Source organism: Nomascus leucogenys, chromosome 9 (genome assembly GCF_006542625.1).
Source record: "Nomascus leucogenys isolate Asia chromosome 9, Asia_NLE_v1, whole genome shotgun sequence".
NCBI lineage: Eukaryota > Metazoa > Chordata > Mammalia > Primates > Hylobatidae > Nomascus > Nomascus leucogenys.
In genome coordinates, this window is record NC_044389.1 from 114,232,939 (window position 1) to 114,495,470 (window position 262,532).

General features: G+C 46.0%; 2 protein-coding genes and 2 long non-coding RNA genes across 9 annotated transcripts in view; 2 read left to right on the forward strand and 2 right to left on the reverse strand.

The window, feature by feature from the left end:
* Positions 1-235: 235 nt before the first annotated feature.
* Positions 236-11,364, reverse strand: LOC105738232. The gene is made up of 3 exons (XR_001113993.2): positions 11,276-11,364; positions 741-793; positions 236-499 (listed from the first exon to the last, which is right to left on the reverse strand). It is a non-coding gene; the product is annotated as an uncharacterized LOC105738232 (long non-coding RNA).
* A 1,287-nt stretch (positions 11,365-12,651) lies between these two features.
* LARP4B (La ribonucleoprotein 4B) lies at positions 12,652-133,583 on the forward strand. Of its 5 annotated transcripts, none has more exons than XM_030819377.1 (18): positions 12,652-12,929; positions 56,320-56,439; positions 57,574-57,633; positions 78,117-78,264; positions 78,504-78,644; positions 97,833-97,911; positions 99,832-99,968; positions 106,477-106,580; positions 111,643-111,753; positions 112,880-112,933; positions 113,019-113,228; positions 116,748-116,854; positions 117,302-117,553; positions 122,438-122,483; positions 125,262-125,426; positions 128,051-128,175; positions 128,271-128,484; positions 129,906-133,583. In XM_030819377.1, the coding sequence occupies exons 2-18, from the start codon at positions 56,359-56,361 to the stop codon at positions 130,191-130,193; spliced, it is 2,322 nt and encodes a 773-aa protein (XP_030675237.1). In that variant the 5' UTR covers positions 12,652-12,929; positions 56,320-56,358; the 3' UTR covers positions 130,194-133,583. The 5 variants fall into 5 exon arrangements, with proteins under 5 accessions (XP_030675237.1, XP_030675241.1, XP_030675239.1 ...); XM_030819381.1 differs by having other exon boundaries at positions 128,271-128,379; positions 129,863-133,583; XM_030819379.1 differs by having other exon boundaries at positions 128,271-128,379.
* A 25,926-nt stretch (positions 133,584-159,509) lies between these two features.
* LOC115836744 lies at positions 159,510-161,343 on the forward strand. Its single transcript, XR_004031779.1, has 2 exons — positions 159,510-159,714; positions 159,837-161,343. It is a non-coding gene; the product is annotated as an uncharacterized LOC115836744 (long non-coding RNA).
* A 98,471-nt stretch (positions 161,344-259,814) lies between these two features.
* LOC115836742 (pre-mRNA-splicing factor CWC25-like) overlaps positions 259,815-262,532 on the reverse strand; it is a 3,718-nt gene continuing 1,000 nt past the window's right edge. The window contains exons 1-3 of one of the 2 annotated variants that reach the window (XM_030819382.1): positions 262,512-262,532; positions 262,235-262,459; positions 259,815-262,180 (exon numbers count right to left, since the gene is read on the reverse strand). The exon at positions 262,512-262,532 is cut by the window's right edge and continues 1,000 nt beyond it. In XM_030819382.1, coding sequence (XP_030675242.1) covers positions 261,731-262,180; positions 262,235-262,459; positions 262,512-262,532 — 696 coding nt within the window. In that variant the 3' untranslated portion in view covers positions 259,815-261,730. Of the gene's footprint in view, positions 262,181-262,234 lie in introns of both variants that reach the window. The other variant, XM_030819383.1, reaches the window with a different exon arrangement.

The following is a 262,532-nucleotide window of genomic DNA, read 5'->3' on the forward strand; positions in this document are numbered from 1 at the left end:
GACAGAGTGAGACTCTGTCTCAAAAAAAAAAAAAGAGTCAGCTTGGGCTGTGATTATCTGAAAGCTGGAGTGAGGCTAGAGGGTCCACTTCCATGAGGCCTCCTTGGCTGTGGGCTCCTCTCCATGTGGGCCTCTCCCAGGGGTGCAGGGAGGCCTAAGACATGTCAGCTGGCTCCCCTCAGAGTGAGATTTTCAGGAGAGGGAAGTTCTTTTCCTATGTCATGGAATCACAACATTATCAGAATTTTCCGTATTTATTATGATCTTCCTGTATGGGTTCCCCATTGATTCAAAGCTTAATATGAGTGACACTCCTAGCATGGGACTGTGGGTGGGGGTGGAGGGACGCACATCTAAACCACATCAGTGGCTTATCAGTACTTTTCTTTTTAAAAAAGAGATATATTAACTCATAATGTGGTACACTTTGCAGAGGCTGTTCCATTGGAAAGAGAACCGACTTCCAGGACAGAGGTTCTTCTGATCTTTGGGCTTGAGTCTGTGCAAATAGGACATTCATAAAAGAAGATCCTGGTTAAAATAAATTATTTTAGGGAAATGCATCTGACTCTGGAGAGAAAACTTGGGGGAGAGGAGGAACATGGAATCTGGTACTGGAACCAGTGAGGGGTCGGGCTCCTGGGAAAGTCACGCAATTGGGCAGCTTCAATCCCTTTTCTGCCCTCATCTCCCTGTTCCCTACAACACCCTCCATATTCCTTGACAGAATTATTTCTCACCTCTTCCATTCTTGAGCTGTCTCCATCGTGGACTTCTTGTAATAAATCTAGATCTAAACAGGCAAGGGAAAAATAGAAATAGCTAACAAACCTGAAAATGTGTTCAAATGCCCTTCTTAACATAGGGAATATAAATTAAGGCAAAAATAGATACCTTGGGGAATTTCAAACAGTGGAGAATGTGATTAGAATGTTTCTGAACAGTGGAACATTTGTTCACCTCAAAATTTCAACCAATGTATACTTGTCTAGGTATAGTTCAAGATATACATAATTCGGATTTTTTTAAAAAATGTACTGAGCCATGCATGCTAGTTTGAGCCTATAATCCCAGGTACTTAGGAGGCTGAGGTGGGAGGATTGCTTGAGCCCAGGAGTTAGAGGCTGCAGGGAGCTATGATCACACCACTGCACTCCAGTCTAGGTGACAAGCTGAGGCCCTGTCTCAAAACAAAACAAAAGACAAAAAAATAAAAAATAAAAAAATAACTGAAATAACAAAATAGCACAACAAGCATTGCTCTTCTGGTAAACAGGCCGTGGAACACCAGATCACCAGAGCACCAGGTAGAATTGCAATCGCTTAAAAAACAAGATCAGACCGGGCGCAGTGTCTCACGCCTGTAATCCCAGCACTTGGGAGCCCTAGGCGGGCGGATCACCTGAGGTTAGGAGTTCAAGACCAGACTGGCCAACATGGTGAGATCCCATCTCTACCAAAAATACAAAAATTAGCCGGGCATGGTGGCAGGCGCCTGTAATCCCAGCTACTCAGGAGGCTGAGGAAGGAGAATCACTTGAACCCGGGAGCAGAGGTTGCAGTGAGCCGAGATCATGCCACTGCACTCCAGCCTGGGCGACAAGAGTGAAACTCCATCTCACAACAAACAAACAAACAAACAAACAAAAAAAACAAAGTAAGCTTATGGGGAATCGGAACTCTCCCTGGTTAGCTGGTCTTAAATGAGGGTCGGAGAAGGACTTCCATGAACACAATAGGTGGCAACTCTGAAGAGGAGGAAGAACAGGCTGAGTCCCCAGCACCCACAGGTGTGAGTGGGCAATGAAGTGGACACAAGTGGACACTGGCAAACGTCCGTCCTCCTCCAAGCACCTGCCTCAAGCATTTTTTTTTTTTTTGAGACGGAGTCTCGCTCTTTCGCCCAGGCTGGAGTGCAGTGGCGCAGTCTCCGCTCACTGCAAGCTCCGCCTCCCGGGTTCACGCCATTCTCCTGCCTCAGCCTCTCCGAGTAGCTGGGATTACAGGCGCCCGCCAACACGCCCGGCTAATTTTTTGTATTTTTTAGTAGAGACGGGGTTTCACCGTGGTCTCAATCTCCTGACCTTGTGATCCGCCTGCCTCGGCCTCCCAAAGTGCTGGGATTACAAGCGTGAGCCACCGCGCCTGGCCTGCCTCAAGCATTTTTACAGACCCCATCATTTCTCCACCCTACCGGCCCACCCTCATCTTCAGCAAACAACCTGACCTCCCCGTCCACAAAACTGGAGTCCAGGGCTCTGAGCTCCTGTCCGTCTTAGAGGAAGTGGTCCCATGTCCTGGCCAACACTCGCCTCTCCAGCTGAGCCTGTGATTTGCCAAATCAAGATTTTAAGTCCCAACTTGCCATCCAACATTCTCTGCAGTGTTTAGGTCAACCTCTGCTTGTCACCTGAATGCAGTAATTTCTATGTGAAACATCTTTTCAAAGTCTCGCAGTGGCCTCCTGGGCACAGTCTGGCATTGACCGGCCACCCCAGGATGAGACTAACTCACACCTCTCCTGGGCTCCCGCCACTTCTCCCGTCATGCCTTCTGGCCCAAATGGTTCCATTTTGTCTCTTTCTTATGTACCCCACAAATGCCCGTGCTATTTTTCTGTTTCAGAAACTTTCTTTCCACTGAGGGAAACCTGTCAGTCCTTGCTCCTCTAATGCTGCTGGGCTCTTCATGCCCACTTCAGACACTGGGGCCTTCTCTGGGCAGGCGCCCCCCTTCCCCGGCCACGTTCCCATGCCCCCAGGCCAGGCATATACACACACCCAGCCTCTGGGCAGGTGCCCCTCGCGCACACACACACACACACCCAGGCAGGGCAGGCGCCTTACACACACACACCCGGCCTCTGTGCAGGTGCCCCTCGCACACACACACACCCAGGCAGGGCAGGAGCCTTGCACACACACACCCGGCCTCTGGCAGGTGCCCCTCGCACACACACACACCCAGGCAGGGCAGGAGCCTTGCACACACACACCCGGCCTCTGGGCAGGTGCCCCTCGCACACACACACACCCAGGCAGGGCAGGAGCCTTGCACACACACACCCGGCCTCTGGGCAGGTGCCCCTCGCACACACACACACCCAGGCAGGGCAGGAGCCTTGCACACACACACCCGGCCTCTGGGCAGGTGCCCCTCGCACACACCCCCCCCCCCCCCCCCCCCCCCCCCCCACACACACACCCAGGCAGGGCAGGAGCCTTGCACACACACACCTGGCCTCTGTGCAGGTGCCCCCTGCGTGCGCGCACGCACACACACACACACACACACACACATCTGGTCCCCCCTTCCTTGTGCTCCTTCATCACAGCCCCTGCTGCACTGCTGACAAGCCTGGGTGTATGTGTTGTTTCAGCTCCTGCTTCATCACATGCTCTGAAGGCTGGAACTTTACCTTGGAGTTTGCATCCTCATCACCTTTCCCAGTGACTGATGGCCTCCCAAAGAGTTAAGATTACAGATGTGGGACAGGCATGGTGGCTCACGCCTGTAATCCCAGCACTTTGGGAGGCCAAGGTGGGCAGATCATGAGGTCAGGAGATCGAGACCATCCTGGCTAACATGGTGAAACCCTGTCTCTACTAAAAATACAAAAACTAGCTGGGCATGGTGGTGTGTGCCTGTAGTCCCAGCTACCCGGGAGGCTGAGGCAGGAGAATCACTTGAACCTGGGAAGCGGAGGTTGCAGTGAGCCGAGATCGCGCCACTGTGCTCCAGCCCGGTGACAGAGCGAGACTCCATCTCAAAAAAAAAAAAAGATTACAGACGTGAGCCACTGCAACCCACCACTCATCCCCCTTAAGAGTCAAGGCTGGGTGTGGTGGGCCACGCCTGTAACCCCAGCACTCTGGGAGGCTGAAGCAGGCTGATCACTTAAGGCCAGGCATTCAAGAAGAGCCTGGCTAACATGGCAAAATCGTTTCTACTAAAAATACAAAAATTAGTTGGGCGTGGTGGCTCATGCCTGCAATCCCAGAACTTTGGGAGGCCAAGGTGGGAGGATCACTTGAGGTCAGGAGTTTGAGACCAGCCTGGCCGACATGGTGAAACCTCATCTCTGCTAAAAATGCAAAAATTAAGTCCGCGCGTGGTGGCTCACACCTGTAATCCCAGCCTTTGGGAGGCCGAGGCAGGCAGATTACCTGAGGTCAAGAGTTTGAGACCAGCCTGACCAGTATGGAGAAACCCCGTCCCTACTAAAAATACAAAATTAGCCGGGCATGGTGGCCCATGCCTGTAATCCCAGCTACTCGGGAGGCTGAGGCAGGAGAATCACTTGAACCCGGGAGGTGGATGTTGCAGTGAGCCGAGATCGCGCCATTGCACTCCGGCCTGGGCAACAAGAGTTGAAACTCCGTCTCAAAAAAAAAAAAAAAATTAGCCGGGCGTGGTGGCACATGCCAGTAATCCCAGCTACTCAGGAGGCTGAGGCAACTAGAACTGCTTGAACCTGGGAGCTGGAGGTTGCAGTGAGCCAAGATCACATCACTGCACTCTAGCCTGGGCGACAGAGCAAGACTCTGTCTCAAAAAAAAAAAAAAGGCAAGTCTCCAGAGATGCTGGATTAAAACCAATGTCCACTTTGCCAGTTCTCCAGGTGCTTATGAAGTCTCGTTCTCTGCATCTTCCTGAAACATCCAATCCTCAACTGGGGAGTCTTTCCCAAATCTCATGTCTCGTCAACTCATTCCTCTTCTTTATGAGGGCTATGGCCAGGCAAGTCATCAAGGTGCAAGTGCAGCCTTTTCTCAGGCCTAGAAGATAATTTTATGCCTATGTGCAGACGGGTGCTATGTAAGTTAAACACCCCAGCAGATTTCTGCAAGAAATCACATGAATATAAGCTGCAGCCCCAGACATCTTAGGCCAGAGTGGTGTTAGTTTCAAAGGAAACACACATCCAGCTTCAAGAAGCCGTTTCAGGGCAGCCTAGGCTTTTAATGTGGGTTTCTGCAAAGGCTGTAGCCCTAGAGAGTTACAAAATACACCACAGCAGTTTCTCATCTCCCCCTAGAGAGGGTCTTTCCAAAATTCCATGTTCCTGCAGACCCTAAACCTCCTAACAGGCCTCACCCATGAGGTTCCTTCATCCCTGGCTGCTCCCTCCTGTGCCATCCCCTCCCGCCAAGCCTGCACCCTCCTCGCCTGAGCTGGACTCCCTCATTCAACTCCACTGCAGCCTCCCTGGCTTCCCAGGCTGGGAGACCCAGAGCTCTTTCTTACAGCCAGGAAGGGTGGAGTCCTCTCTGATTGCTTTTTGAGCCATACACTGTCATGGAATGTCTATGACGAATTAAAATCCTCCATCTCATTGCTATGTTTTTATTGCCATAGGGAATTTAAAACATGCAAAAGCAGGGAGAAGAGTGTCAGGAATCCCGCCTGTATCCATCGCACCCAGCTTCAATAATTTTCACCACACCAGCTTGTCCATTATTTGTTACCTGTCTCTACCAACTGCTTCCTCTTTAGATTATTTACAAGAAAATCCTAAACATAATACCATGGCATTAATAAATAACTGCAGTATGTGTCTCTACAAGATAACTCTCTATTTTGAAGAATTACAAGTTTACAGACAAATTGCAGCCACTTATATATCCTACCCTTCGATTTACCAATTAAGGTTTTGTCATGTTCTCTAAGAGAGAGAGAGTGAGAGAGAGAGAGTTGTGTATATAGACACATATATACAGACACACACATTCATATGTGTGTGTATATTTCACTAAACTTTTTGAGAGAAACTTGCAGATATCTTAACCTCTCACCCCTAAATAATTCATTGCTATCTCCTAAGATAAAAGACATTCTCTTACACAGCCATAAAACAATGAACCAATTCGGCTGGGCGCGGTGGCTCACGCCTGTAATCCCAGCACTTTGGGAGGCCGCAGCGGGCGGATCATGAGGTCAGGAGATCAAGCCTATCCTGGCTAACATGGTGAAACCCTGTCTTTACTAAAAAATACAACAAAAATTAGCCAGGCGTGGTGCTGGGCACCTGTAGTCCCAGCTACTCGGAGGCTGAGGCAGGAGAATGGCGTGAACCCGGAGGCGGAGCTTGTAGTGAGCCCAAATCGCGCCACTGCACTCCAGCCTGCGTGACAGAGCGAGACTCCGTCTCAAAAAAAAAAAAAAAAAAAAGAACCAATTCAAGAAATTTAGCCTTGGTTAGAAGACTGACACACAGTCCATATTCAAATCCCAAACCGGCCGTAGTGGCTCACACCTGTAATCCCAGCACTTTGGGAGGCTGAGGCAGGCAGATCACTTGAGTCCAGGAGTTCGAGACCAGCCTGGACAACATGAAGAAACCCTGTCTACTAAAAATACAAAAGTTAGCCAGGTGTGGTGGTGCGTGCCTGTAGTCCCAGCTACTCAGGAGGCTGAGGCACGAGAATTGCTTGAACCCGGGAGGTGGAGGTTGCAGTGAGCCGAGATCATGGCACTGCTCTCCAGCCTGGGAGACAGAGCAAGACGCTGTCTCAAAAAAAAAAAAACCAAATAAATAAATAAAAATAAAATAAAATCCAGTAATGTTAATCACAGCAAATGTTTACTCTGACCTCGGAGCTCATCTAGGATTGCTCACGTCGTGCTTGGGTTCTCTCCTTAGTCTCCTATAATTTGGAAAACTTCCTCAAGTGTTCACTGTCTTTTATGACCTTGACATTTTTAAAGATTATGGGCCATTTGCAGAACGTCCTTCAATTTGAGTTTGTCTGATTGTTCCTCACGATAAGTTTGTGAATTTTAGCCGGAATACCATATAACTAAGGCAGACACGTAGTGGTGTGTGTGGGAGGGGTCAGGCCACCATTATTAGTGATGCTAATGTTGATTACTTGATTCATATGGGGTCTAACATATTTGTTCACTGTAAAAATACTCCTTTCCCTTTGAAATTAATAAGCAACAAGCAATTAATAAGCTTTGAGGTGGTGTACATAATCTATATCCTCAACAGAATTTCACCCAATGATTTTAACATTCATTTGTGATTCCTGTCATAATTCTGGTGGTTACAAGATAGTGATTTTTAAAATAATTCTGGCCAGGTGTGGTGGCTCACATCTGTAATCCCAGCATTTTGGGAGGTCGAAGTAAGCGGATTGCTTCAGCCCAGGAGTTCGAGACCAGCCTGAGCAACATGATGAAACCTCGTCTCTACAAAAAATGCAAAAATTAGCTGGGCATGGTGGCGCATGCCTGTAGTCCTAGCTACTTGGGAAGCTGAGGCGGGAGGATCACTTGAGCCCAGGAGGTCAAGACTGCAGCGAGCTGGGATTGCGCCGCTGCGCTCCAGCCTGGGCGACAGAGCAAGACCCTGTCTCCAAAAATAAAAATAAAAAAACTCTTCTTCATATATTAGTCAGCATTTTACTGTAAAGAAGAGCTTTCTTTTCTCCTTCCTCATTGCTATATTTTTTACTTACTCACTCATGTATATTTCTTAGTATCTGTAAAAGCTCATGTGTTCTTTTTTACTCAGAGTATTCAAATGTATTACCACCATTCTTCATTTTAATACTTCCACCTAATTTGCTTAGGCCAGTTCCTTATTGTGTTTCTATTGGAGTGGCTTTTGTGGCTGGAGATACTTCACAGCACAACCTTCTAAGGGCCTTTCTTGCCTCTTAGTAAATCTGTTTTTTTTTTTTTTTTTTTTTTTTTTTTTTTGAGACAGAGTTTCACTCTTGTTGCCTAGACTGGAGTGCAATGGCACAATCTCGCTCACTGCAACCTCCGCCTCCTGGGTTTAAGCAATTCTCCTGCCTCAGCCTCACGAGTGGCTGGGACTACAGGCAACCACCACCATGCTCAGCTAATTTTTTTGTATTTTTACTAGAGACGGGTTTCACCATGTTGGCCAGGCTGGTCTCGAACTCCTGACATCAGATGATCCACCCACCTCGGCCTCCCAACATGCTGGGATTATAGGTTTGAGCTACTGCGTCTGGCCTGCCTCATAGTAAATCGTGACTCACTGCCTCCTTCTTCCCACCTGTGTCCTTCTCATGGATGGTTGTCTCTGGCCCTGGCTTAGTCATCGTTTTCTAGTTCCTTCTTAAGTTGGCTTGGACCCCGCTTGTGAGCCACCCAAGCACTCTACACAGCCTCACCTCACCTTCCATCCCTCATCCTCACCCTCCATCCCTGGTTACCTGCTTCTCATTTGTGATGCTCCCCTGGTCTTTGCAGCATTAGCAGTCCCTGAGACCGAGTAGGTACTCAGTCAATATTTGTTTAATCAATGGGCAAAGGAATAGTCCTAAATCATCAGAAATAAATTTTTGCGCGGCTACACAATGGAGAAGTGGTGTTTATTTTTTCACAGAAAATGCTTGGGGATAAAAGAAAAGAATGTTCACCTGTAATCTCAGCATTTTGGGGAGGCCGAGGCAGGTAGATCACTTGAGTTCAGGAGTTCGAGACCAGCCTGACCAACATGGTGAAACCCTGACTCTACTAAAAAAAACAAAACAAAAAAAACAACAAAAATTCGCTGGGCGTCACGGTGCATCCCTGTAATCCCGGCTACTCGGGAGGCTGAAGCAGGAGAATCACTTGAACTCGGTAGGCACAGGTTGCAGTGAGCCAAGATTGTGCCACTGCACTCCAGCCTGGGAGACAGAGGGAGACTCAAAAAAAAAAAAAAAAAAAAAGAAAAGAAAAAAAAAATGTTCTCAGACACCAGTTGAAATGTAGGCCTTTGCTAGAGAAATACACATGCTGTATTTGTTCGGTAGAGACTTTGTCCCAAGATCACTGCCCTCGCTACCTCTGCCCTTGGGGCCTGACCATTTCTTTGAGATGACAGTAGTGTCAGCTGAAAATTGTATGATGTGATGAAGCTCAACAGCGCTACAAAGAGTGCTTCTAATAGGGCCCAGAAGGAAAATCAACTGTCTAAAAGACTTCAATGGTTGACATTTGGGCTGTAACTTGAAAAATAAGTGAGATTCTGCCAGAAGGAGACATCCAAGTAGAGGAAGCACATTTGATGCCAGGGGACTCACACCCATTAGGACCTAAGTACTCAGGCTCCAAAAGAATGCCGCCCTCGACTTCCAGAGCAGCGCAGCGTCTGCAGCTGGGGCACCTCTCCATTTCTTTGTATAGGACTGTCCACACTATGAACTGTGGACTTACCTGTCAACTGTGCAGTCTGGAGTGTAAAGTCTGTATTTTATTCAAGTGTAGACTCATCAACTCCCTCAATACCTTCAAAAATGCTCGGAAAGTGACTGTGATTGGAAGGTAAGGGTGTCTTAGGATAAGGCAGGAAAGGAAACATAAGGGACTGGGCTGAAGACAGGCTGGGACTAGCGTGTGAAGGGTCTTCTTTCCACAGGAGAACTTGGACTTTACCCTCCTGGGCAGGCAACAGGGAGCCGGTGAAGGTTGCATTGCAGAAGGATGGTGATGAGGCTTTTTAAGGAAACGTGTGTTGGCACTGTGAGTCATGGACCGTAGCAGAGACCAACCGCGACGCTACCGAATCAAACCAGGTGAGCAGTAACAACAGGCAAAACCACTGGAGGGAGGGGGAGAAGGAAAGAGTTTTTAAGTAGGATTGACAGAATGTGTAACCACTTGACATGGGAAATGAGGGAGTATCTGACCATGGTTTGAGAAATTTATACTAAAGTTTTAAAAAACTGATCTTGTCTAAGTAGAAATGCCATGAAAATGTATTTCATGTTATAACCTCACATCTCAAGGTGAAAATGGATGTTTCTTCTGAAACACAGGTTTGAAAAAAAGAAGATCGTGAGGGAACAAAAAGCCCAGTTCTGATTGTTGGGAAGGATTACACAATACGAAGAGAAAGTAAGAGATGGAATTCTTTTAGTTTTATTCTTTTTCTTTTTTTGAGACAGGGTCTTGCTGTGTCACCCAGGCTGGAATGCAGTGGCACAATCACAGCTCACTGCAGCCTCAACCTCAAGTGATCCTCCCACCTCAGCCTCCTGAGTAGCTGGAACCACAGCCATGCACCACATGCCCGGCTACTTTTTTATAATTTTTCAAAGAAATGGGGCTTCGACATATTGCCCAGGCTGGTCTTAAACTCTTGGCCTTGGGCGATCTGCCTGCCTTGGCCTCCTAAAGTGCTGGGATTACAGGCATGAGCCACTGAACCCATCCCATTACTTTCTTTTATAATAGAGAAGACATACACGTCTGCTGGAATGTAGACACAGACAAAAAAGATTGAAGTTTAACCTACCAGCCGGGAACGGTGGCTCACGCCTGTAATCCCAGCACTTTGGGAGGCTGAGGCGGGCGGATCACGAGGTCAGGAGATCGAGACCATCCTGGCTAACATGGTGAAACCCCGCCTCTACTAAAAATACAAAAAATTAGCTGGGCGTGGTGGCGGGCGCCTGTAGTCCCAGCTACTCAGGAGGCTGAGGCAGGAGAATCACTTGAACCCAGGAGGCCAAGGCTGCAGTGGGCCGAGATTATGCCACTGCACTCCAGCTGGGGTGACAGAGGGAGAGTCAGTCTCAAAAAAAAAAAAGTTTAACCTACCAATTTTGGGGCAGAATTCCTAGACTTATACCACATCAATGGGCTTGGCAATGTTATGAACCAAGATTAAGCTCCTGTAGGTGATCCGTGGAGGTAAAGGAACCAGGCACCTAAGCAAGGACACTATGGCCTACTGGGCAGGGCAGGTTGTCCAGGTAAGCAAGTTTTCTGAAATATGTATATGCTTTTAATATTAAAGGAAATCTGTCGTATGTCGTTAAATATTCTTTAAAAACATTGTTATGAATATAATTATTTAACTTGCAAATTCCCTTAAAGCTAGGATGCAACAAGGTTTCACAAAGAAGGCACCCAACCTTGATGTCAACAGTCTACCCACTATGGGAAGTCAGAGAGGCTTTCTTCCAAAATGTAGAATTGTCAGCATTTGAACACTGAGTAGGAAAAATTACAAGCACAGGTTTGGGACAGCGGCTCCCATCTCTAATCCCAGATTTTGGGGGCCCGGGACAGCACTCTGAGCTCAGAGTGCAGACCTGCATACAGCAAGACCCTGTATCAAAAAACAAAGTTAAAAAAGCAGTTGTAAGCACAGGTACATGGTTAACCATGAATATGGTATCCCTGAAAAGCCGTTTTAATGGGGGAAAAAACCTCAAATTTGGAATAATCGATATATGTGTATATGTAGCCAATCAGAGCAGAAACCAGGAAATCAGGCAGCAAGCTTAAGGGAAATGCAACATACTTTGTTTGGTTTCCTTTTCTTCCATAAAACTGATCAGGGGTAGGTAAAGTATGCTGCTATAGTTCGGAGTCGTCACCATGCTCACGGAACCGGCAGGAGTGTGAACGCCTCCCTGAGCTACCAAGAGCATCTGACTGGTTCCAACGTGGGCCCAACCCCAGCGCCTCTGGGAAATGTGGGGCCGGGGCCTTGGTCCCGGGTATGGGTTAGGGGTTTGGGGAAGGGCCGGGGACTTGATCCCAGGTGTGAGGTTGGGGATTCCGGGGCTGAACCGAGGCCTTGGTTAGGAATGTGGGGCGCGGGTTCGGGGCAGGGCCGGGGCCTCGGTTACGGGTGTAGGGTGGGGAGTTCAGGGCAGGGCCGGGTCCTGGGTCCTGGGTGTGGGGTTGGGAGTTCGGGGCCGGGACCTTCGTCCCAGGTGTGGGGCAGGAGTTTGGGACAGGGCTGGGGCCTGGGTCCCTGGTGGGGCGTTCGGGGCAGTGCTGGGGCCTTGGTCCTGGGTGCGGGGTGGGAGTTTGGGGCAGGGCCGGGGCCTGGGTCCCGGGTGTGGGGTGGGGAGTTCGGGGCAGGGCCCGGACCTTGATCCCAGGTGTGGGGTGGGAGTTCGGGGCAGGGCAGGGGCCTGTGTCCTGGGTATAGGGTGTGGCATTTGCGGCAGGGCCGGGACCTTGATCCCAGCTGTGGGGTGGGAGTTCGGGGAAGGGCCGGGGCCTGGGTCCCGGGTGTGGGGTGCGGTGTTCGGGGCAGGGCCGGGAACTTGATCCCAGCTGTGGGGTGGGAGTTCGGGTAAGGGCCGGGGCCTGTGTCCTGGGTGTGGGGTGGGGCGTTCGGGCCAGGGCCAGGGCCTGGGTCCCGGGTATGGGGTTCGGGGCAGAGCCTGGGCCTGGGTCCCGGAGGTCGGATGGGGGGTTTAGGGCAGGGCCGGGGCCTTGGTCCAGGGTCTGGGGACGGGCTAGGGCCGGGATCGCCGTCCGTCCTGGGCAGCGAGCAGGGGTCTTTAAGGGGCGCACGCAGTGGCGGAGGACCAGGGCCCAACCCTCCGGAAGTCAGGGCCCAGACGGCCCGGCAGCGTCAGGCGCTCTGGTCGCGCCGGGGACGGCGGGCGGGGCGGGACGTGCGGCGTGCGCGGGGCGGGGCGATGTGCGCGCACGCGCCAATCGCAAGGCCGTGAGCAGGGTGTACGCGCGGAGAGGCCAAGAAGGCGGCGGGGCGGGCCGGGCGTCGGGTGCGCCCAATCAGCGCGCCGCAACGCCATGACGTGAGGCTCTCCCGGGTGCCGAGCGCCAGTCCGCGGGACCGGCGGGTGAGTGCGCGAGTTCAGGGCGCGGGGCGCGGGTCCGCGCGGGGGCGGGACTTCCGCAGGGCCCCGGAAGTGGGAGCTGTGTGTTCTCATGCGAACGGGAAGGAGCGTTGGGGATCTGGAGTCCCGGGGTTGAGACATTTTCGGGCCCGAAAGGGGAAGAATCCGCCGCCGCCACCGCCGCCAGCTCGCGCCCGCCCTCTCCCCTACCTCCGGCCCGGCCCGGCCCGGCCGCGCCGCCTCTCCCTGCCGTCTCTCTCCTCGCCGTCCCCGCGTGTGGCGCGGCCGCCGGGCCCCGGGGCTGAGGCGAGGAGCCCGCGGGCGGCCGGTCGGGCGGGGCGGCGGCGCTGACAGGTGAGGCACCCTGGGCCGCGGCGGGCGGTCCCTCCCGGCCCAGCTCGGACCCGCGCCGCGCCGCCTGTCACTGCGCCGCCATCTTCCCGGAGGACGCGGCCGCGGCGGGCAGGGCCGGGCCTGGGCCGGGGCCGGGGCAGGGGAAGGCCGGGGCCGGGCTGAGGAGGACCAGGGCTAGGGCACGGGAAGGGCCAGGGCTGAGGAGGACCGGGGCCAGGGCCAGGGAAAGCCGGGGCTGGGGCAGGGGAAAACTGGGGCTGAGGAGGGCCAGGGCCGGGGCAGGGGAAGGCCGGGGCCGGGGCTGAGGAGGACCCGCTGAGGCGAGGTGGGAGTCGACGGAGCTGGGTGTCCGGAAGACCGGGCTGGGGTCAGGGTCGGGTGGCCGGGGCTGGGCCAAGGCCGGCGAGGACGGGGGTCGGGCAGGGCCTGGGCGGGGCCGGGGTCGCGGGCCGCGAGCGCCCCCAGGCCGGGCGGGCGCCGGCACCCGCAGTGCGGCTCCAGCCTTGCCGCTCGCCCCTCGGTCCCGCCGGAGCCCCGGTAGGCGGCCGTGCGGGTGCGGGGCGGGACGGGTCATCAGGGCATCGCATTCCTTTAGAACCAGGAAGTTGGGATCCTGTTGCTCGGTGTGTGTTTGGAACGCTCCTGTTTTCCTCTTGATAGACTTGAGCAGAGGTGGATCTGAAGGAGTTAAAAAAATAAAGTCAGATGTGAAGATTGCCTGTGTTGGTCTTGGGGCCGGGATACACGGGCGGCAGAGGAGCCATCGCAAAGCTGCTGCACCTGCCTCTCAGGGTGCGCTTGGGAACGTTAAGAGTCATTCTGTCTCAGTGCCGTTGTGCATCGAAACTTCATGCGAATGTAATTTTGCTTTTCCCCTTATTTTTACGTAAAACGGTCTTAAAACTTGGCTGAGATGAAACTTGAGAAAGCTAACTGTAGAAAACTACCTCCTATCTGGTTTTCGTTTGAGATTCTCTAAGTAGATGCCCAATAACTTGTCTTAATAGTAAATTGGAAGTTTGAAGTTTTGGATAACTGAGGAAACAGGATGGTTTTCCTTGACAGGGCAGTGGAGTTTGTAAGTATAAACAGTATGCGTGAGGCCTTTTTCTAGAGATAAGAGCAACTCCAAGGTGAACATTGAAGGGGACAGACAAGTTATTTTCCCTTTCGAAAGTTTTTTTCTCTTAGTTTCAGTTGTTTGAATATTTAAATGCACTTGAAATAGGGGCTGAGTTGTAGTTTGTGAAGACCACAGTGGGGGAAGAGTGGTGTCCTCTTTTTTCTTGGTGGTCAGGTGGTGTGTGCAGTGTGCAATTTCCATACTTCCCCAACCTGCCTGGCGCCCCTCATTACAGTCAGGGTAATTTACAGAAGTTGAAATGGTTGTGGCTTTTCAGTTTTTTCTCCTTGTATTTAATATGCTGAAAGGCAGTTTTGTAATCAGACCATATAAGAAATAGCTTAATTGAGGTTTGCTAAGTGAAATGCGTTCCGAAAGGCATCAGATTAACAAGCTTATTATTTAATCGGAAATTTAATTTGTATACTTATCTTTGAAACTTGCATTGGTTAGAAATAAATTTTATCGGCTGGGCGCGGTGGCTCACGCCTGTAATCCCAGCACTTTGGGAGGCCGAGACGGGCGGATCACGAGGTCAGGAGATCGAGACCATCCTGGCTAACACGGTGAAACCCCGTCTCTACTAAAAACACAAAAAATTAGCCGGGCGTGGTGGCAGACGCCTGTAGTCCCAGCTACTCGGGAGGCTGAGGCAGGAGAATGGCGTGAACCCGGGAGGCGGAGCTTGCAGTGAGCTGAGATCGCGCCACTGCACTTCAGCCTGGGCGACAGAGCGGGACTCCGTCTCAAAAAAAAAAAAAAAAAAAAAAAGAAAGAAATTTTATCCGGTATTTTGAAAAGTTAACGTGAGTTGACTTATTTACATGAAACAAAGGCATGGCTTATTCATTAGAAGTTACCCTCGTGTTGCCTACATTTTCTCAACTGTAGCAGGGGGATGATGATGATCTCATTTTCTTAGGACTGTTGTAACACAAACATGGAAATGTAGGCTGTTTTTGCTATTTTTACTATTACTGATTTTTTTCTCCCCCACCTCCTCCCCCGAGTTGGAGTCTTGCTCTGTCACCCAGGATGGAGTGCAATGACACGATCTCAACTCACTGCAACCTCCACCTACTAGGTCTTCAAGTGATTCTCCTGCCTCAGCCTCCCGAGTAGCTGGGATTACAGGCACGTGCCACCACACCTGGCTAATTTTTGTATTTTTAGTAGAGACAGGGTTTCAGCATGTTGCCCAGGCTGGTCTCGAACTCCTGACCTCAAGTGATCCACCTGCCTCAGCCTCTCAAAGTGTTGGGGTTACAGGAGTGAGCCACCGCGCCCAGCTTACTGAATTTTAAAAATATTTTACCTTGTAGCTGCCAATTTATTAGCAGAAAGTTTTGTTTTTTGTTTTTGTTTTTGTTTTATTTTTTGGCTTGTTTACATGTATCTGGGCAGAGAAAACAACTTCTGAGCACAGAATGCATATTTGGAGAAAGCAGTTCCACTATATTTGAGTAGGAACCAGACAGAAAAAAAGATAACATGGGTACAGTTCTGTAGAAGAGTAGCTGAAATTAAGTGGCAGCAAATTCAGGGAGAAATGTAATTTGGTTTAATGTTCGGGAAGATTGCCCTTTTTAAAAGTGAGATTTAAAGAATTTATTGAATTTAATGCAATTTCCATAAGCACAAGTTTTGACAAGTATATATTTAAGCTGTTTTTATGAAGCAGTCTTCACATTATCTTAAAATGTAGTTCTAAAATACGTGCAGGCTGGGTGAGGTGGCTCATTCCTGTAATCCCAGCACTTTGGGAGGCCTAGGTGAGTTTAGGAGCCCAGGAGTTCACCAGCCTGGGCAACATAGAGAGACCTCATCTCTACCAAAAAATCAAAAAATTAGCCAGGCATGGTGGCTCACACCTGTAGTCCAGCTGTTGGAGAAGCTGAAGTGGGAGGATCGCTTGAGCCTGGGAGGTTGACGCTGCAGTGAGCCATGATCCGCCACTGCACTCCATCCTGGGCAACAGTGAGACCTTGTCTCCCCCTACCCCCAAAACATGCAAATTGGGACGTCAGATTGTTAATGGTGTTTACAGTGAACAGTGCCTTCAGGTAGCTGCAGCTACTCTACATAGATTTGCAAGTTTTTGTAGTGATAGGCTATGGTAGATGTTACCAGCCAAGGAGTGGCTGACAAATTCCTTTCACTGTTACTTCATTGTCATGTTAAAATTCATATTTTCCGTCAAAATAGTGATAGCTAGGATTATAATCTAGGTCTTCCAATTTTAGTAACGTGTTGTCTATGTTAGGGTCTCTATATAGATGTGTTACCATCAATCAGTTTCATTTGTTTTTATCCTAGCGTTAAAGGTACAAGTTTTTTTTTTTTTCTTTCCTGAGGCGGAGTTTCACTCTTGTTGCCCAAGCTGGAGTGCAATGGTGCCTTCTTGGCTCACTGCAATCTCCGCCTCTCGGGTTCAAGTGATTCTCCTGCTTCAGCCTCCCGAGTAGCTGGGATTACAGGTGCCCACCACCACACCTGGCTGATTTTTTTTTTGTTTTTGTATTTTTAGTAGAGATGGGGTTTCACCATGTTGGCCAGGCTGGTCTTGAACTCCTGACCTCAAGTGATCCGCCCCCCTCGGCCTTCCAGAGTGCTGGGATTACAGGCGTGAGCCACGGCACCCGGCCAAAGATACAAGTTTTAAATATGCTTTTATCATGCATACAGTACTCTTATAGATTCTGTCAGATTTAGGGATATTCTTTTCAGATTGATAAATTGCACAAAAATCTTGGAGTATATTCTTGTAATTTCTTCTGCAAAATTCTCAAAACAACCTTTTTCCAATGGGGAGAAGACATGAACACTGATGTCATGTTTTTGGAAAATACCTTGTTAAAAACAGACACCGCTGTAAGGGTTTGCTTGCTTATGCTCTTTTGTAGAACTTTATTGACGTGAAGAGTTCTCCTCTTTCTGTAAAAGCTTATTTCAGAGTACGAAGTGAATGAGGCACTCAGAGAGTTAACCTCATCAGGTCTGAGTTTAGTTCAGTTTAAACTTTTTGCTCTTATGCTTGTTGATATCTTTGTAACTACTTCTAGAGTTATTTTGATTAGAAAATGAATTCCTTTTTTAGAACATGGAATTGTAAGGTGGAAAACTGCTAGGTTCTCAAAAGAAGGAAGATAAATTCCAACTTGAAAGTTTTTTCCCCTAGCATTCTAATGCTTTGTTTTTCCTGTGTGTAAATGCCTTTCTTAGGAACAAGGAAAATTACTAACTCAGCTGTGTTTCCTTCCCTTCTCTTTCTCATCACCCCCCCCACCGCCACCCCATACCTTAATACCTTTTGTCCCTTCAGTGCCTTTATAAACTCTGTCTTCTCATAGTTTTTCTGGTGAAGCTGTCATGGCTCCTATTTTCAACCATAAAGGATTTGCAGTTCAGTGATGCTACTGGTTTTACATCTTCTTTCCCATCAACCCCATTGCCCTGGTTAGGAGACCTAGACCATGGAGTACATTGTAATATTGAAAGTATTTCATGTTTAACACAATTTTTTTTTTTTTTTGAGACCGAGTCTCGTTGTGTTGCCCAGGCTGGAGTGCACTGGCACGATCACGGCTCACTACAACCTCTGCCTCCCAGGTTTAAGCGATTCCCCTGCCTCAGCCTCCTGAGTAGCTGGGACTACATACAGGTGCATGCCACCACGCCCGGCTGATTTTTGTACTTTTAGTACAAATTGGGTTTCACCATGTTGGCCAGGCTGGTCTTGAACTCCTGACCTCAAGTGACCCATCTGCCTTGGCCTCCCAAGAGTGCTGGGATTACAGGCGTGAGCCACTGCGCCCGGCCATGTTTAACACAAATTTGAAAGCGTACTACTTAATTTTTGAGGAGGAGTATGATAATCATAGAGATGAGGCTTGATCTTTGCTGAAAATGTGCATTATAAAGTCTGATGTGCATGAATTTGCCCGATAAAATGCTCTTTTATTTACACAAATCATTTTAGTCACACTGTAGCCAGAGTGTGGCATAGCCTGATGGCTGGCCTCTTTTCAGAAACTCACCAGGACTGCCCTAGGCCTCGCCCTGTGTGTGCTTCCACTTCTGTGTCTTCCTTCTTGCCCTGCCCCACCTTTTAGTCAGGACCACGCCTCCGTCTCCTACCTTGGTGTTGCAAACGTTGTAGCCATTGCTGTGGGTAGATTCTTTGCCTGAAATTGAATGTCCACCTCCTTTAAAAAAATTTTTAAAATATTTACTTAGCTCCTTAAACCATCCTTAAAAAGATATTTTAGGAGTCCTCCAGGCTGCTTTGCCTTAACTTCTGAGATTATGCTTCTCTGTTTCTGTAGCAACGTAAGCGTACCTTTGTGTTACTTAGCACATAATTAATGTAAGCTCCTTGTGAGTGAGATTCTCTTTTTATGCTTGTCACCTCTGACCAGCCCAGGGACTGGTAAACTGTAGATGTTTAGTGAAATTAATTCAAGTAAAGAGATAAGAATGCTCAAAGACATTTCCCACCCGTGTTCCAGAGAAATTGTTTGCTGTACTTGCACATTTCTGTAAACAAATAGGAAAATCTTTACTCAAAAAGGATACATTAGAAAGTTTCTTATAGAGTATAAAAGCTATGTTTACAAATTTTTAACTTACTTTTCGTAGCTACATATAGTGCATAAAGTATTTTCAGATAGAGTAATTTAACCACATGACCTTTAAATTATACTGTTTCTCAGTCTTTAAAAACGTGCCCTCTTTCGGCCGGGCACTTTGATTCATGCCTGTAATCCCAGCACTCTGGGAGGCCGAGGCGGGTGGATCACCTGAGGTTAGGAGTTTGAGACCAGCCTGGCCAACATGGTGAAACCCCGTCTCTACTAAAAATACAAAAATTAGCCAGGCATGGTGGTGCGTGCTTGTAATCCCAGCTACTTGGGAGGCTGAGAATTGCTTAAACCCGGGAGGCAGAGGTTGCAGTGATCTGAGATCACGCCACTGCACTCCAGCCTGGGCGACAGAGTGAGGCTCTGTCTCAAAAAATAAATAAATAAATAAATAAAATAAATAAATGCACCCTTTTTGATAGCCATAGAATTTCTTACCTTTATTTTGCTTTAAAATAAAAACATCATGTTAACCCAAAATAAAACAATTGCAATATTGAAAATGTATCTTTTAAACTTCAGTGGATGTTTTTCCATTTTTTATTTTCTGTTAAGTATTGCTAAAGGGCCTGGCATAAAGGAGGGCCACTGAGAGGTAAGAAAAGGGTTCATTTTCTTCCTGTGGCAGGTGTTCTGACCAGCTGAACACTAGGGATGCAAAGATGAAAGGCAACAGGATTTTTCGGTAAGGCCCGTCATCCAGCAGGAATAGGAAAGTGCATTGTTCTACGTAAAGCCGTAGAGACTGGCCTCTGGAAGTGGCTGGCTCTCAGCTCCATGCTTCTTTGGATAGTCTGCTACAACAGTCACATATATTATGGTGTATCCTGCCCTGCACTCTCCATGTCTCCCCTCCTTGCTATATTTTTTTCGTAGTATTTATGACAGTATAACATGCCATATAATTTACTTATTTTATATGTGGCCCGTCTTCTCATACTTGAATGTAAACTCTTATGAGATCAAGATTTATTTTTTGCTCCTCAGTATGAACCTAGGCCTTAGAACAATATCTGGTACGTAGCATGCACTAAATAGTTGATGAGTAGATCCCAGTATGGTGAACAAGAGGGATAGATTGCCATCTCTTGGAGTTTGCTGTCCATTGAGACAGGTGGACAATCACATAATCCAATAGGAAAGTGCAGTGCACTAAGATCCGGCCTGGAGGGGAGGGATCAGGAGGCTTCCCTGAGGATGTGATGGTGGCACTGAGATTGGAGGGATGGTGGTGGAGTGAGAGGTCAGCAAAGAGAATTACCTGTGTAGTGCCCCAGCTGGGAAGGTGCAGAGTGCTTTGAAGGAACTAGTGTGAACAAGGCTGAAGGAAGAGAATGTGGCTGGGAGGTAGGTGGAGAGTTTTATTTTGCAGAGCTTGGGAGGTCCCATATAGGTTGATTATTTCGCCCTTTATCCTAAGACCAGTGGGAGGCAGTTGGAGGATTTTACGTCATAGAATTGTCTTTTTAAAATGATTCTGCTTTGTAGAGAGTGGTGTGGAAGCAGGGAGTGGTCACATGGGGGTGTTACTGTGCGGCAAGGTAGGGAACCTCTTTCTTCTTGTGTATACCTCTCTTCGTAGTTGAAAAGGCCAAGCCCTAGTCTAAATGATACCAGCCAGCTTCCTTAAAATCCCTGTAATTTGTATTACATATAATCGTGTATGTTTTAAAAAATTTTATTTTTTTGAGTCAGTTTGTGTCACCCAGGCTGGAGTCCAGTGGCATGCTCACAGCTCTCTGCAGCCTCGACCTGGGCTTGAGCGATCTTGCCACCTCAGCCTCCCGAGTAGCTGGGACCCATGGGTGCATGTCACCACACCTGGCTAATTAAAAAAAAGTTTGTTTTTTTGTAGAGGTGGTGGGTCTCACTGTGTTGCCCAGTCTGGTCTCGAATTCCTGGGTTCAAGCAGTCCCAGAGTGTTGGGATTACAGATGTGAGCCATTGCACCTGGCCTAAAAATGCTTTAAAAATTGTTTAGAAAATATGTCTTAAATTTGCTAATATTTGCCAGTTGTTTAAAATATATTTGTTATTTCAGATAATTTCAAACATTCCTTTTTTGGGAATATCTCTGAAAAATGAGAACATTTTGTTTTCACATTTCAGAGAGCTTTGTTTTTATTGTCAGTGCCCAAAATACAGAGATAAAAACCTAGTGATCAATTTGGTATAGATTTACAAATTGCTTCAGTGATTGTTTCTGTTAACATGTTGAACATTCTCTTTTTAAAAATATCAAGTCCTTTAAAATTTTCTTTAAAGGTGGCTTCATGCTTTTCTGAACATTCTTTATCTTTCTTGATGACATATTTGTATTTCATCGTTGAGGTTATCGTCTGTGTAATTTTTGCCTTATCAGTCAGAGAATACCAGTAACCTTTAGGAAGCACGTACAGATTTTTTTTTTTTTTTTTTTACTGGGTCCATAAAGGGGGAAAGTTTAGTCAGGTTGGAGAGCAGTCACACTTCTTCCTGAGAGGTAATAAATACCAGGCTCTCTGTCTGGAGGAAGCGTCAGTAAATCATGTTTGCAAAGGAAAAGATGTGGTAGTTGGTAGGATTCAGACCTGTGCCGGGAAACCCCAATGGATTTCTAGTTCATCGCTTTAACCATTCAGTCCTGACTTTAAAAGTAGACTTGAAGTCCCTATGGGAAGTTACCTTCTAAAAATCTAGACATTTGAAAGGATGAAAGCATTGTCTCTTGTGCTTTTAGGAGGTTAAAAACATTTAAACCACTGATAGAACACTGGCATTTAGTGTTTCTTGAGTACTGTAAATACAGTAGCTTACTGTGAAAGTCTTTTTGGGTGGACTTTTGTCTGGCATGATTTGTTTTTTTTTTTTTGAAGTGGAGTCTCACCTGTTGCACAGGCTGGAGTGCGGTGGGGCAGTCTCCGGTCACTGGAAGTTCTGCCTCCCGGGTTCATGCCATTCTCCTGCCTCAGCCTCCTGAGTAACTGGGACTGCAGGTGTGTGCCACCACGCCCAGCTAATTTCGTTGTATTTTTAGTAGAGACGGGGTTTCACCATGTTAGCCAGGATGGTCTCGATCTCCTGACCTCAAGCAATCTGCCCGCCTCGGCCTCCCAAAGTGTTGGGATTGCAGGCGTGAGCCACTGCGCCCGGCCTGCTTGGCATGATTTTAAGTTCTATGTTCCATATTCCTCTGTGGTTAATATCCATACCTCCAGTGATACTTGTTGTTTGTTTGCTTATTTATTTATTTATTTATTTATGAGACGGGGTCTCATTCTGTTGCCCAGGCTGCAGGAGTGGAGTGCAGTGGCGTGGCCATTGCTCACTGCAGCCTCCAATTTCTGAGCTCCAGTGATCCTCCTGGCTATTTAAATAATAATTTTTTGAGACATGAGGTCTTGCCATATTACCCAGGCTGGCCTCAATCTCCTGGCCTCAAGTGATCCTCCAGCCTCAGCCTCCCAAGTTGCTGGGAATATGAATGTGAGCCCCTGTGCCTTGCTCCAGTGACAATTGTTACCAGGCTAGATTGCTAGTTCAGGTTGCCTTTCAGTGGGTCACTTGGAGCAGGGGTCCGTAACTCCCAGGTTGTCAACCCGTACCCATCATGGCCTGTTAGGAACTGGGCTGCACAGCAGGTGAGCAGCAGGGTGAGTGAGCAGCAGGGTGAGTGAGCATTACTGCCCGAGCTCCGCTTCCTCTCAGATGAGCAGTTGTGCTAGATTCTCATAAGAGCGCAAATCCTACTGTGCACTGCACATGCAAGGGATCTAGGTCACATGCTCCTTATGAGAATCTAATGCCTGATGATCTGAGGTGGAACAGTTTCATCCTGAAAGCATCCTCCTCACCACCCCCCACTCCCTGACCGCCTCCGCTCTGTCTGTGGAAAAATTGTCTTGCGTGAAACCAGTCAGTCCCTGGTGCCAAAAAAGGTTGGTTACCGCTGACTTGGAGTACTGACCTTTGTGAAAATGAGTAACTGATGAATCAGCAATAGTTGGTTCTTCACACTGTCAGTGAAGGCCAAAGAATGAATATGGGAAGCAGTATTACCAGTGTTGCTGTGTGTGCACATGGCCTTCAGTTTTTCACAGCTCTTCCCATTTCTTCTTATACACCGATGAATTTAATCTCTTCTGCTGAAATCATTATTCTTTAGGGCTGAGTACAGGAGAGTTAAACCTAAGTATGAAAGGACTGCAAGTGGGACGTAGAACTGCCAAATAAACTGTAGAAGCATTGAGGCACTTAAAAATCTCCATGACCTGGCGAAATTCCAGTGAAGAGTAAACTTTTGCAGTGTGCCTTGGGATTCTGAGTGACCACAAGTTTTATTACCTTTCAGGCAAGGCCACACAGATTCTTGGCATACTATTTCCTGTAAGTTCAGAATTTTGGAAGTGTGTTGGTCATTGTGGTAGTCCCCGCCTCCCCCTGCCAACCTTACGGGAAAGAAAGAAGTGGTAGTTTTATTCTGTTATTGAGAATAGGTTTTTCATGAAATCACGTGAAGTTATAGCTCAACATAAGTAGCTATAGACTAGATGTTTTCTCAAAATCGTTATATGGCCCCAAATTGTATTAGATAATTATATGAGCAAGGCAAATAAAGCTGGATCATTAACTTCCAGTTTTCTTTCTTTTTTTTTTTTGAGATGGAGTTTCGCTCTTGTTGCCCAGGCTGGAGTGCAATGGTGTGATCTCAGCTCACTGCAACTTCCACCTCTTGGGTTCAAGCGGTTCTCCCGCCCCAGCCTCCTGAGTAGCTGGGATTACAGGCATGCGCCACCACGCCTGGCTAGTTTTGTATTTTTAGTAGAGACAGAGTTTCTCCATGTTGGTCAGGCTGCTCTCGAACTCCCGACCTCAGGTGATCCGCCTGCCTTGGCCTCCCAAAGTGCTGGGATTACAGGTGTGAGCCACCGTGCCTGACCCTTAACTTCCCGTTTTCAATTTGATGTTGGGAGGTGTGGTTAGGTAAATTTATTGTAAAGCATATATTTATGAAATGTTTAATAATAATAATAGTGAACATAACATTTAATCAGCCTTAACCCAGTTGCATGGAGTATTTTCTTTTTATCAGTTCCATTGTTATCAGTCTGGAATTACAAGACTGAAGGAACCTTTAATTCTTTTTAATTCTTTTTTTTTTTTTTTGAGACAGAGTCTCACTCTGTCCCCCAAGCTGAAGTGCAGTGGCTGTATCTTGGCTCACTGCGGTCATCACCTCCTGGGTTCAAGTGATTCTCGTGCTTCAACCTCCAGAGTAGCCGAGACTACAGGCATGTCACCATGCCCAGCTTATTTTTATAGTTTTAGTAGAGATGGGGTTTCTCCATATTGCCCAGGCTGGTCTCCAACTCCTGGCCTCAAGTGATCTGCCTGCCTCGGCCTCCCAAAATGCTGAGATTACAGGCCTGAGCCACTGTGCCTGGCCTAATTAATTCTGAATTCATATAATGTTAGGTGTGAATTAAATAGTACTTTTGAAGTAAGATGTTTATATTCTAAGACTTTGAGTTTTGTTCTACATTATTTTGTCAACTGAGATTTGGTAACTAATTTGTGAAAATAATTGTCAGAAAAACAGTGTAATATTGCAGTTGCAGTCTTAGGATTTTAGATCTCTAAAGACTCAGAAACTGAAGCCCATGAGGTAAAATTAATTAGAGATACAGCTGGCTAGTTGGTGACAGAGCTAGGACTGTAACGAGTCTCCTCTTTAAGTCCAGCATCCCACTGCAATGTAATTGCAGAGTTTACTGTGGTCGTTATTAAGGTGTACCCTCCACTGTAGTATATCAAAAGAAATTGGTGAAAGCATTAATTTTATGTGTTTTAAAATAAGTGTTTTAACTTTTTGAGGTAGTTTTTTTTTTTTTTTTTTTGAGATGGAGTCTTGCTCTGTCGCCCAGGCTAGGGTGCAGTGGCGCAATCTTGGCTCACTGCAAGCTCCGCCTCCCAGATTCATGCCATGCTCCTTCCTCAGCCTCCCGAGCAGCTAGGACTACAGGCGCCCACCACCACATCCGGCTAATTTTTTGTATTTTTAGTAGAGATGGAGTTTCACCGTGTTAGCCAGGATGGTCTTGATCTCCTGACCTTGTGATCCGCCCGCCTCGGCCTCCCATCTCAAGCTGGGATTACAGGCTTGAGCCACTGTGCCCGGCCTTTTGAGGTAGATTTTTAAAGCAGTTATTAGACTGTGCTTTTTAAAAGATTGAAATATATTCACTCCAGAAAAATTAAGTGTTTTGTCATTTTAGATAATCCATTAACCTTAATCCAAATAGGGAGGTGCTAATTGGTGTTCTAGTTAACACCCTCCGGTTTGTATCATGTAATCAGACTGCAGCTTACAGTTCATCTTTGAGAAATAGTCTAAGAGAAATTCATGTAAATTAAATGGTTTTCTTCCTAAAGCATTCAGGGAGAGTTGTTCATTTTAACGTCCATGCTGTTAACACAGGAGTCTGTGTGCAGGCTCGGATCCAACTTCAACACCTGTGTTCATACGCGTCACCTTTGTGTAGAGGAGCTCACACTAGAGATAATGTGACTTGCTGTGAGCTCTCCTGGCCTTTGGTTTACTGTCCTCAGGCAACTGTGTTGTGTGTCAGGATCTTTCACACAGCTGTCTTACCCTCTAAGAAACTACTGCAAATTGCAACAACTCCCACCCTCAACAATGTATTGGACTTGTAATTCAGAGGATTGAAAGCCCCCCCCCTTTTTTTTCCCCATTTATTCTTCGGAACACTTGTTTTAACTGTTTGGGAAACTGAGTCTTGGTGACACTTTGCTTTACATCATCCAATACAGGAAGAACAGAAAATGGGAACTTTCTAGCTTCTTGCTTTTTGCAAGTAATACCCAGCTCTTAGAAAGGGTCAGCGTTCTGTGCAGCACCTTGGATCCAAATAACATGATGTATTTGGGGGCTTAAGTCACACATCATAGTTCAGCGTCAGAGATACAGGCCCTGTATTTAATAGTTTAATAATTATTTAAATATTTAATAGTTTAATAATTACTATTAAACAAAGTATTAATAGTAATTTTCACTGTGTGGTTATCTTTTTTTTTTTTTTTTTTTTGAGACAGGGTCTCACTCTGTTGCCCAGGATGGAGTGCAGTGGCGTGATCTTGGCTTATTGCGGTCTTGACCTCCCAGTCTCAAGTGGTCCTCCCTCCTCAGCCTACCGAGTAGCTGGGACTACGGGCACGTGCCACCACACCTGGCTAATTTTTGTATTTTTTTGTAGAGATGGGTTTTCGTCTTGTTGTACAGGCTGGTCTCAACCTCCTGGGCTCAAGCGGTCCTCCTGCCTTGGCCTTCAAAAGCACTGGGATTACAGGCATGTGCCATCATCCCCGGCCTGTCTGAAACTTTTTTTGTGATGTTAGTGTTGACCTAAAATGAAGAAGCTGAGTAAAGAGTTTATTTGGGCCAAGCATGATGATTGCAACCCAGGAGCATAGACCAAGTTGCTCAGCGGCAGTTACAAGTGGATTTTTATGATGGAATGATGGATGACGGTGCTGGGAAGGCTCATCCTCAGCCCTCAGTCAAGTCACTGATTTATGTAACTGTCATTGCTTGTTAAATCTTCTGTAGTCTTTGAATTTCATGCTTTTGGTTTTCTTAGAGAGAGGTAAAACAATAAAATACGTAGTAAAAATCCTATGACATTGGGGATTCATTCCAAATTGTAGGAAAACAATAAAAACTCCAAAACAATGGTTAAGGCTGGAATCTAATAACATGGGTACTGTAGTTTTGTTATGAAGCACAATTTTTTCTCTCTCCAGTCCCCATTTTTACCAAAGATATAAATCTTAGGAGGACCAGCTTACTTGCAAAATAAGTTTTAGTATTATACTTGGGCTGATTATTTGCATAAAATACAACAAGAATAATGATTGGCCATATAGGTTCTTTAAGTTGTCTTTGCTGGAACTTTCATAAGGAATTTTGGATTCAACTATAAAGCCTCAAGGCTAGGAAGCTAAGCCAAGGACTATGCTGGTAATACATGAATTGGGTGGATTCCTCTCCTCTTGAGGTCACAAAATGTCTTGAGGTTCCTGGGCATGTCAGAAAGTAAGATTCTTTTACTTGCTGCACATCAGGAACCTTGTAAAGAAGCCATGTAAACAAGGTACCAGGCTAGTCTTTCCAACAGGCTTTTTATTGGCTCTACATAGTCAACCTCAGTTCTTTAAACCAGTCTGGTCACATCTTAAAATACACCATTCCAGTCAAGAGCGTCAGTAGAATAACCAGTGTCTTAATTGTGTCCTGTTAGAATAAACCGGTTTTTATTGAACTTAAAACGCATATAATTAGACTGTCATAAAATAAGAATACTCATGAATAGTTTACACATTTTGGAGAAATCAGGTAGAGAGTAAGGTGAATGTTTCAGTCTTGCTCATAAAGTTATGTTTTACCCATTTGCTACAAGCTATAAAAAGCTTGAAAGAAAAAAGCTTCCTCGACTTGGGAAAACAAAACATGAAAAGAATCAGCAACAAAAAGTCGTAAAAATCATCTCAGTCATCTGTAATTTCAGTCCCATGTAATTAAGTTTTATTCTGCTTGATATACAGAGTTAGCAATCTTCATGAACACAACAGTTTATTAGAGTTCTGAAAGTTTTTACTTAGTCCAATGATAATGATCTCCAAAATTATCAGAAACTTGTATACAAGAGTACTCACCACCTGGCGCAGTGGCTCACGGCTATAATCTCAGCACTTTAGAAGGCCAAGAAGGGAGGATCGCTTGAGGCCATGAGTTCAAGACCAGCCTGGCCAACATAGCAAGACCCCCATCTCGACAAAAAATTGAAAAATTAGCCAGGTGTGGTGGTGTGTGCTTATAGTTGTAGCTACTCGGGAGGCTGAGGTGGGAGGATCACTTAAGTCCAGGAGTTTGAAGTTGTAGTGAGTTCGAAGGTGCCACTGCACTCTAGCCTGCACAACAGAGCGAGACCTTGTCTCTTTATTTATTTTTTTGAGATGGAGTTTCACTCTTGTCGCCCAGGCTGGAGTGCAATGGTGTGATCTCGGCTCACTGCAACCTCTACCTCCCAGATTCAAGTGATTCTCCTGCCGTAGCCTCCCAAGTATCTGGGATTACAGGCATGGCGCCCCCACGTCTGGCTAGTTTTGTATTTTTAGTAGAGATGGGGTTTCTCCGTGTTGGTCAGGCTGGTTTCGAACTCCTGACCTCAGGTGATCTGTCTGCCTTGGCCTCCCAAAGTGATGGGATTAGAGGCGTGAGCGCCCAGCCGAGACCTTGTCTCTTAAAAAAAAATATATATTTTCCATGAATTCTCTTGAAGAAAAAGCAAATTTTTGACTGTAGCCAAGTGTAAACTACTTTTTGAGAAGAGTCAAAGTAGAACAATAATTGTCTGTGGATGCCAAAAGACTTAGAGTAGCTACAGTTAAAGACACAATTTACAAGGAAATTTGGTTATTTTTGTGGCATACAACAATTTAACATAATAACCATAATTATGTCTGACACATCAAGACATATCAGGATTTCAGGAATCTCATGTAATTTTGGAACACACATTAATAACATGCACAATATTAAACATAATATTAAATATAGCCCAAAGTTAAACACCGTTTCTTATTTGACAAAGCTTCACATACAATTTAAACATACCAATTAAGCCTAATAGGTCTCTCTTGGACTTCCAGGGGGTTCCTTTTGGAAAAGACTTAATTTTAGAATTTGAAAGTTGATTTTGGGAAATGTGTCAAATATTAAAGGATGTTGTTCAAAATAGAATGACAGGTTGCTGTAAAATAATAGTCATTTAGCCAGATAATTGAAATATTTCAAAAAACAAAAACCTTTTTTTTTTTTTTTTTTTTTTTTTTTTGAGGCAGAGTCTCGCTCTGTCGCCCAGGCTGGAATGCAGTGGCGCCATCTGGGCTCGCTGCAACCTCCACCTCCTGGGTTCACGCCATTCTCCTGCCTCAGCCTCCTCAGTCGCCATTCTCCCGCCTCAGCCTCTTAAGTAGCTGGGACTACAGGCACCCACCACCACATCTGGCTAATTTTTTGTATTTTTAGTAGAGTTGGGGTTTCACCATGTTAGCCAGGATGGTCTCGATCTCCTGACCTCGTGATCCACCCACCTTGGCCTCCCAAAGTGTTGGGATTACTGGTGTGAGCCACCGCACCTGGCCAAAAAAACAAAAACCTTTACTGTTTTTTGATACTCAGTTTTCTAAACAATCAAAAGACCTAAAAAGACAGCATGAGACCAACAGAATCTTTCTTTTTTTTGCAGCTTATTCAAAAGGTGAACAAAAGTCTTTTGTTAACCTCATTAATATTATATGAACATCTTGTTCAAAAGAGAAAAATAAATTTTACCTTTGCATCAGTATATTGTCAGTGCCAGAGCCTTTTTTTTTTTCCCTCCTAGAGACAGGGTCTGCTCTGTTGCCTGGGCTGGAGTGTAGTGGTGTGATCATAGCTTGCTGCAGCCTCAAACTCCTGGGCTCAAGTGATCCTCCCACCTCAGCCTCCTAAGTATAAAGCTATTTTAATAAAACTGTCCATCAAATCTCAATCAGCTTGGACCATGCAAGATAAAATTTCCATAAACTTTTTACAACCACTTAAAATTTTTTATTAAAGAGCAGACCAGTGCTCCAAGAAAAGTCTGCTGTTCTGTCACAGGGGCCCAGACTCTGGCCCTGCATTAGTGTACGTTGTATATTAATGTTCAATTTTAGCAAAACTAAATAATTCTCTTCTAATTTAGCAAGCTTGATTACACACAATATTTTTTTCACAGGATTAATCCTCCACAAATGGCCTACAACTTACTGAAGCCTTTGGTTTTGACCTATACCTCTTTTTTTTTTTTTTTTTTTTTTTTTTTTTTGCGGGGGTGGGGTGGGGTGGGGGTGGGTGGGGCGCTGAGTCTACCTCTGTAGCCCAGGCTGGAGTGCAGTGGCGTGATCTTGGCTCACTGCAACGTCCGCCTCCCGGGTCTCAGTTCAAGCAATTCTCTTGCCTCAGCCTCCCAAGTAGCTGGGATTACAGGCACACGCCACCATGCCCAGCTAATTTTTTAATTTTTAGTAGAGATAAGATTTCACCATGTTGATCAGGTTGGTCTTGAACTCCTGACCTTGTGATCCACGCACCTTGGCCTCCCAAAGTGCTAAGATTACAGGCGCGAGCCACCACGCCTGACGACTTTTTTTTTTTGGCTGAGTCTTCCTCTGTAGCCCAGGCTGGAGTGCAGTGGCACGATCTCGGCTCACTGCAACTTACCTTTCTTTTTTATATTGGCATTTTACGTTAAGAAAAATTACTTTCCTTTCCCCCTTATCATTTTGATCATACAAAGATCTCTGTGTAAAAGGGAAAAACAATTACTTTCTCTTTTCAACTTCCTTACATCTTTTAAAATATGCTCTGTATATAAAATTGTTTCTTATACCTAATAGTTTTAATTACGTATATTAACTACAATTTTAACTCTTAGTAACTCGAATTTCCAGTGAAAAACCCAGGAAGTAATTTTGAACTGTTTTATACCACATGAAAACAATATTTCCTCAATTTTTGTTTATAACCTAAATATATTTTGTTTATAACCTAAATATATTTAACTTTTCTGTACCCTATAAATGACATAGATATTTTATGATTATCTATTAACATAACATGGCTTTAAGATTAAATTTTTGAAAAGGGTTTGTGAAACTATGAAAAGTTTGTTTATAAATATCTCATTTACATTCATCTAATTTATTCTTTGTTATTTTTATTTTTTTTTTGAGATGCAGCCTTACTCTGTCGCCCAGGCTGGAGTGCAGTGGCTTGATCTCAGCTCACTGCAACATCAGCCTCCTGGGTTTAAGTGATACTCCCACCTCAGCCTCCCAAGTAGCTGGGACTACAGGCGTGCACCGCCATGCTCAGCTGATTTTTGTATTTTTAGTAGAGAGGGGGTTTCACTGTTTTGGCCTGGCCTGTCTTGAACTCCTAGTGATGGGATTACAGGTGTGAGCCACTGCACCCAGCCCTAATTTATTCATTCTTAACAGTTATTATGCTTGAATAGTTCATTAAACAAAGCTAGCCATCATCTCAAGTTATTTCTTTGTTAATTGTTTCTACAGCCTGTGAAGCCCTAGAGTTAAATGAATGAATATTTGCTGATGAGAAGACACAGCTCCTTTCATTAAACCGACAAACTAATCTTTATTTACCAAAGATCTACCCAAGTCATGAACTAAAAGACATTTGAGTTTCTATTTGTCTGATGAAATATTTGATTTAAGCACTTGTGTTTTCTTTAAGCTGGTTAATTAGAGGTCATTCATGTATTTTGGTAGTGAAATATCATATATGATACATAAAAGTAAAGACGTGCAGATGTACTAACAGAAGCAGATCTTATAGTTTTATAAGATTTTTCATTTGCTAGTGAAAATAATCCCCCCCCCCGCCGTCTTTAGACTATCAGTCTCTTAATTATCTGTTCCATTCCCCTAAACAATTCAGATTGCTAGGCAACCCTAAATTTTCACTTCCAAAGACATGACTCTCAGGTGAAAACTTACATCCCAAAGGCAGAGAACTTAGATCTAAACACTATTATTTGTTGAATCAAAAAGGGATAGTCAGGAATTGCCAGGAAAAGCACCAAGCAAAGGTAAGGTTTGCTCTGTAAACTTTAAGCCAATGTTTTTTTCATTGTAAAAGTTTATAGTGGCTTGAGTGCAGGAAGGGAGATGCCCTTACAGATGTCAGTTTCTTTTATAAAGAGGTTCAGGATAGCTAGCTAAATGTCAGAAAGTCATATTTTGTGTTTTTGTTTTTGATGGGGTCTCACTGTCATTCAGGTTGGAGTGCAATGACCTCTGCAACCTCTGCCTCCCAGGCTCAAGTGATCCCTCCATGTTAGCCTCCCGAGTAGCTGGGACCACAGGCGTGCGCCACCATGCCCCGCTAATTTTTTTTTTTTTAATTTTTTTTTTTTGTCGAGACGAGGTTTCTCCATGTTGCCCAGGCTGGTTTTGACCTCTTGAGCTCAAGGGATCTGCCCGCCTCAGCCTCCCAAAGTGCTGAGATTACAGGTGTGAGCCAATGCACTCGGCCATAGAAAGTCGTATATTGGAGAGCAGTCTGGTTAGATAGGTGGTCTTCCAACCTAGATGTTTCTTGGTTAGATTACTGACTTTAATGAGTGGAAAAAGAAAACATTTGCAGTTTTTAGGGCCTAATACTTAAATTTGAAAAGCAGGCACAGATGAAAGGCAGAGTATCTAAATCAAGCCTGTCCTACCCTCGGCCTGGGATGACTTTGAATATGGCCCAACACAAATTTGTAAATGTTCTTAAAACAGTATGAAGATTTTTTTTTTGCGATTTTTTTTTCTTTTCTCTCTCTCTCTTTTTTTTAAGCGTCTCATCAGCTGTCATTAGTGTTAGTGTATTTTATGTGTGGCCCAAGATCAGTGTGGCCCAGGGAAGCCAAAGATTGGACACCCTTGATCTAGATCTTTAAAAATCAAGGATTCCACTTTTATTAATAGACTGAATCTTGGATCCCCCAAAGGAGGGAAATGCCATAACACCTGCCACGCAGAACTTCCACAGTGCTTCTCACTGCAAGGACATTCCCTCAAGGTTGGTGAGTGGCCCAGTCAGCCCACTGTGACCAGTCCATCCCATATGGGAATCTTACCACTTGGTGGTGAGCACTCGTATAACCTCCAAGTGTTCAAACTGCATCTGTCTAAATGTGTAAAGAAACAGTAGCCATCCTGCAGTAACAACTATTCAGTCAGCTGCTTCCCAAACTGCAGCTTTCACCAGTGACCTGTCACCATCGCACACACAAATTCAGGCTCTCTCTCACAGTGTAAAGTAATCCCTAAAGCCCCCGAAAACCACGAAACTGGACAGTGCAATGCAAAAGGGAGCAGAGCTTTAGACCTGAGAGGAAACTACTCACAACTCTTCAGACTCCATAACGAAAACGGAAGACCCCCCCAGAAGGGGGTGAGTGTTGCCTCTTTCTGTGTTCCTAAGCGGGTCTCAGAGTCATTAGAAGTCTCCTCTAGATTTCTTCATGGATCAAGTATGGCAAAAGGAAGAAGGAGTAGAAAGAAGTGTGGAAGGAAACAGAAGAAACAAGTCTCAGAGGAACCATTTTAGGGAGATCTTAAGCTTTCTGAAAGGCAAATTAAGTTTTGTATTTTCCTCAACAAAAATCATACCAACAAGACAGGAAGCAAACAGGGATCAAACACATTTTAAGATGAGTTTTAGTTGACTGAAAAGAATTCCCAGAAACAGGATCCAAAAGAGGAAAAAGCAGAAAGGCTTCTTTTTTTCCTTCCAAAAAAAACAATAGCCAAAGTATCAGCTTTTTATACTTCTGACCATAGAACTCTGAAAAAGAATGTTTTCAAATCTTACTATCAGATTTCAGCACAAACATCAAGTAGGTTTCCCATTTAGTTTTTCTGGTTCTAAAGTCAGCTTTTCTCCCAATTAGGTACACAGATTAATCATTTTAGACACCTAAAGGATCCTCATCTTGGCTACTGCTGCTTACAACTGTCCTGTGTTAGGTGGTTCCACTTTCTAAATATAATAGAGTGCCCCGTAAGTGCACGTACATCCAGCTGATGTTTCTACAAAGAGTGCTCAGATTGTAAAGTCTAATTTTGTATAATTTACTAACTTTTGAAAAGGACAAAAGGCTGGGAATGTGTTTAGGGTCTAAGTGTGATGTGTCTTGGACTGTCCCTAACTGCCAGGGGACGGGAGTGCTCAAGCGTGGTGTGGGGGACCAGACCCTCACACCCACCTGGAGGAGCAAAAAGGCTGTGTGCTTTTCAGTTGGGAACTAACAGGAGTTGGTCACAAATGAAAGGCTAAGCCCAGATTTTCAAATGATAGGAAACAGCTGCAATCTTAAAAGCATGCTCTGTAAAACGTAACCACCAGTATCTGCCAGTCCTTTATCCCAAACCTCTGCCATGAGGCAGAGGTGGAAAAACCTTGACCCAAAATCCTGGCCCTGAGGCAGAGGCAGAAAGAAGGCAGTTGTCTGTGGAACTCCTTACCCAAATCTCTTGTCCAAAGACAGCAAAGCCCTCACTCTTAAAGGAAAGAGGGAGTTTGAAAAACAGTCCAAGTAAAGTCTAGATGTTCAGCCAAAGCATGGGAGTTCCAATTTCAGGAGACCTCACACAAAACATCACATGAGACCTCTGAAGATGGAGTGTCACACTGGTTCCCAGCGCCGCTCTCAGAAAAAGCAAGTGATTGAGGGGAGACATTCTGAATCCTGCTGTCTTACATCATGTATGTCAGCCTAAAATGAAGAAGCTGAGGCAAAATTAATATAAGTAGAGAGTTGATTTGGGCCAAGCCTAAGGATTGCAGCCCAGGTGTATGGATTCAGGTTGCTCTGAGTATACACCCCATTAGCAGAAGTTGGAAGTAGATTTTTAAAGGGAAAAAAGGCAGTTCCTGAGTTTACAAAAAAATGTACATCAAAATAACATAAGCTGTTGATTGGCTGTATATTGTTCATTGTTGTCATAGATTTCAGGAACATGAAGATAAGGGTAAGGCAGCCAGTCAGGAACAAAATGACTTTAAACAATTGTGCTCAGCATGGATATGGGGCGGGAGGCACGACAGAAGTCCCACACTCATGGCTTTCTGGGCCTGCATACCTCACATAGCTCAACTGCTCTGAGCTATTTTTCTTAGTAACGTTGTCTATTGAAGTAGGCATATAACCATAACTGGCCTATAGTTGTAATCCAATTTGTTTATAGAATGGAGATGGTACTGCTATGTCTTAGGTAATTGTCATTTGGAATAGTAAACCCAAAGTAAGATTATAAAAAAAACTTGGAACTTCTTTTTTTTTTTTTTTTTTTTTTTTTGAGATGGAGTTTTGTTTTTGTTACCCAGGCTGGAGTGCAGTGGCACGATCTCAGCTCACTGCAACCCCTGCTTCCCGGGTTCAAATATTCTCCAGCCCCAGCCTCCCGAGTAGCTGGGATTACAGGCTTCCGCCACCACGCCTGGCTAATTTTTGTACTTTTAGTGGAGACGAGGTTTCACCATGTTGGCCAGGCTGGTCTCGAACTCCTGACCTCAGGTGATCCACCTGCCTCGCCTCCCCCAAAGTGCCAGGATTACAGGCATGAGCCACAGCGCCTGGTCTGTTTTGTAAAAAGTACTTTTGTAAGTAACAATTTTAGGGAACATTCATTATATTTTAATATTAAACAGTTTGCATTGTTGTCTGGGAAACAATTCTGGTCTGCGGGTGTAATGCCTAATATGTGAAGATTGTTGTTGGATTCTGTGCTTGCAATCAGTGACTTTGACTCTCTGAGCAACTTAGAATTTCCTTTTTTTTTTTTTTTGAGCCAGTCTTGCTCTGTCGCCCAAGCTGGAGTGCAGTAGCGCCATCACAGCTCACTGCAAGCTCCACCCCTTGAGTTCACGCCATTCTCCTGCCTCAGCCTCCCGAGTAGCTGGGACTACAAGTGCCCGCCACCATGCCTGGCTAATTTTTTGTATTTTTAGTAGAGACGGGGTTTCACCGTGTTAGCCAGGATGGTCTTGATCTCCTGAGCTCGTGATCCGCCCACCTCGGCCTCCCAAAGTGCTGGGATTACAGGCATGAGCCACTGCGCCCGGCCGCAACTTGGAATTTCATAGCTCCCATGCCTGCCGTTTGGCTGTGGTGTGTAACACTCGCTGTGTGCCGGGCATTGTGCTATCTCTTTCGGGTGTCCCCCGAGGGAGGAGAGGTGGGTTGGCCCCTCGCCATCTGGCAAGGGAGGCCCCCCCATGCTGCAGCCTGCACTCCTTGACATTTCCTGTTCTTGTTTGTAGATGAACTTGGAGGAGTCCTGGAACTTCTGAATTCTGTATCATAGCTTTCAGTATATTTTGAAAAGGATTTTTTGACCTTTCCCTCCTGAAGAAAAAACGGTTTTTCCTCTGCTCTCGCGTCACAACAATCAACCCAGAAGAATTCTGTGACTGCTGGTCACCAAGAAGTGTGTGGGGATTTCTCCCCACCAGCAACCAATCAGTTTTACAGCAGACACCAGTGGGACACCCTCCCCTTCAGTCTCAACACTCTACCTGGAGATAGTGTCAGGTTCCACAGGATGAGGGCTCAGTCCTACAAGACTGCCCCTTCTGATGCCACTCCCATGCCACAGGTTGTTTACCCATGCTTCTCAGGATCCCCATGGCCCCCTCTTTGGTTCCATTACTTTGCTTGACTGATTCACAGAAGTAAGGAAAACATGTTTCCTGGTTTATTTTGAAGGATATTACAAAGGATGCAGATGACGAGATGTGTAGAGCAAGGTGTGGGGGAAGGGCAAGGGGCTCCCATGCCCTCTTTGGGCTGCCACCCTTTAACAACCTCCATGTGTTCGGCTATCTGGAAGCTCCCCAAACCTCATCCTTTTTTTTTTTTTATTATTTTTATTTTTATTTTTATTTTTATTGGGTTGGAGTCTTGCTCTGTCACCCAAGCTGGAGTGCAGTGGCATGATCTCGGCTCAGGCTCACTGCAACTTCCGCCTCCCGGGTTCAAGTGATTCTCCTGCCTCAGCCTCCCGAGTAGCTGGGATTACAGGTGCCTGCCACCAGGCCCAGCTAATTTTTGTATTTTTAGTAGAGATGGGGTTTCACCATGTTGGCCAGGCTGGTCTTGAACTCCTAACCTCAGGTGATGCGCCCGCCTCGGCCTCCCAAAGTGCTAGGATTACAGGCGTGAGCCACCACACCCAGCCTAGGGTTTTTGTGGAAACTCCATTACATAGGCATGATTGCTTAAATCATTGGCCATTGATGATCAGCCTTCTGCCACTTTCCCCGACCTGGAGATTGGGAGTGGGCTGAAAGTCCCAACCATCTAATTCTGCCTCCGTCTTTCTGGTGACTAGTTTCCATCCTGAAACTACCTTAGGACTGCCAGCCCAGGCATATCATTAGTCTACAAAAAGACATTTATTACTTTGGAGATTCCAGGGAATTTAGGAATTCTATGCCATGAAATGGGAGGAAGACCAAATATATGTATGTTTCACAATCTCACATCCCCCAATACAAATAATTGTTATAGTATGTGTTTGCCACTTCGGAACTTCTTTAGTGATTTGTTTTGATAATTGAAAATTTTAAGTCATCACTTTGTATTTACCTCTTTTGTATGTTTAGATCCCAAGTGCACACTTAAACGGACATGCATGTATGCATATACACAGTCTAGAGAATAAAGTGAAAATGAAAATTAACTCAAAGTAATTTTGCCCTCAGCTGTGAATATTGCCTTTTCCCTTATTACACCACTCGGAATGTGCACCAGCAGAGGCCATTCTTTGGACTCATCCCATTTTCTGGGCTTCGTATTTTAAATGCTAGTTAATTTTTCCCATATTTGTTGCCACAAGATAATAAATTATTAATGTATTCACTGAGATTTTCCTCGTTTAGGTACTGTGTCAGGGATAAAACAGTGAACAGGGTAGACATATTTCTGACCTCCGAATGCTAAAACTTTTGTGTTGGAGTGAGGATGATAATTTGATATGCTGTATTCCTGGGTGTAAAGGTTTGCAGGAGTACGTAGAATAACCAACCCAGGCTTTGTGGGAGGATGGGGAGAGCATCTCAGTAGCTGTGGTTCTTTTCACTTTATCCTGGTGCAGCCTGTCAGAAGGTTTCAGTTGCGAGTCCCTCACTTTAGGGAGGGCAGTCTCTGGAAGAATCTGTGGAGTTCAGGGAGATGGGAGGAAGGGAGATGGTTTAAGAAACTGGGTGGTAATTCAGTTCAGATGGTGGTTTTCTGCACAGTTTCATGATGGGGATAGAAACTTACTTGAGCAGAAGTTAAAGCTGTATTTGCAAGTTTCTTCCTTGGGCACTTGAGTCAATGATATGTCCTTCAGTAAGAGAGATTGGTTATCAGTTCGTATTTGTTTTAAATGAGAAGTAGGGAATTGATTTTGAGAACTCTGTAGGATCATAAGATGTTCACTGGGCATTCGCTTAGATAATTTTGTGCTGAAATTGAACATATGGTTGTGAACAGAAGCCATGAGAAATGGGGAGCACAGGGGCATAACTCAAGGAGACAAGGAGGTAGACTTCCTTTGCACACATGCCGTGGCCTGTCGCCAGGATCAGTGCTGTCGTGGATCCGTGCATACCTGTGGGTTGCACCACACTGGGGCTGGGCTTCTCTTCAGCAGGGCTGTTCCCTCTTCCCACCGGTGGAATTGTGTGCTTACCGAAGCCAGGTCAGCTTCCAAACTTGTTCATCGATCGTACTCATTCGTGCAGCTGTGTGATTTAATTAATATAAATTGATCAAAGTAGTGTAAAAGCAGTTACTCATTTGAAAACTTCGGAGTATCTCAAAAACAAATCACAGAAACTGCTGATGAATTAGGTATAAAGATAAGGATAAAAACTGAAGAAGAGTCATAGAAGCATTGTACTATTCAGAGTGTTTTCTGGTCTCTCAGCTGCACTTTAAAAAACAATGAAAATCTCTGTTGATGTATTATGGATATAGTTTATGTGAGAAAGAATATCTAATTGACCAAGTCTCAGAAAAAGGCCCACGTGAATGAAGATGTATAAAATAACTAAATATTTATGTATTCATCTTTATAATTGCCCATTTGATTTACTGTTTCTTTTGATTGCACAGGGCAAGAGAGCTTTTGCCCTCCTTAGTGCAGGAGAGCATTCCTGAGAGGCTGAGGAAAGGCTGAGTGGAAGAGGGTGGAGTGGGCTTCAAGGGAAAGGCTGGTCGGTTCCACCGTGCTGAGAGGTCCTCCCTGTCCAGCAGCAAGCGGGGGGCTGGTGCTTGTAGAAGGAACGTTTTCTGGGAGGTTGGAGATAGAAACAGTTGAGAGCTGCCTCCTCAGCAGGAGGCCAGGAGGACATCCAGTCCCGTTGATTCTGCCCTCCTTCCCTGCTCCTCAGCTCCTCCCCTGCTCCTCAGCTCCTCCCCTCCCCACCTTCACTTTCTTTTGTGACAGAATAAGCTGTTGAAACAGTGACAGGGAAGGATTGAACATAACAGGGAAAAAAAAAGCGTAATTGCAAAGATAGGAGTAAATGAGATCTAGACTGGGGATGGAGGGACTAATGAAGATAGGATCCTGACTTTGGTCAAGTGTTTTATGTCTGCTCTGTGTAGATTCCTGGTCTTGACTTCTGAGGTGTGATTTTCAAGAGCTATATAGGATTATTATAATTGTTATGGAATATCTCCCTTTCACCAAAGTGCTGAGAAATATGTATCTATTAGGAATATTAAATTTAAGAAAGGAAGACTCCATATTAATGCATATGTAAAATAAGGTGTATTTTATCACCACTTATAACACTGTTAAATGGCATTCAATTATTAAGGAAGGTAATTTGCGTGTTCAGATAATAAGACTTTAGGGAATGCCTCCAGGGCTGTATTAATAACTTCAGGAAGACATTTTTATAACTATAGGTTGAGTATCCCTTATTTGAAATGCTTGAGGCCAGAAGTGTTTTATATTTCAGTTATTTTTGGAGTTTGGGATATTTGCATATACATAATGAGGTATCTTGGGGATGGGATCCGAATCTAAACACAGAATTGTTTCGTATACACCTTATACACATAGCCTGAAGGTACTTTTATACAGTGTTTTAAATAAATGTAGCGTGAAATGAGGTCTGTACATTGAACCATCAGAAAGCAAAGATGTCACCATCCCAGCCACCCATGTGGACAGTCTGATTACTTAATGTCACCATCGTGCCTGGTTCTGGATTTACATGCTACCAAGTGGCAGTCATCTTCTTACCCTTGCTCACATGGGAGTACTCAGCAATAAAGAACATGACATAGCATTAATACAGTGAGGAAATGATGTGCTCAGGTAACTAACCAGCCCAGTAACATCGCCACAGTACCTGGATCAGCCGTCAGATAACAGCAGCAGCAGACTTTTCAGTCTCCACCTGCGATGCTGTGTTGTGATTAAAAGGTCACTGTACACTGTGTTTTATGTATTTTTATTTTATTTTATTTTATTTTGAGACAGTCTTCCTCTGTTGTCCAGGCTGGAGTGCAGTGGCATGATCTTGGCTTAATGCCCCCCGCCGCCCCCCAGGGTCAAGTGAGCCTCTTGCTTTAGCCTCCCAAGTTCCTGGGACTACAGGCACATAACACCACGCTTGACTAATTTTTATATTTTTTATAGAGACAGGGTTTCACTGTGTTGCCCAGGCTGGTCTCAAACTCCTGAGCTCAAGTGATCTGCCTTTCTTGGCCTCCCAAAGTGCTGGGATTACAGGTGTGAGCCACTGCACCCAGCCTATTTTATTTATCTTTTAGGGGACAGAGTCTCGCTATGCTGCCCATATTGGTTTTGAACTCCTCAGCTCAAGTAATCCTTTTGCCTCAGCTTCCTAAGTAGCTAGGACTACAGGTATGCATCATTGTGCTTGGATTGTGTTTAATTTTCGTAGGTGAGAAGAAACATCAGAATTCTTCACTTGTGATGTCATGTTGGTGCTCAAAAAGGTTTAGATTTTGGAGGATTTCAGATTTTCAGATTAGTGCTGCTTAGCTTGTATTCTGTCAGTGTTGAGTGTCAAGTTTTTTTTTTAATGAAATCAATTTATGTATCATTTCATGGTTCTCTGACTCATTGTTAGGAACAAATATGCCTTCCCATTTGAGCCGCACAGGATTAAAGCAGCTCTGAGCTGCTTCCCAGCTCTGACATTTTGCCACTCTAAAAAATGAGTTTACTCACCACTTCCCCATCTTACTCTTCGAGTATTATGTATTTTCAATTGAAAACTGTAGTTTTGTGATTATGAATTGGAAAGCTCAATAGAACATAACCTGTATTCCTTGAAGAAATGCAGGATCCATTGGAAATGAGGTGGAGAGAGACCTTTTCCACCCAGCAGAGTGAAGCGGTGTACTCTACAAGGTGCATTCCTGACAAGGAAGGCCCTGTGTGCTGTGCTGCCAGTTCTGGCTTTTCCTCAGTTCAGGTGTATGCCAATGCTACCATGTTTGTCCATCAGCATTTTTGTTTTGTTTTGTTTTCAGATGTAAATGAGAGGAAGCAAAGATTTTTATGGAGACTATCAATAATCTCAAGAAAATACATATTCAAAATGGAATTAAAGCTGCGCAGTAAGATAAGTTTATATATGCAATTCCTTAAGGTAAAAGTAAATTATAAAAGATTGAATCAGGCAGTTCTGCTTTTTGTCCAAAAGGTAAGATTGCATGTGAAACATCAACAGGAAGTTGCCTTTTCCCCCTGTGGACTCTGGGTATACTTTGTTTGCCATCTGCGAGATCAGTCCATGGCTGAGAGATGGCATAAGTGAGCAGGAGTGCAGCAGTGAGCAGGTGGGTCTGAAGGATGTGGAAGAGTGGGAGTAGGGGACGCTTGCAAGTCAGGAGAGGCTTCCTGGGCATCCAGCACACATTGTGCCAGGTTAGGTTGAATCTTGTTTGTCCAGGTTGACATTCTCAACATGAGAAGTAATTTCTAATGGAATAAAATGCTGATGGACAGAAAAATGGAGGTTAGAAAATATTCTAAACAGACTGGACAAAAGAGGCAACTAGCTTTTCAACCAGGTAACTTAATATCTGTATTAGAAAGATTTTAGACCGGGCCCAGTGGCTCACACCAGTAATCCCAGCACTTTTTGAGGCCGAGGTGGGCGGATCACTTGAGGTCAGGTTGAGACCAGCCTGGGCAATATGGTGAAACCCTGTCTGTACTAAAAATACAAAAACTAGCTGAGTGTGGTGGTGCACACCTGCAGTCCTAGGTGCTTGGGAGGCTGAGGCAGGAGAATCACTTGAACCTGGGAGGTGGAGGTTGCAGTGAGCTGAGATGGCGCCATTGCACTCCAGCCTGGGCAACAGAGTGAGACCCTATCTCAAAATTAAAAAAAAAAAAAAAGATTTTATGTTTCTGCTTCAACTTGAGGTTAAATGAAGTGAACATGCTGCAGCTGTGCCCTGCTTAGACTGCAGATTTTGGTTTTGGTGCTTCCTGGTAGTCCAGTATTTGACAAAGGAAGCTGTGTGAATTAGCTAAGCTTGTGTCCTAAAAAGATACTCGTAATGTAGTTGTCAACTTTTCCATTTGCTTTTCCCCTTGTGAAAATGTGTGAAAAGATGTGGAAACCCTTCTGAAGAAGCTCTTTACTGGAAAAGGTATGGCATGGGATAAAAGCAAGAAGTAGTACTCTGAGGGCCGTGGTTTGCACTGCTGCAGCTTAGGACTTGTGCAAAACAATGTTCTGTGCATTTGGTTCAGATACTTTATTTAAGCTTCTTTATAACCAAGTATTAGAGTGGTGGCTTTTGAATTCGTCAAAGGTTTAATGAGTAAAATGCTCTCCTAGCCAGAGGGTTAATGAGATGATCTAAACTCCAATTTCGGTGGTTGTTTTGTATTATGTTTTAGTAAGAATCCTAGCTAAAATGGTCTTTTCAAAAGAGTGTACTCTCCAGAAGATAATGTCGTAGACCCAGTCACAGGCCTTAACGATGGAGGGGACTGCTTTCCTTTTTTTTGTGTGTCAACTTAGTAGACACGTTCTAAATTTAAAAATGGGAAGATTTTGAAAGTGTATTATTTGGTGGTCTTCTCATGTAGGTACTTTTTCAGTCAGATCTTGCTAAGAAATAAGTTTTTCTATCTTGTGTCTGATTATGTCCTCCTTAGGAGGAGAACCAACTCAAACTATAAATAAAACTCACATTTTCTCACTGCTGTTTTTTTCAGTAGAAGCACTGATGTACACATATAAAGGACATTTTACAAAATTAATCTTGAAATTTATTGACAACATCTCCTTAGGAATACTCCAGTGCTGAGTGCCAGTTTAAATGCATAATTAAACAACTACTCTACTGAGATTGGATGCATTTCTTTTATCTGTCAGTATCTTTGAGTGACACATTTACTATAAGAAGATGAAACGAAAAGAATGGTATATCATAGAGATACTGAATCTTGAAAAAAACAAAAGACTAAAATAACAGTTTTGTTGGAAGCAGCAGTCTGTTGCTCTGTAAATGTTGCCACTATTCAAGCTTACAGATTGACTTGAGTATATGATCTATATAAGGTACATGGAAGGAACGTAAAATAATCTGCCCTAAGGTGCTCTCAAATTATTCTATTGTAAGATAAGAATGTGCATTTCAAATATTACAGAGTGGTGCTGGCAGCTGTGAGATAAACCATATCATCCAACTAACAGCACAAAGCAGATGAATGAGGAACTATAATTCCTATTATATTTTATTTTCTGCGCTTCTCTATTTAGATGTAGACATGTGGGAATCATAATGAAAATTTCTATTAAGAAATAAATCCTTCTGCTGGGTGCGGCGGCTCACTCCTGTAATCCCAGCACTTTGGGAGGCCGAGGCAGGCGGATCACGAGGTCAGGAGTTCGAAACCACCTGGCCAACGTGGTGAAACCTCGTCTCTATTAACAATACAAAAAATTAGCCGGGCGTGGTGGCAGGCGCCTGTAATCCCAGCTACTCATGAGGCTGAGGCAGGAGAATCGCTTGAACCCAGGAGGCAGAGGTTGTAGTTAGCTGAGATTGTGCCATTGCACTCCAGCCTGGGCAACAAGAGCAAGACTCTGTCTCAAAAAAAAAAAAGGCCAGGCACTGGTGGCTCACTCCTGTAATCCCAGCACTTTGGGAGGCTGAGGCAGGCAGATCATGAGGTCAGGAGTTCGAGACCAGCCTGGCCAGTGTGGTGAAACACCGTCTCTCTAAAAATACAAAAATTAGCCAAGCGTGGTGGCGCGTACCTGTAGTCCCAGCTACTCGGGTGGCTGAGGCAGGAGAATTGCTTGAACCCGGGAGGCGGGGGTTACAGTGAGCTGAGATTGTGCCACTGCACTCCAGCCTGGGCAACAGAGTGAGACTCCTTCTCAAAAAAAAAAAAAAAAAGAAAGGAAATATATCCTTTTTTAGCTGGGTTTTGTGGCATGCTCCTGTAGTTCCAGCTACCTGGGGAGCTGAAGCAGGAGGATCACTTGGACCCAGAAGGTCGAGGCTGCAATGAGTTGAGATCGGGCCACTGCACTCTAGCGTGGGTGAAAAAATGAGACCCTACCTCAAAAAAAAAAAAAATCCTTCTTTCCGATCCTAGAATGCTATGACTGTGCTTATTATTATTATTATTATTTTTATTTTTTTTGAGACGGAGTTTTGTTCTTGTTGCCCAGGCTGGAGTGCAATGGCGCGATCTTGGCTCACTGCAATCTCCTCCTCTCAGGTTCAAGCAATTCTCCTGCCTCAGCCTCCCCAGTAGCTGAGATTACAGGCGCATGCCACCATTCCTGGCTAAGTTTTGTATTTTTTAGAAGAGACGGGGTTTCATCATGTTGGCCAGGCTTGTCTCAAACTCCTGACCTCAGATGATCCACCCTCCTCGGCCTCCCAAAGTGGTGGGATTACAGGCGTGAGCCACTGTGCCTGGCCATGATTGTGCTTCTAGTGATTTGATTTAGCTTCTGTGATCATTTTTTTTTTCCTGATCAATTTATGTAGCTTCAAAGGGATCAAAGTCTGGGTGGTAAACTTTTCTACAAATTATGTTTGGACATTGAAAGTAACACATTTGGACTTTTTCTAATTGATTCCCAAGGAGATTATATAGTACTTAATTAAGGCAATCTCTAACGTTCTTAACAGCCCTTTTTCCTTATTTAGGTAAATTTCTGTTTACTTATCTAGTTGAATATTCATTTACTGATTTTTGTAAAATGGTCTTAATTATGTTGGAGTTCTTGAAACACATGTCTGTCTAGGAGCATCTCGTGCTGTGCATCTCTGCTCATGCGCCATCCCTTAACTCATTGTTCCTAATCATAGACAATTAGAGTTAGAAGATAACTTAGCAAACTTTACAACTAAAGAAATGGAATACTTAGACAACACTGTAGTAAAACTGCGTGTATTTGAATGTTACTAACAAAAGGAAGATGATCAAGGTAAGTTGTAGTATATCATTGGTAGGATATGTGTTTCTGTCCTGTTCTCAGTATCACTGTGTGCTGTAGATAAGAAGATAAAATACAGGGATGCCTGTGTTCCAGGAAAAGGCAATAGAATGTGCAGAACATGGCAGATAGAACAGGGAGTAATCTGTTGTGAGTAGGGAGTTTCTGACTTCAGAATAATGTTTTTAGATTCAGGAGAGAGGTTATGTATTTGGCTCCCATACAGCACACTCTCATGGGAAATGTCTATTCTAAGGTCAACCCATAATGCAAAAATCATCAGTATACTTGAAGATGCCCGTGTAAGGTACAATGTATTTAATATTATCACTGATAAAATTGATCCAATATCAGTTTTATTCTGGCGTTGAATCAAATCACTGTTTTTGTGGTAGAAAAAGAAAAGTATTTAGCTTATATTTAAATACCGTATTGTAAGAAAAAAGATGCTTATCTTTACATGCTAAAATCATGGTCTGTACATTGGTGCAATGAATATTACTGTAAAAGGGAAGAAGGAATGAAGACGAGCTAAGGAAACTGTAGGTGCACTTCTCTGAGGTCGTGTTACGATGAAACATTCACCCACACGCAGGGATTGATAGAGTGAATTGCCTGTAGTACTTAAATGATCTCCAGGCACATATAGTTGAATAGCAAAATTATATGTGCATTGATACAGCCTCACTGAACTTAGTAGCTTTGTGACCTTAAGTTATCCCTGATCTTAATTTCCTGCTCTGCTAAATAGGCATGGAACCTAATTAACAGAATTAAGTTTATTTGGTAACATGTGGAGAAAGCACTTAGAATAATCCTTACCAAATCCTTACCAAACTCATTCTTTTTTTTTCCCAGGTTTCTGATTCAGAGACAAATAATTTGTGTTTCCACATTACCCTTTCGTACCAGAAAAGAATTACATGCTGTTTAGGAAATGCCTCTTTATTTTGATTTTCTTAGAAATTATCAAGTTCTGAAATTACAATTTTTGCTGTTATTTGAAAATCCAATGAGTTATGCCAGACACATGTACAAAAGGGAGGCTCTTAACCTAGTAGTTTATTATTTGGGTTGTTTCTACTTTTTGGCTATTATGAATAATGTTGCTTTGAAAATTCACATACAGGTTTTCGGGCAGATACATGTTTTCAGTTATCTGTGATATATCCCTAGGAGTAGAATGACTAGGTCATATGGTAACTCTGTGTTTAACGTATTGAGAAACTGCCAGACTGCTTCCTATAGTGGCTGCTCTGTTTTACACTTGTACCAGCAGTGTGTGTGAAGATTGTAGTTTCTGTATGTACTTGCCACACTTGCTATTAACCTATCTTTCTGATAATAGTCATCCAAGTGGATGCAAAGTGGTATTTTTGTTTTAATTTTCTGTATTTACTTCATTTTATGTAATTTCATTTCAAAGTGGTATTTTGTGTTTTGATTTGTATTTCCCTCATGACGAATGATGTGGACGATCTTTTCATGGGCTTGGTGGCCATTTGTGTATCTTCTTCGGGAAAATGTTCATTCGGATCATTTGCCAATTTTTTTTTTTTTTTTTTTGAGATGGAGCCTCACTTTGTCGCCCAGGCTGGAGTGCAGTGGCGTGATCTTGGCTCACTGTCACCTCTGCCTCCCAGGTTCAAGTGATTCTCCTGCCTCAGCCTCCCAAGTAACTGGGATTATAGGCGCCCAACTACCATGCCTGCCTAATTTTTATATTTTTAGTAGAGACAGGGTCTCACCATGTTGGCCAGGCTGGTCTCGAACTCCTGACCTCAAATAATCTGCCTGCCTTGGCCTCCGAAAGTGCTGGGATTACAGGTGTGAGCCACCGCGCCAGGCTCTCATTTGCCAATTTTTAAGTTGGGTTATTTGTCTCATTATTATTAAGTTTTAGGAATTGTTTATATATTCTAGATATATGTCCCATATTGGATATATGATTTGCAAATGTTTTTTCCCATTCTTCGGGTTATCTTTTCACTTTCTTGATAGTGTGCTTTGAAGGGCAAAAGTTTTTCATTTTGATGAAATCCAGTGTATTTTTTCTTCCTGTTTGTACTTTTAGTGTCATAATTAATAAACCATTGCCTAATACAAGTTTATGAAGATTTACTGCTGTTTTCTTCCAAGTCATATAGTTTTAGCTTTTACATTTAGTTCTTTGGTTCATTTCGCCTTCATTGTTGTGTATGTTGAGGTAGGAGCCCAGCTTCATTATTTTCATGTTGACATTTAGTTGTCCCAGCACCATTTGTTGACAAGATTGTTGTTTTCCCCTCAACTGGTCCTGACACCTTTGTGGAAAATCAGTTGTCTATAAATGTAAGGGTTTCTTTCTGCACACTCTTTTCTATTGTATTGATCTATTTGTCTGGTCTATGCCAGTACCATGGTGGCCTGATTACTGTAGCTTTGTAGTAAGATTTGAAATTAGGCAGTGTGTGAGTCTTTCAATTTTATTCTTTCTCAAGATTGCTTTGGCTATTCTGGGTACCTTGCATTTCCATAGGATCAGTTCAGCAATTTCTGGAAAAAAAAAATTCTACCACAAAAGTGAATTTTGATAGGGATTATATTGAATCTGTAGCTTAATTGGGGTTTGTTGGCATTGTAAAAATACCATGTCTTCCCATCTGTAAACGTGGGATGTCTTCCTGTTCATAAACATGGGATGTCTTTCCATCCATGAACATGGGCATCTGTCCTTGAGAACTAGGTTTTAAGGGTTTGTATTAGTGGAGTGGTTCTCAAGCTTTTGGTCTAAGGACCTCTTTATGCTGTTAAACATTACTGAAGATGCCTAAAAGCTTGAGTTTATTATATGGTTTGTCTCCATCTATGGTTTATCTCTGTCTGTATTTGCTATGTTAGGTATCAAGAATCAATTACTATTAGAAATACACATTTTAAATAATAACAAACCCATTAGATAATATAAATAACATTGTTTATGAAAGGTAGCAGTATTTTCCAAAACAGAAAAATAATTTAGTGGGAAGAGTGGCATTGTTTTTTCATGTTTTGTAAATCTCTTTAATGTCTGACTTAATAGAATCTTGGCTGGATTCTTACCTGCTTTTGCATTTCATCTCTTAGTACTGTGTTACTTTGGTTGAAGTGTGTGAAGGAAATCTGGCCTCAGGTAATTTATTTTATTATTTTAGTAGTCATTTCATATAAATGAATATTGAATGTTCTTTGATGCTATACCAAAACTCCACTGTGGTTTTGTGAGGAGAGAATGAGAGCGAAAAAAGCAAAGAACATCTTTGCGTTATTTTGAGAATGGTTTGACTTTGTGGTCCCACTGGAAGTGTTTTTGGGACTCTGGACTATGCTTACACCACACATTGAGAACCATTATCTTAGTGAACAGGACTGAGCCGTGTAGTTTCACAAGAAAATTTGCTCACTGAATTGCACTTGATTAATCTGTATTGAAAAACAACTGCAAAGTGACTTAGATGCTTCTCCTGCATGGGCAGCAGTGTCCTTTCTGTAGGAAAGACGGCAGGGGACCTTGGACTCAGCAACTGATGGAATCAGAAAGCTGGATGTTTTATTAAGATGTGTAATAAAAATAATAAGTTATTTAAAAAACTGAGACTCTGGGAGATGAAATGAAGTAAACAACTGAATCACACATTGTTAGTCTTTTGGTATATTTTCTTCTAGTTTCTTGTTTTTAAATACTTACAAAGTTTGAATTTTTATAAATATATTGCAACTTTAGTATCTACAGTTTTGTCTTTTTTAAAAATCTTTATGCAGTTTTTGTGAGTATTTTAAGTAATTGTAACACATTGCATTAGTTTCTACTTTTCTTTCTTTTTTTTTTTTTTTTGAGATGGAGTCTTGCTCTGTTGCCCAGGCTGGAGTATAGTGGTGCGCTTTCAGCTCACTGCAATCTCCACCTCCTGGGTTCAAGTGATTCTCATGCTTCAGCCTCCCGAGTAGCTGGGAATTTTTGTATTTATTTTAGTAGAGACATGGTTTCACCAGCCTGGTTAGGCAGGTTGGTTTTGAACTGACTTCATGTGATCTCCCTACCTTGGTCTCCCAAAGTGTTGGGATTACAGGCACGAGCCTACTTTCTGTGTTTTTATTTCCGCCGTTTTTTTTTTTTTTTTGCTAAGCTGCTGTGAACATTGTTAATAAATTTGTTTACACATTTAGTATTATTTCATTAATACAGATTTTAAATAGAAATAAGCATATGAAGTCTCAAGTGTGTACTGATAATATATCGAAGTTAGGTTTTCCTTTACTTGTTATTGTGGACAATTTTATTTGTATGTTACGTTATGTTACGTTACGTTACGTTATTTTTTGAGACTGAGTCTCACTCTGTTGCCCAGGCTGGAGTGGAGTGGCGCGATCTGGGCTCACTGCAACTTCTGCCTCCCGGATTCAAGCAGTTCTACTGCCTTAGCCTCTCGAGTAGCTGGGACTACAGGCGCACGCTGCTATGCGCAGCTAATTTTTTGTATTTTAGTAGAGACGGGTTTCACTGTGTTGCCGAGGCTGATCGCAAACTCCTGAGCTCAGGCAGTCCGCCCGCCTTGGCCTCCCAAAGTGCTGGGATTACAGATGTGAGCCACCGCGCCTGGCTTATTGTGGACAGTTTTAAACACATAGAAGTAGAGAGGATACTATAGTGATCCTCAGTTTACCAGTCATCTAGCTTTAGCTACCATCAGCTTGCCGCCATTCATATATTTTTGTTTCTTCTCTCCCCTTAAACTTAACAAAAAAAATTGGCATATTCTAAAGCAAATTCCAGATGTATATCTTTATTCATGAGTCTTTTAGTTTCTAGCTGTTATAAACAAGATCTTTTAAAATAAATATAATAATACTATGATTGGAATTCAATAAAATTAATAGTAATTTTATCATGTCTTTATTACCTAGGCAACCTTCAAGTTTTTCTATGTCAAAAATGTCATTTTAAACCTAATTTATTTGACTCAGGATCCAAACACAGTTCTTACATCACATTGGATTATTTTGGTTAAGGCTTTTCAATTCTGTGGCAATAAAAATAGCTCTCCTTTTAAATATCTTTTATTTGCTATAGAAATGAGGTCATCTCTCTTGCCCACATTTTGGATTTAGATGATGGCTTTGTGCTGGTGTGATTTAACATGTATTTCCCTAGAATTCCCTTTAAATTGGGAGTAAGATCTAGAGGTGTGATTAAATACAGGCTGTTTTTTTGGCACGAGTACTTTGTGGATGGTAGTCTTCGATCATGTCAAAAATGTAATGCCTAGAGGCCCAGTTGTAAAGATAATACTGAAAAATAGCTTCAGTCAGTGTCTCACTTAACCATTTGGAAACCTCCCATCACGTTCTTCACTTGATAATTTCAGCAGACATCAAAGATTATTGACTTTATTATTGTATTAGATATTGGGATATTTTGATTTTTCTGATCCTGTCATTCACTCCCCATCGACTGTGGTTCTTGCCCTGATCAGCTTTTTGGTTATTCAGAAATGCACTTCATCCAGGAACAGCAGCTTGAAATAATTGTTGTCCTTTAGTGATCCTGGGAATCATGAGTGGGTGTCCTGCAGTACCAAGGCGAGCACTGTGGTGGTGGTGGTAGCTCTCATGATTGCTGCCGACTTGTTTTCTGTTCATTCTTCCTGATCCTGATGTGGTCCCATGCATGGCTATTGGGAATCCCTCCCTTACTTTGCTGTGGCCTCTGTGTCTTCCTGATGGGACCAGTTGTCTTCATGGCTTCCTGCTTCATGGTAAGACGTCCCAGGCTCATCTCAAATTGAGGAACATTCTACAAAGTAATTAACTAGTACTCTGGAAAAGTGTAGATGAATAAGGCAAGACTGAGGAACTGTTGCAGTTTAAAGGAGACTCAACGGAAGGACAGCTAAGTACAGCAGTGCGAAGTTCCGGAACAACTGGCTTCTTCAACACGAAAGAGACGTAAGACACAACGCTGGTCAGTCAGACTATGGCTTTACTTGGATAAAGGAAACAAACCCACTGCGTGGAGTCCCTTGGTGGTCCCCTGGCTCTTGTATTTGCTGTTAGTTTGTAATAAGGTTTAGGGTCATGATCACAGTTTGGTTTTTGTTGTCTATTTTTTTTTTTTTTTTGCAAGACCACTTCATATATAGTATTGTTGGTATTTCCATCAGGAGGTATGTAAATTCCGATTGTCTAAAAAAATACGGGTATTAAATAAAGTGTTATTTTAGTTGATTTTTATTTTTCCCTTTGGCTATCATAAGAATCTTAAAAATCTGGAAATTATGTGGGCAAAAGCATCCACGGTGCCTTCTATGACTTGCCCATTTGATTGCTAAGCTATTAATGTCTTTAGTTTCCAGATTTCATGGTTGTGTGAGAATTGATGTTTAATGACATGTAGGTTTCTTTTACAACGGAATCCATCTGTTCTCTTGTAGAAAACCACCTCAGGGAGTGGGAGCTACTCCCCTGTGTGTTACTTCAACATCACCTGGAAGTATTTGCTCAGGTTTTTCAGAATCATCTACATAGTTAAAAATAATAATAAAAATAATAATAAATATAATAATAAAAAAGTCCGAACTACAAAATTGCAAAGTCACAATTTGCTCCAGGGATTCTTCATTGCGGCCGAGGCCTGAGAACCAAGGACCTAGAATCTCAGTCCAGATGTTCCTGAAATCTGTGTCTTCTAAAATTTAGTTACTCACATTCTGTTTTCAAGATCATTTTGAGTCCCGATAGCATTTATACTAGTACTTAATATATTTCTTTAAATTGATTCACTCTTTTCTTGGTTTAATAAGAAGACATTGGTACTACACAGACATAAAAAGAAGATACATATACATTAAAATGAAATATATCTGTTAAAATGTAACATTTGTCATACATCCCATATTTATTTCAAGCATTTTTTCTCTACTAGCTTACATTTCCACCTCTGATAGCATTTAGATGTTTTTGTGATTGATGATACAGTTTACACAATTGGATGAGATTGCCTTTGATCATCAGATTATTTCATTAACAAGGTTTTTGAGAATTTATCACAAGCAGATTATTGCAAATAGGGAGCTCCACTATACCGTGAAAAACCTGTATGGCTACCTAGTAAGACAAAAATAGCACTTTTAAAGGTATTTTTTCTGACAGTCTGATGTATGTTTTCAGATGTACCTAAAAAGATACTTGGGTTAAATAACAATATTTATCTTGTTTGGGAAGCAGTGTATTTTGCAGTGAAAAGAAATGCCTTGAAGTCAGACCTGGATGTCTAGGAATCCTCAGGATACGGGATTGTTACAGTTATCCCTTCTGATCCTTCTGAGACAGAGTTTTACTGTGTCGCTTAGGCTAGAGTATGCTTAGGAGTGATCTCGGCTCACTGCAACCTCCGCCTCCTGGGTTCAAGTGATTCTCCTGCCTCAGCCTCCTGAGTAGCTGGGATTACAGGCACCCAGCACCACGCCTGGCTAATTTTTAGTACAGATGGGGTTTCACCACTTTGGCCGGGCTGGTCTCGAACTCCTGACCTCAGGTGATCCGCCCGCCTCAGCCTCCCAAAGTGCTGGTGATCCAGTTACTTCTTAACGTTTGGGAAAATTGAATGAGATGTTACATGTGAAGTATAGTGTCTAGACATGGATTGAGTGAATGCTTCATGAAGAACCACTTTGAAAAACATCATTTCTTTCAGTGTCATTTCAACTTTATGAGAAAGAAGTCAATTGCTGGCCAGGACCACTGTCTGTGTGGAGTTGGCGTGTTCTCTGCATGTCTGCGTGTTTTCTTTGTGGGTATTACAGTGTCCTCCCACATCCCAAAGGTGTGCATATTCGGTGGATTTGCATGTCTTCCTGGTCCCAGTTTGAGTGAGTGAGTGTGGGTATGTGTGTGAGTGGCCCTGTGATGGGATGGTGTCCTCTCGGGGCTGGTTCCCACCTTGCTGCTTGAGCTGCTGGGATAGGCTCTGGCAACCTGTCACCCTGAACTGGAATAAGCAGGTTGAGGAATGAACGAATATAAATTGTTGTGAAGCAAAAATTCATAAAGTCTACTATAGTAATATAAATGCACAACAAATAAAGTGCTCAGTGAGCCTGCCCTTTGTTATCGTTTGTTTTTTAACTGCTTGGTGGTAGGAATATTCTTTTTTTATTTTTGTTTTTATTTTATGAGACAGGATCTTATTCTGTCCCCGAGGATGGAGTGCAGTGATGCGATCTCGGCTTACTGCAACCTCCACCTCCTGGGCTCAGGTGGTCCTCCTGTCCCAGCCTCCCAAGAAGCTGGGACTACAGGTGCATGCCACCACACCCGGCTAATTTTTGTATTTTGTGTAGAGATGGGTGTCGCCATGTTGTCCATGCTGGTCTCCTAACTCTTGGGCTCAAGCATTCTGCTTGCCTTAGCCTCCCAAAGTGCGGGATTATAGGCGTGAGCCACTGCGCCCTGCCGTAATATTCTTACAGTTTTCACTTTGCAAACAATTATTCCTTGATTGGTTAAATCCAGTGGTGGTTACGCCACCACTATGACCACTGTCACTTTCTGACTCACCAGAAATTAGGTACGTAATTGTCTTTCTTGTTAATCTTTTAAAAATGTGTGTGGCTCATATTTATTGCCATTCTAAATATTAGAAGGAGTTTTGGGTCTTTATTTAGAAGTTTGGTGATATTTTTGTGACTGGAAATATGCTGTAGGAACTTAACACTTGTTTGTGCCTGTGGTACAATTGATTTTGCTACACATCCTTTTGCTTGAAGTCAGTTTCCAAGAACCTGTTGATGATGTTAAGTGAGGACACTTAAATATATCTAAATTTAGCATTCATCAACAACTGTTTTTATTTCTGGAGTCCTATTAACTTTGTCATTTTCTGGGTTTTTGTTTGTGTGTGTGTGGGGGGGGGGGTTTTTTTTTTTTTTTTTTTTTTGGAGACAGTCTTGCTCTGTCACCCAGGCTGGAGTGCCATGGTGTGATCTTAGCTCACTGCATCCTCTGCCTCTCTCAGATTCAAACAATTCTAGTGTCTCAGCCTCCTGAGTAGCTGGGGACTACAGGCATGTGCCACCAGGCCCAGCTCATTTTTGTATTTTCAGTAGAGATGGAGTTTCGCCATGTTGGCCAGGCTGGTCTCAAACTCCTGGCCTCAGGTGATCCACCTGCCTTGGCCTCCCAAAGTGCTGGGATTACAGGCGTGAGCCACTGCACCTGGCCTGTTATTTGTTTTTAAGACAGAGTTTTGCTCTGTCACCGAGGCGGCAGTACAGTGGCGAGATCTTAGCTCACTGCAACCTCCACCTCCTGGTTCACGCGATTCTAATGTCTCAGCCTCCCGAGTAGCTGGGATTATACAGGCATGTGCCACCATGCCTGGCTAATTTTTGTATTTTTAGTAGAGATTGGGTTTCACAGTGTTGGCCAGGCTGGTCTGGAACTCCTGGCCTCAAGTGATCCGCCCTCCTCGGCCTCCCAAAGTGCTGGGATTATAGGTATGAGCCACTGCGCCCTGCCAGTTTTCTGTTATTTTGTATTTTTTGTTGTTTTGATGGAGTCTCACTCTGTTGCCCAGGCTGTGGTGCAGTGGCATGATCTCGGCTCACTGCAACCTCTGCCTCCCAGGTTCAAGTGATTCTCCTGCCTCAGCCTCCCAAGTAGCTGGGACTACAGGTGTCCACCACTGTTCCTGGCTAATTTTTAAATTTTTTGGAGAGATGAGGTTTCACCATGTTGGCCAGGCTGGTCTCGAACTCCTTACCTCAGGTGATCCATCTGCCTCGGCCTCCCAAAGTGCTGGGATTTATAGATATGAGCCACTGCACCTGACCTTTTTTTTTTTTAATTGTGTATACATAAGGTATATAGCATGATGTTTTGATATACATAGTGAAATGGTTACTGGAGTCCAGCCTGTTAATATAGCCATCATTTCGTATAGTTTTACCCTTCTTTTGTGTTGGTGAGAGCACCTAAAATATACTCTCAGCAAGTTTCGAGTGTACAATACAATATTACAACTATAGGCCTCATGTTGTACATCAGATCTCTAGACTTACTCATCCAAAATATCTGTAACTTGGTACCTGTTGACGTTGATCTCTTCATTTCCTCCCTACCTGCTAGCCCCCTGATAGTCACCATTTGTGTGTGTGTGTGTGTGTGTGTGTGTGTGTGTGTGGCGGAGTTTCACTCTTGTTGCCCAGGCTGGAGTGCAATGGCACTATCTCGGCTCACTGCAACCCCCGCCTCCCGGGTTCAAGCGATTCTTGTGCGTCAGCCTATAGTAGCTGGGATTACAGGCATGCGCCACTACACCCAGCTAATTTTGTATTTTTAGTAGAGACGGGGTTTCTCCATGTTGGTCAGACAAGTCTCAAACTCCTGACCTCAGGTCATCTGCCTGCCTCGGCCTCCCAAAGTGCTGGGATTATAGGCTTGAGCCACCATGCCCGGCGGTAGTCACCATTTTATTCTCTGTTTCTATGTATTTGACTTTTTAAGATAGTAGCTTTCACATATGAGTGAGATCATGCAGTGTTTGTGTTTTTGTGCTGGCGTATTTCACTTGGCATAATATCCTTCAGGTTCACCCATGTTATAGCATACGAGGGGTTTCCTTCTTTTTAAAGGCTGAATAATACATCATTCCATAGCATAGACAGACAGATACACACATCACAATTTCTGTATCCATTTGTCCATTGATGGATAACTAGGTGGTTTCTATGTCTTGACTATTGTGAATAATGCTGCAATCCACATGGGAGTGCAGATATTCTTATGAGGTGGTGATTTCATTGCCTTTGGATAAATACTCAGAAAGGATAATATGGTAGTTCTATTTTCAAATTTTTGAGCAACTTCCATACTGTTTTCATAACGGCCGCACCAATTTACATTCCCACCAACAGTGTGCAAAGGTTCTGTTTCTTCCACGCCCTGTTATCTCTTGTCTGACTGCTAATAATCATTCTGACAGTTGTGAGGTGAAATATCATTGTGGTTTTGTTCTGCATTTCCCCAATAATTAGTGATGCTGAGCACCTTTTCGTATTTCTATTGCCATTTTTCTGTTGTCTTGGGAAAAATGCCTGTTCATGCCTTTGACCATTTTTTAATCAGGTTATTTATTTATTTATTTTGCTATCGAGTGGTGCGAGTTCCTTATATATCTTGGATATTAAGCCTTCAATTTTCTGTTTTTTGAAAGACTTGAGTTTCCAGGCACAAATGGGTTTATTTGTGTCAGCACATGGGTTTCCAAGTTTTCCAGTGTGGTCGTCTTCACCAAAATGGTGTGAAGAAGAAACTTACTTATTTAAAAAATTATCACTTCTTGGTGAGTAAGGTATGCCATGTGGGAAGACTTCTTTAAACTTTTTTGAATTCAGAGGGATAAACGTGTGTCCTGGAAAACTTGAGGATTTTAATTTTATTTAAATAATCATACTGTGCCCTTCAAATGACCTATTTAATGTCTTTGCCATTTTACAGCATCCTGAGGTTAGCATTACACTTCTCCCAGTGGAGCCCATGACTTCTGATCAGGACGCTAAGGTTGTGGCTGAACCGCAGACGCAGAGAGTCCAGGAGGGCAAGGACAGCGCTCATCTGGTGGGTGCTGTCAAATGGGGTGGTGGGGAGTCCATTGCTTTTTTTGATAAAGGGCTCTGTATTGGAGTTAGTAAGGAGCTCTAAACAGGGACACTGGCACATCTTAGGATCTGCATACAGATATTAGAGTCTTGTAGGGGAGAACAGATTTACCCATCTGAGGATCATGGCTGAGACCCCTGCAACAAAAGACAGATGAACAAGAGAAAAGCATACACATTTATTTAGTAATAAGTTGTATGTGACATGGGAGCCTCCACAAAGGAAGAACCAAAGGAATAGGGAAAACTATTTTTTTTTTTTTTGCGAAGTCCAATGCAGATGTTGACAGTTGTGGAGAAGCATGATTGGACAAAAGGGATGTGACCTAGAGCTAATAAACTGGAGAAACTTAGCAAGACTGGTGTGTTCAGGTTTTTCTTGACATCCCTCTGTGATACTCCTCCTGGTACAGAGCAGGGCCTCTCTGGAAGGGTCTTCAGGGGAATGTCAGCTGTGTTTTATGGCCTGCTTCAAGGGAGAAGGGGTAAGGAGAATTCTTTCTAGTTTCCATGGCCTGATTCTGCTGTTTCCTCACATTGTCAGTGTGCCATATTTTTGGGGGAGAAAGTCCTGAGCCCCATCAGTCTGAAAAATGTATACGTAGCTTAGTAGAGGAAACTATCAGTAGTAGATGACAAAAACAAAATTGTTACAGCTCTAGATACTTAAATCCATTTATTTTTTAAATCAAGGATATGTAGTGATTTGTAAATAGTTTAATAACATTATAGTCACTATAGTAGGATGTATTTAAAGAGTTAGGATTTTAATATAAATTTTTTTGACTACTTTTGGTCATTTAAAAATTTTATGTCAAGCAGTAATATTTAAAGTTCCAAAATGGCTTTGAGAAAAGTAGCTTTTCTTAGTTTTCCCCATTGAATCTACAAAGAACTTTATCTCTGATGTTCATTCAGAATTTAAAAATTTTAAGGCTCCTACATTCTGAATATCTTATGAATTCATGAATTTGTCATGTGAAATGTGCATTTCTTGGTGGATTTAGTTTTGCCTAATTACTGTGGTTTGAAAATATGTTGTTGTTTCTTTTTAAACATTGTACTGATGTTGTCTTTGTTTTCAATTTTACAGATGAATGGTCCTATATCTCAAACCAGTTCTCAGACAAGTTCCATCCCACCTTTGAGTCAGGTAATTCAATTTTGAGATTAATCACAGATTGTTTAATCACAGTCAAGGCTCAGAGATACTTCCTTAAGAAAAATGTTTATTGTAACAAAAATTAGAAAATGTAGATATTTCTCAAAAAGTTGTGGTAGGGGATCCATTCATCACCACACCCCCTGGGTATGGTAATTGTCAATACTGTATGTCCTTTCTAGCTTCTGTGTTTGTCTGTTTTGTGTGCAGTTCTGCCAACAACAGCATACCATTTAGATTAATTTATTTTCAAATATTAATCACAAAATTTTTATTGTATCATTGGTAATCTGTTGTATGTATATGAGTAGCTTTACATTTTGGTAGCTTGTGTTCCTTAAACCACACAAATTGAATAGTAAGCTTTTACTCAGAAAATTTGTTTCACATTTTAGCTGTGATTAATGAAAGAATAAGGAAGTAGAATTCATTGGTTTTCAAATCCTGCCTTTCATCATTTGCATATGCATATATAAAGTGGTTCAGAGAGCTACTACTCGAAATTCAGTTTGATCAAAGGATCTTATAAATTGCATAAAATTTAAAAAGTAAAAATATTTTATGTAAAAAGTAAAAATTACCATAAATCTCATCTATTCCCCCCATTATAAGCAGTTCATGTAGGAATTAAAGGAAGAGTTGGATTGTTAATCTAATTTTTTTTTTTTTTTTTTTTCCAAATAGAGACGAGGTCTCACTGTGTTGCCCAGGCTAGTCTCGAGCTTCTGAACTCAAAGTGATCCTCTCGCCTTGGCCTCCCAAAGTGCTAGGATTACAGGCGTGAGCCACCATGCCTGGCCAGCTTTTAACAAAGAAGAATTTTAAAAAAACAAAAGACACCTTCCAAATTATTATATTTTATAAATATATTATTTATGTAAAATTTTTGTGTATTCTGTTTTACATTGATTTTTAATTTAATTCTATTATTATTATTATTATTATTATTATTTTTTTTTGAGACGGAGTCTTGCTCTGTCGCCCAGGCTGGAGTGCAGTGGCGCAATCTCGGCTCACTGCAAGCTCTGCCTCCCGGGTTCACGCCATTCTCCTGCCTCAGCCTCTCCGAGTAGCTGGGACTACAGGCGCCCGCCACCACGCCCAGCTAATTTTTTGTATTTTTAGTAGAGACGGGGTTTCACCGTGGTCTCGATCTCCTGACCTCGTGATCCGCCCACCTCGGCCTCCCAAAGTGTTGGGATTACAGGCTTGAGCCACTGTGCCCGGCCTTATTATTATTTTTTTGAGACAGAGTTTCCCTCTTGTTACCCAGGGTGGTGTGCTATGGTGCAATCTTGGTCACAGCAACCTCCGCCTCCCGGGTTCAAGGGATTCTCCTGCCTCAGCCTCCCGAGTAGCTGGGTTTACAGGCATGCGCCATCACGCCTGGATAATTTTGTGTTTTTAGTAGAGACATGGTTTCACCATGTTGGTCAGGCTGGTCTTGAACTTGTGACCTCAGGTGATCTGCTTGCCTCGGCCTCCCAAAGTGCTGGGATTACAGGCATGAGTCACCGTGCCTGGCGCACATTGATTTTTTTAAAATGAATTTTATAATATTTTAAAGTCATTTTAAATCCAAATGTAAGACCTTTGGTAGTCTAAGAAGAAAATTGTATAAGACATAAATTAGATATCCCTTGAGTATAAATCTTTAAGGGAGTTTGTTTGCTTCAACAAGTTCCTATTCTGTCCGTGGTTGACTTTAAGTCCAACATAATATTTAGATATCTTTAGAAACCTACTGTAGGCATTGCTATGAATGTTTCCTAATTAGCATTGTTCATAGTGCACCTAAAGGTGTGGAGAGTTACATGCTTCATAGTTGACCAGGAGTTTGCATTGGTTTAGTGATTAGGTGGCAGTGCTCAACCAGTTGTTATGATGGGCAAGTGAATACATTTAGCAGTCAGGGTTGAGGAACCAGGCTATTTATAGTTTAGCCATTCCATCAGAGTTGAGTAGGAGGAGACTTGCAATTGAGATACCCAAAGAAATACATGAATAATTCAGGTGCAGGTTTGCATTTATCCACTGGTACTATTTAGTTGTATTTATTATACAGCTTCCTGCCCTCTCCAAAAAACTTATTGAGCAATAACAGGTTAGCCAAAGAACACAAAAAAGTGATCTTTATTAGACTGTAAGAATATGGTTTCTCTGAGGTCGAGACCATCCTGGCTAACACGGTGAAACCCCGTCTCTACTAAAAATACAAAAAATTAGCCGGGTGTGGTGGCACACGCCTGTAGTCCCAGCTACTCGGGAGGCTGAGGCAGGAGAATGGCGTTAACCTGGGAGGCAGAGCTTGCAGTGAGCCGAGATCATGCCACCACACTCCAGCCTAGGCAACAGAGCGAAACTTTGTCTCAGAGAAAAAAAAAAAAAAAAAAAAGAATATGGTTTCCCTATTTAGTATGAGAACAGTATATTATAATGAGTGACATGATTGTCAGAATTACTCAAATTTGTGTACATGTTTTCTCCACCAAACTGTAAACTTCTGGTACTGTGTTCTGTTCATTAAAAAAAAAAAAAAACTTCATTAAAGTGTAATTTACATTCTATAAAACTCACCCTTTTAAAGTATGCAATTGAATTATTTTTAGTAGATTTACTGAGTTGTGCAATCATCACCATAATGTAGTCTTAGAACTTTTACATTACCCCATTAAACCCCCAGCCCACCCCCAGGCCCACTTATAGTTAGGCCTTGTTTCTCCCCCATCCTTGGGCAGCCACAAACATGCTCTGTCTCTCTGCATTCTGCTCCCTTCTGTGGCCAGCTCAATGCGTTGTGTCTGGTAGGCAAGCAGCTAGTACTGCCTGCATAAAATTTGAGTATCCATCCATTCAACAAAACTGAGTGCAAGTGATAATGATAGCTAAGACATTTTCTATGGAGAGGTTGTTCAGATGAGCGTGGGATACACGTCTTCAAGGAGCCCTAACACAGCATGCAAGATTGCATGATGACATTGTATGTGAGCCTTAGGTACAAAATGAGCATACACCTGGAGGTGGGAGGCACTGAGACGTAGGTGAGTGTAGAAGAAGCACTCTTTATCTTGCCCCTAGTCAAGCAAGGTCATTTTGAATGTTCTCACCTTGAGGTAATAAGGATCTACTGATTTGGAAGTATATCATACTAATAGTTATGATTACAGTACTTTGCATTAAGTTTACCTGAGTTCCAGGCAGGGACAGTGATGAAACTCTCTAGTCCCTCAATATATCAGAAACGGGAAGGAAACTAGGACGGGGAGTGGTCAGAGGGATGGGAGGAAAACCAGAGGACAGTGTGCGGTGGAGATAGAGGCAGAGAGGCTGACTCAAGTGAAGTATAGTAAGGTAACAAAGCGAGGGGTCAGTTGTGACCTTAGCAAGAGTATTTCACAGGACTGATAGGAGCAAAAGCCAGATTACAGTGGGCGAGAGACAGGAGTGGTAGACACAACTTAGACAGTGACATTCCTCCTAAGATCTTGGCTTTGAAGGTAAGGTGATAGAAAGCGAGAGGGGATTGAAAGGGTTTTGAGGGTGTTTATGATGAAGAGTGACCACTGGCAGTGGGCCACTGTGATGGGTTCTCCTTCTTGAGGAAGAAAAAATATCTGACCACTGGTAGTCAGCAACAGTGTCGTTTGGTTAAAGGTTCTTTACCTTCCCTGTTAGGGCCACAAACTTTATCTATAGCAAACATCATTCTTAGCGGCTTTTTGCCCTTCCTGAAGCCCACTCAGGGACTCCAGTTCTTACTCCTGCGTGCGACCAGCCAAGTAGCTGCTTTTCCCTTGGAGACACTACATCAGCCTGGAAACCATTTTCTGTTGAAATGATCCTGTTGTGTTTTATCATAAATCAACAGCAGGTTTGAGAGAGGAATGTGAGTGAATGATGATGTTTAAGGGACAGGTAATATTAGGTAGAAGTGTTTATGTAAAATTACCTCCTCAGAAGAAAGATGCAAAGTCACAGCAAGTCTTTTCTAATCAAAGTGTGAAACTGGAAAGCTGAAATTGGAAATCTAACTCGTGCTCATACTAAACTCTATGTACAGTTCAGCAAAACATCTATATCAGAATGATTTTTTTTTTGAGTCAGCCTCACTCTGTTACTCAGGCTGGCTAGAGTGCAGTAGTGTGATCTCTGCTCACTGCAGCCTCTGCCTCCCGGGTTCAAGCTATTCTTGTGCCTCAGCCTCCTGAGTAGCTGGAATTACAGGCGTGCGCCACCATGCTTGACTAATTTTTGTATTTTTCGTAGAAGTGGGGTTTTGCCATGTTGCCCAAGCTGGTCTCAAACTATGGCCTCAAGTGATCTGCCCGCCTTGGCCTCCCAAGGTGTTGAGATTACAGGCATGAGCCACTGCACCCGGCCCAGAATTTTTTTTTTTTTAAACTCCTTTACAGATGGTAATACCAAAAAACTTTAGTCCCTTCCTTTATCAGTTTTCAAAAAAACCACCTTTGCCTTTTGATGACACAGCTTCTGAATGAATAACTATTAATTAGCAATTCAGATTAATTATTGCAGGCCTATATTTTGAATAAGAGTAGGCTTAGCAATCAGAAAGCTTGAATTTTTATGAAAATATCCAACTCCTGTATTTGTACGCAAATGACATGTGGCTGCTCTTAGCATGTTAATCTTGCAGGTTAAACCTTTTGGCAGGTTGTTGCCACCTTGTCAATCTGTTTTAAGAACAGACTTGGGCTGGACGCGGTGGCTCACGCCTGTAATCCCAACACTTTGGGAGGCCAAGGCGGGTGGATCACCTGAGGTCAGGAGTTCGAGACCAGCCTGACCAATATGATGAAACCCCGTCTCTACTAAAAATACAAAAATTAGCCGGGCATGGTGGTGCATGCCTGTAATCCCAGCTACTTGGGAGGCTGAGACAGGAGAATCGCTTGAACCCAGGAGGTGGAGGTTGCAGTGAGCTGAGATAGTGCCATTGCACTCCAGCCTGGGCAACAAGAGCGAAATTGTCTCAAAAAAAAAAAAAAAAAAAAAAAAAGACTTGGCCGGCTGTAGTGGCTCACACCTATAAATCCCAGCACTTTGGGAGGCCAAGGCGGGAGGATTGCTTGAGCCCAGTTCAAGACCCCATATCTACAAAGCAAAAAAGAACAGGCATGGTGGTGTGTGCCTGCTGTCTCAGCTACTCAGGTAGCTGATGGGGGAGGATTGCTTGAGCCCAGCAGGTTGAGGTTGCAGTGACCTTTGATTGCACCACTGCACTCCAGCCTGAGTGACAGAGGGAGACCCTGTCTCTAAAAAAATAAAAACAAAAGACCTAAGAACTTTCCTTAAGGATGTTGATACAGTTTCCTGTCTTAGAAATATGTTTGTTACTATGTCAGGAAGTGTAAAGCTGCCTTTACCTCAGAATGATTTAGTGACAAAACAATCCATTTACCCCCAGAGTATATGCAAGGTTCTTGGTCTCCTGGTAACTTCAGAGAACTTGCCCCAGGATGGGGGATACTCTGATCAGATACCCTCTTTTCCTCTTAGAATATATTCGTGCTGAGACAGAGTAGATCCTTTTTAATGTAGGATATTTCTTTTTGATGACATAGTATTGTAACATTTTGATTGTAGCATTTTGGCCACTGACAGAAGGAATGCTTTCTATAACACATACCCCTGATCTTTTTAGCTCCAAGGCATATTTAAAAATAGAGGGATTTCTTCATTCCCTGTTTGACTTACTATTCTTAGTTTTATCCTTGTGTAAATGAGTTACATGCTGCTAAAACTTCTCTTGTTGTGGAAGTGTGACAGATGTAATAGTAGTCTTTCAAGGCACTGGGATCAGTAAAAACATCTCTCAACTTAGAACATTTTGTAATTTCTTTAAAAAAATTAGTAATTTTATTGCTTAGTATTTGCATCATTTAGAATATGACAAATAGTTTTTTTGCAAACTCTTTTTCATTTTAGGATTCAGTTTAATTGCTATTAAGGCATTTTGTTCAATAGTAGATTTATAAATCAACTTCGTATGGCAGTACCATGCAAACAGTTGTACTGAGAGAATAGTCAAATCACTGGGAGAAAGCGACAGATGTGTCGGAGTCTGCTGCCTGGCAACTGGCTGTCTTCATAGGCCCTGGTGTCCTTACATATGTGTGGAAATACAACACATACAGCTATGTGCACAGATCATAAAAGTACAACTCAGTGTATTTCTGCAAAATAAACACACGTAGGTAATCCACTACCAAGATCCTGAAACAGCAATTTTCAGTTTTGGCAGCAATTTGAAGACATGTCACAATTATAGAAATTGTGAAAATAGGAGAAATGTGTATCTTCAAATCAGGGAACTTGTGTAGATGAGATACTTGAGTCATGCAGGGGTGTCAGAGTTTCTGAGATGGTCAGGCTGCTTCATTCTTTGTTTGGACTTCTCATCTCATGAAGCCAGTGCTTCTCACCTGGACAGTGCAGTCACTCCTCTGGTGTCCCCAACCCACCCTTCCTTTCTAACACAGAGGCCAGAGGATCCCTTCGAGAAGGCCAAGTCAGAGCCTGCCACTCCTGTGCTCAACATCACAGTCAGCCTGAGTCCTGCCAGGTCCCTAGCCTTCATAGTCTGGCACCTGTCCTCTCTGACTCTGCTGCCCGCTGGCTCTCCTCTGGCATGCTGCTCCAGCCCCAGTGGGCTCTTGGCCCTTGACCATTCCAGCATCACCTTACGCAGGGCTCTCTGCCTCAATTGGTTCTGGTGTGCCCCTTTCCCAGAAGTCTTTGAGGCTTATTCTCTTACCTTTCTCAGTCTCAGCCTCACCTTCTCAGCGAGCCCTATCTATCTGCATCCATCTCCTCACTTCTGGCTTGCCTCAGGCCCTTTATGTGTAGCAGTTAGCACCTTCTAACAATGTTAGGTATTTGTTAGATTTAGTGTTTGTCTCCCTGGACTAGAATGCAAGCTCCATCAAAGCTGGGATTTGGTTTTGTTTATTGATGTATCCCAGTGTCTTCCTGACAGGTAGGTGCTCCATAAATGTCTCCAGTATAAAAGAATATATTACATATGGTGGTAATCACTGCAGACTCTCATGGCTCTTACTGTGCACTCTCCTAACACTTCGGTTTACTCATTAATTCCTGTTAGCCCTACACCTGTCTTACCCCTAGGTACTGTTATCCCCATTTTACAAATGAGGAAACTGAGACACAAAGAGGTTTAAGTAATTTATCCCCAAGATTACTGGACTAAAAAGTGGTAGAACCAGGATTTGAACCCAGGCAATCTGGTTTCAGAGTCCAGACTCAAGAGGAAATACTTTGTATTTGGCACCATTATTTCATTTAAAAAGAGAAACCAGAAGGAAATAATTTAAAACACCCAGCTCTTTCAGCCATCTGAAAGGCTTTTCAGAATTGTTTGTTTTGTTATTGTTTTGTTTGTTTTTTTAGAGACAGGGTCTTGCTCTGTCACCCAGGCTGGAGTGCAGTGGAACAGTAATAGCTCACTGCAGCCTCGAACTTTTGGACTCAAGTGATCCTCTGGACTCAAGTGATCCTCCTGCCTCAGCCTCCCAAGTAGCTGGGACTACCGACACGTGTCCCCACACTCAGCTAACTTTTAATTTTTATCTGTAGAGTTGGGGTCTTGCTGTGTTGTCGAGGCTCTTTCAGATATCTTTAAGGCTGTTCCCCCATCACAGGCCCATCACATTTGCCCTCTAGGAGGGCAGAAGGGTTTTGGTAGATGAGCACTGGGGGCCCTCCACTAGCTTGCTGCCCAGAGCCGCCTTGGACCTCTGCTCCCCATATCTGGTGCATTGCTCCGCGGTCACCGCAGCTGCAGCTCGAGTGGCTTGAGCTGCAACTCCAGAAGGTACAAGTCATAAATCTTGGTGGCATCCATGTGGTGCTGATTTTTCAGGCAAGAAGAATGCTAGAGCTGTGGGGCAGCCACCACCTAGATTTCAAGAGATGTCATGGACAGCCTGGGGCCCAGGCAGAGACTTGTCACAGAAGCAGAGCAACTGCAGAGAGCCTGTCATTGGGCAATGGCAAGCAGAAATTTGGAGTTGAACCTGCTGCAGAGAAGCCCCACCAGGGCATTGCCTAGTAGAGTCGTGGGAGTGGCCTGGGAGCCTTGAACTGTGGAGCTGCCAGCTTGCAGCATCAGCCTGGGAGAGCTGTGGGCAGGAGACCCCAACCCCTGACAGCTGCTGGGTGGACTGAGCCCAGCAAAGCCATCGGATGGGGCTGCCTGAGGCCCTGGGGACCCAACCCTGTTCCACTGTGCCCAGAGGATTGGGACATGGAGTCAAAGGAGATGATTCTCCAGAGAGACTTAATATTTAATATTGTCTGCCCTGTTCGGTCTTGAACTTGGGACCTCTTGCTTCTTCTTGCCTATTTCTCCCTTCTGGAAAGAGATTTTTTTTTTTTTTCTTTTTTCTGAGACAGAGTTTTGCTCTTGTTGCCCAGTCTGGTGTGCAATGGTGTGATATCTGCTCACTGCAATCTCTGTCCCGCTGGGTTCAAGCTATTCTCCTGCCTCAGCCTCTCGAGTAGCTGGGATTACAGGCATGCACCACCACACCCGGCTAATTTTTTGTATCAGTAGAGACGGGGTTTCTCCATGTTGGTCAGGCTGGTCTTGAACTTTCGATCTCAGGTGATGCGCCTGCTTTGGCCTCCCTAAGTGCTGGGATTACAGGCGTGAGCCACTGCACCTGGCCGGGAATTTTTTTGTATGTGTGCCTGTCCAACCATTGTATTTTGGAAACACATAACTTGTTACTCTCAACACTCAGGACTGGAGAGGAATTGATCTTGGGGTGAATTGTGCCTTGAGTCTCACCCTATCTGATTCAGATGAGACTCTGGACTTTTAAGTTGTGCTGAAATTGAGTTAAGACTAATGGAGGTATTGGGATGGAAGGATTATTTTTTGCATTGTAAGAAGGACATGAATTGTGGGAGCTGGAATGGAATACTATGGTTTTCATGTGTCCCCCAAAGTTCATGTGTTGGAAAATCAGTCCACCGTGCAGCAGCATTGGGAGGTAGGGCCTTCTAAGGGGTGATAAGGACACCAGGCTCTGCCCTCACAAGTGGAGGAGTGGATGAGTGCCGTTGTGGCGGGAGTGACCCCATCTCCTCACGTGTGTGTGTGATGGTGCAGCACAAAGGCCTCTCCAGAAGCAGCCTCTCAACTTGAGACTCCCAGCCTCTAGAATTGTGTGAAATAATCTCTGTTCTTTATAAATTGCCCCATCTCAGGTATTCTGTTAGAGCAGCACAGAATGGTTTCACAAAGGACTTTAAGGCTTGAAAAGTGCGGGGAGGAGACTGGGGAAAGAAACAGCATTGAGGCAGTGTGCTGGCGTTGGTTAGTACGAGATAGAAGAGGTTGGGGGAATGGTATCTTAGAAGCTGAGATCATAGAGGTAGGCTAGGGCCAGATTATGGGGGACTTTGAAGTGGGACTTTGGGATTCTATTCCAACTACTTAAAGTCTGCATAACGGCTCTTTGAAATAGATGTTGGTGTTGGCTCCATTTTACAAATAAGAAAACTGAGACAAAGAGGTTAAGTAATTTGCCAGAGGTGACACATGTAAAAATGGAGCTGAGACTCAAACCCAGGCAGGTGATATCGTGAGCTTCTCTGCTTTACTGTGTCCGTTCACTCTACAGCTGATATGAATTGTTTGTGTCTTTAGTGCAGAACGTTTTTTCCATGTAGATATTTAATGCTCTTTGAGTAGCATGACAGTATGGTCAATGTATGGTCTGAGTTTTGTTTTGTCATTCGAAGCTGCTACTAAAGTTCTTGGTGCCTCATTTCCCTTATCTGTGCAGTGGATTAGTAGTATCTACGTTGGGGGTTGTTAAGAGTGCAAATGAAGACGTGTGACAAAATGGATGCATAGATGTAATTAATATTTTGTGGCACAAAGTGCTATATAAAGTGTTGACTACCATTATCATCATAATCATTATTATGATGATTTCAGTACTTGAATTTTAGTATATTCAGAAGTGTTCCTGTTACCTTTATGTTTAAGTGTAATTCCTAAGCTTTTTGTCCTAAAAATGTTAATATTTTTAAAAAGTAAAACATTAATAGGGCATCAGTCATAACTCATAGGTTAAATAAACAGCAAAATCTCTCTTGCAGAGGAATTAAAAGAATTATTTTGTTTTTCACATAGCATGTCAGAACCATAATAAGAAAAATAATTACTTATACTAAAAGCAAAACATGACAGATGTCAACGTAAGACAAGACCCATTATGTGAGTCCATAGTTAGGGACTGGACCACATAGTACATGAGCAACTTGTTTACTTGTGGGCAACGCCTGTTTTTCACCAGATGGCAGGCCGTGCGTTCCTGCATCAAGTGCTTTCAAGAGACTTTCTAGTTCTGCTACCAGAGCTTGTAGATCTGTTTTCCCTTTTTTTTCTTGTTCCTTCCTTTTTCTTAATTGGAGTGCTCAGACATCTGCAGAAGTGGAGAGAATAATACCATGAACCAAATGCAGCATCATTAACTTGAACATTACCCATCCCCACATTTGACTACTATTTTGTTTTTTTGAGATGGAGTCTCGCTCTTGTCACCCAGGCTGGAGTGCAGTGGTGCAATCTCAGCTCACTTCAACCTCTGCCACCTGGGTTCAAGTGATTCTCCTGCCTCAGCCTTCTGAGTAGCTGGAACTACAGGCAAACACTCCCATGCTCAGCTAATTTTTTGTATTTTTAGTAGAGACGGGTTTTCACCATGTTGGCCAGGCTGGTCTTGAAACTCCTGACCTCTGGTCATCCACCCCACTCGGCCTCCCAAAGTGCTGGGATTACAGGCATGAGCCACCACATCCGGCCTGGACTACTGTCTTTAAATCTTTTCCTCCCCCTATGCATATAACTTTTAACTTTTATATATGTGTGTATATATTTACTATATTTGCTAGGGTATTTTAAAGCAAATTGTAGATAATGTGTCGCTTTATCCCAGATACTTCAGCATGCATCTCTAACTGACATCATTCCATTTTCACACCTGACACAATTAGTAATAATTTCTGCATGCCTACAGATACTATTTTTTATTGCTATTTATTTTTTTGCTCTCCTTTGATTTTTCGTCTATTTTTTGTTGCTGTTTATTTCAGGCATCATTTCATAAAGCTAGAAAATTAGATACAACTGTGAGTAGCTATATATTTTCCAGAACAAAATTCTGATACTGTTTTCCTTTGGGGGAATTTATGAACTATTTTATTTAGTTACCACCATCCCATGAAATGTAATTTGGGAAATACTGGAACACTGTAGAAAAACCAGAAGCCTGAAATCTTTCTAGCTGGGATAATATTTTAAGTTATGTTTTATTGAGTTTATGAGAATAAGAAAAAATACAGTGCAGCATTCTTGCTGCTGTTCTGAGCTTTTGGATCCTGGTCCTGTTTGGAATTGGGCACATGGAGTATGCTGGCTGTCAGTCAGGCTCTGTTGTCATTAGGATTTGGGTTTGAGTGGCAGGAACATGTGACCGCTGTGCAAGGGGTTATTTTTGGTCTCTGGGTATTGGCTTCTCCTCAGAAATTATAGCAAGTTAGTGTGAGGTGCGTCTGGAGGCTCGGGATCAGCACGCCTGTCGTGTGCTTGTGAGTTCTCAAACATGGGCTGTTGCTTCAGCAAAGAACTAAGTAGTGACAATGACAGTGAAAAAACTGGCCTGTTACAAAAATCTGTGGAGGAGAAGGAACCAGAAGACAAGATAAGTAAAACTTTATCTTCATTATTTGATACCCCTGAAGGTGAGGAGGTTCACCCTATTGGCAGTGGAGCCGGCAGTGGAGCCAGCAGTGCAGCTGGCGTTAGCGCGCAGACGAGGATTTTCGCAGGGTCTGGGCACAAACAGGGTCATGGACCCAAGCAGTTATTGAACCCTCTTTCCTCTTTTATATATACATTCTTAACAAGGTATGAAAACTTGGATGAGAATGACAAGAATTCAGATATTGTTGTTAATGAGCAGAATTCTGAGGGGGTCTCTGATCTACTGTGTGTGGATAACGGCAGCCGACAAGGTTGTTGGGAAGATGAGGAGCCTTTCTCATGTGTGCTGGTGCCTTCTGACCGAGGCCAGCAGGAGGAAACCTTTGTGAGTGGCCATCTGCACTGTTACCCAGCTACTTGTAAAAACTCTTTAGTAGAGAAGGAAATGGTGGTCAGTGTTCACCTCAGTAGCGGTGATGAGAATAAGTCTTTAGACCTATCCGACAGGGAGAAGAAAGATGGAAACCCTATTGGTATTGATGATCAGCAATGTCAGGATTCAGGAGAGTGCCAGTTTCACAGCATTTGTGTTGCCGACTCTGCCTGCCCAAGCGTGGCAGAGGAGCTGGACACCTGGGCAGACACAGTAGCTGCAAGAGGAGAATGTTGCTCTGCTGTGCCTTTAGCCTTGTGTGCCTTTTCAGGGGCGGGCGAGCCAGAGCCACAGCAGGAAGAGCTCTCGCCTTGGGACACGCTGGGTCCAGGTGAAAGGACAGGGGAATGCAGTGGGAAAACCAAGCCTTGCCCTGAGCCTGTGGCATTCAGCCATGCACCTTGTGAAGCAAACACTGATAACATGCAGGTGGAGGCTTTCCAGGCAGAAGCTTGCACTGAATTCCCTAAAAATTATGCAGAAAGTAGTGCACTACATGGTATTGACCTACTCCCTGAATTAAATAACAACATGGACAGTGACTCACTAAGACATGCGTGTGTCCTGGAAGAAAGTGAGAGCCATAACTCAGGAGTAGGAAATGAGATGGATCATCCACCTGGTGGCTTCCGTACTGACACTGCACATTCACCTGGTAGCTTTTGTACTGACCCTGCATATGTTGCAGGGAGTGATGACCCGGAGGTGGTAACAGTTGTTGTCGACCAGAGTTTACATTCTAAAAAGGAGAGAGAAAATAACTCTGTCGCACCACTAAGAGACGACGATGATTTCTACTTGGGTGTTAGCAAATCAGATAGTATCCTTCCCGTTGGTCTAGATAGAATTGATTTAAGTCCCAAGAGGCCTATCACTGCAGTGAGATTTGGAAGTGGGTGTCTCTCAGGTCACGCTAATTCAAGAGAAGCAGCCCCAAGCCAGCTTGATGACTGCTGGGAGCTGGAACCTGTCCCCGGACAAGTCAGGAAGGCGCGGTGCAGAGGGGACTGCAGCCTGGAGGCCAGAAGTCCCCTGCTGCCAGACAGAGGAGAGGTGTCTCTGCAATCTGAAAATAGTGCCTTTTACCAAGAAGAGGACAGAATTGGCGTTTGGAAGGCTGAGGGTCATGGTGTAAGGGCTTTTGAGTCGAAATCTTGGTGTCAAGCAGATGAGGCTGCAACACAGACCTGTGACCAAACTTGTGTGGAGCGTGTGGTGGACACAAAGGGGACGGTGCAGAGGACAGATGGCCTAAAGCTTAGCATGGCACAAGGAGTGCCCCCCAATGGCAAGTCTTCCAGTCAGTCCAGATCTCTTCACAGTAACTGTATTTCCTCCGCATTTATTTTCACCTGCACAGAGGAAGACGAGAGGGAAACAAGCCCAGGTGACAAAACAGAGGGTGAAATATGTGTGAAGAGTTCAGTCAGTGTGTCACGAGACCAGCTGAGTGACCCTCAGCAGTTAGAAGGTGGTGAAAAAGAATCACTGCAAGCAAAGTATAGAGAGACAAGTGAAGATAACATAGAGACTGTCAAGTCAGATTCTGAAACAACCTATGAGTGGGAAACAGGCACACAAAGATATGAGGCAGTGCGAAGTCAGGATGTACTCTCCTGCGTTAGTTCTCGTACAACAGAGAACGCTGATTTTGAAACTAATCAAATAGAAAAAAACTATGAAACACACCGAGTATACCACTGCAAATATAATGGTCTTAATATGTTACCACCTTTAAGTCCAAGTTTTAATCCAGTTACACAGAAGTCAGAAATAGTAGAGAATTCCGTTAGTAGTGGTAAAAGCCCAAAATGGAAGGGAATTTACTCTGAATCAATTGAAGAAGCTTCTGGTATCTTTGGTAATAATACATCAGGGTTGAGTAAACCAAAACTAACATGTAAAGAAGAGGAAGAGAGACTTTATTTGGAGAAAGACAGTATTGACCCCAAAATTATTGACTGCCTGGGTCCACGTGGGGCGAGTGAAAGTGCACACCATTTCAAAGAAGGAAACGCCAAGTCCACTCTTACACAGTCGACTTTAAATGGCGACATGGGTTTTATGGGAAATGCCAAGGTGAGTTTTGAGAAAATAGAGTCATGTGACACTTGCAGTGGGCATTTCTTTCTGGTTGGTGTTGATCCCACCCTAGCGGACAGATACACAGCTGCCCCCTGCAATGCAGCCCAGGGGATTCCCGCTGTCCCCATGGACAGCAAAGACACTGTCATACCAAGTAGTGGCCACATTTTATCACTCACAGAAGGTGTCCTAAATAGATCTGAACATCCCTCAAAAGTGGATTGGCAGAGTTTCCCAGAAGGAGTCTCCCGTTTTTTGAGTGAATTTTCCTACTACCCGATGGGAGGGTTAGGAAGTCCAGTATTTTCTGAAAGACTGGCCAGTGGTTGTGGTGGATATCAAATGGGCTATCTCTGGACTAATACAGTCACAAAAGGTGCTCTAGAAGGTGAAACAATATTCAGTGAGGATCTACACCATAAGCCACAGGACTTGGAAATTGCTTTGTTTTCAGAAAACACTCTTCAGCTACCGGTGTCAGAGGACGGTGTTATTTGGGGATGGCATGATAGAGATGGACAGTTCGTAAGTATGTTTTCTGTGTGTTTACTATTGTGCTGCGGTATGCTAGGCTATACATTTTAATTTATTATTATTTTTATTTATTTTTTGAGACGGAGTCTCGCTTTGTCACCCAGGTTGGAGTGGTGCCATCTCGGCTCACTGCAACCTCCACCTCCCAAGTTCAAGTGATTGCTGGGTTCAAGTAATTCTTGTGACACAGGCTCCCGAGTAATTGGGATTACAGGCATGTGCCACTACGCCTGGCTAATTGTATTTTTAGAGACGGGATTTCGCCATGTTGGCCAGGCCAGTTTTGAACTCCTGACCTCAGGAGATCCACCCGCCTCAGCCTCCCAAAGTGCTGGCATTGCAGGCATGAGCCACTGGGCTGGCCCATTTTAATTGTTTTTAACTTAAAATTAATAAAGATTTATTCTAAACAGTGGGTAGTTGTTTGAATGCTTACATATGGCTGTGAATTACTATAACATTAATGATTTCCAAATTGGAGAATATGAATTCTTGTTTGGTGTAGTTAAGCCAGAGTTTGTATGCAAACTCTTGTTAGCACTAAAGCATGCCCTGAGCTCTGTGTTGACTTTTTTCTGTCTGTGAATTTTGCCAGCTCTTCTTGTCTTCCTGGCCGCAGTGCGGTCAGAGCCCTTTGAGGGCGTCTTATCTTGTGGGCAGTGTAAGTTGATTTGATAAGCATGTGAGCCCATTGAAGGTATAAGTCACACTGCAGAAGACAAACTTACCTAAAAATCTGTGCTTCCTGATATCTTTGTATGTGTCTGAGGCAGGTAGAATTTGCTGCTTTTAACTGGCTATAAAATCTTGGTTCTGTTTTCTTGCAGTTAGAATTACTGTGGAGCTCCTTCTTTTTCAGAACCCCGAGATAAGGCTGTCCCTCTGGTTTGGAAGAAGCTTAGCAAATGATTCTATGCGCAGCTAATTTGAGCATCTTTCCAGAAATTCTGTAATAAATGTCAACATCATTCAACAACAGGAAATTAGCTTTGCTCACAAAACAGACATTTATCAAAGCAGTGTGATTGAAAGCACATACTCAGAGTAGCAAGATCTCATTATTCAACCAGTGGTTTATTCATGATTTTTGTGGGCAATGAAGCAAGAAAAAGTATTGATATTAAGGAGCTAGAGATGGCTCAAATGTCAACACTTACTATATGGAAACAAACAAGTAGGAATCCCCTTCTGTAGCGAAAGGAATGATCCATCAACCTCTTTTATTTCCGTGCCCACATTGGGAGTTTTTCTGGAGAGAGTTATGTTCAAATTCATTAGTTTTGCTCCTTAAATAGTTGTGGAGGCAAAACAGTATAAAACTACATCTTTAAGATAATCTGCAGTTAATCTTTTACAGAAGTGACGTAATTTTCAGTTAGTTACTAGTGTCACTGCCTCAGACGTCAACAAAGAGCATAAATGATGCCTAAGTGAGAGGTGTGCTTCCAGTTTTAAATTAGCTTTTCCATTATGAGGTATTCCCAAACAGTATTCTAATATGAGGCATTACCACATTTAACGATGGTGCCTTGCCTTTCAGAGCTTCAATTTTCAAAGTGCTGTTACAGGTGTCTTTTTTTTTTTTTTTTTTTTTTTTTTAATGGTTCCGGAGTCAGCAAATTGCCCTGAATTACTAAGCTTTTTAGTGCATCTCTAGGAGTGGTTGGTGCTTGCATGGAATGTTTCTTTCCCCCGTCTCTCACCTGCTTTCTGTACCTCACCGGCCAGTCCCCCTTCTCCAGCATTAGTCACTCCAGTTACTCAGTAACTTGTCGGAGAGATTGTCCTGTCTCATATTGGTAGTCATACAAACTTATTAATTGATACGTTATTTTTCAAAGTGGAGCACATTGTTTCGCACAGGGTGGGGTGGGGTAGAAGGGTTTATTTAAAGCATCAGAACTCAGGCGTGTTCACTTTGGAATGTGGCTGTTAAGGTCAGCTTGCCTCTAGTTTTAATAACCATTGCTTAGCCATACATTTTTAATGGAAAAATAAGACTTACAGTCAAGCAGACGACACTGGAGTTTTTTTTTTTTTTTTTTTTTTTTTTTTTTTTTTAAGGATGGAGTCTTGCTCTGTCGCTCAGGCTGGAGTGCAGTGGTACCATCTCGGCTCACTGCAACCTCCGCCTCCTGAGTTCAAATGATTCTCCTGCCTCAGCCTCCCAAGTAGCTGGGATTGCAGGTGTGTGCCACCACACCCAGCTAACTTTTTTATTTTTAGTAGAGATGGGGTTTCACCATGTTGGCCAGGCTGGACTTGAACTCCTGACCACAAGTGATCTGCCTATCTTGGCCTCCCAACATGCTGGGATTACAGGCATGAGCCACACCACACCCGGCCGGTGCTGGAGTTCTTGATAACCATTTAGAGTTCCATATTACTGCAAGAGAATAACCATATTTTATAGAAGTAGGAGATTCAGATCTTTGTTTAATACAAACTATTTCTCGTAAATTATAAGTTAATGAACTCTTGATGGATGTTGAATTTTGCTGAACGCAATTGCTTAGAATCTAACTTTCTAATTACTATCGTTTTTATAGGGAAGTTACTCAACCTTTCTCTGCCTTGGTTTTTTCGTTTGTGAAATGAGTCCAGTGAATAACGACCTCCAAGACTTGTTCTGATTCAGTACAAGGAAGTGCATAGAATGTGCTCAGCACGTGGTAGATCCTTGAATGTCATTAAGCCTTAAAAGACATCTTCATTCTTTCATTCCTGGTCACATCTCTTCAGTCACAGTATTGATTGAACATTTCCTAACTGCATACACTTGATTTGAACTTCTTCACTAAGAGGTAGTCATTGGTTAAGGGTAGAGTCCTAGTCATTTGTGGCATAAAACCTTGCAGAAGTTGTCAAATAGTGGAAAATATAAATTTATGTTATTTATTAAACATTGATTCATTCCTCATATATCTTGAGCACCTCCCTACTGAATTCAGGACTGTGCTAGCTATCAGCAGTACTACAGTGAGCAAAATGTCCATGGTGACTGCCACCCTGGAATGGGAGGAACAAGAAGGCCACGGGAGCCCCAACAGCCATGCTGTCACTGCTTTCAAAGTGCTGTTGGTCTGTATTAATAAACTACAAAATGTATTTTGGTAATATAGGACAGTCAACTGCAAAAGGTACTAATAATAGAGAAGGTTACTGTTAGTTAGCGTTGGGAATTTAAAGCACGTGTAGTATGTGCACGAGCTGAGGGGAGCCAGCTAAGTGGATGGAATGGAACCGAGGCCAGAAAACTGGATTGTGTGGTGGTGGTGAAAAGAGACTGGGTCTAATTAGGAAAGGCGATGTATGGAAGTATTAAAGTAGAAAAGACAATAGAGAAATGAATTTACAAAGACAATAGAGAAATGAATTTACAAAGACAACAGATCAGGCGGAATGGCGTAAATGCCGCCAGAGGCAGTGTTGTGGGTGACCTGTGGCTGTCTCCTGCCCCCTCATGTAGCTCCATGAGCTCCTGTCTGCTTCCTTCACCGTCACACCTGCCAGCTCAGCGCCGTGTCTGGCACAAGCGTGCTGGTGAACATGTCGGAGGCACTTGTTGGACAGATGGGTGGATGAAAGAGAAGAGAGCAAGTAACACTGTGCAGAAGCAGAGGCCAAAAATGAAGTTTAGATGTAATGCAAGAGGGAAAATTGAAGAATTGGTGTTTCTTGATTATAATATTCTTGAAGGAACCCAATTATTTGCCCTATCACCAGTACTTAAAAAAAAAGTAAAAAGAATTCCAGATAGGTCCTCATTTAAACATCTGGTTTTATGGGCATGATGCTCATTGGTGGTCCAGTGTGGAGTAGCAGGAACGAGCAAACCACATCATCTGCCTTCTCTCAGTTTCAGAAATAGTTTTATGTTTTTTTACTACCAGCCCCATCACCTGAGCCAATGTGGATTTATTCTGTCTTTTAAAAATTGTTAATGCACCCATTGTTTTTTTGACGGCTCATGGTGGTGCTTCCCAGCCTTTCTCCTGTGTGCTGGGCCACAGAAACTGGTGTGTCTATGCTGCGTGCTGGGGTAGTGCAGTGTAATTGCTCCCAGCTTGCAGCCTGGGTCCAAGGGGCACCGGGGACCAGGGACCTGAACCTTCCTCCGGAAGCTTTGACTTCCTGCACTGTGGTGTGAAGGTGGGTGGTACATTTGAAAAGGCAAATCATGTGTAAGTTTGTTGAAGGATTGTGTGTTTGAACATTTGACTTTTCTTTAGGCTTTGGGGAGTGCTTCAAGGTGTGTAAGCATAAGAAAGGCTTGTATCAGAAAAATCGGGAGTAGGGAGTATCCACATGGTGGGGGACTGTTGTGGGTTTATACGCTGTGTCAGGAAGGACCACCAGTCCCCGGTCTCTGGGCAGGATGTTCTGGACAGACGGACGGGAAGAGCAAAAGTGCCAGTGTGCCCAGAGACAGCAAGGAGGTCAGTGTGCCTGGAAATGGACAAGGCCAGGGAGCGGTGAGCACAGGAGGGCGCTGTGGCTGCAGCGGGAACTTCGTCTTTTACTCCAAATGAGCCAAGCTGATGCGGGAGGATTTTGAGTAGAGGACTGCCCTGTCGGACTAACTGTCATGGCCGATGAGCTTGGTATGTGCCAGGCGTCATGTTGTTGTGCTGTCTTCCAGGTGAGGTTTAGCCCCTGTTCCACAGCTGTCCGTGGCAGCTTTGGCCTCAGCCCCGGTGATCTGAGAGCCCGTTGTCCAGAACACTGGACTAGCAGCTTCAGGGTCACCTGTGGATTCTCTTTCAAGGTGATACTGAAGCTCTATTGGGAATGGGAACAGGTAGTTCTGTGAAAAATATGAGATATTTTATCTTCTTTCTCAAAGGATGCCTGAGCTTTCTTATCCTACAGTATCCCTGACAGACCTCTTAGAACACCTTCATTCTTAGGAGCAATTTTCATCTTCTACACCTTTTGTTTATGTGACTTTTTGAAGCTTTCTTTCTTTTTTTTGTTTTAGAGATGGAGTTCTGCTCTGTCACCCAGGTTGGGTGCAATGGTGCGATCTCAGCTCACTGCAACCCCCGCCTCCTGGGTTCAAGTGATTCTCCTGCCTCAGCCTCTCGAGTAGCTGGGATTACAGGCACACGCCACCATGCCTGGCTACTTTTGTATTTTTAGTAGAGACAGGGTTTCTCCATGTTGGCCAGGCTGGTCATGAACTCCTGGCCTCAGGTGATCTGCCCACCTTGGCCTCCCAAAGTGCTGGGATTACAGGCGTGAGCCACCGCGCACTGCTGACTTGTTTAAGCTTTCTAATTAGAATTTTATTCATCTATGTTGTATTCAAGTTTGTAAAACCCTGAATTGTGATTTTATTAGGAGTCTAGGAAGTCACCAGCTATTCCTCAGGGATAGTTTGTGAAACACGGAATCTTTTGGTGGCAGGCCTGTCCTTCCCCATCTCTGCAAGCCTTGGTCTTGGGAGGAGGAACTTAAAACTTGGGGGGAATTTAACGGAATTCTGACTGCTTTTTTTTTTTTTTTTAATTTTGAACCTGATTTCATTCCAAAGGTGTGTATAAATACATAGGCTGAGCCTTTGGAGCCTGTATCAGATGTCTCTTAACTCTGCATTAATGAGTAAAATTGTATTTGGTTGACATTTGGATACAAATGTCTATCTCACATTCTTCCTAGGTACCAGCAACTAAGGTTTCAGAGCTGAACCCTAATGCAGAAGTGTGGGGGGCTCCTGTATTACATCTGGAAGCAAGCAGTGCTGCTGACGGTGTGAGTGCCGCATGGGAGGAGGTGGCTGGCCACCACGCAGACCGTGGCCCGCAGGGTAAGTTGAGCATGGCCGTGGTGTGCAGCCCCCTGCTTTCAGGCCTTTGCTTTTGTTGCCATTTTAATCTGTCTTTAAGATGTTGTTCATTCATAACTGTGTCATGGTATGTGGCAGTGCTTGAGAGCCCAGAGGTCTTTTACAGTCCAAAGAAGTTGAGTCACTGCAAGTGTAAGCTTTGTTTTAAGAGAAAGTTATGCTTCTAACCCTGCCTTTTGGGGGTAAACTCCTAATTGTAGGATCGGATGCCAATGGTGATGGTGACCAGGGCCATGAGAATGCCGCATTGCCAGACCCGCAGGAGTCGGACCCAGCAGACATGAATGCTCTCGCTCTGGGTCCCTCAGAATACGACTCTCTGCCTGAAAATAGCGAGACAGGTAAACATATCTTATGGGTTCATTTTCCCAGGGAATATGGGCTGCTTTATTTTTTTTATTTAGCGTATTAACATTCTCTAAACAATGTGTCTTTCTTTGCCTCCTTTTAATTCTACTTTAAACTCACTCTTATGTGGATGCAGAGAAGATGAGAGGCCCTGGTTAGGGAGGGTGCCATGGAGAATGTAAGGTCTCAAAAGATGAAACCTGGGCTGGGCGCGGTGGCTCATGCCTGTAATCCCAGCACTTCGGGAGGCTGAGGCGGGCAGATCACGAGGTCAGGAAATCAAGACCATCCTGGCTAACACGGTAAAACCCCATCTCTACTAAAAAAATACAAAAAAATTAGCTGGGCTGGTCATGCGCGCCTGTAGTCCCAGCTGTTCGGGAGGCCGAGGCAGGAAAATGGTGTGAACCTGGAGGCAGAGCTTGCAGTGAGCCGAGATTGCGCCACTGTACTCCAGCCTGGGTGACAGAGCGAGACTCCGTCTCAAAAAAAAAGAAAGAAACTTATTTAGTGGTGCAAAGTGTCAGTAAAAGTGCAGAGGTGGAACGTCAGTGTTGGATTTGAGAGTAAGACAGTTTGGGTGAAGGGAGGGGGATAGAGAGGGAATGCTGTGGTATTGTAGGTAGGGGCAATTGAGGCCCCATTTGCAAGTCTTAGAAGCCATTCACATTTGAACTTCTTTCCTGTTGATGAGGAAATGAGTGACATGAAGAAAATAAGTTGTTTGGGGAAGGTAAATTTTGCAGGAGTGTGAAAGAATGGCTTGGAGGAATCTCTGTTCTCATGTAGGGTTGTAAGTACCTCAGTATGTAGTAGTGGCTAAAAAATGGAAAGGAAGAGAGTAGGTGGGAAAGGAGATGTTCGGGCCCAGTTACGGGAGTGGACCACACGTTACTGGAAATGCAGGAATTTTTTCATGTTTTCTTTTTTTTTTTTTTGAGATGGAGTCTCGCTCTGTCGCCCAGCCTGGACTGCAGTGGTGCGATATCAGCTCACTGCAAGCTCCGCCTCCTGAGTTCACACCATTCTCCTGCCTCAGCCTCCTGAGTAGCTGGGACTACAGGTGTCCGCCACCACACCCAGCTAATTTTTTGTATTTTTAGTAAAGATGGGGTTTCACCATGTTAGCCAGGATGGTCTCGATCTCCTGACCTCATGATCTGCCTGCCTCGGCCTCTCATGTTTTCATTTTTATTACCACAGTTGTTCTTAACCAGTCCCTATCCCCTCCCCCACCCCACTTGCCAGCGAATGCACTGGGCAGGGCTGGAGAGGCCAGACCTCGATGCTGTAAGGCACAGCCGTGCAGAATGACTTCATTGGCTTAAGACTGTCAAAATCAGAAACTGTCACTTAAGAGGGAAAATGTGTAGATGTTCTGTGACAGTTTTTTTTTTTTCAAACTTCAGTGGAGCTTATTGCTTTAAATAATAATTGTTTGGTAAAATGAATCAAGTATTTATAAAGGTAAAAAAATTAAGCCATGTTTGTTTCTTGTAAATATAAAGTTGCCATCTTGAATTTGCATAAAGTGAATTTCCTGTCTACATTAGCAGTTTTCTAAATCTGAGGAAGTGCCAGTATTCAGCAATGTAATTTGATTACATCCCCCTTGTTAATTCACCAGTAACTGGTGAGTGACTTGGGAATGGCAGAACATTGGGATAAATTGGAGTCATGTTAGAGTCCATTGAATTTAAGATGGCAGAGGAAAGGAATGCTATAATTAAAACAGATTTTTACAAAAGATAAAATAAAAAGGCATTATACATTGAGGGAGTGAGAATCCTAATGGCAGGAAGTAAAAGGGGTTCAAAATAAACAATTTAAGTTTCAGACTAAATTGAAATGACCTAATCTTGAACTGGGGTCAGAATTTATACAGAAGATGGAAGATAGGAGGTAGACAGATGTGAAGATCTGTCTTGAGGATGGAAGATGGGTAATGTTATCAACAGTGAAATAACTTGTGAAAATCTGCCTGAAGATGGGAGATAGATAACATTACCAAAAGTGAAATAACATGTTAAAATCTGTCTGAAGATAGAAGATAAGGACCATTATCAAAAGTGAAATAACAACACGTTAAAGTATATTCTGGAAAGTTTAATTTCAAAAGAAGATGATTCTTTTTAAAAGGGGTATTTAAAACTATTTTCAAAAGAAGAAAAAGAATACCTTCTGCTCTGTCTTCCTCCTTCATCTCCCTCCCCCTACTCCCTCCCTCACTCCTATAAAGCATTAGTGAGGCATAACCGATGTACAATAAACATCATATACTTCAGGTATACCCCAGATTTTCCATAGCTTAAGGACAATTGAGGAAATAATACATTATTGATTTGTTGCCTCTTTCATTCCTCTTTGCTTTGTCCACCCAGTTTGGTAAGTTGTTCTGTACCTGTAAAATCCTCATCACAATCAAGATCATGACCATCCCAAACACCAGGAAGAGCTTCCTGTGCCCTCTCGTTTCTCCGCGGAACCAGTGGTCTGTTTTTTTCTTTTTGAGATGGGGTCTTGCTGTGTCACCCAGGCCTGGAGTGCAGTGGCATGATTTCAGCTCACTGCAACCTCCACCTCCCAGGTTCACGCTATTCTCCTGCCTCAGCCTCCCCAGTAGCTGGGACTACAGGCGCCCACCACCACACCCGGCTAATTTTTTGTATTTTTAGTAGAGATGGGGTTTCACCGTGTTAGCCAAGATGGTCTTGATCTCCCGACCTCATGACCCGCCCACCTCAACCTCCCAAAGTGCTGGTATTACAGGTGTGAGCCACCGTGCCTGGCTCAGTGCTCTGTTTTCTATCTGTATGTCAGTTTGCATTTTGTAGATTTTTTTCTCTTTAAAAAAAAAAAAAAATCAAACTCCTAGGCTCAAGAGATCCTTCTGCATCAGCCCCACAAGTTGCTGGACAACAGACATGTGATAGAATTTGACAGTGTGTACTGTTTTTGTCTGACTTAGTTTACTATTTTTGAGATTGATTCATGATGTAACATGAATTAATCATTTATTGCTGAGAAGTATTCATGATATGGATATATCACAGTTTGTTTTTCCACTCCCCTATTCGTGGATTTTGGGATTGTTTTCAAAATGTGGCTTTGCCAATAAAAAAAGTGTTTATAAAAGTGAGCATTTGTCAGCAAGATTTCATATAAACATATGTTTTCATTTTTCTTGGGTAAAATACCTAGGAATGGGGTAGCTGGATCATCTGGTAGGCATGTTTATCCTTTTAAGAAATGGTAAGCACACTTGTAATCCCAGCACTTTGGGAGGCCGAGGCGGGTGGATCACGAGGTCAGGAGATCAAGACCATGGTGAAACCCCGTCTCTACTAAAAATACAAAAAAATTAGCCGGGCGTGGTGGCAGGCGCCTGTAGTCCCAGCTACTCAGAGAGGCTGAGGCAGGAGAATGGTGTGAACCCAGGAGGCGGAGCTTGCAGTGAGCCGAGATCGCGCCACTGCACTCCAGCCTGGGCGACAGAGTGAGACTCCGTCTCAAAAAAAAAAAAAAGAAATGGTAAGGCAGTTTTCCAAAGTGGTGGTACCATTTTCTATTCTCAACCAGTGGTGGATTAAAGCACCACATCCTTATGACCCTTATGACCTTAGGGTCAGTCTTTAATTTTAGCTGTTGTAAAAGGGAGACAGTAGAATCTTACTGTGGCTTTATGTTTCCCTAAGGACTAATGCTATCAAACATCCTTTTTAAAAAAGACTGTATTTTTAGAGCACTTTCAGGTTCACAGCAAGTTTTAGTGGAAGATACAGAGATCTCCCATATACTCCCCTCACCCAACCCCCACACATGCATGGCCTCCTCCACTATCCACACTCCCTCACCAGAGGGTGCCTTTGTTATAATTGATGATCCTATATTGGCACATCATTATTACCTGGAGTCTACAGTTTACATGAGGGCTCACTCTTGGTGTTGTATGTTCTGTGGGTTTGGAGAAATGTATAATGACATGTACTCTCCATTGTAGCATCAGAGAGAGTAGTTTCCCTGCCCTAAAAGTCATCTGTGTTCTGCCTACTCACCCCTCCCTCCCCCAACCCCCAGCATCCATTGGTTTTTTCACTGTCTCCATAGTTTTACCTTTTCCAGAATATCATAGGGTTGGAATCCTGCATGATGTAGCCTTCTTAGATTGGTTTCTTTCATTTAGTAACATACATTTAAGCTTCCTCCATGTCTTCAAGGCTTGATAACTCATTTCTTTTTAGCACTGAATAACATTCCGTTTTCTGGACATACTACAAATTACTTACTCATTCACCTACTGAAGGACGTCTTGGTTGTTTCCAGGTTTTGGCAATTACAAATAAAGATGCTGTTAGCATTCATGTGCAGGTTTTTGTATGGACGGAAGTTTTTAACTCCTTTGGGTAAATACCCAGGAGTGTGATTGCTGGATCATAAGGTCAGAGTATGTTTAGTTCTGTAGAAAGCTGCCGAACTGCCTTCCAGAAGTAGAATTTCTGGATCGTACGGTAATTCTTATGTTTAACTTTTTTTGGTGGAATCACGATACAGTTTTCCATACAGGCCATACTATTTCACATTCCCACCATCAGTATACAAGGGTTCCAATTTTATTAAATCCTTGCCAATACTTGTTATTTTCTGATTTTTTTTTTTTTTGAAATGGAATCATTCTGTCGCCCAGGCTGGAGTGCACTGGAGTGATCTCAGCTCACTACAACGTCCGCCTCCTGGGTTAAAGCAATTCTCCTGCCTCAGCTCCCAAGTAGCCTAGATTACAGGTGTGAGCCACCACACCCAGCTAATTTTTGTATTTTTAGTAGAGACGGGGTTTCACCTTGTTGGCCAGGCTGGCCTCAAACTCCTGACCTCCGCCCATCTCAGCCTCCCAAAGTGCTGGGATTACAGGCGTGAGCCACCACACCCAGCTAACTTTTGTATTTTTTGTAGAGACAGGGTTCAACCATGTTGTCCAGGCTGGTTTCGAACTCCTGACCTCAGGTGATCTGCCCACCTCGGCCTACCAAAGTGCTGTGATTATAGGCATGAGCCACCGCGCCCAGCCTATTTTCTGATTCTTTTGATAGTAGTCATTCTAGTGGGTATATCTTTGTAGTTTTGGCTTGCATTTCCCTAATGGTTAGTGATGCCAAGCACCCTTTTTGTTCTTATTGGCCATTTGTCTTCTTTGGATAAATGTCTATTCAAGTCCTTTGCCTATTTTTGAATCAGGTTTTTGTTAATGTCTTTAGGAGTTCTCAGTATATTCTGTATATTAATCCCTGATCAGATACATCAATCACAATTATTTTCTTCCATTATATGGGTTGCCTTTTTATTTTATTCAAAGTGTCTTTGGATGTACAAAATTTAAAATGTTCATAATGTTCAGTTTGTTTATTTTTTGTTGAGCTGCGTATGCCTTTGGTGTCATATCTAAGATAACATTGTTGAATTCATTATAATGAAGGTTTTGTCTGTGTTTTTGTCTGAGTTTTATCGTTTTGGGTCTTACATTTAGATCTTTGATCATTTTGAGTTAATTTTTGTATATGGTATAAAGTATGGATCCAACTTTGTTTTTGCATGTGGATATCCAGTTGTCCTTGCACTATTTGTTGAAAAGACTGCCCTTTCTCTATAGAACGGTCGTGGCACGCCTGTTAAAAAAAAACAATTGGCCATGTATGCAAGGATTTCTTTCTGGGCCCTCTCGTCTGTTGCACTGGGCTGTGTGTCTAATAGGCCACCGCAGGGAAAGCCTGGAATTTTAACTGTCGGCCTACAAGAATATAGAGCAGCCTTCATTGTTAACCAACAGGGGAATCCAAAGTAGAAGTTTAAGCTTAAAAAAATTTTAATTGTGTTTTAGGTCAGATTTTTGCTCTTTAATTTTAAAGAGAATTTTTAAGGCTGACCATAGCACTGTTGGGTCTTTCTAGAAATTGGCTTGCATTTCCTGCTGGTTAGTGATGCCAAGCACCCTTTTTGTTCTTGATGTTTTTATCAGTTGTTTAGGATGAGATTTCTAAACAATTTCTAAAATCCTTTTTTAACTTTACAATTCTAATTTAAAGGATCCATCTTTTGGCCATTGACATTTAGAATTTTCAGTGGTGTATAAAGTCCAGGATAGATCCTGGAGAGGACATAGAAGAAGCAATTCCAAAGATACCTCCCGCAAAACATTCACTCTCAGGAATGAGCTCAATCAGCAAAGATTCTTGTTGACACAGACTAACCAGGCAGCAGGAGTTGAGATGACAAAAGCCCCTTACACATGGGGCCTCTTATTAAGACAAACTCCCGAGCGCTTGACGTATGCAGAGCAAAAAGTCTTGGGTTCCTGTTTTCAGACCGGCCACCTGACCTGATCCGAAAATTGTACCACCCCCAATGGTGGAGACCATAGAGTGCTCCCGCTTGGTCACAGTTCAAGCTCTCAAGGACATAAAACAAAACCCAAAAAACTTGTTTCTGAGGCCTTCATTTTGGGGTATTGTTTTCTGAGTCCCAACAGAGGTTTCTGTTGATAGATCCTCATCCATGTCCAGTCTCCTAATAGCCCATCAAAGGCAGTCTACATTTCTGTTACAGTAGTTTTGATCTCTCACACTTCTTTTTTTTGCCTCCTTGGGATTTCCATCTCTGCATTGCCCACCTGTTCTTACCTGCTGTCTCCTTTATCCAGTTGAGCCCTTAGCACCTTATCCTAGTTCTTTTAAATTCCCTGTCTCATAATTCTAACATCTCTGTCATGCCTGGTTCTAATGCTTGCTCTGCTCTTGACATTGTGTTTTTGGCCTTTGTGTATGCCTTGTAACTTTCTTGAGAGCCAGCTGTGATGTGCTGGGTGGAAGGCACTGTGGTGACTATGCCTTCAGTGCTGTGGGGTGAGGTGTGGGCAGGGGTCGCCTTCCATAGGAGACCTGGGAGTCTCAAGTCTGTAGTGAGCCCGGGCCCTGGACTGTGAAGCTCACAGGAGCTTCTCTTTTTTCCTCCCCTCCTAGGTGGGGCAGCGTGACTAGAGGAGGCATGAGCTAGGTATTTCCCTTCCTCTAGGTATGTTCTGCTCTGATTAAACCCCAGCAAGTTGGACTCTAGTTAAACTGTCTTTCCTGAGGGCAGACCTTGTTAAGAAGAACAGAGTGCTCTAGTATTTTTCAAAATGGTTACTTTTCTCCTACCCCTGCCGGAAGCACAAAGGGATTTTTCTCTGGTATTCACTATGAGGACCTAATCGAGCTCCAGAAAGTATAACTCACAAAAGAGCAGGAACCCCTCACCCGCCAATGACTGAGACTCCCTGCAGTTTTTAACTCTCAGACTTGGCCACCCTGAGCCTCCAGCAGTTCATCAGTTCCAGGACAGTGTTTTCTGTCCTCGCCCTGGTTCCTGCAAAGGTTTCTGCTCCATATGTTGTGATCGCTTCTCTGTTTATCTGTCTGTCTGTCCTATTTGGCAGCAGTTGTTTGCCTTGTGACCTTACTTAGGATCTAAGAAGAGTTGTTAATTGTTCTTTTTAGATTTTTTACTTGTCAGACCAGAGTGTTAACTTCCAGGCTTCTCACATGCAGAACCTGAAGTTGCAGCATTTTTTTGTAATGCCTGTATGTTATTTGGTGTTGTGCCTGTTTGTGCATTTTTCTTACTGGGTTGTTTTATTATTCACTTTTGATAGTTATTTATATGTTTTAGATGTAAGTCCAGATACGCAATGTACTTTGTTCTCCTAAGAGTATTTTTGAAAAGCAGTTTAAAATTTCTTGTATAATCAAGTTTATCATTTTTTTCTTTTATGGTTCTTCCTTTTGGTTTATATTCCTCCTATAAGTTTAATTGCTTTAGATTTTACATTTCTAGGTCCATTTTAGGTTAGTTTTTGTATAAGGTATGTAATATGGATCAAAGTTATTTTCGTTTTGTGCATAGGAATCTGCAGCTATTGCAGCACTGTTTGTTGAAAGACTTCTCTCCACTGCGTTGCCTTGCCTTTGCACCTTTGTCAGAAGTCGTTTGTCCACGTAGGTCTGGATTTATTTTTGGACTGTCTCCTCTGTTCATTGATGCGCTAGCCCGCTTTGACTCCGGTAGTGCACTGCTTGGATTGTCGGCAGAGCTTGCCTGATTGTGCTACTCTTCATTGTGCTTTGCAGCTACCACCTTCTTTGTAAGTTGAAGTTTTGTGGCAACCCTGCATCAAGCAAGTAATTGGCACCATTTTTCCAATAGCATGTATTCATTTCATGTCTCTGTGTCACATTTTCATAATTCCCACAATATTTTAAGCCTTTTCATTATTATTAATGCTAATGGTGATCGGTGATCTTTGGTGTTTTGTACTACTGCCATTGTTTTGGGGTGCCAGGAGCCACGCCATTTAAGGTGGCAAACTTAATATATAAATGATGTGTGTGTTCTGACTGCTCCACTAACTGGCTCTCCACTAACTGGCTCTTCCCTTGTCTCTCTCTCTTTGCTTGGGCCTTCCTATTCCCTGAGACATGACAGTATTGAAATTAGGCCAATTAATAGCCCTACATTCCCTGTTCTAAGGGTTCCAGTGAAAGGAAGAGTTTTACTTACCTCACTTTTAATCAAAAACTAGAAATGATTAAGCTTAGTGAGCAAGGAATGTCAAAGGCTGAGATAGGCCAAAAATTCGGTCTCTGGAGCCAAACAGTTAGCCAAGCTGTGAATGCAAAGGAAAAGTTATTGAAGGAAATTAAGTGCCCCTCCAGTGAACCCAGAAATGATAAGAAAGCAAAACAGCCTTTTTGCTGAGATGGAGAAACTTTGATCTGGATAGAAAAACCAGTCACAACATTCCCTTAAGCCAAAGCCTAATCCAGAGCAAGACCCTAACTCTCTTAAGTTCTGTGAAGGCTGAGAGGTGAGGAAGCTGCAGAAGAAGAGTTTGAAGCTCACAGAGGTTATTTCATGAAGTTACAGAAAAGAAGCAGTCTCCATAACATAAAAATGCAAGGTGAAACAGCAAGTTATCCAGAAGATCTGGGTAAGATAATTGATGAAGATGGCTACAGTAAATGACAGACTTTCAATCAAGACAAAATAGCCTTATATTAGAAGGAGGTGTTATCTAGGACATTCATAGCTAAAGAGAAGAAGTTAATCCTGGTTTCAACATTAGAAACCAACTCTCTTGTTAGGGGCTAATGGAGCTGGTGACATTAACTTGAAGCCAGTGCTCATTTCTCATTCTGAAAGTCCTAGGGCCCATAAGAATGATGCTAAATTTGCTCTCCCTGTGTTCTTTAAGTGGAAAAACAAAGCCTGGATGATAGGACATCTGTTTACATCATGGTTTACTGAATATTTTAAGCTTACTGTTTAGACCTACTGCTCAGGAAAAAAAAAGATATTTTTCAGATTTTAATTTCTCATTGAAAATGTACCTAGTTACCCAAGAGCTCTGACAGGTGTACAAGGAGATGATTGTTGATTGCATGGCTGCTAACACAATATCCATTCTGTAGCCCATGGATCAAGGAGTCCTTGTCTTTTTCAAATTTTCTTACTTAAAAATACATTTCATAAGGCTCCAGCTGCTATAGATCATGGTTCCTCTGATGGATTCTGGAAAGGATTCACCATTCTAGATGCTGTTAAGAACATTGTGATTCATGAGAGAAGATCAAAATGTCAACATTAACCAGAGGCGTTGATTCCAGCCCTCATGGAGGACATTGAGGGGTTCACGACTTCAGTGGAGAAAGTCACTGCAGAGGTAGTAGAAATAGAAAGAGAACTGGAATCAGAAGTAGAGCCTGAAAATATGACTGAAGTGCTGCAATCTCATGTACAACTTGAATGCATAAAACTTGCTTCTTATGGATGAGCAAAGAAAATGGTTTCTTGAGTTAGAATCTATTCCTGGTGAAGACGCTGTGAATATTGTTGAAATGACAACAAAAGATTTAGAATATTCCATAAACCTACTTGATAAAGCAGCAGCAGGGTTTGAGAGGATTGACTCTAATTTTGAAAGAAGTCCCACTGTTGACAAAATGGTATCAAACAGCATCACACGCTGCAGAGAAATCTTTGGTGAAAGCAAGAGTCCGTCCACATGGTATACTTCCCTGTTGTCTTAAGAAATTGCCACAGCCACCCAAGTTTTCAGCAACCACCATCCTGAACAGTCAGCCCTCATCATCAAGGCAGGACCAGCAAAAAAGATTATTATTTGCTGAAGGCTCAGATGATCCTTAACATTTTCCAACAATAATAGATTATTTTTATTTATTTTTTTCGAGACATAATCTGACTCCGTCACTTAGGCTGGAGTGCAGTAGCACAATCACAGCTCATTGCAGCCTCTGCCTCCAGAGTTCCAGTGATTCTTGTGCCTCAGCCTCCCAAGTAGCTGGGACTACAGGCATGTGCCACCATGCCCAGCTAATTTTTGTATTTTTATTAGAGATAGGGTTTTGTCACGTTAGCCAGGCTGGTCTTGAACTCCTGACCCCAGGTGTTCCACTTGCCTCGGCCTCCCAAAGTGCTGGGATTGCAGGCCTGAGCCAGCATGCCCAGCTAGCAAGAGAGTATGTTTAAATGAAGGTATTGTAGCTTTTTTTTTTTTTTTTTAAAGGACGTACTGCTATCTCACATTTAATACACAACAGTTTAGTGTACTCATAATTTTTATATTCACTGGGAAAACAGAATTTTGTGTGACTTGCTTTATTGCAATATTTGCTTGATTGCAGCACTCTGGAACTGAACCCATGATATCTCTGAGGTACGCCTGTACTGTTACTAATTCTTGAAATTAGGTAGTGATAGCCTTCCAACTTTATTTTTCATAGTTACTTTTTAAATTCTAGTTCCTGTGCATTTCCATGCAAATTAGAATGAGGTTGTTAATATCTACAAAGTGCTGAGATTTTTGTTGGGGGGTTCACTGAATCTATAGATCAGTTGGAGAACATTGACATCTGAACAATATCCATGAACAAGATACATCTCTTACTTGTTTAGATCTTCTTTAATTTCTCTCAGAAGTATTTTTTGGTTTTCAGTGTACTGGTCTTTTGCATCTTTTATCCAGTTTATAAGTATTTTATATTTTTTGGTGCTATTGTAAGTGATTTTTAAAATTTGTATTTGCAGTTGTTTGTTACTAGTATATCAAAATGTTAATTTTTATATATTGAGTCCGAACCCAGAAATTTTGTTATGCCCACTTACTAGTTTTAGACACTTTTTTGTAGATTACATTGGATTTTCTACATAGATGATTGGATTATTTTAGAATGAAGACTGTTTTACTTTCTCTCCAATCTTGATGCCTTTTATTTCTTTATCCTGCCCCGTTGTACTAGATAGGCCCTCCAATACAGGTGAACAGAAGTGGAAAGAATGAACAAACGTTTGGCTTGTCCCTGGTCTTACGAGAGGCACTCAGTGTTTCACCATGAAGTATAACGTTAGTGGTGGTTTTAGGTCTGTGCCCTTTATCATGTTGATGAGGCACTCTTCTTTTCCTGGTTTGCTGAGAGATTTTTATGACGAATGAATATTGTAATTTGTCATCTATGGGGATGGGCATATATTTGTTGTTTTTTAGTGTGTGAGGATGAATTGTATTAATTGTTTTTCAAATGTGATACCAACATTCGTTGTCTAAACCTCTGTAGATCATGATACAGTACACTTTGGATATACTATTGGATTCCATTTACCAAAACTTTGCTTAGGATTTTTACACCTGGGATCTTGGTTTCTAGTTTTCGTTTCAGTGTTTTTCTTCCTATTTAAGTTTTTGGAAGAGGTTATGTATTATTTCTCCCTCATATGAGGAAGTGAAACAAGTCATGTGGGCAGGAGTTTTCCTTTTTTTCTTCTTTCCTTTCTTACTTACTAAACTTACTTAGTTACTTATAGAGTCTTGCTCTGCCACCCAGGCTTGAGTGCAGTAGCATCATCATGGCTCACTCAGTCCCAACCTCCTGGTCTCAGGCAATTCTCCCGCCTTAGCCTCCCAAGTAGCTGGGACCACAGTAGCACACCACCACGCCTGGCTTATTTTTGTATTTTCTGTAGAGATGGAGTTTTACCATGTTGCCCAGGCTGGTCTCCAAACTCCTGAGCTCAAGCGATCCGCTCACCTCAGCCTCTCTAAATGCTGAGATTACAAGCGTGAGCCACCGCGTCCCACCTGGGCAGGAGTTCCATTTGTGGGAAAGCTTTCAACTACAGTTTATTTTTTCATAGTGCTACTTATTTATTTCTTCTTGAGGGAGGTTTGGTTTATATAGTTACAAAGATTTGGTCTATTTCATCTGAGTTGTGGGGTTTACAGCACAGAGTTGTTCATAATACTCTGTTATCACCTGTGAAATCTGTAGTCATGTTACATCACTCATCTCTGTTATTGGTAATTTGTGTCTTCTTTATAACCCCAATCAATCTGGGTAGAGGTTTGTTAGTTTTATTGACCTTATCAAAAAGTGTTTTCTGTTGGGCACGGTGGTTCACACCTGTAATCCCAGCACTTTGAGAGGCCGAGGCGGGCAGATCCCCTGAGGTCAAGAGTTCGTGACCAGCCTGGCCAACATAGTGAAACCCCATCTCTACTAAAAATACAAAAATTAGCCGGGTGTGGTAGCGGGCACCTGTGGTCCCAGCTACTCAGGAGGCTGAGGCAGGAGAACTGCTTGAACCCAGGAAACGGAGGTTGCAGTGAGCCAGGATCACACCATTGCACTCCAGCATGGGGGACACAGTGAAACTCCATCTCAAAAAAAAAAAAAAAAAATTAGTGTTTTCATTTTATCGATTTTTCTCATTTATTTTACTCTTTCCCATTTCATTGTCTTTCTTCTGATGTTTGTAATATACTCTCTTGCGATTTCTTTGGGTTTAATTTACCCTTTCTTCTGTGTCCTAAGGTGGAAGCAGAGCTCATTAATATGAGGTTTTTCTTATTTTCTGATATAGTCATTTAGTTTTACTATTTTCCCCATAAGTAGTGCTTAAGCAGAATCTCTCAAATTTAGATGCATTGTTTTCATTTTCAGTTACTTCCAAATACTTTATTTCTTTTTTGATTTTTTTTCTTTGACTCATAGATAATTTAGAGATATTTGATTTAGTTTACAAATATTTGGGGGTTTTCCAGGGATCTTGCTTTTATTCTAGTTTAATTTCATTGTGGTGAAAGAAATACTTTGTATGACTTGAATTTCTTTAAATATATTAAGTCTTATTTTATGGCTTCAAATATGGGCTGTCTTGTTAAATATTCCATTTGTCCTTGAGAAGAACGTGTGTTTTGCTGTTGCTATGGGGAGTATTTTCTCCGTGTTAATGAGGTCGAGTTGAGTGGTAGTGTTCAAGATGACTGTACTCTTTCTGATTTCTGCCTACTTGTTCTGTCAACTATTGAAAGAAAGGTTCTATTAATTTTTGCATTTGTCTGTTTATCCTTTTAGTTTTATCAGTTTTGCTTTACGTATTTTGAAGACTTGTTAAGGTTTTTGTGGCCTCTTCATTCATTGACCCTTGTCTTTATCTGTAGTAGTCTTTGCTCTCAATTTGCTTTGTCTCAAATTAATGTAATCACTCCAGGTTTCCTTTGACTAGCCTTAATATGGTATATCTTATATCCTTTCTACTTTAACCTATCTGTGTATTTAATAAAGTGCATTTGTTGTAGATAACATAACATTTGGGTTTTGCTTTTTTGTCTTCTATTTAGAATGTTAACATTTAGTGTGGTAATTGCTTTGGTTAGGTTTAGATCTCTCATCTTGCTATTTGTTTTAGAATAGTTTTAGACTTAGAGAAAAATTGAGATGATTGAACACACAGAATTCCCATATACCTGGCACCCAGTTTTTCCTATTACTGACATCTTACATTAATATGGTACATTTGTCCCAATCACTGAACCAGTAGTGATACGTCGTAACCTAACGTCCTTTTTCTGTTGCAGGATCTCAGCTGAGAACCACATTATATTTCATTGTTATGTCTCCTTAGGCTCCTCTTGGCTGTAACAGTTTCCCAGGCTTTCCTTGTTTCTGGTAGTTTTGATACAATAGTTCTGAAGAGTACTAGTCAAGTATTTTGTAACAACATTCTCTTCTATTAGAATTTGATGTTTTTCTCGTTATGATACTATAGTGTTAATGGGCTTGAGAAGGTAAAACACCACTGTTATCACATATATCAAGGGTGCACACTGTCAGTGTGACTTACCACTGTTGGTGTTGATCTTGACCACCTGGCTGTTTACTGGGTTTCTCACTGTGAAGTTACCCTTTACCTCCCCATTTCCATCTTGTACTGTTTGGAAGGAAGTTGCTGCGTACAGCCCACACTTAAGGAATTGGGGATTTATGGTCCCTCTCCATGAGGACACAAATCTTCGTAAATTATTTAAAATTCTTATGTATGGGAGATTTGTCTCTTCTCCTTTATTTGTTTACTTATTCACTCTTTATAGCAGTGTGAATTCAAGAATGTTTGTTTTATACTTTTGGTTATAACCCAATACTGCTTTATTTTGTTGCTCAAATTGTTCTTCTAGCTTTGGCCATCAGGAATTCTGGTCGGCTCCCTTTGACATGCCCCATCAACGTAGGGCTTTTTGTGGTTATTTTGTTTTGTTTTGTTTTTTTCTCCTTGCTTCAGCCTTAGAATCAGCCATTTCTCCAAGGAGCACTGGGTCGTTCATTGGACAGTGATATCAGAAACCAAGATTGAGTGCTGGGCGTGTTCTGTTTCTTTTTGTCCCATCTGTTCTTCGTTCCTCTTTCCCTCTTTTTCTGTTTTCCTTTGGAGTAGCCTTCTTCTTTGTTTCGCTGTTTTGATGATTTCTTTGCATGTTTCTCCACTTCCTCCAGCTAACACAGTCTACCTTGAGGTGGCTGCGTGCTGCTTCACATGGAGCACAGCATCAGGGCAGTCTGCCGCCGCTTCTCTCGTGGCCGGATGCTTTGGTCATCATGCCTTTTGTAGTTACTTATGCTGTAAACTGACAATATATTGTTTCTATTGTTATTTAAAAGTCAGTTATTTTTAAAAGAGATTTAAATTATAACAGGCAAAACAGCATACACGTTTGTCCGTGTTGTGGGGGTTTCTGGTGCTCTCTGTTCCCGTTTGTAGATTTTCTCTGTGTTGGGGGCTGACTGTGCCAGGGTCTGCTGTTGCACTCGAGCTGAGCTGCTCCATGTTGTCCGCAGCTTACTGATCCTCTGAGCTGGTTGTGCTTCTCATTTTTCTGTTTGATTTTGGGAAGCTTCTGTTACTGTGTCTTCAGGTTCCCGAGTCTGCTGTAATGCTTACCCTGTTGTTAATCTCATCAAGTATTTTTAATATCAGACATTGGAGTTTTCATCTCTGTAAGTTTTTTCTTTCTTTTTTTTTTTGTAATTTTTATGTCCTTACCTGACTTCGCGAACATATGAAATATAGTTATGATAACTTTTTTTTTTTTTTTTTGAGACGGAGTCTCGCTGTAGCCCAGGCTGGAGTGCAGTGGCACGATCTCGGCTCACCGCAAGCTCCGCCTCCCGGGTTCACGCCATTCTCCTGCCTCAGCCTCCCGGAGTAGCTGGGACTACAGGTGCCCGCCACCACGCCTGGCTAATTTTTTGTATTTTTAGTAGAGACGGGGTTTCACCGTGGTCTCGATCTCCTGACCTCGTGATCCACCTGCCTCGGCCTCCCAGAGTGCTGGGATTACAGGCATGAGCCACCGCACCCGGCTAGTTATGATAACTTTTAACATCCTTTTCAGTTAATTTTAACATCTGTGTCAGTTCTGGATTGGCTTCTGTTGGTTGATACTTCTCATTGTCATGGGTCATATCTTCCTGCTTCTTTCTTTGCATGCATGGTAATTTTTAGTTAGATTGAGTTTTACTTTATTCAGGGCTTAGTATTTTTGTATTTCTTTAAATATTTGATATTTGTTCTGGGACGCAGCCAAGTTTCTTGGAAACAGTGTGATCCTTTCATATCTTGTTTTTAAGATGTTAGGTGTGAGTGGGACGGTGCTGTGTGGGGCCTGTTTCCTATCACCGAGGCAAGGCTCCGGAAATCACAAGATTTTCTGGTGGGGAGGGTTAACCATTTCAGCCTCTGCACGTGAATGACATATATTGTTATACTTCTGATCCTCTCAGGTGGTTCTTCCACGAGCCTTGGGTAGTTTCATCACATCTGTGCTTTGCAAAGAACCTGTCCGACAACGTGATGGAGCCTGGGCCCTGTGGTTCTCTGGAACTCCTCCTGCTGTCTGGCCTATGCAGTCAGCCTCCCCATCTCCTGCATTCTCTTTTTGTCTTCCACACAGCCATACACTGGGTTCCCACCTGACTTCCCACTCCCTGGGCACAGCCTGGGACTTCCCTCAGGGCAGTGGGCTGGATGTGTGGGGGTTACTTTAATGTCTCATGTCAAGCTGGGCGCGGTGGCTCACGCCTGGATTCCCAGCACTTTGGGAGGCCGAGGTGGGCAGATCATGAGGTCAGGAGTTCGAGACCAGCCTGACCAACATGGTGAAACCCTGTCTCTACTAAAAATACCAAAAAAAATTAGCTGGGCCTGGTGGTGTGCGCCTGTAATCCCAGCTACTCAGGAGGCTGAGGTAGGAGAATCACTTGAACCCGGGAGGTGGAGGTTGCAGTGAGCCAAGGTTGCAAGACCGCGCTACTACACTCCAGTCTGGGTGACAGAGCAAGGCTCCGTCTCAAAAAAAAAAAAAAAAGAAAAAAGTTTCATGTCACATAGGAATCCATGTCCTTTGTTGCTCTATGTCCCACATCTGGAAAACTGTCATTTCATCTGTCTTGTTTGGTTTCTTGGTGGTTTTAAAGGGAAAGTTAACCTAGCCCCTGTGACTCCATCTTACCTGGAGGCAGATGGCCTGTGTCTTACCAACACCACGTGCCCAACCTCCTGTCTCCCTGAGAGCCTGTCTCACTTGTCATTGTCTTTGCTCCTGAGTCTCCTCTGTCTGCAGTGCCAGGCATTTCTTGCGTGGTTGGGTCACTCCCCATCTTTCTAAGGTGAAGCCAACCTGGGCAGCCCATCTTCCACTGTAGAACACTTCAGCTGTCTGCTTGCTGTCCCATCTCCTTGCTTCCATTCCCTCTTGAGTGCAGTCCAGGTCTCCTTGCTTCCATTCCCTCTTGAGTGCAGTCCAGGTAGACAGTTGTCCTAAGCAGCATTTGTCGAGTTCTTTAATGACCCTGGTGCAGCCAGATCTAGTAGTTAGTTTCAACTTCTTGACTTACCTGGGTGTACTGTGTCATGTCATAGTGGACGATTCTCTTTTCTCCTGACTTCACAGTATCCTAGTGGTCTTCCCACCTCGCTGGCTGTGAGCCTGTGTCCCTTGGCCCTCATGTGCTTGACTCCTGTTGAAGGTGGGAGTGTCCCGGGTTCAGTCCTGGGCTGCTTTTCTTCCTTCCTTGTGGCTTCGGCACCACCTATCGCTTGGAGAGTCCTCCCTAGTGCCCTGTCCTGGATGATTGCATTAGCTTCCGGCTGGTGTCTGCACAGTCTGTCTACACCATGGAACCAGAGAGATCTTTTCAAAATGTCAGCCTCGAATTGGTTTTCTATTACGTTTAGGTTACTTTAACGTCCTCCTTGATCTCACTCACACACACCAGCCTCTGTGACCTCATTTCTTACTGTGTCTGTCACCCCTCTTCTCAGCTGTGCTGGCCTCCTACTGCTGGACTCTACCCCTTGAGAGAGGCCCCACCTTGGGACCCCTGTGCTTGAGGCTCCCCACTTAGAACACACTTCCCACCTTCCTGCGTGCCCCACCCCTCCTCTGTCAGATCACATGGCACTTCCTGTCTGGACGGCACCAGGCCTTGCTGCCCCTCATCCTGGGTTGTTTCCTCCGTGTCCGTTTCTCTCTGACATGATGTGTATAGTTACTGGTTAACTATCTGTTATCTGCCTCTCCCTCTAGAGTGTTGGCTTCACGAGAACACAGGCTTTGCCTTATTCAGGCTGAATTCACAGAGTCTGCAGTAGTGCCTGGCACATGGAAATATTTAGTAAACACCTATTAAACATGGGTGGTGGAGCGTGAATTTAGATGAGTGACCCGGAGACACCTTAGTGTAGATGGACAGTGGCATCGGGTTGTGTTTTCAATTTTCCATTTTCAGTCCCATTGAGTCCCATGGTTTGGTTTTGTGTTATGGTTGCTTTAGCAGTTTTGTTTTCTTTTTGCTGATGGGGTGGATTTTTACTAAGCTCATTGTGTAACACCATACAAACTCTGTCCCTCTCATTTGTCCTGAACGCCCCACTTTGTCTTTGCCTTTTCATGGTCTTTAACTTTGACTTTTAAGATACAAGTGTCTCTTGTGTTGGCATGGCTCTTATATGATTGTACCGTGCTAATTTCTATAGGAATGTAGGAAAAAACTGAGTTCTTAGCGTTTCAGTGCCTGTCATCTCAACATTATTAAAATACCTGTTTATGCCGTGTCCAGAGTCCAGCTCTGTCTTCTAGAGCTCCAGATTCACGGCCCTGTGCTGCCTGTGACCACACACACCATGCTCTCTGGCATCTTCTCAGAAATTTCTTCCAGGATTTAGAACCAGCTTTTGTTTCCTCTTGAAGGTCTGGTTTATTTATCCTTCTCTTACAGGAATTCTGTAACATGACAGTTCTCACTTGTTCCTTCAACTCTGGAAGTTGGAAGGCAAATTGAAGCCTCTGTTGTAGAAACTGTCTAGTCCTAGAGCCTGTTTGATCTCCAGCCTTGGTTTTTTGCCGGTTATCTTTGTTGTTGTTGTTTTAATGTTTTCCTCTGTGTTTGATTATTGTTTAGTGTTTGTGTTTGTGTAGGTTACTTGAAAATTCTTTTCGCAGTGAGACAAGGCATTAACTAAGCTTACACTTGTCATTTCTGGTAGAAAAAGCCCCTGCTGAACTCTGCTAATGAGACTTAGATTATTTTTCTAAACTGTGCTGTTTTTGTTTTGGGGGATAAAGGGATAGATTTTTTTGCATGGTTTACTTTTTTGATAGGTAAAAGAGCATTTTTCATACTTAGTATACACTTAGGTAGTTGTGTCAGAACGTAAGTTGAAAGCATTAGAACTGCTGTACTGAATTATCTGCTTCCTAAATTTTAAGCCGTTTTCCTAAGTTGTTTATTACTTTTATGTAGGAGGAAATGAGTCTCAACCAGAAAGCCAGGAAGACCCCCGAGAAGTACTTAAAAAAACATTGGAATTCTGCTTATCTAGGTAAGGCTGGTGGTGGTTTTTCTAGTACCTGATATTTCTGGTATTGTACAAATAGTTAAATAAACAAATGTGGTATTTTATGAAGGAGTACCTACTCATATCCATATATATGTATATTAAGACGTGGAGTATTGAGTAATAACAATCTTTTGACATTTGAGAATGGAACATAACCTTCATGTCTGTGGTCCCCATTGATCTTGGTGGTCACTGTCTGGAATGCCATCTAAAGTGCCTGGCCTGCCCTTTGCTGCTGAATCAGACTTCATCACACTGAAGTTTGAGAACAAATGTGCACCGTTGTTTCTGAAAACACACCAGACACTGAGATAGCAAGTTGTTTTATTTATATAACACTCATTTTTAATCATTTTTCTTTCCCCTGAATAATACCTTTTTCTTAGTAAAACCTTTAAAGTTCCAGTGGCAGAACTGGCCATAAAGGAAGATGGGATTGGGTTTGATGTAATTTCTCTGAGTATGACAACAACTGATTGGCCATGTATAAAGTTTTCTGTCGATGATGATTTTCCAGGTGTTTTCTCTGGAGCCCTGAGGATTCCACACAGGTGTCTGCTAGGGGCTCCTTGAAGCCTGTGGGGTGTATGAGGTGGAGGTGTGAGGGGCTCTGCTGGCCTCCTCCCCATGCCCATGCTGTTCCACATTTGGAGTCTGAGCATACCGCACCATGACACAGTAGACGCAAAAGGTGCAGGGGCACCAGTGGAACGCCCTAGTGGAGCACAAGTGTGAGCTCTCTGCCACTCACACCATCTGTAGCCCCATGGGGCCAGAATCAGCTACGCCAGAATCAGCTACACCAGAATCAGGTGGCCGAGATGAGGGTGGAGCAGGGCCTCCTCCTGCATGGCCTCCGTTGGATCGGCAGTCATGGGCCTTCACCGAGCGACACTGAGCAGAGGCCCCAGGAACCCAGCACTGTGCTCAGTTTTGAAATGTTTCTTAGGGCCTTGTTCACTACATTACATGATGCCTTGAGAATTCACAGGAAACATTGATCTTTGGCCAAAACACCAGAAAATAGCTCATCTTGGCCCAAAGATGATTTGTGGCTCACCTTTGGATTTTGTGTGTAAAGTTACTGTTTCCTTCTTTTTAATTCTGGCTGCTAGGAAGCCAGGGCTGGATATAGGCTCTCTAGTGAGTGTTCCAGAGTCTACAGGAGGAATTTTGGGTATGACCTTATCCTGACCTTTTTATGTTTTCCTTTCTTGTTCATTGAGCTGGATTTCTTTACTTTAAATTTTTTTCTTTCTTTTTTTTTTTTTGAGACGGAGTTTCACTCTTGTCGCCCAGGCTGGAGTGCAGTGGTGCGATCTCAGCTCACTGTAACCTCCGCCTCTCGGGTTTAAGCGATTCTCCTGCCTGAGCCTCCTGAGTAGCTGGGATTACAGGTGCCTGCCACCGTGCCTGGCTAATTTTTGTATTTTTAGTAGAGATGGGGTTTCACCATGTTGGTCAGGCTGGTCTTAAACTCCTGAGCCCAGGTGATCTGCCTACCTTGGACCCCAAAGTGCTGGGATTCCAGGCGTGAGCCACCGTGCCCAGCCTAACAAAATTGTATGTATTTTTAATAAACTCCTCAGGTACTTCTTAGGACAAAATTGACAGCTATAAATACTTACATCTTATTTAAAAATAACCATCTTCTCATGAATTTTGATTGTAGAAAGTGCAGTATACTTTTACTGTTGCACTCCCTGCCTCTCCAAGACTGAGATTTTGAAAAAAATTTACCTGAGGCCGGAGAGACAGCAAATAACAGATGGGTCCTGGGCTGAGATTTAACTCCAAAGCAATACCATGTCACACTCACGCCTCTTGTGAAACTGGAATTACAGTAGGTGAAACTTCCTTTTAAAGAAATATTGATTAAAAGAGATTGTTTTCTTTCAACAGGGAGAACCTTGCTAGTGACATGTATCTTATATCACAGATGGATAGTGACCAGTATGTGCCAATCACAACGGTGGCTAACCTTGACCACATCAAGAAGCTCAGCACTGATGTGGATTTGATTGTGGAAGTGCTAAGATGTAAGTAAATGACAATTTTAAATTAATAATACTTGTCCTTAGAGTATTTGTCTTATCAGTGTGAACCTTTAAATCTATAGCCATCAAATGTTAAGGTCCTTGATGGCAAATCAGATTCTTTTCTGGCCTTCCGTTCCTTTCTGCCCAGGTCCAATAATTCTGGAGTAGTGCCTGATAGTCCCTGGGAATGCCAGTTGAACCAATTATGAAACCTCAAACAAGTTTTGGGCCATATGAAGTAGAAAAGAATCTTTTTAATGGGGATTTTAAAGACAGTTGTTTCATTCATGAAAAACAAAATAAAAATAACATTTATAGTTAAAGTAAAATACATTTTAGTTACAGTTTTGCCACTAAAGGTGTTTCTTTCAAATTGCAACTTCCTGTTTATGTTTGGATGAAATAATTATCGCAGTTTTTCTTAAAATTATGTTGTGGACCAGGTGTGGTGGCTTACGCATGTAATCCCAGCACTTTTGGAGGTCGAGTTGGGTGGATCATGAGGTCAGGAGATTGAGACTGTCTTGGCCAACATGGTGAAACCCAGTCTCCACTAAAATACAAAAAATTAGCTGGGCGTGGTGGTGCGTGCTTGTAATCCCAGGTACTTGAGAGGCTGAGGCAGGGAAATCGCGTGAACCCAGGAGGCAGAGGTTGCAGTTAGCTGAGATCGCGCCATTGCACTCCAGCCTGGTGACAGAGATATACTCCGTCTCAAAAAAAAAAAAAAAGTTATGTTGTGAGTGAAGTTGTTTCTTTGAAGTTTGGCAACATCAAACAGTGTTTAAGCATTAAGTGCGGATGGTGCCCCCTACATAGTTTTGAGTGACTGGACATTGCTAAGCCTGACTTCAAGTCTCAATTAAGTCCACTGCCTACACTCACACAGAAGGGTTTTCACATTGTCCCTGGCTTAACTGTACTATCGACAGTCTGTGCAGGGTTTTTTTTTTCTTGTATGAATTTGACTTTACAGTAGTATAAAAAAAGTGAGCATCTTAGGTTAGAACTTAGTTGGATTTTCTTTTCACAAATAAAAGTTTTATATTTTTCTGTTTTTAGACAGATATCATGGGTTATTAAATTATTGGAGACAGTGAAGAAACTGGCAAACATAATTACCATTGACTATGAGTTCTGAGAGTGGCACTGCTGTCTCCCAGGATGGCGCCGTGCTCCCTGGTGTCATGCAGAACAGAAGCTGTTGTCTGTGCCAGCTGAATTGGGCCCCATCTTTGAAAGGCCAGCAGCATTCTTGTCCCTGTTTATACTCTGAAGTCTTTTTGGTTATGATTAGGAGTTTCAGGTTTCGTTATTCCTTTTAGGACAGACTGCAAATGCTGCTGCCCCACTGGGATGATTTCTCAGTTGATTGTTACTGGCCAGGGGTCGTTTCCACCAACCATGAGGATATTAAATTGCTCTGTCTGGTTGCTTAACAGAGCCCACCTGCCCATAGGTGATCCAGGGCAGCCTTGTCACCTATTTCGTCCCATCTCCTCCCGCCTTTTTCATGACTTACCTTTTATCCATTTGCACTCACTCTTTAGTTTCTCATTTTGTCTTTTTTCACTCGATTTTTGGACAGAAATGTACATGCCTTTGTAAGAACCTGTGTGATAAGAATATAGTTAGCAAGTTATTGCATTCATTGTAGTTCTTAAGAGGATGAAAATGTCATGAATAGGTCCACAGGAGCAAAGTTCTCATCTTTTTTTTTAAATTGAATTGAATGGACGAATGAATTTATTTGTTTTTGAGATGGAATCTCACTCTGTCGCCAAGGCTGCAGTGCAGTGGTGCCATCTCAGCTCACTGCAACCTCTGCCTCCTGTGTTGAAGCAATTCTACCTCAGCCTCCCAAGTAGCTGGGCATTACAAGCGTGCACCACCACGCCCAGCTAATTTTTTGTACTTTTAGTAGAGACGAGGTTTTACCACATTGGCAGGGCTGGTCTCAAACTTCTGACCTCTAGTGATCTGCCCACCTCAGTCTCCCAAAGTCCTGAGATTACAGGTGTGAGCCACCATGCCTGGCCTCATCTTATGTTTAAATCTTGTGCCCAAAATACCTAGCAGAGACTCAGACACACAGCAGATATTTGATGAATATTTAATTTTATCTTTTTAAAAATTAAACTCAAGATTGTCTGAATGATTTTACTTTGAATACTGCAGCTCTTGTGTTAAGGTTGTATAAGTTACATTTCTAGATTATTTTTAATATCACAATAAACATACAGTGCATGTCCCAGTATGTCTGATTCAAGTGCTGTTTTTACCCTTAATATAACTGAAACTGCTAATTAAAAAGACATGCTAAAATATTTGTCACCAGAATAAATACATTGTCTTATATACACACAGTGAGTACCAGAGCTGTTACAGTGAGCTAGGCCTACATATTCCAACAAGAATAAATTTTAAAATTATAATGTTTATAAAAGCATATTTCCAAATTTGTGCAAGGTGATACCATGTATATAAAGCTTGGGGGTGTGTAAAGCTGAAGCACAGGAATATTTGTGGGTTCAGAGGAGCACAGAGATGGTGTGAAAGCATGAATGGGATTGAAGCTCATCATTCAGTGTCATGTCATGGGGGCAGGTGAGTTGGGCGAGGCATGAAGTGCAGAGGGTATCACCCCTGCCTGTATGGAGGTAGAATTTACATACCATAAATTATACATTCTGAGTGTACTTTTGGTAAGTTTTAACATATTTATACACCCATGAAACTACCACAATCACGATACCAAACAGCCATCACAGCCCACCCCCACCAAGCTTCCTCTACCCCCTCCCCAGGCAACCACTGATTCCTGTCACTACAGATTAGCTTGCAATGTTTACAAATTTGATGTAAATGGAGTCGATTATGCAATATCACTTTCTTTTGGTCTGGCATAACTATTATTGTTTACTGGATTAGTAGGTGATTGCTTCTTTTTGCTGGGAAGTATTCTCTCAAATGGATATTCCCAGTTGGTTTATGCACCTACCAGTTATAGACATTTAGGTTATTGCCAGGTTTTGACCACTACAAATTGCTGTGGACACTTGTGTAAAAGTCTCTGTGTGACCATGTGCTTCCCTCTCTCTCGGGTAAATAACCACAAGTGGAATGTCTGGATTGTGTGGTTAGGTGTATGATTAACTGTGAAACCACCCGCCTGTTTTCCAAAGTGGTTGGACCATTTTAGGGTTGGCCACCATCAGCAGGGATGAGAGCTCCAGTTGCCCCATATCCTTCTGACACTTGGTATGCAATCATGTTAATTTTATGTTTTCTAATAACTATCTAGTGATATCTTATTGAGGTTTTAACATCTATTTCTCTAATGATTAATGAAATTGAGCATTTTTAAATGTGCTTATTTGACTTCCTTTTTCTTCTTTGCAGTAGTGTCTATTTAGATGTCCCACACAGACTTTATTAGTTTTATTAACAATTGAGTCCTTTCTTTAGAAGTAGACTTTATTTTTTATAACAGTTTTAGATTCACAGCAAAATTGTGAGCAAAGTACAGAGATCTCCCATTATATCCCCTGTACACGTGCATGGCCTCTTCCCATATGAACATTCCGCAGCAGAGGAACATTTGTTATAATTGATGAAACCTACACGGACACATCATTATCACCTGGAGTCCACAGTTTACATAAGGGTTCACTTGGTATTGTATATTCTGTGGGTTCAGACAACCGTATAGGGACATTATCTACCATTACAGTATCACATAGGGTAATTTTACTGACCTAAACATCTCTGAGCTCCACCCGTGCATCCCTGCCTCTCCCAATCACTGGAAGCCACTGATCTTTTTACTGCCTCTGTAGTTCTGCCTTTTCCAGAATGTCCTAGAGTTGGAATCCTATAGGATGTGGCCTCTTCAGATCGGCTTCTTTCACTTAGCAATATATGTTGAAGGTTCCGTCATGTCTTTTCATGGCTTGATAGATCATTTCTTTTTAGTGTTGAATAATAGTTCATTGTCTGGATGTCCCACAGTTTGTTTATCCATCTACCCACTGAAGGACATCTTGATTACTTCCAAGTTTTGGCAGTTATGAGTAAAGTTGCTATAAACATCTGTATGCAGAGTTTGCATGGACATAATTTTTTAGCTCCTTTGGATAAGTACCAAGGAGCACAATTGCCAGATCATATGCTAAGAATATTATTTGTTTTGCAAGAAACCACCAAAGTGTCTCCCAGAGTGGATGTACCACTTTGCATCCCATCGGCAGTGAATGGGAGTTCCTGTTGCTCCACATCCTTGGCAGCATTTGGTGGCGACATTGTTTTTGATTTTTGCTGTGCTGACAGGTGTGCAGTGACATCTCTGATATCTTAATTTGCATTCCCTATGACATAGGATGTGAAGCGTTCTTCCATATGTAGATTCGCCCTCTCTAAATCTTTTGTGAAGTGTCTGTCTACATCTTCTGCCCATTTTTTAATCTTGTTCATTTTCTTGTTGTTGAGTTTTTAAGTTTTTTGTGCATTTTGATGTTAACAGTCCTTTATCAGATGTGTCTTTTGCGACTATTTTCCATCAGTCAATGGCTTCTCATCCTGTTGACATGGCCTTTCACAAAGCAGAAGTTTTAAATGTTAATGAAATTTTTTCATGGATCATGCCTTTAGTGTGGTATCTAAGAAGTTATTGTCAGACCCAAGGTCTTCTAGATTTTCTCCTATGTTTTCTTGGACTTAAGGTTTTGCATTTTACACTTAGGTCCATGATGCATTTGGGGTTAATTTTTATGAACGGTGGTGCCAGGTCTGCACCTAGCTTAATTTTCTGCATGTGGATGTCGAGTGGTTTAGCAGCACTTATTGAAAAGATGCTCCTTTGCTCCACAGTCACATTGTCGATGACGTATGTGTGTACGCTTAAATATGTATTACAGGTATTCTGGAGATGATGTATGTGTGTACACTTAAATATGTATTACAGGTATTCTGGATACAAGTCCTTCTCACACACACGTGATTTACAAATATGCTCTCAGTGTACAGCTGTTTTTTTTGTCCTACCAGTGTCTTTTGAGAAGCAGAAGTAGACATTTTTTATATAGTCCAATTTGTAAATTTTTTTCCTGTTACAGATCTTGCCTTTGGTGTTGTACCTAAGAAATCTTTGCGTGGTCCAAGGTTATAATAGTTTTCCTTTTGTTAGTTTTATGTTTTACATTTGGACATTCGAGTCTGTGATCTATTTTGTGCTGATATTTGTACATGGTGTGGAGTCTGGGTCCCGTGTGCATCTGTCGCAGCACCCCACGTGTCTGGGGCCTTGTCGTGTTGACTGCCCGTGCACGTGGGTGTTGATCTCTGGAACGTGCGTTTTATTCCCTTGACTACTTGTCTGATTTGATGCTAACATACAGTGTCTTGATCACTGTAACGTTATAGTAAGTCTTAAAGTAGGTGCAGAACCTCCAGCTTTGTTGTGGCTCTTCTAAATGTTTTGCATTTGTATATGAACTTTAGAATCATCATTACAATTTTTCAAAAAGTCCTGTTGGTGTTTTTATTGGGATTGCATTGATTCAGTAAATTTACTCGATAAGAATTTACCCATTCTACCAGTGTTAAGTTTTACAACCCACAAGCACAGAATATGTCTTTATGTAGGTCTTTAAAATGTTCTCTTGGCAGTGTTTTGCAGTTTTCAGCATACGAGTCTTTGATGATCTTTTGTCAGATTAAGATATAAAAACTAAGTTACAATCATGCACCAGTTACCTTTCTTGTAGGGTGAGCTTTGGTGGTTTATACCTTTTAAGGAATGTTTCTATTTCATGTAATTTATTAGTGTGAACTTTTTCATAATATTCTATTGTTATCTTTTTCCTGTTGGTAGAACCTGTAATGATGTTGCCACTTTCCTCCTGATGCTGGTGATCTGTGTCTTTGTGACAGTGGGCACCTCTGAGCCCTGATTGTGATCATTACTTGCTGCGACTCAAATCTGCGCATTGCATAATTTCATAGATGTGACACCAAAACACAATTTATGTAAAAACTGGCGAAATCTAAATTAGGCCTATTACTGCAGTCACGTGAGCATCCTAATGCAAACACTGCACGACCGTTAGGTGAGAGATGATCATCAGGGAGCCAGGGAAGGGCACACAGAGACAAGTTACAAGACAAGAGTATTTCACTGTAGGTACTTGTGGAAAGGAGAAGCCATTAACCCTGTGTTTTCATCTGCTTTTAGTGCTTGAGCTGGTTAGAACCTTTGTTTCATAGTGTTGCATACATTATGGCTCTTGCAGGATTTTAAATGTCCATATTCCTTAGTTTTGAAAAATCTAACATGTGAGATTGGTTTAAAACCTTTGGATTGTGTTAGATTAGCAAAATTTTTGACAGTTTGCCCATTTGCAGATTTCTTTAGCTTATTTAGTAATACAGTAATATAATGTAACACATTCCACTGGCATATCATATTTTAATATTTTTGTTTCACCATTGATTTTTCTTCTCTTTATAGCTTTACCTTTAGTTCAAGTGGATGAAAAGGGAGAAAAAGTAAGGCCAAATCAAAATCGCTGCATAGTAATACTGCGTGAAATATCTGAATCTACCCCTGTGGAAGTAAGTAATTTCTCCTCTGAAGGTTACTTGGACGTTTTCCCAAAGGTCTTTGTTGGTTTTGATTTTTTTTTTACTTTTGTGTTTTCTTGGGCTGTGTGTTTTTTAAACTGAATACTTACATTAACACTGTTTTCCCAGGATTTACACACACTGAGTTACAGAGTAGGAGGGAATGATTCCCAAACCTTTTGATCTCAGGACTCCTTATAATAAGATAGTGAAGGTTTATGCATTTCTATATTTAGAAATTAAAAATAACACATTTAAATATTTATTTAAAAAATAAGATTAGTAAACCCACAAATAATGAAAAAGAGCACTTTTGTGATAAATAACTTTTCAAAACAAGTATTTTTATGACAGAGGGGCATCGTGAATAACTCCCTGAGCTACCAGTGTGGCCTGGTCCAAGTCAGCACGGCCACTCTTAGAGAACTGGTAACTTGGGCAGTAATTTTTTTTTTTTTTTTTTTTTTTGAGATGGAGTCTTGCTCTGTTGCCCAGGCTGGAGTGCAGTGGCGCAATCTCGGCTCACTGCAAACTCCACCTCCCAGGCTCAAGCAATTCTCCTGCCTCAGCCTCCCGAGTAGCTGGGATTACAGGCGCCTGCCACCGCGCCCAGCTAATTTTTCTATGTTTTAGTAGAGACAGGGTTTCACCATCTTGGCCAGGCTGGTCTCAAACTCCTGACCTCATGATCCACCCGACTTGGGCAGTAATTTTAGGGAACCACGGTATCTGATAGCTTAAAAGTAATGAAAAGCCATCTACTGTTATGTGTTGCTATAAAATCTACTGTTTGTCCAGATGCCTAAACTGAGTTGCTTTGTGTAGTAAACACACTGATGGTCACACCTTGAGACCATGCAGTAAAGTCTTTGTAGAAGGTGCTGGCAACTTAGTTTATTCTACCTCAGAAAACGGAATCTGCCTGCTTTGGGGACTCGCAGAACACAGGAAGCCTGGGTTTGTTATTGGTCTCATCTCTCACATGATTTCAGCGTCGTCATTCATGCTACCTCTTTCCACACACCTTCTCTGCAGAGGAAATGGACATTGCGGCTCAGGCTTTTCAGTCCGAGTGGGTTAGTGTGTGAGAGTTTCTTAAGGAAAACAACGCTAGCATGTGACAAAGGGTAACATTCCAACAAAGCTCTCTGCCTAGCGTAAGAAGTTCTATTACTCTCATATAAGTATGGTCTTATTCTAGCAAGTTTTACCTTCTGTTCAACTCAGCCTGTCTTTACTAGTTCTATATTGTAGTATGTGGAGAAAAAGAATTTAGGATTATAATTTTTTCCTCCTATTTTTATTAAGGGTCTGAATATGAAGGACCAGCATATTTCTTGCTTTTTTTTTTCTTTTTTTTTTTTTGAGACGGAGTCTTGCTCTGTCACCCAGGCTGGCATGCAGTGGCGCGATCTCGGCTCACTGCAACCTCCACCTCCCGGGTTCAAGTGCTTCTCCTGCCTCAGCCTCCCGAGTAGCTGGGATTACGGCCTCCCACAGTGCTGGGATTACAGGTGTGAGCCACTGTGCCCGGCCGAGGACGAGCATATTTCTTATGATTAATTTGGACATCTGTATTAACTCAGTAATATTTAAAACATAGATCCTAATTTTTAAGACTTGAAATTTTTGTAAAACTTTAACCAAGGAGAATTTTCTGCATTTAGCAGTAGACATTGATTTTGGAGTATTTATGTTATTCAAAACTGCTGACCTTATGTCTGTTGTAAAACTTGAGCAATGAAAGTCTTAAGAGAGAAGGTTTAAAGGAAACTGTTTGATAAATTAAAAGTTGGGGAAAAAAAGGAAGGAAAATAAGTAGCCTAAAACAATCCACATAAGAACATAAGTTTCCAAGGACTCTGTATGATTATTATAGAGCCCTTCTACTGGGTCTTAGAAATGTAGGCTAGGAGTTTCCAGAAAATTCTTCTTTAAATGTCACTAGGTGCTTGTCAGTGATTAGTACATTTTAAATACTGATTCTGATTCTCTTAAAAATAGGATTTTCCCAGAGGCAGAGGAGTCAACCATTCTTGCCACTAGTAGACTGATAGTCTAGTGGCCTTAAAGTATTATTGTTTGACTTTAAAAGTCATAATCCTAATTTACCATTAGTCAAGTATGACTTTGCGCTGATGTGTTTTATCTTTTAGCCAGTAAGCATTTACCAGTGATGGGACAACAACAATAGGGCATTAGAATCCCTGGAAACCTTTTTTGTAGTTCATTTGGTTGTCAAATTCCTTTTGTATTTTTTGAAGTGTACCTGGCTAGTAATTTTCCATGGAATGGCCCTGTTTTTCCTTGTTGCTGTTTTTCCTCTGGAATCTGGTATGAATGTAGCCACTCTCACGTTCCTTGATTGACATTAGTATGGTATGTCTTTTCTATCCTCTTTTAACCAACCCATTTGTGTTTTCATATTTAAAGCGGATTCCTTGTGAGCAGTGTGTAATTGGGTCTTGCATTTCTTATCCAATCTGAAAATTTCTGTCTTTTTTTTTTTTTTTTTTGAGATGGCATCTTGCTCTGTTGCCAGGCTGGAGTGCAGTGGTGTGATCTCAGCTCACTGCAACCTCTGCCTCCCGGGTTCAAGCGGTTCTGCTGCCTCAGCCTCCTGAGTAGCTAGGACTTACAGGCATGCGCCACCATGCCAAGCTAATTTTGTACTTTCAGTAGAGACAGAGTTTCACAATGTTGGCCAGGATGGTCTTGATCTTTTGACCTCATGATCCGTCCTCCTCAGCCTCCCAAAGTGCTGGGATTACAGGCGTAAGCCACCGCGCCCGGCCCAATTTCTGTCTTTTAGTTGGGAATGTAGCCCATCTACATTTAAGAGGTTAATGATGTAATGATGTGATTAAATTTAAATTTATCATCTTGCTGTTTGTTTTCTGTTTTGTCTCTTCTCTTCTTTATTTTCTTTCCCTTTCCCTTCCTTTTGTTTGGGATTAAATGTGTATTTTTATCTCCTTTTTTGGCATATTAGGTATAACTCTTTGTTTCTGTTTTTTAGTGGTGCTTTAGGGCATGCTTCTCCAGCCCGTGGGCCGCATGCCGCCCGGGATGGCTTTGAATGCAGCTCAACACAAATGCGTAAACTTTCTTCAAACATTATGAGTTGTTTTTTTTTTAAAGCTCATCAGCTATCGTTAGTGTTAGCGTATTTTATGTGTGGCCCAAGACAATTCTTCTACTTCCAATGTGTCCCAGGGAAGCCAAAATATTGGACCCCCTTTCTTTGGGGCTTTTAGCTGACCCTTTAACTTTACTAGAGTCCGTGTAATTCACAGAGCACCATGCCTCTTGACCTTACAGCCATGCTCTCCCATTCTCCACTTCTAGCCTGTGCTGTTGTCACATGTTCTAATTCTACACAGTCATAAGCCTCACAATACATTGTTGTTATGTTTGCTTTAAAAAAGTCATTTTTAAAAAGAGATTAAAAATAAGAAAAACGTGTTTTATATTTATTCAGTATTTACCATTTACTGTGCTTCTCATTCCTTTATGTCAATCTGGACTTTCCTTCTGCCTGGACATTCCTTTAACATGTCTTGTACAGGTCGGCTGATGATGAATTTTTTTCAGCTTTAGTATGTTTGGGAAAATTTTATTTCACCTTTATTTATGAAAGGTATTTTTGCCTACAGATTTCTGGATTGATGGGGTTTTTTCCTCCCTTTCTGTGTTTTAAAGATACTCTCTCTTCTGGTATACGTTTTCTGTGGTTTTTATCACCATCCTTCTGTATGTAATAAGTCTTTCTCTGGCTGCTGTGAAGATTTTACTACTGGTTTTAAGCAAGTTGATTGCAATATGCTTTGGTGTAGTTTTCAAACTTCTTGTACCTGAAATTTATCGAGCCATTATTTTGTTAAATGTTTTCCTCTCCCTTTTCGTCCTTCAGAAAGTGTCTAGCCAGCTGTTAATCTTATTTAGTGTAGTTTTAATTTCAGACATTGTATTTTTCATCTCCAGTAAAGTTTGATTTTGGTCTTAAAAAAAAATCTTCCATATGTATTTAATATGCTCAGTCTTCACCTTTTATGGGATATGGAATATATATGCAGTAAATGTTTTATGTGTATTAAGTCTATCGTCTCTATCATTTTTAGGTCTAATCTTTTGCATTATAGGTCATATTTTTCTATTTCTTTGCATGCTTTGTGATTTTTGAGGAGATGCTCGGAGTTTTAAATTTTACTTTACTGAATATTTTTGTATTCTAATGAATATTCTTGAGCTTTGTTTTGAAATGCAGTTAAGTTAACTGGAACCAACTTGCTAGGTGGAATCAGAGCAGCCTTTTCTCTAGGGCTCCTTTTCCCCACTGCTGAAGCAGTGCCCTTCTGAGCACTGTTCCTGCTATCCTGTGGGTTTAGGAGAGTTTTCCACTGTGGCTAGTGGGAAAACAAACCATTCCTCTCTTGGTGAGCCTTCCCTGGGCTTGTTCCCTCTCATCCTTCAGGCAGTTGTTTCCCAGGCTGAAGATGTGGGGAAGGCCATCTGCAGGCTTACCCTGCTGGCGCTGCGGCCCAGGCACTGAGGGCCACCCCCCAGTTCATGTCCCTCTCAGGGATCACACTCGTGTACACGCTGGGATTCAGGGCCTGAAACTGTTCTTCATGTATTTTGTCTTTGGTTTTGTAATTGAGTCATCTGGGAGAGTACATCTAGTCCATCATGGCCTAGAAGCAAAAGTCCAAGCAATTTTTTTTTCTTAAACTGCCCTTTTTTTTTTTAAGTTGTGCAGTTATCAGCCCAGAAAATGATATGATAGTTTTCACATTAATTTAGCTTAATGGTATCTTGAGAGTAGGGGAAGCTGTAAGTTGTGTGACTGTTTTTCTCTATGGCATTGTGATTCTGATTCAGGAAGCCCTGCTGAACCCTCATCCTTTTTGGAAGAGAGATTTACTAGGCATCATGGTATGTTAATTTGTTTAAGGATAGTTCCTTGAGAGATTGCATTTGTTAAAAAAATTTTTGGTGAGGACAAAAACTGACATTGTTGAGAATTAATTTCTAACATCTCTATTTCCTGTAGGAAGTAGAGGCACTATTTAAAGGAGATAATTTACCGAAGTTTATAAACTGTGAATTTGCATATAATGATAATTGGTTTATTACATTTGAAACAGAAGCTGATGCACAACAGGTAAGTTCTTTCCACCATCACCCTATGAATTGCATAGTTTACCAGTTTTTAGTATTAGTGCATGTTGGGACTAAACTTGGGTGTTGAGATTACTTGTGATGGTAAGTTTGAATATAGTCTGCAGAGGAAATCAAGTTGTAGAAACTTAAATGAGTGTATTTATGGACAATTTTTATAGCAATGTGAAAAGCATGTGATTTTGCTTTCCAAGGACAACAAGCTGAGCAGCCTAGGAGAATCAGTTTTGTTCTTCTATCTGGGCAGAGAAGTTTTGCTATTTGCAAAGTGTTTGGGGGGAAATTTGAACCTAATCTTCATCTCCCAGCAGACTTCATTGTATTTTGGAAGATGCTTTTAATGGTATTGAGAAGTAAGCTCTGTAAGGAGGCGTGAGGAGTTAGTAGTTTTCCTGCCTTTAAGGGAAGCATCTTATTTGTGGGGAAACTAACACGTGTATTATAAAGTGTTAAATGGTATAAACAATATGTGGGGTTCAGAAAAGAAAACACAGAAACCTGAAAGATGGGTTTTAATTGGATGGAGGGGGAAAAGGGGAAGGGAAGATGGAGTAACCATTTTTGTGGAGTGGAGTGTGAGCTCTGCCAGCCCGCATGGCGAATGTGGTCAGATGAGATTGAATCAGGTGCAGGGCCTTCACGGTTTTATAGGGGTTTAATGTAGAATTAATGTGGAGAAGAACAAGGAGATATGTAAAGGATGACTTTTGGATGTTACGTTCCTAATCCTTTTCCTTCCTGTCTGGTATTTCCTGAACTGCATACTCCTAATCTGAAATTGAGATTAATACTAGGAACTCAGTATTCTTCATTTTCCACCAGGTCAAGATTCTCAGCCAGTGGTCTTTGGGAGACTCCTATGGCATCTGTTAATACTTACAAAATTGTGTACAAATCTCATTTGTGAGAATTTGGGGTACACGTTCCATAGCTCTTATGAGGTTATTTTAAGGGACCTGTGACCCAGGGAGTGTCAAGAATGATTACTCTAGGTTCTGTTCACCATAATTTAATTATATATTTCCCTATTTGAGCTATTGAGTGAACTATTGGTGCCTCTTATTCATAAGGTTAATCGAATGGAATTTTATACTTAATTTTGCCCTTAGGCTTACAAATACCTTCGAGAAGAAGTCAAAACTTTTCAAGGAAAACCAATTAAGGTAAGCAAGACCATTGGTTATACTTTGTTTATTTGCAAATTGATGTTCTTAAGTATTCTAATAGAAACTTACTATTTTCAAACAGGCACGGATAAAAGCAAAGGCAATAGCTATAAACACATTTTTGCCAAAGAATGGATTTAGACCCCTGGACGTGAGCCTGTATGCCCAGCAGCGCTATGCGACGTCGTTCTACTTCCCTCCCATGTACAGCCCCCAGCAGCAGTTCCCCCTGTACAGCCTGATCACGCCCCAGACATGGTCAGCAACGCACAGCTATCTTGACCCACCCTTGGTACGTCATTTCTTTACTAGGAATTTATATTGTAGACACAATGCTAGATAATGTTTGAAGGATTAAAATCCTCATCTAATAGGAAGCCAGATACGTGTGCAGTCTGACATACTAAAATAGACCTTCAAGTTATGTGGGGGATTTTAAATTTAGCTGAGAACAGAGCTTATGCATAAAGAACTCTGGATTGCTGTGATCACAATCCTTGTGCAGCCCGTCTCCCCTCTTGTCATGCAGCTCTTAGCAAGACACAGGGCGATAAGTGCTGTAGTGTACCTGGTGTCCCCTACACGGAGGACAATGCAAGGGGGATTAACTGAGGAGGAAGAGGTGTTTAATAGGCTTCTGACAGCAAGGCCAAGGAGAAGGCCTGCTGTTTTACCAGCCTTATTTTACTCACTTCTCACCAGCATTAGAGTTGGTCAACATGATTAATTTTTATGGATTTTGGCCTTTGTTAAGGCCTATGGTTGGAATTCATAAGTCTGTACTGGATCTAGACATTGCCTCTTTGTGTGCTGCTATAGATGCTTGAAAGATCAAGTGCGTCCTGGGTGGGAATTAGCATGAGTTTGGTGGCATTGGATGCACGAGAGTCAGCAATACACGGATGAGCATGTCCTTGAAGCTGAAGTCTAGTTGAGAAGTGAAGATGGGTTCATGGACTAGAGGTTTGCATGAGGTAGCAATGCAGGTTAGTTGGAATTGGAGAGATTGAAGGGTAGCATACATAGAAGGTTATGGTCAGAAAGCAGAAATTGAGTTAGTAACTTTGAAAAGAGTTCATGTCCAGGGTTTCGCTGTGGACTGAGGGAAAGACTGGGTGGTCCTCAGGGTCAGATGGCTGGGAGCCAGGCACCCTGATGTGCAGGGACGTCACAGCTGACAGGCAGAAAAGGAGGGTAGGTTCAGAGCAGAGAGGACTTGAGAAAACAAGTGCCTGTATACACGGAAAGTAAAGATACGGGTCCATGAAACAACTCAGGCTGGAAAAGTCAAACATGCCAAGGAGACACGTGTACAGAATGCCAGAACACTGACAGGGCTTATCAGGGATTGTGTTGTCATCTAGGTTGAGCTTTTCAGGTTAAGTGTGAGTTTTTCAGAAGAAATCAAAGAGAAAGAAGTTTCATGAACAGAAGATGGTCGTGGATTCATGGGTGTCTGAGTTGAAGCGTAGACCGGTGACAGGGAGTTGGGGAGCGAGCTGGAAGTTTCCAGGCCTAACTGCGCAGGTGCTTAGCTGTCCTGAGGCGTGTGGGTTTTGGCCTAGTGCTTGTGGCAAGTTGTCTAAGGTTTCTAAGCGGAGAAATAAAACCATACTCCATTTAGAAAATAGCTCCTAAGGCCGTGTGAAGGGCAGGTGGGGACAGGGAGAGAATTTCAGAGGTCCCCAATTCCCCCTGAGTCTGGAACCACTGCAGTATAAGAACCTTTGGTAAAGTTACTTCTGTCTTTTGAGTAAGTCCTAATGGTAAGAAAAGTTTCTGGCTTTTTGAAGTAGCACATTCTATAAAAGTGTACCCATAGCTGAATACTTCGTTTTCCCAAAAGCATATCATGAGAGAACCTCAGAGAGACTTTAGTCCGTAGGCTCTGGGTGTTGAAGAATCATCGCTGCACGTGGCTTGCCATACTTCTCCTTTTAGTTCTTCCTGCAGCAGTTGCTTCTTCCATTTCTTTAATTGTGATTGACCCTCTCGGGGATCCTTGGGGTTCTGGGTCAGCTTATGGCCTTGACTTGCGTTGTATGTTCAGATTGCGGTGTGTGCCAGACAGCTGGTCCTGCTCTCAGTCTGTGAAGCTGGGGCTGTCCATTGCAGCCTTTTAGTTGCGCTAAAACATGGGCGTACCTTGTTCTGCAACGGGAGAGATCGTGCCTGTTAATCCCCAACAAGTAATAATAGGAACGCGTTAATAATCGACTTTATTTTTTATATATGACCAATTTTATATTTTATCTTGAGCAAAATTACTGGAGTATCAGGGCTCTGTCTGTAAAATGACTTGCTGGAAATGATTAGTCCTCATTGCTCTTCCCGTGATTTACAGCCTCAGATCTAGGTCTGCATTCATGGCTCTTCATGTGTGATGTATTTTCTTTTTCTTTTTTTTTTTTTTTTTTTTTTTTTTTTTGAGACAGAGTCTCGCTCTGTCGCCCAGGCTGGAGTGCAGGGGCCGGCTCTCTGCTCACTGCAAGCTCCGCCTCCTGGGTTCACGCCATTCCCTTGCCTCAGCCTCTTGAGTAGCTGGGACTACAGGCGCCCGCTACCATGCCTGGCTAATTTTTTTGTATTTTTAGTAGAGTTAGCCAGGATGGTCTCGATCTCCTGACCTTGTGATCCGCCCCACTTGGCCTCCCAAAGTGCTGGGGTTATAGGCGTGAGCCACCGCACCCGGCCATGTGTGATGTATTTTTAAAGAGTCTGATTCTTACAGAGTGAAGAGTTTCTCAAGTAGCAAATTGGAGATTCTAACTTCCCTTTTGTATGATTTTATTTTGGTCCTAAGTTATCTCTAATATTCTTTTTCTGTTATATCTTCCAGTTAGCTCTAATTAAGGAGAATTACTTGCTTTTTTCCTTTTCTTTCTCTTTTTCTCCAAACAAGGAGGGCTCTATGCGTATCTCTGTCACTTTAGTGGCATTGAAGGTGTGGACTGGAAGGCCCTCAGGAACTGAGTGCCCTGCGTCAGGGGCATTAGGAGCGAAATATCAGTGATTCAGAACGTATTGGAAACCATGGGTCCAGAAGCCAGAGAATTAGAATGATTTTGAGTTTTGTTTGTTTGTTTTTAAAGGAACTGTTTTAACACTAAGTGTTATTTTTGTGTGTGTCTAGATTTTAAAAATAGTTGGCCGATACTTAAAATTCTATGCTCAATATTTTTAACTACTTAAGATCTTTTAGGGGTTCTGTGACCCTTTCTAATTTTCTTCTGAATCTTATGTTAGTATATTTGCATGCCATACTTACCTTGTGACTTGGGGAATAATGATGATCTGAAAATACCCTGATCCACAGAGCAGGACTTGTGTCGAGGTAAAGCTAAAGGCCCTGTCAGGCTGTGGTTGGATCAAGCCGAGTGAGCAGCAGTGGGTTTGCGGGTGCTTCTGAGATTGAGAACGTTGATGAGTTGTATTAAAGCCATCAGGAATCAAGAACTGTTGACTTCCTGCCAGTGATGGAGGTCGTATCAGACTGACATGCCAAAGGTTACAACACTTGTTGGAGCCCATGCACTCTTGACCACGTCTTTCCTCTCAGTGCCAGCTTCCGCATGTGTCAGTTCTCCTCGCTAGATTGTTGTAAGGATTGGCTGAAAGGATGCACAAAAGCTCCAGCCTACTTCTAAACAGCACCCATTGGTGATAAAATTGTAAAATATATGTCTCAACATGGGTATCATGACTCTGACAACATCAAGAAATGCCCTCGGTTTCCGCAGATTTGTTGGTATTAATGAAATTGAAGTCTGTTTTATGGTTTATTTACTTGTCTGTTTTCAAATGAATCTAGGTAACTCCATTTCCAAATACTGGATTTATAAATGGGTTTACGTCTCCAACGTTCAAGCCTGCGGCGTCTCCTCTGACTTCCCTCAGACAGTATCCTCCTCGAAGCAGGCAAGTTCCGGGGCGGTCCTAGCGCTTTTGGTCTTCACCCTACTGCCCTTCCGGAGCTGAGATGAGAGAGCTTTGATCACTAGTCCTGCTCCTCGCAGACAGAGCCACCTGAAGCACACAGCTGCATTCTGTAAAGACTAAGCACTACCATCTGGCATGGGTGCCTGCCTCAGATTCTCTGAGAGGAGGCTTTGGGGCAACTTGTACACATCAGGTGCGCCTGATTTTAATTTGGGCCTGGACTGAAAAACAGCTAAGCAGAATCATGGCACATTGTTAATAGATTTGCATTATCCTATACGTTAGGAGTTAACCATTCCAAATCCTATTTTTATATTTTATTAAACAGAAAGCAGATTTCAGCTTAGCTATCCCATGTCAGTATGCATGTTATGTAATGCCTTGATCGTTTTATAACTGAACACATAAAACCATTTTTATTTACAGGAACCCTAGTAAATCTCATCTGCGGCATGCGGTTCCTAGTGCAGAGAGGGGACCTGGGTTATTAGAAAGTCCTTCAATATTTAACTTCACTGCAGATCGATTAATTAATGGTGTTCGGAGTCCACAAACAAGGCAAACAGGTCAAACTAGAACACGGATTCAAAACCCTTCAGCATATGCCAAGAGAGAGGCTGGGCCTGGGCGCGTGGAGCCAGGCAGTCTCGAATCCTCTCCTGGTTTAGGGAGGGGAAGGTGAGTTGTTGAGCAGTTACTGTGTAACATCATAAACTAATATTTTAAACATTATTTAATTTAGATATGTCTTGTAATTGTCTTTAAATATGTCACAGAAAATCTAATTGAAGGCTATAAACATAAAGGGTTTTATATAATTGCTGAGACTTAAATGGCTTCATCTTTTTTGGAATATGAAATGGTTCAGTGAGAACTGTCATTGTTTTAGATCATTATTTGTAGAAACATCGGAGCTCAACAGCCATAGACTCCATCCCGTGTGCCTGCAGTCTCCTCTTGGCAGCATCCCTGGCTCACCAGGCCCCTCTGCAAGGGCGATGTCCAGGCTCTGCCCCATGACTGCTGGCCTGCCGCCCTCCAGCTGGGTGTGCACCAGGCACTGCAGGTGGAACCTGGAGCGGGTAACCAGGCAGATCAGCATTGAAGTCTCATCTCATTGGAGGGTTGAGACTAGCCAGGATGGGTCTTAGCTGTGCTTCCTGCCCACTGTTTTTGGTTTTGTTTAATATTTTTTTGGCATCAATCCTGTAGTAGGTTTTCGTTTGTTTGTTTGTTTTTAAGACAGGGTCTCACTCCGTTGCCCAGGCTGGGATATAGTGGCATGATGATGGCTCACTACAGCCTTGAACTCCTGGGTTCAAGCAATCCTGTTGCCTCAGCATGCTGAGAAGCTAGGACTTCAGGTGCACACCACCATGCCTGGCTAGTTTTTAAATTTTTTGTAGAGACAGGATCTCGCTGTGTTGCCCAGGCTGGTCTTGAACTCCTGGCCTAGAGCCATCCTCCCGCCTCAGCCTTCCATAGTGCTGGGATTACAGGCGTGAGCCACCGCACCTGCCCATTGTTGATAAGGCCAGTTCATCTTTTCAGTCCTTGCCTTGATAAGGACCGTCAGGATTTTCCTCTCATAAGTGACAAACAAGTGACTCAAATTCCTGAGCTTTTTCAGAGTTTTCTATATACAAAGTGTGCAGCACCATGCCTGACGTGCAAGCTCCTCTTCCTGCCTGCCACAGTGCACACGCCCTGTGCAGTGAGAATTCAACATGAAGAGGCATCAGAAGCATCTCATTCCTGCCCATAATGATTAAATGAGCACATAGGAGTTCCTGCAGGGATTGTGCAGTGGCATTGGAAGGCACCATGGTCTGGGAGAGCTGGCACTGGGCTGTGTCTCACAGGAAACATGGCATCAGGTTGGCTCAACAGGCCTTGGAGATGCAAAGCCAAAAGGGGCCCACCGTGTCATGGAGAGTCAGTGACTTCAGGGAGCAGTTGCTAGCCCTGGGTCTCAGCTTGGGGTTCTTAAGGCCCAGAAGCTTGGAGGGAGGAGGGCGGCAGAGCTGGGGCTCAGACTTGGGACAGAGCCCCACTCATCAAGGCCATGTGGCTCCCTCTGAGGGACATCAGTTGTAGGCACGGTGTGGAAGGAGGCAGACTAGATGGACAAGGCCCCCAGCCTCAGCCTCCTGTGCCCTTCAGTGTGCCTTGTTCATAAGAGCGTCACAGTGAGTTTCCTGGCAAATGAAAGTGGGGCTTGTTGAATTCCAGCTACCTCACAAAATGTATACAGGTGGCTTTGAAGCTGAGAGTCCAAAGCTTGCTAACGAATGTGGTCTACCCGGGATACCCTTCAACAATACTTGAACTTCCAAATGCAACGGGAACAAGTTTATGCTTTTGCCTGACAGATGCAGATTTTGCACCAATGGAGACCCTCTATCTCCCCACCAAGGGAGAACAACTGTCCTCCCATCTGAGACCTGAGCAATGCGGCAGGGAGTGGTTTAGGAAGTGCATATCAGCACAGGCACGGTGGGCAGGGAGTGGTTTAGGAAGTGTGCATCAGCACGGGCACGGTGGGCAGGGAGTGGTTTAGGAAGCGTGCATCAGCACGGGCACGGTGGGCAGGGAGTGGTTTAGGAAGCACGCACCAGCATGGGCACGGTGGGCAGGGAGTGGTTTAGGAAGCGCGCACCAGCACAGGCACGGTGGGCAGGGAGTAGTTTAGGAAGCACACACTAGCACGGGCATGGTGGGCAGGGAGTGGTTTAGGAAGCACGCACCAGCACGGGCACGGTGGGCAGGGAGTGGTTTAGGAAGCACGCACCAGCACGGGCACGGTGGGCAGGGAGTGGTTTAGGAAGCGCGCACCAGCACGGGCACGGTGGGCAGGGAGTGGTTTAGGAAGCGCACCAGCAGGGCACGGTGGGCAGGGAGTGGTTTAGGAAGCGCACCAGCACGGGCACGGTGGGCAGGGAGTGGTTTAGGAAGCGCGCACCAGCACGGGCACGGTGGGCAGGGAGTGGTTTAGGAAGCATGCACCAGCACGGGCACGGTGGGCAGGGAGTGGTTTAGGAAGGACACCAGCACGGGCACGTGGGCAGGGAGTGGTTTAGGAAGCAGCACCAGCACGGGCACGGTGGGCAGGGAGTGGTTTAGGAAGCCGCACCAGCACGGGCACGGTGGGCAGGGAGTGGTTTAGGAAGCGCGTACCAGCACGGGCACGGTGGGCAGGGAGTGGTTTAGGAAGTGTACACCAGCACGGGCACGGTGGATGGGGAAAGCGCATGCAGCTCCTGTAGCCTGTTTCTGTGATGGGTCCTGAAGCCAGAGCTGACCTTCGTACCCTCCTCCTTCCCTCTGTCTTGAGAAAGAGCTTGTGGTGTTTCGCAGGGAGGTGCGCCAGGCCTTGCTTGCCCTGAGAACCTGATCCACAGCAGCCATGCCTCCACCTCCCCTTTTTGGGAGGGTTTGTTTTGTTTCCATTAACTTTCTCTATTGGACCAAAGTGCTAAGATGTCCTGGAGAACCCCTTACCGGAGTCCAGACACATGTCCCTACCCTTGCATGGCGGCCATAGCAGGGCACGGCCCAGCTGGGTTGAATGGCATGAGGAGCCCCAGGCACCAGGTGGCTGCCTTGGTGGAGCTACTGTTAGGGTCAGCTGGGGGAAGCACACCTCTTCAGGGTCTCGGGCCTTCACACCACCGCATTCAGAGTTGCGGGTGTCACAGTGATGTTTCCTCTATGGTGCTGGGACCACCCTGGGTCCCTTGCTACCCCTTGTGAGCTGTAACCCACCATGGCCCTGTCACTGAGCCTTGGCTTGGCCAACCTGCTCTCCGCATGATGGGCACTGACAGCTGACAGTGTTCTGTGGCTGCAGGTGGGCTTCTGGGTCTGACATGGGTTACGTGGAGCCCAGTGAGGGTGTGGGGAGTGTTGGCTGGGTCCACTGATGGTGACTGGGATAGGACCCCATGGCAGGCAGGTCTGTGTCCTGGACACCACTGTGTTCCAAGGGATGGGTGCCCCTGCGTCCCAGCCGGTAGTGACGAGCAGGCTGCCCTTGGCGGAGGGATGCCCTGTGCCGAGCCCTGCGGGATGTCCTCTTCCCATGTGGCTGCTGTCCCTCCGTCCAGCGCTCAGGGCAATGCCTCTGGGCAAGCAGGTGCTGACACCATCCATCTCATACCCCTCCCAGGTCCCCAGGACCAGTTGAGTCCTGTCCCACTCAAGACTCATCCGGTTGCACCCCTAGCTCTGCTCATGGGCCATTGTAGCCCCACCTTTCTACTACTTCTGAATCCTGGCACAGCAGAGTGGGAGTTCAGCTCCCTGGGTTTTGGGAGCACCCCCTATTAGGGAGTGGTGCTGAGCCAGGTGTGTACTGGCGTGGCTGTCCATAATGCAGGCCCAGGACCCTCTCTCCGTTTGAGGCCACAGGCATGGATGCAGGACAAGGAGCAGCAAGCCCCCTGTTCCTACAGGAGGTCGGGTTGTCAGGACTCATGCCCCACCTGTGGCTCAGTACTCATCCATGTCCCATAGTCTGGCCTGCAGTCTCTGCAAGGCCCCAGTAGAAAGCCAGGAGCTATTTCCAGAAAGTTGTCTGTAGGAGATAATAGGGATTTGCTCCAGAATCCTAAAGGTTTGTGCCGTCCTTGCCCTAGAGGGGCTGGCCCAAGGTTCCACAGAGTGTTCCAATGTTAGGCCATCTTAGGCAAGACTCCTTTTTGGTTTTCTGTAAATGAAGGAATTAGTCAAGACTATTTCTTAACTCCTTTCCGGGTTATGTAATACAAGGCCCTTGGGGGAGTCTTTGCATTCCATTAAATTATAAATTGAGATTAATGTGTGTCATGTGACTTGTTAGACCACATAAGCCTGTCCAGGGAAATGGGAATGTCTTGCCCATCCTAGTGTCCCAGGTCTCCACGTGAAGTCGCCACTTAATCAGTGTCTGTCCTGTGGTTATCAACTGCGTGTATGGCGTGGCCTTGCTGCCTGCATGGGGAGGTCCAGAATGTGGTTCCTGAGGCTGGCAGGCTAGGGCAGGAAGTCTTTGGGGCACAGAGGTCCTTGTGTGGTTTTCATGGGAAGGGGTCAGCCATTGAGGCAGTAGAGGAGGAAGCTGAGAGGGCAGAGGAAGGGATGGGACGGGGTATTTGGGGTCTTTTAAATCTGATGTAAAGCAAATCTGCGCTGGGAAAATTCTCACCACCATTTTAAACAACTAATTGGTGGAGGTCAGCCTCAGATTTTATGTGTCTTGTCATTTCCACCCAGTGGATGTTCAGTACTCCTGTCTTAACAGACATCCCAAGGAGGCACCAGGGAGTTGGTTTTAGTCCGTGTTTTCTTCCGTTCTTCATCACTTGCCTGGACTTCCGCGTTAGTCCCTTGCTGTCAACTTTGTGGTGTTCTGCTTATGCTTCTTAAAGTTGGGATTTTAGAATTGAAAGTCATCTTTGAAAGGTTTCAAAGTGACAAAGACTGAACTGATGTGTACTTTGATTATGTGAGTGCAAACGTGCTCAACAGTAAATTCTCCAAGTGGGAAAAAAAATAACAGTCTTTCACTCTCCACTCCTCTAGGAAGAATTCCTTTGGCTACCGGAAGAAAAGGGAGGAGAAGTTTACAGTGAGTACATAAAGCATATACCTCTTGACAAGACATTTAAATCTAATTTATACCAAACCTGAGATTTAATTAAATGGATTAAGGTTAAGACACAAGAATGAGCATTTCAAAAGACTTGTAATGTGAAATCCACTAAGTAATAACTGACACCCTGGCTGGCCTATGAGGAAGCAACTGTAGAGGTTTTGGAAATAGCGATGTGCTGCACGGGACTCCATAGTGCACAGGCGTGTGTGCTGTGGCATCTACACACAGGTGTGCACGTGAGCTCTTCTGTGTGGCAGCTGTACTGAAGAGTCTGAAATGACTAGAGCCATTCATTTCAACGAGCAGAGTAAGCATCTTCCACGGAGCAGTTTGTTTGTCGGTGTTTTTCCTTCAAAACTTTCAAATACTCTCCCACTGTGTAGAAAGCATTATCTCCTTCTGCTATAACTTACTGGCAGGACAGACCCAACCATAAGTGATAGGTTTTTGTGGCGGTAAGTACATGAGACATGGTGATTTTTGCTTGGGTTGATTAAACAGAGTTTCTCCTGTGGAAAATGTTTGTGCCGGTCTTTAGTGGAGGATGGCGTGGACTTCTCCACAGCTAGTGGTGGGATGGCACGGTGGCAGAGTTAGCAGTACCCACGAAGATGGGAGGGATGGCACGGTGGCAGTTAGCAGTACCCACGCACCAGTAGTGGGACAGCACGGTGGCAGTTAGCTGTACCCACAAAGATGGGAGGGATGCCTCCACGGGCTTGCAGATGTGGAATTCCATACAAGGAATGCTGGAAAAGACCTGGACAAATCCTGGTCCAGCCCCTCAAGCCATCACACAGGTGCTTTCTCATCACAAAAGATACAATCTCTGTTTAGAACTCAGAAATTGTGCCTTTAATAAGGTCAGCTTAGTCTAGTTTTTGTTTAACTAGTTGGTAAGGCAGTTTTTACCGGTGAATTGCAGTTGGAATTAGTGAATTCCTGTGACCATTTGGACTAACAAAGCAAGCATCTAAACACGGGGCACCGTTGTACCTGCCATGGTGTTTTCCCACAGCCATTTCTCTTCCGTTATGTTTTGCCTTTGCTGATGCATGTGTCCATGACTGTGACCTGCTTAGAAGCTTCGGCATGTGGCCCAGTGTTGTATCGATGACAGAGCGTACACCCGTCGTCTTACGTACATGCTCTCAGGACCTCAGAGAGGTCCAGGTGCTTTTTCTGTAAAAGTGTGTGAGCCTCGGGCCTAACCACACCCATGGGACCTGAGCAGTACTCAGACCTCACCCAGAGGTGCCCAGATCCTAGAGGATTTTAACACTGCCTTCCAAGTCAAGTCCCATCTGTGGGTGATGTCATTTTGTAACTCCCACATCTGGGCAGTTGTTGCCTGCCTCTTTTGCTTCTACGAGTTGAGATTTAAATACATTTTTTGGGAAGGCTGTCTCTCTAATAATGCTTATCTTCTGAAAAGCTGTGTTCACCTCAGAAATGTGCAGGTGTTTAAAACCGCTTTGCCATCATAGTGACCATGTGTAACTTAGAGCTTTGCAGGACTATTTCGAGCATCATGTTCACAATACTAGGTTACAGAGAGCATACAACAGCCAGCTGCTCAGTAGGTAACAAGCTTACTGCCAAAGACACCTAACTTGGAAAAGCTAAGCTAAAATTAGGCACCTGTCCCATGGAGCAGAGGAGCAAGCAGAATGCCCAACACAGACTGGACTGGGGTTGGTGTCAGCCTGAATTCATTTTCATCCTTTGACCTGCTTTCACTTCTGACATATTTTCTCTAGAATCTACTGAAGCAGGGATTCACCTTCCTGTCTATAAATTTTGGAGAAACGTTGGCACTCTCCAGTTAGGTGGATCCCATGAGATCTTTGCTTCCTGGTCAGAGTAGCTCATTGTTTCAACTAAAAATACTTGTATTCTTTAGTTAATATAAATTCATTTCTAAACTAAATATAAGCTCATTTCCCCTTTCTGTGCCGTGTGTCCTTCAGCGGAGGAACTGCATACTCACAAAATGACTGCCAGCCTGTTAAAGCGGGTTGATAGATCATTTTCCGGTAAAAGGTATTACTGCCTTTCTCCTGAGATTTGAGCTTACAAAGTACACTCACTTCTTATTATACTGAGTTTGCTTTCTTGAAGTCAAAGAATCTGGTTAGAATTTGTTATCAAATCTTGTGTTTTCAATTATTTAAAAATACAAACTTTTCATTAAGTTTATTTTCAGAGAATTCGAGCCCCCTCCCCTTTTGTTAAACCACTTTTTTGATGCACATGTGTAAAATTTCTTACACAGGTTGTGGAGAGAGTGTCATATTTTGTTTTTTTACAGTTATCTTGTGACTCGCATTAAAAACTATGCTGTAATAACACTTGTCTGAAAGTGAGAAAGTTTAATGTCTAGACTCAGGCTGCCCTGCTTTCCATCTGGTGGACTGAAGTCACTCCAGAGTGTCTCCCTTGCCTTCAGCTGCCCCTGCTGTTTGTGAGTGCTGGCAGCCATGGGTGGACGGCTCTTTGGATGTCACCTTAGCCTCACTGTGTCCTTTGTGACACGTCTCTTGGGCAGCAGCATCCTTGAGATTTCAGTTTTACAGCTCTGCTCTAGATGGTTGAAGTTGCTTGGGAGAACCTTCAATTGGGTGAGGAAGCCCTTGTCTGGGTTGAAGGATCTGCTTGTTTCTACAGATATTTTCCAGACAGGTGTGGAAACGAGAAGCTGCTTGGCCTTCTCTCTCCATACCGTGACCCTGGGGTGTCATTCCATTGCAGAGCAGCCAGACACAGTCTCCAACGCCACCAAAGCCTCCGTCGCCAAGCTTCGAGCTGGGGCTGTCCAGCTTCCCTCCATTACCTGGAGCTGCCGGCAATTTGAAGACAGAGGACTTGTTTGAAAACAGGCTATCTAGCTTGATAATAGGACCATCCAAAGAAAGGGTAAGGGATACATTGCATGTCTAATAGTTGCCAACAGTGTCTAGGTACGGGTTCCGTGTCAGGCGCTTTGCCGAGCTCTTTATACATGTTTGTTTTTAATACTCAAGAGAGGCTTGGAGGCCACATGATTGCAGAGGTCACACAGATTTGGAGTAAGGCCAGCCTTGAACCCAGGGCTGGGCCTTCTCCTTAACCTTGCTGTCTGATGAAGTCAGAGGTAGAAACCTGTGCCATGATGTGCCGTACACACCCTTTCTCTCACCCAGAAACTTAGATTGCATTGTCATTGTTGTGGTTCAGACCTGCCTTTGTTTTACAAAACAACAGAATGAAATAGAAAAATCTGAATTATATTGGAAATAATTAAAATGTGTGGTAATCTACATGAGACAAGGAGCAAGAAGCCTGGGAGAACCTCACTGTAGTGTCGGTGGCTTCTGGTGAGGTCTGGGCTGCCCCACGAGGTGCCGCCACCACTGCAGTGAACATCATCCCAGGAGTCATCCCGAGCTGCAGATGCCAGAGGACACTCAGCCCAGCACTCTGGCCTCTAATATGCTTAGCGAGGTGAAGGTGGGACTTGGCCAGCTGCCACACCTGGTGTTTGAAGGCTCTGAGAAGTACAGAGAAAGTTTTCTGCCCAGTTATCTACTGTGCACAGGAAGAGCACAGGAAGAAGCTGCTGAGCACTCCTGGTTGCCTGTGTCCCCTGTGCCAGGGGCCGTTTCCCCAGCTGTGCCCCAGAGTCACCACATGTCTATTCCACGCCACGTGGCCGTGCCGCTTGCCACCCCACCCAGGTCTGCAGAGTCGATGTCTCTTCCACCCTGGGCTTTAGGGAAGGCCCCGCAGTAGATAGAACAGTTCCTCACTTCCTAGGGCAGAATTTAAGGTGGATTTTGATGCAGTGTCTTCACACTGAAAGCCAGGTGACGTGTCTAGTCCTTTTCGTATTGGTAGATGGTCACGCTCCTGTTGTCAGCCTTGGAGACTGAGTACACTCCAGGATTGTCACATTAGCCTTAAATTTCCACACCGTCATTTCTAAGGTATTAGTGCCTTGAGAAGAAATGCACTTTAAAAGTTTTCCAACTGTGGCCTACTCCCCTTGGTATTGAGTGAAGGAGAAGAGGCAGGTCTCAACAGCAGCTACCACTGTGCCCAATTTGAGTCTTATGTAAGGTTTCTCTTGAAGAAAGAATTGCTTCTTTGAAAAGCCTGACCCTGAGCCTTATGCCACCACCCAGGTGTAGTGGACTCCATTGCTGCTTCGTGAGTCAACAGCATGGCCCTTGGGTTTCAGAGTGGGGTGGAGGCTCCAGAAATGAGGGGGTTCAGCCCTTCCCCTCTTGACATGGAGCTCGTGATGGTCACTCTGACTTGCTTCATGACCTGCAGTTTTGGATCTGCATTTCATTTGCATTGGGACTGAACATATCCTGAATTAATTAATTAATTTATTATTTAAGATAGAGTCTTGCTCTGTTGCCCAGGCTGGAGTGCAGTGGCACGACCTTGGCTCCCTGCAACCCCCACCTCCCGGGTTCAAGTGATTCTCCTGCCTCGGCCTACCAAGTAGCTGGGACTACAGGCATGCACCACCACACCCAGCTAATTTTTGTATTATTAGTAGAGATGGGGTTTCACCATGTTGGCCAGGCTGGTCTCAAACCCCTGACGTCAGGTGATCCGTCCACCTCAGCCTCCCAAAATGCTGGGATTATAGGCGTGAGCCACCCTGCCCGGCCCCTACCCTGAATTTAAAATGAGTTTTTACAAAAGGAGTCCTTTGCCATCCTGTTTCCACCAAGCTGGATTCCTGCTGGTCGAGCACAGGAATCACAGCAGATTCTGGTTCTCAGGCTGGAAGGGCTCTAGGTCTGTCATCAGCCTTCATCTAAGGGCAGAAGTGTGAAGATCACCTGCCCTCCTGCCTTTCTTAAGTTGCATGACAAGTGTATCATTACATCCCATATGTATAAGATCAAGCACACATGAAATAGCCTCTGCACAGGGGTCGCTGGCTGGAGTAAGGAGGGAGTAAGTTTCACTCCGTCCTTAGCTTCCTGGCCTTGGGTGAATTAACTTAGAGGTATTGGGCCTCAGTTTCCTCACCTGTTGAGATGGGGGCATTCGCACACCTGCTTCCTGGGGTTGTGAATTCAGGGAGGGCTGGGAGCTCACATTTATACGGGTGTGGAGGCGCCGATTGTTTTTTCTCAGCTGTGTGAATGAGTCGTGTTGAACTGTGTTAGGATTCGACACTCAGCAGATGTGCATGTGGTGTTGTGCCGTGCCGTGCTGGGCCCAAAGTGCCAGGTGGGTGAGATGTGTTTGATGCCTGTTCAATTAAGAAATAAGCTTGTAAATCATCATTGCGGGAGAAGAGATAAGGGCCTGTGATGTAAGAACAGTGGGGCATTTGCCGAGAAAGAGAAGGGTGGGCACTCTGTGGGGCAGAGGATAGTCCTGGGCTCTGTGACATTTTTGCTGGAGAAGACTGTCTTCCCCTATGTCCTTGTGCCGCTCTTCCAAGGCTGTTCACGGGTGGGGTGAACGGGCACTGGTACCAGCTCCACTTAGTGCTGGCAGGACTCTGATGAACACTCTTGACCCTGTTTCAGACCCTCAGTGCAGATGCAAGCGTGAACACCCTTCCTGTGGTGGTCTCCAGAGAGCCCTCGGTGCCGGCTTCTTGTGCTGTATCAGCAACGTACGAGCGATCCCCCTCCCCAGCTCATTTACCCGAGTGAGTATTGGTGTTCTTCCAGCGCCTTGGTGTTGACTGACTTGAATGGCCTGTGATGTTGCATGAGATTCAAATATTGGGTGGCATTTTTACAGTGATCCCAAGGTGGCGGAGAAACAGAGGGAAGCCCACAGTGTGGACAGACTTCCTCCCGCCCTCACTGCGACCGCATGTAAATCGGTGCAGGTGAACGGAGCCGCCACGGTACGTACCTCGTGCCTGCCTTCCTGCACGACAGCCGCGAGGCTCTGGTGTGAACAGACGCTGCGCACTCCTGCACCTGCTCGTTTTTTAATCACATCTAATTTGGTGGGTTTTTATTTGCATCTGTCTGTGTTGTGTTTTCTGTACAAAATACCCTTAATATTTGCTAATAATTTTCCACTAACTACTGTAGTTCTTTCTCGAACCACCATGTAGTCCTTTTATTTCAGTGTTGGTCAATAGAGGTTTCTTGAGTAGTAACAAGACCCCAGCTCCTGTTTCTCCATAGACTTTAGAATCATTTCAGCATTTCACGCGCGTGTGTGTGTTTGCGTGCGTGTGCATCGTGTGTCTGATGAAGAGACAGGAAGAGCAAGATGGTGGCCCCACCAGCCTCCAACCCCTGTGGGCCCAGCAGGCCTAAACCCCAGCGATTCCCTTTCTGCTGTTTTCCCTACTGGGTGAACCGTGGCCTCTCTTATTCTGAGTTCTGGCCTCTGTAGTTTGATCTTGGGTGAGCTTTTTCCTTGAATTTGGGAGTTTAATCCCTTACTGTCCCCTGGGCTGAGTCTAAAAAAGGATTTTTTTGTAGGTTAAAGTTAATAATTTTCATAATAAATAATAATAATAAAAGGAGACGCTGGGTGTGGTGGCTCACGCCTGTAGTCCCAGTACTTTGGGAGGCAGAGGTAGGCGGATCATGAGGTCAGGAGATCAAGACAGTCCTGGCCAACATGGTGAAACTCCGTCTCTACTAAAAATACAAAAAATTAGCTAGGTTTGGTGGTGGGCGCCTGTAGTCCCAGCTACTCGGGAGGCTGAGGCAGGAGAATCACTTAAACCCAGAAGGCAGAGGTTGCAGTGAGCTGAGATTGCACCACTGCACTCCAGCCTGGGCGACAGAGTGAGACTGTGTCTCAAAAAAAAAAATAAATTTATTATTAAGGGAAATATTTTACTTTTCTGTTATTTGGTCTTTATGCTTCCACTTATCTGAAAACCCTATTACACATTTCTTTGAAGATCTTAGCTGTCTTCATCATTCTTACACATTTCCAGTCCATTGTAGTTTGAAATGTGCAAAACATTTTTATTTAAGACTGTTTTTAGAGTTTGCCTTTCAGGGTTGAGTACCATGTGAGGGTCCGTTGCCCACCGTGGGCACCTGGGACACCCTTCTGTTGTCCTGAGCTGGCGGAGCCAGTGTGGGCAGCAGCCGGATTCTTCCTAGGCTTCCGCATAGCCCAAGCAGGCATAGGGCTGGGTAGGGGATGGCGTTCAGTCAGCACTCTTCTTCGTCATGCCTTTTCTAATTTTATCCATTACTACTGTAGCACAGAGGGAGTGTTATGCTGCAGGGGAAACTAAATCATTAGATTTTATGAACTTTTTAAAAGTTAAAAACGCTAGTAAAGATGGAAACTTAGTTACAGTTGAAAACTCTTTTATCTTAAGTGAACTTGATTTCCTGTCTTGTCCCTAGAGACACCATTTCACACAGGTAACCCAGGATTGTCTGTTTCCAGGAATTGCGAAAGCCCAGCTACGCAGAGATTTGTCAGAGAACGAGTAAAGAGCCTCCTTCTTCCCCATTGCAACCCCAAAAAGAACAAAAGCCAAACACTGTTGGTTGTGGGAAGGAGGAAAAGAAGCTGGCAGAGCCCGCAGAGAGATACCGGGAGCCCCCAGCCCTCAAGTCCACACCTGGAGGCCCCAGAGACCAGAGGCGGCCGGCGGGGGGCCGGCCCTCGCCCTCGGCCATGGGGAAGCGTCTCAGCCGAGAGCAGAGCACTCCCCCCAAGTCTCCTCAGTGAAAACCGTACGTCTGGGAGGGGTCACAGAGCGCTGCGTTAACCACAAACGAGACACTCTTCCCACTCAGTGCGAGGGCGAGCCGCTGGTTAGGAGCTTGCAGTGTCTGAGGCCTGTGGGATCCTCAAGTTGGTTTTCTTCTGTGAGTTGGATTCTCCCCCTCTTGAAAAAAAAATCGATTTTTCAGGATTTAATTAATACAAACCTTATTTTAGGTTGGTGCTTAACTGGAGGTGATGCATAAGTCTGATTTTTTTTTCCAAGATAGAAAAAGCATTTATCCTAACAAATTGGTATTTTTTATTAAGCCTCCACGTGGCTCTGAATGCAACCTATATATAGTGAGTTTTTCTAAATTAAGGGAACTCTGCTTTTTTTTTTTTTTTTTTGTAACTGGTCTGCAAGTGCATATCTCTAGAATGTCCCCACAGATGAATGAGGGCCAATGGCCTTGGCAGAGGCAGGTGTGGCCTCGTAGAGGCAGTGCTGGCCGCGCCCGGGCATCAGTGCTGATGTGGGAGCTGTGCTTCCACCTAAGCCATTGGTAGGGGACTGTGGCATTTGAGAATGTAGAGAGCGCATCCTTTTTGATCTCCTGGGCAGAGTGAACCTGCAGGGGGCCACCCCAGAAACCTTGGTTCTGATGCACTGCAAGCAAGTAACCAGCTTCTCACTCCAGTTTCAAGTGGCTATTATGTAATATAAATTCAAAGCACATTGTGAATAGAACCTAAATGAAAACATACACTTTGTTGCCCACTGACATGTTACCAGAAGTTGTACCATGATGTTGTTTTGACCCCTGTGAGCTGACGGCCCCGGCCCTGCTCTGTGCACATTTCTGTCCGTGTCCCCCAGCACTCTGGTTGGAGAGAGTCCACATCTTCAGCTCCGTGTGGACATCTTCCTGTACCTCTGCATCAGCACATGGATTTAAGAATTACGTAATCGTGAGAGAATGGCGTTTGTGGTTTCTCCCCCTCTTTGGCTGGTGGAGGATAAAGTTCCTGCCCTTTTACCTCCAAGACGAGGGCCTCATTGATTCCCTTCCAGAAGTGCTGCACTTCTGAAGAACAAGGATGCACTAAAGTTAGCAAGTTTATAATACAGTTAAATATAAATTATTTTGTTTTAAAATGCCTCAAATTTTTCTTTATTCTAAGCAGCAAACATTAAAATAAGAATATTTCCTGCTAAATGTAACCGTACACTTTATTCCACAAAATGTTATTTAACAAGACTGAGGGTTTTTTTTTAAGAAAAAATTATTTCCATCCAATATTTAAAGACTTGAATTTTATTTAAACTTGAAAATGACTTTGCCTTAACTTTTGTATAAGACAGCTTAGAGTCCATGGAGCCCGGCCCTGGGTTGGCGTGAGTGGGTCAGAGTTACTCAGTTACTTTGTGGGTCTCCTGTCGCTAGTTTTACTGAGTAAGCATACTGTAGTACAAGAGCTAGCAGTAGTTTTTGTAATATACCTTGAAGATCTTCAACGTTGATCTTTTTTCAGAATGTTGGAAAACCCTGTAAATGCAAATAGTCAATACTGTATTAAATATGTGCACTTGGAGTGTGCTTCGCTTGTACAGTTGTAAATAATCAGAACATATGAAAAGGTACCCTACAGAGAAAATCTGATACAGATTATTCATATATTATACATGTTGCTGTTGAGCTGGATGTAGATAAACTAAATGTGGTGGTTTGAATATTATTTTGATTTGTTGAGATTTTCTTTTTTCTCTTACATCGGTGTGTTGAACTGATTCTGCCTCTTTGCTGCAAAAGGGAATTGGAAAGTCTTATTAAAAGCCTCCAGATGTTTTCATACTCTTTTAAAATGTATGTAAATGCATACTGATCATATCTAATGTGAAAGAGTTTTAAAGTGTATAGAGAGCAAAAACTGGCAGGATCATAAGTGAAGGTGAATAGTAATCTAATTAAAATCACCTGCAGCTACGCATGATTTACCCTGCCAGAGGCAAACATGCCTGACATATTTGACCATTTCCTTTAAAGCAGTTGCCATTATTCAAATACAGAGAAATAGCCACAGGGCTAGTGTTTTTCAAATGCATTTTAAAGAACATGGGGATTTTTTTTTGTAGCTGTCAGATCACTGACCAAAAAATAAAAACAAAAAAAAAACGGAAATAATTGATCTCTGAAACCCCAACTCTCAATACTCTAAAAGCTGGGAGGCAACCCCGAGGCCTGGGCCTACGAGGTGCCATCTTCGCTACGGAAGGGCCAGGGCGCCATCAGCCATTCCCAAAACACAAGGCCTGCCTGTCCGCCAGTGAGTCCTTGGTTTTTAATAATGAGAAGTCCTTTCCCCAAGGTGTGAGCATTGCAGCGCAGTGTGTGTGTGGTTAGACCCAGCTTAGTCCTTCACTTTGTCGACTGAAGTGTGAGCTCAACAGCTGCGTGAGGAGGGCAGCGCGTGCATTAGCCAGTCGCCACTGGAGGGCTCTGCTGCCATCCGGTCAATACACTGTAGTTACTGCCTAGCCAGCAGCAGTCTTCTGCATCAAGAGCTGAAACCTGGCTCGGATGTGATTTTTGTAGCATCCTTTTTAATTAAACAAAGGTGAAATACAGATTGCTATATAATGTCCGAAAAAACCTGATACTACTTCGAGAGTTTCCACTCAGAAGAAAATGAGAGTTATCACAATAGGAAGCTGTGGCAGTCCATGCCAACTGTGCTGTGTCACATACAGCGATGAAAGTGGCTTTCACACATTTTTTTTAAGTTAACACCCTCCTTTACCCCCAGCAGTATCTCAGGTTATAGAATCAGAGATGCAGCAGTGACAAATGGCATTTTAACTTGTAAAATCGTGTGATGATGCTTATCATTCTGAAATAGAAGAATAAAAACCTGGTCCCGTTCACCAGACATGAATTTCAAGTGGAGTCGTCGTTCTCTGAGAGTGTCTTGACATTTTCACCCAGGCCCTCCTGTCATCACATCACCAGCTGTCACTGGCGGGTGGCAGTAAACGTCCTGCGTTTCTGTATTAGGATCTCTGCAGTTCAGGCTTAAAAACTAGTTCAGTGTATCCAGGCGACGGGTAGTGGTGGTGCATACCTGTCTGCGTGCCCTGCTGGCGAGCTGTAGTTGCGGCTCGCGTGCCTCGTGGCCCACTACAGGGCTGCAGACAATCGAGGCGAGGGCGCTGGCCGCCAGCAGCTCACAGCGGGGGGGCCATGTGGACGCTCCTCGAGGGTTTCGGTTTTGTTCTGCTTCATTAAGACTGGAATCAAGCTTACATGTAAACTATTGGTAATTTAAGTTTCCTTTTGTGTCATTCAGTGTAAAACTGTCTAATTTGAAAAAAAAAATGTAGGTTATGAAAATAAAGATTTAGGCACTGTTCAATTTTTCTTTTGATTTTTTTAAATTAAAATTTCTTCAATAATGCACCTTTTCTAAAACAGTTTTTTGTCTGTTCCCATAAGTGTGCATGAGAAAGAAACACGGGCCTCATATATGATTGAATCCCAAAGGCTTCTCACCCACGTAGGGGCTGGCTGTGGCACACGGGGCTCACCCTTTGTGTTTTAGGGGTTCAGAGTGAGCGTTAACATCAAGTGCTCATGCAGAGACAGTCATTACTGTGACTGCCAAGATTTACCACAAAAATAGATGTTCCTGTATCAGGACTTTGATTTTGTTAAAATGGCACTCTCTCCAAAGCTGTGTCCATTAAGCTGTTTGGTGATGGACCCAGGCAGCAGCGATGTCTGCACTAGGAAGAGGCTGGCGGGAGGCGGGGCCCCTCCTGTGCCAGGCACCGAGTGGGTGGGGGACTGGTTAAGATGTTGCTGCCTTCCTCCTCTGTGCATTGCCTTTTCATGTCGTCTTCCCATTTTTACTGTCTTTTTCTGATGGAATTAATATTCTTGATCTGTTCAGGCTATTAATCCTTGGTTATATGTGTTACAAACATTTTCTTTCAATCTACCATTTGTCTTAACATTATTTAGAATAGTATCTTTTACGGTGTTTAATTATTGTGTAGTAAAATTTATCAATCTTCTCCTTTGTTGAGTGTCTTGGACTTGCTTAAGAAGGCTTTCCCTACTCCAGAGACATAAATAGTGTGTGTATGTGTGCGTGTGTGTGCGTGCATGCACACACACACGCCTTTAATCCAGCTGGGCCTAATTGTGTGTGTGGTGTGTGTGCTTAGGCTGGAACCCAATTTTACTTTACGCCATGTGGAAAGTTTCTTTTTCCAGTATCACCAGTGAGTTCACTGTCTCTCCACTGGTCTGCAGTGCTGCTTCTGTTACTTGCAGACCTCCCACGTGTGCATGGATCTCCACCTGGGGCCTCCAGGGTCTCTATTCTACACTGCCTATTTCCCTTCCTGTCCTAACACCGTAGCATTTAACTCACCCGTCATCCTGTGTTGCTGAGAATTTCCGTCATAGAACTCATCACAGTGTTATTAACTGTGCTCCCTGAAGGCAGGAATTATGCCATCTGGATCACCAGCCTCTCCCTTGTCCTTAGCACGCCATCTGCAAATAGCAGCTACTCGGTACATGTATTAACTCGAAGTATATTTTGTGTCTTCTCTGTGCACAGCACTGCCCTGGGAAGAACTAGGATGAGGTATTGACTTGCTGTTGCCACATAACAAACCCTGCCAGAACTCCCTGGATGGAAGTGACCACTGTGTATCTGTGGATTGTCTGCAGGGCTCTGCTGGGGTCAGCAGGTCCCACAAGAGAGCCAGGGCTCAGTCTCCTCATGGCTGTCAGAGGTTTACGTATTCCGCCCCCGCCCCACAAAGTTTGAAGTTGTTGTATTCCATTCCTTGCTATATCCACATCTTTTAATAATGCTAAAATCCCGTGTTTCTCTAAAGCATTGGATTGAACCAACTGAAGAAAGACCACGTGTGTTGCTGGGCCTGCTTGGGCACAAGCCGTTTCCGATCCAAGTCAACTGCTGGTCTGCTTAGACGAAGGCGTGTGGGTGTCTCCACCATGGAGAGGAGGGACAGCAGGTGAGGCTGTAAGCCAGGAAGGAAGGGCACGGCCTAAGCGTGCGGTGGCTTAGCCAGAGACCCTCATGCACCAGCCTTCAGGTGCTTATGGAACTTGTGTCAGCCCAGGCCATAGCCAAGTGTGTGACGTCTTGGAGCATATATGCCAGGCCAGCCAGAGGCTTAGCCCTGCCCTGGTGGAGCTGGAGGGCCGCAGGACCGCCCAGTGGGGTCAGGAGGTTGTGAAGAGGATGCTGATACAGGCTGGGCCGCCGTGAAGGCGTGAGCCCCGGAGCACGGGCTGAGCAGCTCCACCCAGAGGGGCTTGCAGGACCAAGCTGGAACAGCAACCACCAGGCCCCGGGGCAGATCAGTGCGCGTCCAGGAGATGCAGATGCAGAAGACAGCCAAATTCATTCACCTCTGCTTGGGCCTGTGAGGGCCCACAGAGATGCATTTTCATCCACGACCAGGATTTCCTCGGCCGGAGCAGCCGCTTTTCCCAGCCGAAGCTAACTGTGTTTACGACATAGGATGTGAGTGTACAGAAAGGCTCTCTCTGACGTTAGCTACGCGTTCAGAAATGTGGGGCGCTTACAAGTGTGGGCAGCCGCAGCCTCGTCCTCACCCCTGTCCTAACGGGACATATTCCGCGCATGCACATTTAGGATCACCGTGTCTTCTTGTTGGACTGATCTGTCATTAGGACCCTGGACCCGAGTAATTGTCTTTGCTCTGAAGTTTTACTTTGATAGTAACAAAGCCATTCCAGCTCTTTCTTTTTCACTCCTGTCGGTGCGACGTGCCGTTTTTCATCCTTTGACTTTCAGCCCGCCTGTGCCCTGTCTGAAGGGAGTTGCTTGTGGACAGCACGGAGTGGCCGGTGTTTGTAATCCACTCTGCCAGCCTCAGTCTTCTAACTGTTGCGTATGGATCAATTACATCTGCCCTTTTGCTGTTTCCTGCTACTCTGTTTCTTTTTCCTCTTTGCCTTCCTGGGGATTGTAATTTGCCAATTCTCAGTCCTCTGGTGCTCTCAGGTACCAGCTGACCTTCTCCTGCTGCTGCGTCTCCCCTTTCCTGAGGCCAGCGGGGGTGGTGCCCTCTTCAGTGTCTGCACTTTGCTACTGGGTAGTTTCTTCCAGGCCCACACCTTTCTACTTCGTGCAAGGCCGCACTTTCCATACCAGCTGAAATGCGTCGGCCTGGAAACACAGAGGCCCCAGCCTGGGCCCTGGGGGCAGGTGCGATGTGCTGTCTCCTGCAGAGGAAGGCAGAGCTCCATGCTGCTGTCGGGCCAGGCCACCGTGGTGGCAGCGTCCTCAGCAGGCAGCAGGAGTGTGCGGCAGCTGGGAATATTGCAGCCAGACATCTTAACCTCGGGGTGGGGGCGGGGAGACGAGTTTCTTTTTGTGTGGCTTTGGGAATAAGGAAATAAGTTGCCAGTAAATTTCACATCTTACTGGCCAGATTTAGGATCCAAACACCGTCACGGGGAAGGGGCTTTCAGGTCAGTGAGGTCCATCCTGGGCGTACGGGTGGGACCACCCAAGGTGCATGGTGACTGGAGAGGTGGGTCCCTGAACAAAATTGGGGCCATTAAGAAAGAAGGGGTAACTAACACGCCCACTCAGTACATTCGAGCTCCTCACCCCAGCCTGCTCAGCCTCCAGCCCATGTCTCACTGTGTCCTTGGCGTGGCTACCTGCAGTCAGTCCATATCTCAGACAGGACCACCCACCCTCCGGCCTGGATCCTCCTGCTTCTCACAGGAATCCCATCTCCACGGGCAGCCCCCATGCAGACAGGCAAGCCCAAGTCCTGGGCCAGTCTTGGTTCTTCCCCAGGTCCCTCCAAGAGTCCTGCCCGCTCCTGCCTCCGCCTTGTCCAGCCGGGCCATCTCGTCGCCAGTCTCCCTGCCCCGTTCTCCACCCAGCCCGAGGGTTCCTTTGTGGTAGTGAGCACGCACTGTTCCTTGCTTTAAATGCTGCAATGGTTTCCTGCAGGAAGAAATGTTTAGACGCGCGCCTGCAAGTCACTCCCTGACCGACCTGCAACTTCATCTCTGACCCCACACTCTCTGCCCACACTGCCTGTGACCTGCGGGCCCCTTCCCGTGGAATTTCTCTCACTTTTCGCAGGATGTTTCTCCCTTCCCAGAGATGCCTGGCGTCCTCTCCAACAGCCGCCTGTTTCCTGCCCCCGTCCCCGGCTGCTTCTGCAGCACTAAGCACCGTTTGTAGTCGTCTAATTGGTCTACTTCTGGCGTGAGCCCCGTGGGCCTGGCAGCCGTGAATGCTCTTCTCCTGGGTACCTGCAGCACCCCTTGGGCAGGGGACGCTTCCAGGTCCATTCCTAGCCCGGTGTCCAGACGCTGTGGACAGGTGCCAGAGGCAGCTCCGCAAAGGCCGCCAGGCCGCGTCCACGGCTCAGCCCGTGCAGGTGCAAGTCCCGGCTTGCGCGCCCCTCCCCTCCCTGCGCGGGGCGGCCTCACCACGCGCACCTGCCGCCGTCTGTGCTGGCCGCTCCCTCCATCCCTGCTTGCGTCCCGGATCCCCTTCCGCCTTTCTCCGCGCAGCAGCCCGGTGGTCCTTTGCATCCCCGCTCGAAAGCAGGGAGGCACCCACGCACCTGGCTCAGAGCAGAAACCAGAGTCCAGGCGGCTGGCCGGAGGTTGGGCCCCGCGCCCTCGGCGTCCCCTGCACCCTCCGGGCCCCACACGCGCCCTAGGCCTCCAGCCGCCCCTCCGAGGCCCTGGAGCTGCCTCATAGGAAGTAACATAGAGGGAAAGGTCAGGAGGGATGGGAAGAGCCCCCGGCCACCTGGGAGACGGGGGAGGGCGGGAAAGAAACCATTGACATAAAGCAAGCCCAGGGTGGAGCTCACGTGGGTTCGTGGTGTTGACACTGCAAGCCGGAGAGCGGGGAGAGAGGAGCCCGGGAGAGGAGAGGCGGGGTTCCTCTTTTAGCCAGAGGAGCCCAAAGTGACAGGAGGACGTGGCCCCAGCCAGGGTTCAGGGGCTCCAGCCACGCCGCACGCCGGGGATGTCACCAGCACCCACTTAGGCCATGGGAAGCCATCAGCTCCCAGATTCTGAACACGGAGTTTTATGGTACCCTTGACAAGAGCAGTTGTAAGCAAGTATTTAAGTAAGCATTTTCCCCAGGTGAGGAGAATCGGCACAGCTTGAGGTGGAGACACTGGTCCTGTGCAAAAGCCGCCCTGTGGACGGTGGGTTTGTGGTGTCCCAAGGCTTTGAAGGCATCTGGGAGGTTTTCCCCTTGCAGCTGCAAAAACGCCTGTCACTGCCCAGGATACATGCTCTGACCTCATGCTTCCTTTTAGAAACTCAGGTGGTACCCCCCGCCCGTTGGCAGCCAGAGACCTCAGGGTGGCGCCCGGTGGAGGGGCCTGCCGGGGAGGTGACCCCTCCTCAGGGCACCCACCATCCCCAGCGTAGGTCTGCAGGGTCCTCCCTGAGGAGCCAGGGCGGGGCTCATCTGTGTCACGTCATGCCCGCTGTTCTGCTGTCGCACCTGAGCGGCAGAGGCAGAGCCCGCCCCACCCTGCTGCGACCCCGGCTGTGACCTCCCGGGTGGGTGGCCCTGCCGCAGGAGAGCCACTTTCAGGGATGCCCTGAGTGATTGTTGCCAGCTGCGTCCTGCAAGCTTCATCTTGCTGTGGCTGTGGCTTGGAGAGCCCAGTCAGCTTTGCTTGTAAACATACATGTTACTTCCAGTTGTATTTGGTCACGCCAGATGAAATTATTGTTTTTAGAGGTCAAAGTGAGCAAGTAGCAACTTTATATGGTTCCAGCTAATATTTATGTTACATTTATGTTCTGATGAAACACTGTTGTGCTACTGACCCATTTTTGTGGATGACTGCAGAAAATATACTGAAACTTAATAATGACAATGAAAACCTCAAACCTAAATGTAAAATAAAAAACATGAAAAAATGGTGGCAGAGCTCACCATCTTAAATGCTTTAAGAACGTAGTATTTCTGTAAAAATCACAATTTTTACATTTCAAGTTTGTTAAATTTTTTGCTTTTTCCTTCTAAACTACAGGCGGCTCACCCACCGACCGACCCTGTGTTCACTCCCACTGGCCACAAATGGGAGGGAACGTGGCGTGGCCCCTCTGCACAGGAGTGGCCCTCCCCCCCAGCCGGGCTGAGCCTGCAGAGGGCACAGAGTGAGCTGGGGGGTGCCCTGCCCGTGACTCCAGTTGGGAGGGGCCCTGCGTGGCAGAGTCTAAGGTGCCACCTGTCCTAGAAACACACACATCTCGTGGGCTGCTAGTGCAGAGCCCTGAGGAGCTTCAAGGTGAGAAAGGCCAGAGCGTGCCCCCAGCCCAGGACCGCCTCGGTGCCCACACCTCCCTTCTGTGCACAGACGGGACAGGGCAGGACAGCCGCTGGGAGGTGTGGAGAGGCGGGGATCATGGGCCCTACCTGTCTAGACAGCAGGAACCCAGGTGGCGTGAATGCGGACCCTCCATGTCCAGGAGAAGCCGCCTCGTTTCCTGAAGCAGATGGCCCTACCCTCATGTCCTTCTCCCACCTGACCTCTGGTTTGGCAGGAGGAGGTATTTCCTGCCTTGTTTAGGATGCCATTCCAGCCCGAAAGACCGGACCTGGAGAGACAGGGCTCAGGGAAGACTGGGTCAGGGTTGGGAGGAGACAAGTTTCACGGTGTCCTGGCTGTTCCATGGGAGGAAACCGCCAACCCCCCTCTTGGAACTGCCATATGGGCTGCAAGACGGCTGCAGCCTGGATGCCGAGCTGGGCCTGTGGGAGCCAGCCCCACCGGGGTGCACAGGCCTCCCTGCAGGTCATCGAGCCGGCCGGTGAGTGCCAGGCAAACACCCCCACAGGCAAGAACCCCGGGCCCTCTTCTCAGTAAACCCAGAGAAGCTTCCAGCCCCACTCTGGAGGGGCTCCTGCAGTGTGAGTGGGAGCGTCCTGTTACCCCAGAAAAGCCCAGCAGGAGACAGGGGAAGTGATTTTTGAAATATTTTATTTGACTCTGCCCAAAACAGGACCATTTCAACACAATCTACGTAAAACATGATGAAGGAGACAGTTTGTCACACGGCACGGGGCTGAAGGGTGGTCCTGGCTGCTGCAGGCCAGAGCTGTGTCCTGGGGTCTCGTAAGACCTGGGGCAGCACATGGGGGTCACGCTCCTCGAGGCCTGAGGCTCCTCATCCTCGTCCCTGGCTCATAGGCCGGAAGTTGTGGGTAGAGTGGCTAATTGCTGTGATTCCACACTTCTGTCCTGGGGACATCGGAGCACTGCTGGCTTACTGTGCACAGCTGATCCCCAAAGGACTCTGATGCTTGCAGCCACGTGGGACGGGGTGGAGTGTTCATTTCTACATTTTATTTTGGAGGATGGCGTCTCCCCATAGGCCAGGACCGCAGGGCCCACATTCCCACCAACAGTGTATAAGCATTCCCTTTTCTCCGCAGCTTCCCCAGCATCTGTTTTTTGACTTTTTAATAATAGCAATTCTGGCTGGGCACAATGGCTCACACCTGTAATCCCAGCACTAGGGGAGGCTAAAGCAGAAGGATTGCTTTAGCTCAGGAGTTTGAGACCAACCTGGGCAACAGAGCAAGGCCTCATCTCTACAAAAAATAAAAATAATTAGCTGGGTGTGGTGGCACACACCTGTAGTTCCAGCCATTTAGGGGGTTGAAGTGAAAGGATCCTTTTAAGCGCAGGAGGTGAAGGCTGCTCTGTGCTGTGATCGTACCACTGCACTCCAGCCTGGTCGACAGACCAAGACCCTGTCTCAAAAAAAACCCTCAACATCTGAAAGCATAGCCATTCTGACTGGTGTGAGATGGTATCTCATTGTGGTTTTGACTTGCATTTCTCTGATATTTCGTGATGTGGAGCATTTTTTCACATTTGTTGGTCGCTTGTGTCTTCTTTTGAGAAGCGTCTATATCTTTTGCCCATTTTTAAATTGGTTTATGTGTTTTTCTTGTTGATTTCTTTTTTTATAGATTCTGGATATTAGATATTTATAGAATGCATAGTTTGCAAATATTTTCCCCTATTCTGTAGTTTGTCTGTTTACTCTGTTGATAGTTTCTTTTGCTGTGCAGAAGCTCTTTAGTTTAATTAGGTCTGTGCCAAGTTTTGTTTTTCTTGCAGTTGCTTCTGAGGACTTAGTCATAAATGCTTCACCAAGGCCGATTTCCATAATGGTGATTCCTGTGTCTTTTTCAAGGATGTGTATAGTTTGAGGTCTTACATTTAAATCTTTAATCCATCTTGAGTTAATTTTTGTAAAAATTTGTGAAAGTTGGGGTCCAGTGTCATTCTGCATATGGCTAGCCAGTTATCCTGGCACCATTCGTCAAATAGGGAGTCCTTTCCCGATTGCTTATTTTTGTCGACTTTGTCAAAGATCAGATGGCTGTAGGTGTGTGACTTTATATCTGGGTTCTCTGTTCTGTTCCACTGATCTCTGGATCTGTTTTTGCATCAGTACCATGCTGTTTTGGTTACTGTAGCCTTATAGTATAATTTGAAGTCAGGTAATATGAGGCTTCCAAGTTTATTATTATTTTTTTGCTTAGGATTGATTTGGCTATTCCGGCTCTTTTTTTGTTCAATATGAATTTTAGAATAGTTCTAAAATTTTTCATAATTTTTCTAGTTCAGTGAAAAATAATGTTGGTGATTTGATAGGAATGCATTGAATCTATAGATTGCTTTGGGCAGTGTGGCCATTTTAACTATATTGATTCTGCTGGGAACGGTGGCTCACGCCTGTAATCCCAGCACTTTAGGAGGCCGAGGCAGGTGGATCACAAGGTGAAGAGATCAAGACCATCCTGGCTAACATGGTGAAACCCCGTCTCTACTAAAAATACAAAAAATTAGCTGGGCATGGTGGCGGGCGCCTGTAGTCCCAGCTACTCGGGAGGCTGAGGCAAGAGAATGGCATGAACCTGGGAGGCGGAGCTTGCAGTGAGCTGAGATCGCACCACTGCACCCCAGCCTGGGCGACAGAGCCAGAGTCTGTCTCAAAAAAAAAAAAAAAACAAAAAAAAAAACTATATTGATTCTTCAAATCTACGAGCATGGAATGTTTTTCCATTTATTAGAGTCATCTGTGATTTCTTTCATTAGTATGTTTTAGCTGTCTTGTAGAGATTTTTCCTTTCCTTGATTACATGTATTCCTAGGTACTTTATTTTTTTTCCTGGCTATTGTGAATATGATTGTGTTGCTGATTTGGATCTCAGCTTGCGTGTTACTGGTGCATAGGTTTTGGTAAAAGGCTGATGCTGGCCTCGTAAGATGGGTTAGGGAGGGGTCCCTTCTCAGTTTTTTGGAATAGTTTCGCTAGAATTGGTACCATCTCTTCTTTATATATCTGGTAGACTTTGGCTGTGAATCCATCTATTCCATGGCTTTATTTGATTGGTATATTACTGCTTCAATTTCATAACTCAATATTGGTCTGTTCAGTGTTTTTTTTGTTTGTTTGTTTGTTTTCCTGTACAATCTTGGGGGATTTTAAGTTTCCTTTTTTAATCTAGCTAGCAGTCTATCAATCTTGTTTAGTCTTTCAAAGAACCAACTATTAGTTTCATTGATCTTTTGTATGGATTTTTGCATCTCAATTTCATTCAATTCTGCTCTGATTTTGGTTGTTTCTTTCCTTCTGTTAGTTTTGGGGTTAGTTTGTTCTTGTTTTTCTAATTCCCCTAGGTGTGATGTCAGATTGCTAATTTGAGATCTTTATAACTTTTTGAGATCGATGTTTATCACTACAAACTTTACTCTCATTACTGCTTTTGCTGCATCCAAGATATTTTGGTATATTGTGTCTCTGTTTTCATTTCTTTCAAAGAAATTTTTGATTTCTGCCTTAATTTTGTTGTTTACCCAAAAGTCATTCAGGAGCAAATTGTTTAATTTTCATGTAGTTGTGTGGTTTTGAGAGATATTCTTGGTACTGATTTCTGTTTTTATTCCACTGTGGTCTCCTAGTATGGTTGGCATGATTTCAATTTTGTCTGAATTTATTGAGACTTGCTTTATGGCCAAGCCTATGGTCAATCTTAGAGTATATTCCATGCGCAGATTAGAAGAATGTATTTTCTGTGGTTGGTAGGTGAAGGGTTCTGTAGATATCTATTAGGTCCAATTGGTCAAGTGTTGAATTTAAATCCAGAATTTCTTTGTTAGTTTTATTCCTTGATGATCTGTCTAATACTGTCAGTGGCGTATTGAAGTCCCCCACTCCTATTGTGTGGCCAAGTCTTTTTGTAGGTATAGGTGTACTTGTTTTATGAATCTGCATGCTCCAGTGTTGGATGCATATATATTTAGGATAGTTTTCTTGTTGAATTGAACCCCTTATCATTATGTAATGCCCTTCTTTGTCTCCCCCCTTTTTTTCTGTTGTTGGTTTCACATCTAAGAATAGCGACCCCTGCTCTTTTTTGTTTTCCGTTTGTGTGGTAGATCTTTCTCTAACCCTTTACTTTGAGCCTATCAGCGTTGTTACATGTGAGATGGGCCTCTTGAAGATGGGTTTTGCTTTTTTATTCAGTTCGCCACTCTGTACCTTTTAAGTGGCGTGTTTAGACCACTTACATACAAGGATAATATTGATATGTGAGGTGTTGATCCTATCATCAAGTTGTTAGATGGTTGCTTTGTAGTTTCTATTGTGTGGTTGCTTTATAGGGTCTGTGGGCTATGTACTTAAGGTATTTTTGTGGCAGCAAGTATCATTACTTTGTTTCCATGTTCAGAGTTCCCTTAAGGATCTCTTGTAAGGCTGGTCTAGTGGCAATGAATTCCCTTAGCTCTTGCTTGTCTGAAGAAGATGTTATTTCTCCATCACTTATGAAGCTTTGGTGAAATACGAAATTCTTGGTTGGAATTCTTGGTTGGAATTTCTTTCCTTAAGAATGCTGATAATAGGCCCCCAATCTCTCCTGGCTTGTAAGGTTTCTGCTGAGACATCTGCTGTTAGCCTTATGGGGTTCCCTTTGTACATAATCTGACCCTTTTCTCTAGCAGGCTTTAAGATTTGTGTGTTTGTGTGTGTGTGTGTGTTGACTTGGGCTGTCTGTTGACTATATGCCTTGGTGATGTTCATTTTGAATAGATCTCAGATGCTGATATGGTTTGGCTGTGTCCCCAACCAAATCTCATCTTGAATTGTAGCTCCCATAATCCCCATGTGTCATGGGATGGACCCAGTGGGGGTAATTAAATCACAGGGATGGCTTTTTCCTACACTGTTCTTATGATAATGAAGAAGTCTCATGAGATAGATGGTTTTATAAAGGGCTCCTGCACACGCTGTCTTGCCTGCCACCATGTAAGATGTGCCTTTGCTCCTCCTTTGCCTTCTGCCATGATTGTGGGGCCTCTCCAGCTGTGTGGAACTGTGAGCCCATTAAACCTCTCTCTCTTTTTTTAAAATAAATTACCCACTCTTGAGTATTTATTTATAGCAGTATGAAAATGGACTAATATAGTAAATTGGTACCGGTAGAGTGGGGTACTGCTATTAAGATACCTGAGGGCGGGCATGGTGGCTCATGCCTGTAATCCCAGCACTTTGGGAGGCCAAGGGAGGCAGATGATCACCTAGGTCAGGAGTTTGAGACCAGCCTGGCCAACATGGCAAAATCCTGTCTCTACTAAAAATACAAAAATTAGCCAGGTGTAGTGGCAAGCGCCTGTAATCCCAGCTGCTCGGGAGGCTGAGGCAGGAGAATCACTTGAACCCGGGAGGCCGAGGTTGCAGTAAGTCAAGATCGTGCCACTGCATTCCAGCCTGGGTGAAAAAGGTGAGACTCCATTTCAAAAAAAAAAAAAAATGTGGAAGCAACTTTGGAACTGGATAACAGGCAGAGGTTGGAACAGTTTTGAGGACTCAGAGGAAGACAGGAAGATGTGGGAAAGTTTGGAACTTCCTAGAGATTTGTTGAATGGTTTTCACCAAAAAGTCCAGGCTGAGATAGTCTCATATGAAGATGAGGAACTCATTGGGAGCTGGACAAAGTGATTCTTGCTATGCTTTAGCAAAGAGACTGGCAGCTTTTTGCCCCCCAGAGATCTGTGGAACTTTGAACTTGAGAGAGATGATTTAGGGTATCTGGTGGAAGAAATTTCTAAGCAGCAAAGTGTTCAAGACATGACTTTGGTGCTCTTAAAAGCATTCAGTTTTATTCCTTCACAAAGATATGGTTTGGGATTGCAACTTATGTTTAAAAGGGAAGCACAGCACTAAATTTCAGAGAATTTGCAGCCTAACAATGCAATAGAAAAGAAAAACCAATTTTCTGAAGAAAAATTTAAGCCAGCTGCAGAAATTTGCATAAGTAACAAGGAGCCAGATGTTAATCATCAAGACAATGGGCAAAATGTCTCCAGGGCATGTCAGAGGTCTTCATAGCAGCTCCTCACACCACAAGCCAGGAGGCCTAGGAGGAAAAAATGGTTTTGTGGGTTGGGCTCAGGGTCCTGCTGCTTTGTGCAGTCTGAGGACTTGGTGCCTTCTGCCCCTGCAGCCACACCTGTGACTGGACATCCAGGCATTTCCATACATCCTCTGAAATATAGGTGGAAGTTTCCAAACCTTATTTCTTGTGCGCACCTGTAAGACCAACACCATGTGGAAGCTGCCAAGCCTTGGGGCTTTCACTCTCTGAAGCCATGGCCCGAGCTGTACCTTGGCCCTTTTTAGCCATGGCTGGAGCAGCTGGGACACAGGGCATCAAGTCCCTAGGCTGTACACAGCAGGGGGGCCCTGCGTCCAGCCCACAAAACCATTTTTAACTCCTAAGCTGACTTGAAGGTCTCTGATACGCCCTGGAGACATTTTTCCCATTGTCTTCGTGATTAACCAAGTGTTAATTATGCAAATTTCTAAAGCAGGCTTGAATTTCTCTCCAGATAATGGGTTTTTCTTGTCTACTGCATTGTCAGGCTGCTAATTTGCCAAACTTTTATCCTCTGCTTCCTCTTGAACACTTTGCCACTTAGAAATTTCTTCTGCCAGATACTCTAAATCATCTCTCAAGTTCAAAGTTCCACAGATCTCTAGGGCAGGGGCAAAATGCTGCCAGTGTCTTTGCTAAAGCATAGCAAGGGTCACCTTTGTTCCAGTTGCCAACAAGTTCCTCATCTCCATCTGAGACCACATCGGCCTGGACTTTATTGCCCATATCACTATCAGCATTTTGGTCAAAGACATTCAACAGATCTCTAGGAAGTTCCAAACTTTCCCACATCTTCCTTTCTTCTGAGCCTTCCAAGTCTCTAGTAAGTTCCAAATTTTCCCATATTTTCGTATCTTCTTCTGGGCCCTCCAAACTGTTCCAGCCTCTGCCCGTTACCCAGTCCCAAAGTTACTTTCACATATTTGGGTATCTTTACAGCAGCACCCCACTTCATACCAATTTACTGTATTAGTCTGTTCTCACACTGTTAATAAAGACATACCTGTGACTGGTTAATTTATAAAGGAAAGGAGGTTTAATGGACTCACAGTTCTACAAGGCTGGGGAGGCCTCACAATCATGGCGGAAGGCGAAGGAGGAGCAACGGCATGTTTTACATGGCGGCAGACAAGAGAGCATGTGCAGGGGAACTGCCCTTTATAAATCCATCAGATCTCATGGGACTTACTCACTATCATGAGAACAGCATGGGAAAACCCACCCCCATGGTTCAGTTATCTCCCACCAGGTCACTCCCACAACACGTGGGGATTATGGGAGCTGCCATTCAAGAAGAGATATGGGTGGGGACAGAGCCAAACCACATCAGAGATGGTCCCTGGATTTCTTCTATCTGGATGTCTACCTCTCTAGCAAGATTAGGGAAATTTTCCAGAGCTATTCCCTCAAATATATTTTCCAGGTTGTTTACTTTTTCTCCCTTCTCAGGAATGCCAATAATTTGTAGGTTTGGTCACTTTACGTAATTCTGTGTTTCTTGAAGATTTCGTTCATTAAAAATTTTTTCATATATTTTTGTCTGTCTGGGTTAGTTCAAAAGACTGGTCTTCAGGCTCTGAAATTCTTTATTCTGTTTGGCCCAGTCTATTGGTAAAGTTTCAGTGGTATTTTGAAATTCCATGAGTTTTTCAATTCCAGAAGCTCCGATTGATTTATTTTTAAGATGTTTATTTCTTCCCTCATTTCCTGGGTGGCTTTAGAAGTTTCTGTGTGCTAATTTTCAAATCTGTTTTGCATCTTGTCGAGCTCCCTTTGTAGCAGGACGAGCTGCAGACAAAACCCCTCGAGACACCAAGTTGAGGAAAGAAAGGGCTTTATTTGGCCGGGAGTGTCAGCAGACTTATGTCTCAAAAAACCCAGCTCCCTGAGTGAGCAATTCCTGTCCCTTTTAAGGGCTTACAATTCTAAGGGGGTCTGTGTGAGAGGGTTGTGATCAATTGAGCAAGCAGGGGGTACGTGACTGGGGCCTGCATGCACCAGTAATCAGAACAGAACAGAACAGGACAGGGATTTTCACGATGCTTTTCCATACAATGTCTGAAATCTACAGATAACACAAGCAGTTAAGTCAGGGGTTGATTTTTAACTACCAGGCCCAGGGCATGGTGCCGGGCCGTCTTCTTGTGGATTTCATTTCTGCCTTTTAGTTTTTACTTCTTTTTTCTTTGGAGGCAGAAATTGGGCACAAGACAATATGAGGGGTGGTCTCCTCCCTTACCTTGAAATCCATGCCTACATTTCTTACCTGTCATTTCTGAGTTTCTGTTGTGGTCAGGGACCATTGCTGGAGAGCTACTGGGATCCTTTGGAGGTGTCCCTATGTTCACATTTTTCATGGCACCAAAATTCTTCTGCTGGTTCATCTGGAGATGCTGGCACTTCTAATTTTTGTAATTATTTTCTTACAGGTAGGATTTTTCTCTTTCTTTCTCCATAATATTATCTTTTAATCCCTCCCCCACCCCCTGGTGGGGGGGTGTGACTGTTGCGAGTAGTAGGTGGGGTCTTTTGGCTTTGCCTCTGGAGCCTTATGCACTTCTGTTGGCAGGTTTTATATCGGAGTGTGCAGTTTGACCCACAAGCCAGTAGATGGTGTGTATGGGTAGGAGTGGCTGTGGCCACTGGGGCTGGGTGTATCCTGGATCCTTGTTTACTGGGAGAAGCTTTCTGTTGCCTTAGGCAATAGGCTGATACTTGGAGTGCACAGAGGTCTGAGCTCCCTGCTCAGCCCGGAGGTGGGGTGGGGAGAAGGGGGTTGGAGAGGTGCGGGGCTAGACTGGACAGGTCCACCCACAGGTCCTCCGATGGCCAGCACAATCACCAGCACCAAGGGAGAACCCAGGGGGCGGCCACTAGGTACACAGAGGTGGGCCCAGGTGTGGAGCTGGGAAACCTTCTTGGCCCCAAGCCCAACTGTGTTCTTAATTTTCAAGGTAATTTTGGCTATTCTAGGTCTTTTGTATTTCCATGTAAGCTTCAGTGGCAGCTTGTCATTTCTTGCTGGGGTTCTGATCGGGATTGCAGGGAACCTATACACCCACTGGGGAGGATTGACATTGGGTAGGACCGACATTGCGTAGGACCGACATTGGGTAGGACCGACATTGGGTAGGACCGACATTGGGTAGGACCGACATTGCGTAGGACTGACATTGGGTAGGACCGACATTGGGTAGGACTGACATTGCATAGGACCGACGTTGGGTAGGACCGACGTTGCGTAGGACCGACGTAGGACCGACATTGGGTAGGACCGACATTGCGTAGGACCGACATTGGGTAGGACTGACATTGCATAGGACCGACGTTGGGTAGGACCGACGTTGCGTAGGACCGACGTAGGACCGACATTGGGTAGGACTGACATTGCGTAGGACTGACATTGGGTAGGACCGACATTGCGTAGGACCGACATTGGGTAGGACCGACATTGGGTAGGACTGACATTGGGTAAGACTGACATCTTGACTGACATCTTGACGGTATTGGGTCCTCTCATTCTCTATTTAGGTCTTAATGTCACTGTTTCACTTAATTTCAGTGTTTGGTAGTCAACATACTCAGGTCTGACACACCTTTTGTTAAATTTATCTGTAGAGATTTCATATTTTGATGTGATTTTTTCCATTGCTTAACTGTTCATTGCAAGCATATAGAAATATGGTTGGTTTTTTAATATTGAATTTATTTTCCTTCAACTCTCAGAGCTGGTTCCAAGCCTGACTTTTATTCACTGTTGCCTCTGAACACCTGGGTTGAATCTTCTAATCTCTGCATCCTTTGAACTTGTTTAAAATGTGCATGAGCAGCTCTCCCCTGCCCACTTTACGGAGTAGTGAGGGTCGCAGGAGCCCTTTGAGAAGGAAGCATTCTAGGCCTAACGTACTAAATTGTTTACACAAATATCACAGATCATGCTCCACGCAGGCCCTAGTGCTGGTGCAGCATTTGGTCTTGTGACGGAGCTGAGCACCAGGGGAAAGTCAGAAGAACTGTTTAAAAATGCTTAATAGCATGGTTCAAAGTCATGTGCCATTTTTTCCTCAGACTCGTTTACTTTAAGGAAACAAAGCTATAGAGGGTGAGTGCTAGATGGGAAAACCATGGCTGTAGCTCCGATTTTGAAGTCTGCAACATGTTACACCATTTCTCCTGGTTTCCAGCCCCTTCTCATCCCATTTATGTTTTATTTGGACTGTTTTTGATACACCAGAAATCAGTGACAGCAATAGAACAGCTGTTATCCAGCAGCCCCGACTTGATTTGACACAGCAGTGACTTACAGTGTGGTCTTTTGGTGCAGCTATCTCCAACAACAAGCATGAAAAGAAACATTAGGGAGCTCTTAAAACACTTCTATTTTTAAGGTGTTTTTTTTGAGACACGGTCTTGTTCCATCTCTCAGGCTGGAGTGCGGTGGTGCCGTCATGGTTCACTGCAGCCTCGATCTCCTGGGCTCAATGGATCCTCCCACCTCAGCCTCCCGAATAGCTGGGACTACAGGGGTGCACCATTACACCTGGCTAAAAATTTTAAATATTTTAATAGTAGTCTGTTTTCTAATTCATGTTATTCCCGTGGATGGCCCAGCCCTGAGGGCCACCCCTGCCCAGTCGTGCTCAAGGCTTCACAAGACCTGACCCTTCCCAGTGAATGCTGACCATACTGGGGGTGAGCATTTGACTCCAACACAGCCAGTTCACATGCTGGTAAGCAGCCTGGGACCTATGCTTGTGAGTGAAGACTGGGCCACCAGGTCTCTATTATCAGGTGAACACCCCGAGAGGCACACACGCCCTGTGTGAGCAGAGGTCCTGGTGGGAGAGGAGGGGGCCCCACACAGCTGTCCTGCACACACAACACTGACAGACAAGCTGTGGCCACCTTTTTGGGAGGACCGACGCCCCGCAGTCTGATCAACACCTGCAGCTCTTGGCCATTGGCCTGTGTCACAGCTGCCTGGAGGCCTAGCCCCTAGATTTCTGATGAAGAAGGGACTTTGAGAACCACTGCTCTACGAAGATGACAATCCAGTTTTATTGTTGACATAATCACTAGTGAGTCGGTATGATCTGTTTGGCAACTAGGTGCCTGCACACAGGCACACATACATGCTCACTCAGGTAAATGCACATACAGGCACACATACGTGCACACCCAGGTAAATGCACATACAGGCACACATATGTGCACACACAGACACACACACACAGGCACACAAACATGCACACCCAGATGCACACACATATATGCACACACAGGCACACATACATGCACACCCAGGTAGATGCACACACAGGCACACATGAGTGCACACACAGACACACGTATGTGCACACACAGATGTGCACACATACATGCATACACAGGCACACATGCATACTCATACATGTACACACTGGCAGACACAGGAATGCATGCACACACTCATACACATACACATGCATGCACACAGGCAGACATGCACACATGCACACACTCATAGATGTACACAGGCACACAGGTACACATACATGCACACACAGGTGCACACATGTACACTCACTGGGCCGGACTGGGGAGCAGGTGTGGGCTTCAGTGCATCTGCATCTGGATCCTCCACAGCTGTTCCTGGCTCCAGGCTTGCCTGTGGCTCAGTGACTCAGAACCACCTGGGAAAACTGTAAAGCTGGGGTGTTTGGCTCCCGGGGGGTCTGGCCTAGCTGGTCCGGTGGCTGGGTCAGGGTGCACTGGAAGCTCTGCGGCAGACCCTGCACAACTGCATGACTCGCTGGCGACAGGCTCGCCTTGTCTCGACTCCTTGCCTCGACTCCTGCCTGTCCTTCCTTCCTCTGTGAAAGGCACGTCAGAGTCCAGTCCTCCTCAAACTGTGGCCCAATCCGCATCCCCAGGCGCTGTCGGAGCCGCAGACTCCAGGCCCGGTCCTGTGCTCAGGCAAGTCCCCGAGACAGGGATGCGCGGCTGAGAGGCCGACAGACGCATCTCTTGGAGGCTTTGAGAAGGAGCCGATGGCTGTCCCTAGCAGAGAACAACCCTTCAACCCAGGCAGGAAGCCCGTTTGAGACTCCGCGTGCTGGGTCCCAATGCCTGTGCTATGGCGTCTCGCCACAGACACTAGTACGCAGGCTGGTGATGCAGATGCCGTGGTCAGCCTGGAAGGAGCCGCCTTGGGGACAAAGATACTTCTGAGGACCCCCGGAGGCCTCTTTCTTCCTGGTCCCTGGCTGGCCTCACCCTTAGATGATGGTGCCAGAGGAGGGGAAGTGCAGTGCAGCGGACACAGATGGTGGTCCAGGTAAGAAGCGTCATCCCGAGAGTGCCCAGGGGCCCGGATCAGGGATGCCTGCTGCAGACCACCTTTCCTAGGAGCTCCACCTGAAAGGTTTTTTTTTGAGACAGGCTCTGTTGCCTAGGCTGGAGTGCAGTGGCATGATCTTGGTTTACTGTGGCCTCGAACTCCTGGGCTCAAGCGATCCTCCCACCTCAGCCTCCTAAGTAGCTGGGACCACAGGTGCACACCACCATGCCTGGCTAATTATTTTTTTAGTACAGGGTCTTGCTGTGTTGCCCAGACTGGCCTCGAACTCCTAGCCTCCCGAAGCACTGGGATTACAGGTGTGAGCCGCCACACCCAGCCCTTAACGGTTTTTAAGGCGTGCACACACACAGTCTAAGAGCTGGATTTTCCAAAGCCGGCTGTTTCAGCCCTGCTCCGTGGGCTTGAGTCAGGTCCCTTTGACTAGGGGTCTGTGGCTGCCAGAAACAGGTTTGGAGGCCGGGATGTGACCTCCTGCTGAGGCTGACCAGCTTGCTGGGGAGAGACCTGGTGGGGAGACTCACTGGCTCTACAGCTTTCCCTGCAGTTGGGCCTGGTGCAAAGCAGCTCAGACTTCAGCCTCGCAGGCCGCATCCCCTCCCCATCGGTGACTGCTGCCCTGAATGAGGCCGGTACACGGCCCCCTCCTGCGCTGTCTCCAGGTCTCTGCCCACTGTGATCTCTATCCTGGCAGCCTCCGCCCTGCCTCGCCAGTGCCTGCTGGAGGTCGGGGGGCGGCTGTGGACCTGGGCACATGAGGGGCAGTGACTGTGTGCCCGCTTGGCTGTGTGCCTGGAGTAGGCAGTGCAGGAGCCCAGCGGGTAAGGAGCGTGGGACTGGCATTTGGCCTGCGAGGCCATCTTCCTCTTCCCGCCCTCAGCGCCTCTGCTCCGCTTTCTAGCCATGTTGCACTCGGGGATAAAACTGAGGACATTTGGGGAAATTCTTGGCATCACATATTGGAAAAGCAAAAGGGTCCCAGGCTCCATCTTCGGGTGCTGTGGCCTCAACTGTGGAGCTCAGACCTCCCCACGCCCCGGTTGCCCCGCGCAGACAATTGGGCCAGGAGGGGGTTCTGCATGCCGCAGGTCCAGCCACAGCCAGGGCACCCAGAACCACGCGGGCGTTCAGTGTCAGTGCCAGAGAAGCCTGGCCCAGCCGTCCCCGTCCTTGTGGTTGTGGCTTCAGCAGACCTTCCAGTGGCCAGTGCTGCCTCACGAGGGCGTCTTTGGCCAGGCCCAGAGACGGGAAAGTTCCCGGAGGACAGGGGGACGGACACCACGCCAGCTGGAGTGATCTTCCGGTGACGAGGGGGCTCCACCATCCAGTGGCAGCTCCTTGATGTTCTTACTGTCATTGTCCCCCAAATCCCAACAGAATTCCACGTCAGGAAACAAAAAGGAAAGACACACCCGAGGCAAAGGCCCCAGCCCCACCCCCTGCTCAGATAGACAGCCATCAGCGTGGGACAGAGACCCAGGAGAGGCTCCCTTGCCGAGGCTCCCTTGCCACCTGTGTCCACACTGGGTGAGCCTGCAGCGCTGGGCAGGGCGCCACGGACACCTGGCAAGGAAACGCAGCGGCAGCATCTGCCTGCGCAGCCTGTGGCGGGTGCTGGTGTCCAAGGGCGCATGGGCCTTGCAAAGGGGCCCCAGCCAGCATCCCCTGGCGCCAGAGCAGAGCTCTGCAAGGTAAGACTTCCCCGCGGCCTCCCAGGGCCACGTCTGGTTTTGATGCCGTTTGGGGACGGCTGTGTGCCTCGCAGTTGTGCTCTGGGCCGAGTTTGTCTTCCTGACCCGTCACAGCAGCCTCAGCACTTTAATCCCGTCCAACGTGGCAACATCAAGGCACGTCCGTCAGGGGGACCTTTGAGCCCAGCAGGGCCAAGCAGCCTCCCAGCTGGAGCGCACAGAGGACGGCCACGCGGACGTCCCCCTGGCCCAGAGTGGCTTCTGGAGCCGGCGCTGTCTCGGCAAAACATCACCCACCAAGTTATGTTCATGTTGGTTTTTAATTACATTTGTTTTATTTGAGGCTATTCGGCTTTATGGCGGAATACAAGTCAGCAAGAGCTTGTGCCCAGTTTTATTAAGCTGTTTGTACAGCCTAAGTGGCTATTAAATCAAAACCCTGGGCAGTGGCAAGACTTTCGTTTCTGTTAAAGAGGGTCCGTGTGTGATTTCAGTCTGAGAAACACTGGGCCCCCGTGCTCCACGGTGACCACCTGCCACACGTGGGTGGTTTGGCAAGAGAAGCCATGCGGTCTTTCCACCGAGTCCACACCAGGATGATGGTGCATTAGCGACATGTGGTCAGAGGACGCAGCACCGTCAGAATTAACCCCGCCCGTCTCACATTGCTTTTTAATGTGACTCCTAGGAAGCGTAGGATCCCCTGTGCAGCGCGTCCTGTGTATGGAGCAGCAGCAGGAGCTGAGGCTTTGCTCCCAGTCCTTCCCTAGACCCCCTGCAGCTACTGCCACCCTGGGTGCTGACCCTCCAGCCAGGGGTCTCGGCTTGGACCCTGCAGGAGCGTGTGGCCCGGTCCCATCACCAGCAGGTCTCTGTGTCCAGCTGCACCAGCTCCTTTGGCTGGGGCCCTCCAAGGATGGCGGGGGCTGTGGGCAGCTGCAGGCCGGCTTCTGCCATGTACCTGGTTTCGAACCCAGCTGGAGCCATCCTACTTCCTAAGCTCTGTCCAGCGCCCAGTGGCCGGCCCAGCCTGGAATGAGGAGCGTAACGGGGATGTGAGGTCAGTGTGGGGAGAGTGAGGGGCCTCCCAGGGCGGCTCCCACATCCTGCCTGTCCTGGCAGCCTCCCAGCCAGAACTCCTGCAGGGTGAGTCTGAACTCGTGTGTGGACCTCCGCCTGCTCCCGTCTCTTTGCCATTCAGCCCCCGGAATCTGTGAAAAACAAAATAAAACTAAAACCCAACTCTCACCAGGCGCAGTGGCTGACGCCTGTAATCCCAGCACTTTGGGAGACCGAGGCAGGCGGATCACTTGAAGTCAGGAGTTTGAGACCAGCCTGGCCAACATGGTGAAACCCTGTCTTTACCAAAAATATAAAAAATTAGCCAGGTGTGGTGGGGCACGCCTGTAATCCCAGCTAATTGGGAGGCTGAGGCAGGAGAATCGCTTGAACCCGGGAGGCAGAGGTTGCAGTGAGCTGAGACCAGGCCACTGCACTCCAGCCTGGGCGACAGAGTGAGACACCTCTCTCAGTGGCTTCTGTCTGGAAATGTCACATGACATGCTTCTTTGGTTAAGATTTCAAAGACCATCCGTAAAATTCAAGCACCGTGGGGTCAGGGAGAGACACTGTTGTCATTAGCTGAGTTCACCGTAGTCCCAGGGGTTTTTGTTAAATTAGCCTGAGCAGTGAGCAGTACAGTGAAGACATGGGGTCGGGGCACTTCACACGGATGGCAGGGGCAAGACCTGGACCCGGGGCGCTCACTACCGGCTGGTTGGCGGCCGGGGACCCAGGGCTGGCACCAGAAGGGCCTGCAGGATGGGCAGAGGGCAGCTGAGGTCCAACCCCAGCTACTGGCAGGCCTGCCCGGGGGCCTCTCACGAGACTCACTCCTCATGCCGGCATGTCTTGAAGAACAGGCAGGAAAACACCTGAAGGAACAGCCTCACCAGCAGCTGATAACCGGCCGCTCAGAACCGCATGGATGGCGTGGATGTCAGTTTCCCCGCACTGATGCAGGGAAGCCCCTCGCTTCTCCTGCCCTTGGAGGCCCAGGGCACCCGCAGCCCCTCGGGCACCAGCCTGGCATGGCCTGCGTTAGGCCCCGACTCACTGTGTGCAGAGGGGAGCCGGCACCACCTCGTCCCCCGGAGCCAGGAAACTGCCCCAGGTGTCCAGGAAGGTGAGTCTCGGCTCAGGGACTGTGGCCCAGCGCTTGAAGCTTTAGCTTGGCCTGAGCTCTGTCTGGCCAAAGTTGGTTGGGACTCCAGATTAGAAGTAGAAGATTCTAGAGACGAGTTAACTCAATGTCTTGGAATTTAAAAAGCATTGGGGCCGGGCACGGTGGCTTATGCCTGTAATCCCAGCACTTTGGGAGGCCGAGACGGGCAAATCATGAGGTCAGGAGATTGAGACCATGCTGGCTAACACGGTGAAACCCTGTCTCTACTAAAAATACAAAAAATTAGCTGGGCGTGGTGGCAGGCACCTGTAGTCCCAGCTACTCAGGAGGCTGAGGCAGGAGAATGGCATGAACCTGGGAGGCGGAGCTTGCAGTGAGCAGAGATGACGCCACAGCACTCCAGCCTGGGCGATAGAGTGAGACTCTGTCTCAAAAAAAAAAAAAAAAAAAAAAAAGCATTAGTAGGAGCTGCCACTAGAGGCTCATATCCAGTTTTCACAGGACCCAAGAACTTTGCAGCAATGGCTGTGATGTCGCCCGTGGCTGGAGGATGTCCCGAGTCTGGACGCTGCCTCGGTGCCTGCAGCCGGGCTGGTGAGCCTGTTTCCCACAGTCTGTGCTGCTCCCCAGGGATCTAGGAATGGCCGGCACCGTTCCCCGCCTGCAGAGGACCCAGCAGCCAGGCAGAGCGTGTGTCAGCCCCAGCACCGTGGACACCAGGGATTTGTTTCTCACAATCTGGAGGCTGGAAGTTCTGGGCCAAGGTGCTGGCAGACGTGGGTCCTGGAGCCACCTCGCGCCTTCCCTCTGCACAGGCAGGGAGCACATGGTGTCTCTTCTTCTCCTGGAGGCCATGGCCCATGGGATCAGGACCCCACACTCACGGCTCAGTTACCCTACCTACCTCTGAAAAGGCTGCGTCTCCAAATACCACATGTCGAAGCTGAGACTCCAGTGAATGGATTTGGGGGACGCGGTTCTGCCGGTGGCAGAGCCTGTGACAGCTGAGGAAGGGACAGGTCTGGGGTCTGAGAGGAGGGCAGGGTGGTTCTGCACAAAGTGGGGAGGAAGAGGCAGTGCGTTTAAGTTGGGCCTCAAGGAGCAGGTGGAAACGGCCGTGGACAAGGCGAAGTCATCCAGCAAACATGGAGCAGCGTCGTGTGTGGAGACGCAGGGACCCTGGTAGCCCGAGGCCTGAGGGCTGGCTGGGGGTGGGCGTGGAGTGTCCACCCAAACGGCTGCACAGAGGGTCTGAGCTGACCCTGAGGGCAGTGGGCATTGATGTCAGATTTACATTCAAGGTGGTTGCCTGGGAGAAGAGAAAGGCCCTGACCCCGTGCTGGCCACATCCTTACCCAAGACGAGGACCCCCGCACCACAGGCGCCCGTGGGAGTCAGCAGAGGCTGGAAGTCCTGGTTGCCTTTGAGCAGGGGAGGGAGGGCGGGGCGGAGGGGCCACGCTTCTGCCTGCATACTTCCCCCTGCATACTTCCCCCTGCATACTTCCCCCTGCATACTTCCCCCTGCATACTTCCCCCTGCATACTTTGGGGTCCTTGGTGCTATGCACAGTTCTTGCCTATGAAGAGGGTAAAATCAGTTAGCTGGGTGCAGTGGCTCACACCTGTAATCCCAGCACCTTGGGAGGCTGAGGCAGGCCTATGGCTTGAGCCCAGAAGGCTGAGGCTGCAGTGAGCCATGATCACGCCACTGCACTCCCGCCTGGGTAGAAGAGCAAGACCTCATCTCAAAAACAATTTTTTTTTTTCCCAGAAAAGTAAAACAAATCAATTGCATCTCATTTCGTTTTTAAAAGGAAGAGTCTGCACTTGAGAAATGGCATCGGTGGCAAGGCTGAACCTTCCCCTTGGAGGGGCTGCAGCTGCTCTTCAGTTGGGAAAGCTCCTGGAAGGCCGCCTTGCCTCGGCCATAACCCCCCGCTCAGAGCCCTCACCCTCCTGTCTGTGTGCGGCTGGAGGCCTTGTCCGCTCAGGTGCTCTCCCCAGCCCTCCCTTGGTCCTGTCCTGACCTTAGAGATAAGGTGCCCCTGGACCCTGGAGCTTCTCCCCTGGCCGGCCAGCCCCGCCCGGCTCCATCCTGCAGGACGCCATGCATTTAAATCTGGGGACTGGCCTTCAGCATCCTCCTTACCTCTAGGCCACTTTGTAGCTTAACATTTGTGGTTGGCTGTAAATGCCCCCCACACGGACTTCCCTAAACACTCAAAGCTGGTCTGGAGGTTCGGACCCTGCTCCTCAGTGTGTTCGCTGTGGTGAGCCCCCCTTACCCCCATCAGCCTGCTCTGCCTCCCACTTATTTATCAGCCCCCCTCTCGCTTGCACACCGGTAAGGAGCACCTCTGGGCTGGAGACCACACGTGCTCAGGCAGCTGCCACTGGGTGTGGGGCCGGGCCGGGCATCTTGCTTTGAACAATAAAATTGGGCAGAAATGACTGTGTCACCTGTAGGGGCCCGTCAGAGTCGGCACTGACCCCCCAGGCTCCTCCAGGGCTGTGCGGGGACGTGAAGGAGGGCAGTGTCCTGGGGGCCTGCGGACCCTCCAGCCAGCATGCCAGCGAGGGAGAAGCTTTCGCCTGCCAAGGCCCTGCCTTGGGGTGTCTGTTCCGCAGCCCACCCTGGCCTGTGCCAGCCCACACATGAGATGCTGATGGGGCAGGAGAGTGGGCAGCAGGGGCGGGGGAGGAAGCAACCGCAGCCACCCTTCCCGGCAGGAGACACGGCGGGTGCTGGGGGCAGGGGGTGGGGGGCGGCCAGCTGGGAGTGAACCGGGCCGGAGCCTTCCTGGGACGGTCCTCGGAGGCCCTGGCCGGCCAGCTCCGAGGGCACAAAGGCTGCTCCTCAGCACAGGCTGTTCGGGGCACACGGCTTCTCCGGTCCGGCCCCTGCAGGCGTCAGGTGTGTTTCCTGGAGAAAGGCCACCGAGCAGGCTCTCGGGTGCCGGCAGCTCCTCTCGTCCTCGGCGGAGTAAACAGCAGAGACGGGCGCCAAGGGCCGTGAGACGCCGGGAAGCAGCTGCCGGGGAGCCGGGGAGTCGCTGTCGCCAGCGCCGGGGGGAAAGCACCCGGCCCGGTGGGTGAGCGGCGGAGCCGGGGATGACTCAGGCCCGATTCACAAAGGACCAGAGAAGCCCGATGCGGTGACGCCGGGGACGCCGATGCCGCTCCCGCTCCGGGCGCTGCGGGGACGGGAGGAAGACGCATCCCCCGGCTCAGAAACAGCTTCCGAGACTCAGGAAGGGGCCAGCGGGGAGCCGCCAGGGGGTTTGCGTCGGGCCTGGCTTCTCACTGTGGCGTGCAGAGGCCGGGCTTGGCTGGGAGTTCAGGCCCCGGGGCGGGAGGTGGGGGGCGGGTGGCGTCTGCTGCTGGGGATGGGGGGGGAGGCTCGCGGAATCCCGGGCGTGGGAGCCGTGTGACAGCTCCGTCTGCATCTGGCCTTGGGAGGCAGTTTGTCGCCTGCAGGAGGCGTTGCAAATCCTGCCCCGGCTGCCGCCTTGGCCCTGTCACCAGGCCCGTCACCAGGTGCTGGCCAGCCTGGGAGGTGGACGGAGGGACAGGGCATCTCAGTCCTCCCCGTCACCAGGTGCTGGCCGGCCTGGGAGGTGGATGGAGGGACAGGGCCTCTCGGTTCCCCCCGTCACCAGGTGCTGGCCGGCCTGGGAGGTGGACGGAGGGACAGGGCATCTCGGTTCCCCCCGTCACCAGGTGCTGGCCGGCCTGGGAGGTGGATGGAGGGACAGGGCCTCTCGGTTCCCCCCGTCACCAGGTGCTGGCCGGCCTGGGAGGTGGACGGAGGGACAGGGCATCTCAGTCCTCCCCGTCACCAGGTGCTGGCCGGCCTGGGAGGTGGATGGAGGGACAGGGCCTCTCGGTTCCCCCCATCACCAGGTGCTGGCCGGCCTGGGAGGTGGATGGAGGGACAGGGCCTTTTGATCACTCCTTGGCCAGTCTGGTCCTGGCCTTTGCTGCACACAAAGGGGATGGTTTGAGGGACGGAGCATCTTAGAGCCTCACAGGTTCCTTCCAGCTTCAGCACACAGCAGCCTTCTGTGCAGAAAGCGGATTGATTCCTGTGTCAGAAATCGGTGAAAGCGCCGCCTGCTCCACGGGAGAATGAGGGAAGCTTGTGGATCAGAGCAGCAGTCGCCCGTGGAGACTGGGGCCAGGTTGGGCCGGATGCTGGCTGCTGGGTGGGAAGAGTCCAGGGCCCACTGGTCACAGCTGCCTGTCCCAGGGTGGACTGTCCCAGGGTGGACAGTGGCGCTGGTGCCCAGCCCCTCCTGCTTCCCAGCACAGGCACTCCCCACCCGCAGGAACAGGCAGATCCTCACCCCAGGGCCACGCTCTGGTTCAAGAATCCCTTATCTTCTTGTGGAGAGGAGGAATCCTGTATTTCCTGGTGGTCTCCGCAGTGTGGTCTGATGGAAATAGGATGCCAACCGCATTCAAGAAAGGAGAAACAGGCTAAGCTCATCTTAGTTCATTCACCCAATCCATCCGAAGTACGGCCACTGCACACCGTCAGCGCGAGAGATTGCAACGTGGTTTCCGTGCTGTTTTCCACACTGAGCCTTTGGCCTCTCAGATCACACTGGGTGCGTCTCGGGAGCCCAGCTCTGCGGGGCCAGGTCCACATCCGGACTGCTCAGGTCTCCACTGGGCAGTGTCATCCAAGCTGCCTTCACCAGCTCCCAAGGGATTTCTGGTTGGAGGGAACATGGTCACTGTCAGCTGAGCTCCTCCCACTGCTGAGGACTCCAGAAAATGACCAGCAGTAGAGAGGGAGGGCACAGGGGGCCCCAGGGCCATCCAGTTCCCAGCAGCTCCGTTCCCGCCGCTACAGGCTCTTACAGGCTGCCACACTCAGCTGCGTGTCTGCCGTGTTGACACTGCTGCCCTGGCCGGGGCGAATCAGCACCTCTTCCTCCTGCGGCGTGTCGGTCTCTCTGCCCGGCCCTCCTGAAGGTGGTGGGATACGCATAACGTGACATTTGCCATTGCAACCATTTCTAAGTATATAGTGAGTGGCATTAGGCACATTTGCGTTGTTGCACATCCCATCTCCAGAACTTTTTTTCTTGTAAAACTGAAACTCTGGACCCGTTGAACAACTCCTCATCACCGCTCCCCCAGTCCCTGGAACCCACCGTTCTACTTTCTGTCTGTGAATCTCGTGACTCTAGGGACCTCATATGAGTGCAATTACACAGGATTTATCCTTTTGGGACTGGCTGATTCCACTCAGCATAACATCCTGAAGGTTCACGCGTGCTGTAACGTGTGTTAGAAAAAGGCTGGAAATTATCCCATTGCATGAACAGACCTCATGTTGTCCATTTGTCCATCAGTGAATGCATGGGTTGCTTCCCCCTTTTCAGCTGCTGTGAACAAAGCTTTGAACATGGGTGTGCAAATAGCTGTTCCAGACCCTGCTTTCAGCTGGGGCGGTGGCTCATGCCTGCAATCCCAGTGCTTTGGGAAACCAATGCAGGAGGATCACCTGAGGCCAGGAGTCTGCCACTAACCTAGGCACCATGGTGAGACTCCATCTCTACAAAAATTTTAAAAATTAGCTGCATGTGTGTATTAGAGCGTTCTCACACAGCTAATAAAGACATACCTGAGACTGAGTAATTTATAAAAGAAAGAGGTTTAATTGACTCACAGTTCAGCATGGCTGGGGAGGCCTCAGGAAACTTACAATCATGGTAGAAGGGGAGGCAAACCTGTCCTTCATGTGATGGAGGGAAGGAGAAGTGCTGAGCGAAGGAGAAAAAGCCCTTATAGAACCATCAGATCTCAGAGGAACTCAGTATCACAAGAACAGCAGGAGGGTAACCACCTCCTACCAGGTCCCTCTTGTGACACGTGGGGATTATGGGAACTACAATTCAAGATGAGATTTGGGTTGGGACACAGCCAAACCGTATCAACGTGGTAGCGTGCACCTGTAGACCCAGCTCCTCGGGAGGCTGAGGGAGGAGATCCCTTGAGCTCAGGAGGTCGAGGCCACAGTGAGCTATGGGTGTGCCATCGCACTCCAGCCTGGGCAACAGAGCGAGATTCTGAAAAAAAATAAAAATAAAAAAGACCCTGCCTTCAATTCTTTTGTGGATACACCCCGAAGAGGAACTGTCGATCCTATGGAAATTCCATCTTTAATTCTTGGAGGAGCCACCAGGCTGTTTCCACAGTGGCCGCCCCTTTCCACATCCCACCAGCAGTGCACCTACTTCCCCACGTCCCAGCTTCCCCACATCTCCAGCAATGCTTGTTTTTTTCCTGTTGTTTGCACGGTCCTCCCTTCTCCATTTACCCACAGAGGCCCCAGGCACAGGTGCAGGTGTATCCTAGGGGATTAAGTGGGCCAGCCCTGCTCACCTGCAGAGCAGAGGGCCTCACCTGGTGATCTCACGTGGAAGCAGGTCAGGACCCTCACCCGTGGTACCAGGGCCATGGAGCTGGCTGAGCACATGGGGTCACCCGGCACAGGCTCCAGCGCTCTCACCTGGGCTTCCAGGTGGATGTTCCCATGGCTGGACGAGGTTCAAACATGGTGCCCAGGCCCGTGCTGCCTCCCGCTGAGACTACATCGTCTCCAAGGGCCTCATGGTCACCTGCATCCTGGTGGTGGAAAGGAAAGCAGCTCAGGAGGGCAGGTGGGTGTCCCAACAGCGTGTGCAAGTATGGGGGCCAACCTTCCATGAACACATTGAAAAGTAGTCCCATTGTAGGCCAGGGCCCTGCACCATAGGCCCTGCACTGAAGACCCAGGTCCCATCCCCATAGTCTCTGCGCGGTAGACCCAGGTCCCATCCCCACAGACCCTGCACTGTAGACCCAGGTCCCATCCCCAATGACCCTGCACTGTAGACTTGGGTCCTGACCCCACAGACCCTCTATTGTACATCTGGGCCCTGTCCCCTGTGGAGCCGCCCATGGGTTGGGGACCCTGTCCTGTTGCAGGGCTGTTTGCCCACGGGCCTGTGTGGGAGGCCTTGGTCTCACCACACAGGCTCCATCCCTCCAGGTTCCACCTGCTGGAAATGAGGGCTTCTCTAAATTCTCGCTCAGTATCAGAAATTCTGACTGCCTGAGCCTCAGGGAGCTTCTGAAATGCATTTTCCAGCACTTGTCAGTGGTTAACGGAGGACTTGTGTTATGCTCGGCCTCAGGGAGTGGGAAGGAATGACTCACCCTCCTGCCCTGCACCGAAGGTCCTTTGACAGCAACTCAGGCACCTGACGCCAGGTCAGGCTGTCCTCACTGGGGGTCTCTGACTGTGGATGGAGTGGTTGCTGCCTCCCCAGAGTAGGACCCACTCACCTGTCCCCAGGTGGGAGCCGCCCCAGTAGCCAAGGGCTAGAGAACTCGCTGGGCCAGCGCCAGCCGCTCCCCTCTCCCCAGCTGTGAAGCTGGCGCTCTCACCTGCCCCTCGCTCGGGGGCAGGGTGGCCTCTGGAGACTGGTGCTGCTCACGGGGCCGTGCCTTCCACCAAACTGCCTGGCCAAGGTCCTCGGCACAAAACAGGCTTGGGCTTCTTGGCTACCAACATCGTTTCCTCCAGGTTGGACCCAGGCATCTCCTGAGAGAGCCGAGTTCAGGTGAAGACACTCCCTCCTGCGAGGCTTCCACCTACCAATCCCTCCGGACAAAACTCTTCAGCTCCCAAAGTTACCCTGGTTCCTGCAGCCTGGGGAGTCAGGGAGGACTTGAAGTCACTCACCTGGGAGCCCATGTGCTGTGGGGCTGAGGTTGGGGCTCCCACAAGAGGAGCTGAGGGTGGTATCTGAGAGCAAGTGGTTGATCTGGGAGGTGGTCCCAGGAAGCGGACGGGGAAGGCACCTTGCCCAGCAGTTTGACCATGTGGGCAGCTTGTGCTGGGTCTATGGGGCCTCCCGGGGATGTGATGATCCTCACAGGAGGAGTCCATGGTGTTTATCTACCTGCTCCTGCTTGGTGGGGGCAGGAGTGGTTTTCTACTCCCAAGGAGCCCCACTGTGGATGGGATGAGATGTTTGGTTGGCACCTTCCAGCCACCTGCACAGGCCCAGGGCAGGCCCTTGGCTTTTCTTCCCATCCTGGCAACAAGAAGGGGATGTGGGTGAAAACACCCCACACCACCGTCAACCTCATGTCGACTTGGAAAATGCCGGCAACTGCAGGGATTGGTATCACAGCCCACACCGGGGGAAGGAGGCCTGTGGGGCCGGGGGTTAACTTAGCATCACAGCCCACCCTGGGGGGAGGCCTGTGGGGTCGGGGTTACCTTGGAATCACAGCCCACGCCGGGGGAAGGAGGCCTGTGGGGTCAGGGGTTACCTTAGTATCACAGACCACCCTGGGGGAGGCCTGTGGGGTCGGGGTTTCCCACTGACACGTTTCTGTGTCACAGATTCGTGCACAGGGGATGCTGGGCGTTCTGGTTCTGCAGAGCACGCAGTGGGCACAGCCTGAAAACGGGCTGTGCCCCTTTCTAAAATGGGCATGGTTTTCCTGACCTCCCACCTCCTCTGCAGTGGCAGGTAGGGGACAGCGGGTCTCTGAGTGCATCCCTGGCTGCCGGCCAGGCCTCGAAAGGGGCATAGATGGCTTAGATTGGCTGGACTGGACCTGACCTATGAATAATACAGGAGCTGTGCGATGCCTCCTGGGCCGGGGCTGCCACGGGCCTTGCTTAGGGAAGATCTGCAGGAGGCTTGGCCGAGTGAGTTTGCTTTGATTTCTCAGAGAGTTGGATGGGCCTCTTGGGCTTCAGGACACCTGGTGAGAGCTCGTGCCGGTGTCCTGAACTGACCGCTCCTGCCTTGGAATCAAATCGGGGGCAGAAAAGCCAAATCCAGGCCAGGGGTGACCTCGAACTAAAATCCCCTGGAGAACTTGTTGAAATGCAGGTTCCTGGGCCCCTCCCAGAAAGCCAGCTCCACAGGCGAAGCTGCCCAGGGCATCTGGATGGGGCCCAGGGCCACGTCCTGAGAAGCAAAGTATGATGGCGTCTTTAGAATCGACGAGCTGTGAGGAGGAGAAAACCAAAAACAGGGCTGAGCCTAGAAAGTACTGCTCATGGGAGGGGCACGGTGGCTCATGCCTGTAATCCCAGCACTTTGGGAGGCCGAGGTGGGTGGATCACCTGAGGTCAGGAGTTCGAGACCGGCCTGGCCAACATGGTGAAACTGTGTCTCTACTAAAAATACAAAAATTAGCCAGCCATGGTGGCGCATGTCTGTAGTCCCAGCTACTCGGGGAGGCTGAGGCAGGAGAATTGCTTGAACCTGGGAGGCGGAGGTTGCAGTGAGCCGAGCACCACTGCACTCCAGCCTGGGCAACAGAGCGAGACTCTGTGTCAAAAAAAGAAAAGAAAGAAAGAAAGTACGACTTGTGGTGAGAGCTTGACGGAGGCGCCTTCTGCTCCGGCCTCCCGCCGGGCTGCCAGGGTCAGGGCTCAGCCGAATGCACAGGTGTTGAGGGCTAAGAACAGATCCACCTTGTGGCATTGGAGACCCAGGCCATCCACCAGGTGACCAGAGGGCCTCTGATCTGAACGAGAATGATTACCTGAGGCCAGAGGGAAGCCGAGGCCAGGCCACCCCTTCAGACCCGGATGTGGAGGCCTGGGTTGGGCCGAGGCACTCACAGGGCGTCTGTGCCTGTGGCATCTGCACCAACTGCCCGCACCTGCGGCCCCCGACCCTCGCTGCACTGACCCCGGCCCCCGCCCGGCCCCCGCCTTCCTGCTGGCTCCCTCCTGGTTTCACTCCTTTCTTCCTCCCTGGCTGCCCGCCCCCTCTGAGACTCATGACTCATCTGACATTTCTCGGGAGGTTTTTCTGTGCCAGGCAGGCACACCAAGGCTCTTTTCCAATAATATCTCAGGAGGGCTTGTGGCACCGGTGCTGCCAGCGGCTGGCGCCTCTAAACCCAGGGTGCGATCCGTCTCCACAGCCACCAGCCCTCGCGCCGGACATGGGGGCTGAGGCCGGGCATCACAGATGCGTGAAAAGCTGGCCACAGGCTCCTGACTGAGGACCCTTGGACCTCCTCTCCTCCCACGGGATAAGAAGCATTCCCTCTGTGGGCGACGAGGCGGTCCAGAGCTGGAGAGGGAGAGACTTCAGAAAGAATGGGACCCAGGCCGCTTTAGAAAACGTCTCCTCTCGCAGGCGGTACTGGGGGGTTCGGGGTGAAGGTGTGGCTGGCACAGCTGACCGCTGCTGTCAGTTCCTGAGTGGGTCACTGAGGCCGTGGCAGCAAGCCCTGCCCGTCAGGGGATGGCAAGGGTGTGAGTGCTAGACTTTCATCCTTGGCTCAGAGGAACTGCTCAGCGCATTTCTCCCGTGTGAAGGTGATGACTCCGTTTCTGTTGGTTCTTTTGTGAATTGAAATGAGCAAGTTCAAGAGACTAAACAGGTTACTGTCTATGATACCCATTTCTCACTGTTACCTTTAAAGACACACGGGGCATAGTCCCTGCCCACGGGTTAGTCTCGGCGATCTGGGGAGGCCAGTGGTTAGGACAGAGAGTGGGGTGATGGCATGCGTGCTGACGGCCGCGAGCGCGGTGACCCTAACCCTAACACAGTGCCACGGCCCGTCTCCAGGTCTGGCTGCACCTGCCCGAGCGGCGGCAAAGTTTCTGTTTGGGGCCTTGGGCAAACGTTTCGGAAAGAGCTTCAGTGTTGACAAACTCTACTCCCAACCTCCAGTCAGGGCCAGAATTAGGGCCAGTGCCCAGGGTTTGCCCCAGGACACAAAAGCATCTTGAGGGGAAAAAATAATCATCGAGATTATGCAAAACTTCCAGCCCCTTCCCTCTTTAGCAAAGCTTGGCTGCAGCCTCCAGCCTCGTTTCTCACGACACCTCCAGCGTCTCAGCCCCACCACGAGCCCCCAAAGACGAACCTGGACTTGGGTGAGCTCTGGAGGGATTCGCTGGCGGGGAAAGTGTGGAGCCTGGCCCTGTGCAGGCCTGGGCCTCGCCACCGACCCTCCTTCCTGAGCTGGTGGGCAGCGCTGGCCTCTGCGCCTGTTCAGGGAAAGCGACCCCTGCTGCCGAGGGTGACATCTTTGCGTGCATTTCCGGGGTGCACCTCCATTCGCTCGTTTTTAAAACTCCATCTTTAATACCTGGTATTTTCAATGCTGATGCTGCCGGGCAGTCCGGACTCTATGGTATTTTCAATGCTGACGCTGCCCGGCAGTCCCAGCTCTACTTTCTAAAATGAATAACTGGAGTTGGAGGAAAAAGCAGTTTTCTGAAACTCAGGGCTGCCACCAACCTTTGTCCATCCAAGAATGTCCCCGAATCACTGGGGCACACCTTGCAGCCACTTCGACATCAGACAGGCCTTCCTGCCTCGGGGGCACGGGGACACGGCCATCGTCTGGAGCATGTGTACCCAGCTTCTCAACACACCACCACCCGCCTGGCCTGGCCCCTACCCTCTCGCCTCCTGCACCCCTGCAGCAGCCAGAGGCTGGTTTCCCTGCAAAACACACGACCCCATCATACCGCTGCTCACATGCTCCAGCACGGCCCGCCACCCTCCCCGGCACGGCCGGTCACCCTCCCCGGCACGGCTGGTCACCCTCCCCGGCATGGCCCGCCACCCTCCCCGGCACGGCTGGTCACCCTCCCCGGCACGGCCCGCCACCCTCCCCGGCATGGCCCGCCACCCTCCCCGGCACGGCTGGTCACCCTCCCCGGCACGGCCCGCCACCCTCCCCGGCACGGCCCGCCACCCTCCCCGGCATGGCCGGTCACCCTCCCCGGCACGGCTGGTCACCCTCCCCGGCACGGCCCGCCACCCTCCCCGGCATGGCCGGTCACCCTCCCCGGCATGGCCCGCCACCCTCCCCGGCACGGCTGGTCACCCTCCCCGGCACGGCTGGTCACCCTCCCCGGCATGGCCCGCCACCCTTCCCGGCAGGGCCTGCCACCATCAGAACCCGAAGATCTCAGGGTGCTCTAGGAGTTCTGGGGGGCCTGGCTTTTCCTGCCAGGGAAAGCACCTCTGGCCCATCTCCTCCCGCATCAGCTCCCGGCTTATTCTCCGCATGACCCGTCCCTCTCTGTGAGTCATTTGTGTTCCAGGGCAAGGCTGGCCGTTCCTGGGGCCCAGGCACACACAGGCACACTGGGATCATTTGTGAAATAAATGCGTGAATATTAAATACCCCTTTTCAGTTACTGCCAAAGTCACTGGACTCTGGATTCCACGCGATCTCCCTCCAAGAGCCCTGGGGGTTGCGTCTACCCCTAGGAGCCATGTCTTCCTCCCCACGTCAGTGAAGTCTGGGGTTAGTTCAGTGCAAAAACTTACATTTATCAATAAAATGAAATCTCGCCAGGCTGGGCGCAGCGGTTCACACCTGTAATCCCAGCACTTTGGGAGGCCGGGGTGGGCAGATAACCTGAGGGCAGGAATTCGAGATCAGCCTGACCAACATGGCAAAACCCCATCTCTACTAAAAATACAAACATTAGCCAGGCATGGTGGCACGTCCCTGTAACCCCAGCTACTCAGAGGGCTGAGGCAGGAGAATCGCTTGAACCTGGGAGACGGAGGTTGCAGTGAGCCAAGATTGCACCATCGCACTTGAGCCTGGGCGACAAGAGTGAAACTCCGTCTCAAAAAAAAAAAAAATCTTGGCAGAGTCAGTCTTTCCACCTTGTTAGGAGCTTTTCAGAGACTGCGCCACCCGCAGCAGGATGGTCCCGCCTTGAGTGCCTACACTAATTTGAGGGGTGTTCTCACTTCGTCCCACCCGCTGAGTCACCGTTCCATGAATGGCACGGAGCAGGGGTCCCAGTGACCCTCGCCTGAAATCCATGGTGGGTCTGCTCCATCTCGTCCTCCCAGCCGGCCACCACCACCCAGGACAAACAGAACAAGAAGACACCCATGTAATTTTGGATTCCTGGTAGCCATGGTTAAGAAGTAAAATAAGCAGATAAAATTCTGATAAAATATTATAAACCACTGTATCCGTAATATTATCATTTCAACATGTAACCAGTGTACAAATCATTAATGAAGTATTTTGTGGGGGGTTTACTGCAAACTCTCAGAAATCTGATGTGTTTTGTGCTGACAGCCTGGCGTGGACCCAGCCCCTCTTTTCAGCCCCAATCTGCGCAGTGAGCTGGTCCCAGCGTCTACCACCCCCAGGGCCCCACCAGGCCTGGCTATCTGCTTCTCTCCCAGTCACACCTGTGGGGCCTTAGGGCCATTTCCACACTCTGACCGTCCTCACCTGTAACCCATCTGCGCACAGGTGGGCCAGGGAAGCCCTGCTCTGGAGGCGTGGCGGAGGCCAAGCCCCAGCCAACCCACTTGCCCCAAGTGGCCCCAACAGGGAGAGAGGTGGAGTCTGATGGTGGCGTTGGCCTGCAGGCAGTGAGCAGGTGAGCAATGTGGGGCTCTGTGACCTCCTCCGTCAGCAAGCAGCCCAGCCCCGGGGCAGCAGCCGCAGGGAGGGGCAGGAAGCGGGCCGGGGTCCCGGGGCAGCCCCTCCTCCATTTCCCCACATTCCAGCCGTCTTCCATAGCTGCCAAGCCAGGCCAGGCAGCTGTTTTAAACGCACATTGCAGATGATGCCTTCATCATTATTTTGAAAAATCATCAGAGGTAAAGGTTTGATTGGTCTTTGGCATGAGGGAAAACACAGTCCACAGAGGAATTTCCCAAGTTGTTTCAGAACTGGGGAAATTCGTGTGTTTGCATGTTAACATCAAGACCCCATCAAGAGCCGTGTGGTCTGGTGTTTTCTCTGAACTCTCTTTAGTTTGTTTAAGTCCTGGGATCCTTGTGCAGGATGTGCAGGTTTGTTACGTAGGTAAACGTGTGCCATGGGGGTTTGCTGTACCCATCAACCATTACCTGGGTATTAAGCCCCACATGGATTAGCTATTGATCCTGATGCTCTCCCTCCCCCCACCCCACCCCTTCCATCAGCCCCGGTGTGTGTGGTTCCCCTCCCTGTGTTACATGTTCTCACTGTTCAGCTCCCACTTACAAGTTAGGACATGGTTCTGTTCCTGTGTTAGTTGGCTGAGGATAATGGTGTCCAGCTTCATCCGTGTTCCTGCAAAGGACATGATTCTGAAGCCTCGGGAGCCGTCTCTCTGTTCCACAGTTTTTTTTCTTGTCTTTTACTTGAAGAAAATGGGTCAATTGTCCTGCAGAATGTTCCACCTTCTGGGTTTATCTACGGATGAGGTATGTAGGATATTTTTTAGCAAATAGTTCTCTCCCTGCCCTCAGGCTCTGTAGAAGGACGATTCCTGCCCCAGCATGGCTGGTTGGATGTTGACTTGCATTGACCTAGGGTGGGTGGAGGTGCCTCCCCTTCTCCGGGAGCTTTCTCCCCTGCACAGCTCGGCTCAAAACGAGACAGCCACAGAGCTGCGGGGCTCCCCTCACTCCTGCGGGTGTGACAGCCCATCATCAATTTCAGGGTCATTTGTTACGCAGCATGGCTGTGTCCAGAGCTAGCTAACACAGGGGGCTGCACGGTGCTGTTGGGCTGGCTTCTACATGCCCCTGTCTCCTCTAAGCTGAACGGCAGCCGTGAAGGTGCAGTGTAGCGGAGCAGGAATATTTCACAGGTGGTGCAGGACACTTTACCTCCTCTCACATGAGGATGCACAGACATCGGCCAACTTTAGCGGCGACTCTAAGATTGATCAGCGACAACACGCTCCTGTTACAGGGCTCCTTGCAGCTCCCGTCCAGGCGTTCATTTCATGACTCCATGCTGATGAGGTTTGCACAGATCTGTTCTTTCACTGGGGGCTGCAATCCGGCGATGCTCTGGCTCTCCAGTCTTTCTCTATTTATTAGCTGGAATTCCTCTTTAAAAAGAATATTCCCTTAATATTAAATTAGGATTGTTCAAAAAGAAAGTTTTAGCATTTTTCCTTTCATTGCCAATTTTCTTAGTATAATACATTGGTGTCCAACTTACCTCCAATGGTAACATAAGATTTTTTGTCTTATTCTTTGTGTTTTGCTTTTTATTTTTAAACTAATGGCGTGAACACAAGTTTTGTTAGATTATGTCTCAGTCAATACAGTCATGATTCCTTTTGACCTTAAGCCTTCTCATCACTGGCTGCGGAGCCCACTTCCCAGAGGTGCCTCTGGTCTTGGTCTAACTGGTCTTTGCAGCTTCTTTGATTTCCAGGACACAAAGGTGTCCTTGGGCTCATCTTGCGTCTCCCCTGCCCCTGTCCTGGACTGGCCATCGTCCTCTGAGCCCCGGCTCCCCGCTGCCCCTGTCCTGGACCGGCCATCGTCCTCTGAGCCCCGGCTCCCCGCTGCCCCTGTCCTGGACCGGCCATTGTCCTCTGAGCCCCGGCTCCCCGCTGCCCCTGTCCTGGACCGGCCATCATCCTCTGACCTCCTCTGAGCCCTGGTTTCTGCCGAGGGGTTGGTGTCCAGCAGCTGGAGCCTGAGTGTGGGGTGGCTGCCTCTGCCCTCTTGCTGCTTCCATGCCGTTCACTGGCCAGAGTTAGGGAAAAAGATGATACGTGTATGCTAATATTTCCAACCCACACTTAACATTCTAGGGTTTTTACTTTTTTAAATGTTATATTTACATCTTTGTGTGAGTCCATTCGGGCCGCTGTCATAGACTGGGTGTCTTGTAAACAACAATCACAGTGCTAGAGGCTGGCAGCCAAGGTGCTGGCAGAATCAGCGTCTGCGGGGGCCTCACTTCCTGGTTCGTAGACAATGCTGTCCTCTCTCACGCATCCTCACATAGTGGAAGGGGAGAGCGAGCTCTCTGGGGCCTCTTTCATAAGGGCACTAATCCCATTCACAGGGGCTCCACCCTCATGCCCTAATCTCTTCCCAAAGGACCCACCTTCAAACACCGTCCCCTCCGGGGTGAGGATTTCAGTGTATGCATTTTGGGGAGACACAAACATTCTGTCTGCTGCTGTCTCTGCTTTTTGAGATGGAGCCTCGCTCTGTCACCCAGGCTGGAGTGCAGTGGCGTGATCTCCGCTCACTGCAACCTCTGTCTCCCAGGTTCAAGTGATTCTCTTGCCTCAGCCTCCCAACTTGCCGGGACTATAGGTTTGTGCCACCACACCCAGCTAATTTTTGTATTTTTAGTAGAGACAGGGTTTTGCCATGTTGGCTGGGCTGGTCTCGAGCTCCTGACCTCAGGTGATCCACCTGCCTCAGCCTCCCAAAGTGCTGGGATTACAGGCGTGAGTCACCGTGCCCAGCCATCCTTTTTTCTTACAATGAAATGTTCCATTCATTGTGTGGATTCCCTTAATGGCCTGCTCTCCCAGTTCTCCAAGTCTTGCACACATTGTTCAGTCCAGGATTGAGTATCAGTCACTGTCATATTTACTAATTTAAATGAAAGGGCTCAACAACATGCACGCGTTCTGGTTGCTCCAAATACTCATCGGCACTTGGTGTTATCAGTCTTCTAAATCGTAGCCATTTAGCAGTATACAGTAGTCTCTCATGGTTTTCATTTGCATGTGATTAATATGCATAATGTTAAGCATATTTTCTGGTGTTTTTTGGCAATTTGTATATTTTATGAAGTGTCCAAATATTTTTCCCATTTAAAAAAAATGAGTTTTTTGTCTTACTGTTGAGTCGTAAGAGTTGTTTACATATTCCAGGTACAAGTCCTATGTCAGAAATTTTCTCCCAGTTTGGGGCTTGCTTTTTCATTTTCTTAACGGAGCCTTTCAAAGTACAGAAGTTTGCATTTTAATTTGTGCTTTCTGTGTATTTATTCTTTGGCTACTTTTTTTTTTTTTTAAGACAGAGTCTCACTCTGTCACCCAGGCTGCAGTGCAGTGGTGTGATCTTGGCTCACTGAAACCTCCACCTCCTGAGTTTGAGCAAATCTCATGCCTCAGCCTCCCGAGTAGCTGGGATTACAGGCATGTGCCACCACACCTGGCTAAGTTTTGTATTTTTAATAGAGATGATGTTTCGCCATGTTGGCCAGGCTGGTCTCAAACTCCTGACCTCAAGTGATCCACCCACCTTGGCCTCCCAAAGTACAGGCATGAGCCACCATTTCCAGTCCTTTGGCTACTTTTAAGATTTTGGTTTTTTATTATGACTTTTGAGTATTTTCATTATAATATGTCCTGGTATGATTTTCTTTGTATTTATCTCTGAGGGTTCATTGAGTTTTTGGGTCCTAGGTTTATACGCTTTTTTTGAATTTAGAAAATTGCACCATTAAATTTCTTTTTGCCCCCATCCCCATGCTAGGCTTCGAATTACACACATTTAGACCACATGACGTAGCCTTGGGGGTGTGAGGCCTCTGCTCAGTTTTTCAGTGTTTTCCTCTCTGTGCTTTATTTTGGATAGATTTTTTGCTCTGCCTTCAAGTTCACTGATCTTTTCTTCATCGGTGTCTAATTAGCTGTTAATACCATTTAATAGAATTTTTGCTTTAGCTATTGTAATTTTCATTTCTGGAACTTTCATTTAGTTATTTTTCTATCTTTTATATCCTGCATTTTTCTCTCATTATATTCTTGAGAATATTGAACACATTTATAATAACTATTTTAAGTCTTTGTGTGATAACTCCATAATCTCTGTCACTTCTAGGTCTGTTTCTATTGACTGATTAGGCTTCACATCTTCTCGGTTTGTTGCATGTCTAGTAATTTTGTTTTAGATGCCAGTCAATGTGAACTTTAGATTTTCCTTTTTTTTTTTTTTTTGAGACGGAGTCTCGCTCAGTCGCCCAGGCTAGAGTGCAGTGGCACAATCTCGGCTCACAGCAACCTCTGCCTCCCCGGTTCAAGCAATTCTCCTGCCTCAGCCTCCCGAGTAGCTGGGACTACAGGTGCCCGCCACAAGGCCTGGCTAATTTTTTGTATTTTTCGTAGAGACAGGGTTTCACCATGTTAGCCAGGATGGTCTCGATCTCCTGACCTTGTGATCCGCCTGCCTCGGCCTCCCAAAGTGCTGGGATTACAGGCGTGAGCCACCATGCCTGGCCTTTAGATTTTCAAACTCTAGATTTTCTTGTATTTCTTTAAAAACTATTGAAGTTATTTTCAGTCCTGCTTGATCTTTTCAAGTCTTGTTTTTAAGGCAGGTCTAAGTTAGTCTTTCTCATAGAACTAGTTTAGGCTCACTACTAAGGCAGTTTACTGACGGCCAATGGACTCAACACAGTCTTTCCCTCCTAGCCATGGAGGACGTAAATGATTCCTCACCTGTGAGCTCTGGACGTTGCTTCTCTTATAGCCCCCCAGTGCCTTTTATTTCCCCGGAATTTGCTGTTTGCAAACTAAGGAGTTTTGCCTTGGTCATGAGCAAATGGTTTCCAGTTGAAGACTCAGGAGAACCCTTATGGATCTTTCTAAGCTCTTTGCCTGAGTGATTTTCTCCTCTCCAGTACTCTGTCTCCTTTACTCAATGAACAAGACCAGATTACTCAATGAACAAGGCCAGGTTACTTAATGAACAAGGCCACCTGGCCTTGTTTTCCCTACCTTTGCCAAGACCACAGTCAGCCTTCAGGAGCCAATCTAGGCTGCTTGGAGGACTCACATCTCCACTGTTCCCTGCTTCCTAAGGATCACAGTCCTGCACTGTCTGCTGTTCAGTGCCTATAAACAGTGTTATGTACTAGGGTTATTTTGCATATGGATTGTTAAATACATGTGGTCTAATTTTCTAGCTGTTTTAGCTAGAAGTAGAAGCCTTGGTTTTATGTTTAATGATGATCTTTTTCTTAATTATGAAAATATGTGTTCATTTTAGAACACATAGAAATCACATATAGACATAAAAAAATAAAAATCACATACAACACACAGAAAAACATAACCTTTTGGTGTATATCTTTCTGGTAGAGTCCCTATATGTGTATGAGTGTGAATATGTATGTATACATACACTGGTTTTTTAATTTTTAAAATTCTTTTTGATATATTCTATTTGTACCTATTTATGGGGTACATGTAAAATTTTGTTACACTCATAGAACTTTCTGGAGGGGTCCCTATGAATACATGTGCCTGTGTAATGATTAAGTTGGGATACTATGAATATATGTGCACATATAATGATCAAGTGGGGATACTATGAGTATATGTGCCTGTGTAATGATCAAGTGGGGATACTATGAATATATGTGCATGTGTGATGATCAAGTGGGGATACTATGAGTATATGTGCCTATGTAATGATCAAGTCAGGATACTATATGTGCCTGTGTAATGATCAAGTGGGGATACTATGAGTATATGTGCCTGTGTAATGATTAAGTCGGGATACTATGAGTATATGTGCCTGTGTAATGATCAAGTGGGGATACTATGAATATATGTGCATGTGTTATGATCAAGTGGGGATACTATGAGTATATGTGCCTGTGTAATGATCAAGTGGGGATACTATGAATATATGTGCACATGTGATGATCAAGTGGGGATACTATGAGTATATGTGCCTGTGTGATGATCAAGTGGGGATACTGTGAGTATATGTGCCTGTGTAATGATCAAGTGGGGATACTATGAATATATGTGCACGTGTGATGATCAAGTGGGGATACTATGAGTATATGTGCCTGTGTAATGATCAAGTTGGGATACTATGAATATATGTGCACATGTGATGATCAAGTGGGGATACTATGAGTATATGTGCCTGTGTGATGATCAAGTGGGGATACTTGAGTATATGTGCCTGTGTAATGATCAAGTTGGGATACTATGAATATATGTGCACATGTGATGATCAAGTGGGGATACTATGAGTATATGTGCCTGTGTGATGATCAAGTGGGGATACTATGAGTATATGTGCCTGTGTAATGATCAAGTGGGGATACTATGAATATATGTGCAAATGTAATGATCAAGTGGGGATACTATGAGTATATGTGCCTGTGTAATGATCAAGTGGGGATACTATGAATATATGTGCACATGTGATGATCAAGTGGGGATACTATGAGTATATGTGCCTGTGTGATGATCAAGTGGGGATACTATGAGTATGTGTGCCTGTGTAATGATTAAGTCAGGATACTATATGTGCATGTGTAATGATCAAGTGGGGATACTATGAGTATATGTGCCTGTTTAATGATCAAGTTGGGATACTATGAATATATGTGCACATGTGATGATCAAGTGGGGATACTATGGGTATATGTGCCTGTGTAATGATCAAGTCAGGATACTATGAGTATATGTGCCTGTGTAATGATCAAGTTGGGATACTATGAGTATATGTGCCTGTGTAATGATTAAGTCGGGATATTAGGGTATTAGTCACTTGAGTACTTATCATTTCTATATGTTGGGTACATCTGAAGTCCTCTAGCTATTGAAAAAACAATGCATAATTGTTAACTATAGTCTCCCTACTCTGCTATCAAACATTAGATTTTATGTTTTCTAATTGTGCATTTGCACTGTCCCCTTCATGTGATTAAGTTTTTTAGTTTCCATATATGAGAACATGTGATGTTTGTCTTTTTGTGCCTGGCTTATTTTACTTAACACAATGAACTTCAGTTTCATCATGTTGCTGCAAGTGACTTGATGGACATTCTTTTTTATGGACAAATAGTATTCCATGGTGTGTGTGTGTGTGTGTGTGTATCACATTTTCTTTATCCAATCATCTGTTAATGAACACTTAGACTGGTTCCATGTCTTTGCTGCTGTGAATAGTGCTGCAGTAAACCTAGGAGTGCCATGTATCCCTTTGATTTTTTTTCCACTTTGGATAAATTCCCAGTAGTGGATTGCTGGATCATATGGTAGTTCTATTTTTAGGTGTTTCAGAAATCTCCATGCTGTTCTCCATAGTTCCTAAACTAACTTACATTCCCACCAATAGTGTGTAAGAGTTCCCTTTTCTCCATATACTCACAACATCTTCATGCTGTTCTCCCTAGTTCCTAAACTAACTTGCATTCCCACCAACAATGTGTAAGAGTTCCCCTTTGTCCGTATACTCACCAACATCTGTTATTTTTTTTCTTTTTAGTAATAGCCATTATAAGTGAGGTAAGATGATATCTCATTGTGGGTTTGATCTGCATTTCCCTGGTGATAAGTGATGTGGAACATTTTTTCATTTATGTGTTGGCCATTTTTATGTCTTCTTTTGAGAAATGTCTATTCTCCTTTGATCATTTATTTTTTTAAATGGGATTACTTGTGTTTTTACTGTTGAGTTGTTTGAATTCCTTCCTTGTATATTCTGGATGTTAGTCCCCTGCTGGATGAGTAATTTGCTAATATTTTCTCCCATTCAACTGGTTGTCTCTTCACTCTTGATTGTTTCCTTTGCTGTGCAGAAGCTTTTTATTTAATATAGTCCTATTTGCCTATTTTTGTTTTTGTTGCCTGTGCTTTTAAGGTCTTCACCGTAAAATCTGTGCCTAGATCAATGTCCTGAAGTGTTTCCCCTATGTTTTCTTCTGGTAGTTTTATAGTTTCAGATCTTATGTTTAAGTCTTTAATTTATCTTGAGTTGATTTTTGTATATGGTGACAGATAAAGGTCCAGTGTTGTTCTTCATATGGTCATCCAGTTTTCTCAGGACCATTTATTGAAGAGGGTATCCTTTGCCCAGTGTATCTTCTTGATAACATTGTCAAAGATCAGTTGGTTGTAAATAGGTGCATTTATTTCTGGGCTCTCTATTCTGTTCCATTGGTCTACGTGTCTACTTTTATACCAGTACCATCCTGTTTTGGTTACTATATCCTTGTAATATATTTTGAAGTCAGGTAATGTGATGCCTCCAGCTTTGCTTCTTTTGCTAGGATTACTTTGGCAATTCTGGATCTTTTTTGGTTTCATATACATTTTAGGATCGTTTTTTCTATTTCTGTGAAAAATGACACTGGCATTTTGACAGGGATTACATGGAATCTGTTGATTAGGGAATCATGGTTATTTTAATGATATTCTTTCAATTCATGTGCATGGGATAGCTTTCCAATTTTTGTGTCTTCTTCAATTTCTTTCATCAGTATTTAGTAGTTTTCCTTGGAGAGATCTTTTACCTCATTGATTAAAGTTATTCCTAGGTATTTTATTATTTTTTGTGGCTATCATAATGGGATTGTCTTCTGGATTTCTTGTTTGACTATATTGTTATTGGGGTATAGAAATGCCACTGATTTTTATATTGATTTTTGTATGCTATAACTTAACTTCATTTGTTTATCAGTTCTAAGAGTTTTTTGGTGGAGTCTCTTGGTTTTTCTAGATATGAGGTCATGTCATCTGCAAAAAGGGGAAATTTGATTTCCTCCTTTCCAATTTGGATTTTTTTTTTTCAAGGCGGAGTCTTGCTCTGTCACCCAGGCTGGAACGCAGTGGAGTGATCTCAGCTCACTGCAACCTCTGCCTCCTGGGTTCAAGTGATTTTCCTGACTCAGCCCCCTGAGTAGCTGGGATTACAGGCACATGCCACCACGCCTGGCTAATTTTTGTATTTTTAGTAGAGATGGGGTTTCACCATGTTGGCCAGGCTGGTCTCAAACTCCTGACCTCAAGTGATCCACCCACCTTGGCCTCCCAAAGTGCTGGGATTACAGGCATGAGCCACTATGCCTGGCCACTCAGTTTGGATATCTTTTATTTCTTCCTCTTGCCTGATTGCTCTGGCTAGGAATTCCAGTACTATGTTGAATAGGAGTGATGAAAGTGGGCATCCTTGTCTTGTTCCAGTTCTAGAGGAAAGGCTTTCATTTTTTCCCATTCAGTATGATGTTAGCTGTGGGCTGATAATATACGGCCTTTTAATTTTGAGATATGTCCCTTCTATGCCTAATTTGTTGACAGTTTTTCTCATAAAGGAATATTGAATTTTATCAAATGCTTTTTCTGCATCTATTGAGATGATCGTGTGTTTTTTTTTGTCTTTCATTCTTTTGATTTGATGTATCACATTTACTGACTTGTGTATGTTGAACCATCCTTGCATCCCTGGGTTAAATCCTACTTGATCATAGTGTATAATCTTTTTGATGTACTGATGAATTCAGTTTGATAGTATTTTGTGGAGGATTTTTACATCTATGTTCATCAGGGATATTGGCCTATAGTTTTCTTTTTTTAATTGTGTCCTTGTCTGTTTTGCTACCAGGGTAATGCTGGCCTTGTAGAGTAAGTTAGGGAGAATTCGCTCCTTCTCAATGTTTTGGAATCATTTGGGGAGTATTGGTACTAGTTCTTCTTTACACATTGGGTAGATTTGACAGTGAATCCATCTGGTCCTGAGCTTTTCTTTGTTGGTAGACCTTTTATTACTGATTCAATCTCACTGCTCATTATTGGTCTGTTAAAGTTTTCTGTTTCTTCCTGATTCAATCTTCATAGGTTGTACGTGTCCAGGAATGTATTCATTTCTTCTAGATTTTTCAGTTTGTTCATATAGTTGTTCACAAAAGTCTGATCTTTTGTATATCTGTGGTATATCAGTTGTAACATCTCCTTTTTTATTTCTGATTTTGTTTACTTGGGTCTTTTGTCTTGCTTTGGTTAGTCTAGCTAGTGGTATATCAATTTTGTTTATCTTTTTGAAGAAACAACTTTTCATTTCATTTATCCTTAATATTGTTTCTTCATCTCTATTTCGTAAAGTTCTGCTCTGATCTTTATTATTTTTCCTTCTGCTAATTTGGGGCTCGGAATGTTTTCACCTTTCTAATTGCTTGCGGTTCATTGTTAGGTTGTATATTTGAAATCTTTCTACTTTTCTAATGTCGGAGTTTATTGCTGTGAACTTCCCTGAGCACTGGTTTTGCTGTATCCCACAGAATTGGTAGGTCGTATTTCCATTTCCACTTGTTTCAATACTTCTTTATTGGCCCAGAGGTCATTCAGGAGCATGTTGTTTAATTTCTCTGTATCTTTACAGTTTTTAAACTTCCTCTTGGTATTGAGTTTTAATTTTATTCCATTTCTGGTCTGAGAAAATACTTGATATGATTTTGATTTTTAATATAATTCACTGAGACTTATTTTGTGACCTAACATATGGTCTGTGCTGGAAAATGTTCCATGTGCAGATGAGAAGAATGTGTATTCTGCAATTGTCGAATAAAATGTTCTGTAGATGTCTCTTAGGTCCCATTTGGTCTCAAGTCCAGTTTAAATCCAATGCTTCTTTGTTGACTCTCTGTCTAGAGGGTCTGTCTAATGCTGAGTAAGGTGTTGAAAGTCCCCTACTATTATTGTATTGGAGTCTCTCTCTTTAGATCTAGTAATATTTGCTTTATAAATTTGGGTGCTCCAGTGTTGAGTGCCTATATATTTAGTCTTATTATACCATCTTGCTGGATTGGTTTTTTTATCATTATATAATGACTGTCTTTGCCCTTTTTTACTGTTTTTGACTTAAAGTCTTCTGTTTTATCTGACATAAGTTGTAGCTATTTCTGCTTGTTTTGAGTTTTTGTTTGCATGGAATATCTTTTAGATTCCTTTACTTTCAGTCTATTTGTTTAAAGTGCAGTCCATGTGTGCAATACCTGTAAAGTGCATTTCTTATAAGTGCATTTCTTATAAGCAGCATATATTTGGATCATGCTTTTTATCCATTCAACCAGTCTATGCCTTTCAAGTGGAGAATTTAATCCATTTATATTCAAGGTTATTATTGATGTGTGAGGTTTTGTTCCTGTCATGTTGTTAGTTGTTTTCGGGTTTGTATTCATTTTTCCTTTCTTTTTATCTTATGGGTTGTTGTGGTTTGGTGGATTTTATGGGTTGTGGTTTGGTCGTACCGTCTGAGTTCTTTCTCTTCCTCATTTATGTGTTTGCTTTACTGGTAAGTCTTATATTTTCCTGTGTTTTTATGATGGTAAATGTCCTCTTTTCACTTCTAGGTAGGACTCCCTTGAGCATTTCTTGTAGGGCCATTCTAGTGGTGATGAATTTCCCCAGTGTTTATCTAGGAAAGACTTTATTTCTCCTTTACTTATTGAAGATAATTTTGCTGGATATACTATCCTTAGATAGCAGGGTTTTTTTTTCTTTTTGAGTACTTTGAATATGAATATAGAATCTTATTCTCTCCTGGCCTGTAAGATTTCTACTGAGAAACCCACTGTTAGTCTGCTGGGAGTTCCTTTGTAGATGACTAGATTCTATTCCCTTGCTCCTTTAGAATTTTCACTTTGTCTTTGAACAATTTGACTATAAGGTGCCATGGAGAAGACCTTTTTCATTACATGTGCTTGGGGATCTCTGAGCCTCCTATATCTGGATGTCTAAACTCTTGCTAGGCTTGGGAAGTTTTCATTTATTATTTCATTAAATAGATTTTCTAATCTTTTTGCCTCTGGAATGCTGATTAATATTTGTTCTCTTTTGCCTCTGGAATACTGATAAATATTTGGCCACTTTATGTGTCCCATATGTCACAAAAGCTCTGCTCATTCTTTGAAATTCTTTTTTCTTTATTTTTTTCTGACTGGGTTATTTCGAAAGATTTGTCTTCAAGTTCTGAGATTCTACTGCTGTATCTAGTTAATTGTTGAAACTTTCAAATGTGTTTTGTATTTCATTTAGTAAGTTCTTCACCTGCATAATTTCTCTTTGGTTCTTTTTCATGATGTTATCTATTTGGTAAATTTCTCATTCGTGTGCTGGATTGTTTTTCTGATTTCTTTGCATTTTTTGTTATTATTCTCTTGTATCCCACTGAGCCACTTTAAAAATCTATATTGTAAATTCTTTTTCCAGGATTTTGTAAGTTTGTTTTTTGTTGGGGTCTATTGCTGGAGAATTATGATGTTCCTTTGGGGGTGTAATATTTCCTTCCTTTATTCTGTTTCATGTTTCCTTATGTTGATATCTGCAAATCTGCTTTAATAGTCACTTCTTCCCATTCTTTGAGTTTGCTTTCATAGGGCAGGATTTTTCCTGTAAATGTATCTGTGGTGCTGGTTGGATAGGGCCCTTTGGCTTTGATTCTGGGTGCATGCAGTAGTGTCATCTCCATATTTCCTCTTTAGTTGTAAACAACGTCAGTGGTGTCTGTGATTTCCTTTGTGGCTTAGGGTGTGGTTATTAGTGGAGGCTGTGGTGAGGCTTTGCTGGAGACTGGAATCCCAGGTGGGGCCAGTCTTCAGTCCCCAGTGGTGGCAGTGGGGCACTGAGCATGCCTGTCCTTGGGACCCAAGGGGGCATATCCTGGCACTGGTGGTAGCAGGTCCAGGTGGGCAATTTTGGGGCTTCCAGGTAGCTTACCTGGATGCCAGTAGTGATAGTGGTGGACCAGGTGAGTGGGTGGTTCTTGGGCCCCTGGTCAGCCAGCATGGCATGGGTGATGACAGTGGCAGGACGGCCCTCTGGCTCCCAAGCAGTGCATGCTGGTGCTAGTGGTGGCTGCAATGGGCTGGGCAGGCCAGTGTCTAGGCCCGCAGGTGGTATATGCAGGTAGGCGCCAGCTGTGGTAGTAGCAGCAGGATGGGTGGGCCCAACCTCAGGACCCCAGGAGAAGTATTCAGGTACTGACAGTGATGGACTGGGATGGGCAATCGCCTGGCACCCAGACTGCATGCTCTGGCATGGGGTGAGGGCACAGATGGCCAGGCAGGCTTGTGCTCAGGCCCCCCAGTGATGTGTGCAGGCAGCAGCTATGGTAGGCTGGGGCAGGGTCATCCCCAGCCACCCCCCCCCCACCCCCCGTGGAATGCTTGGTTTGGGGGCAGTGGCGACCATGCTGTGGCCTTCCACTGGGGAGAGCAGGACCCCCTTCAGTGGTGGAAGCCTAGGCAGGTGGGTGGAGAATGTGCGTGCCATGTACACCTCAGTCCTGGCACCACCTGCACCTCAGTCCAAGCGTGGCAGCCTGCGCCTCACTCATGCCTCAGCCTGGCGCCATTGAGCCCCATGACACTGCCTCAGTCCATTGGGGGCGGGACTCCAGCACGGCACCTTGCTATAGCTGCTTAGATCTCAGGGAGCATGTGGTACCCCCGAGACTCCCCCCTCCCTTGGGCAGTGCCATTGCACAATCTCCCGGCAGCACCCTGTTAGGTCAGGACCTGGGTGGTCAAGGGGGCTTTCATGGCTGAGACTGCAGGAGTCCGCGGTGGGAATGTAGGCTGCTGATGGTCCCTCCTTTGCCCTTTCCCTGCATTGGGTGGTCTGTCCCAGCCCCCACAGTCCTACGGCAGCAGCGGCCTTGCTCCCCTCTCTTCCTTGCTTTAGGAGTGTCCTGCCACTTTTCTGCTGAAATCCAGTGTTCCCTCTTGGACGATCCAGTCAGAACGTGTTGATTTACTATTTTGCTTCTTAGTGAAGGAGGCAAATAACTAATGCCTCTAGTTAGCCCTCTTGGAGTCCCTCTCCCCTGTACCTTTTTTTTTTAAATAAAAATAACATGATATTGTACATACTATTTTACAGTCTGATTTTCCTTTAATCAGTTTCCACATCACTAAAGTCTGAGACCATCTCTCTCAGCTCTTTATTCATGAACTCCTTCATCTACCATCCTCCCCACTTCTGTCTTTCTTACCCTAATTATTTTGCAAAACTTCTCTGTAGAGTCAATTCCACTCCTCAACCACGCCAGACATTGCAGTGTACACAAAGGAGCTAGAGGCCATGGTCTGCGTGCTTGAGGAGTTCAGGATCTCACTGGGAGAAGACAGAGGAACGCGTGGCTGTCTGGAGGCAACAGCAATGTGCAGGTGGACACCTGACTGGCTGGGATTAGCTGAAGATGCATAGAGCGGATGCCAGAGTGAGAAGACTTGTTAAAAAAACTGAAAAAGAGTCACAGACCAAAACAATTAACTCTGGACTCTCACAAATGTCACCTTTTAATTAACTTTTCAGCTATTTAAAGCTTTGACTGATTTGCTGGTCAGTTTTTCTCTCATTTTAGAAAGGATTATTTTGCCTGGCTTGAGCTGTAAAACCTGCCACTGTCCCGTGGCAAAGGTCGGCAACACAGATTCAGAATGCTGCTAACAATGTGTTCACTCAAAATGCAAAGCGAAGATCACTCATCCTGTGTGGTGCAATATTTTGGTAACAGGCAGTTACTAGGACTCCCAGAGGTATGAAAGGGAGAATTTTTCTTGTGGGATGGGTGTCACAGAGGGGGAAACAAATCCCCATTATGTGAGAGGTGAAATAAGGTAAATGGCTAATATTGAGAAGTCTTCTCTTTTGGGGGGCTGTATTTTTTTATTTTTTTTGAGACGGAGTCTCGCTCTGTTGCCCAGGCTGGAGTGCAGTGGTGCAATCTCGGCTCACTGCAAGCTCCGACTCCCGGGTTCACACCATTCTCCTGCTTCAGCCTCCTGAGTATCTGGGACTATAGGTGCCCGCCACCACGCCCGGCTAATTTTTTGTATTTTTAGTAGAGACGAGGTTTCACTGTGTTAGCCAGGATGGTCTCGATCTCCTGACCTCGTGATCCACCCGCCTCAGCCTCCCAAAGTGCTGGGATTACAGGCGTGAGCCACCGTGCCTGGCCGGGGGGCTGTATCCTTTAATATGCCAATTACATTTCTGTATTTTTTATTACTCAGATGATTTCAGATTTTTTATCCTATTCATCAGATATTTCTATGTATAAATCACAAACTTATAAATATGTCTGGGTCTACTCCTGGGCTCTTTCTGTCCCCTTGGTCTATCCTGAGCCAACACCACACTAGTTGGTCCTTATAACTTGACACATTTAGATATTGGGCAGGTTCCCCCACTACACTCTAGATATTGGGCAGGTCCCCCCCACTCTAGATATTGAGCAGCTCCCCCCACCATACTCTAGATATTGGGCAGGTCCCCACCACACTCTAGATATCGGGCAGGTCCCCACCACACTCTAGATATTGGGCAGGTACCCACCACACTAGATATTGGGCAGGTCCCCCCACCACACACTCTAGATATCGGGCAGGTCCCCACCACACTCTTGATATCGGGCAGGTCCCCACCACACTCTAGATATTGGGCAGGTCCCCACCACACTCTAGATACTGGGCAGGTCCCCACCACACTCTAGATATTGGGCAGGTCCCCACCACACTCTAGATACTGGGCAGGTCCCCACCACACTCTAGATATGGGGCAGGTCCCCACCACACTCTAGATATTGGGCAGTTCCCCACTACACTCTAGATATTGGGCAGGTCCCCCCCACACTCTAGATATTGAGCAGCTCCCCCCACCATACTCTAGATATTGGGCAGGTCCCCACCACACTCTAGATATCGGGCAGGTCCCCCCCACACTCTAGATATTGAGCAGGTCCCCCCACCATACTCTAGATATTGGGCAGGTCCCCACCACACTCTAGATATGGGGCAGGTCCCCACCACACTCTAGATATGGGGCAGGTCCCCACCACACTCTAGATATTGGGCAGGTCCCCCCACCATACTCTAGATATTGGGCAGGTCCCCACCACACTCTAGATATTGGGCAGGTCCCCACCACACTCTAGATATTGGGCAGGTCCCCCCACCATACTGTAGATATTGGGCAGGTCCCCACCACACTCTATATACTGGGCAGGTCCCCACCACACTCTAGATATTGGGCTGGTCCCCACCATACTCTCCTTCAGGAGTGTCTCAGCTGCTCTTGGTTCTTTGCCTTTGAACAGGAATTTTAGAATTCGTCCAATTACACAAAATCCCTTTTGTGATTTTGATTAAAATCACATTGGGCCCATATATCAATTTGGGAGAAAGTAGCATGTTTGTGATTTTCAATCTTCCTAGCCATGAATGTATTTATCTATTTTAGAGTATCCTTTAGTGGTCTTCAGAAAGTTTCAAAATTTTCTCTGTACTGGTCTTGCAAATAATTTGTTAGATATATGCAGAGTTTCCAGAGGTACATCTCCACACTCTTTTTCTTTTTTTGCTAAATACCAAATGGCCAGGGGGCTAAAGAGATGTTTGGCCAAAACTGTGACCAAGGCTGAATATCAGAAAACTAAATAAATGTCTGAAACACCAGAATAAATATTAATTTTTATTATAATTTTTATTTTATGCAAAACATTTCAATTTTGTTACTAAAATTTTAGTATCAAAATTTTGTTTGATGTTACGATGTAGGAACAATGGATTCCCGGAAGTGACAGTTGCTTGTGCCCTGGCAGTTACCACAGTGCACATTTGCAATGCCTTTACTTTCAAATTAGGTAAAAAATGAAAAGCAAGATATTTTTGAGGTGTATCTTTTTTTTTCTAAAACTTTTGTCTTCACATTTTTTATGTATTTTCAATTTGTTTGTGTGTTTAGTTTTAAAGACAGATTGTTGCTCTGTCATCCAGACTGGATGCAGTGGCATGAAAATAGCTCATTGCAGCCTTGAACTCTGAAGCTCATGGGCTCCAGTGATCCTCCCACCTCAGCCTCCCAAGTAACTAGAACTATAGGTGTGCACCACCACACCTGGCTTATTATTATTATTGAGACAGGGTCTCACTATGTTGCCCAGGCTGATTTCAAACTCCTGGCCTCAAATAATCCTCCCACTTGGGCCTGCCAAATTGCTGCAATTATAGGTATGAACCACCATCAAACTTATTTATTTGTCTATTTTTAATTGAGAGATAATTGTGTATATTTATGGGGTACAATGTGATGGTTTGATCTACGTATACATTGTAGAAAGACTCAATCAAGCTAATTAGCATGTCCACCACCTCACCAACTCATCATTCTTTTTTACTGTGAGAATGCTAAAAGCCTATTCTTTTAGCAATTTTGAAGCATACATTATTATTAACTGTGGTCACCGTGCAGTGCAGTGGATCACTAAAGCTCATTCCTCCTGCCTCGCTGAAATGTTGTACACTTTGATCAGCATTTCCCTTTTCCCCATCCTTCTCCTTCCCCACTTCACCCCTCAGCCTCTGGTAACCACCATTCCACTTGCTGTTTCTCTGTGGGATTGACTTTTGAAGATTCCACATATAACTGAGATCATGCAGTATTTGTCTTTCTGTGCCCGGCCTGTTCAAAGTAGCATAATGTCCTCCAGATCCATCTGTGTTTTTGAGAACGGCAGAATTTCCTTCTTTTTTTAAGGCTGAATAGTACTCCATTTTGCATGTGCACCATGTTCTCTTTATCCATTCATCCGTCGATAGGTGCTGAGGTTGCTTCCGCATTTCAGCTACCGTGAACGGTGCTGCGGACGAACCCGGGAGTGCAGACGTCTCTTTGACGTGCTGATTTTAATTCCTGTGGCTCTACAGATGGCTCCTGACTTATAATGGTTTGACTTACAGTCTTTCAACATTACGATGGTGCAGAAGTGATACACATTCATTATTATTGGGGCTCTGTCCCAACCGTACGTCGAGGGGCGACTGTACACCCAGAGGCGGGATTGCTCGATCACATGGTAGTTCTAGTTTCAGTTTTTTGAGGAACCTCCATTCTCTTCTCCATAGAGGCTGTGCTAATTTACAGTCCCACCAACAGTGTACAAGGGTTCCCTTGCTACACATCCTCACCAACCTTGTTATCATTCATCTTTTTAAAATAATAGCCATTCAGATAAGTGTGAGGTGATACCTCATTGTGGTTTTAATTTTTATTTCCCTGATGACTAGAAATGTTGAGCATTTAAAAATATTCCATTGGCCATTTGTGTGTCTTTTTTTTTTTTTTTGAGACAGAGTCTTGCTCTATCACCCATGCTGGAGTGCAGTGGTGCAATCTCAAACTTCACCTCCTGGGTTCAAGTGATTCTCCTGCCTCAGCCTCCCAAATAGCTGGGATTACAGATGCACCACAACACTTGGCTAATTTTTGTATTTTTAGTAGAGACAGGGTTTCGTGATGTTGGCCAGGCTGGTCTTGAACTCCTGAGCTCAAGTAATACATCCGCCTTGGCCTCCCAAAGTGCTGGGATTACAAGCGCGAGCCACCGCACCCGGCCACAAATTACATTTTCTATTTGTTGTTAGTATATAGATATGCAATTGAATTTTGCATATTTGTTTTATACCTAGCAAATACGACAATTTTAAATAATTTTGACCATTTGTCTATGTATTTTGGAGAATCTTTATGAAACTACCATAACAGCTATACACGACAATTTTGTCTTTTCCTTCACAGAATTATACTTTGTATGGCTTTTTCTTGTTTCAGTGCAGTGGCAAGGGTCTCAACAATGCTGAATGGAAGCTACCAGGCATCTTTGTCTTGCTTCAGACTTTTAAAGAGATTGCTTTTTAACATTATTTCATTCATTACTAAGTTTGCTGAGTTTTGCACAGATAGCCTGGGAACAGAAAATTGCAAACCCCATATTCCTTGATTCAATGAGTTTTATATACTATTATTCGGCCTGGCTCCAAACAAATCAAGTGCATGCCAGAGATTAGGGGCCTCTTATTAGCACTTGATATAAAAAATCTTGGGAAGGTGAAGATTTTTGACTCAGGTAGGCTAAGAAGTCAAGGATAAAGCTTGGAAATATTTGTGAGACATTTGAAGATGCTGAGACTATAAATATTTATTTTTAATTAAAAAAACTGTGGGAAAATACATATAACATAAAATTTACCATGTTAACCACAGTTTTGTGGTTTTAAATACATCCATTGTTTTGTAGTCATCACCAATATTCATCTCCACAGCTCTTCTTATCTTGTAAAACTGAAACTCTGTACCTATCAAACAATAACTTCCCATTCCTCTCTGTCCCCAGCTCCTAGCTACACCATTCTGCTTTCTGAACCTATTACTTTGACTACTTTAGGTGCCTCTTCTAAGTGGAATCATACAGTATTTGTTTTTTTGTCTTTTTTGTCTGGTTTATTTCGGTTAGCACAGTGTCTTCAAGGTTCATCCATGTTGTAGTGTGTGTCAGAATTTCCATCCTTTTTGTGTGTATTAGGGTTATCCTGGGAAACCTAACCAGGAGGATAGCTATCCCTATCTAAATCTACATCTATAGAGAGAGATTTGTTATGGGAATCGGCTCCAGTGACTATGGAGGCTGAGAAGTCCCACCATTTGCAAGTTGGAGAACCAGGAAAGCTGGTGATACAGGAGTGCAGCCTGAGTCTGGGTTCCCAGCATTGGTTCTTACACTTTCTCCTGGCTTTCAGGGCTCCCTTGGGGCAGCAAATGCCTGGAGCCGCCTATCCACCACCTTACTGAGGACACTTCCATGCTTTCTTCTGGTTCGAATTTGCATGGTGTATCTTTTCCCATCCTCTTACCTTTTAACTGCCTATATCACTACATTTCAAGTCAATTTATTGTAGATAGAATACGATTTGGTCATTTTTAGGTATTCTGACAATCCCTCTTTTCATTGGTGTACTTAGATGATTTATATTTAGTGTAATTATTGGTACGTTTGGATTTAAGACCGTGATTTCATTCGTCGTTTTCTGCTGTTCCCTGTTCTCTATTCACCTGTTTCCCCTTTTCATCTTATTTGAACATTTTAAATATTCCATTTTAATTTATTGTGATTCTTAAACTCCATCTCTTTGTACAGTTTTTTAAGGACTGCTATGGGGACTGGAATGTGCATATTTAGCTTTTCACAGTCAAGTTAAAATCACCATTTTAACATTTTAAATGGAATGCAGAAAGTTCATTACTACATAGGGCACTTCACTCCTTCTCCTTTATGTTATATTTATCTTGTATGTTACATCTACATACCTTGAAAAAACAAATCAGACAATGTTGTAATTTTTGCTTTCACCTGCCAAACATTTTAGAGAATGCAAGAGAAGGCTCATTTATAGTAGCCCCTCTCATCCAGACCAAACATCTTAGAGAACACAGGAGATGACTAGTTTACAGTAACCCTCTCATCCAGACCAAACATCTTAGAGAACACAGGAGAAGACTAGTTTACAGTAACCCTCTCATCCAGGCCAGACATCTTAGAGAACACAAGAGAAGACTCGTTTACAGTAGCCTTCTCATCCAAGTTTTTTCTCGTCCAGATTTTTGCTTTCTATGGTTTTAGTTATCCGGGGTCAACCATGGTCCAAAACTATTAAATGGAAAATTTTAGAAACAAAGAATTCATAAGCTTTAAATCACATGCCTGAGTGTGTGATCAAATTTCACACCATTTTCCTCCATCCCACCTGGGATGTGAATTGTCCTTTTGCCCAGCGTATCCATGCTGTATACGCTACCCACCCGTTAGTCCCTCAGCTGCCATCTTGGTTATCAGATCAACCATTGCAGTATCCCAGGGCTTGTGTTCCAGTATCCCTCATTTTACTTAATCACGGCCCCAAAGCACCAGAGCAGTGATGCTGGCAATTCAGATAGACACACCAAAGACAAGCAGTAAATGCTTCCTTTCAGTGAAAAAGTAAACATTTTTTACTTAATAAGGCAAGGAAAAAGTTATATGCTGAGATTCCTAAGATCTTATGGTAAGAACAAATCTTCTATTCATGAAATTACGAAGATGAAAAAAGAAATTCATATTAGTTTTGCTGTTGCACTTCAAACTGCAAAAGTTACAGTGAGGCCAGGTGCGGTGGCTCAGGCCTGTAGTCCCAGCACTTTGGGAGGCCGAGGCAGGCAGATCATTTGAGGTCAGGAGTTCAAGACCAGCCTGGCCAACATGGCAAAACCCCATCACTACTAAAAAATACAAAAATTAGCCTGGCATGGTGGCACACACCTGTAGTCCCAGCAACTCAGGAGGCTGAGGCAGGAGAATCACTTGAACCCAGGAGGCAGGGGTTGCAGTGAGCTGGTAAATGCTTAGCTAAGATGGAAAAGGCATTACATTTGTAGATAGAAGACGTGAACAAAATCGTGTTCCCACGGACAGCAGTCAGGCTTTTTTATTTGTTTTTTTTTTTGAGATGGAGTCTCACCCTGTCTCCCAGGCTGGAGTGCAGTGGCGCGATCTCAGCTCACTGCCAGCCCCACCTCCCAGGTTCACACCATTCTCCTGCCTCAGCCTCCTGAATAGCTGGGGCTCCAGGCACCCGCCACCATGCCCAGCTAATTTTTTGTATTTTTAGTAGAGACGGGATTTCACTGTGTTAGCCAGGATGGTCTCCATCTCCCGACCTCATGATCCGCCCGTCTCAGCCTCCCAAGGTGCTGGGATTACAGGCGTGAGCCACCATGCCCAGCTGGAGATGGTCCAGATTCTTTCTAACGTTATTTCCTTCTGCTTCAAGAACTCCAATTATCACTTCTTCAGGAACGGGTTTGTTGGCAATGAATTCTCTCAGTTTTGCTTCATCTGAGAATGTCTTTATTTCATCTTAATTTTTGACAGATATTTTTCACTGGATATAGAATTCTAGGATGACAGCCCTTTTCTTTCAGCACATTAAAAATGTTCCATTTCCTTCTGGCTTCCATGGTTTCTGAGGATAAATGGACAGTCATTTGAAAGCTTGTTACCCTATAAGTAATATGTCATTTTACCCTGGTTACTTTCAAATTTTTTGTCTTTGTTTTTAGCTGTTTAGTTATGATGTGTCTGAGTGTACATTTCTTTAGGTTTATTATATTTTGAGTTCACTGCACTTTCTAAACCTAAAAAGACACTGAGATTTAGATTTTTGTCAAATGGAATTTTTCAGCCATCATTTCTTCAAATGCTGCTTTTTGTATCATACGCTTTCTTCGCTTCTTCTGGGACTCTGGTAGCATGAATGTTAGACATTTTGATGTTGTCCTATGAGTCCCTGAAGCTGTCATTTTTTCAATTTTTTTCTGTCTCTGTTTAGGTTGGATAATTTCTACTGGTCCTTCTTTAAGTTTACTGTCTCTTTCCTCTGTCATTTCCATTCTTCTGTTGAGACTATCCATTGAGTTTTAAATTTTTCCATGATTGTATTTTGTTAAACTTTTTTCCATTTGGTGTTGGGAAAGGCAGTCACATGCATGAAGTGCTTTGACCCCCTTTAGTCTGCATAAAGATGAGCACTGGGCCTGGAATACTTCCTTACCACGAGATAACGAGCCCATGCAGCCTGTGTTGGGCTCATCACCTTGGGTGGGAATATCTTTCCCTTTTTCAAGATCCATGTGTGCTTTCTAATTTAGTTTAATTAATTATTTATTTTTTTGAGACAGAGTTTTGCTCTTGTCGCCCAGTGCCCCCACCCAGCCCAGTGCCCCCACCCAGCCCAGTGTCTCCACCCAGCCCAGTGCCTCCACCCAGCCCAGTGCCCCCACCCAGCCCAATACCCCCGCCCAGACCAGTGTCCCCACCCAGCCCAGTGCCCCTGCCCAGCCCAGTACCCCCGCCCAGCCCAGTGCCCCCACCCAGCCCAGTGCCATCGCCCAGCCCAGTGCCATCGCCCAGCCCAGTGCTCCCGCCCAGCCCAGTGCCATCACCCAGCCCAGTGCTCCCGCCCAGCCCAGTGCCATCACCCAGCCCAGTGCCCCTGCCCAGCCCAGTGCCATCGCCCAGCCCAGTGCCCCCGCCCAGCCCAGTGCCATCACCCAGCCCAGTACCTCCACCCAGCCCAGTGCCCCCGCCCAGCCCAGTACCTCCACCCAGCCCAGTGCCCCCGCCCAGCCCAGTGCCCCCGCCCAGCCCAATACCCCTGCCCAGCCCAGTGCCCCCACCCAGCCCACTACCCCTGCCCAGCCCAGTGCCCCCACCCAGCCCAGTGCCATCTCCCAGCCCAGTACCCCCCCAGCCCAGTGCCCCCACCCAGCCCAGTGCCATCTCCCAGCCCAGTGCCCCCACCCAGCCCAGTACCTCCACCCAGCCCAGTGCCCCCGCCCAGCCCAGTGCCCCCGCCCAGCCCAATGCCCCCACCCAGCCCAGTGCCCCCACTCAGCCCAGTGCCACGGCTCCTCCACGTGGAGAGGAAGGTCTGGCTGCCCCACAGTTTAACCTCCTGTGGGTGGGTCCTTCTGGCTGTTGTTGCCACTGCTGCCACCGCAGAATTACTTAGGGATTAGGACGTGAGCGAATATATACATATACACATATTTGTAATGGGAAATTTCTGAGTGTTAGGAGACCCCTTTCTAATGACTCAACCCAAAACGTGAGGGCATCTGGGGCCATCTGTATCCATACCCTGTAGTCTAGACTTTAGGCTGTATTGAGTCTAGGTTGGATGACGCTGAAGGAAAATGTGGTAAACTCACTGCCAGTTCGCGATATTTAAAATTCTGTTCTTCTTCCCAACATACCTGTTACTACTTACTGTTCAGAGACTTCCATTAGCTGCTCCATGCATCATATTCAGGTTCTTTAATAGCTGCTGCATTTAGTGGGAAAGACAGGAAGGAGAGTTCTGTTAGAACAGGAACCGGGATTCGACGCCCTTCACTCTCACATCCAGTCACAGCTGCCGTTTTAATACGTCACATGAAATGTGGAAACTCCACAGTCACATAGGTCAGTATTTCTCCTGCCCACATCCTTTGTGGTATTGTTGTTAGACATATTTTATTTACACTTATTATGAACTCCACAAGGTAATGTTGTAGTATTTGCTTTAAAGAGTCACATGCAGTATAAAAGAATTAAAGGCAATAAAGCAAAAAACGTATTTTGTATTTAGCCAGATATTTACCGTTTCTTATGCTCTTCATTCACTTCTAAGGATCCACATTTTCATCTCATATCAACTCCTTTCATTCTGAAAGAAATTCTTTTATTATTTCATGTTGTGAGAGTTTACTGGTGACAAATTGTTTTCTTTGACATGAAAACGTCTTTCTTTCTTTCTTTTTTTCGAGAAGGAAAACACGGTAAACTCACTGCCAGTTCAGTGATTGATTGACTGATTGATTTTTGACACAAAGTCTTACTCTGTCGCCCAGGCTGGAGTGCAGTGGCGTGATCTTGGCTCACTACAACCTCCACTTCCCAGGTTCAAGCAATTCTCCTGCTTCAGCCTCCTGAGTAGCTGGGATTACAGGGACCCGCCACCACACCCAGCTAATTTTTGTATTTTTAGTAGAGACGGGGTTTGACCATGTTGGCCAGGCTGGTCTCCAACCCCTGACCTCCAGTGATCCAGCCACATCGGCCTCCCAGAGTGCTGGGATTACAGGCGTGAGGCACTGCGCCCGGCCTGCTATTCGTCTCCTGAATTACAATTTCAAAGCTGTTTTATATTTTTAGATCCTGTCAAGGGTGGTGTGTTCTCGCTCTCTCTCCTCATTTTCCAGGCAGACACGCTGCTGGTTACAGGTGAGCTGTCGTGCCTTCAAGATTCATCCTTCTGTTTATGCTGCCACTTGGCTAAAAATCTATTTTAATTCTTTTCATTTGATTTCATTTTCATTTTATGGAGAAAATTGTAGCCGCCGTAAATAACGACTGAATCTTCTATTTTCATTTCCCTTCCTGTTGGAATATCCTGTCTTTTGCTGTTTACTCTTCACCGGAAGCCCCTGCCCTGGCCGACCCCCTAAGCCTCCCCAGACCATGCCATGGCTGCCTGAGGATGGAGGCGTGGCTTGGTGGGGGGTGTTTCACACACAGCAGAGTCGTCTCATTTATTGCCTCTCCAACTCGACCAGTTCGTGCAAAATGGCCAAGAAGAGCACACCCTGACAACAAAGCTTTGGAAGAGGTTTTTACGTAAAAGCAGTAAGAAAGGCTTCACCCGAGACTCTTGCTGAAAATAGATGAGGTGGAACTAATTCTAGTGCTAGATTCTTGGTTGTGGTAAGAACAAAGTTGAACAGAGTTTTATTTTAAAATTATTCAGTGAAAGTACAATGAAAATAATCTAAGTTTTCTTGGCTGAAATGGCAAACTAAGGAATTAAGGTAATTACATGGATAATTCAAATCAAAATTTGCACTTGGAGCATCTGGATAATTAACTACAAAATCAAGGTTTTCTTTTCTTGAATTACCTGCAAAATTGTTTAATCTTCCATTTCAACTTTATGTATGTAACAGTGGTCTAGGCAAGAATATTTTTTAAAAGAAACCAGTAGAGAAATAGGAAAAGTATCTGAAGAGGTAATTCACAGAAGAAATTCAAATAGCCAATATACATATGGAAATAAACTATACCTCAATATTAGGCTGGGAAATCAAAGTGAAAGAAATGATTAATATGATTTTTTAAACCTATTAGATTAACAAACATTAAAAAAAATTAATATCCAATGTTGATAAGCCTGTGGTGAAGTAAGTGTTCTTATCTACCATTGGAGGGACTGTACATTAATTCACATGATTTGGAGTGTGGGGTAGATGGCAACATGGCATCCGTCAACACCCTCCACCTGGAAGTCTGCAGCAATCTCTCCTGAGACTGTGGCTCACGTCTGCATACAATAGGATATTATTTATACTTAAAAAGAACTTATTTTGCAAGAAAATATTGAGGTGACAATTCTGTAGGTACTCTTTAAATAATAGTACATGAGTTCAATAGTTAGGTTTTTTATGACCCAGTTAATGATTTCTTTTCCTATTTGTATTAAAGTGTGTGGGATGTGTGGGTGAGTTGAAATGTGTTTGTAGTATTAATATATGGGTAGGTGTGTGGAATACTATGCAGCCATAAAAAAGAATGAGTTCATGTCCTTTGCAGGGACATGGATGAAGCTGGAAACCATCATCCTCAGCAAACTACCACAAGGACAGAAAACCAAACACCACATGTTCTCACTCATAGGTGGGAATTGAACAATGATGGACAGAGGGTGGAGAACATCACACACTGGGGCCTGTTGGGGGGTGGGGGCTGGGGGAGGGATAGCATTAGGAGAAATACCTAATGTAAACGATGAGTTGATGGGTGTGGCAAACCAACATGGCACATGTATACTTGTGTAACAAACCTGCACATTGTGCACATGTACCCTTGAACTTAAAGTATAATAAAAAAAAAATATATATATATATATATAGGTAGGTTTAATGTTATATAGTTGTGATTAATGGGTCATTGAAATATGAGTCTTTGCTAATTGTTTGGATTTTCTCACAGGCCTTTGTGGCAGGTCTTGGGTGCCCTCCTCATCATGTATGTGTTCTGCCTTTTATTCTTATGGTAATGCTGTTTCTGTGTAAAAGACTTTCTTTTAGCTGGGTGTGGTGGCTCACACCTGCAATCCCTGCTACTCGGGAAGCTGAAGTGGGAGGATCACTTGAGCCCAGGAGGTCAAGGCTGCAGCGAGCCATGATCGGCACCACTGCACTCCAGCCTGGGCAGCAGAGCGAGACCCTGTCTCAAAAAAAGTCAATTTTATTCTCTTTGCTATTAAAGAATCAGAGTCAATTTATGTCTGTAAAATTTATCATGTACTCTCATATGGATTATTATCTCCATCTGTCACCCGTTTATCATTATTTCTGGCTGTTTTCACAGTTCACTTTGAATTAAGGAGGGAGACCTGTGAGGGCACAGTAAGTCGTGTTTGAGCTGAGGGAGAAAGAATTCAGCCTCAGCATCAAGTATGACGACAGCTGTGGGTTTTGCCTTAAAGCAGGCTGGGAAAAGAGGGAAGGAAATTCCAACGCAGGTTACAACACGGATGAACCTTGAGGACGTCGTGCTGAGGTGAATTAAGCCAGACACAGAAGGACAAAGGGGCAAACACTACATGATTCCACTCACAGGAGGTCCCTGGAGTTGCGTGAGATGCACAGAGAAAGTGGAAGGGTGGGTGCCTGGGGCTGGGGGAGGTGGGCAGGGAGCTGGTGTTTAATGGGACAGAGCTTCTGTTTGGGAAGACAGGGCCCTGGGGATGATGGTGGTGATGGTCGCACAGTAGTGCGCATGTGCTTGGTGCCACTGAACTGTTCACTTAAAAGTGGTTAATTTTATGTTATATGTGTTTTGTTTTTCATTTTTGAGACGGAGTCTCACTCTGTTGCCAGGCTGGAGTACAGTGGTGCAATCTCAGCTCACTGCAACCTCCGCCTCCCGGGTTCAGGTGATTCTCCTGCCTCAGCCTCCTGAGTAGCTGGGATTACAGGCACGCACCACCATGCCCGGCTAATTTTTTTTTTTTTTGAGACAGAGTCTCACTCTGCCACTCAGGCTGGAGTGCAGTGGCGCAATCTCGACTTAGTGCCACCTCCACCTCCCAGGTTCAAGTGATTCTCCTGCCTCAGCCTCCCGAGTAGCTCAGGTCACAGGCAAGTGTCAGCATGCCCAGTTAATTTTTGTATTTTTAGTAGAGATGGGGTTTCACCATGTTGACCAGGCTGGTCTCGAACTCCTGACCTCAGGTGATCTGCCACCTTGGCCTCCCAAAGTGCTGGGATTACAGTCATGAGCCACCACGCCTGGCCTGTTATGTGTATTTTATCACAATAAAAATAACAACTAATGGAAATAAGAGTAATAAATCCTTGGCATAAAATAAATTCAAAAAATATAAAAAGTGTAAAGTGACAAGTGAGGTGCTTCAGTTCTCCCATCCTTCTGCCATGTGACACTGACACGTGCGATCAGTTAGAAGTTAACCTCTTTAGACTTCTCCTGTGTGCTCATGTGCACATGCACGCACAACACACACAGACACATGCATGTACAGACACACAGACACGCACAGGTACAAACACACTCAGACATACACGCACACGCAAACACAGAGAGACACATACATGCATGCACAGGCACATGCACACACATGCATGCACACATACATGCACAGGCACACAAACACACATACGCAGACACATACATACATGCACACACACACACAGTTTTTTGTTTAAAATTTAGGTTACATATTATTCTGCCACTTTGTTTCTTTACTTCGTAACACACCACAGATGTTTCTTCCTGTCTCAGGCTAGGTATCTTTTACAATTATTTCCTGAGCAAGACACTTGTGGGACCTCAGTCTCAGAACACCACCTCCTCATGTCCACCTTTTGAGACCTTAGAATTGTGCCCAGCACACAACAGACGCATGTGGGATGCTGGATACATGGACACAGCCCCGAGGATCACATGTGCCTTAAAGGACCCAGCGACGAGTTGTGGTTTATGGATCAGGTGAGCCAGGCTGTAATGCAATGCGTCCTTAGTGGCAAAATTAAAACCTGGATGTATTACAGGTGCTTTTAGTTGAAAGTTTATTTAATTGAAAGTTATTCATTTAAGACACACAGTTTACACTTATCATGCTTAGAGTCTGGAAGTAAAATTCAGATCCTATTTTGGATAGATTCGTTAGACTTTCCCTCACGCACCCCCCAATGGTTTCCTTGTGTTGATCTTTGGATGTTCAAGAGAAAGTGGTTTAGTGATGCTAGATCTGGAGCCTCCCTCTGTCCGGGTCTGGAACCTCCCTCTGTCCCGGGTCTGGAACCTCCCTCTGTCCGGGTCTGCAGCCTCCCTCTGTCCGGGTCTGGAACCTCCCTCTGTCCCGGGTCTGGAACCTCCCTCTGTCCGGGTCTGCAGCCTCCCTCTGTCCGGGTCTGGAACCTCCCTCTGTCCCGGGTCTGGAGCCTCCCTCTGTCCGGGTCTGGAGCCTCCCTCTGTCCGGGTCTGGAGCCTCCCTCTGTCCCGGGTCTGGAACCTCCCTCTGTCCGGGTCTGCAGCCTCCCTCTGTCCGGGTCTGGAGCCTCCCTCTGTCCCGGGTCTGGAACCTCCCTCTGTCCGGGTCTGCAGCCTCCCTCTGTCCGGGTCTGGAACCTCCCTCTGTCCCGGGTCTGGAACCTCCCTCTGTCCGGGTCTGCAGCCTCCCTCTGTCCGGGTCTGGAACCTCCCTCTGTCCCGGGTCTGGAGCCTCCCTCTGTCCGGGTCTGGAGCCTCCCTCTGTCCGGGTCTGGAGCCTCCCTCTGTCCCGGGTCTGGAACCTCCCTCTGTCTGGGTCTGGAACCTCCCTCTGTCCCGGGTCTGGAACCTCCCTCTGTCCGGGTCTGCAGCCTCCCTCTGTCCGGGTCTGGAGCCTCCCTCTGTCCCGGGTCTGCAGCCTCCCTCTGTCCGGGTCTGGAGCCTCCCTCTGTCCGGGTCTGGAGCCTCCCTCTGTCCGGGTCTGGAACCTCCCTCTATCCGGGTCTGGAGCCTCCCTCTGTCCGGGTCTGGAGCCTCCCTCTATCTGGGTCTGTAGCCTCCCTCTGTCCGGGTCTGGAACCTCCCTCTGTCCCGGGTCTGGAGCCTCCCTCTGTCCGGGTCTGGAGCCTCCCTCTGTCCGGGTCTGGAGCCTCCCTCTGTCCCGGGTCTGGAACCTCCCTCTGTCTGGGTCTGGAACCTCCCTCTGTCCCGGGTCTGGAACCTCCCTCTGTCCGGGTCTGCAGCCTCCCTCTGTCCGGGTCTGGAGCCTCCCTCTGTCCCGGGTCTGCAGCCTCCCTCTGTCCGGGTCTGGAGCCTCCCTCTGTCCGGGTCTGGAGCCTCCCTCTGTCCGGGTCTGGAACCTCCCTCTATCCGGGTCTGGAGCCTCCCTCTGTCCGGGTCTGGAGCCTCCCTCTATCTGGGTCTGTAGCCTCCCTCTGTCCGGGTCTGGGAACCTCGCTCTATCCGGGTCTGGGTGCTGGTATCCTGGGTCTGGGTGCCGGTTTTCAACTTCAACTTCAGGGAAATTGCTGTGCTTCCGTTTTTCTCCTTTTCCTCTTTTTTTTTTTTTTTCTTAAACTTTGTTTTATTTTAGGTTCAAGGGATACACGTGCATCTTTGTCCCATGGGTATATTGCACAGGGAGGGGATTGAGCTTCTAGAGAACCCATTACCCAAACAGTGAACATTGCACCTGTTTTTCATCCCTCACCCCCATTCCTCCCTCCCCAATTTTTGGGTCCTCAGTGTCTGTCGTTTCCATCTTTATGTCCATGTGAACCCACCATTTAGCTCCCACTCATAAGGGAGAACATGCAGTATTTGCTTTTATGTTTCTGAATTAGTTCATTTAAGATAATGGCCTCCAGCTCCAACCATGTTGCTGCAAAGGACGTGGTTTCATTCTTCCATATGGCTGCATAATATTCCGTAGTTCAGATGTGCCACATGGTTTCATTCTTCTGTATGGCTGCATAATATTCCGTAGTTCGGATGTGCCACGTGGTTTCATTTTTCTGTATGGTTGCATAATATTCCGTAGTTTGGATATGCCACATTTTCTGTATCCAGTCAACCATTAATGGACACTCAGGTTGGTTCCATGACCTTGCTACTGTGAGTAGTGCTTTGATAAACATACAAGTATGGGTGTCTTTTTTGTATAGTGATTTCTTTTCCTTTGGGTAGATGCCCAGAAGTGGTATTGTCGGGCAGGGTGGTAGCTCTATTTTTTAGGTATTTGAGAAATCTCCATACTGTTTTCCATAGAGGCTGAACTAATTTACATTCCCACCAACAGGGCATAAGCATTCCCTTTTCTCCACATCCATGCCAACATCTGGTGTTTTTTGACATTTTTTTTTTTTTTTTTTTGAGACAGAGTCTCGCTCTGTCGCCCAGGCTGGAGGGCAGTGGCGTGATCTCAGCTCACTGCAAGCTCCGCCTCCCACGTTCACGCCATTCTCCTGCCTCAGCCTCTCCGAGTAGCTGGGACTACAGGCGCCCGCCACCACGCCCAGCTAATTTTTTTGTATTTTTAGTAGAGACAGGGTTTCACGGTGTCAGCCAGGATGGTCTCGATCTCCTGACCTCGTGATCTGCCCGCCTCGGCCTCCCAAAGTGCTGGGATTACAGGCTTGAGCCACCATGCCTGGCCTTTTGACATTTTAGTAGCCATTCTGACTGGTGCAAGATGATATCTCAATGTGGTTTTAATTTGCATTTTTCTGATGATTTGTGATATTGAGCATTTTTTCATGTGTTTGTTGGCCATGTATATTTATTCTTTTGAGAAATGTCTGTTGGTGCCCTTTGCCCGGTTTGTAGAGGGGTTTTGTTGTTGTCGTCGTTCAGTTGTTGAAGTTCCTTGTCATTTCTGATATTAGTCCTTTGCTGGAGGCATAATTTGTAAATATTTTCTACTATTCTATTTCTTGTCTGTTCACTCGGTTGATGATTTCTTTTCCTGCACATTTAAGTCTTTCATCCATCTTGAGATAATTTTTTGGATATGATGAGAGATAGGAGTCCAGTTTTATTCTTTGGATACTGACAGCCAGTTTCCCTAGCACCATTTATTCAACAGGATGTCCTTTTCTCGTTGTTTATTTTTGTCAACTTTGTTGAGGATCAGTTGTAGGTGTGTAGCTTTATTCTGGGTTCTCTATTCTATTCCATTGATCTATGTGTCTATTTTTGTGCCAGTACCACGCTGTCGTATAATTTAAAGTCAGGCAATGTGATGCATCTGGATTGGTTCTTTTTGCTCAGGAGGAAAGCTTTGGCTGTTCAGGCTCTTTTTTGGTTCCATATGAACTTTAGGATTTTTTTTCTAATTCTGTGAGAAATGACATTGGTGCTTTGATAGGGATTGCATTGAATCTGTAGATTGCTCCAGGCAGTATGGTCATTTCAGTGATATTGATTCTTCGAATTCATGAGCATGGGATGCTTTTCCATATTTTTTGTGTCATCTACAATTTCTTTCATCGTGTTTTGTAGCTCTTCTTGTAGAGATTTTTCATCTCTTTGATTAAACATATTCCTAGGTACTGTGTTGTTTTTGTGGCTATTATAAATGGAGTTGAGTTCTTCACCCCTCCCTGTCCCACCTCACTGCACACTCAGACGCACTCAGAAACACACACACACACTTACACTCACACTGAACTCACACACTTAGACATGAGTGTATGACATGACGTCTTTCACACACACACCCACACACTCACAAACACACATGTATACGCTCACCCAAACACACAAAACATGCACACTCACACTCGAACACTCACACATTGGCATGCACTCACCCTCAGACACACACAGTACCTTTGGGTTATAAAAACAACTCCAGTCTCCCTCCTTGTGGAAGAAAAACTGGTTTCAGGTGGGATTGGGGAGAATTCAGCCACAGGACATCAGAGCAAACCAAGCTGCCGACTTTCCACCAGCACGAGAGAGGAAGAGGAGGAGCGAGGCAGGAGGAGGGAGGGAGTGGGGAGGGAGAGAAGGAGAAGGAAGAACGAAGGAAGAAAGGAGGGAGAGAGGAAGGGAGGAAAGATGACAGGTGGGAAGGAGGGAGGAGGAAGGAAGGAGGGAGGGAAAAGAACCGGGTTAGCAAAACGCGAAGAACCCAGGCTAGAAGAAACATCACAAAAGGAACAGAAGTAAATTCCCTTCGGGGCTTCCCACTTGCTGTGGAAAATATGATTATGTGAATGAAATAAAACAGCAGTTCAAAGACGAGATGGCAAAACAACAGGAAGCAGTGGAGAGCTAAGGAAACAAACAATAGCATCAACAAAACAAAACCTTCCGGGTTAATTTAATTTAATTACAAACAAGGGAAGAATAAACATGACTGGAAAGTCAAGTTACAGGGGAACTTGAGATGATGAAAGAGACAGCGAGAAATGCCCAGGAGCTGAGAACGGTGGCTCAAAGGTGGAGAAGGAGGTGGGTGTGACCCATGTGAGGGCAACGCGCCCTGGATAGCAACTTCAGAGAAGGCAGAGAACACGTGTTCAGAGACAGCAGAGAGGAGATTTTCCTTTCTAGAGACATCTTGAATAACATTCACCAAATGTTGACAGTGTTTATTTCTGATCAGTGGAATTTGGGATGACATTTTTTTTTTTTTTAAAACGAGACTTTCTGGTATTGCTCCAAGTTTTAAATGTACATATATCGTTATTTAACAAATTCATTACCTGAAATGTGTGTGCCAATGGAGATAAACGGCTGACTTCAGACAATGAGGGAAGCTTTTTGCTTTTCATTTATCCTAAAAATTTGAGCAGACCACATTTTGAAATGTTCATCTTCGTCAAATAAATAAATCCTCCATAATATTTATTTCCAATTTGTATATTTTTCAATTTTTTTCTTTCAACTTTTAGGTCTGGGTGTATGCGTGCATGTTTGTTGCTGTAGGTAAATTGTGTGTTGCTGGGGTGTGGGTTACGAATGACCCTGTCGCCCAGGCACTGTGCACAGTACCCGAGAGTGAGCTTTCAGCCCTCACCCTGCTCCCTATCGCCCTGGTGTCTCCAGTGTCTGTGGTTCTCATCTTTGTGTCCATGTGTGCTCCGTGGTTAGCTCCCACGTGAACATGAGAATGTGCAGTATTTGCTTTTCTGTTCCTGTGCTCATTTGCTAAGGATAATAACCTCCAGCTCCATCCGCATTCCCACAAAAGACATGATCTTGTTGTGTTCATGGCTGCATAGTATTCCGCGGTGTGTATGGACCCTATTTTCTGTATCCCGCCCACCACTGATGGGTATCTAGGTTGAGTCCACGTCTTCACTAACATGCGAGTGCAGGTGTCTTTTTGGTAGAGAGATTTGTTTTCTTTTGGATATATACCCAGTAATGGTACTCCTGGTTGGAATGGAAGCTCTGTTTCTTTGAGAAATCTCCAAGCTGCTTTCCACAGTGGCTGAATTAACTTACATTCCCACCAACAGTGTATATATAAGTGTTCCCTTTTCTCTGCAACCTCACTAACGTCTGTTATTTTTTCTTTTTGTTCCCCTCCTTTCCTTTCCTTTTCTTTTTTTTCTTTGTCTTTTTTTTTTTTTTTTTTTTTTTTTTTTTTTTTTTTTTTTTTTTTTTAAGATAAGGTCTCACTCTGTTGCCCAAGCTGAAGTCCAGTGGCACAATCTCAGCTCACTGCAACCTCAAACTCCTGGGCTCAAGTGATCCTCCTGTCTCAGCCCTCCAAGAATCTAAGACCACAGGCACGTGCTACCATGCCCAGCTAATCTGTATTTTTTGTAGAAATGGAGTCTCACCATGTTGCCCGGGCTGGTCTCAAACTCCTGAACTTGAGCTGTCTTCCTGCCTCAGCCTCCCAAAGTGCTGGGATTAGAGGCATGAGCCACTGCACCTGGCCAGAAAAAAAATGTGGCTAAAAGTTTATAGATAACCCTCACTTTAATAATGGGTAAAATAAGCTCTACAAAGCCCGTTAGCACTCAGGTCCCAGTTGGAGAAAGGCCTTTGAATATCTAGTTTCCCAAAACGTTTGAGTAGGGGTCTATTAGCCTCTATTTAATTACATTGTATTCAGTTTGAGTAGGGGTCTATTAGCCTCTATTTAGTTACATTGTACTAGTTTGAGTAGGGGTCTATTAGCCTCTATTTAGTTACATTGTACTAGTTTGAGTAGGGGGTCTATTAGCCTCTATTTAATTACATTGTACTCAGTTTGAGTAGGGGTCTATTAGCCTCTATTTAATTACATTGTACTAGTTTGAGTAGGGGTCTATTAGCCTCTATTTAGTTACATTGTACTAGTTTGAGTAGGGGGTCTATTAGCCTCTATTTAGTTACATTGTACTCAGTTTGAGTAGGGGTCTATTAGCCTCTATTTAGTTACATTGTACTAGTTTGAGTAGGGGTCTATTAGCCTCTATTTAGTTACATTGTACTAGTTTGAGTAGGGGGTCTATTAGCCTCTATTTAATTACATTGTATTCAGTTTGAGTAGGGGTCTATTAGCCTCTATTTAGTTACATTGTACTAGTTTGAGTAGGGGGTCTATTAGCCTCTATTTAATTACATTGTATTCAGTTTGAGTAGGGGGTCTATTAGCCTCTATTTAGTTACATTGTACTAGTTTGAGTAGGGGTCTATTAGCCTCTATTTAATTACATTGTATTCAGTTTGAGTAGGGGTCTATTAGCCTCTATTTAGTTACATTGTACTAGTTTGAGTAGAGGTCTATTAGCCTCTATTTAATTACATTGTATTCAATCTGTGCTTACACAAATGTCACAATTTTTTTATGGCTCCATGAAACAACGATGACTTTTGGTAGATTTTTCTTGTCTCTTCTGTTACATGACCTTCATTTTTTTCTTTAATATCACCCTTATATCTATCTGAGCTGGGAATAAGTTAATAAACCATCTCTATTCCACACTGATTCTCAGAAAAGGGCAGAGACAGGTCAAGGCCTAGATTTTCTGATTCTGACAAAGAAATAGGATTGCCTAAAAAACTCGATAAATCTCGACACTTTTCCAATGGGAAATTATTTGAAGAACAAGGCACAAAAATCTTTAAAAATTGTCTTGATTAAATCACATAACTGCTTCTTATCAAACTTGTAAGACATTTTACAAAGAGTAATTTTACTCTTATTTTTTTTGAGACAGAGTCTCACTCTGTCGCCCAGGCTGGAGTGCAGTGACGCAATCTCGGCTCACTGCAAGCTCCACCTCCCGGGTTCACGCCATTCTCCTGCCTCAGCCTCTCCGAGTAGCTGGGACTACAGGCGCCCTCCACCACACCCGGCTAATTTTTTGTATTTTTAGTAGAGACGGGGTTTCACTGTGGTCTCGATCTCCTGACCTTGTGATCCTCCCGCCTCAGCCTCCCAAAGTGCTGGGATTACAGGCGTGAGCCACCGCGCCCGGCCAGTTTTACTCTTAATGGCACATTAATGCAGGTATTTGCCAAATCTGGACCAAATGCATCTCTTGTTTGCTGCTATTGAATAAAAGAGAGGGAGGAAAAAAAAACCTGATAGTAAGGCTGCCACTCCTACTATTCTACTTACAAATAAAGAATAGGCCAGGCTTGGTGGCTCACGCCTGTAATCCCAGCACTTTGGGAGGCTGAGGCGGGCGGATCACGAGTTCAGGAGATTGAGAACATCCTGGCCAACATGGTGAAACCCCGTCTCTACTAAAAATACAAAAATTAGCCGGGTGTGGTGGCGGGCACCTGTAGTCCCAGCTACTCGGGAGGCTGAGGCAGGAGAATTGCTTAAACCCGGGAGGCGGAGCTTGCAGTGAGCAAAGATCGCACCACTGCACTCCAGCCTGGCGACAGAGCGAGACTCCATCTCAAAATAAATAAATAAATAAAAAAGAATATTTTACCCAGGAGTTTTGTTTGACTTCGGAAAAGGAGAACATGCAAACACAGCCTTGAGTGTCACTCAGCTGCCAGGTTTCTCAGGATCAAATGCAGAAGGTCAGGCCAGGGGGGAGTGCCCGGTGTCAACGCTCGTGCAGTCGTGACGGATGGCAGAGGGGACTCTGGGTCACGATGGACAGAAGAGGGGACACCAGAAGACGCCAGCAAGGATGGGAGAGGGCACGTCAGCAATGCAGCCAAATCGCCCGACTCTAAGGAAAAGCTGTTGCTGAAGCCCAGTGCCGAGGGTCCCGTGAGGCGTGCGTGCCCTCACTGATGCTGCAGCCCCGGAAGGCATGGTCACGTTGTCTCAGTCTGGCAGCCCCTCTGGCCTGCAGCAGCCCCCACAGTGTGATCTGCTAGGGGTCCGTGATCGTCCCAGGTGTTGGCTTCAAACCCCAGACAAGTGGAAGCTCCTTGCTGAGGAGGCCTTGTGGCCACAGCCCCTGTGCCCTGTACAGCCCTCCCTCGGGTCGTCGGGCACACGGTGGCATCAGGAATGTTTTCTGCTTGCCATCAGCTGGTGAGTGTGCAAAGCAATCAGAAGTTCTCACAGGCAGCCTCAGAGCTGGCTTACGAGTGTCTGACTTGCTGATTTTTAAGGTTTTCTGCAGAGACACAGGCACTGTAGGAGCTCTTCCCAGGATGGCCCGCAGAACCAGGGGCACCGCAGAGCAGCCAGATGACCGGCAGGCGTGCCCCGCAGCTGCATGTGTCCTGGTCCTGCCACTCACGCTGCAGAAATCATAGCCTGAGACATGTTTTATGACAAATTCTGGAAAATTGCAGTGAAGCATTTTGTTCTAGTCAGGGCAGCATATCACAACCCCTCTGTGTGCAGTGGAGACGGCATCTTCAGGAAGGGCACGGCGGCATGGGGAGGGCCAGTGGGGAGGGGGGGGGCGGGGGGGAGGGCACAGTAGCACAGGGAGGGTGGGGGAGAGCACGGTGGCATGGGGAGGGCTGGGGAGGGCATGGTGGCAGGGGGAGGGTCAGGGAAGGCACGGTGGCACAGGAAGAGCATGGCAGCACAGAGAGGGTAGGGGAGGGCATGGTGGCTTGGGGAGGGTCGGGAAGGGCACGGTGGCATAGGAAGGGCACGGCAGCACGGGAGGGTGGGGGAGTGCACGGCGCAGGGGGAGGGTTGGGGAGGGCATCGTGGCACAGGGAGAGCCAGTGGGGAGCTGCTCTCCCAGGCCCAGTGGGTGACCCACATCGTGACACACCCAGGCCACAGCAGCAAACGGGCCTTCTGGAGTCCAGGCCTGGTGGAGGAGCCAGGCTAGAATTCTGCAGGCTCATGGCCCACCCGACAGCCAGACTAACTCCAGACACACGAACCAGGCCACAGGGATCAACCAGCCGCACCTGTGCCTCAGAGCTCTGAAGGGCACAAGTGACCAGCAGAACTACTCAGCAGGCTGGAGCAGCTCAAACGCTGACCACGGAACCGTGGGCAAACGCGGTGGCTGTGTCGGCCGCTCAGTGACGGAACCGTGGGCAAACGCGGTGGCTGTGTCGGCCGCTCAGTGACAGAACCGTGGGCAAACGCGGTGGCTGTGTCGGCCACTCAGTGACGGAACCGTGGGCAAACGCGGTGGCTGTGTCGGCCACTCAGTGACGGAACTGTGGGCAAACGCGGTGGCTGTGTCGGCCACTCAGTGACGGAACCGTGGGCAAACGCGGTGGCTGTGTCGGCCGCTCAGTGACAGAACCGTGGGCAAACGCGGTGGCTGTGTCGGCCACTCAGTGACGGAACCGTGGGCAAACGCGGTGGCTGTGTCGGCCGCTCAGTGACGGAACCGTGGGCAAACGCGGTGGCTGTGTCAGCCGCTCAGTGACGGAACCGTGGGCAAACGCGGTGGCTGTGTCGGCCGCTCAGTGTCGGAACCGTGGGCAAACGCGGTGGCTGTGTCAGCCGCTCAGTGACGGAACCGTGGGCAAACGCGGTGGCTGTGTCAGCCGCTCAGTGACGGAACCGTGGGCAAACGCGGTGGCTGTGTCGGCCACTCAGTGACGGAACCGTGGGCAAACGCGGTGGCTGTGTCGGCCGCTCAGTGTCGGAGTTGTTTGGGGGTAGTTGCCATGCGTGGTGAATACAGATCCAGGTATCTTTTATTAGTAATATTATTATTTATTTGTTTTCTTTTTTTTTTTCCAAGTTGGAGTCTCACTCTGTCACCCAGGCTGGAGTGCAGTGGTGCAATCTCAGCTCACTGCAAACTTCACCTCCAGGTTCAAGTGATTCTCCTGCCTCAGCCTCCTGAGTAGCTGGGATTGCAGGTGCACATCACCACGTCCAGCTGGTTTTTATATTTTTAGTAGAGATGGGGATTCACCATGTTGGCCAGGCTGGTCCTAAAGTCCTGACCTCAGGTGATCCACTTGCCTCGGCCTCCCGAAGTGCTGGGAATCAGGCCTGAGCCACCGCGCCCAGCCGAGATCCAGGTATCTTTGCTGCATTTGCACGAAGGGACTAGGTGGGCTAGTCGCTGGGTATAGAGGACTGTCACTTAACAGCCATTTAAAGGAAAAAATGCTGCTAAAAAAATGCCTGGCAAACCCCTTCTGGTTAAATGTCTTGCTTAACTGAAATTTTTAGCATAAATAAAAATGATCCACTTTTTTAGAGAATTTTAAATTTGTAATATTCAAATACAGGATAGTAACATGTACAAAACGCATGTCACATTAGGGCATCCTCTGGCTCCACAGGATATGCTCAGGGATGACGGCTTCATCCGATCGAATTCACACAGTGGGTCGTTGTTTTCATCTGAGACCGAGTCCATTGTCTCCTCTTCCATGAAGACGTTTCCCCCAAGGTTAAATATTTCAGTTTCACCTGTTTTTGTTTCACAGCTGGACGTGAAACATCAGCTATCCCTCTTTGTCCCCCTGAGGATATTAGCTAGGTGGATTCTTAACACGTCCTGCTCCAATTCTGACATTAGCTCTGCTGCTCTGGCGGCAGCTTCTCTCCTGTTGCAGCGTTTCCCTGCAACGGTGCCGGCTTTCCTTGGAGTTTGGTGACGATTGATGTGGACGTGCCTTTGTGGTTGGCTGCCTGCCCAGCTCCCAGGGGTGAGGGGCTCCTCCTGCCCCAGCCCCGCCTGTCAGTGCCCCCGCCTGTGGCCCCAACGACCGTCCCATCCACCCCATCTGTCCACACGGAGTTCACTCGTGTCTGAGCCCTTCTTGTTCTTCGGGTCAGTCCGGATGCCTCAAATAACGTCTCTATGGTTTCTGTAGCTCTGGTGTGGGAAGAATGAACACGAGGGCGTGCTCAGGCCGGCACCTTCGTGCTTTAACTGTGGTGCAGGCGTGTGCCTCGTGCTTCAGGAACACCGTGGCATCTGCCACCCAGGTCCACGCAGACACGTGTTGTCCTGTGAGGCCTGAGAGACGGGCAGATGCACACAGCGGACAGAGGGAGCCTGGCCTGGCCCTCTAGCCTCCCCCAGCACTGCCCCTGGCCAGCCTGGGCTGGCCCCTGATGACCATCCAGCGAAGGTCATCAAGCCACAGCAAGGGTGAGAGTGGGACCGAGTCTCCGGAGTACGTGCCTCCAGCGTCCACTCCATGCCATCTGCACGGTGGTGCTTGGTGAGTAGATGGTGAGCTGGTGGGTGCGTGAATGATACGGTGCTTGTGAGTGGACGGGTGAGCTGACGGGTGCGTGAATGAATATGGGAGAACAAGGGTGGCCGTCGTCACGGGGCCAGGTGAGGCTTGTCCCAGGGTCAGCGGCTTCACCAGGGAGGGCTGTGGTCTTGCTCAGTCCTGGAGGTGGCTGGTGTCTGCCCCACAGCTGCTGGCCATGGGGACACGCTTGGCCTGGGCACATCCCCTCCACACCCTCGGTTCCCAGGCACGACGCTGCGTTTTGATGAATGTGACTTGAAAGATGCTGTTTTGACTAGATCAGACACAGTCAGTGTTTCCACTGCACAGCAGCTGGGAAATGAGGGAAAAGGCGAAGACCAGGACAGTGAAAGGCTGAGGAAGTCAGGGAGGGTGGCGCCGACGGGACTTCAGAGGCCAGCAGGGATGTGGGCCGGGCCTGGTGAAACACAGGGCTGAGGCTTGGGCTGCGCCCACAGGGAGGACCAGGGAGGGGGCCGCACCTGCCTTCTGTGCCTCTCAGCTAGGGCTTTTCCTGCAGAGTAATGTCAGTGAGGACGTGCTATGAACATGCAGACACCCGAAGCAAGGAGCGGCGCTTTCAAGGATCTGCAGGCAGAATACTGGGGTCTGGGGCAGCTGCTGGGCGGGCTCCAGACACACCCTGCTGGGCTTGGGCAGGGCTGCTCCTGGCCCTGGGACGGGCTGGTCGGCGGCAGGCCCTGGGACCCTTGGGGCCGGCACTGTGCTGTTAAACATCCAGGACCCTCCGCAATGTAACCAAGATTGGGGGCTGCATCAGAAAGCGTGTGTTTCATTGACATAAATCCAGGTAGAACTCATATTTGGCTCCATCCACAGCCCTCCCATTGCAGGCCGACGCCAGCCCAGCCCTGGAACTGATCTCATCTTGCAGGAGTTTCTGAAAGAGCTGGAGATGCTTCTACCCCTCCTAGGAATACTACAGGTTTCTAAATATAGGGAAAATGCACAGCACATTTTTTTTAAGCTTCTGAAACCCAGATGTCAAAAACAAATAAGTTAAAGCATAATTACTTTCTTTACTTGACCCAAGGATTTACATAGAAAGTTTATATTAAGATGGAATTTCATCTACAAAAGTTTGATGTGCCTAGATTTTATTTTATTTTATTTATTTTATGACAGAGTTTTGCTCTTGTTGTCCAGGCTGGAGCGCAATGGCAAGATCTCGGCTCACTGCAACCTCCGCCTCCTGGGTTCAAGTGATTCTCCTGCCTCAGCCTCCCGAGTAGCTGGGATTACAGGCACCCATGACCACGCCCAGCTATTTTTTTGTTTGCTTATCTATTTATTGAGATGGAGTTTCGATCTTGTCACTCAGGCTGGAGTGCAATGGCATGATCTCAGCTCACCACAACCTCTGCTTCCCAGGTTCCAGCGATTCTCCTGCCTCGGCCTCCCGAGCTAGGATTACAGGCATGCACGACCATGCCTGACTAATTTTGTATTTTTAGTAGAGACAGGATTTCTCCATGTTGGTTAGGCTGGTCTCAAACTCCCAACCTCAGGTGATCCACCTGCCTCGGCCTCCCAAAGTGCTGGGATTACAGGCGTGAGCCACCATGCCCAGCTATTTTTAATTTTTTTTAGTAGATGTGGTTTCACCATATTGGCCAGGCTAGTCTCGAACTCCTGACCTCAGGTGATCCACCCACTTCAGCCTCCCAAAGTGCTGGGATTACAGGTGTGAGCCACTGCCCTCGCCTGCCTAGATATTAAATAACATAAACACTCAACACAGACTGGACCCCATCCTAGATTGATGCAGGATGTCTGTTTTAGTGAAGCGTGGCCTTCGTGGGTCTGAGAACAGCCAGATGGCCACCCTGAGCTTTGTCCAGAGCGACTGGACCAGGCAGCTGAACTGACTTGCTGCAGCCGATTGCACAGGGTGGGTTTGTGGCAGGAGCCTGGACACACTGATCTGAGAGAATGGGAGATCAGAGAGCACTGTGGGGTGTTGGGGGTCCAGAGGGGCGGAGGCTCTGTCTCCCACCACCGCATCCCCAGAGCTGAATACTATGGTGTCCAACACACAGTAAGTGCTCACTAAACATTTACTGGACACGTGGACAAATTCAGGGGAGAATGGACACACAGAGCACTCGTGTGTGAAGCAAAAGCCCAGGATTCCACGTTCCGTCTGTTATGTCCTGGCCACGTGACCATCTCTCCACACAGTGATACCCCGACACGTACTGTATCCCTGTCACGTGACGCCAGATGTGGTGATGATGGCGTGACCTTTTCCCACACAGTGATACCCCTGACATGTGTACTGTATCCCTGTCACGTGATGCCAGGCGTGATGATGATGGCGTGACCTTTTCCCACACACGGTGAAACCCCTGACATGTACTGTATCCCTGTCCTGTGACATGGGGCGTGATGATGATGGCACCACTGTTGCTCAGCGTGCTGCACGGGCATGTCCCCTGTTGCTGTCTGTCTCTCGCCACTAGAATTCATCCTCCACAAGGGTAGCTGCAGCAGGTGCGCAGTCCGTGTGTGCCGAACGAATAGAGTGAAGGAGTTCTCGTCACTTCCCCTGGTTTCCTGTGCCCTAGTTTTGTGCTCGTTCCTATCGTATCGGTGGTTGTGGCGATGCTCAACAGAAACGTTATGTCAATAACGAGGCCCAGAATTAATGCTGGTAGCTGGCGGGCAGTGGGAGTCACTGCCACATGGACAGTTGTTACCAGCATTTCAGGTGGTGTTGAGTAAAGACAGGAGAACATCTCTGCCTGCATCATCTTTTGAATCTCATTTTCAGTGAGTCCTTCACACCTGGTAGCTGCGTCAGGTGGCCAGACTGTGGTCACCTCACTGCCTCTTACCTGCTTGGGCACCACTTGGTCCAGGACCGTGGTGCCCCTGACCGCCTCTTCCCTGCACGGGTGCCACCTGGCCCAGGTGCTGGCTGTGTTCTGCTGCCCCTTTGGTGCTCTGGGAACTCCGCTTACCCCATACGCAGCCCATGTAGGGGGTGGAAGGGACATCACCCTGTTCCTGGGGCACAGGACGTGGATCACATCGCTTTACCTGCACTGCTGCACCTGTCTCGCCTGACCAGTCCAGACCGGATGGAGGCCAGCGAGAGGGAAATGCACACCTCCGGGCAAGGGCGCTTGGGGGCCACACGCTCTCCTGCTGAGCTTCAGCGTGAAGAGCAGGTGAAGGACAGAGATAAACCCAGGCTGGACCCGCTCCTGCGCTTTCCAGCTTTGTGAAGCCACCATCTCCCCTTTCCAGAACTCTAGTTTCAGAAAATAACCAGAAATATGCAAAAAGCACAATGCACAAGGGCGTTCCTCAGGGGTTTATTAAAACAGCAAAACACTGAGGCAAAGGCGAGTAGATCACTATGCATCCAGTAAAAATCACATGTCGTACAAAACTATTTAATAAATATTTTCAATGTGTCATTTTGGGTTTATTTGGGTTTTGGTATGTTTAGGTATTGGCATTTGCTTGGAAGAGCAAGCTTGGTTTTTTTCCCCCAAATATAAATATATTTTATTTTTCTGGGTTTATTGAGGTAAAATTGACAAAAATGAATACGTATATTTATCATGTACAATGTGATGTTTTGATATATATATGCGTTGTGAAATGACCACAAACTAGTTAACTGTTCATCACCTCACATAGTTATCTTTGTGTGTGTTTGGTGAGAACATTTAAGATCTCCTGTCTTGGGCCGGGCGCGGTGGCTCACGCTTGTAATCCCAGCACTTTGGGAGGCCAAGGCGAGGGTCATGAGGTCAGGAGATGGAGACCACGGTGAAACCCCGTCTCTACTAAAAATACAAAAAATTAGCCGGGCGTGGTGGCGGGCGCCTGTAGTCCCAGCTACTTGGAGAGGCTGAGGCAGGAGAATGGCGTGAACCCGGGAGGTGGAGCTTGCAGTGAGCCGAGATTGCGCCGCTGCACTCCAGCCTGGGCGACAGAGCGAGACTCCGTCTCAAAAAAAAAAAAAACAAAAGATCTCCTGGCAAATTTCAAGTATGCAACATACTTGCTAACGGTGGCCCCCAGTACATTTGCTTCCCAGGACATATTTGTCTTACAGCTGAGAGTTTATACCTTTGACTAATCTCTCATTTCCCCTCCCAGTCTCTGACAACCACTGTTCTAATTCTACTGTTTCTATGAGTTTGACACAATCTTTTAGGATCCACACATGAGACCATGCAGCACTTGGTCTCTGCCCATCTCACTCACAGAATGCCTTCAAATTCCACGCGTCGCGTTGTAAACGGCAGGGCTTCCTTCTGTTTCTGGCTGCATAATATTCCACTGCACGTTTACCACATTTTCTGTATTCGTTTACGCTGCTTCCCTGCCTTGGCTGCTGTGAACGGTGCCGCAGTGAACGCGGGCGTGCAGTGACCTCTGTCACGTTCTGATCTCCTTCCTGTCGGACGGATGCCCAGCAGTGGCACTGTTGGATCTCACGGTCGCTCTATGTTCATTTTTGTGAGGAAACTCCACGCTGCTTTCCATAATGGCTGCAACAATTTACGTTCCCACCAACAGTGAACTTGCGATCCCTTCTCTCCGCATCCTTGCCAGCACTGGCTATTTTCTGTCTTTTTGCTAATAGCCATTCTAACTGGGGTGAGGTGATATCTCACTGTGGTTTTGATATGCATTTCCCTGATGGTTAGCGATGCTGAGTACTTCTGAAAGTACCTGTTGGTCATTTGTAGATCTTCGTTAAAGAAAGTCTATTCAAGTCTTTTGCTCCTTAAAAAAACAATTTTTTTTTTTTCAAACAGACTGAGTCTTGCGCCCCCATTGCCCAGGATGGAGAGCAGTGGCACCGTCACAGCTCACTGCAGCTGTGAACTCCCAGGCTCAAGCGCTCCTCCCGCCTCAGCCTCCTGAGTAGCCTGGACCGTGAGGTGTGCCCCACCATGCCTGGCTATCTTCAAAGTTTTTTATAGAGATGGGGTCTCGCTATGTCCTTTACTCATTTTTTAACCAGACTTTTTTTCTGCTATTGAGTTGTTTGAGTTCCTGATAGTGTATTTTGGATATTGTAGAAAATATTAGCGAATATTTCCCCCAACCTGTAGGCTGCCTTTTCTTTTATTGTTTCCTTTGCTGAGTAGGAAATCTTTGGTTTGATGCAATCCCACTTACTTATTTTTGCTTTTGTTGCTTGCTATATTTCATTATGAAAGTGCTGCATTATTATAAAAGGCAAATAATTTATAAGATGATATAAATTTGAAAGAGAAGCTTCCACCGTAGCCTGGCTGTTGCTGCCAGTTGGTGCCAACTCGTTGGAATGTGGGGGTGAGGCCAGCTCCTCGTAAGGTCGGGGTCCCCAGGGATGATCGTCCATAGAAAGTTGTTGTTTTGATAAAACTCTTTCTTAAATTTATTTTGGAAAATGTAAGGCATCAATCTGAAGTAGGAAATTGTGTTTTTATATTTAATTACATTTTTGAACAATTAATGATGTTTACTAACTCCTGTCACGTTAGAAGGTATTTAATAGAAATGTACAGTGAGTAAGGAGTGCTTCAAGAATCATTTGGGGAAATGTGAGTTTCTTCTATCTGTCCTCTGTTATTTGTGGTGAAACCTAGGAGGCAGTTCTTGTTGGCAAACAAAAATGGTTCTAGTCCTTTTTCTTTCATCAAAATTTATTGAGCAGCTACTAAGTGCCCGTGCTGTTGGAGGTTACTCTTAAGACTCCTTTGCTCTGGAGGCCTGGCCTCTGAGACTTAGGAAGTGTCCGTGTAAAATCAGGTATGAAGCAGAAACTCCAGCTCCAGTATTTTTTGTATTTCTATCTCTGTCTCTTTTCACTTCTACAAAATGCCATCTCATCCCTTAAATCATGGCACCGAGAATGAAATACACACTCAAAGGAGATTTGTTTCTGACCACATGAAAAGGCTCTCCCTGCTCTTTTTTGTATTTAAATGATTAGGATCCTAAAGTGGAAGTTCGGATAATTAATTCAAGACTCCATGAAGTGTACGGGTGAAGATCATCTCTTTCGGGCCCTGCTGCAGACACTAGTGCAGTGAGCAGATGCCTTCTCGGTTCCGTAGCCACCCTCTGAGCCGTCTGATTCCTCCACGTGGACCTGGGTTTCCACACAAGCAACAAGGAAGGCAGAGCCACACACACTGCTGATAAAAAGGTAAATTCCACAGTTTAATTTCTAATCCTTGGTCCTGTTGTTTTTTGCTTCCAGAATGAATAATCTGGACACCCGAGGTGGGAATGTGAGCTGTGGACCCTTTGCAGGCAGTTTCTGGATGTTCAGGTATGTAACTAGAGGGCACTGCCAGCGTGAAAACTGTCAGGACGCTCAAAAGGAGAGTAATTTTCTCCAAAATATGGAGCACCTTCTTCCAGGGAGGTGTAGAGACCGGAATGAACTGTTTTGGCAGGACCTCAGGCCAGTCAAACCACAAGTCTCCGTGGGCTGCGGGTCTTTCTGTTGGGCCGTGTGGTCTTGAATGCTCGTTTCTGCCATCGCTTCTTCGATTCTGTGACTCAGGCAGCACGGATGGCGGGGACCAATTCTGCCTGGACCAGCGTGGGTGCTGTGTTGCGATGGTCAACGTTGCATTCTCTGCTGAGCAAGAGCGCAGCCACCTATGTCCTGAGGTTAGCAAAACTCACAGTCCACCTTCTGCAGGATGCTTTTCCACAGCACCCAAACCCTTCATGTATAAAGCATTGTTTCCAGGACAACTCTTTCTTTAAACTTTTTCATAGTAACTGCTCTCCAAACGGCGTAATGCTTGCCATAAATGTCACCTGGGTGAGGGGATCTCCATTGGAATGACCTGTGTGTGAGCAGGTTACAAATGCAGAGAATACGTGGATCCACCTACTCTGCACCAATGCACGGCAGGTGTCGTGGTGTGGTTTGCAAAATCCACTGCATACTAATTAGAGATTCCCTTTGCTGATTTATTATTATTATTATTATTATTTTTGACAGTCTTGTTCTGTCACCCAGGCTGGAGTGTAGTGGTACGATCTTGGCTCACTGCAACCTCTGCCTCCTGAGTTCAAGCGATTCTCCTGTCTCAGCCTCCCAAGTAGCTGGGATTACAGGCACCCTCCACCATGCCTGGCTACTTTTTATATTTTTAGTAGTGATGGGGTTTCGCCATGTTGGCCAGGTTGGTCCCGAACTCCTGACCTCAGGTGATCCGCCCCCCTCGGCCTCCCAAAGTGCAGGGATTACAGGTGTAAACCACCACATCTGGCCCAATTCTATTTTTTTAAGTAATAACGACTTTGGATGGAGAATGAAAAAAGCCCATATTCTTTTATAGTAGAAAAAAGAATAAAATGTTAATGTTGCTCTGTATACACAGGTTCCTGCAGCAAAGTGGAGCAAAGATTCAGAAGCATCATATTTCTTTTCTTTATTCAAAGAACATTGAAAATTGCAAATATTGTAGACACTACACACCCAGAAATTGGAAAGAGATAAAATTGACTGGCATATTGATGCAAGCCAGGCAGGACTGGAAATTTCCTTCCTCTTTGTAGGCACAGAAGCATATACACAAGTGTAGATTTTGCCAGAGCTTCTGATTTATCCAGCAACATTCCTGATTTTTATTCCATTATTCTTAGATGTGCACCTGGAAGATATTCATTGTAAGACTTTTTCTAGACTCAGACAAACGAAAACTTTAGCTCTACCATTTGTATTCACTGAAACAAGAACACTAAGATATTTGCTAACTCAAAGCAATTGAAATATTAGCTTGTCTTTGGTTTACAGCTGTGGCCCGTTTGGTTGGAATGTGTGATTGGTTGTGAAGTTGCACCTTCCTGTGAGGTATCGCTGGTGTTATTCTGGAGAGGAGGAAAGTTACCATACTACCCTCTGTCATATCACAAAGATGAGAGGGATTGGTTTGGCTTGAGCAGACAAAGATATATTTCAGAGAGTGGATGTGACGTGATGAGCAAGGAGAGTAGACACTTCTGGAATCTGGTAATGCCGTTAGGCTGAACCTTCCCACTGAAATGAAGTCACACAAGGCCTGCATCTGGGGAAAGGAAAATATCAAGAAAGCATTAAAGATCTGAAACTTCAAGGTCAATTACTGGATAGACACAGAAGGGCTTGGGAATTCCAGGGCCATGGGCCGCCTCTGTCCAGAGGGAGGTATTCCCTGCACACCCTTGGCTCTCAGGGTGGAGAGGCCTGGGCCAGGGACAGTGAGGTGGGGCCTGCCCAGGGTGGGAAATCAGGGGTAGACTCATCCACATCAACAGGGTGCCCGTCTCTTGCCTGGCCCTGGGAACTCCCGAGAGAGAGATGCCCAATACTGAACCCACCGAAGGAGAAGGAAAAGGGCCTCCAGTCTGGGATTTGTTCTGCATGGCAGACTGTGATTTTGTGAGCTCCAGGAAGGCTTTCAGGAATAACTAACACTGATCTCACACATTTGCTTTCAGAAAACAGGAAAAGCAGCAGCACATCCCAACTTGTTGTATGAGACCGGCACAGCCTTGATGCGAAAACCAGGTGCAAACATTGCCAGAAAGGAAAATTAACTGCCCACTAATCACCCCCCTGAACACAGTGCAGAAATCCTTAACAAAGTATCAGCAAGTTGAGATCAGTAATAGAAGGAGGAAAAATACCTCATTACCAAAGTGGATGTATTCTCAGAATAGGTGTAGCCTTAGAAAACCAATCAATATAATTCATCACACTGACACATTAAAGGAGAAAAAGAATATGATCACCTTAGAGATTTATAACAAGCATTGGACAGAGTTCAGCATGTGTTCATAATTTAAAAAGAAACCTCTTAGCAATCTAGAAATGGACAGGAACTTCCTCAGTCTGATAAAGGATGGCTGCAAAAGGCCCACAGCAAATGTCATACTCAATAGTGAGATGTTAACAATTTGTCTTAGAGAGGAAGATGAGATAAGAGTGTCAGCTGACAACACTCCTGTCAGACTTTGTGAGAGAGATCCCAGCCAGTGCAGCAAGTGATAAAAAGAAATAAAACTTATAAAGATTATGAAGGGGCTGGGCGCAGTGGCTCACGCCTGTAATCCCAACACTTTGGGAGGCCGAGATGGGCGGATCACGAGGTCAGGAGATCAAGACCATCCTGGCTAACATGGTGAAACCCCGTCTCTACTAAAAATACAAAAAAAAAATTAGCCGGGCGCGGTGGCAGGCGCCTGTAGTCCCAGCTACTCGGGAGGCTGAGGCAGGAGAATGGCGTGAACCCAGGAGGCAGAGCTTGCAGTGAGCCGAGGTCGCGCCACTGCACTCCAGCCTGGGCGACAGAGCGAGACTCCATCTCAAAAAAAAAAAAAAAAAAAAAGATTATGAAGGAATAAATAAAGGTACCATTATTCACAGATTATCATGCACATAGAAAAACCAATCTGTAGATAAATCACTAGAATTAATAGTAATTGAGCTTTGCAAGGTTATTGAATATAAGGATTAAAGTTACATTTCTGTATTCAAGAAAGAAATTTAAAAAAATTTTTTAGGCCAGGCGTGATGGCTCACACCTGTAATCCCAGCACTTTGGGAGATTGAGGCGGGCAGATCAGGAGGTCAAGAGATTGAGAGCATCCTGGCCAACGTGGTGAAACCCTGTCTCTACTAAAAATACAAAAATTAGCTGAGTGTGGTGGCGGGCACCTATAATCCCAGCTACTTGGGAGGCTGAGGCAGGAGAATTGCTTGAACCCAGGAGGTGGAGGTTGCAGTGAGTCGAGATCATGCTACTGCACTACAGCCTGGTGACAGAGCAAGACTTCCTCTAAAAGAAAAAAAAATTTGGATATGTAACTAAAGTAGCATCTAAAAATGTCAAATGGCCAGAAATAAATCTAACAAAAAGGCCTCTCCAGGTAAAGTTATGAAACTTCATGTGAGACATTGGAAAAGCCTGCAGATACAAAGCCACGAATGTTCATGGATTAGCAGGCACCACGCAGACCCCACACAGGTGTCACACAGACCCCACGCAGGTGCCACACAGACCCCACGCAGGTGCCACACAGACGCCACGCAGGTGCCACGCAGACCCCACGCAGGTACCATGCAGACCCCACACACGTGCCACGCAGACCCCACGCAGGTGCCACGCAGATGCCACACAGGTGCCACACAGACCCCATGCAGGTGCCACGCAGACGCCATGCCATCATCTGGGCCCTTCCCAAGTTGACTGTGCAATTTCACGTGGCCTCAGTCACACTTCCACAGGTTTTTCATTTGTTTGTTTAGTGACATTTTAAAGCCACCTCTAGAATGTATATGGAATTACAAAGTGCCATGGGTAGCCATCCCTGAACACCGTAGGAAGACCGGCTGTGTTGAATATGAAGTTGTGTTGTAGAGCTGGGTAACCAAAATGTGGTAGTAGTAGGCGAGCCAGCCACATGGGTAGAAGAGAAAACCCAGAAACAGAATTGTGTGTGTGTGATTTATGGCAGTGTGAGGACGCACTTCAGGTCAGTGCAGATGGTGGATTTTTTTTCAATAGACAGTGTTGGGAAAACTGACTAATCAAATAGTTAAAAACAAACAAAAAGGCTGGGCATGGTGGCTCACACCTGTAATCCCAGCACTTTGGGAGGCCGAGGCGGGTGGATCACCTGAGGTCAGGAGTTCAAGACCAGCCTGGCCAACATGGTGAAACTCCATCTCTACTAAAAATACAAAAAATTTAGTCCGGCGCAGTGGCACATGCCTGTAGTCCCCACTACTCAGGAGGCCGAGGCAGGAGAATCACTTGAACTGGGAGGTGGAGGTTGCAGTGAGCAGAGATTGCACCACTGCACTGCAGCCTGGATGACAGAGCAAGACTCCATCTCAAAAAAAAAAATAAATAAATAAAAAGAAAGAACTCTTTCAACTATACAAACAAGAATGAATAAACAGAGTGAACACTGACATGTTGATTCCAGCATCCAGAACCACACTTGGAGCTGCACACAGCTGACTTCCCTTCTCTCAGGAACATGGTCTGCTCTCTTGGCTCCTCATGTGCTGGGTAATTTTGGCTCCTCATGTGCTGGGTAATTTTTCATTGCATTCTGGTCATAAAAACTGATCTGGGGAGTTCGTAACTGGTTATTTTCCTCCGTGATTATTGCTTCCTTTGCTTGGTAGGTAGTTTCTTTGGCTGGGTGTGAACTGAAAACTTGTTTCTTGAGTGGCAATTTCAGTCTGTTCATCTCCTGTGTCCTCAGCAGGGTAACTGCGTCTGTTGTATGTGTGGTTCAGGATCAATAGGTTATGAGGAAAGGTGGAGTCTGAGGACCCCTTCTCTGGCTTTTTCACTTATGGGATTTCCCTGCCTAGGCATTCATATCCTGTTCCCGGCCTTCCCCCTGGTTTCTCATCCCAACAAAGGCTGCAGGCTCTTCCCCATCGGTTCTCTACCTGCCTGTCCCTGTGCTCGCTGTGCAGACTGTGCTTGGTCTAAACTAAGAACCCAGACACGGGAACTCACTTGCATAGCTCCTATGCAGCTCCTCCAGAGGGTGGCCTGACCAGGATCCTGTCTGCTTGATTGTGCCACATTTGCTTCAGGTGGAGGCTGCTCACCTTCTGTGGTAGATGCAGGTGTTATTATTTTCTGCAGCGGGTGAGGGGGTCACCTGGTAGAGTCTTAGTCCAGAACTAAGACCAGAGGTAGAAAACATCAAGATCTAAACATGGAAGCACAAGCTTTTGGAAGGGACTATTGGAGGATGTTGCCATGGCCTTGGGGGAGGGAAAGATTTCCCCAACAAGACACAGTATGTACCAACCACACATGAAAAAAGATTGCTTGATTTAACACACTAAAATGAAGAACCTTATCCAACAAAGCACACCATAAAAAGAATGAGAAGAGGCCGGGTGCGGTGGCTCACGCTTGTAATCCCAGCATTTTGGGAGGCCGAGGCGGGCGGATCACGAGGTCAGGAGATCGAGACCACGGTGAAACCCCGTCTCTACTAAAAATACAAAAAAAATTAGCCAGATGTGGTGGTGGGTGCCTGTAGTCCCAGCTACTCAGAGAGGCTGAGGCAGGAGAATGGCATGAACCCGGGAGGCGGAGCTTGCAGTGAGCCGAGATCGTGCCACTGCACTCCAGCCTGGGTGCCTGGGTGACAGAGTGAGACTCTGTCTCAACAAAAAAAAAAAAAAAAAAAAAAAAAGAATGAGAAGAGAAGTCAGACTGTTGGAAAAGATACTGGAAAAGGACTAGTATTTAGAATACATAAAGAACATCTATAAATCACAGTGAAAGGCCAGGATGATCAATAGAACATGAGCCAAAGACTTGAATGAGCAAATCACAAAAAGGCTGATGCAAAAACGGCCAATCCACCTGTCACTGTGTTTGATCTTATCAGCAAGCAGAGTCCCAAACCACAGAAATGCTCAGTGGCGCTGCCATCTCGCCATCATGTAAGTAAGGTTTACAGCTTGACACCATCACGTGTTAACCAGGATGTGGAGTATCAGGGACCCTCAAATCCACTGAAGGGATTGCAAGTGGGTGCCATCACTGAGGAACGGCCTCACGTTATCCAGTAAAGTTGAAGACAATCACACCAGCTCTCCCCCTAGGAATATACCTCAGAGATCTGAGTGTGAGTCTGTGTGTGTGTCTAAAGATCTATGTACCAGCATGCTCAAAGTGTCATATTATTACTGTTAATAATAGCCCCAAATTGCAAGCCACCCAAATGCCCATCAGTAATAGAAGCGATAAGTCAGCTGAAGTATATTTACTCTATGGGATTCTGTTCAACAATGAAGATAAGAGAATGGCAGTTATAGATAACAGTGTGGATGAATCTTACAAATATAATGATGAGAGGAAAAAGCAGTCCCAGAAGAGTGTATAGCATGGGTGGCTGGGCACCATGGCTCCCACCTGCAATCCCAGAGCTTTGGGAGGCCGAGGCAGGAGGATCACTTGAGGCCAGGAGTTTGAGACCAGCCTGGGCAGCATAGTGAAACCCCATCTCTACAAAAAAATCTTTAAAACAATAATACAAAATGTGATTCAATTTACATAAAATTCAATAACATGCAAAACCAAACTGTATATTCTAGGGAGGTACACACATGTTGTAAAACTGTAAAGAAAAGCAAAGCAATGACCACTAAAAATGTCAGATACCTGTTTGGGGGGGTTGTGATTGGCAAGGGATGCATGGAGACTTGTAATGTTGTCTTTCTTGTTCTGGGTGGTGGCTACAAATTGTTAGATTTACCAACCTTGACTAAATTGCATATAAATGTCTGTACATATTTGTGAATGTCGCGTTACAAATGTGAGCAATGACTATGTTGTAGTGTTTTTTTTTTTTTTTGAGACGGAGTCTCGCTCTGTCGCCCAGGCTGGAGTGCAGTGGCGCGATCTCGGCTCACTGCAAGCTCCGCCTCCCGGGGTTCACGCCATTCTCCTGCCTCAGCCTCTCCGAGTAGCTGGGACTACAGGCGCCCGCCACCACGCCCGGCTAATTTTTTGTATTTTTAGTAGAGACGGGGTTTCACCGTGGTCTCGATCTCCTGACTTCGTGATCCGCCCGCCTCGGCCTCCCAAAGTGCTGGGATTACAGGCGTGAGCCACTGCGCCCGGCCGACTATGTTGTAGTCTTAAAATCAACAAAAGCAAACCCGTGAAGCATCTATTTTAAAGGGACGGCACAAGAAACGCATCTGCAAACTCCTCTTTCTGACTCTTCTCTTCCTTGGAGCCTGGAAAGCTAAAACTGACCATCAGACACTGCCTCATCCATCCAGGTAAGTGTGGATGTCCCTGGCTCAGACACTGCCTCAACCATCCAGGTAGGGGTGGATGTCCCTGGCTCAGACACTGCCTCAACCATCCAGGTAGGGGTGGACGTCCCTGGCTCAGGCACTGCCTCAAGCATCCAGGTAGGGGTGGACGTCCCTGGCTCAGACACTGCCTCATCCATCCAGGTAAGTGTGGATGTCCCTGGCTCAGACACTGCCTCAAGCATCCAGGTAGGGGTGGATGTCCCTGGCTCAGACACTGCCTCAAGCATCCAGGTAGGGGTGGATGTCCCTGGCTCAGACACTGCCTCAACCATCCAGGTAGGGTGGATGTCCCTGGCTCAGACACTGCCTCAACCATCCAGGTAAGGGTGGATGTCCCTGGCTCAGGCACTGCCTCAAGCATCCAGGTAGGGGTGGACGTCCCTGGCTCAGACACTGCCTCAGCCATCCAGGTAGGGGTGGATGTCCCTGGCTCAGGCACTTCTTTGCAAGAGCAAGTCCAAGCTTCATAGGAAGATGTTTCTTTTCCTCTTTACGCTTCTCTTTCTGTAGCCACAAGGATGGTGGAATGGGAAGAGGGGAGTATCTGGTTCCCAATGGCAGGGCTGAGGTACCCTGTGGCTGCGTGCCCCTACCTTAGGGCTTCCTGCTAGGTCAGAGAAACGGTGTTGTTTGATGTTGTTGAGTTTTCTGTTAGAAGAAGCTGTTACTTAGACAATGGCCTGGAGTGGAGAGGACACATCCCAGTTGAAGCTCTGCAATTTAACACTGCAGATTTAATGTGAGGGAAGTCACTTAACCTTGAGAATTCTTCTGTTTCTTTTAAAAAATCAATTGATTGGTTGGTTCAGAAAATCTAAGGGTCCTTCCAGCATACGAGTCTCTGATTGTGTAACCGTGCTCACTTTTCCACATTTCCTGGGAAGAGTGCTATGCAGTAGCTTAGGAGATTTAGTGGTAAGCAACGCAGGAACTGTGCTGTCTAAACTTCTATTATCCTGATTCCATGAACTATTTAAAAACAGAGCAATAAAAGCCAACTAGGATCTGGAAGCCTATAAAACAATACTATTCAATTTTCTAAGAACATTTATTCAAGGAGAAGAATATATTTTAATAGCTATTGAACTGGATTCTTGCAGAGCCCAACCTAATCTCCTGGTAATGTTAGGCATTTTTAGAACCTGCATTAATTCCTCTGGTCCATAATCCAGAGAAAACTGAAGTAGTGACTCAGAACTTCAACCTTTTGTTTTGAGACAGTCTCACTCTGTCACCCAGAGAGAGTGGAATGCAGTGGTGCAATCACAACTCACTGTAACCTCTGCCTCCCAGGTGCAATTGATCCTCCCACCTCAGCCTCCTGCAACCCCCACCTCCCGGGTGCAATTGATCCTCCCACCTCAGCCTCCTGCAACCTCTACCTCCTGGGTGCTATTGATCCTCCCACCTCAGCCTCCTGAGTAGTTGGGACTACAAGTGCACACTACCACACTATACTAGTCTGTTCTCACACTGCTAATAAAGAAATACATACCCAAGCCTGGGTAATTTATAAAGAAAAATAAGTTTAACGGATTCACAGTTCCACATGGTTGGGGAGGCCTCACAATCATGGTGGAAGGTGAAGGAGGAGCAAAGGCAGGTCTTATATGGTGGCAGGCAGCAGAGCGTGCGCAGGGGAACTGCCCTTTATAAATCCATCAGATCTCGTGAGACTTTTTCACTTTCATGAGAACAACACGGGAAAAACCCACCCCATGATTCAATTACCTCCCACCGGGTCCCTCCTGTGGGGATTATGGGAGCTGCAATTTAAGATGAGATTTGGGTGGGGACACAGCCAAACCACATCACACACCCAGCTAATTTTTATATTTTTTTTTGTAGAGATGGGGTCTCACTATGTTGCCCAAGCTGGTCTCAAACTCCTGGGCTCAGGTGATCCTCCTGCCTCAACCTCCCCAAGTGTTACAGGTGTGAGCCACTGTGCCTGGCCTATATTTTTTTCAAAAAACTTTAAAAATGTCAAAAATATGAAAAGGCAGTAGGAACCCAAATTACAGTACGAAAGTCTGTAGAGAATTTTCAAGCATGTGTGTATATTAAATGTATGAAAGGGTCTGTGACCATCAAACCAGGCTTATGCGCTGAGGGTGCCTGCTGGGCCCATACTAGGTCTTGGTTCCTCAGCCACTCGGGACGAGAGGAGGAGAAATCAGTTCCAGTACCCAGAGTCATAAAGAAGAGCCTGCTGGTGCGAGCTGGGACCCCAAAGGGAATCACACACACAGCAGAGGTAAGCCGTATCTAAACCTACACTCCACTCACCCATAGGGGATTTTAAAGAAAGCTGCTTTGGAAATGAATCGACAGGAAAGAAAATGGAGAAAAAATTTCCAGAGAATTTATCTGGGACCACAGGCCAGCTCCTGCATAGACTTGTACTGGGCACATGTCGTCTACGACTTGAAGGCCAAGGAAAATGAAGCCATGGAGTTGACTTGAGATGGTTGAGACTGTTAGTGCCCCTAACATTCCTAGAAGGAAACAGGAAACTTGTAAAGGAGGGTGTCTACATTCGGGACCTTGGGTAACCAACAGCAGTAACTTCCAAAATCAGTGGCCAGCAGGTAGTCATTTAATAACATCTATTGGACACTATAACCAATTGCTAAACACATATTTTCTGGTAGGGATTACAAGATACCCAAAGTAATGGTGGTGGGGTGGTGGGGAGACAACATGAATGAGAATCAGGAGAAACAAAAATAACAGAAGCAGAACTGGAGAGATTTTAAAGAGTGAAATGATCAGATAGGCATTTTGAAACAACTAAACATAGCATGTTTAAGGAAATGAAATAAAAATTTGAAATTTATGCAGAGAAAGTTGAAACTATAAAAAATAATATGGTCCACTTAAGAACAGAACTTCTAGGCTGGGTGTGGTTGCTCACACCTGTAATCCCAGCATTTTGGGAGGCTGAGGTAGGAGGATCGCTTGAGGCCAGGAGGTCAAGAGCAGCCTAGGCAATAGAGTGAGACCCTATCTCTACAAAAAAATTTTAAAACTTAGCCAGGTATGGTGACACATGCCTGTGGTCCCAGGTACTCAGAAGGCTGAAGCTGGAGGATTGCTTGAGCCCAGGAGGTCGAAGCTACAGGGAGCCATGATTACACCACTGCGCTTCAGGCTGAGCAGTAGCAGACAGACAACAGAACTTCTAAAAATAAATATAATAACCAAAATTTAAAGCTCAGTGGATATACTCTAAGACAAGAAAAAAAATCTTAACATCAGCCGATGAAAATAGATCATCTAGAAATGACTGGCAATTATGCACAACTTTTGTACTTGCAAAAGATATTTTGGTGTAACAGGTTAATGTCATGCAAAATAGGCTGCAAGGCAGAAAGCATTGGGTGGGATAAGGATGCTTCACAATAATGAAAATTTCAATTAGGAAGACACAATTATCTAAATGTGGATGTATCTCATAAAAATAACACCAAAATATATAATGCAAAAACTTGATAGCCCTATGACGAGAAATAGACAAATTCACAATTATAGAGGTAAATTGTGGTACACTACTCTCAGTGATTGATAGAAGTTATCAGATAAGACACAAAAGGATGAATAATATAAGTAACAAACTAGATTTAATAGCAACTATTGGACACCATAACCAATTGCAGAAAACACATATTTTCTAGTATACACAGAGCATTTGCAAATATGACTATAAAGCAAGATTTAAAGCATTTCAAATGATTTTCATAATATCCAAATATTCTCTGATCATAATGTAATTAAGGGAGAACTCAATAACAAAAACATAAATGGAAAGATATCTTTGGAAATTAGAAACATTGTAATAAATAAATCATGCTATATAATTAATTATAATGAAAATTGAATTTTGAATTGAATAATGAAAATGCTACATATTAAAACTGTGACTGAAGCCAAAGCTTTAACTAGAAGAAAAAGCTTCATATTCATATATTAGAAAAGAAGAAATGCTGAAAAGAAGTTTAATATCCATTAAAGAAGTTTAAAAAAGCAAATGCAAAATTATCCAAAAAAGGAAAAAAATAATAATAAAGATAGGATCAGTAATCAAAGGAAACATAAACAAATATACAATAGGAAGGACTGAGATATATAAAAGTTTATTCTTCAATAACATGAATAAAATGGACAAAACATTGTGATATTTACCAAAAATAAAGAGAAGGTACAAATACCAATACTGGAATAAAACAGGGACTATCACTATAGCTGCCACACACAAACGTAATAGAAATAAAGCATTACTAACAACTTTAGGCCAATTAATTTGAAAAAAATAGGTGAAATGGGGAAATGTTTAGGGAAGTATACCAAGACTGACTTAAGAGGAAATGATTTTTTGTCCTTGAGATAGTTTGCTGAGAATGATAGTTTCCAGCTTCATCCATGTCCCTGCAAAGGACACGAACTCATCGCTAAATGATGAGTTACTGGGTGCAGCAACCAACATGGCACACGTATACTTATGTAACAAACCTGCACGTTGTGCACATGTACCCCAAAACTTCAAGTATAATAATAATTAAAAAAGAGGAAATGGAAGACTACAATAGACCAAAAACCTTCAAATCCTTACATCAGTAGTACATTTCTTTCCTTAAAACTCCAGGCCCTGCTGCCTCACAAGGCAGTTATTCCAAACACTCGAGGAAAAAACAACTCCATTCTTACACAAACTCTCCCAGACAACAGACAAAGAAGGAACATTTTGCAACCTATTTTAAGATACAACAAACCTTGATACCAAGGACAAATAAATAAGGAATATTTCAGGCCAATTTCACTTATGAACATGAATGTAAAAACTTTTAAATATAGTAATACAGTAAGCCCCAGAATAATATCATGAAATCAAAATAAAAATCAATTGAATAAAAATACATGCCCTGTTATTCTGAAGTTCATGAATAGTCAAGTCAAACTGGCACAGCTCACTCATTGCAGTTTTAGAGTGAGAGCTGCAGAATTCCAACTACGCCCCAGTTCCTGTAGTTGTTTTTTATATATGGAGTTTTCCTTCTTTTATTTTCTTTTTCTCTCTTCATTCCTGTCTAATTTTTTTGTCAATTTTTGGCTTAAGTATCAGTGGGGAAAATTCTTGTTCTCGCGGCTGACTTGGCTTTCAAAGACGCTGGCATAGATTTCAGAAATCTGATTATTTGGAGTTCATTTATCAGCCTGATTGTGGCTTTTAGGTTGGGAGAATATTGGGATGCAGAGACCTATCCTTTACTTCATCACCTTTCAAGATATCCTTGACTAGTGCTGTGGTTTGAGTGTGTCCCCCAAGGTTTGTGTGTTAGAAACTTAACCCCCCATGCAACAGTGTGGGGAGGTGATGGGGTTATGAGGGCTCTGCCCTCATGAATGGATAAATGCCATTATTGCAGGAGTGGGTTAGTTACAAAAGCCAGTTCAGCCTTCTCGTGCTGTCTTGCATTCTCTGCCCTGAGATGACACAGTACAAAGGCCCTCACCAGACGCCAGCACCTTGATGTAGGAATTCCCAGCCTCCAGAACTGTGAGCCAAATAAATTTCTGTTCATTATAAATGATCCAGTCTATGGTATTCTATTCTAGAAACACAAAACAGACTAAGACAGGAAACTGGTAGTGAGAAATCAGGTCGTTGCTATAACAAATACCTGAAAATGTGGAAGTGGCTTTGGACTGGGAAATGGGTAGAGGCTGGAAGGATTTGGAGGTATGTGCTAGAAAAAGCCTGGATTGCTATGAATGGGGCATGAAGGGCAATTCTGGTGAGGGCTCAGAAGTAAAGGAGTGGGGAAAGCCTGAACCTTCCTGGAGATTCCTTAAGTGGTTGTGACTAGAATGTTGGTGGAGATATGGACAGGACATTCTGATAAGGTGTCAGGCAGAAATGAGGAACAAGGTTTGGAAACTAGAGGAAAGGCCATCCTTGTTATAAAGATTCAAAGAACTTATCTGAATTATATCCATGCCTCAGGCTTTACGGGAGGTGGACTATATGAGTAGTGAACTAGGATATTTGGCAGAAGAAACGTCTATGCAAAATAACGAAGAAGTTGTGTGGCTGCTTTAAATCACACACAGTCAGATATGAGATAAATGACTTAAAGGTGGAATTCATAATTAAAAGAGAAGAAAAATGGAAGGATTTTGAAATTTTTCAGCCTGACCATGTAAAGAATAAAAAGGTGAGTTTGGGAGAGCAAACCAAGGGTGTGGCCAAGTGACTGTTCACTGAGGAGATGACTGGGGAGAGAAGGAATCATCAGGACAGGGAGAATGACCCTGAAGGCACCTCCGAGATCTTCAAGGCTGCCCCCATCACCGACCGGGAGCTCCAGGGGACCCACATCTGGTGCAGTGCTCAGTCACCGCAGCTGTGGCTGGAGCCGTGGCTCTGGAAAGTACAAGCCGTAAACCTTGGTGGCATCCATGCGGTGCTAACTTTTAGGCAAGAAGAATGCTAGAGCTGTGGGGCAGCCTCCACCTGGATTTCAAGAGATGTCATGGACAGCCTGGGGCCCAGGCAGGGACTTGTCCCAGGAGCAGAGCCACTGCAGAGAGCCTGTACTTGGGCAATGGCAAGCAGAAATTCAGGGGTGAACCACTGCAGAGAGGCCTCACCTGGGCAATGCTGAGGAAAGGAAAATCTAACCCATCATTTTTTGTAGATAAAACAATTTTATCTGTAGTAAATTAAAAAATATTTTACAGATAAACTATTGGAATTAGTAAGAATGTTTATGAGGGGGTTACCAAAAACAATATCAGTATAAAAATTCAATTGTATTCTATATAAAAGCAACAAATAGAAAATGTAATTAAAAATATACCATTTACAAATAGCATCACCAATAGCAATTATAAAGATAAAGAATAGTGTGAAAAACTTTTATGAGAAAAATAATAAAACTTTACTGAAAGACTGAAAGGCATTGCTGAAAACCTAAACAAATGCAGAGATGTGCCATGTTGTGGAGAATCAAAATGCAGAGAGGTGGTTAATCTCTCAATTGATTTCTAGATTCAGTTCAATCCCACTCAGAATCCCAGGAGGTATTTGGGGTGAGGTAGGGACACATGACGAGGTAATTCAAAATATGCAAAAATTCCAGGCACAGGAAGAGCCAAGGCATTGAAGAAGGAGAAGAAGAGGGGCGGGGAAGGAAGGCACAAGAGATGTTCCACTATCAGATATGTAGATGTTATTGGCTGCATTAATGCCATGTAGTATTGGTTCAGAATGAACCGATAGATAAGTGGAACAGAATAGAGAGTTCATAAATGCTTGGCAACCTCTGGCATAGAAAGCAATTCAGAATTCTGGGGGAAAAGTGCATTTATGTTTACCAGCGTATCATATATATGATCGTATGTAACCATATATATTATACTACTTATGAAATTATAGTATATTTGTCCTATAATAGCCAAATCTGGAAACAACCCAAATGTCCATCAACAGTAGAATGATAGAATGGATCAATACACTCTAATATATTCATTCGAAAAATATTTAGTTAGAGGAAAAAAACGTAGGCTACATGAAACAGCATGGACGAATCTACCAACTTAAAGGAGAGTAGAAAAAAATACATAAACATTATACAAAGTTCAAAACTAAGCAAAATTAAACCATATTTTACAGGGATGCATGCAATGGTGGTAAAGAAAAGTATCATTGTGCAAGTCAGGAGAATGGTCTATCTTGGTAGGAATGAGGGAATTGCCGTCAGGAAGTGATGCATGAAGGACTTTTAGGATGAAAATAACATTCAATGTCTTGATTTGGCTCCTGGTTAGTTGGATTTTCAATTATTTAAGTGCTACCTGTAACATTTATTCACATTTCCATATATTTTGCAAAAGAAATGAAAATCAATTTTATAACCTGGTTGAGAATTAGTTGGCTTTCTACTTATTTGTTAAGTATCAAAGTATTTATGCACATCTCTGTATATGTTATTTTTCCCAATAAAACATGTATACTTGCATAATTAGACTTCCAACAAAGCAATTTCCAGACTGATTCCACTTCCTACAGGCAAGTACACTGTGCTTTTCTGATGTTTCCTTTGGTGTTCACTTCACATTTCTTTTTTCTTTTTTTTCTGAGATGGAGTTTCGCTCTGTCACCTGGGCTGGAGTACAGTGGCGCGATCTCCGCTCACTGCAAGCTCTCCCTCCCAGGTTCACACCATTCTCCAGCCTCAGCCCCCCGAGTAGCTGGAACTACAGGCACCCACCACCATGCCTGGCTGATTTTTTGTATTTTTAATAGAGGTGGGGTTTCACCGTGTTAGCCAGGATGGTCTCGATCTCCTGACCTTGTGATCCTCCTGCCTCAGCCTCCCAAAGTGCTGGGATTGCAGGTGTGAGCCACCATGCCTGGCTTCACTTCATGTTTCTAAATAGTAAGCTCATAGTGCTGGGTCTTTATTTTTAAATTTTAGATACTACTTATTGACAGTCTACATCGCCCAGATGAGGGCTTGGCTGTCTTTTTTTTGAAACGGGGTCTCACTATGTTGCCCAGGCTGCTACTGAACTGAGCTCAAGTGATCCATCCACCTCAGCCTTCCAAAGTGCTGGGATTACAGGTATGAGCCACCTCGCCTGGCCCAGTCGGACTTGGCTTTCTAATTTTCCTCTTGCTCTCTTTCCACTTGCTCTCTTTCAACTGGGAGTTGAAAGTTCCCAGAAAGGCCAAACTTTAAGTGTAAGTCCCAGACTCTAGAGTAAGGATCATATCATAAAAATAGTTTCTAAACCAAAACAGACCCACTTTAGCAAAGAATAGACCTAAGGCTGAGAAGACCAAAAGTAAGTACCACTAAATCCACTGTCTGCCAGAACAAGCGCAACACCCTGTAAAGAAAGAAGACGTGATCTTCTCTGTCTGCAACGTATTGTACACAATGTGTAGCATACAACAAAAAATTACTAGATATGGATAACAGTATGGAGGTTCCTAAAAAAACTAAAAATACAACTATCATATGATCCAGCAATCCCACTGCTAGATATATACCCCAAAGAGAGGAAATCAGTACATAGAAGAGATATCTGCACTCCCACGTTATAGCTGCACTATTCAAAATAGCTAAGACTTGGAAGTATCCTAAGTGTCCATCAACAGATGAATGGATAAAGAGCATGTGGTACGAGTACACAGTGAGTACTATCCATCCATGAAAAAGAATGAGATCCTACCATTTGCAACAACACGGAAGGAACTGGAGGATATGGTGCTAAGTGAAATAAGGCAGGCACAGAAAGACAAACTTTGCATGTTCTTACTCATTTATGGGAGCTAAAAATTTATCAAACTCATGAAGATGGAGAGTCGAATAGTGGTTATCAGAGGCTGAGAAGAATAGTGGAGAGTGCAGGAGAAAGTGGGGATGGTTAATGTGTTCAAAATACAGTTCAAATGAATAAAATACAGTAACTGATAGCAGACTGACTGCAGTCAACAATAATTTAGCACATTTAAAATAACTTAGAAACGGGTATGGTGGCTCATGCCTGTAATCCCAGCACTTTGGGAGGCTGAGGCAGGCAGATCTCCTGAGGTCAGAAGTTCAAGACCAGCCTGGCCAACATGGTGAAACCCCATCTCTACTAAAAATACAAAAATTAGCCCGGGTGTGATGGTGGGCACCTGTAATCCCAGCTACTCGGAGGCTGAGACAGGAGGATCACTTGAACCCGGGAGGTGGAGGTTGCAGTGAGCCAAGACCGCACCATAGCGCTCCAGCCTGAGTGACAAGAGCAAAACTGCATCTCAAAAAACAAAAAAACAACAAACTTACAAAGTATAGTTGGAATGTTCATAACGCAGAGAGATAAAAAATGTTTTAGGCAATGGATACCCCATTTACCTCAATGTGATTATTTCACATTGCATGCTGGTATCAAAATATTTCATGTACCCCATAAGTGTATACACATACTATGTACCCATAAAAATAAAGAGTTAAAAAATTTGAAAAATTACTAGATGTGCAAATAAATGAGAAAATGTAAGCCATCGTCGAGAGAATATGCAGTTGAAGGAGACTGGTCCCTAGATAACCTAGATGTTGGAATTAGCAAGCCGCCCTCTCCAGAAACTATGACAAATTCACATCTTCGTCACAGCTGCTGGAGTGAGTGAGCAAATGGGGAATCTCAGCAGAGAATTCTAAACTACAAAAAAAGGGGAAATTAGAAAACTGAAAAGCATAATCTATAAAATAAAAAATTAACAGGACAAGTTTAACAGAGGGTTGCAAATGTTAGAAGAAAGGGTCAATGAACTGTTTAATCTGCAGAACAGAAAAATTATTAAAATAGAACATGATCAGAGTCTCATAATCTTTAGGACAATATCTATCTCTCCAACACAAGTGTGAGAGAAGTTTGGAAGGAAAAGAAAGAAAGGAAGGAGTAGAGAAAATATGTTGGAAGAAGAGCTGAGAATTATGCGAAGCTTTTAAAGACAAGAACCCACAGATCACAGAAGCCCAGCAAACCCTACGCGGGATAAATATGAAGAAAACGGCGCCCAGGCACCTGAGGGTGAAACTGTTGAAACCAAAGAGAAAGAGAAGGTCTTGAAAGCAGCCAAAGAAAGATGACAATTCTATCCAAGTGGATGATAACACGAGTTAGGCTTGATATTTTCCAAAAACAATGCAGACCAGAATACAATGGGATAAGATTTTAAAGAGCAGAAAGAAGCAGCTGTCAACCCAGAATTCTAAATCCTGTGAAAATATCATTTAAAATTGAAGATGCAGTAAAGATATTTCACTCCAAGCCTAATTGTATTACAAGAATTCTAAAGGAAGTTCCTCATGAGCCTAGATAGAAATTCAGGTCTATAGGAATGGATGAAGAGCCTCTAAAATCGTGAATAGAAAAGACTTCATACTTCACATTTTTCTTCTACTTTTTCAAAAGTCCTATTACTGGTAACTCAAATATTATCTCACTGCTTTGTGAGGTTTATAATGTACGTATATATAATATATACGACAACAATACAGAAAGCAGTGCAAAGAGATGTAAGAAAAAGGGAGTTAAAATGAGTTACTAAAAAAATTTGACTAGTCCAAAAGAAGTCAGGAAAGGAGGAACAGAAAAACAAAATACTGAAAACAAATAGCAAAATGCTATCCCCAAGTCAAACCACGTCAACATCACATTACAAGCAAGTGTTATCCAGAGCTTAGCATCTACTATCACCATGGATCCTTTCTTTTTGTTTTTCCTAAAGTTAATTGCCTTATTTGTCCTATTAGATTAGTTTGTGTGTGGCCATTTGTAATTTTCCCCATACCTTAAAAAAGGCTCTCACACAATTTTCAGCCAGGCTAATCACATCTGTTAATATGTCAGTTCCAGTTTTTAATTATTTTACTTTTGCAGGGAAGACATCTTCCCATGCGTCGTATTTTCTTCCATGTGGAGGGAGCTCTGTTCGTTCCTAGCCTTTCTTTACAGACACACACACACACAGGTGCACACTCATGCATGCACACACACCACACACAATGCACACACACCACACAGTGCACGCTCATGCACACCACCACCACACCACCGTGCCACCACCACCCACACCACACCACCCCGCCCCACCACCACACCACAGCACACTCATGCACACACCACCACACAGGCACACTCGTGCATGCCACACACCACCACAGTGCACACTCATGCATGCACACCACCCACACAGCACACCACCACACATGCTCTCACAACACCACACACACAGTGCACACTCGTGCATGCACACACCACACACACACACCCACACAGGCATGCCATGCACACACCCACACAGTGCACCTAGCTCACACACCCACACAGGTGCACACTCATGCATGCACACACAGCACACAGTGCACGCTCATGCACACACACACCACACAGTGAATGCTCATGCATGCACACACACCACACACAGTGCACACTCTGCCACACACCACACACAGTGCACACTCATGCATGCCACACAGCACACACAATGCACACACACCACACAGTGCACGCTCATGCACATACACCACACACACAGTGCATGCACATGCTTGCACACAGCACACACAGATGCACGCTCATGCACACACTGCCCAGGAGAGTGGAGGATTGACCCAACTGGTGAGAGTGAAGAAGAAATGGGTGTGCACGGCCCAGAGGTGGCTCCTCTTCTTCCTGGAAGGGGTGCCTGTGTGTGCAGGACACTCCCCCATCTGTTCTCCAGGGCGGTCTCTGGTTGACAGAGGAACCAGCCCCAGTGCAGAGGGGCTTCCTGTTACTGCAGCTCATTTTTATGGGCCAGTACTAGGAAGTGCACTTCTCTGAAGAGCTAAGACACATTCACTAGTGGAAGTTTTATGATAATAAAAGGGAATATTTTGGTCTCAGAAAATTATAACCAGAGGCACTGTCTGTCGGAGTAGCCACCCATTTACTAAGGTGACCTGAAATGTGTGACGTCAAATGAAACTGTCTGGCAGCCCGTCAGTTAATCAGCAGATGAGATGAGCATGATCTGTTTCTCACGTTCTAGAAATAAAACCAGTCTCTTTCGTAATTGCCTATTCATGGCCTTTTAGTTCCTTTGTTATTGAAAAATTGTAGAGGTTGTATACCATATGTTACTAATAACTTCTTCCACTGCTTCCACTGCACTCCAAGGCTTCGGTTCATTCATTTGCCATGTGAGAGAGAGTTAACCCTCTGTAGTTTCCGATGCTGAGGATGCAAAGTCTCTGCCTAAATTTGTTTCCCCCCATATTAACATCTGTTATGGGGTGAACTGTGTCCCCCAAAAGAAGAAAGATGGAAGTCCTAACCCTTAGCACCTCAGAGTGTAGCTATTTTGGAAATAGGGTGTTTGCAGATTTAGCCATGTCAAGATCAGGTCGTTACCGGGGGTCCTAATCCAATATGACTGATGTCCTCATAAAAAGGGGACATTTGGAGCCGGCACAGTTGAGGGAAGACGGCAGTGCGGTCGTGGAGTCAGAGGCTGGAGGGATGCGGTGAGGAGCTGCCAAATGCCAAGCACTGCAGAGCTCCCAGGAGCTGGAAGGGTGGGAAGGATCTGCCCCTCCAGGGGTCAGGGAGAGCATGGCTCTGCTGACAGCTGGATCTCAGACGTCCAGCCCCAGGACTGAGACAAAACCTTTCTGGGGTTTTGTTTTTCCTTTTATTGATTAATTGACTGATTGACAGGGTCTCCTTCTGTCACCAAAACTGGAGCACAGTGGCACAATCATAGATTACTGCAGTCTCAAACTCCGGGGCCAAGGTGTTCTTCAGTCTCCCGAGTAGCTGGGACCACAGGCGTGCCACCACACCTGGCTAATTGTTTTTATTTTAATCTTTTGTAAAGATGAGATCTTTCTATGTTGCCCAGGCTGGTCTCGAACTCCTGGGCTCAAGGGATCTGCCCTCCTTGGCCTCCCAAAGGGCTGGGATTACAGGCATGAGCCAGCGTGCCTGGCTGATGTCTGTTGCTTAAAGTCACCCAGTTTGTGGCACTTAGTTATGGCCGCCCCAGGAACCTGATACAATGTCTAATTTCCAGTTTATAGTATATACGCTGCTGAAGCCAGCCCAATATCTAATTTCCACAGCAATGTTTAAAAACAGCATTTTGGGCTGGGCGCAGTGGCTCACGCCTGTAATCCCAGCACTTTGGGAGGCCAAGGCGGGCACATCGCTTGAGGTCAGGAGTTTGAGACCAGCCTGGCCAAAGTGGTGAAACCCCGTCTCTACTAAAAAATACAAAAATTAGCTGGGCATGGTGGCACACGCCTGTAGTCCCAGCTACTCGGGAGGCTGAGGCAAAAGAATCACTTGAACCCAGGAGGCGAAGGTTGCAGTGAGCCAAGATCGTGCTATTGCACTCCAGCCTGGGTGACAGAGCGGGACGCTGTCTCAAAAACAAAACAACAAAAAAACCTACAGCATTTTGCATCCCTATTGTTTAAAAAAAAATCCGATTTATCATATCTTAAAAATCATGAGTTCAACCGTATTTCTGCCTGCATTTGTGTTTTGCTTCATCCATCTCTTCCCTGTTGCTAACATGGATCTTGCTCCGTGACAGCACACCCTCTGTGTTCCTATCCCTTCTCTGTCCTTCCCTCCATTCCTGACCTCATTCTTTCCACCCTCGAATCTCTTTCCTTCTCTCTTTCCTGTGCTTCAGAGTATTTTCATCTAAGTTTCTGCGGAGGCCCGTGGTCAGAGGGAGTGACAGCCGTGCCTCCCCATGAAGGGAATGGAGTAGGCGCCACACAATGGGTGTGGCCACCGGAGACCCCAGCAGGAGTGAATGCTTTTCAAATTAACCTCCTCATTCTTCACCTTCCTCAGGACCACGCTACTCACGGCACTTGCTAAATTCTGCTTTGCTCTCCTGTGAGTTTTTTGCACAACTACTTCTTCCTGGGCTCTAAACTCCTTGAGAAACCACGTGCAGCCCTTGGTGAGGCTGGAAAGGAGGATGCTACGGGGGCTGCAGGAAGGGGTGCGTGCGTCTGAGCCTGCGGGGCTGGGGCAAGCTGCGTTGGGACAGGCGGTCTCCTCAGTGCCCTCCCCCGTAGCTGCAGGGCGTCGGGGGGTGTCTGGTGCAAGTGCTTTGGGCAAGACTCTGTGACTGTCTGCCTGGCCACGCTTTCCCGTCTGGGGTCAGATTCCCGAGGAGCCTGTGTGTGGGGAAACCTTGGCTTTGACGTGGTGTGAAGGCCCCGCGGGGAGCTACCCTCAGTGAGCATACAGGGAGGCATGCCAGGAACGGGGGATCCAGGGCCCCGGTGTGCCCGCTTCTCTCCGAGCTGGGGCAGGGTGAGGAGCTGGGAAGGAAACCGGAGCCTGGCCAGGCTCACGGGAGCCGCATGCAGAGCGTGACAACCTGCCAAGATCCCCCGCGCCCACACCGGAGGTCTGACCGTCAGAGGGAAACGGCTAGCCGGGCAGTACCTGGGGCGGGGGAGATGAGCAGCTGGTCCGGGAGAGGCCCTGGCCATGCACTTCGAGGGCTGAGTGACACAAGGTCCCCAAGGGCAGGGGAAGGGTTTTGAATCAGATCTTTTGGACAATCCGTGGTTCCTTATAAACTAACCTCTACCAGCTAAAAGGGCCTGACTTTCCAGGGGTGTCCACCGGCTTCTGTTTCCTTTTGTGTCTTTCACTGGGACTACAGGCCCTGCATGCGTGTAAGCTCCTGACCCACGTCCTAGGACTACAGGCCCTACACGTGTAAGCTCCTGACCCACATCCTAGGACTACAGGCCCTACACGTGTAAGCTCCTGACCCACGTCCTAGGACTACAGGCCCTGCATGCGTGTAAGCTCCTGACCCATGTCCTATACGACATCCAGCACATGGCTTGGCAAAGGACGCTGTCTACAATTCTTCATGAGTCCACACAAAGCAAATGAGTCATAAAAATAAAACACAAAAAAGAATAACATGGAAAATAAACCAAAAAACACTGAATCATGTACTTCCGATGTTCTCCTCGGAGATCACACAGGACCCTCAGAGACGCCGTCTGCCCAGACACAATGCTCGCTGGATATGAGGAACTGCGGGTCCCTGGAGATCACACAGGACCCTCAGAGACGCTGTCTGCCTGGACGCACCACTTGGTGGATATGAGGAACTGCGGGCCCCCAGAGATCACACAGGATCCTCACCTGTGGGTCCCCAGAGATCATGGGGGATCCTCAGCCTCTGAGACGCCGTCTGCCCGGACACACTGCTCGGTGGATGTGAGCCTGCAGGTTCCTGGTTTCTGCCGAGCTGACGTGGTGGTTCTCAGCGAGCCTGCTTGGGTGCTGTAGGCTGGGTGCCCCATCCTCCAGAGGCTGTCACGTGGCCGTGGGTGGGTCACAGCCACGCGTGTTTCCGGTGTGATGAGCCCATGGGTGGGCTGCTCCCTGCCCACACCCGGCTGGCCTAGGCCGTCGTCTTGCCCTGAGGACTGGCCCTGTGGTGTCCTGAGTGGCAGGGCCAAGGGCTCTGCTTCTTCCTGTGCTGAGGTGGCCACCCTGTGACAGGTTCTGTCTGCAGCGCACACCCTCCATGAGGCACCTGCCCCCCAGCCCCTGCCTCAGGCCCTGCTTCCTGGAGCCCAGCCTAAGACATTGGTGGCCAGGACGGCAAGGACCTGAGACACAGTGCCAGCCACAGCAGCACTCCCGCCTGACTGGGGTCTGGATGTTCCGGGAGGCCCCTTGTCTCAGGCTCCCCCAGACCTTTCTCAACAAATGAAGCTTCAACCTCTGGTTTGCAAGGTGATGGTTAGGGAGCCTGGTCTCACAGCTGTTGGACTCCCTGGATCACTGTGGCCTCAGTGTGGACAGCGGAGCCTCAAGACTCTCTCTGTTTTTCTTTGCTTTTGTCGGGTGTGGGTGTGAGATGGCCCAGACTTGGGCCACAGCCACAAGCTTCTGCGACTCGCACAACTCAAGGGCACTGCAGTGGGGTCTCACCGCAGAAGCCATCTGGGAATGCGCTTGACTTGGGGTGTGTGCGTGGTTTTCCATTTTGAAGAATAAGGTCAATTTTAAAATTTTCTGATACTTTCTCACTTTGCCGATTTTTGATGGCAAAATTTTAGTCTCCAGCCTCTCCTTTCCACTTCAGAAGCTTGTGTGTCGCTTGTCTCAGCCGTTATTGGATATGGGTTCTGAGAATGGTAATTAATTTTAACAATAGCTGAAGTAAGCCAAACATTAATCATAATTGGCAAAGGAAATATGCTGTAAAGTATATAATCTAAGATCAAACAGGAGCAATTTTTGCATAATTTGTTATTTTGTACTGCCCGTGTTATCATTAGCACAGTGATTAAGAATTAACTGAAATTATTCAAATTACCAGAAATAATTCAATTATCGATAATTGTATATTGATGTATAATAACATATACGACCAAACACTTAGGTGATTTGCTCAGGATAAATTTCACAACTTGTTTTTCCATCAAAATATCTTTGACTCACAGTTGAATTCTCAGTACTTCCATCAATTAAATGGAAAAGCAAATTAATTGTAGCTTGGGATTCTCTGGGAGTATTTCTTGCTTTTTCTCTTTTACTAGTGTACTTGTCCTTCAGTAAATAGATTGGATAGTTTGTTACTTCCAGAGGAAGACAGTAATCACTAATAGGAAAATGTACCTCTGGTTTACCAAACTTAGTCAGTCACATTACAGAGTTAATTCTATAATGTTGTAAAAAACGTCTGTGTCATGAAGATGTTAATGATCTCTTGACTGCATAGACGAGTTGCATTCCGGAGTCTTAAGTTGCTTTCTAAATACTAATTAATTAAACCCAAGCTTTCTGTGTCAGGCAATTACTCACTTTTGTCCTTTCTTTAGTCTACCTAAGCTGAATTTCTGATAATATGGTAAGACAAGAATGAAACATAACCCAGAACATAAGCTGGCAGCCATGCTTCTGTGTGGAAATTGCAGCTTAGGAAGATTTTGTCACAATGAGATGGTAACCCCTGCTTCCCCTGGTCATACAGAGGATTGAAGATGTAAGTACCTGGGGGACGCCAACCGCAGTGTTTTACAACCTACTCTTCAGTAGCTTTGGAAAAGGAAAAAAAAAGTCACAGAATTGGGGCACATAGGGGAGAGTGCAGCATGAACAATTTCCCATTAATCTGATAAAGAGGGAGGTAGTCCAGGTGCAGCTCTGAGATGCATTTCTGCAGGGGAGCCATTCCCTGAGAGCTTTGTGTTTCCTTCCTGTTAGCGATCTCATGAATAAATAAACTCTCTGCCTGGCACCGATACCTCCAGCCTGCTCTGATTCAACACGTTCCTTTGCTACTCTTTCCCACCCCAATCAGATTTCCTGAAATCTCGAGCCCATTACACCTAAGTAATTAATTTTTCACTCATTAGAATTGGCTTGGAATTCAGTGAAACAGAAAAAAATAGGTAAGGTCCTGGAAGTTAGGGTAAATAATGGTGACGAATTACCCGCCAGCAGACAGTAAAGCAAGACACAGAAACAGGTCCTCAAATACTAGCTGGCATGGTAATTAATTAATTGTTTAATTAGATACATGTAGCTGTCCCTCTGTGGGGCTCACAACACTGTTTTCGAGACTTGTCTAGGCAAAACTGTGGAGTAGCTCAAAAACGTGACTTTAATCCCTGATGGAAATTTCAGGGGTTTGGCAGTGCTTTTGAAGCCAACAGCCCTGGGAGTCTATTTGCTTCATTCTAATAAACATCTACTGGGCACCTTCATTCCTGCCTGGGCACACATTTGAACCAGATTTTTACACTTATGAACACAGAAGATGGCAAGGCTTTCACCAACCACACATTCTGCAAGGCTGCTTCCAGGTGGAGCAGAATGAGACCGAGGAAGGGGCTGCTCCTCCCCGCTCCTGTGCTGGTCTGCACTTCCAGACAGAGGCACTATGCTGTTTGTGGTGTCAGTCAACACAATGGGAGAATGATAGATAAGCCAGCCACCAGATAAAACACACACATAAATGACCAATCCCAGGGAGAGCAGGTGGATAAAGAGGTGTGTAATTCCACAGGTGGGAGAGAATCTTTCTAACCAGGAGATTCGGGAAGGCTGCACGGAAGAAGCGGCATTTGAACTTGGACTGGACTGGGTGAAATTCCATGTGCGGCTATGACTCAGGTTGCGGGGAAGGGGAGACAACAGGAGGGAGCATGTCCGAAAAACAGACACCACAGGTGGGGACTCTCCACAGACAGCTGGGAATTCTGCAGCTGAACCTCAGAGCTTGAAAGAGATAGGAGGAACAGAAAGCAGGGGAAATGTTTAGTGCAGGGCTCGTGAGACCATTGAGGTCAATTAAGGATTTCTTCAGTTTGCAGGCATAGAATCATGGGTTGTACAGCAAGGGGCCTGTGGTCTGTGCTAAGAGGGACTTTTTAGGAAGAGTGATCTGGCAGCCATGGTAGGAAGACTGGATGGAGGCTCTGAAGGCCTGACCTGGGCCATAGCCAGACGCCTGGACAGGAGCAGGTGGTACACAAGAGAATGCTGTGGGTAAAAGTTCTTGAGGGGACTCAAAGTGAAAGGGAGGCTGCTCTCAGAAATAATGTACATGGGGGAGAGGATTGGTAGGTAGCATGAGTTTGATTGTGGACAGCATGAATTTCAAGGAGATGGTAGGAGTTCCAGATAAAGATGATATCTATCAGGCTCCTGGAAATGTCAGTGTAAGGCCGAGAGCCCACGCTCACACGTGTAATGTGTAGATGCACAAAGTCCTGCTGAAAGGAACCATCAGCTCAAAATCTGAGTTTACAATCGATGTGTTTAATGCAAATTACAAGTTTTCTTTGCAACCAACATCAGTCATAGGATCATATGCAAGTGATTAAGGCCCATCTGCCCATTAAAAAGGGAATATATATATATATATTTTTTGAGACTGAATCTTGCTCTGTCACCCAGGCTGGAGTGCAGTGGTGAGATCTCGGTTCACTGAAACCTCCACCTCCCGGGTTCAAGTGATCCTCCTGCCTCAGCCTCCTGAGTAGCTGGGACTACAGGCGCGTGCCACCATGCCCGGCTAATTTTTTGTTGTTTTTAGTAGAGATGGGGTTTCACCATATTGGCTAGGCTGGTCTTGAACTCCCGACCTCATGATCCACCTGCCTCGGCCTCCCAAAGTGTTGGGATTACAGGTGTGAGCCACCGTGCCTGGCCAGGGAATATATATTTTTTATTCCGACATTATACTGCCCTAAATGGACTTGACGCCATTTATTGCTTGGAATGCACAGTGCATCTTTGCTATAATGAAATGAACCCAGGGCTTTGCTTTGGAGACTGGCGTTTGAATCCTTGTTCTGCTCCCGTTTCTGTCTCTAAGGACTTTTATCTGTGACGTGTAGGGGCTGTGTCTTTATCATGCAAAGGGGAGAGATGATGGTGGGGCCACATACTTGTGCCACCTGTGTCTGTTGCATTGAACGCAGTCTTGAGCGAAGGACGAACCCACCGCGCACACCAGGCGGAGGCATACGGCTCGGCGCAGGAAGCACACGGATTTTGGGGTTCCTGTTTCCCAGCTCATCGTCGAATGTCATTCTCACAATTCCCCACTGAAAGGGCCGATCCCTACAGGAAATGCACACACCTCTGGCAGTTGCCACCACTGCCAGATCCATGGGAAGGGCAAAGGTGGGTGAGGCTTGGGCTCTGTCCTCCAGCCGCTTACACTCACAAAGAATACAGAGAAGATAAAAAACGTCAAACGTGATGAGGGCGGGAAGTGGCCGGTGCAGGAAGAGAAAGGAGAGAGATTGTTCTGGACCTGGGGTCAGGGATGGCTGTGGGTGGCAGGGGCAGAGAAGGGGCAGGCTCTCCGGGGTGGAGGCCGGGAGCAGAGGTCCTGAGGGTTAGCCGCGTTGTCTGCAGGAGCCGGAGTGTGGAGGCCGCAAGGCTGCCATGCAGGTGGGCCCCGGCTGGTGGGGGCTCCCGTCGAAGCGGGGTGGGGGGGTGGGGGGGAGGTGGTAGAGGGTAGGGGGGTGGGGGGAGGGACCTGTGTTTCTGCGGCCCACTCTGAAAGGGGAGTGAGTGCAGCTGGGCCTCAGGGAGCCAGCGCTGGCCCATGTCCCGTGGAGGGCGGGGAGGCGAGGAGGTCTTTAGGAAGCCCCGGCCTGAGGGAGGGGCCGGGCTGGGAAGAGGGGTACGAGGATGAAAAGGAGGCCAGGTGGTCGGGGCTTTGTGCAACAGACTGGGGAGGATGTGTGGAGACAGAGGAAGATGATGATGAAGACAACGGGGTCTGTTCTGAGAAGCAGGTAGATACCAAGAGTCTCTGGAAGCAGCTGGCTTCGTTTAGGGTTTGTGGCGTTTGGGGTGTCTAGAGGCTTCCAGGGAAGTTGCTCAGTGGACAGTTGGAGATGCGAGGGCCTCCCCAGATGGTCAGGACTAGAGGCACAGACGGGGCTTCAGCCTCACCGAGGTGGCACTGAGGCTGGGAGCTGATGACCCCACAAGGAGAAGGGTGGGAACCCTGAGGCCTGCAGCCTGTCCCGGGAGGGCTGGAGCCAGGCTTTTTGGGCCCACCTGACGTTTGGAGATTAGGTGACCCAACCTTGTCCTCCCATCCCCTTTTCACAGATGGGGACACTGACCCTCCAGGCGAAGGCTCAGAGTCGCTCAAGGTCATCTGCTGGTCGCTGCTTTCGAAACTTCCAGCCTAGCTCTCCGTCTCCGCCTCTTAAAATGTTCATTAGCAAAAAACCAGCCCTCCAAGACCCGGGGCACTGCGAGTTTTCGCGCAGACGTCAAGCTGCGGCTCCAGGACGTGATTTTCGCAGAGAGCCGGGTGGACCAGGCTCTGGGGCCGGGCCCGCAGGCTCCGCTGGACGCGCAGAGCCCAGGACAGACAAGACCGCCCCTCCCCGCCCCGCCCCGCGCCCCCAATCCGCCCCCGAGCGCGCCCCCGGGCGCGCGCGCTTCGCCGACACGGCCGCGCGCCCACTCCCCTGCGCGCCCCCGCGCGCTCCCGCTACTGCGCGTCCTCGCGGCCCCCCGCGCGCGCCCCGCCCCCGCGGCCCCGTGACGCGCGCGCGCAGAGACGCTCCCGCCGGGCCGGGGCCGAGAGCAGCAGGGCCGGGGCCGGGTCCGCAGCGCCTGCGGGGAGGGGCCGAGCGCGCGCGGGGCGGGCCGGGGCCCGTGGGGCGCGGGGGCGCGCGAGGCGGCCGTGGCGGGGCCGCGCTGAGGAGGCGCCGAGGGGAGGGAGGTCCCTGCGCGCCCGCCGCCCGCCTCCCGCGCCCGCGCCGCCGCCTCCTCCTCGGTGCGGTTCCGCCGGGCGCGAGGAGCCGCCGAGACCTCCGCCTGCGAACAAAGAGGAGGCCGTGCGGGGCGCGGCGCCCGCGGAGCATGGCGGACCGCAGCCTGGAGGGCATGGCGCTGCCCCTGGAGGTGCGGGCGCGCCTGGCCGAGCTGGAGCTGGAGCTGTCGGAAGGTAACCGGGCCCCCGCCCCGGGCCGGGCCGCGCTGTCACCGGGGAGGGCCGCGCGCGGAGGGCTGGGGGCGCGGGGCCTGCGGCGGGGCGGGGGCAGGGCCCAGAGGGGGAGGTGCGACCCCAGCCCGGAGCGTGCGCGTCCCCTGGACCCCCAGACCCCGCGCCCTGGGGACGTTTGTGAGGCCGCGATCCCCCGCGCTCTGGGGACGTTTGTGGGGCCGCGATCCCCTGCGCCCTGGGGAGGTTTGTGGGGCCGCGATTACCCCGCGCTCTGCGGGTGTCTGTGGGGCCTGGGATCTCCCCGCGCTCTGGGGGTGTTTGTGGGGCCGCGATTCCCCGCGCCCTGGGATGTTTGTGGGACCGCGATCCCCCCGTGCCCTGGGGGTGTCTGTGGGGCCTGGGCGCCGCGCAGGGACGCAGGATGCAGCGGGATCGGCCTTCCCGTGCGCTCTGCGCTGGAGCCGCGGCGTCCTTGGTGCAGCAGCGCGGTGCGCGCCACCTCCTCGCTGGCGGGTTCGGCCTGGAACGCCCGGCCTGATTTCAATGCGAAACTTGTCGTTGGACCCCGGGTTCGATCTCTGGTGGCTCAGGCCGTGCAGCGGTCCTGGTGCGGCCCGGGGGATCCCACCCCCATTGTTCGCGGGCGCTGCGCGGGGAGGGCTGGGCGGAATCGTCAACCTCCTCCCGGGCCGGGCTCCGGCCTTGCCGTCCTGGTCCTGTCGTAGGAGGGTTTGTGGCAGATCGGCTACCGCGGTCTCATGGAGGGTTGTGTACGCCTCATATCTGCTCTTCATGGCGGAGATCATGTGCTCAACTGTCATAAGTTTCAGATCGGGCTTTGCCAGGTCTTTTCCCCAAAACCACTGAAGTTCCCAAATCTGAAATGTTTGATGTGTATTTAGCCGTCTCCGGGCTCATCCTGGTCAGGCCATTCCTGTAACGTGGGGTGGGGTGGGGGTGGGCCGGCGCGTCTCACATTTATATTTGGAGCAGTTTAGCATGGTGAACTTTTTTTGGGTAACGGTTTTGTGAGGGCCGGCAGCCAGAAAGTAAATTCATTCGTGCCAATTTTCACCAGCAGGGAGGAGCTGGTGTTGACTTTATGTTTTCCTTTTTAACACTTTCAGGGCAAAGAAGGGAGTGAGCAGGGGCCATGGTGTGCAGCCAACTGCCTTTCCAGACTTCTAGGGACGGGAAATGGTCCTGTTTTTCAGTTTCAGATGTGGCGTTCTGCGAGGTGTGTCAGTGTCCTGTAACGTGACACAGTGGGGGGGTGGGGGGGGAAGGACAGAGTCTTCCAGTCCTGAGGAGCTGAGGATGAGGAGAGCATGGTTAGGAGGCGGGAGATGCCATGTGCAGGGTTCGGATGTAAACTGGTAAGTAGATTGTGCAGTGCAGACAGCTCGTTTGGTGGGTAAGGAGAGTATCATTTGCAAAAGGTCCACCCTGGTTATCTGATTGTGTCAGCCTTGGATAGGTTTCCTGGCTCGCGTCTCGGCCCAGGTGCACCCCTGCCTGCAGCGCCCGCCGTGTACGCTGTCTCAGGACGGGACTTCTGTGCTGCCTGCATCACACTGACGTGAAGTGTCAGTGCCCCATCCATGTCAGCAGAGCGTAGCACCCCTGAGCTCAGCAGGGCGAGCCCCATCTGGGGGTCCCCCACCCACTGCCAGCCGAGAAGTTGGACCCACATTTGTTCCCAGAGTCTAGGATGTCGCTGGGAACGGGTGTCCTGTGTTGGGCATTGTGGCCTTTCGAGGTGATGACACTTGCCTGTCAGTTGCTCTTGGAGGGTGAGTGATACAGTCTTGCTGCCCAGACGATGGCAAAGCCACTTTCGACGAAGGTGTGCTCAGCCGAATTCCCCATGAACACCTTGCGTCTGTACAGGTTTTTTAAAAAGGGCTAAATGAGTTTCTTATTGAGAGACCAGGCGGAGAAAGGGGTGTGTGTGTTTGCATGCAGGAAGCCTAATTATGTTTTTTCCTTCCACATGAATCTTGCTGAGATCTGAGCTACACATTTAAGAAGAAAGGGTGAGAGGGTTGCTCCGTGGCTCTGTTCAGCCTCTCTGCACCCTCTGGCCTGTGCTGGCCCCACTGCCTCATCTGTTCGCTGGATGGTCTTTAACTTTGCTGTGAAGTGTGGGTTTGCCCAGGTTGAGTTTATGGGGGTAGTGCTGTAAGGTCATTTGGAATACTCTGTCTCATAACCACATAAAACAGTTTTACGGGCTTAAATTAGATGAATCAACTTGTTTTCCAGTATTGCTTAATAGAAACCCAAGAATTGAAGGATCAAAAATCTGTGTTTCTTTATGTTATTGGACTTCAAAAATTCCTCAACATATCTGCTTTCAGAGTGAAGGCTGAAAACAGCTGTTAATGCTGAATTATTTCCCATCTTCAATCAAAATTCAAGTGGACAGAATTCTTTAAGTTGGTTGTCATCATTTTATTAAAATATCAGAAAATATTATAGAAACATGTAGAATTTCCAGTGCTCATTTCCTACAGAGGAGGATGGAAAAAGTTCTGTTTTAAGCACATAACATAGACTGAAGGAAAGAGCAGAGCATTCCCCTGAGGTTCCTGTGTGGGCTGCCAGCCTGCGTGGGTCACGCATTGTCTAGGTTTCTAGACCCTGGTCCAGTTCTGCTGTGCCCGCCTGCCGGGCGCCGTTACACGCACTGCTGGTGTCCTGCTTTGCGGGGCTGAAGGGCACTTCCTGCTGCGGGGCCGAGGGCTCCATCCTTCTCCCACTGTCCGTCTCTGCCCCGTGCCACCTGATGCCCCTCACAGGGGAAGGCGAGGCCAGCTCACACCACAGAGGACACGGCCAGCAAAACACAAGGGCTCTCTGTGGGGAGAAGTGCTGGGCAGCCCTCCTGTGGGAGCTGATGACCTCGAATCCACGTGGGGATACATTCGGGGTGTGGGGCCAGGGGGGTCATCTCCTCACACACTTGGGTCTGAGTGTGAGCCAGGGAGGAGGCCACGCAGGTAAGGAGGCCACACGGGTTGGGAGGCTGTGCAGGTGGGGAGGCTGCGCAGGTGGGGAGGCTGTGTGGGTGGGGAGGCTGTACAGGTAGGGAGGCTGTGCGGGTGGGGAGGCTGTGCAGGTGGGGAGGCTGTGCGGGTGGGGAGGCTGTGCGGGTGGGGAGGCTGTGCGGGTGGGGAGGCTGTGCAGGTAGGGAGGCTGTGCGGGTGGGGAGGCTGTACGGGTGGGGAGGCCATGAGGGTGGGGAGGCCGTGCGGGTGGGGAGGCTGTGTGGGTGGGGAGGCTGTGCGGGTGGGGAGGCTGTACGGGTGGGGAGGCCATGAGGGTGTGGAGGCTGTGCAGGTGGGGAAGCCACATGGGGGGAAGGCTGTGCTAGTGGAAAGGCCCCGCAGGTGGAGAAGCCGCAAGAGTGCGGAGGCCCCGCGGCTGAGGAGGCCCTGCAGGTGAGGAGGCCTTGAGGGTGGGGAGGCCTCCAGGTGATCTGGAGCTCCATTCTGGGGAGTGTCAAGGAATGAGAGGGCTGTGGCGGCTGCTTTCTCATACTCCTTTCCCCAGAATATTTTCTTCTCCCTTTTCTTCCCTACACTTTTGCCCTTTATAATTGGGTATTCTTTTTTGTGGCTTTAAAGGGCCTAAAAATAATTTCATTAATAACTGATACTTTACGTGGAATTGCCAGACAAATTGGAGTGGAAGCAGAAAACTTCCCCATAAAGACAAACTCATGTGTTATTTATTTTTTATTTTTTGAGACAGGGTCTCACTCTGTCTCCCAGGCTGGAGTGCAGTGGTGTGAGCTCAACTCACTGCAACCTCTGCCTCCTGAGTTCAAGTGGTTCTTGTGCCTCAGCCTCTTGAGTAGCTGGGATTACAGGTGCCCGCCACAATACCTGGCAAATTTTTGTACCTTTGTAGAGTTGGGGTTTCATCATGTTGGCCAGGCTGGTCTCAAACTCTTTACCTCAGGTGATCTGCCCACCTCGACCTCCCAAAGTGCTGAGATTATAGGCATGAGCCACTGTGCCCGGCCTCGTATCTTATTATTATTTTAAAAAAGATTGCATTTAGCTGTTGATTGAAATTAGGAAGTAAGTTTCTCTGTTGACTGGTCACTGATCTTTTTGGGCAGTGCATGCTTCAGAAGGAGCTCTTTCCCATTTGTTTAGGAGGCACTGAATTATTTTGATAGAACTCGTGATATAGCCTGCAAACATTGTTGGGTTTTGGTGGAAGAGAAGTTTTGAAAAATAGGTGCCATGTTTTGCACTCTGTGGCTTTGGTAATTGTCAGTGTGTTCCATGCCCACTGACTCCATCCTCCATGCTCTGCTCTGCTAATTAATGTAGCCGATTCCTTTAGCGATCAGTTATGCTCCACAGTAGTGCAGCCTAATGTTTTCTTAGCAGGGGAGAATCTGCTCACGGAGGGACGTGAAGGCTTGCTCATGTGCCAGGTCTCCCTGTGTTGGCTGAGGGACCTGTGTGCGTGTGTTAATATATATATACATATTTTTTTTGAGACAAAGTTTCACTCTTGTTGCCCAGGCTGGAGTACAGTGGTGCAATCTCAGCTAACTGCAACCTCCGCCTCCCGGGTTCAAGTGATTCTCTTGCCTCAGCCTCTCAAGTAGCTGGGACTACAGGTGCCCGCCACCACGCTTGGTTATTTTCTGGTATTTTTAGTACAGATGGGGTTTCACCATGTTGGCCAGGCTGGTCTCGTACTCCTGACCTCAGGTGATCCCCCTGCCTCGGCCTCCCAAAGTGTTGGGATTACAGGCGTTAGCCACTGCGCCTGGCTGCGTGTGTTACTATTAGCACATATGAATACGTGTCAAGTCCAGAGGCATGGTCTTCACACAGCCTGCACGTTGCTGTCGTCAAAGAGGGGATCCTAAAATGACGGCCCAGTGGGAGGTTTGTAGGTTTGGGGGTGGCTTTTTCAGGGCACTTGGCACAAGGTCACAGACATTTGTGGCTTTCGAATGGAGTTCTGCCCCCAGCACCCCCAGCCCTGTGCATTTCTTGGAGGTTCCACCCTGTACAGTGAGGAAGTCACACGCCTGTGTAAGAGCTGACCTGGGGGCCGCCTTCCAGAGCCTAAGAGAAGGCCCTGAGGACTTTGTACACATTATCTTCGTTGAAAAGAAATAGTTTACTCTGAAAAACAAATGTGCGAAAGCCGAGCCTCATTGAGCCTCATGGACAGTTTGTTGTAATTGGGAGGAGGGCAGGAGGGTCAGTGGGTTCAGGAGGGTGAGGCCTTCTTGGCCAGGTAGCATTGTTACATCTACCTGAAAGTCACAGATAACTAAGTATCAAGTCGTCACAGATATTTAAGTATCCTGAATGAGATGGCTACCTACATGATGCATTGAAAACATCATTACTGGTTACGTGCAATATGCATTGAAAACGTTGTTACCTTACAGTGGCAGCACTGATATATGTGGGCTTTTGAACGTGTGGACTGGAATGTTAAGAGTCCTTCAGAGTTATGACAATAGTTTGATTTCAATGTTCTTTTCTTGGTGAATAAATGCTGTACATCAAATTTAGCCAGGAAGCTAGGAAAGTGAACCCACACGAAGGGTACAGGCCCGTAGGCTGCTCCAGGCGCCGTTAGGGGCCCGAGCCACGTGCTTCCCGCTCAGCCTCCTGAGAGCCATGACGGCGTCTCTGTTCTGCCTCACACTGGACTTGCTAGTTTCATATTGTTATGGTTCCGAGGCTACAAGCGGTTGGATTCTGTGAGTCACTCTCTGTCTTCCTCCTCCCAGCTGCTTTCAAATGGGTCGTCTCTTTTTTTAGAACTGATTTTTTTACGCAGTGATTTATAGGGTGAGTTGTAGCGCTCTCCTGAACTGCAGAGGGAGCGCATTGAGGAACCTGGGTTTTGATGCTGTGCACATTGGCTGAGTCACCAGCCCACGGCCCCGTCAGTCCCATTATTAAGCTCATTTCTTGCTCTTCTCCTCGTTATTCAGACGCCTTAAAAAAAGCAAACTCCTGCTTGCCGTCACTGGTGAGTTTGGCAAATGGGTGTTTACCCTGGAAAGAGAGGCATTTTGTCCTCTGGAACGTCTACGGCGCCCTTTGGTGACGTGGTCGGTTTCTGACCACTCTATCCCGTGGGCGTTCTTCCTGCTTCCACCTTCCCTTTCCGAACGCCTCCACCTCCAGGGCTTTAATCTTCCGTGTGTGTGCCATGCAGAGGTTACCACTATTGTGCCAGTGCCGTTTTTTTTCTGCCGAGGGCCAAAAACTTGCTACATCTCAAAAGAAGTAATTGCATCCATTTGTTCGTGCTGATCATAAACAGTGCCCTTTAAGGGAGACTAATTGGTAAACCCGGCTGCTGTGGGTAGAAAACAGTGGTGGCCGCGGAACGAGGGCTCCGCCTCTTCAGAGCCTGCACAACCGTCCTGCTTTCTTTCTTCAATATCCAGTAGGGGAGTTAATTTTAATAAGCCCTTGAAACCAACCAGGCAGGAAAGTGCTAAGACACTGAGTTGTGAGATTTACAATTACAACCAGCAGCCTCTCATTTTCCCTTCGCTGGGGGTTGCTGCTTCGTTTTTGGGCTGCAGGATATGTTGGTAGCGACATCGGCCCTTTGTGCTGCGCGACTCACGAATTGAGATAATTTTTTTACTAAGTGCTTTGTGCAGTAGGTATGAAAATGGGGAAAGAAGGAACACTGTCCAGGGGAGAGAGGCGTGGAGAGATGCTGTGATTGATGGTGGGTCTTTTCTTCTGGGCTCCTGGTTTTAAATCATTTATTGTTTTGCTAATAGCTTGGAAGATGGTTTTTGTGTCTTAATTAAAAGATTGAAGACTGTGGGCCAGACCCAGACTAATTCCATTGGCATCAGAGAGAGGGATTCTTTACATATTTATCTATAGGCATAATTGATTTTTTTTTTTTGCCTGAATTATCTGGTTAGTCAAATCATATATTAGAGAAGTAATATACCATTAAAAATTAAAAAATAAAAAATTTATCTGTAAACATATCCCTCTTCCATTCCATCTTTGTCTCTGTGTAATTTTAGAACCCTTGAGTCACGACGTACATAGAGTTTGTGTTCTTTTAATATCTTGCTACTTCATCGTTCTAATGTTTAATCTTTGGGTTGATGTATCACAGTTTACTTGACCATTTCTTACAGGTGTTTGGTTTAGTTTTTTTTTTCCTTTAACTCTAATGTAAATTTGGGTGTTTGGCTGGTAGTTTTAGCAGGGTTTAAGGCAGAGCCTCAGTTAAGGCCCTGTATCGATTTATGGTCCCTAGTTTGAGGAGGGAGGTGGCAATCTGCCCTTCCTTCTAAAATTGATATGTTAAATCACAGTGGACATTTATTTCATTTTGAGCACTTGGGACTCCCCTGGGGTTCACTGGTATTGCAAGGTCAGTGCTGAGGATCTTCTGCTGGAGAGGCCCCAGCGTGCCCAGCGCAGGGTCCTGAGTGCGTTGCTGCAGGAAGAAGCCCTGGCCTTTGTCCTCCAGTGGCCGTTGCTCTGGGAAGAGCTGGTTGCTCCAGGAATGAGTTCTATGCTCTGAAGCCCACAGTCAGCAGACCAGCAAAGGTCAGCACAGAAGACCTTATTATGTGAATCATTCATTTGACAAGTATTCATGGAATACGTACTCCGGGCAGTTGGAACTTAGAGTGGAAGGCCACCAGCTCACTGTTGCCTGAGCAGAGGCTTGGTCTCTGGGTCCCTGTTGCAGCCTCCGCTCCTAGGAGGTACACGGTGAGTGTTGGGGGACCCTCCACAGGCACAGTTGCCCAACAGGGACCTCTCCCAAGGGCGTCAGCCCTGGGCCCTGAGCTCTGAAGAGGAGGAAGGCGTTCCTGGGGCTGACTTCCCTTCTGGATGCTGAGCTCTGCACAGAGAGAAACTCTTCCACAATCACTGCAGTGAAGTTCATAAAACAAATAACACTTTAGAGACTGGAGCCTGTGTTCCCTGGAATTTCTGTGGCCGCAGGTGGTGGCTGTACCATGTGACAGAGGGTCTGTGTTCCCTGGAATTTCTGTGGCCATGGATGGTGGCTGTACCATGTGACAGAGGGTCTGTGTTCCCTGGAATTTCCGTGGCCATGGATGGTGGCTGTACCATGTGACAGAGGGTCTGTGTTCCCTGGAATTTCTGTGGCCGCAGGTGGTGGCTGTACCATGTGACAGAGGGTCTGTGTTCCCTGGAATTTCCATGGCCATAGATGGTGGTTGTACCATGTGACAGAGGATCTGTGTTCCCTGGAATTTCTGTGGCCGCAGGTGGTGGCTGCACCATGCACTTGGGGTCTGCATTCCCTGGAATTTCCGTGGCCACAGGCAGTGGCTGCACCATGTGTCAGGTCCTCTGTCTCAGGAGTTGGTGCCATTGTCTCTATTACTCCCTTGCCTGACACAGAGCGGCAGTTCCTGACTTTATCACTCCCAGGAAGCACACAGGCAAAACAATTCAAAACAATCTGTTTTGAATCTTTGTTTTACTTCCCCATTCCCTTTCTCATCAAATGAAAATTCACATCCCTATAAAGCTGAAAATGGTGTGGATCTCCCCTGATGGTCTTTCCAAGGAATTATCAGTAGGTAAACTAGACCGTGTAGGCCAGTTGACCTGAAATGAAAACAGAAAGGTAAGTCGTGTCACTAGGCTTTGCTGGGAGATTCAGGGTCTTTGTCAGTGCTAGAGTCATCCTAAGCAGGTTGTTTGTTGCACTGCAGATCGACACGGTTAGCTGTGTTGGGATTAAACTTACCCAGTGCGGACAGTGTAGCTTAATCCTCATGGAAGGGTGTCAAGTACATTGAAGAGCAGCTGCCGAGCCGGCCATTGTCGGGAGAGGGGCAGGTGCATCTCTCGCTTGGCCCAGTGCTGCAGGAGGCCGGGCTCACGTCAGGCCGTGCGTGTGAGCGGGTTGGATTTTTAGCATGCTGGGAGGGTAAAGCACAAACATCTATTTTTAACTTGCGGGTGACCTTCTTCTGTGCTGCTTGAGTCTCTGTGGGCCTTTCTCTGTTTCCTTCCTGAGGAGTCTGTGCCAGGGTCCCAAGCGTTCTGTGGGCTGCACCTCTGGGCCTGCCTGCTCAGGAGCCTCCTCCTGGTGGCTGTGGGACTGGGCTGGGCCCACACTCTCAGCATCGTCCAGGGTACGCAAGCCCATCGCTCCCCACCTCAGTGTCCCCAGCTGTTGAACGGGGCTAATAAACTGACTGTCAGGATTAATGTGGATCAGATGTGCTCATCTCACAGCCCTGCTTGGTAAATAGCCGCTTCCACTCTGTCCTCCAATATGCTCCTCCATTTATTTTCTTTACCTCCATTTATCCAGGCGATTCGAGGTGACAGTGACAATCAAGAAGGGCGTACAGAGGAAATCTGTGCAAGAGAGCTTGAGGAGCAGACATGGGCGCAGGGAACGCAGTGCGGGGAGCACGGGTGTGGGGAGCATGGGATGGGGAGCACAGATGGGTACGGGGAGGACGGATGCAGGGAGCATGGGCACGGGGAGGACAGGTGCGGGGAGCATGGGTGCAGGGAGGACAGGTGCGGGGAGCATGGGCATGGGGAGGACAGGTGCGGGGAGCATGGGCACGGGGAGGACAGGTGCGGGGAGCATGGGCACGGGGAGGACAGGTGCGGGGAGCATGGGCACGGGGAGGACAGGTGCGGGGAGCATGGGCATGGGGAGGACAGGTGCGGGGAGCATGGGCCGGGGAGGACAGGTGCGGGGAGCATGGGTGCAGGGAGGACAGGTGCGGGAGCATGGGCATGGGGAGGACAGGTGCGGGGAGCATGGGCATGGGGAGGACAGGTGCGGGGAGCATGGGCACGGGGAGGACAGGTGCGGGGAGCATGGGTGCGGGGAGGACGGATGCAGGGAGCATGGGCACGGGAGGACAGGTGCGGGAGCATGGGCATGGGGAGGACAGGTGCGGGGAGCATGGGCACGGGGAGGACAGGTGCGGGGAGCATGGGCATGGGGAGGACAGGTGCGGGGAGCATGGGCACGGGGAGGACAGGTGCGGGGAGCATGGGTGCGGGGAGCACGGGTGTGGGGAGCATGGGATGGGGAGCACAGATGGGTACGGGGAGGACGGATGCAGGGAGCATGGGCACGGGGAGCACAGATGGGTGTGGGGAGGACGGATGCAGGGAGCATGGGCACGGGGAGCACAGATGGGTGTGGGGAGAACGGATGCAGGGAGCATGGGATGGGGAGCACAGATGGGTACGGGGAGGACGGGTGCAGGGAGCATGGGATGGGGAGCAGAGATGGGCACGGGGAGCACGGGTGTGGGGAGCACGGGTGTGGGGAGCATGGGTGTGGGGAGCACGGGTGTGGGGAGCACGGGTGTGGGGAGCTTGGGTGCAGGGAGGACGGGTGTGGGGAGCATGGGTGCGGGGAGGCCGGCTGCCGGGAGCACAGGGTATGGAGAGCACGTGTGTGCTTCCTCTGCTCCGACAGATGCTGCCGAGCACGTACTCTGTGCTCAGATGGGTCAGAGCCTCAGTGCGTCTTTTTAAAAAAAAAATCTTTCTTTTTTTAAAGATAGGACTTCTGTCTTCCTGGTGGCCCCTTGTAGTCGATACTCTTTTAAGCCTGCTTTTGCAGAGGAAAGCTGGGAAGGATGGCCTGTATAGGTTCCAGTCTGGGCATATCTGGAAGAATGGCCCATTTTAGGTTTGAGTCTGGTGTATCTGGGGACATCTTTGAACTTCCACTCAGAGTTCCAGAGCCACCTGTAGGGGCTCCCCAAACGTCTGCTGGGACGTTCCCCTCTGCTCGGGGATGATGGAGAGAAGGACCTCACCCTGCCATGACCTCTGAGGTCCTCCTTCCTGGAGGGCAGTGCCTTGGTGGCCATTGTGTGCAGGAGGCTGGGCTGGCACCTTCGGGCTATGCTCTGCAGCGGGGGCTCGTGACATGGGCATCCTTGTGCTCTGCACTGGGACTGGTGATGTGGGACATCCTCGTGCACTGTGGACCACGCGGGGTGCACATGAGCCAGGCAGCTCCTGGAATTTGGAGCCTGGCTCTGTCTCAGGCCACCCGCCTGTCTGTGGCACTTCTGGGGGATTGTGGGGACTGTATGAGTCTGTGTCTCCACCCTCACTGGCCGGACACCTGTGCCAGGCTGGGGCTTTATGAGATATCACCATCCCCTGTTCTGAGTTGTGTGAATATTTATTTTCATTACCTACTCTCATAAGCTTTCCTTTTTAAATAAAAAAATCAGAGACAGACTTTGAAGTCCCCTGGCCCCACCCTTTGTGGACCTAATGGTATTGCAGAAATTATGGCTTCAATTATGTATAATAACTGGGACTACTTTAAAAGTAACATAAACGAGCAAGGTGGAGTGGCCATTTCAAGCGATACATCATGCTGGATTCTTAAGTGAACATTATCAGGCTTTCAATGCATTTTCTCTTTTTATTTACTTTGGAGAATATAATGGATGCTCAGAAGCTGTTGGGATTTAATAACAGGAAGTCATCCTTAAGGAGCTGTTTAAGCGAGGGGGCAGTTGGAGTAAATGTAAGTCATGAACACACACCTATTCCAAACCAGACAAATAAAGGCTTCAATTGTGCTGGGGTTGAAACTTGGTGGCTAGTGTGTCTTTCCTGCCCACAGTGACTGTGGCAGTGCTGTGGGCAGGAAATTCTGGAAACAAGACTTGGTGCCAGTGGTAGTTTTGTGGTGATTCATTTGCTTTCAGCTCAAGTGACTATAGTCTTATTTGCAAATGGCTAGGTCTCCACCAATGGACCACAACACTGACATAGGACAAATGAGAAATAGCACTTGGGTTTTTAACAATTATTCTTTTTAATGGACACATTATAGTACATATCTATGGGATACAGCGTGATATTTCAATACATGTTTATCATATGTAATTAGCAAATCAGGGTAATTAGCATGTCCACCATCTCAAACATTTGTTATTTCTTAATGCTGGGAATCTTCAAAATCCTCTCTTCTAGCTGCTTGAAAATATACAATAAATTGTAAACTGTAGTCACCCTACAAGGCTATAGAACACTAAACCGTATTTTTCCTAACTAGGTGTAATTTTGTATCCATTAGCCAGGGTAGAATATCATTTTCCTCATAGAGATCTTTAACCCTCTTGGTTAGATTTCTTCTGAGGTATTTTTATTTTTATATTTTTGTAGCTAAATGGGATTGCTTTCTTGATTTCTTTTTCCACTGGCTCATTGTTGGTCTGTAGAAATGCTACTGATTTTTATATGTTGATTTTGTATTCTGTAAGTTTACTGAATTTGTTTATCAGTTCAAAGAGATTTTTGCTGGAGTCTTTTTTTTTTTTTAATATATAAGAGCATATTGTCTGAAAACAGACAATTAGAGTTCCTCCTTTCCACTTTGGGTGCCCTTGATTTCTTTCTCTTGCCCGATTGCTCTTGGCTAGGACTTTCAGTACTGTGTTGAATAGGAGTGGTACAAGTGGGCATCCTTGTCTTGTTACAGATCTCAGAGAAAAAGCTTAGTGTTTCCCCGTTCAGTATTATGTTAGCTGTGGGTTTGTCACATATGGCCTTTATTGTGTTGAGGTATGTTTCCTGCAGTGCCTAGTTTGTTGAGAGTTTTTATCATGAAGCAGCGTTGAATTTTATCAAATGCTTTTTCTGTATCTATTGAAATGATCCTATGGTTTTTGTCCTTAATTCTGTTGATGTGATGTAGCGTGTTTATTGGTTTGTGTTTGTTGAGCCATCCTTGCATCCTGGGATAAATCCCACTTGATCATGGTGTATAATCTTTTTGATTTGCTGTTGGATTCAGTTTGTTAGTATTTCGTTGAGGATTTTTGCATCCGTGTTCATCAGGCATATTGACCTATAGTTTTCTCTTTTTATTGTGTCCTTGTCTTATTTTGGTATCAGGGTAATGCTGGCCTTGAAGAATGAACTTGGCAGAATTCCCTCCTCTTCAATATTTTTGGAATAGTTTGAGAAGAATTGAAATAAAAATTTGTACAATTCAGCTGTGAAGCCACCTAGTCCTGGGGTTTTCTTTGTTGGGAGACTTTTTATTATTACTTAGTCATACATGTTACTCATTATTGGTCTGTTTAGGATTTTCATTTCTTCTTGGTTCCATCTTGGTAGGTTGTACGTGTCCAGGGATCTATCTGTTTCCTCTAGGTTTTCCAATCTGTTGACATATAGTTGTTCATAATAGTCTCTAGTGAGCCCTTGTATTTCTGTGGTATCAATTGTAATTCTCCTTTTCTGTTTCTAATTTTACTTATTCGGGATTTCTTTTTTTTTTCTTAGTGTAGCTAATGGTTTGTCTATTTTATGTATCTTTTCAAAAAACCAACATTTTTTCCCATCTTTTTTTTTTTAGTTTAATTTTATTTAGTTCTTCTTTGATCTTTGTTATTTCTTTTCTCCTACCACTTTTGGATTTGATTTGTTCTTGCTCTTCTAGCTCGTTGCAGTTCATTGCCAGGTTGTTTATTTTAAATCTATTTTTTAATGTAGGAGTTTATTGCTATAAACTTTCCTGTTAATACTGCTTTTGCTCTATACCACAGGCTTTGATATGTGATGTTTCTGTTTTCATTTGTTTCAATAAATTTTTAAATTTCCTTCTTAAATTTCTTCATTGATCCATTGGCTATTCAAGGGCATATTGTTTAATTTCTATGTATTTATGCAGTTTTGAAAGTTCTCCTTGTTGATTTATAGCTTTATTCTGTTACAGTCTGAGAATATCCTAGATGTGATTTCAATTTTAAAAAAATATATTGAGGCTTATTTTGTAGCCTAGCATGTGGTTGATTCTAGAGAATGTTCTGTGTGCCGAGGAGAAGAATGTGCATTTTGTATCTGTTGGATGAAATGTTCTGTAAATGTCTGTTAGGTCCATTTGGTCTATACTGTACTTTAAATTCAATATTTTGTTATTTTCTGTCTAGATGATCTCCAGTGCTGAGAGTGGGGTTTTGAAGCCCCTACTATTGTTGTGTTAGTGTCTCTCTGTCTCTCTCTCTCTATATATATAAATAAATAAATAAAATAAATAAATAAATAAATATATATATGTATGTATTTGAAATGGAGTTTTGCTCTTGTTGCCTAGGCTGGAGTGCTGTGGTGCAATCTTGACTCATTGCAACCTCCACCACCTGCGTTCAAGTGATTCTCCTGCCTCAGCCTCCCGAGTAGCTGGGATTACAGGCATGTGCCACCATGCTCGGCTAATTTTTTGTATTTAATAGAGACAGAGTTTCGCCATGTTGGCCAGACTGGTCTTGAACTCCTGACCTCAGGTGATCCACCTGCCTCCACCCCCCAAAGTGCTGGGATTACAGGTGTGAGGCACTGTGCCCGGCCTCTCTCTCTATTTATATCTACTAATATTTGCTTTATATATCTGAGTGCTTTGTTGTTGGGTGCACATATATTAATAATTGTTATGTCCTCTTGCTGTGTTGGTCTCTTTATCATTATATAATTACCTTTTTGTCTCCTTTTTACAGTTTTTGACTTAAATTGTGATTGATCTGAAATAAATATAGCTGCTCTTGCTCACTTTTGATTTCCATTAATGTGGAACATGTTTTTCCATCCTTCATGTTTAGTCTATGTGTGTCTTTACAGCTGAAGTGAGTTTTTTGTAGGCAGCATATAGTTGGTTTTTCTTTTTTTAAATCCACTCAGCCAGTCTATATCTTTTAATTGGGGTGCTTGGGGTTATTTTGCTGTTGATATCACAGTCCAGACATTAAGATTTTCTCACTTAGTTACTTGTACACAAATTAATATGAAAAGGAAGTAGAGTTTTTCTTTTGTCTCTTTGAAGATAGTGGTGGATTATTATTTTGATTTCCATACAAGCAAGGGACTCACCATGCCTGTTGGAATTTTAGAATTTCTTTCCTGTTATTAGGAACAGCAATGATCTGTAATGGGTTCCTGGAATCCTCCAGTGATGGCCTGAATATCTTAAAAGTTTCCTTTCATGTCTCATTTTCTATTTCTCCCCTAGTAGCCATGCACCCGGGGCAGGAGATGGCCTTGCATTTCGTTGTTTTCTTGACGATTTGTTAGGTTTATTGTTTGACACAGTTAGGATTCTGGATAAAATCAGCCCTTCTGGGAAGTGTGTAAGTCAAACAGGGACGTTCTGGTGGCGTTATACAGGTTTCCCATGCCCCATGAGTACAGGAGTGGCTCCCTGGGGAAGGAGTATGGGCACATGATGGCTGGGAGCCATTCTTGGATGGCCTCATCTTCTGCAGGAATTCTCATGCAGGGAGAAGAAGCACACGGCAACTGAGCTGGTAGGGATTCTGCTGATAGTTTTGATTCTTATGATTTGCTCTTGAAAGGTGATTTGGGATGAAGAGCAATATTGAGAATGCTGACATTCCTTGAAACAAAGATATAGAAAAAATCTTATAATTGCAGGGTGCCTTGTCGTTTTCAGCTGCTCTCATGTGGATCCTTTTTCATCCTTCTGAAATGCTTTCCCAGGAGACAGCATTGTTCTCTTTGTACAGATGAGGAGACTGGGTTTCAAATGGTTAGGAATTCATCGCATGCATTGGAATCTCTGGATTCCTGGAACATTTCTATTCAAGTATAGACCACGTGGCCTCTAAAGGCTGGCTCACTCTTAACACCAAGATTGGGGATCCAGCCTCACCTCTGGGGTGTGTGGCAGGAGCTCCACAGCCATCCTGGGTGCCCTGGGGTGGGGTGGCTGAGCTGTGGCAGCCCCTCCCAGCTGAGCAGCAAGGCCGGGGAAAGCTCATTCCATTCCCCTTGGTTCTAACCAGGTAGAGGCTTACACTGCACATATCCTTAGCTGGGAACCTTTAGAACTTTATATTTAAAATCTAATCTGTGATCCAGGGGGTAGATACATGGGTATTCACTGTATAATTCCTACATTTTTTGTACATTTAAATTTTTTTTATGTGTGTCATGGATGACAAAAGAAATGCAACCCCTCTAAGTTAGCTTTTCTGTATAGCACCTTCTAGAATCAGGAGGCTGGATAGGGTTTGGTTTCATCAGAAATCTTACTCTTTCTGGTCAAGAGACAGCACTATTAAATTCTTGGTTGTGTGGTTTCTGGGAAAGAAATATTCTAAATGAGTTCCAGGAATCACCTCTGTGGCGTTTCTACAGGAAAAGTGACCACTCTTGAAGCTTCGCTGTCACTCACAAGAATGATCGTGACGGTTTCTAGGCGGTCGCCAGCCAATCTTTAGTTCTTTTATGCAGAGTGCTTTTATTCCAAGTGAAGTGCCCTTCTGTTTAATGGTGACCTCCAGTTATTACAGGGATTGCAGCCACATTTGATGGACGTGATCCTGCTCATCTCTGGCTCCCCAGCTTCGCCTCTGGGGCGGGTGGCGGGAGCTCCACAGCCATCCTGGGTGCTCTGGGGTCGGAGTCCCTAGTGGGAGTGGACGGTGCATGGCCGGGACGTTCCTGTCCGATGTTCCACACTGGCGTGCGTGCGTCTCTGGCCTGTTTCCTCCATCTGTGCGTCTGTGGCCTGTTTTCTCTGTGCGTGCCTCTGTGGCGCGTTTCCTCCTTCCATGCGTCTGTGGCGTTTCTTCCGTCCGTGCGTCTGTGGCATTTCCTCCGTCCGTGCGTCTGTGACGTTTCCTCCGTCCGTGCGTCTGTGGCCTGTTTCCTCCGTCCGTGCGTCTGTGACGTTTCCTCTGTCCGTGCGTCTGTGGCGTTTCTTCCATCCGTGCGTCTGTGGCATTTCCTCCGTCCGTGCGTCTGTGACGTTTCCTCCGTCCGTGCGTCTGTGGCCTGTTTCCTCCGTCCGTGCATCTGTGACGTTTCCTCCGTCCATGCGTCTGTGACGTTTCCTCCGTCCGTGCGTCTGTGGCCTGTTTCCTCCGTCCGTGCGTCTGTGGCCTGTTTCCTCCGTCCGTGCGTCTGTGGCCTGTTGCCTCTGTCCGTGCGTCTGTGGCCTGTTTCCTCTGTCCGTGCGTCTGTGGCCTGTTGCCTCTGTCCGTGCGTCTGTGCCGTTTTCTCCATCTGTGGATCTGTGGCGTTTCCTCTGTCCGTGCGTCTGTGGCCTGTTTCCTCTGTCCGTGCGTCTGTGGCGTTTTCTCCATCTGTGGATCTGTGGCGTTTCCTCTGTCCGTGCGTCTGTGGC

Bases quoted from the DNA above. Each gene is read 5' to 3' on its own strand.
- LARP4B (XM_030819377.1), top strand. From the start codon at position 56,359: ATGACTTCTGATCAGGACGCTAAGGTTGTGGCTGAACCGCAGACGCAG. The intron at 97,912-99,831 runs GTAAGGCTGGTG...TTCTTTCAACAG, and splicing joins TTGGAATTCTGCTTATCTAG to GGAGAACCTTGCTAGTGACA. The intron at 122,484-125,261 runs GTGAGTACATAA...ATTCCATTGCAG, and splicing joins AAAGGGAGGAGAAGTTTACA to AGCAGCCAGACACAGTCTCC.